At 38.6% G+C, this 263,466-nt stretch overlaps 1 protein-coding gene and 1 long non-coding RNA gene across 9 annotated transcripts; one reads left to right on the top strand and one right to left on the bottom strand.

Annotated features, from left to right (window-relative positions):
* Positions 1-30,014: 30,014 nt before the first annotated feature.
* On the bottom strand, positions 30,015-95,542 carry LOC116183208 (uncharacterized). 3 transcript variants are annotated; one of them, XR_014951266.1, is made up of 4 exons: positions 95,023-95,542; positions 42,564-46,251; positions 35,016-42,079; positions 30,015-33,394 (listed from the first exon to the last, which is right to left on the bottom strand). It is a non-coding gene; the product is annotated as an uncharacterized LOC116183208 (long non-coding RNA). The 3 variants fall into 3 exon arrangements; XR_014951267.1 differs by having other exon boundaries at positions 30,015-42,079; positions 42,564-42,705; positions 42,800-46,251; XR_014951262.1 differs by having other exon boundaries at positions 30,015-42,079.
* A 443-nt stretch (positions 95,543-95,985) lies between these two features.
* CALCR (calcitonin receptor) lies at positions 95,986-250,301 on the top strand. Of its 6 annotated transcripts, none has more exons than XM_021551733.3 (14): positions 96,986-97,275; positions 122,583-122,628; positions 179,170-179,254; positions 188,669-188,822; positions 192,008-192,118; positions 199,794-199,906; positions 203,962-204,053; positions 208,940-209,066; positions 222,888-223,041; positions 227,794-227,854; positions 227,957-228,023; positions 230,386-230,604; positions 239,100-239,141; positions 244,534-250,301. In XM_021551733.3, the coding sequence occupies exons 3-14, from the start codon at positions 179,207-179,209 to the stop codon at positions 244,753-244,755; spliced, it is 1,410 nt and encodes a 469-aa protein (XP_021407408.2). In that variant the 5' UTR covers positions 96,986-97,275; positions 122,583-122,628; positions 179,170-179,206; the 3' UTR covers positions 244,756-250,301. The 6 variants fall into 6 exon arrangements, with proteins under 6 accessions (XP_021407406.2, XP_021407410.2, XP_021407408.2 ...); XM_031503834.3 differs by having other exon boundaries at positions 179,167-179,254; XM_021551731.4 differs by lacking the exons at positions 96,986-97,275; positions 122,583-122,628 and adding an exon at positions 95,986-96,272 and having other exon boundaries at positions 179,167-179,254.
* Positions 250,302-263,466: the final 13,165 nt, after the last annotated feature.

Raw genomic sequence — 263,466 nt, 5'->3', positions numbered from 1 at the left:
CCAAATTTCTGTCCTTTGGGTAATCTCCAAGTTCCAAATATTTTCTTTTACTGCTGGCCTGGAACAAAAATAAAAGTATAAATATCAGATTTTAGTGAAACATTGTCATTATAAGATTGAAATGTATCAGTTTTAGTAAAAGAAGAACAAGACGTTCTTGTATAATTTTTAGTAAAAGAAGAGTAGTCAAGTCTAACCAAAGCATCCTTCATGTAAAGAAACAAAATGCTTTGTTCCTTTCTGCCCTATAAAATGTGTGGAGTAGTATGTTCTCACTAAGCAGCCAGTCTCACACAGACTGATATTTCTTAACAGAAAGTTTGTTTCTTTTGTAATGCTTTGACAAAACCAAATCAGAGATTTCTTATATACCTTGCACATATATAATTTCCATATCAATTAGAAGTTTTGGAAGCCTGGTAGATGAAAAGTTGGTTTGTTCGTTTGACTGAGAAGTCACAAACAAATGCAGGCAAACCCCAGTGTTACATCTTTTGAAGACAAGGCCTGGGAGTCCTTTCAGGGTGCTTATACATCCACCGTGAATGTTTATCAGAAATGCTTAATCTACAGAGAGGTGCCCTTTATCTGAGGCTTTGGGGCTAAAGATGAGTGGAAAAGTGAACATGAAGAAAGTGTTTCAGCTTCTGAAGCTGCCCAGATCCTGCAGAGCCATTATCATCCATCTTCTCTGTGTTGTACCCCCAGGGCTTTCAGCCTGGAGATACCAGCCCAACCTTGCATGAAAGCACCAAGGCAGCTGCTGGCCTGCATGACTTTAAAAACATTGTGAAGCTGCATTTTCTTGACACTGCACATAAGCTAGGAAATGAACAGGAAAACTGGGGGCGTCTCAGCACCCAGCACATGGCTAAGCCTCAAGGCACAATCTCCCAAGTCCTAAGTTGCCAGTTCTACTCACCATGCCCAATGGAGCTCCTTCCACAATCATATTTCACAAACTTAGTGGAAATCGCTTGCAAGTTGGATCATAAAGGACCTAACTGATTTTCCCAAAACTCAACAGGCAAACTTCAGTTTGGTTAATTCTGGTACCTAATGCCAAGAAAACCAGCTCTCAAATAGGCAGCTGATTTTAGCACTAGTACAGCCAGACCCCAGCATGAGCAAAGCAAGGCTGGAACATCTGCAAAAAGAAAGATGGACATACTTTTAGTCTGTTTAGATAAATATTTCATTTATCAATGCAAATTTATTTTATATTTAGTTTTCTTCTTACATACAATTTTTTCTGTTCCACATTTAATATTTGGATTCTTTCTCTTTAAACACAAATATTAGAAATCTAGTATGATGGAAAGCAAAGTCACAGCAGGAGTATTCGACAAAGGCAATCACTAGTGTGATTCTTCTCACATATCGACCCATTCCTGTATATCAAAACTGTTTCAAAAAATAAAATCTCACCAACTTTTTACAAGATGTATGAACAGCCACACTATTTTCCAAAGTTAAGACTGATCAGCAGTTTTTCTTGTTACAAAATACTGTTCTTTTCTACTTAGATGAACAGCTTTTTTGATGTTTTGTGAAAGACCTGGTCCCTAAAATTTGTCATCTAAAAGACAGATGTATAGAGCACAAATTATACTGAGGAATTTAGGAATGTATACATTAATTCCCTTGTGTTCATTTTTCTAATCAGATAAACTGGTTCTAGAAAGCTAAATGTGGCTATTCCTACTAAGTCATAATCTTAGGACTAAGCATTTATTCTTTCAAACTCAGATTTATTATCATACTGTAGTCTAAGGAAGCTATTGTCTCCCATTTAGTTTACTGCATAAAATACTGTCTAGTTAGAGGTATTTGGAATAAACATAGATGTTTTCTTCATTTTTGAAATTACATTTTCCTCTAAAGTTAAAACAGAAAGATTGGCTTGCAGAGTGTTTTCAGTTAGCTGTTATTATACACTGCTGGTTTTATAGCCCACTATTTTATGATGTTCTGCAAAACTAATCCAGAAGCATCCCACATGTTCTTATTAGCCAAAATTCTAATTTTTCAGTCTTTTTTGAGGCAATACCCTTACTAAGATTCTTGGAATGCCATAGAATTCAAACATTCTTAGTTAACTTGATATTTCCATTTGCTTCATCAGTTTTAATTTCAGGCATGCCCTGTTGCAACCAAATATGATGACAGCATCTTTCAGAAAACTGTACTAGCTTTGCTCCACTAGTTTGCTTCCCTAAAATTTTTCTTTGTGCTCTTGTACCCCTTATAACTCAGCTCTTTTTTACTGCTTTTTACCATTGATAGAGAGTACTTTATAATTCTTCCCACATGTTTGGTAAAAAAAAATGAAAACCAGTTAGCAATGACAATTAAACCAGGAAATGTTCTTAAAAAATAACACCCAGGAAAAATGATAAAGTAACTTTCTTATTACCATAACAAGGATTTCTTTCCAAGTTCAAAAAGTCTTTTAAATTGTCCTGAGGACTGTCTGTTTTCTTTTTTATTTCCTTTAAAAAGGTATAATGTACAGTCTCAATAAAAACATTTCTTTCTGTAAAATCATTGTTGCCTGGAATTGGTTTTGAGAAAACATTTTCATGGCTCAGAAGGGAGATAAACTCGCTTTAAAAATTTGATGTCCGTCAGATTTGCCAGCCCCTACTGTCACAATGGTGTGAAGCTCAGCCCTCGTGTTCCCATTTCTTTCACAGGAGTCTAGCAGCAGACTGGGCTAAGTGATCACCTCATGTGTTATTAGAAACAAGGTTTGGATCATGCTGGGCTGGATTTGGACAGAGAAATCAAGTGGTTCTGCAGGACAACTACACAATCTGAATCTGCTCACTAGGGAGCAGACATTACCCTGCCCCCCATATATTTCCTCTTTTTATTCCATTCTGGTTCCAGGCCACACAGAGCTGATGTACCACACAATGAAGTGAGATTCATTTCACTAATTACTGGAAAACAGAATGGGAAAATATACTCAATAAGGTTGACTAAGAAGTTTTTAAAAATACAAAATATAACTCAATTTGAAAATCAATAATAAAGTAAATTTACATAACTGCTCATTACAATCAGAGATGATCCTTCATAAATGCTGAACTGCTTCAATGTATGAATTGCTTCATCTTTCAGGAAAGCCAGTTTTCTGTGAGACCCAACCTGCACATTATAACACAGCAAGAACCTCCTGTTCCCAAGCTAGACACATACTTTATGTGTTGTGCCTCCCTATCAGTCTGCAGGGACTTGGAAACCTTCCAGAGTGCTGGGCTGGGCTATATTCTTCCTTTCCAGAGTAGGAACTCTGAAATGTGGTGTTTCTCACCTGGAAAAGCACTGGCCCCAGCTGCTGCAGTATCCCCCCTCCTGACTCTGCTTTGTACTCTCCAAAACCTGATGAGGAGATCCCTTCACTACAGCACCCACAGCTCTGCTTGCACACAGGCATATATGCCATGTGACCAAAGCCCAAACTCACTGTGTCCTGAAAAACAACAGCTTGAAAATGGGGATCAAAAGGCAAGATTCTGATTAGACCAAGGCAGAATTTTTTCCTCTTCTTCTTCTAGCCTGTTAGAAACACCAAGGAGTTTAACTTCAGAGCTCCCAGAGCCTTTGAGGTTATTTTTGTCCAGACAAATTAAATTCCTCTTTTCAAGTGATGGATATTTGTCTTATATGCAGGTAATCTGAGAAATGCATATTTCATAACCATGAAAATTTACCAAGAGCCTTGAGCATGACCTGTTAATGCCATATAGTGACAAATTTTGCCTATCACTTAGCAAGGTACAGCATTGTTAGGCTGTAATGCATACACCCAACAAGGCTTTGTTGCTTAAAAATCCCAGCTCAGTGTCCATGACAGCTCACATCGACTGCTGTCACAATATTGCTGTGAAAAGGTCCTTACCAGCTACATATTAGCACTGGTCAGCTGGATGGGCCACCTGAAAACCTGCGCCATATCCTTAGTGAAATAGTAGAAGTGATCCCTTTTTTAGCAAATTTTCTGATTTCATTGCCACATTTTACATAGGATCTGCTTTTCTGCTGATGAAGAAATTAGTGACTCAGTGGCTTGAAATGCAAGGAACTGTTTTGAAAATTTTTGATTTATTTTGAATTGGATAAATTCCTTCACTCTGACTTGAGTTTCCTATATGTAAGCTCCATTTTCTTTGTTTCATGAACCATTGACTTTCTGAGAAACTACACTGAGTATCTCAATGAATCCCCCAAAGATGCATAGGTAACAGGAAGTTTCCTTGCTCCCTTTTCACTTCAACCTCTTGAATGCTTGTCTTGAATGAAGTAAAACAAAAGAGAAGGAAATGTTTCATTAGAGTAAGCTAAATATTTTAATCTAATTTTGTCTGTAAATATCCCACCTGAAGATATTCTGCCAAGTGTGTTCCTAGTCAATGAAAAGTCTCTGCCTAGCTACAGAGTCACTAATAGAGAGAATGAAAGGATAGGAAGAATTTCAGATTAGAAAAGAGCAGTGATTATTGGGAGGACATGAGAGAAAAGACACTGCTCTGGCTAATGCCATTTCACCACAAGTACTGTGAACATGACATTTACTTAGAGGCATTAGCTGCATCTCTGTGCATGCTACTTCTATCTCCTTTTTATCTGTATCATTTAGCCCCAGATCTCATTGTTTTATTGAACAGATAAATAAACATTCATAAGGATATTATAATATTTTCTATAACTGATAGAAAACATTATTTCGAGCTGTAAAAAGGCCACATAAAGGCTTAAGACAAGAAATATTTCTGGTTGGAGGGCTTTTTGACAGGCTGATAAATAAATCCTGTGGGAGTCTTGTCCTTCACTGTTACCATCAGATTTTCAGGAAAAAAATCTGGGAACATTTAGAAGCTGATTTAGACAATTTAGACAAGAGAGATGACAAAAACACATTATGGCCATGGACCAAGCATGTGTTGGAGAACTCTTGGTTGTTGCTGTTGTGGGAGTCTACATGTCCAGCCCCCTGCCAGGAGCAGGGTGCCAATACCATGATGTGTGCTAGTCTGGGTACCAGCAGAACCTTAGAAGTGTACAGGAAAGATTCAGCTATGTTCAAAATCATAATTCTTAGCTATAGATGATTCACTAGAAGAAAAAATAAATCCAAGAATACTTATTCAGCCTTATCACCGTTGAAATGATAGAACCCATAACCTCCAATGGCATTCTTGAGGCCCCTAAATTGTACCTGGGGAAGGTTAACAGACAACAAGTAGTATCTATCACAGCCAACACTTAAGGTAGCCAGTAAAAAGCAATCTTCAAGTGGGCCAATGGGACACAGTTCAGTCTTAGCAGAGTACTGGCACATCATTCTGGCAAGGAATCCCTCACTAGGATCTTCCTTGCAGGGAAGTTTGTGCTAAATAATATTGTTCCTACTCTGCTAAGATATTATAAACCCACACATTCTTCTTAAACACTCTAGCCTCACAATACAGCCTATCTCTTCCAATCTTTCTTGTTGAAATTATTTGATAATTCAGTATTCATTGAAAGAGAAAAATGTTATTAAACATAACTATATCCCAATGGAGAGAAAAAAAAAAAGAGAGAGCTGGATTCCAGAAACCTGCACCAGGGAACATTTTGTGTGAAAAGTTTAAGTATTTGCCATCTAAATTTCTGCCTCTTCAAAAGAAAAGAAACCAGTTTTACAGTCAGATTCTAGCACCTGATTCATCTCCCATCTCTCATAGCCCCTTTGTGTGCAAGGCTTCCTTATTTATGTGCTCTAAGAATGCCAATGTCTAGATGATTATGAGATGTGAAAGAATGACAATTTAGTATATTTCACCAGGGTGGTTATGAGAGAGATGTTTGTTTACTTCTGACCATGTTTGAAGGATCTTTATTCATTTAGAATTCCGGAGGAAAAAATGGATGTATCTACAAAATTTTAAAATCTCCTAAGTTAGCTGGAAATCTGAGGACCAAAATTTTGAATACAGAAAGCTGTAGAACACAAATAAAAAAAAATATTTTGCATGTGCCCTTTAATTTTGCTTTTCATAACAATTTCCTGGGCTGATTTCCAGTGTTACTCCTCTGGGACCAGAACTGTTACACCAGCATGCTCTGCTGGAGGGGTAGGTCACAGCTGCCTCAGTTGTGCTTTAGCACCAGACTCTTTCCAGCACCAGCCTCTTTCCAATACTCTCAGGTTTTGATCCCATGCTGTTAGTCAAATAAAATATTTCCTGAAATTGCCTGTGAAAAAAGTACGGTTACAAACCTAGGACTAAATTACAGAAATTAAATGTTCACCATTCCAGATGAATTGCTTCACCCTAAGTATTTCACATGTATTTCTAAGTAACTGCGTGTTCCCTCCAGAGAACTGACTTCATTTTTCAGATGCAATTAATCCCATAGGTTAAATAATTCCAGCTGCTAAGCAATCCTAGTTTATCTGTTCTAACTGGGCATTGCATAATGCAGAGAAATAGCCAAAGTAATTCAGCCAAAGTAATACGAAGTAATTCAAATTTCCCTGTGGTAAGGACACATATGCTAACTTGAGGACTCCTCATCATGCTCTAAAGATCTGTTCTTACAGCAATATGTCCAGACCAATTGCTAGATCAACTCCATGGAAAGAAAGGTGTCATCTTGTGTTGTGGTTTTAATTACCTTACACTGCCATAGGACCTTTAGGCTTGATCTCTGTCAGCTGTGAGAAGTAGGGGAGGTTTAAATTAATCAGTTTGGAAGACTAGGTTACATGAGTCCAGATCACTTTGTGGAGATAATTATTTCAACTGTTGAAAAAAAATCTATGCAAAAAAATTCTTGTAAAAAAATTATTGATTTTGTGGGCTATAAGAACTTGATTGCATTTAAAATTCTGCTGTCTCAGTGATTTCTTATATTATACTTAAATCTGAGCTGTATTTCCTGAATAATCAGGAAGACAAATTATAAAAACCTAAGAAAAGAATTCTGGCAAATGAAATGCTGCCATGATAAGTTAATTCCCAAGCAACTCAATAAAGATTATTGAGTTATTATTATTAAAATAATGTCCTAACTATTCTTTTTTTTCTCAAATGACTTTTTAAAATAAAACTTAGTGAATGTATTTATTGATACAGAAATCGGGTCATGGATGAAATGGTGTTCTTACAGGAGTCAGAGGATGAATATAATCTACCCAAATTGATTCTAGTGTTTCCCTTCATTTTTCCCTGCTTCTTGAAAAGTTGATCACCTCACCTACCCAAGTATGCTCCAGGTATCTTCTTGTAAACAAAATCAATTTTCATGTTAAAATGATTAATTGAACACACATGAATAAAATCTCCAGTGATGATTGATCTACAATAAAATACTGATTAGTTCCTACTGATTGATAGTAACTGTGTAAAATGGTCAGTATTCAGTAGACAAAAAGGGACTCAGTGCTTATCTCAGAAGATGAGGAATGTCGGAAACTGAAATATCTTGCCAGAGGGGTTTTTTGCACCTCCAAACCATTCTCTGTTTTGCTCCATGCTTCAAGCTCCACAAGTTGCCTGAAACAAAATGTGTACAGGACTGTACAGTGTCATTGCTGTGAATACTATTATGGTCTGTCCTGGAGGTGTGAAGGAAATAATTTTATTTTCCATTTCTTCCTTATTTTATACACATTTATGCTATTATGTTTTTACTGCAGTTGTGTCATCTGTTAAAGGACAAAGAAATGGCTTAAATTTTTGATTTGTGTCTACCAACTGGACAAGCTTTAACCTGTGGATTCCAAGCTTTTGTGAAGTTTTCTCCTTCAAGATAACTTGCACTCATCCACTAATAGACTTGTGCATGTAGAAAACCTTTCTCATCTCCTTTTTTTATAGGAAAAAGCTAGTTAGAGAACAGCATCCACATGTACACAAAGAAAGCAGGAAAAAAAAGAGGAAAAAAGGCTAAGAAAGATTCTGATTCTACCAAAAAACTTTCTCTAAATCAAGAGGAACTTCTCATTTGCTGAACAAGAAAGGTCTAAGCACCCACTTCTAGCTCTGGGTCTCAAGGAAATAAGTGATAATCCACACCAAACCAGACCAAGCTGTTTAAATACTCAGCACTGTACCTCACCTGGAACCCCTAATACTTTGTCAAATATCAGTGCATTTCCTGTCAATATTATTGCTGGCTAGGTGGGGAGCCACAGCCTCCAAGAGTCATAGCTGCGAGCCAGGGCAGCACATTTGTCCTGTGAGGAGTCTGGTCCCATGACTAAGCACAACTACCTTTTGATGTCACTCCTACATTTGTTTCCACAGCAGTGCTGCCCTTCTATCCCATTAATTTTCTTTTAGATTTATTTTATAATGTCATCTTGATAGCCATTGCAAAAAAGCAAACATAAATTTTTGGATTTCACAATTCAGGCTGAACTATGAGGAGGCAGATATTTTGCCTAATGAGTTCATGCCCAGTACTTTAAGACTCTGCTTTCCCTGAAAGAAGACATTCTCCTGTACCAGCTGGAAATTTATTTTGACAAAATCAAACAGAAAAATGAGTGTTTATACTTCAGCGATTACATCTATGCAGATCCCACGTGGTTTATTGTGTGACAGTTTTTCAAGGTCTTTTTCCCCCCTTTGTTTGCACAGTGCCTTCCACAGCACTGCTCTGCTCTGGTGATAGCTGCCAGGCACTCCAGAATCTTGGTAAAAAAAAACCAAAAAATGCCAATCATGTAAATTAATTTGATATTTGTTAAATATCAAGTTAATTCCTATTTGGTAGCATACAAGAATGCATTCTTGGGCAGTTCTTTCTTACATTTATTATATCTAGGATCACTTTTCTACTTCATTTTTATAGGTCTCCCAAAAACATGTTTCTAGCAAACATGTGGAGGAGGTGTTGCTTTGTGATATCTTAACAGTTAAAGGAATTAATTAGAGGAAAATAGTAATATGAAATTGAAGCCCTTTTCAAAAGAGAAGGTGCAGGTTAAGATTCTTGTTTCTTCTCTAAAACTAAAATCTTCATGTCCACTATTGAAATAATGGAGAACAACTTAACATTTCACAGACTGATTTGTACAGCAACACAGGGCATAGGGAGGAGAATATAGGAAAGTGCTTTGATGCAAGCCTGGTTGCTTTGCACCCAGTTTCGCTCTGGAGAGCACTCAAAGGAGCAACACGGCTTGCCAAGACCAGCTAGAGTTATTATTTGGAGAGTACATGCTCTACCAGGAGCTGGTGACTGGGGGAGTTAGGGGAGTAAATTATGTGTTTAGATGTGGGAAAGGCTAGCAGAGATAAGGGAATACCAGCTCTGTTGTGGAATCCAAGAAAGGAAAGCAAACAGTTGGCAGAGGAGAGGGGGAGGGGGGTCACTACTGCAAAGCTGACCCAGAGCTGACATTATTCACAGCAAGGTTAAAAGTGAAGATGATTGGATTTTAATGCATTTTCTCAGAGGAAATTTCAGAAGTCCATTTTTATTTTTTTCCTTTTATTTTGCAAATATAAAAATATTTTCTATGATGCGAACTTTATTGCCTAGCTTCCTTTTAACTTTTGTTCTCTGCTTATTCCAGTATCATATTTACATTGGATGACATGTGTGAGTTATGTAGGATGTTTGAAAGTCAAAAAAAGGGTAGTTTATCTTTCAAAAATAACATTTTATCTTTCACAAGGGCATTTCAGTGGAAATTTCCTTAAAAATATTTGAACTAATAGAAGTTAAATAAAATCTAAACTGGGAATCCTATATGAAGATTAGCCAGGTGAGTGTCTATTACCACTGTCAAGTTAAAGAGACTGTGAGCTATGTTAAATAGAGATAAATGATTTTCCACATTAAATGAGGATGAATGAGGCAGAATTAAGCTATCAGGCAGCCTCTGAAAATGAGCAGAACACCTGCAGAGCTCAGACAGAAGCTGTTGGTGTACCTGCACCTGTCAGCAAAGCCTTGTAGCAAACTCTCCTCTGGGCATCACTTACCTTTCAGATCTGTAATCTATTTCCATAACCCACTAGAAGGGAAAGCTACTCCTCTGCTTCAACCCCCGAAAACTGGAGAATTTCACCAGTGACCCAAGACAGAGGTGATGGAAGTCCATGCTTAGCTTAACCTTTAAAAGAATAAAAGAAAGAAACAAAAACCTCTAAACTCTTCAACTTGCAGCTGTTGTCACTGGTTCTGATTATGGTTTCATCCTTTTGGGACACGGTGTCCATATGCTCTCAGTTTGTAGGGTAGGTGGTCACCTACTGGATACTTAACCCCCAAACTGCTGGGAAGGCTGGCCCATGGGGCTGAGCACTGTGACTTGCCTTCTGGGCTAGAGGGTGCTGCACTACACACCTTGGAAAAGCCCAATCTCCCATATGTGTGAGCAGAACCTACAGCATCACTCCTGAGCTCATTTACAAGGGTTTGTCGGAACACAGGATGATTGTTGTTCCCATGGATTTGCAAGTGGAGGATTGTGAGAAAGCACCAGTGGTGCAAACAGGACTTAAAGGCAATGAAAAGAGCAATTTCAGATGTTAATCTTGTTTTAGTAAAGGTGTTATCTCCCAGAAAGCAGACTTTCAGATGCACAGGAAGCATGAAAAAAACACTGCAAATAAAATTATAAGCAATTCTCATAAGCTTATAAAATAAGGAAAATCTGTGAAGAAATGCATTTCCAGACTTTTGAGTAAGAAAAAATAGGACATCTTAAAAGCACTCAAATTTCTAGAAGGTTGTGAATTCCAACCCTTTTGTAAATTAAGGCCATTTATTGTGCAGCATATTTCAAAATCAAACACAATTATTCTTTAACCTTAACCTGTTTGGATCTTGCAGCAAACTGACCAAAAGCAGATTTTTTTAAGTGAAAAATTTTATTATATAGTCATGGATGAAATACATATCTCTCCATATCCCTAAATGTTTCATCAAGATAAGACAGGGCTTATCAGTAGTAATTTTAATTTGTTCTTGAAAGGACAGACTAGAGATTAAGAGATTGCTTCCTGTTGCATAAATTCAACCCTTAACAGCCTCCTGCTGGGAAATGGTAGGTCAATAATAGACTGAGAAGCCTTAGTAGTTTCAAAATAAATTTTAAAAAAACTTAATTAAGAGAGTGATATGTCACATAGCTGAGATCCAGAACATGAGTTATATTCTTCACTTGAGTTTTGACTGTCAGATGTAATGGCGTCATTGCTGCTCCCCTCATGGGAGGAAACTATTGTAGGTTTTCAGAAAAGGGATCAGAGTTGGAAGAGAATCATCATTCAAACTGGCAATAAGGAAGGTGCCCCTTTCCAGAACAAAAAGTTCATTGTTGGAGGGAAATACTGCTGCTACAAAATGCAGCTCTCTTGGAGGCTGAAGTGCTGAACTTGCTCCCCATGTGTCAGAAAGCAGCAGGCAAAGAATTGGCAGTGTTTTTAAGATGACTCATTATTTCTCCAGCTCTGGTTCCCCTCTGGCATCTCCTGGTCATTCTTCTCCCTCATGTGATTCTTCCCACAAAAAAAACCCCAAACTTCTAAATACGTGTCAGAGGATCTATAGCCACAATGCCAGTGCAGCTTTTGCTTGGCAGCTGCCAGGATTTTTCTCTGTTAACTTGAGCCTGTAAGGAACCACCAGTTCTTGCAGTCCAGTTCATGCTAACTTAGGTGTGAGAGCTGGACTGCATGAGCATTTTACACCAGCATTTTATAACATGAACTACATGCTCAGTCCCACCAGGTATTTGGAAAAGATCCTTTGTTTTGGCTGTTGAAATTCTCATTGGTACAGAACAAAAATATTGTGAACAAAGAGCAACAGGTTCCCTAGCAAAAGCACTCTGAAAGAAGAACAGCTTTTCTGTAAAGGAAGAAAATGTAAAGCAGGAGTAATTCTGTCATCTAAAAAATCCACAACAAGGGGTGGCCAGGAAGTTCCATTCACCTCCTCAGATGCAGTTACACCAGCTAGGGGTTTTATAGATCTGTTGAAGAACAAGCCTGGATGGTACATAGAGAACACAGAATAACATTGCATTTCTTCTACACCATGGTTCAAGTGCATTAAAAATTAAAAAAATCTTTCAGGACATAAAGAATATTTGCTCAAACCCAGTGATGTATCCTGGTACTTTACTACCCGTGTCAGGAGTTCCCTTGGCAGATTTTCTGCACCTCAGGGTGAGTCAACACCTGGAGGGGTTTGGAAGAAAGGAGCAACTTGTGCGTCAGGAGCTGATCGAGAGCTTGATGGTCGGGAGGAAACACAGAGCTGGCAATCTCACAGGGATGTTTTAGACTCTTTTCCCTGTGCCTGTGATGTTTATGTGCTTAAGCTTAGCTTAGTCAGCACCTCAAAATGCATCAATAAAATAGAACTTATTCTTCCTCCCAACCTCAAAAGTTAATATTTCATTCTTCACATAGTATTTGTCCAGGCCCACATGTCTTTGGGCTTTATCTGCTTAGCAGATGACTAACAGTTCATACTGTTTTCTATACACATATATTTTCATGTCATTTCACCTGGAGAAAAGAAACTATCTAGTGCAAACATAGAGGTTTATACTAATAATTTGAAAGATTGTAATATATAGATTTCCACCTGTGAAACAGTGGGATAAAAAATTTTTAAGAATCCAATAAAACCATGGCAGAAAACCAAGTCTAAGTGTTATCTAGAAGATCAAATGTTTTATTTTAATTATAGTGGGAGCAGAAAGAAAACGAGAAGCTCAAAGCTCTTCCACTGGGTGCCTGATATTCATGTGAGCAACTTTTTATTATATTAGTGATTTGAGCAGAAAACAGGAAGGATACATAAATGACTTTTCTGTTTGTTATCAAAGGAAAGTAATTTTAATGGACCAAGCCTATACTGTGCCTCCTTCTAGGCCCAGACAATATCACAGAATCATGTAATAGTTTGGGCTGGAATGGACTTCTAGAGGTCATCTTGTCCATCTCTCCTGCAATGATGTCAAGGACATCTTCAGCTAGGTCAAGTTTCTCTGGACAACTAGATCAACCTGACCTTGAACACTTCCAGGGATGAGGCATCCACTACTTCTCTGGGCAATATGTTCCAGTGTCTCATCACTCTCATTGTGAAAATTTTCTTCCTTAGAGCTAGCCTAAACATACCATATTTTAGCTTAAATCCATTGTGTTATTGCAACAGGCCCTGCTAAATAGTCTTTCTCCATCTCTCTTATAAGCCTCCTTTTAAGTATTGAAATGCTGTAGTAAGGTCTTCCCAGAACCTTCCCTTTTCCAGGCTGAGCAACTACAACTCTCTCAGTCTCTCCCTCTGACCACTTCTGTGACCCTTCTCCAGACCTGCTCCAACAGGTCCATGCCTTTCCTGTGGTGACCACAGAGCTGGATTCAATACTTCACATGGGGTCTTATCAAGAGAAAGAAGAGGAGTGGAATCCCCTCCCCTGACCTGTTGGACTCCAGAAGCAAGTCATTCTGTTTGCTTTTCTGGGGCATTTGTGTGGGTCTCACTGTTTACTGCTAACACTAATAGGATGTTATGAATGTGGTGTCACCATCTCCTCAGTGATGTTGAACAGCTCTGGGATAAAGCTTGAAAATACTGCTGTTCTTGGAATGACACTCCTTGACCACTGTGCCAGATATGCAAACAGTTAGCTCATTGCTGTGTTGTATTTCCATTTCACACTGCAGCTGGCTTAAGGGAGCAGAATTTGAAAATATTAAAACTTCTCAAGTTGTTATCTGTGCTGGCAGCAGCATAAAAATCTTTAGAAATAGTCTATAGATAATAAGGTATTATGGAGAGGAGACTCACCTCGAGAGCAGCATTAAGCTACTGTTGGCTGTGAGCCTAAGTGACAAAGCAAGTAGTTCATGAGGATATGCACTCCAACAGCCAGGTGCCTACAAAACATACAGTTCCTGACAGGAGGGAATGCCAGACATGTTGAGGAAGAAGCTTGACTTAGTTACTTCACAGAGCTTTTTCCTGAACATCTATATTTGTTAAAGGATGGAATGATACTAAATTTTGCTTCCCATCAGGATCCAGTATTTGGCCTATTTGCAATCCTGTGTGCCAAGGTCCAGCTTGGGTTTGTATTTGCATCCAAACAAAGCAGGTTTCTGATGGAAACACAGATATATTCTTGCACTTACTCATCAAATAGCCATCCAAACATCCAAGAGCTTCCTTGGAATATTGCAGCACTTATCTGGGGGAGCTTTTCCTTCAGCTGTCAGTCTACAAACTGCATTCCATAGGAAATTTTTTTGATGATATTTTATCTCAGGGATGTTTCCTTGGGAGGATTATTAGATGATGTGATTTGTGGTAGATCTGGCAGTGCTGAGTTAACAGTGGAATTACTGACCTTAAAGGTCTTTTCCAACTTAAATTACACTATGATTCCCATAGGTCAGCCCAGATCTCTCCTCTGCCTTCTCAGTTTTTCAAAATGGTAATGTATATTCCCTAGTGGAATATGTCCTGTAGTGATGGACACATATTATTTCATGAAAAAATGGTAAATAAAGAAAAAAGCCCTATCTTTTGTGGTTCCTCACAATAGACAAGATTATGGTAACTTTAATTCAGTTTTATTCCCAAGTTGCTGAAGAATTATTGTATTTTACTCTCATTCACAAGGAACTGGAAGCACACAGAGAGGATAAGTGCACAATTTGACTGACTTCCTGACCTGCCATCCTGGATCTGGTGACTTGCAGCCCTGGTGCTCTGTCCCTGAAGGTGATTTGAATGCATCACCTGGTCATCAAAGTCATGCAGGTTCAGTGTGTAACACTTATTGAATAATGGGTTGAGAAATGAGCCAGAGCTGCTTGCATAAACCTTATCATATTTCATGCAGGCAGCTGCCAGTGTTTGCTGTTGTTCGTCGTTTGTGTTTTCTGTCACGCAGATAAGACATGACCAAAAATAAATACCTGAAGAGAAAAAATGATGGCACTGCGAAGATTTCTGTGTTTTTGCTCTCTGCAAAGATTGCTATGCTTTTTCTCTCCATGTATATATATTGTGTTATTCTTTTCCAAGGGCTGAAAGAAAAGAATAAAAACCACATATTAACTCTCCCTTTAAACAACCAATAAGAAAAATATCACTTGGTACTCCTAGTCCAAATACACATAGTCAGTTTTTTTGAGATAAAGGTTAAGTTTTGGGTTGAAGAGAGGGTTTTAAAATCTAGGATCTGTAACATTTATCCTGTGTCTTTTCAATAATATTTTCACTGCTTTAGCAATGGTCTTCTATGTACTGGGAAAGGTGGTCAGAGAAATCAGGCTGCTCTACGTGGCACTCATTGCTAACAAAAATGATCTGGTTTTCTCAGACATCAGCCCTCTGAAGTCAGAGCTCTGTGACCGAGTCTGTGTTTATGTGGATACCTACATCTAGATTTTAGAATGCATTTTTAGCGGCCAAATGTTAAAGTTTCAGAAATGTAAAAATTGCTGCTGGCAAGAGGTAGAGATGAAAACATCCAAGTTTCATCAGAGCTACCAGTGAGATGTAATAGAAAGATTGACCTTACTATTTCATGAAAAATCATGTGGTAAGGGACTGCCTAGACCTTGTAACAATGCAGATAGTGTGACAGAGAAAAGTCCTATCTGCAGGAAGGTCAAGGGTCCTGGAAATACACCAGCATTTCTTCTTTGCTGAATTTTCCCCCTCCGTTACCTGTCCATGAAAGAATATGAACCAGAAGTAGAAGCAGCACAGAACTGTGATTTTTCCCCTGTCATAATTTATCTTTGTTAATAATGTTGGCCAGTCACTGACCCAAAGTTATGCTGCATCTTTCCTGAGAAGCTGCTCTGGATGTGGATATTGGATCTAGTTCCTGCCAAAAAGTCCTTGACTGGATTTCGGCTACAGCATGTGGACTGCTGATGGCTCCCCTCATCCCAGTGTCTCAGGGAAGACCCTAACCTTTTCCCTAACCACAGCCCAAAGTCACTCATCTTGTGAATCTTAATGACTCATAACATCCTCCAGGAAGAGCAGAATGACCCCAGATGTGCTAACATCACTCTACCCCTTTCAGTGGCACTGCAGCATCAATCCTGTTTTGTTAAGCCTGTTCCTTCAAGCATTACCACTGAGATTATTATGCTGTGTATGGCTCTGAAAGTGAAGGATACTTGCCTTCTTCAGGTAAAGAACAAAACCAATCTTCAGACAGGATGTGACTTCTCCCTGACCATGAAAATTTAATGAAATTGCTAGAAAATAGCAAATGAAATAGCAAAATACTGTCAGTTTAGCATAGAAATTCAAAAGTGATGTGGATCATGAGATCAGTGAAATTTTGGAATAGCTATCTAGAAAAAAATGAAGCAAAAAGTCCTTATTTTAAGAGGGATTTTAGCTTTCTTTTTTTAATAAAAGATATTTTAAGATGTGATTTACTGAGCAGGCAGAGGCTCAGTCACTTCCAGTCAGATGTGCTGTGTTGGGAGATCTCTCTTCCCTCCTAGTCTCCACTTTTATGTGGCCATTTTTCAGATGAAAGTTTGCCTGGAGGTCCAATAAACTTTTGTTCATGTGCACAAATGGCACATTCTCCAGACAGCCAAGGCTGTCATGGACCTGATGTGTCATGCTGCTGCTCTCTTGCACAGCTTTAGCCTCTCTTGGAGGAGCTCAATTAAATATAAATCTGCTGACAAGGCTCAACTATTATTTTCTTCTTGCATCTCAGATACCTCCTTTTAACTAGGTCAAAGTAAAACCATTACCCTCTATATTTGGTACACGGTAGGAATATTTACCTAGCAGAAGTCGTAACTCTTTAATGTTTTCTAAAGGATCTATTGATTCACCTAACCTTGAGGTCAGTCTCATTTCTGTGCAGATGAACTGTGCGACACTTGTACGTTTTGATAGCAGTGTTTCAGGAACAAAACACTGATGCTCTGATGTGCAAAAACCACCCTCGGGAATGTCCCTAAGTTCAAGACATGCATAGCAGAGCTATAGAGGTGCCAGGTCATTTCTGATGTAGGATAGGCAAGGACAATTTCTCTGAACAGATTCAGAAGCCCTCGCGGGCTCACCTCTTTCCAGACCACTCCCAATAGGTGTTGGTCTGTTTGAGTATTGCCAACTCAAATCTACAAGAGATTCTCTATGAAACAACGATTTCCATTTCAAAGTTAAGCAACCACAGGCAGAGGCAACCCATCAAATCTGGCCTTGCACAGGCAGTCTGTGGGAACTTGCTCATACAACAAAGGTCACTGCTGGGAGGTGTGAAAGCAAACTTTCTGTAGGAAAAGGCAGGTGGTTTTCTTCTTCAGGACTTTGCAACTGCAAATTCTACAACCTATTCTGCAAATTATACTATCCAAACATATTTATCATTTGCAAGTTTGTTCTAAAATCTAACATGTGTCTTCTCTACCTCTACTTAAACTAAATTTTTGTCTTGCTCTACCCCCATAGGCTGCCTAGATAACCACCATCTTTTTATATTGTTCAGTAATGTCCTAATTTGTATATATCCTTTCTATACCAAATTATTATATTTTTCTCATTTTTAGGTTTATATTTTCTAAATTTTAAATAATTTATACAACTATTTAAATGTAATTTCTTTTAGTCTTATTGGTGCTAAATCTAAGCTGCCTAAGGTGTAATTGTCTAGATCACCATTTCTTCTACTTTTAAAAAAAAGTTCTCTTTATAGTATTTCTCCTTCTTAGTGTTCTCTGGGACTTCACTATTTTTTGGTAAGTGCATTTTTTTGGTTAAGAATCATAATTATTCAAGCACATACAGTTTGGCTAGGTCTGTAAGAAATCAAGGATATGTTCATCTTGTGCTTTCAGTCTGAATATATCCCAATCACCTAAACAGTCTTTATTTAATCTGATCTTTCCCCTCTCCTGGTGTGGACTTTTCTCCTCAATGTTCCTTAATTGTTTAAATAACAAAATTTTTGTGGAAGAGACACGTAATAGGTTCTAAGCAGTTTCCTCTCCCTGATGAATATTTTCTCTCCCTTTCTCATAAAAGATATGTAGATGAAACTGTAGCACATGATTTAGTTTTTTAATGCATTTAGTCAACACTGGTTTTACTTGATGCCCTTCTGCAGCTTTCACTTTGAAATAAATTTCACCCCCTTCATGTGGAAATCAACTATAGATATTTATAGTTACTAGCACAGTTTTCCCTTTTTATTTCTCTTGGATTTTCTGGTTTTCCAGGTATGCCTTATCAAGTCCTTATCAGTTCCCCACTATGGCATTTTTCTAGTTTTATTCCACAGAAGGACAGAATTATTTTGTCTTCTTTACATTGCTTCATACAGGAATTAGCATTTCTCCTGAAATATTTTTACCCTTTGGTATTCTTCTCCATGAGCAACTTGCCTCCCAGTCTGCACCCTGCTACACTGGCCCTTTTGAAGCACAGTGCTAATAACCATTATCTACTCAGATACAGTTCTTTCTCTTGCAACCATGAGCTCTATCAGGACAAGATAATTTTCACTCAGACTGTTTTTGTGATTTTTTTAAAAAATCCTGGTCAAACACAATAAAAACCAAGCCAATCGAGGACAATTAGAGCCTCTGAATTCTAGGACAGTGAGTTGTGCCTCAGGGAGGAGGAAATGTGCCAAGAATAACAGCAGAAGTTCAGTTTACAGCTGTCAGCATTACAAAGAAAATATGCTGACTATATAGAGGAATAGCTATTGCAGGAGTTCCACTCTCAGAACAGATAAGAAATTCAGGACACTTGTGCTGATGAGGCAAAGTGGTAGCACAGTGGGTACAGCAGCAGCAGCTTTATGGGCAACACCATCTCCCTTGCAGAATTGACTTTACCCCGTCCTGGATGAAAACCCAGCTCCCATGGCAAAGCCAGGCAGTTGTCCCACTGACTAGTGCTCTGTTCAGTCACCCTTTCTCTTCTTCTTCCAGTCCCCTTTCCTGTCCTTCAACAATCTTCTAGGAGGAGTTGCTAATTTTCCTGTTGTTTAAATGCACATTTGAACAAGGGTATTGGCAGTCCAGCTTGTTCCAGCCTGGGGAGAGGAAGCCATAGAATGGCCAGGCTGGATCTTACAGATAATCCAGTTCCAACCCCTGTCCACTAGACAGGGGTTTCACTAGACCAGGCTGCTCAAAGCCCCATCCAACCTGGCCTTGAATGCTGCCAGGGGTGGGGTATCCACAACTTCTTTGGGCAACCTGTTCTGGTACCTCACCATCCTCACAGTAAAGCATTTCTTCCATAAATCTAATCTAAACCTATTCTCTTTTAGTTTGAAGCTGTTTCCTCTTGCCCTGTCACTATCTCCTCTTGTATAAGTAGCCTCTCTCCATCTTTTTTGTAGAGTCCTTTAAGGTACTGAAAGGCTGCAATTAAATCACCTTCATCAGACACCTTTTTCCTCTAGTAAGCACTCATCTGTTACTGCAAGAAATGCCCTTCACTTGAATAAATTGTGTCAACCCCCCATCAGCAATTGCAGAGATATAAGGAAATTCAGAAAGTGTTGAAAGCAGAAAATATTTAAATTTGGAATAAACAGTAACAATGGTTTTGTATCTTCCTTCTTCCTTTTTAATCTTCTTCCCTCCCCATGATCATACCTTACTTGTTGCTTATGGAATTATTTCATGGCTGCAGGTAGCAGGGCAGTTCTCTGGTAACACAGCATGAACTCTCTCCTATTCCAGTTCTTACATAGTTCAATTGTGTGGTACCTGAGTACAGCCAACAGCATTGAAAAATGATGCTGGTGTCCCAGGAGGTTATATAGAGATAAAAAATAGTAGGTAAAAACTTTAGATCTTGGACAGGTTTTTTGCTTTCTTTAAACAAAAAAATGTCACTTTAAAGCAATCTTTAAATTGACATTTATGAATTTAAAATGTCACTTCTCCAGCACTGGCAACAGAACCAGGTACAGATGATCAGAAAGTTAAAGAAAACTGCTGGAAACCTGTGAGCTTCCTGTCTGGTGGGGGCTGGCTGGCAGATTCATGAGGTCCATAGCACCAAGGCAGACCCTTTCCATCCACCCAGAGTCTGAAAGGCCTGAAATCCTTGCATTTATCTCTATTTTGTTTTACTGACAACTGATATTGGATGATTTTGCATTCTTTCTGCATCTACAAAAGCCTATAATTTAGCTTTCTTAGACCTTTTCTAGAAAGAAAACAGGTAGATGGAAACATGCCATACTTTGTTGAGGCAGGGAGGTATCCACATATATGGTGTTTTTATTTGGTTGAATAAATAATTTGTATAAGCTTGTACATGTGTATACCTAAGATATATTTACTGAAGTGTTTGCTGCTGCTATTTGTCCAGCTAAATATATTTTATATTTTGGCATAAGAAATTATTTTATGCACATTACAGTCTCTAGCTTCAAACCTCTTAGAATAAGCATCCTGACATTTAGAAGAAGAATAAGGATGTCTGTGAATACAATATTGCTATAGACCTTACAGAAAGTTGAAAATATTTAAAAGGAAAAGGGACAGCTGCCATAGACTGGAGATGTGGAAATCAGTTCTTTTTCATGTGATTACCTTTAGGCAATATTTTTTGTGTGTCAGCATTGCCTCTGCACTAGACTATAGATCTTAACGCTCACTGATGCCAGCTGAGTCTTGGGCATTCCTTACAATTCTGATGTACAGAAAATTTTCATACCACAGAGATATATGGGCATGAAGGAAAGTAAATTTCAATCATGGTAAAGTTAAAAATTAAAAAAAAAAAAAAGAAAAAAAAAAGAAAAAAGAGAAAGTGTTCAAAATGCTCATACTGAATATTTATCTTTAAACAGTAACCACAAAGCATACCCTGACACAGAGCAGAAAGAAACATGCCACTAAAGTAAACTCTTTCCTGGCTATTGTAACTGCATACACTCTAGTTTTATCCAGATGACAAGTTGAAGGCCATACTCTCTTACAGATGGATAAAAGTGTGACTCAAGAGCAAAAAATTAATAAACTTTTTCAAGTTCAAAATCAAAATCATGAATTTTAAAATGAGGTGTCTATCTGCATCTCACTGAACCTTGGAGATATCTGGGCACTAAAGCTCATCTTCTCAAGGGCACTTACAGCAGGCTCCTGTCTCTCAAAGGACATTTGTATTGGTGGCATTTTCAGAACAACTTTGTAGGCAGAGTTGGACCAGCTTGTAAGCCATAATGTGATGAGCAAGCCTGTTCTTTTCCACTGTCTGATACTCCCATCACAGAAACACTGTTATTTCCAGCATCAATATTTGCAGAGTCTCTTACATTTTACCAAATCCCTTGCTTTTTCCCCATCTTCATCATGTTTCATGTGAATGTTTTGAATTTTTTTCACATCCTCTTCTGAGTACTTTTGTTCTAGTTTTACAAATGCAAATTTTTGGCAATGATAATTGACACCAGAAAATATATTTTCTTTTGACTATATAACATCCATTGAACATTGGGGAAAAATAAGTAAATAATCATGTATTTTAGGTGACTATAGCAATTTGTGCAAAGCACAGAAAACAAGGTTATTTATATATGTGTTTGGCAGGACAAAGAATTCCTATTTTTGAAGCATGAGAGAGATGGGAAGATGGGAAAAAAAATGCTACCCCCTTCATTTTATGAACTATGTACCAGTCATCTGTCATCTGCCACTTCTTCCCCACCACTGTGCAAAGAGCAAAGAATTGAATTTAGGTCTTTCAAGGCCTAAAGATTTGATCCAGGATGCCTCATTCCTGCAGGTTATGGTTGAGCTTTGGTCCCAGGAGACTGACTCAGTCATGTCAAGGTAGGGAAAAGACAACACAGAAAGCGACTATTATTACTGTGTGTCAAAAAATGAAAAGCCTGATATGTTAGTGTATGTAGAGCAAAATGTGAGATGACATTCCCTGTCATCAGCACAGGTCCCTCACTCACTCACTTATGTGACAATCTGTGATAGGAGTAATTTGGCATCAGAGTTATGAACTCAGCCCACAGAAACAGCAGACTTGAGACCATGTGCAAAAACTTTCTTTACTTAATGAGCAGCCAAGTCTAGGCTCCACATTCAAGATTTATTTTGATCTTCTCATGTCTAGCTGATGATTGCAGTAACTTTCATGCTTTAGCAGTTAAATGAGACCTGGAAACTGTTTTTGTCTAAAAGACATTACTTTAAAAAGACATTATTCTTTTTATTGATTCTTCATTTTATAAACCCCTTTGAGTCTATCACAGAGGAAGTGCCATTTTTTCCTCTCAACTTCACATACAAAGGAAAGGAAGTTTTCCTCCTTTTTTAAATAGCAGAATAAACACTGAGAAAATCACCCACATAAAGTTTTATAACAAATCTGCCATTTCCCCCAAGTAAATTGCAACTTTTCCTTAGTCTGCAGAATTCTTAAATATACTCAGAGCAAAGCTAAGAAGTTCAATTAATGACCTACCCAAAAAAGCTTCATCTTAGCAGAAACAGCTATTGTGGGGTCTTTTTACTTCATGAGGAATCAGTGCAGGTACTCATAGTTTACCTGTTCTACAATGTGTTGTTTTGGTCAGGATATTGGAGACTCTTCTGGCACTCCCATAATTCTTTGTGCAATATTTTCAGCTGCTGAAATAGTCCTCAAACCCTTGAGACAGCCCCTTCTCCCTCCCTCCCTCCCTTTTTTCTGAGACCATAGCCTAACCCACCCTCTGTGTTTGCACAGGGCTTTTAACTATCAGCCTGAGGCAAGGTGAAAGCAGCAGAGGAAGGAAGGGATCAGGAAGCCACTAAGCCAATTTTCCATGAAACAAATGAGCAGAGTCCTGTAACTTTTCTTTGAGGTAAGGAAAACTGAGAAATGAAAGTCTCTCATAGCCTTCTGTAGGTCACTCATTAATTCACAGCTTACTGCACCTTTCAGACTGCCCAATACTGATTTTTGTTAGCAAGGCTGCATTCAAGCTGTTGCTATCTACTGCCTTGTTCCAGTAATATCCCAAGAGACAGGCTTAAATTTTATAAATTAATTGTCCTATGTAAAGTCACATGTCAATCTACAGCAGTATTGCTCTAAACAATGTGGTAGTGTTATTTTTAAGGAAAAGGAAGATGAAAGCAGCATTGTCTTGCTTAAAATAAAATGAATCCATTTCCATTTGGAATTCATGCAGAATTTAAGAGTTGAACCTATTTCATATGCAAATTAACTTTTTCTAAATAAAGCAATTTTTTCTGGACTTTAGAGTTGCACTTTTATTTTTTGCAGGTACCAAGAAAATAGCAGAACAAAGGCAACACTCCTCAAGTTAATTTTTGTCATGTTTGGAATCTTGCACTTTGCAGGTAAAAACCAAGATTTTAGTGGGAAAATTATTCTGAATGTCAAAATCTAAATAAGATTTATTTTTCAGGATGGAAACCTTCCACAAAGATTCTTTGTGGAGCTCCTAAGCAGGTGAAAGGTGCTTGGCAGTTCCATGTCACATAATGTATGTATACAAATAGGTATGAATCATCCCCCTTTCTTGGAAAGATTAAATGACTTCATAAATTCACAATGCTGGATGAAAGGTTAAACTTTTCATTACCATGCCTCCTGTGCAATTATGTACAGACACATGGATAATCATCATCATGAAAAGAAAGTAATTTTAAGAAAATCTACTGGTTTTCTCAGACAAACAAAAACTATTCTTCCCTAGAGCTCTGGAAGACTTGCTTTGAAAAACAGGTCAGTTTATTATCTTGTCCTAAATAATACTGGCTAAAAACTAATCTGAAATATCTTTCCTACTGTCTCTTCCATGCCAGAAATATTTAACTGTGGGTTATACATCCCCTGGAGTTTAGCAGTTCATTCATTATAGAAACAACTCCATGCTCTTGCATTTCTGAGAGAAAAACCTAATTTCTTTCCATCAATCCATGCTCAAACCCCAGATTTGACTCTTTAGTTTTTTCACCTAGTGACAAAGTCAGACTAAGAAGTTAATGGCCCTTCTCTGCCCTGGGTGTTCTCATTTCTTCCCAGGTGCTTTGTTCCTGCTGCCACACCACATGGTCCCTTCACCTGCACTGCTGCTTGGTGCTGGAAACCAAGTTAGGAATTAGAACTATTAAAAAAAATAATATTATGAACTTTACCCAGATCAATCCCCAGTTTGTTTTCCGTAAGATCCATGGCAAAAAAAAAAAAAAATAAAATCCATCGGAACTCTAAAGGCCATATCCTACAGCAGAAGGGCAGGAGAGAGGTGCTAATATGGATATAAATCTTGAAAGTCACTGAGAAACTGAATGGCTGAGTGTTGGGTTGTCCCTGCCAGAAGGTGGAAGGACACATGAGAGAATGAAAAAAAATTGTGTTTTTAAAAGTATGCTCCCAGACTAATGAACTGGATTTGTTAAATGCTATAATTTCTTCATCTTTAGTGAAGTCCGGGAACACCTGACTTGTTAAAAGAAAGCAATCATTATACAGGAAGGTATACAGGTCAAAGTGTCGCATTCTGAAAGTAATAGCATGATGCCATTTGTATCCCAGGGGCTACAAATGGGATAATTTTCATGCTAATCTTTGCAGTCATACTTACAGTGTTCACAAAAGGGAAAATTCAATCATCCACTATACAACAAGGTTCAGAGTTTCATAATAGTTTCACTATGTAAATTGACTTTACCTGGTCATCTGCTCAGCTGTCTGTATTCAGGAGATGTCTTGAGTTTGATTCCTGAGGCATAGCAAAGATGTCTGAACAGACTCACTGTTCGGAGGTGAAAATCTTTGTAAGGAGTGAGGAAAATCAGACCTCACATGTATTACAGAAATGCTCAGCATATGCAATGGACTAAGTAGAAGAAATACTCCAAGTACAGCCTTGTGTGAGTCATTATATTTTACCAGAGGACTGATCCAGCTTATTCCCAAGGCTTGTCTCTGCCTCTGATATGTGCTATTTGTGACTAGATATGGCATCACTGAAATGGAGAGTAGCTGGGTTCTTGTTCTCTTCCCTGTGACATCAATGCACACCAGGAGCCAAGCGAGTCAGAGATGAGTGAGGGTATTAGCTCTAATTCCCAGCCTTTCATACCACTAATCCGTTATTGAACCGTTAGGGCAAAATAGACAATTTTCAAGTTTTGTCCCCAGGATGATTTCCTCGGCTGCCCTCCTACCTCTCCAAGAAGTAGCAGTACCCAGCATAGATTCAAGCAGGAAAAGGAAGGTTTAAGAAGCCACCTAATGCTCTGTGCAGAGATCACTGTCTGGATGGATATAGGAAATCCATTGTTTTATTTCTAGCTGCAGTCAGTAAGTTTTCACACTGAAGATGAATCACTAGGAGCAACTGATAGGCATAGTAAAACTGGAGGTTGTTAGTCTGCTGATGAGCAGGAGCCAAAGGCTAAAAACTTTCTCAATGCTGTGAAGCACTTTGTCCAGCAGGCCTAGCTTGAGCTCTGCCTGAAGACATTGTTTTCTTTCAAAGTCTATGAGTGCCTCTGTTTCTTCTGTTCCATTTCACATTTGTTGGGTGTCTCAAGTCACACAGCTGCCACGAAGAATGTTTGGAAACAACCTCATCATGGAGGCTCTGAAAAAACACCCAGGTAATACCCTCATAAAGAGGGAGAGAGCGAGCAAGAGCTCTGAGAAGAACTCACCATGATCTGCGAGGCAGGGAACAACTGCAGGATGCTGAGATGCACAGGAGGATGTAGCTGTCTCAAACTAGGCACAGTGGGGCTGGTTCTGGGGCAAAGGAAGACTGCCTATCTCCTTCTAAATGGGCTGTAGGAGTCTGCAAAGGGCACCTGGGCACCCCATGCCCTGCAGGCAAAGGTATCTCACCCAAGGGAGTGCCTACATTCCCCTGAGAACCCAGGGGGATGTCTCTGGGCGACATCGCTGGACACTGTGGGCAACAGTCCTGGTGTGACATCCTGCTGTGCCCAAGACAGTGAATTCACCCCTAGAGCATTTGGTTTTCATGGTGAGTGACTCTCAGGGCTCCAGCTGATCTGCTGCTCCCTTGGCTGAGCAAAGCACACCCTTTTGCCAGGGTCAGACCTGGAACCCCTTGTGCAGGAGATGCTGAGCCATGTGAGAGCATCTTAATAGAGAGGGAACTTCATCCCATCCCTATTTCTGTCCAAGGGAAACCTAAACTCCACTTCTATTAAAAAATATGAGAAAATGTCTCAAAGTGTGGAAAAAAGTGACATGCCAGATTTAATTCTTCTGCTTGACCTTTTTTTTTTTTTTGACAACTTCAGCTCTCATCCTCAGGAACATCAACCTCATGGACCATCCAGAGCTCTTTTTGGCACTCTGGGGACTGCTGGACATACATCACTTCCATCTCAGCAGCTCCTTTGCTGGTACCAAAACAAGAGGCAAAATATTCTTCTTGCTCTTAGATTTATTCAACATCTGCACATACAGACATGTAGCTCAACTCTTTCAGTTATCCACACAGCTGTAAAGCAAATTACAAAGTCTTTGGTTTTGACCTAGGATTACTAGACATGGAAATTTGCCTAGGATTACTAGGATTGACTCATCCATAACTGGAGTATGTCAGAACAATAATTCTTTGAGGAAAGAGAGATTTTTGCGACTGATCCAATAGGAATTTTACATCAGCAGTATTCCTCTTATAGTGTGAGCCCTGAGGACATATTTCGGATGCATTCGTGACACAAAGAATATCCTAAAGTTCTGGGGACAGCCTTCTTGACACGAAGAATATCCTAAAGTTCTGGGGACAGCCTTTTTTTCGACCAAGATGCAGGGAACTTTCTGAGATGGACTTACTGTTTTGCTCTCAGCATCAGAGAGATAGGTAGCAGTGCCTTTTTTCCCTCAATTCATGAAATGAAGACACAGAGATGTGAAGTACAAGCCCACAAAAAACAGTAACCAGTATTGCTTTGGAATAACAGATCTGATAAAAATATTTTTTTTTTTCAAAGAAAGCTCCCTGAAGCACAATTTAATCTCAGTTTTAATAATTTAAAAGTATTGTGTTATTAGCCTCACTTTCTTATAAAAGCACTGAAACATTAAACAAGACTACATTAGATTAGGGATTCTTTTTATAAGAAGAATATCTATGCTAGTTCTCTGAATAATGTCTAGGAAGTTATTTTTTAAATGACCTTGTGAATCTTTCAGCTTTTTTACATTGTATTAATGTGAGGAGACTTATTTCTAGAATTCAAAATGGCAGGAAAAATCCCTCATTTTCTTATAAAAGAAGTTATTTCCTCAACCATTACTTGTAAGTAAGTGTTAATAGAAACATGTGATTATATATAGACACATAAATAATATATATTTTAAAACAACAATTATTTGAAATATATAGCCAAGATTGGTGGTATTGTCCACAATACATAGAAATTTAAAGAGTCAATGATGCTGACATTCCTGTATCAGCAGTTTTAGAAAGGGCACAGTGGCATAACATTGTGAAGAAATGTCCTCACATGAGCATGATGCTAAAAGATGAAGAGCACAGAAAGGAAAGAGTTAAATGCACAACAACTGTGTTTGAATCATTCCTTGAATCCTGAATGTTGCTATAATGATGAAAAAGCAAAATAATCAGACAATTACTACTATAAAATCTTTGCTGATGTAAATGACCACTTAGTAAAGTATTACTGCACGACTTACAGAAATTTTTTATCAAGTGAACAAAGAATCAAAAGTTTCCAGCCTTTGCTCTAATAAAAATTCTAAACTTGATGCTGGGCACAGCCCTCACAATGGGTTAAAAACCTGGGCCTGCCTCTTACATGTTCTATCCCCTGAGATCTGTCTGGACAAACCAACCACTTCCTTTCGTCAAGGATGTTCATACCACAACAAGAAAATTCACGAGGTCTTGGTCATCTCCTCCTATGCAAAATCCTATAGCAGAAGAGGGGCTGGGGGAAAGAGCACCTGAAATTTTTCCTGCCATGAGTTGAATACCAGTGCTGGAGCTTGCCTGTGGAAACCCAGCTATGGAGCCCTACATTGTGCAAGGCAACTGGGCCATCCCATCACTACAGCTCTCTATCAGCCATGGCCCTTTCAAGATGCTGTGTACAAAAAATCCCATGATTGAACATTAAAACAACATTTTCTATAGCATAAGCCCCAGAGAAATCTTAACAAAGATACAGGTTTTGTAATGTTTATATCCATAAAAGGCAAAAATTGGTTTAATGTGTCCCTTCATCTTTCCCACTTTCTAGCTCCTCTTTCCCTTATATTCAATTTACTATCTGTTCCTTTAGGTGAAGGGATGGAGCCTCACTGTATCTTTTTCTACACCCTGTTAAGAAAAAGGCTTTTATTTTAGTATATGAGATTAATATCCATTGTTTGGTGTGCTGCTATTGCCCTCTTCAAGCTGTATCACTGTATCAATGAGGACCAGTACAGGAGCTGCAGAGGTAGATAAATCATAAAAAGTGCCAAGTATATAATGTAGCAAGGGCTGAGTGTGATAGTGACTAAGCAAGTAGTGTTTGCTGTGAAAAGTGGTGTTATGAAACAGCATTTCTGTTACGAGTGTAGTTAAGAGTGGTTCTGCACTCATTGACTCTCATAGAAAAATCTTTTTCCTCCCTGGGACACAAGAAAATCCCATTTCAGACTCAGTGCTTCTCTAAAGGCTCTCAGTACTGCAGGCATCAAGGTGAAGCCCCTCTATGGCTGCAGCACCTCCTCCAAGGCTGCAGAGCCTGATGCTGCTCCAGCTGCTCCTCTGCCTCTCCTCAGCTGCAGCATCCCCCATACTCATGAAAATCACTGGTGCAGGAGAGGTGCTGGGGCTTATATATCAGCTAGAACCTGTTGGGACACACAACTGAGAGTATAACTGAGCTTGGTGATTCCTATTGACCAGGAAACATGTTGCTAAATGGGAAAGAGGATTTCAAAGCCTCAGGTTGCTTGCTAAAATAACTCAAAAGTCAGTGTCTTCATCAATGTGGCCCAAGCAGGACAGGTCAGCCTCCAGACAGGTTTCTACTTAGGCATTCTTCTCTAAGTACATGGAAGTGCAGCCTCTGCAGATCTAAGGTGTCAGCTCTTGGTCTGCTTCGTGCTTCCTCTACACTTCATAGCTGGGAGTGTGCTTCTCTTCCCTTCCTCTGACACACTGACAGTTCACAATTCACTTTTATTTAAAATTAAATCAATAAGAAAAACAAAGGATTAAATCCATGAATGATCAATTCAGCTTCCTGATGCTGTTTTAGGCATATGACATTACAAACTTCTATTATTACTTAGCTTAATTGATTAAGGATTTAACATGCGAGTAAAATCACTGGGAAAGAAATTCAAATAAATGGGCTCCCCTACCATGAACAGGTGAGGGGCTGAAGTTGTCTGGCTCACCATATAGATAGTTTTGCTGTTTATTCTGATCAACTTGGGTGCCTGTGCCAAGGCTGAATTGTTAATTATGATGCACACTTGTTTTGTGAATAGATTTAAAGACCAAATAGAGTTCAAAGGCAGTTGAGGTGCTTTATAAATAAGTAAAGTTCTGAGCATGGCATAGACCTAAGGACACCTCTTATGAGTCTCTCCTTCCAGAATATCAACTTCCACAAATGTAAGTGTGATTGCAAAACCAACTTTATGAGCACAGCAGGTCCTGCACAGATCTTTGGAGCTTGTCCCTTCTCTGATCACTGTAATTAATAGTCAGTTCACTGTAATTAATAGTCAGTCAGTTTTGGGACTGACTGTAGCTTTTGGTATCAGGGAAAAAATGGGACTTCTACCAATTCTTGAGCAGCTTCTCCACAGTCAGTGAGCTGAGTAAATACCAGCACTTGATATCTACCTCAGAATGACAGGTAAGAAAAATGAACACTTGTAGATGAACATGCCTTTTGGATTCACAGATAGGGTTGAACAGGCCTGATATTTTGCCTTTTCTTCTGTAGCTGTTTATAATCAGAACTATGCATGGAGAGAACAAATTTTCTGATTATATTTTCTTTTATTATTTAAAAATGAGAAACAGCAGTGTCATCTTAGTTGCAGAGAATAAAAAGCAAACTGTTATTAAAACTAGGACCACTGTTTGTCATGCTAACACACTAATTTGCATTCATTTCCCACCTTCTCGTCAAAGCACTTTGCAGGTTCCTTGTAGATTTCCTTGCAATCATTGAGAATTTCACCCTTTACAGGATTATAACCTCATTGAAAGCCAAGGAGGCAGCAAGAACTGATGAACCTCTAAACAGAAAATAGGATGCTTTCATGAAAGGGGTCAGAGAAAAGAAGTACTTTCCAAGTCAGGAGATGTTGAGTGTTGGTATGCCAAGATTCACAAATGAGCACATGGGTACTGCCAACTCCATGCTGGAATTACTCTTTTTGGGAGAGGATGGGAGATCCCCGAATCCAAAGGTGTTTCAGAAGAGGCAGCATGGGCCCACAGTGGGCACCAGCTGGCACTTGCCCCATCAGGGCTTCTGGTGACACTGCACGGCCAGGGTCATTGTCACTCACCAATGGGCAAACCAGGCTCCAAGGCAGCCAGAGCCTGGGCTGCACAGACAGGGCTGCAGAGGTGCCAGCACTCAGCACCTCCACATCTGGCACTGCCTCAGAGAGGGCAAAGGAAGGGTGGTCTCGTGCCTCACTCAACACCAGACTGAGGAGTCACTCAAGCAAGGCAGAATATATAAGATCCACACATATGGAAATGGGTTTAGTGCTTTTTCAACCACTAACACTCACAGTTGCAAAGTACTAACAGAAGCAAGAACTAAATACAAATCAAACTGGACTTGAAATTCTAGAAACCATGAGATTTTTAGTTGTATAAAACTTTAAAAACTTTGGAAATGTGGTAAATATCATGCTGTTTCTCTGAGCAGGTGAATGTAGGAGAGGGTAGAGGAGTTGGTAAAAAATATGTGGGCAGATGATTTGGTAATTATTTACATAAGTGTTCCTGTACTTCCCCTCAGAAAGTAGCTAGTCCTCTCCATAAGTGAGGTATGAAAGCACACTGAACAATAGGTCCATTTTCTTGCTCTTAAGAATTCTCCAAAATTGAACCCAACACAATTTTTCCCTCAAGTCTTCTGTTTTCCACTTTGGTTTTTAACGCCTAAAATTGTATTGAAAATTAGACTGTAAAAATGGTTTTCTGGTGGCTGTATGACCATGAGATTTTTATACCAGGACAAAATAGTTTAAAAGCAAAATTCTTGCTTCCCTGATTAATAACTTGGCACTTGTTCTGAGTGGCCTTCCCCCACCTCCTTTTTTATTTGTTTATTCACTCATTTGTTGCTTTGTAGTTGTTTGTTTTTAAAGCCTTCTAGTTCTTTATTTTTTGTGCCCCATCCACAGCTATAAAAATTCAAATTGTGAGTTTTGACTTCAGAGGTATTTGTATAAATTCATTGCTCTCATGAGCATTTGAACACCTCTACAGTCTGCTTAGGAGGCTGTCAGAAGAAGTCTACCCTAAACATGAAAAAGTAAGTACCTCTAGTTACCCACACTGATTTTCACTGACCACTTCTTTCATGACAGTGATTTTATTTTCCATGTGAACCTAAAAACTCTGTAATCTGATTAAATTTTAATTATATGAGCAAGAACATCCATATTATGTGAGTGGAATTCAGCCTGGCTGTTACTATGTGGATGCAGTAGCCATAATCACTTTGAGATATTGTGGTTATTTGTTTCCAAATGTGTCCTTAGATTGATAATATAAAACCCTGACTGTCATTTGATATAATTTCGAACAATGCTATTTGGAGGAACCAAATGGTCAGTCATCAGAGCAGAGTGGGGTCAGAAAGTTGCATTTTATCAGTTTCATAATAAGATTATCAGAGGACATGATCAGCACACGGTGAGAAAACAAAACACGGTTTCTTTGCTGTAGATAACAATAGCAATAATAACAACAATTATAGTACTAATAATACACAGATGTATGTGCTATTTCATTCCATTGTTCTCAAAGCACTTCTACAAAGACAGGTGAGATGGTTTAACTCCAGTAAAAGGTAGATAGAAGGAAATGCATAACTGGCAACCAAATATCTTGTTTTCCCTGCCCAGCTAGTGTCACACTCTGTCTTTCTCTCACTGTACTTGGCTATTTGTTACTTTTGTTTCTCTAGTTCTACAGTATGTGTAAATAAATAAATAAAAGTCATAGGAAAGCTAGATGAATTTGCAGTTTCTTTAACCCCAAAGTCATGGGAGGCTTGCAGCAGAGCTGAGCTATGTTAGCAATTTTACAATTGTAATGTGCAAAGCACTAGAGCTAACTAGTGCTAGACTAGTGCTAACTAACTAACTTGCTGACACGGCTGAGGACACAAATGTGTGGCGAGCTAATGCAAATAACACTTCCTTTATTTCTCCTCTGATAGCAAGGAGTCTGGCAGTTTAATAGGTATGGAAATAGGTGCAAGCAGTGGTCATGTTTTGGACTAAATTCCTCATACACCAGCCTAAAAGGGGCATATATATGCCATGCTTCTGTTTGATCAAAGCATTCGTGTCCTGAAATGTGGACTGCAGGTTCTGGGGCAGGCAGATCCTTCTCATGCCCCAGTACAGGGGAGGGAAGCTGTTCACACTGGTGGGATATGGCGTGGGTTGGACACCAGTCCTGCAGTGTCAGAACCACAGTCAACAGAAAAGATGATATTTCTGTCCACCTCTTTCCGAGGAACCACAGACATCAGGCAGTCCTGATACAGATTTAATATCTGGAAAAATATTTGCAGCAGCATGTGTTATTATTGGTGTTACAGCAGCACCTAGAGACCCATCCTGGGACTGGGATTCCCTCTTCCTGGCAATAGGCAAAGAGGGGCTGAAGGACCCTGCAATTAAGAGGTTACAGTCTAAATGGAAAGGACAGACAACAACTGGAGTGAAAGTAGTTGAGAAGCTGAATGAGGGGTTTGCCTCTGCCAGCAGATAGCCTGACCATCCTTGGATTTGTTATCACCTAAGCACAAAGGGACCCACAACCTGCTGGTGAGCTGGCTGCACTGGCACACAGTGTTTTAGCCTGAAGTTTAATATATGGCTTATCTTTGGGCTTGACTTACCAGGAAAGACATTGTTAGAAATGGAACAATATGAATTGTTTAATGTTGTGAGCCAAAACAAGAAGTTTCTAGTTCATTGAGGAAGTTGTGACGTCGAAAGACCTGCGGCTGAGGCTATATGGAAAATAAATATTAAGATGCCAGTGTTCATCCAAATTAGCTGGCCTTTTGGAGTGCTGTTACAGTGAGCTGGAAATCAGACATTCTGGACTTTATCCAGGTTGCTGTAAGAATAGGTCACTTTTTCTGCCCATTGCCTGAAATAAACAAATATTACCATAATACTTAATTTTTGCCTAAATCAACAGAAAACCACAAAAATGCTAATTTTCTAAGAGTGCAGTGTTTTAATTAATGGTAAAGACCATATTTCGTTTAATGTGTTTCTATTTTAGGATCCTAAAGTCTCAGGTCTGGAAAGCTAAACACAAAATTGGAAGGATAATTAGAGACATCATGAAAATATTTGCCTTACTTCCTTCTGATCTTTCAATACATTCTTGAAAATTGTGTATTCCACCACTAGAAATAAAGTTTTCTGTGTGTCTATAGAAAAGAGAAAAATAGGTCTTGGCATAGCATTTATTCATTTTCATTAGAAAGAGCACTTTCCCAACCATGACTTTATATGAGTAAGTAACATAGTGGAACCTAATGCAAAGTGAATATTTCCTGTATCTTGCAGGAAATGCTTTCAGGAATCACCATCTCCAGAGAAAAACGTTTAAAAAATATTTAAAAAAATATTTTCCTCTTTAGTTTTAGTTAGTGCTACCTTAAGGAAAGTTTTTACTCTTTAAGGCCTATGTCTGGGTAAGAATGAAGCACAGAAAAATATAAGCTTCACTAGAAATAAATTAAGCCAGGGATGCTTCTGTGTTTATTTTCCTGTGACTTCCTCAAAGTAGTGTAAAATCAGATCATTATGTAGAACTTTCTCTGATGCTGAGGAGTGAAGGATATCTTCTGCTCTGGGAGAGGCAGTCTTCAGCACTCAGCCTCCTTGGTAAAGTCCCTTCAAATAGCTATATTAGCACAAATTCCCAAAATCTGCTTCCCTGTTTCAGATTATTTCATAAGGAGGAAAAAAAAAGACAATTTGTAATTTTTCATTTCCTAAATACAAAGTTTCCAGTCCTAAACTTGGATCATCACCCTGAAAGCACACTAGAAAAAGATAACTGTATAATTTTACCACACAAACTGTTCCCCAATCAAACAGCATTCCCAGGATATCCCATCAGCTATACTTAATTCTTAAATCCCTGAGAAAAGTCCTCTGAAAAGAAATAGGGTCAACTAGTCCACAAACTGTTTTTTAGAGGGCATACCTCTCTTCTAAGCAATCTTCCTTCTGAATAATGACCTGGCTCTAGTTAGAAAAATAAAAAGGAGCTTCCATGGCCAAAGAGGAGGTGTTAGGAAGTTTTGCAGGGTTTTTTCCCCTGTGCTGCTCTTCCTCATGCTGGACACAAGCTGTGGGTTGGAGGAGCCAGCTCAGGGTGCCAGCACAGAGAGGTGGCTCCTGGGGCCATGGGGCCCTGAGCCCACCTGGTCCCCCAGCCCAGCCCAGCTCGGTGTGGTTCCCCTGCTCCCCACCCAGCCGAAGGCTTGGCTGAAGATGGTTTGGGAATGGCAAAGATCCCACAGAGTGCGGCAACAGCTCCCAGAGGAGGCTCAGACAACGTCAGTGGTTTGCAGGATCTGGTTCAGAATGCTGAAATTCAAGAGATTATGTGTTTGGTGCCCTCATGCCCTGACACGTGAGTGCCTCATCCTGTGGTTTTCTTTGGCCAGAATGAGAATTTTGGTCTTTTTTCGCTGCATAGATTTCAAGTGTAAGTCTGTGTTTTCTTGGCTATTAACTGTAGTACTTACACATTTTGAGAGGTTGGGAGGGCTTGCCAAGGCACCATTCAGCATCTCTTCCCAAGGCAACCTTCTGTTAGGACACAAAACAAGGCAGGTGAGGCACTGTGATTCCTGTGCACTGGTGGGAGCTGGGGGGAATCAGCAGGATGGATCCACAGTGGTCAAACACCACGAGCTCTAAGGTACCGAGGTCCCCTCTCCCCTGGCACATGGAACTCACCTTCCTTGGGAGACTTCTTCCAAAGCCCCACTGGGTGCAAGTGGGCAGATCATCATCCCGGTTGTGTTAAACATAATTTTTAATAAACTCACTATGGAGACTTCCATTAACTTCAAGAACCAAGATCAGCTTTGTAAGAGGGCACAACTATTTTAGTCAATGTGATTTAGGCATATAGTCACACACTCAGTCTGACTTTAAATAAGGTTCAAAGTGATGCAGTTTAAGTTAAATTTTGTTTACAAAAAATTAATAAATGTGAAGTTATTCTTCATTATTTGCTTTAAATTTGATTGTCCTTCCTCTTTCAGCTATATTGTTTTCCTAATTACATTTTGCTGACTTTAGTATGTTTAGAATTTTAATACATTCAGTTACAGAGTGAATTAACTCTTCAGTTAGTAAATAGAACAAAGTATTGTGCAAAAGCATGTACTAGCCAATGTTTAAAACAGCCCTTAGGCTTTTGTTTGCCAGTACCTCTTCCCTATATTTTGGATTGCTGCAGCAGTGCCCAAAGTTATCCAAGTCAGATATACAGAAGAATAATGATTAGCCTAAGGAAATTGTTCCTGCAAACTGGCTGTTGTGTACATTGTTGGTCCCTTCACCAAGAAAATGGAAATGGAAATGGAAAAAATACCAAAAGCTTCATATACCCACTTTTTTTTTTTTGTTGGTTGGGTTTTTTTGTTTGTTTGTTTGTTTGTTTGTGGTTTTTTTGGTTGTTTTTTTTTTTTTTTTGTTTTTTTTTCTGCTGAATAATCTGAGCTGTGGAAATAATATAGGAGAATATGAACATCCAGCATTTTGACTTTACAAAATTCAGGAACCTCTTAGTTGTGATAATCTCAGCTGTGAAATAATGAACAGGACTAGGAAACAAACCTCTTGAAGCTGAAGTTTGGCACTTTTATGCAGTGAAGGAGCAACTGCAGAGAATAAAATGGGACCTGGATGATTGGTGGACACTGCTGTCAGCAACAACTGGGTTTGCTGTTCTCTCTGCACTCCTACCTGTGTTTTAAGGGAAGGCACCAGGAAACATTGTGTCCTTCTGATGAAGCTCACTGATCATAAAATACAAGATTGGTTCTCTGAAAAATTAAATGTAAGTTTATTTAAATTGCCAGTGTTTTCCTGGATGATTGATACCCTAAGGAAGGGAAGGAAGATTTGTGGGGTTCAGATGAGAATGTTAAAGTCACAGGAGAAAGAGACGGGGATCTGGCTGCAGGTGAGCTCTGTACTACAGGAAAATTGTTGCCTCCAACCAAGAACTGAGCAAAATGAAACAAAGCAGATGAGACACAGAAGAAAACTCTTTGGAGAATCCAGAATAAGGAGAGGAATATTGGTCAGAAGTTAAAATTGTTTGGAGTCTTCCAAAAATTTTGGGATGTTTATGAGAAAACTGATACCAGGTGGGAACTCTGCAAGGAGATGGCAAAGAAAACATTAGAACAGATAGTAGGAACAAATTCAAAAATAATGAAAAAAAAATGGTTTGATAAAGATTGCAGAAAAACAGCTGAGATTGACATATAGAAATGTTGGAGCCTTCAGAATCAGAATTGAACTCCAGATGAGAAACACTCTAAAGCCAGAAGAAAACTCGAGATCAGCAGTGAAAGTGGAAAGGCAATACTTCCATGGCTTGGGAAAAAAAAATAATTAGGTTAGAAAGATCAGTAAAATAAATACATTTTATAAGGGTATTGATGTGTGGAAGAGAGGATATTAACCATGTCTATGTCTGATAAAGAACAAATAAGGAATCATTTTCATTATAAAAAACTCAATTACAGAAGGGCAAGGAAAAGTGCTTTTATATGTCCACTACAGGGAGATGTTTAATAGTGAATAAAAATATGTCTCCCAGACACATGAGCTATTTGTGGAAGGATTAAATTTTGAAGTGATTCAAGAGGCAATCAGGACCTCAGGAACAACAAGACACCAGGTGCTGATAATGTTGCCATCGAATTATCAGACATGGGAAAGAATATGGAAATACTTTCCCACGATTTAGAGGTTTTAAAAAGAATTACAAGACAATGAAAGCAGGTAATGAGACAGTTGTTGGGAAAGAATAAAAGGAAAAAAAAATTAGAAACAACAACTCCCTCATCTTATTGCTCTTTATGGCCCATAGTATTCTCTTGGTATTTTTATCATCACATCCCTTTTAGTGAGGCTATGTATGAAATATATGTTCTGGAAAAAAATATCTTCTACAAATTAGCTGTTTTCATTTTGCCATTAGTAGAGAAAAAACTTAGATTATTCTTATGCTATATTTTTTATATATGAGTTAAAATGGAAGCCTGTTGAAAACTTTGTGCATTTATCAGAACGGTGTGACTGAGCTTGGACTGTGAAATTAGAGTACAAAATGTGGAATTGCATCTGTTCCATTTGAGAGACTTAGGGCAATATACTAACACTACTGCTGGAAAGAATAGTACAGTTACAGCACAGCTCCCAAAACATCCAGCTTTTGCAAACATAGGTGCTGCTTTGGAAATTCTGTGAAGGCAAAGCAAAGACTTGAAAAGCATTAGGAGAAAACCAAGACCAAAGTGCAATGAAAACTTTGCATTTTGCTTAAGTAATCAGGACAGGGAAAAATATGCCTTTAACAGGAAAGAAAGTGCAAAAGTTGTGAGAGATACAAAGAATGCCTAGTCTTTAATATTATGATTTTATTATAGATTTAAAAAAATATTCAAATGATGATACACCTCTAAATTGTCACATTCACTAGACAGAATCATAGATCATAAGAATCTGCAAAAAGAAGATTTCTTCTGCTGTAATTTCATTTAACCACGTTGTGGTTTTAAGTCCAAGTGTAAAATAAACCCCATGTATCCATTCACTCTCTCTCTCTCTCAACCTGGTGGAATGGGGAGGAGATTTAAAGTAAAACTTGCATGTTGAGATAAGAAAACATAATGATTGAAAATAAAATAAAATACAGTAATAATGGTGATTGATAATAATAATAATGATGATAATAAAAGAACCAACAAGTGATGCACAATTCAATCTCTCACCACCCACTGACCAATGCCAGACACCCATTCCTGAGCCCAGATCTGCCAACTCCTCCCAGTTTATATACTGGGCATGGCTTTCCATGGAATGGAATATCCCTTTGATCAGCTCAGGTCACCTGTCCCAGCTATGCCCCCTCCCAGTTTCTTTTGCACATCTCCTCACTGGCAGAACATGACACACACACACACACAAAAAAAAAAAATCCTTGACTCAGAATAAACACACGTTAGCAAAAAACCAAAACATCAGTGTGCCATCAACACCATTCTCGTTCCAAATCCAAACCACAGCACTGTGACAGCTACTGAGAAGAATTTGATTCTATCCCAGCTAAAACCCAGGTACCATAATAAAATGCTACAAACCATCTATTTGTATGGAGTGATAGGCTATTTCCAACTATGTGTTATGGCAATAATAAACCAGTATTGAACCAGTATTCCTGGGTCTTGCATTATTCTTTAAGTCAATGTAGAGTTCATGTGTAGTGCTCAAGTACGATTAGAGAGGGTCAGTTTTCTAAAACCAGCCTTGTAGCTAACTTTAAGGATTTGAAGTTTCCCAGTTCTTCTTATATTCCTAGTGGTAATCCAGGGTCCAAGTGTACAGGCACAGCACAAGGTTAGCAGCTCTGATTTAACAGAATAATCAAACTAGTACTATGAGTTTTGCAAATACATTTATTTTTCCAAGTTTTAAGACTGATCCCACAAACTGCACTGAAGATTATTATCCCACCTTTTTTATTAATGTGAATACAGTACGCACAGCATAAAATTATTAGCAGACACTGTGTGCTGGTACACTGAGCTCCCACCTGCACCTAAGAAAAGAACGATCATTTGGAGGTATTTATTATCCCCATCTTGGCTGAGAGTTCAGAGCAGCTTTCCATTAGAGGAAGAAAAGAAAACAATAACAGACACAGAGGACACTCTTTGATGAGAAACTGCCTAAAAAAGAAATAATAAGCTGAAAAAGATGGAATATAATGGGTGCCTAAATTTCCAACAAAAAAAATACAGCTCAGTTTCTGAAAAAGGATGTAAAACTGGATGTGATATGTCTTCTTCCCTCGTGAGAAACCAGTTGCTTTTTTCCCAATATCCAGATCAGTGGGCAGGCAGTTTGATTCCTGACTCCACCCCTGTACCTCTGCAGGACTGAGCTCTGCCTGCTGCCGACCTGGCAAAGGAGGGACACCCATCCATTGCCTGCAATGCCATCTCCTGCTCTTAGACCACCTAAAGGCACTGAGGAGATATCCTAATTTTTATTTTTCTACTCTCCCTGGTGCTGTCTGAAGCAGGAGATGGGTGGGCAGAAAATAAAAAAGAGATGGGACAATAAATATGGGTGAAAGTTATCCAGCACAGGTTGCAAAACCAAGTTCCAATTGCTGGAGTGAATTCACAGTGCTAACTTTCAAAGCAAATGTTTCCATGGAGTGACTAGGCCAGGATTTATCCTAGGGCTGATGCTGGTATGAATTGCAGTGAAAGGTAAGTTCATGCAAAGCACATTATGTGGCCTTGCTGTGCCAGAGAGGGAAATTGAATTCCCAGGATGCCACTTGGTGTTCACACCGAGCAATTCCTGCAGGACCTTTCTTTCCATCCAATGGGCTGTTTTTTGGAGGATTTCCCTTGACCCACAGTTTTTGCCAGTTTTAATTAGTATGCTGGATTTTTGTTTCATTGCTGTATAAGAGGCAATGTGACTGCTGCCTTCATTGTTACATTTCTATTTTCTCAGATGACATAAAATATAGATCAAAACACATAGCAAAGAGTAGCATACTGCCTTACAACCCCAGAATAGGAAGCCAGAGAAGATTATGTCTTTTCAGTTAGAAAAACTTGTTTCTGGTGGTTTTTTCCCCCAAAATAGTTACAAGCTGAGATCAGAGAAGTGCTGGTTGTAAACCAAGGCTCATAGTACAGACAGTAGGATTCTAAACTTTTGGGACAGGGAATTGGGCAACACTGAGCTAAAAGGTGTGCTAGAGGGGAATCTTGGGATTGCATTTAAGACTGAAGGGATGCATTTAGTCTGTTGTTTTCCCTGCATCAGGTTTGAACGTGTTTCAAGCCATAGTTCTGCCCTATTGTGGTTAGATATTACATTTCTGTTATATTTCCTACATGAAGAAATTGGAGCTCTTACTGTGTGTTTCTCTTGGCTTTGTATTTTGGGACTGGCTGCTGCCTGGAGCCCTCTGTGATAAGGGAGAGAGAAAAGTTTATGGAGGCATTTGTAGGTATGGTTGGAAAAGCAGAGCTGTCAACGAAAGCATCAGAATGGGAAAGTGATGAAGCGGTAGGCAGGAAAAGTTATGAAAAAACTGCATTAAATTTGGAAAAAATGTGAAGAAGGGTGAAATCTTTCTGCAGTACAGAAATATTTCTAAATTACAGACTGCTCTCCTCATAGTTCTGTTGCTGAAAATCAAAACCACTGCAGCATGGCCTGAGTGCTGTAAGCCGTGAAAACTCACAGCAAGGGCCTGGCCAGCAGTATCTGTGCATCTTGTCCATGGGAATACACTCCTGCTTTGTGGATAAAGGACTTCAAAACTCCTGGATCTCCTGATAGTAAAAAAACTAAAAACTCAAAAATTTAAAATTAAAATTTCAAAATTTAAAATTTAAAAATTATATTTAGTGAGAGAAAGCAGATCAGAATTGCATGGATTTGTTTTCTATATATGGAAACATTTAGAACCCAAAACTGTAGTCATTCTATCCAGCATCTAAGTAACTCCTGAAAAGTACAGTCAGAAGGTAATTCAGTTGTCTACAGGTTAAGGGAAAATGTGAAGTCTATTACTGAGAAAAGTGATCCAAACCCTTAGAGGTAACAGAGTGGCTGGCAATTTCATTGCATTTAATAGCATCTAAGGAAGATTTTTTCTTGCTGAAGTACTTATTATTAAGTGAGGTAAATTCTGTTTATTCTATTTTGCATTTATTCTATCTATGCTTATACATACCTTGAAAAGCAAATAGATGTACTTTTTCTGTTGTAAAATAGAAGATAAATAGACAGCAGAAAAAAAGTTCGATTTTTTTTCCTGGTGGAAAATACATTTTTCAGTTAAAACACACAGAAAGTTAGATTCTAGGCATATTTTTAGCTACAAAAATGGAAACTTCTAAGTAGTTCTTTCAAGCAATAAAGAAATCAAAGCTGCCTGCAGAACACAGGCAGTACTTACAAAAATACTGTTTTGCTGAAAACTTAATTTCACATCAAAATAACATTTGAGAGAAACCTTTTAATCAGTCAAAGAACCTACCATGCTGTTTGATACCCTAGTCAGTCCTACAGTGTCCTCTTTGCTGCTCCTGCCATCATCCTGCAAATCTTATCCATTTCCTCATGGAGCTGTGGATTAATGCCCAAGCTGTGAAGAATTGTTCTGCCTCCAAACCATTTCCTATCAGAGAATGGCATCCGGGGAAGGATGGTCCTAAAGGTTAAATCTTCTGAAGACAGCTGTGGATCCACAGGATAAATTACTCTCTCAGTCCTCCCCTGCACAAGGACTGCAGCTGGTTGAGCATCTCACATTTTTCAATAGCTCTTCACCGTTTTTCAGCTGCTTAATCACCAGCTGATTCTGCTGTAAGTCTCAGCTGTTCAGCACTTCTCCCATCCCTGGTGATGAGGAGGATCCATGTGGGTCTCAGTTTCTTTCTTTGACTGAATCTGAGACCCACAGATCCAGCCCTGGAAGTTGTCTTCTCCATCCTTCTGTTGTTGCACTCTATTGGTCTTCTAGTGTCTGCATGAAAAAGGTCAATATGGCTTAAGAGCTGCTTTAAAATGTGTATAATGATTAATCAAAGTGTCTTTGCCTAGAGAAGGGAGGGAGTTTGACATGGGGTAGTCATGGTGTATAACCCTAATGCTGGTGGGAAGATGCAGGCAGGTAAGGTGCCTCACACTGCTGTGTGACACACACCGACAGCAGAGAAGGTAGCTGGGTCTATTTGTCTGTCCATGTCTGACTTAACCTTTATCATCTTGCTGTTGGCACAGAGATATTACCACAGGATCACCAGCAGGCATTAATCACCCTACTGTGAGAAAAACAAGAAGAGAAAAAAAAAAACACCAAAAAAATAAAAAGATAGCTACAATTTTTCCTCTCTGAAAGAATGGATTTCTTGAATTTATTTACAGAATGCAAAAAGTGTCTCCAAGATTTATATCCATATATTAGCTTGAAAAATCTTTCAAGATTTCTGGCAGTTTTCAGACATTACCTCTAAATGAGAGCTCTTCTAGCATCCCTCATCACCGAGTCAGGATGTTCAGGGTTTCTGAGGAGCTTTGTTTATCTGAAACCCACTGCTTTCTTTCCAGTTCCCAGTGCTGGACAGCAATCACTTCTGGGTGGTCTTATATCTGAAAGAGAGGATTGCTTTGTCACAATGCAGTGACTTCTGAATAATTAACCACCAAACAAGCCAGACCACTGCAGTTTATTCCTCAGACTCACCTCCATGAATGAGGAAGGCTCCATTCTGCTCTTTACAGATGGTCTGTGGCTAGAAAAGTGTGTTGCAGAATTGCTTTAGCTGGGAACAGCAAGTGGATTGCCAAACTGAGGGCCTTAGAAAGGGACATGAATTAGCAGAGCTGCCATCAGAGGACTGACACAAGATGCTTGGCCACCCTTGTTAACCCATTTGCAGTAATGAATGAAAAAAGAAGCCCATAAAATACTTTTTTTTTTAAAGGATAAAACTGTGGCACAGTAAATGGTTGATTTATATGCTTGGGTACCTGTTTCTGGATAAATGCTAAATCTAATAGAAATACTCAGGGTTTCATGCATATATCCAGACTTGTGAAACTTTCCAGATATTGATCTTTCAGATGTTGTCTATAGAAAAAGTGGACATTAGAAATGTAAAATTTTATTAAATGAGGAACAAATAAGATACATTATCAGTGATGTGACTGTGCAATTTTTTTAGCGATAAATCTATATATGCAATTTAAAGCAAGTTTCCATGGCTGGTCTTTATAACCTTCCCATCATGAGTCTTAAAAAGTTTAAAATTAATACTAAAGCCAGACTCCAATGCACTGATTGTTCTACCCTGAGAAAAGCCATATTTGAGCCTGGGATGGTTTGGTCATGTCAGGATATGTCTGAGGCTTAACACACACAGCTGTACCACTGCAAAAAACACTTGAAAACTCATTCTGTCTTCTGCATTGCTCCCCCACTGCTTTCACGCCCACTTTTTCACAGAAAGCATAACCTAGATCTATTTTCTTGACAATCAGGGAGGATTTTCCCTGTAGGAACCTGGCTGTAATATGACATACAGGCAGAAGTGCAGTGATTATCATTCTGTGTGCGTGATTTGGGTGCAGTGAGGGACCACACAGCAATTATCACTGCCTTGAAATGGTGCTTTAAGATGTTAGAGACTCCAAGGGAAGATTTTTTTGCATGTTTCTAGAAGAGATGGGAAAAGTTAGAAGAATAGTGTCTGAAAAGTCCTCTTTTTGATTTTACTTTGCAAACACAAGCACTGTGAGCTAAGGAGAGAGAGTCACTAGATGTAAGACGTTGTAATGGCATTTTTCAACTGATTTTGTCATTATCTTTGCACAGAATGCATCCACATTTTCAGAGGGGAAGTACAGAGATAAAAGATAAATGCTTTTTACAGTGCTTGCCAAAAGAAATTCAAGTATTTGTTAATTCTGGATGCGTATATGTCTTTTGACAGTTGTTGCCATCATTGATCTTCACTGTATGGATATAGTGATGTAGGACCCATGGGCTTTTTGTGTAACAAACGGAGCAGGCAAACATGAATGAAAATGAAGAGTTTTATGTTTTAAAATCAATTTATTAATAATCTATTTGTGCTGGGGAAGGAGGAGGTGAGACCATATTTAAAAGTACAAAGATGTTGCAATGCTGCTCATTTAAAAAAAATCTGACCTTACGAAGAAATAACGTGTTATACCTAAAAACTCTGGCTGTAAACTTATCCCTGACTTTGAGTCTCACCCTGTCTGCTTGCACAGCAGTGCTGTGGGCTCACTCACTTATTTCTTGGGCAGGTCAGGAAAGACAAACGTGGAAAACAGTGGGATAAACCAGTCCTCAGCCTGAATGAGGGCAGTAAAATGTGGTCATCAGTCTTTTCCTCATGCTAGTAATTTTTGATGGAAGATGAAATTAGATTCAATGACTAAATAAAAAATGATTACAATCCACATAAGAAGTTCATTTTTGGATTTCAAAAATACAAGACCTCAGGAAATCTGTTTCATGTACTTGAACTGATTTAGTCTGTTGGGCAACTGTTTGCACTGTTTTTTGCTATGGTAGAGGTAATTTTCTTCACAGTAGCTGTTTTGGGGCTGTGTTTTGAATTTCTGCTGAACACAATGTTGGCAACTCAGGGATGCTTTCATTATTGCTAACCAGTACTTCACAGAGTCAAAGCCCTTTCTGATTCTCACACCACCCCACCAGACAGGGGGTATGCAAGGAGCTGGGAGGGGACAACCAGGACAGCTGACTCCAATCACAGGGATATTCACAGGGATATTCCAGACCATATGGCATCATGATCAGTATATAAAGCTGTGGGGAAGATTGTTCAGGAGTTCACTGCTCAGGCACTGGCTAGGCATCCATCAGTTGGTGGTGAGCAATTATTTTAATTTTCATCACTTGCCTTTCTTGAATTTTAATTATCTCTGCTGTCTTCTTTTTAATTTCTGCCTTCTTGTTGTTGGTTTTGTTTATTATTATTATTGTTGTTGTTGTTGTTGTTGTTGTTGTTAACTCCTCTCAACCCAAGAGTCTTCACACTTATCCTCTCCCAATTTTCTTGCCCCCATACAGCCTGGGGGAAGGTTGAACAGGCAGATGTCCGGTGCTTAGCTGCCATCTGCAGTTAAACCATGACACTCTTTCATGCCAAATACAATGCTACATATCTTTTAGTGCTGTCTGGAACTATTTATGAAGCTTGTGCAATTCTTGCCAGACTGGTGTCCCTATGTTCTAAATAAACGGTCGTGTTGCATTTGAAGGAAGCCTGTCCCTGTGTAGCAGGTATTTGGCAATCTGAAACTCCACAAGAAGTAATTTGACACAAATCCAGCTCCCTATTCAAAGAAATATTAACCTTTCATAATAAGCTGCAATTCTTGCTGAAAATTCAGTACATACCTAAAAGGAGTTTCTTGTATAAAACTATCACTTTAGTTGACCTCATAGATGAACATCTTTGCGCAGAACCAGCAGAGGTTATGACTGATCACCAGTCTAAGTACTCACATTTATTAAAGGACAGTGGAAAAAGTCCAAGGACTGCTTCAGCTGAAGTACCAAATTCCCTTTACAATGGTGTTTCACTGAAAATGGATCTGTTAAACTGCCTTGTCTCTATGAAGCAGAAAAGTAGGCTGTGGTTTTAGCTTCAGGAATCTCAGACAACATGGAAAAAGGAACTGCGACATGTCAAAACAGTGGAGAGAGTGAGGTCATGGATACTCCACCTCCATCCCAAGTAATCGCTGCCTGGGAGTCCTGGAGCATGTGAACATTTTCTTTCCCCTTGAAGTGGAGGCCTGGAGGCTGCTGGGGGACCCCTTGGTGCTCACATGAATGCAGTGCTGGGACTATATGTCATTGTCATAGACAGATAAACACATGTAAGCATGACCCCTACATATAAACCTGTCAAGAATTTGTAATTATAGACTAATCTGGAATCAGTATGCATTTTCACCTTCTCTGTTTTGGAGGTTTGGTGATCAAGAAATTGCAGCTCCAGCGGTATTGTTCTGTCTAGAATTAGGCATGGTGCATCAAAAAGGCAAGGCTGCTTCCTCAAAAAAGAGTATCCCATATAAACTGAGCTGGAATCCTTCTTCAGAGTGTCCAGGGAAACTCAGAATATCCTTAATCTGCAAAAGTGGGATAGAGAAAATCAAAAGTGCTTTTAGGCTTCCAGGGTGACTGCACATAATGTTTTTCTGTAGCCTAGCCAACCATAATAAACTTTCAAGCAGCCTTGAAACCAGGATGCAAATGAAGACAATCAGAAACATGAAAACATCAATGCCATTTTACTTTTCCATTATTAAAAGTTATGCAGGCAAGAATATCATGATATGCCATTCATCTGCAGCTTCTAACTAGTAACAAGATTTTCAGACCTAGATCATTGAATCTAGGTTTTTCAGTGGAGCTAAATGGATTCATTTGAGAGCAGAAAGTGTGAAACAGGCTGAGAATCATGCATTGTCTCCACTTATCACCATGCTATATGTCTGAGATAATGAGTGACAAGTTCTGTGCCCAACGACATGGAAAATGAGAAAAATTATAGCATTAATCACAGTGGTGTCAGTTCTCTGGAGAGTTGACACTTAGCTATGTATTAGGTTTGTAGTTTACAGTGTAATTAAATTAATTTATTTAGCTAAATGTTATTAAATTAATCCTTATTAATCTCATATGAAAAGACAGAGTGAATTTGAGGGTAACGATAGCATTATTTCATCTCTGCACACAAATAAAGAAATGGTATAAACAGACATCATGACATAAACATAATGATAGAATAACTCTCTTACCAATATCACACTAAAGGTCATTCTACTCAACTTTTAGGTGTCCACCCGTGAGTAGCAGTGGTAGCTTATGGACAATAAGAATGGAGGTATGTCCAGCCAGTGGATTAGGGATTCTTAAGCTAAAAGTAGAATGTGGGCTATTGTGCTTACTAAGCAGTAAAAAAGCACTTACATTAGTAATTTTGGCCATGGAAATATCCTGCAAAAATAAGTCCTATAATTTAACTGTAGCCCAACAAATAATTCTAAATTTTTAATTCTAAAATTTCAGTTTGCAATCACAGCTTATGAATACTGGCAGGATTGAGAAAGCACTTTTAGCACCTAGACAAGCTTTCCAGGACTGCCTTTCCTTCAGACTTTGAGGAAGTTAACAGAATTTGTTCACAATTGCATTGCTGTAAAGGTCATGAGATCTCAAACAACATAAGGGATTAGAGACACAGGCCAAAAAGAAGCCTTGCCCACTCAGTATTCTTGTGTCAACTGAGATCAGTACTTCCTTATAAACATCAATAGATAATAAAACTGAAAGTGATTGCCTGAACCAACAAAACAACCCATCACTAATGGAAATACTACTGACATGACTTTGAAAGGCAGTGATAGATGAGAAAGGAAACTGAGAGAAAAAAACAGAAACTCTGAGATGTTTGACTCAATTTTGTGTGATGTCTTTCTTGGGAAAGAGGAGGCTTTGGAGATTTAGTGGCTGTAACCCTCTCAAGCAAAAGAATCAAAGATAAAAGGCCTTTATAAGGCAGTGAGTTGGCACAGGACATGGGATAATATTACTAAGATAGATACTGCAGGGTATCATAGGATTGGATTAAGAGACAATTAATGCTTGAATTTCTTTAAAGATAAAATATTCTTTCATGTTGCAAGGAAAAACACATTGTTTACTCTTCTTCAAAGCTTAAATTAATCATAGATTTTTTTAATTCCTAATTGGAGTCCTTTATTTTAGAAAGATATATTTAATTTTCAGTTAAGTTGAAAAGTCATTTTAAAGATGAGTATTTTCCTTTTGTGAAAAATTACCTTTTCTTGTAATTTTTTCTCTTTTTGAAAGTCCCATTTAAATATAAAGACAAAAATGAAGCTGCAGGCTTTGCTCTTAAAAGTGCATCTCTATCACTACTTTTTTGATGCATGAGCATGATAAACTCTTTGATGTGGCCTTGAGAGGATCCAGATTTTCTTGGATTCATGCAAACAAAATGGATATATCTTCAAAGCAGAAAATCTTCCAGCTCTTTTTGTCTATAACAGATAAGCACCCCTTAAAAAGAAAGAAAATGGCAGAATTTGTACTTTAAAAAAGAAGGATAGAGTTTAAAGATATATTTCATTCTGTTTACTAGCTGGTTATGCAGGTTCTATAGTTATTTGTTTGTAAGAAATATTTTATTCCAGTGGTGTTTAGGTGCCAGGATATTTTTGCATGACCCTTAAGTACATTTTAAAAATAATTTTCTTTTTTTACTGGTCCATAAACGTCCCCAGCTGGGAAGCACATTTCTGTCTTTGCAGGAAGAGAAACATGCAGCAGTATGAACATGACAGAGTGACTTAGGATCTGAAGTTTTATCATCTGCTACTGATTTACCCTTGGACTATTTAGTGAATGAGTTCGGACTTGTGAATACAAACACCAAGAAAACATATGGCTGGACTCTCAATCTATAGTAGCACATAACAATATTATTGTTATCTCCAGACAGTGTCCATCCTCAGACAATATGCGCTTATTAAAATGCACCATACAAAATGAAGTAGTTTTGATTTTTGTTTGTTTCAGCAGCTGGAGCATGTCAATCAGCCATGAGGCCATGGAAGACCAAGGATTTTAGGATTTTGGAATCACAACTTCTAGGATAAAAGAAACTAAAAAACAAGATTACATTTTACTTCATAAGTTGCTTGAATATGTTTGAAAGAATTTTTTTTGACAAAAATTTATACAAAAAAGAAAAACTGAAGAGCATAAAACATTTTGAAAATGTATGCTTCAGTCTTTGTTTATCAAAGTATTGTAAGTAATTTTTCATTGCCCCTTTCAATGCCATTTGATCAAAAAGTAGGAGAATACTGAGTATCTAACACAATCCTAAGTATCTAACACTAATATATTATTTTTTGTGTCATACTTGGAAATAACTTAATTCAAAGTTAAGACTAATTCAAAATCTCATTTATTCTCAAAGACTTCCTGCTATGGAATAAAGTTTGAAATGAAACAATTTCCTTTGAAAGAAAGGATATGGAGCTAGACTGAGGTTTTAGTAGAAAGAGGGTGTCCAGCACTGATCAGTTTTTCTGGCAGCTGGGAGGGAATAAAACATCAAGGTATCATTAAGATCATTGATGTAACATCCTTGAGTAACCTGTAGTGAGCTGTGATATTAGGAATTTTCTACCTAGTGCCAAGACACTGTCTTTCAACTTCCATGAAGTAACCAACGCTGGTACCCCCCTCTGCATGTTAGGCAGACTGGAGGCTCCCAGAGAAAGGGTTCACATGATTTTGTGCTCCCTCGACATCATGTTCTTCTCTTGTCTTACTGTGTGGAACACATCGTGCTGGAAAGAAGGAGAAATCTAAACTGTTCTTAAAAAGTCATAATTCTCACAACAAAACAAGTCAATGCAGAGGGACCTGCCAGTGTCCTTCTAAAACTATGACAAGTTTGTCACTTTGTCTGAGTGTCACAGAGAAGCTCTAACTTGGTTTTGGTTATGGACAGTTGGAGATGATGAAAATTAATGTGGCAAATGAAAAATAAGTTTGTACAAACCACTAGAAAGTGAGTTATGTTGTTTCTAGCTGGAGACTAAAGGTTGTCTTTCTTAAACACAACAGTAAAACCAGGATGCTGGAAGCTGATTTACAATTCACCTACCATTGCCACAGCTGTGATTCAGAATTTTGGGTTCACTCTCAGACCTGTGTATGATGCCACAGAACAGAGTTTTCTGCTTTCCTGTGGATGCTTGTACAGCTACTCTCAGCCTGCAGATACTGCAGAGCATGGGGAAGAGTAATGAAAAGAGGAGAAATGTTTCTAACCTGCAAGAGTAAAGAGGTATCCTAAGTGCTTGAAGAGGTACTGATGTGCTACAAACTGGAGAAAAATGGAGCCATTTTCTGTCCTGTTATTTATACAAGAATAGTTGAGTCCCTCTTAAAAAATGTGCTAAGTTTTTCTGACCTTTTGGGGGTTTTGGCTCTGTTGTGTAAATGACATTCTAACCCTTGCTGGTAAACTTCCTCTGCTGATCCAGAAATGAAAGCTGCCAATAGCTTTGTTTGAAACAGAGGCAGTTTGTTCTGGCTAATCCAACCAGAAGTGTCTTTGTATATACCATTAGCTATTTTTTTTCATACCTGGCAAGGAAAGCAAGAGGCTGATAAATGATTATTCTCTTACCTGCTGGCTACATTAGAATGAACAGGATTGCAAGCAGCTGTTGCAACAGCCTTAACAGAAAGCACACTTACTCCACACTAAAAACTTTTCCAAAAAGCATAGTAGAAATGTGTAAATATCTTTTCACTTAGTATCATACTAAAAATTGCTAAAAGTTCCCTGGATCCCACTGGTGATGGTACTTTTTGCAGCTTAGTGCAAAGCAGAAACTGGCTGAAATCTTTCGGTCACATTGGTTTCTGATTCCTGCTCCCCTTTTTTTTCAGCAGTGTTCTGTGTCTTTCTGGTCTGGGAACACACGAGTTCAACAATCTGTCACTGCTGTCCTAGGAAAATGGGGTATTTTAGTACTTCCTGCATGCAGAGCCTTGCCTCCTGGGTTCAACATCTGCAGACAACAGCCAAAGGCTATTAGCATTACTTTCTGTATTGTTACAGTGCCCAGAAATTCCAGGCAAGAATCAGGCCTGATTGTGACGGGCGCTGAACGAGCACAGCTGGAGTGTCCTGCTCTGAAGGATTCATGGACCTTTCAGCAGTAGTCCTGATTATAATAATTTACAGACACTAGCAGAACCTAGGGCAATTTAGCCTGTGAAATATATAAGTATGGTGTGGAGTAACTCATGAAAATGGCACAAAGGCATATTCACATAAAAAACTTAATCCATGTGCCAAGGTTTAGAAGACTAATTCATTCTATCGCCACTGGACAATGGGGATGATACAAGAAGCCATTCAAAGCCCTGAATCACAACTTGGAAAAGCTCTTGCCCCATATTCCCTGGAAAAAAAAAAAAAAAGATGAACATAAATTGTAGGCTTCATGTTTAGGCAGTTTTAACACCTCCAAACCCAGAGTTTCACAAAAAATTCACCATAAATATTCACTTCAAATAAGTCTGATTAAAAGCATACTAACACTAAATAATTCTGAGAATATGTGAAGTTTTATAAAATTTTAAAATCATTGTAAATTAAGGTAGTTGTAAAGGCTTCATATAATAATTGGAAGTTTTAATTTCTATGGAGTCATCTCCATCCATTTCTTTTTACCATATTACCATATTAATATTACTTTTTATTATTATTACTTATTACTCTTACTATATGACCATTATTATTAGTTATTACTATTACTATATTAAATACTGAATTTAACTTCATACCTAAAGTTATGAGCATACAAGCTTTGCATTTCAATGTCAATCTAAGTAAAATTAATGGAACCTTATTAAACCTAACAAAAGAAATGCTTCTATGTTCATACAGCAGTTTTAGAAGCTATTATCATTCACCTATATAGATGCCATTTGCCTATAAAAGGTAACTTAGGCTATATATGCAATATGTAGACATTTATATAAAACATAAGATTTTTCTATACAAGAGAAAGATATATTTTAACATATTAGAAGTTTTGCAATATCATTGTTTTCTGCCACAATCTAGAATCACTAGAAAGAAGATAAGAATGAAAGGCCACAGGAGATGATTCTGAAGGTCTGTACAGACCCTCTGTGCAGCTCAATATCCTCTCTCCAGCTGGGTCCCAGAGGGAGTGAGTGGAGGGGAGCACAGACACAGGAGAGCCCAGGGCCACGCTGGATGTGCCAGGCACAGCCACGGCTCCCAGGCCTTGGAGACCACAGTGGCTTCTGTGCATTCAGGAACTCTGATTGTGCTCAGCTCATCCAGCCTCCCATCACCCCATGCAAACTTTGAGCTTCACCACCCCCTGCAGCCAGACCATTCACATGACAAGTTTTCCAAAATTTGTTTTGAATAGGTCTCCTTTTGGTTTCCTTTGATGTCCCCTGTTCTTTAACTGAAAAAGCCAGAAAATCAACAGTGCCTGATTCACGTTGTCCCTGTGTGCTCCATGATTTTATGGAGTTTTAAATTTGGAATAAATTTCTAAAGAATCTTCTGTGCAGCACACTTTTGGTTCTCAAAAATTTAAAGAGAAGATTGTAATTAGCAATGATGTCAGTCCCTTCAATAGATCATTCTCTAGTGGCTTTGCATATGAAGCATATGTAGCATATGAAGACATTTTCTTTTCTAGGTATCAAATTTTTAGAATCTATTTTTGTTAGTGAACTGCAGGAAAGCACAGACACATGCACACATGAGAACAAACATTTCATTTGCTTTCTGTGAGAGGAGACAAAAAAGCAGTGCTTGCCAGCTTCATATTGTTAAGATGATTCCTAAATATCATGAAGGACTGTGAAACTTCCCATTAGCTGCAGGCACACAAGTCTTATATTTGATTTACTTATAAAAACCACATTGTACCGTGTAAAGCAGATTTGCAACTTTTTAAGGATATTTTGAAGTCTAGACACTTAGCGTTGTAAAAGAGCCTGACATGATTAACTCCACCTCTAGGTTGAGAAATTGATGCACATTCTAATAGTTCACAGGCCATCTTTCAAAAAACCCACCTTTCTGTCATCTCAGATTGTTTGCTCTTATGAATCTCACAAAGTCTGAATATACTTCAGAAAAATGTTCAAGCATTATTCAAAATTATGGCAACTCCAAAGGCTTGCTGACATTTTTGAAGCTACTGAGTAGCACTGAGGTATCTATGTAATTCATCTGCAGTGTAAAGCAGGTGAGGCAGCTGAAGACAGAAATACTTGATTTGATTGTTGCTGTTGTTGCTCCATGCAATGTGGAAACTGAAGGCATTATGGATGAGAACAGGGCAGGACAATTGTAATTTATGATGCATGGAGTCACTATGGAAAATTAATTCTTCCATACTTGATAGGGATACCATCTATTATAAACAAGGCTTCAAATAAGTATTGCATCATTATTTATTTGTTGTTATATCAATTAAATGTGTTTCAAGTACCATGATTTTGCAATTTTTTAATGATTTACAAATCTGGACTATTATGAATAAGCAGCAAATTTCTCCTGAGGAGCACTGGAAGACCTTAACCAGATAAAGATGCTCAGATTTTGGATAACCTGTTGGGTAAGAACAGCTGGGTTGCAGCTGTCTGGAGCTGGAGACAGAGGGCAGGGCACTGACCTGGAGCTGAGGTGTTAGTACAAAAGATGCTGCTGGCTTTCCTTGGCTCCCAAAAAGCCACAGGTGGCTCTGGGACAGTCTCAAGAGAGTGAAGAATTAGCAAAGTTGTAGACAGAGAGTCTTTGCCTCATTTTTTCAGAAGTCTGTGGTGTATTATGTTAGTTATTATTACTATTGATAGCAATGTGTGCTATATCCAGCATATTTATTATGCTTAGCATTAACAACAGATGCTGCAGGATGATAATACAAATGTAAAAGGAAAAATAAAGCAATAGGTTTAACAACTGTGCAGTTGTTCATTGCTTCTTCAGTACCCCATTAATCACACAGCTCACTGATGGATATTGGCTGTGAACCAATGTGACAGATGGTGAATAAAAATCAATGTCTTTTAAAAACCACCCACAGAAATATATTTCAGTTTTACATTTTGGGCCTGCATCTCTTCTCCTAGCTATTAGGCAGTGCAGCATAAATACACATCTCTGTGAATAACTGCAATGAAAAGAGATCCAAATCATCTTTAAGACAAAATACAGGGACATTGCTTAGAAATAAGTAAACTTATTTTGGAATTTATTTTCCAATGCATTATGGAATTTATGCTACCTGATAGTACTAATATAAAATGCAATTGATTGTGTGTTTGAAAATCAAATGGAAGTAAGGAACTGTCATTGAGAGACTGATCTCCAGGTGACACAAAGAGTCATATTTGAAAATTTTTCTAGAGATTGCATAAAGGAAGGCTAATTCTCTTACCCTATACCCTTCACTACCATACTTGTTCTTCAATCCTTGTGGCTTCCTCTATTGTCAAGACCACAGCTGACATAAAAGTCAACTGGATTAATCTTCTCCTCTTCCAGTATTTTTTAAAATGTACTAATTTAGTAGCATTATAAAATATTCTATAGTTGAGGTGTGAATACCTTTAGAATTTTCATGCACTTAGGTATATAGATACTGTGTTTGTTGTGAAAATAATTTTGAAAATAATAATGCTAAAATATTGATTTATCCTCTAGCAAAACCACTTGGGAATACCTTTAAATATATTTATTTTAAAGAAGAATACCTTTAAATATTTTTGATAGAAAATAAACAAATTTCAAAACTTCAGATGTTTTATTTACGTACTTAAAAAAAGAAAGTTCTAATTTCCATTTCTAAGTGAAGCTTTTTCAGACTTCTAGACTGCACAAAGACATTTCCCTATGTCATGTTGTCAGGTATAGGCAACAAGAAAATACCTATGAAAAAACTTCCACTCTGATGAAAGCCACCCACTGATTCACACCTAGTTTGCTCCTTTCCATTTTGTTACTTCACTCTGTGACATCTGACACATTTGCTTTTGATTACTGAACTCCTTTAAGCATGTCCCTTATCTAATTTTCAGAGCATCTGTCTCTTTTCAAGATATACTTACCTAATATTCCACTTATGGTGCTATTTAGATTAAATACGAGATGTGAGTGCAGTGATTCATGTCAGTGCCCTGGGTCCAGCCAAGACAGGGTTAAAATCAACCCTGTCCTGGCCGGAAGCAGAATACAAAGAAAAACCTTTTGCCAGAAAAAGAATGATTCTGAATTCCACCAGGACAAAAAAAACAATGGATGCAAGATTCCACTGCATCTCTGAGCTTACAACCACCTGGGCAGAAACCAGATAACCAACAATAGTTCTTCAGATGGCATACCTGAAATAGATGTGCAGGCTGTAGGAGATGGGTACACAGAAAATGTGGCATTATTACTTGAACAACAAAGCAAGAGACTGGGACAAAAGCCAGGAGGGAGAAGCTGGCTCTGGCTGGCTGTCCCAGCAGCAGAGCCCCAGCTGCTCTCAGAGGTGCCACCAAGCTCAGAGCAGGGCTGGGCTGGTCTCAGTGTGCCACAAGGGCTGGGTGCATGAGGGGCAGCCCAGCAGCAGGAAGGTGGTGCTGGCTCTAAGCAGTTTAAAGTGCTGGCATCATGCAGGCAGCTACAAAAGTCAAAGCAAAATTTTTGGCCTTTTTCTTTAGTGGTTAGATATATTAACAAGACAAAATCCTGCTACCAAGTTTGACTGGCTAAGTATAGTTAAGGGCACATAATATTGTCTTGCCACTTTAAGTTTTAGATCTAGCCTTTTTGTTGCTTCTGCTAATACTCAGATGTTTTACTGCAAATATTTTGTATTTTGTTGTTGCTGTGGTTTGGGATTTTTTTCCTAGAAAACTTTCTTAGCAGTACTCCTAAAAGAATAAGCCAGTAGCTACACAGCAGCACTGATGAAATTTCTAGTATCCAAAGCATCCACAATTAAAACCTGTTATTTCAAGTTTTTTTACAATAGCTTTCACAATATTCTATTAAAAGTTAAGGTACTTTTGAAATGCTTTTGAATATGACATGCAAATACACCTGCATACCTCTAATTTGCAAAATACTCGTTAAAAACCAATTAAAAATTTTTAAATATTTAACAGCTGTAATAATTTTATATTGTGACTGAACTGTCAACAATAATTCTTTATTAGCAGCTCTCTGCACTGTAAAACTGCAGGCAGCAGATGCAGTGTAGCTGAAGCACATAAAAACAATTTCACAAAGTGTAAAATCAGAAAATCTGAATATGTTTTCGTTAAATGCTTTGATGGTCATGAACTGATTGCAAACAGAACATCAAACATCAGGATAAAATCTCTAGCATATTAAACATCTCAAACATGGTATGCTTCAAGGAGGTCTGTGAGACAAGGATCCATACCATGTATTGAAGACTGTGCTTCTAAAAAAATTGCAGCATAAAACTATGGATGGTCCCAGTCCAGAGCATGATCCAAGGGTGATATGTGGTCCAAAAGTTAACAACAACATTGCTTATTTACAGTGGGCAACGTAAGCAAAGGTGAGCAGAACTGCTGCATCTTGTGAATGAAAAGGAGAGTTTTCAAATCTGACATTTCTCTACTTGTGTGACCTTTTAAATGTGCCCATATAACTGCTTGGGCAAATCTGAGGATGAATGGCTCTAACCTTGCATCCTTTCAATTATTTCTTGGGGAAACAAGTTACCATAGGAGAATGACCTGCTACAGCCAAAGTCTTCCACTTCTGTTCCTCTATTCCTGTCTTTCACCTGGAAGACACAAGGCAGCTGCCCACTCACCCTCTCTCCTCCTACCTCACATATCCTGCAGATCCTGCAGATCTGCACTTATTTATGCTCGGGTAAATAAGTGCACATCTGGTTCTCATTGCAGCACATGTAATCTGTGGAGAATGCACTCCAGCACTGCAGCCAGAATTCTGTGCAAGAAAGGCCACAGTGAAATGAAGAGAGAAGGGCACTGGAATCCCACCAGAGATCTGGAGAACAAGGAGAATGAAGCTGAAATAATACTGCCCTTATTGTGTGCAATGACAAGACTTTAGTGCGTGGGTTTTTCTGCACTCAAAGGCCTTTGGCAAAGGAAGATTTCACTTCCTGTCAAAACAGACAGAAAAAGGACACAATCATATAGACAACAAGAGTAGCTGGGGATTAAGAATAAAATACAAAATAAGAGGCATGTGAAAATGCCATGCAAATACACCTGCATGCCTCTAATTTGCAAACACCATTTATTAATTGTATCAGAGCATTGTGATCCCCTTATCACATACCAGGGATGGAAAACCCAAGGAATGTTTGAATACTTTCCGGATTATGTAGTTCAGGTAAAAATAAAATTACTCTGTTACCAAGTAAATATGATCTTACAAAATCAACCAAAGAAAAAGATGCTGTCTTCTGGCCAGAAAAAAAAATATAAAATTTTTAATAGCACATCTAAAATTATCCTAGATCTGCACCATTTTTATTTGGGTTTTGCAAAAAGCCTTTGCAAAATCTTTAGGGAGATACACCAAATATACAGAATCAACCATCATGCTTCAGAAGAAGAAAAAAATTTTTTTTTAATATTTCTGATACTGGAGCTTGTAAAGAAACAGAGCACATGTTTTTCTCCATTCTGCTGTCAGCTATTTTTTGCTTATCTTCATTTGATGCTTGGCAACAACAGAATTTATTTTCCCTGTCTCTGTTGACTGAAGTGATGTGGTCCCTTCCTTCCCGGCTCTCAGCACTGCTTGTACATTACTGCAGAGGGTAAGACAAGCCATTAGATATTAATTTTACAGACTAGAGCAGTAGCTATTTTGCAAAGTAAAAGTATAGGATGAGAGAAGACAAGTCATATATACTCTGACATGTGAGTAGGCTAAATCAGAGCAATATCACAACACAAAGCAGGAAACTTCTGTAAAACTTGAATCCTCTTCACTAACTTCAGCATTCTGAAGAAAAAAGTTGCTCATCACATGGCTGTTACCCAAACACCTGCTCTGTAAATTAACCAGTGATTTTCACCTCTAGTGAGGTCGATAAAGTATTTCAAACCCATCCTTACAAACTATGCTGATTAAATAAAATGGACATGCAATCATTCTGTTCTAAAACACGTAAAGTATTTCTCTAGAGACTTATTTAGTCCTCTTCTCCACACTGAAAATAATTAGATCCTCAGAGTGAAGTGCCATACAAGTTTGGTAAGGACAGCAGAATTACTAGTTTTCTGTTCATTACATGGTCCTTGCAGCAACACACAGGAAGTGATGAAAGAAGACATTACACCAAATATTTTCCAGAGGCAGCTTAAAAACTCTTCTCCCTGAACCACTGCAGCCAGATTCATTTAGACCATTCACAATCAAAGATTTGATTTAAAGAGTGTATCCAGCAGGAACTCATCAACCCGTGTCACTAAAGAATTAAAAGCCTTAGAAAGAAACCCCTTCTCTGAACCCAGGCCAAAGTCTAAATTTGCTCTAATTTCAACAGTCTCAAGCAATCATACCCAGCACTTGTCAGGACAGCCACCCCTACAGCATGAAGACCTGGACTTTTCCAAATTTCTGTCCTGGTTAACAACCATCATCTTTTAAGACAGGGAGAGCCAGGAACTCCTTTGCATTGAAAACATATGTTTTGCATTTTGCAGGTGTGATTTGAGCCCTGTTCTCACAACAGGATAATTCCTTTCCCTCTGTGTGTGAGCTGGCAGGGAGAACAGGGACAGAAGGTATCATTCCCCAATATAAAAGGGAGAATTTAGGCACAGAGGAGTAAGGATAAATATTTATTAATTTGAATGTCCTGTTTGAAGAAGTAAGGTCTGAATTTCCAGAGCTTTGTACTATTTAGAAATGTGTTCAAAATAAGACAAATTGCAGAGACTCCAGCTGTGGTTGCTATTTATGCTTTTATAAACCAGAGCTCCCAAGTCAGCTGGAAAATGGGTAAAAAGAAAACAATCCCGAAGACCGCCTTTGAAAACTTTGATTTACTTGATCTGTCCAGGGCTACAAAAACATCAGTGGGTAAATTAGAACTAGGCCTCACTTTCTGGGGCAATGTTCTCTGTATACGGTGACTCCTTTCTCTTTAGTACCTGCCTGATCCTCAGTTCAGTGTCTGTGTAATAAAACAAATTGAGCTCCTGATTCAGTCCCAAACCAGTTCTACACTGGGCAGCATACATCCTGAAGTCAAAGACCACAATGACCATGTACAATGCAATTTCTAAAATAGTAATTTTCTCCACAACTTCTCTATGTTTTGATTAAAAAAATATTCTATTAGAAACAAAAACCTCAACCAAACAAAAACACAGTAGCTATTTAGTACAAGGAGTCTCAGATTCTGAAATCTGGGCATGTCATCTTTTGCTTGTTCATTGGACCAAACTGAAGAAAATCTCATAATTTCAGCATATTGACAAGTATCTTTCCCACCAGAAACATTCTGGTTCACTGTTGCTTGAGCTAATGAACCTTCAGTAATGCATTGTCATCCTCCTTGAGGACCAGCCCTGTAGAGGGAAAGAGATGTTCTGAGACCAAGAGATACAAGTCTTCTACCAGAAAGGAATGAACTTTGGAAACTCTGGTTTTTCCCAAGGAAAGGCAAAATATGGACAGTATAAAGTCATCCTCAATTCAACCCCTCTCACCTCTGGCTCTTCCTCCCTCTTTATTGGGCAGTTCCTCTGCACCAGCTGAGCTTTGATGCTGAGATTGATAGGTAAATGCATTTTGGGATGCAAATGGTAAATTCTGGAACTAAATGAAGTATACCTGGCCATGTGCTCCCCCACAGAAAGTCTTGCTTAGCTTTTTTATTTATTTTACTTTCTGGCAAATATAGCTGACAAGATTTAATGAATAATTAGTCTGTAAAAAATACATGAGCAGTGATAAGAAAAGGTACATCCACATTGTATTCTTTTCCATATTTCTATTTTTTGCTCTAAAATGAGGAAAAAAAAGCCCAAACCCCAAACATAAAACAAAACAATGGTTTTTTTTGGGTAATCAGGACAATATATTTTACATTGACCTTTATCTTAAAAAATAGGTGAAGCATGTCATCAGAAATTAAATTAAATTATTCAGTCTGTGGTAGATAATTAAAAAGACAATTTAATTTCAAATGCTTAAATTCTAGAAAAGTTATATAACTGAAAAAGGATTAATAGAGAGAAATATTAAGTAGGTTTAAAATAAAGCTGGATCTGGAAGTAAAAATTTTATTTTACTACTTTTTTTCAGAAGTAATGCACATACCAGCTTATGAAAATTTTCATAAATTCATGCTATATTTTGATCTTTTGTCAACAAGAAAAATAACTTTACAATTCCAAGCATCAATACTCCTTTCTTAACACTTATTGAAATTTTTCTTTTACTGTCTTGACATGACATTTTGACAAGTGATTTGCCTAACATTGAAAAAAAAAAAAAAAAAAAAAATAGAAGGTAGGAGACAGTTTATCTTTCCATTTAAAGAGTTTAAGTTTGGTAGGCTTTTTTTTTTCAGGTGAGATCTTCAGGAATTATTCTTTTGCCTGGTTACCAAATTGGAAAAAAAAAAAATCACCTATACACCTCCAAAGAAGTGTCATACCTTATCATTCCTTCATTTATCCACTTTCATTTAAAAATCTGTAAGCAAACACATACACACTTTGGCCCCGATCCAATCAGAACATAATTACTTATGTAATGCATACATAATTACATCTTTAGTCAAAGTACCTACATGGCTTCAGCACAAGTACCTACATGGCTTTAGCACATAATTAGATCCTCTTGGCATTAAAATCTTAAAATAGATGAGGAAAAAGAAGTGCCTCCAGTATATTTTTTTAAAAGCTGAATAGTATTTAGGATAAAAAGCTGAATAGATTTTAGGATAACAATGCCTCCTGTTGTTATCCTAAAAATCAAAACACTTCCAGCAAACAGAAAATGGACACTTCATAAGAGAATTTATTTTCAGGCCAGATGATGAACCTGAACAATTTGGCATGGCACTAATTTAATTCCAATTAAGCCAAAAAGAAAGAGCTTGAGCCCATGATGTTATTTGGCAGAGGTTTCTGCACTAAAGGAACAGCTGTTCTTGTAAAGGTTTCTGTCCCTCTGGAGTCCCACTTTAAGTAGTGGCTTAATGTAATTTTATTCTATTGAAGAGGGAAAGAGGATTAAAAAAACCAACAACCCAACTCAAACCAAGTCCTTTTATTAATAGGTGAACTTGGTACCTCTGGAAGATCTTTTGTCACAGTGTAGAGATCACCCATTTTTAACTGGCTGCCATTAGCCCCATTTGGTAAATGGGACCAAATAATCAAAATTATACCACCAAAACAAATCACAAAAAATATCAAAATTTTCATCAAAATGCTGACGTATACAGTGGCAAACTACTGGAATGGATGAGGACAGAAACATCAGGAATTAACAATATAGCGAGAGAGAGGCACGTGTATCCTTCACAGTGCTTCAGCAGTGTTAGAGCAATGAACAAAATTCCACATGATCAGAAGCAATTGACCTGCTGTGTCAATGTATTCATTAGACCTGAAGTCCCTGGAAAAGCTTCTTCCCCAAAGCACTGGATTCAGCTGCTGCTTGCTGCTTCAGGGAATTGTAGCTGCCTATTTAATTTTTATCAATCAGCAATTAATTAGCAGTTTCTTACAGAAAACATCTGATAAACAAACATAAAATAAACTCATACAGAATTCCCTAATGATGGCCTCCTCTTCAAAACACACTTGAAAAGAAAAGCTAGTATAAGATCTTTTAAAAAAAGGAAACCAAAGAAACACTCTTTAGTTTCAAGTGATTTATCCAGAGTGGAAGACGAATGGTCTTTGCGTGTTTGTCAATTGTTGGTTTATACTTTGCAAATACAAGGACCTGCAAAAAGACAAAGAGAGCACTAGAATTGCCTAGGTTCCTCCTTGCATAGGTTTATAAAAACCCTTTCAAACCTCAGGGCTAGGGGTAGAGCAGAGGAAAACAGAGTAATTTAAGGGAAGACTAAAAGGAACTTTTGTGTGAACTGATTTAATGGCTACTTGAAAGGTAAATGTAAAATTCTTATTAAGGTTATTTATTAATCTTGTCTCCTTCAATTTCACCCCTGGGTGGGTCTTGCCTGAGTTTTAGCAGAAATTAAGTTATTTGAGATATAAGGAAAGCACAATACTACTGATTTATTCTCTCTCTTGTTCTCATACATGAATTGTAACCTACAAAATGTTCTCACCTTGCCACAGAACACATCAGCAATAAGAAACATAAGGATTGTATAAGAAAAAGAGTGAAAAAAAAGCTGTAAGTTTTATCTCTTCAAAGCAAAGTAGACTGTCCACAACCTCAACTGCATGATCCTTCATTTGTGATGCAGTGATAAAGTTGTAGGGTGACAAATTTGCTGAGAAGTTAAGAAAGAAATGTTGGGATGAAGTATGACATTCTATAATAAAAAAGTGGAGCAATAAGACAAGATGTAAAAGCTGTGAGCCATCCTCATAATTCTATTTTCTGAGCAAATATGGAATTTTTGGACAACTCATTCTCCCTGTTGAAAACTCCCTTTTCAAGGAGAGAGGGATGAGGTGATCTAATTCAATCATACTTTTTTTTCTGTCACCCAGCTGGAGCAAGAGATGGGATACAGCTCCAGCTCTATATTGAGAAGAGGCAGGCTGGACTGTCACACTAGTGGCTTTGGGGTCAGATTTTGGAAAGCCTTTCAGAGGATGCTTTTGTCTATGATATATGTGCATCATCCTGCAGGCTTTGCTTGCACAGAGCAGCCATTGCCCTTGTGGATGCAAACAAGTCTCTGCTGACATCAAAGTGTGTTCACGGTCTTGTGCATACCCAGCAGTTTCTTGGTGATGTGAGCTTTTTTGTTTCTCTAGACACAACAGACCGTGAAGCTTAGCACATTGGGGATATTTTCACCACTTTCTCTGTATGCACTTTCCCCCTCTTTGGCCAGCTGTTCACCAGTATCTCTTCCTTCATCTGGACTTACAGTCAAGCACAGGAAAAGGGGCTTCTAGAACATCCCTTTCTAGTACTGTGTATTTGCTGGAGACAGCTATAGCCATCCCCAGAATTTGCTTCTCTATAAACACAGAAGTACTACATCTGCATGACTCAAGAGTGATGTTTGGGGACAGCCTGGTGTGCTGCAGGTGTGCTCTGACCCAGCTGGGAGCAAATCCCAGTAAAGAACCAGGCTGCTGCTGGAGGCAGAGAAACCTCCTGGCAATCACAACCACTATCACTCAAAGTGAGAGGAGAGCAGGATGCTGCCAGCCCTAGAGGAACATGGCATCTCTTATGTACATGTTAATGTTGCCGTGTGTCATGGTTTGACACTGGCACAATGCCAGTGCCCCCATGAAAATGCAATCTCTCAATTGAATGCTGTGAAATGAAATTGAGAACAGAGCAAATCAGGCCCAAGCTTAATAACAGAAAGAAAACTTTATTAAGTTACTACTATAGAAGAAAAAAAAAAGGGAAAAAAAAACCACACACAAAGATCAAAATGAAAACCTTCTAAAGCATTCCTCCTCCCACCACCCAACTCCAACAAACCACAGTGAGACACAACCTGGACCCCAGTCAGGTTCCCAACCTCCAGACAATCAATACTCAGTCCATCGAGGGAACAGAGTCTCTCCTGTGCCACAGACCCCCCAGGAAACACAGCTGCCACATCCTGTGTTTCCATGTCACACATGGCACCGCCCGGAGAAAAAGTTTGCCATGGTGACCCTTCTCCTTTCCATGCACAGTGCTCTCACCACCAATGCATGGATGGACAGACTGCTTTTAGGATTTTTCCTTTCAAGGATGCCCTGGTGAGAGGGGAAAAAACAACAGTTCAGTTTTTCATTTTTTGGGACCACAGTCTCCCCCCCATTTTCCCCTGGGGCCAAGAGTCCAAGAACAGACATCTTCTTCTCTTCTCCTTCTTTGAGGACAGGGGGCACCACCACAAACCCTCTAACTTTTCTCTGTTCACTCCACTTCTGTCTTTTCCCAGCTGAAGCATGGTCTCTTTGGCTCACTGGCATCTCTCTCTTGGAGGAGAAAAATTGGTTCAGTCTATGGCCAACAAGGAAAAGTCCAGCCAAAAAAACCCCACTCCATCATCTCCTCCCACCTAGAATTTCTCCTTCTAACATCCCAGGGTCCAAGCTGTCTCTCTTCCTCTCTTTCAAACTGAGGAGAAGAAAAATTTCACAAAGCTTTCATTTCTCAGGAAGGGTTAAAAGTCCTGACTCCCAGGATGGCTCGATGCCCGGGCTCCAGCTCTCACAGGCAGCTGGGCACCTTGTGGCCCCCAGCTCTTCTCCTCCCTGCAGTGAACTGCTGACAAAACCTCCGCTGTCTCTTTCTCTCTCAAGAGAGAGAGAGACTCTGGGGGGGAACAGAGACATCCCAGATTTCTCCACCCTTCCATCTGCAGGGGGTTCCAGTCCCTCCACCCTTGGGCCCACCTCAGTGAGGCCATGGGCCTTCCCCTCCCCACCCAGCCACGGCCGGGCAGGGGAGAGGCTGCACTGCGGCTGACCGGAGCCAAAGAGAGCGAGTTCTCCTGGGAATTCTGCTTTTAACCCCTCTGTGTTCTCAGAGGCGTGTCCACCTTCAATTGATCAATATCCAAATTGACCTCTTCCTTCCAAGAAAATTCTTTTTCTGTGTCAAACCACAGCACTGCAGTGCTCCTTGTACTGAAAGCTGGGTGTCCCAGCCTGGCATAGTGCTGGCCCAAAGCTGAAAGACCTGACCAAATCCACAACAACTAGAAATCTCACACAGCTGAGCCACTGGGCTTTATATCATGAATTGTAAGTCAGCTGCTGATTTGAAGAATGGTTTTGGACTGTCATGTATGCCTGTATGTTTTATCAGCTTAGCCCAGTGTTACTGAATTTGTCATTTCTCCTTTTGGAAGGAAAGGCTGTTCAAAAGCAGCACAGCTGTTAGTGCTCTGGAGGATCTAGCCATGCCAATAGAGGAGTTTCAGAATAGGAGCTTTAAAATTCTCCTGTCACAGCAGAGTGAGGAATGATTTGATTTGCTCTGGTGGGTGATCACCTGTACGTACAAATTCATTATCTGCATTCCAGGTGTCTAGGGAGATTAGTAATTCACTCGAGTGTGTCTCTGGTGGCTGAAGAGTACATCTGAATTCCTTGCTGTGTCTCCCCACTTCACTGTCGGGAACGCAATCAGAAATATTAAGCACAACCTTCCAAATTATAGTGGCAGGAATTTGTCAGTCCTTGCTTGCATGATGTGATATTGAAACCTTAAAACACACAAGTCTCAGGGTTCATTCCACACCAGTGCCTGGAACAAGGTAGAAGGGACATGTAAAAAATAGATTGTCATCCCAGACAGACACCACAGTTATGAAATTAATACCTTGGATACCTCCCTGGCTAAGGCTCTCCAGTTTCCTAGACCTATTCTCCAAAATGTTCCCAATCATACCATCGTGGAGCCTACCCTTAAGTACAGCTAATGCCCCACCCTCTAAGATTCCTGTGGGATCAGATCTAGATCAGATCTAGATCAGATCAAGAAGGTGTTGCCAAATTGCACCTCACACACAGCCATCAGATCAGGCTCCTCTGAATCTGTAGTAATGTATTTGTTACAAGATAATGTGGCTGAGAGGCTACGTATCATTTGCCTTAAGGGGGGTTATGGAGATAATTTTCTTATAACAGTTTATACAAGAACATGTCTGACATATTTTCTTTTTGATGTAGCTCTCTTGCTTCACTTCCTAATTTTTAATTTCCAGAATCCTGTCCCCTCTTGCATGTTCTCATGCTGGCCCAATGGACCTCATGTTCTGCACTTCTGGTGACCCCAGTGGAAAGGGAAAGACTACTCATAGAATACAGCCTGCTGACCAATATGCTGTCCTGATGGGTGCTAAAGCTGGATCTGAACTCTCTCATGATGAAGTAAAATTGAACCTTCACCATCCATAGAATGGCTGGATATTGTACAGCAGAGGCAGCAGTGGTGTAAGTCTCGGTGCTTGATTTTTATGATCATCCCATTCAATGGGGGATGGATGCTCTGCTCATATCTTGAGGCATAAATCTTTCCCTGTATATTTTACACAGTGTTTATTCCAGTACTCTGTATTTCATCTACATCCTTCAATGAATCTTGCTTTTGGTTTTTTGTGCTCCTCTGCAAAAAACAACCCCAGCCATGAAATTAACTAAATGAAAAGGTGGATAAACAACACAATTTGAAAGGTTGCCCTATTAGAAAAATTTCACTCTATGAACAAAAAATGCCTGAAAACAAAGTGATCTTCTTTCACTTTCTAGTAATGAGAAGTACAAGTTACTTGGGGCTTTTGACAGCAGTAGCTCTCAAAATTGTATGGCAACAGTTCTGAGAACAGTGACCCTCTCTATCAAATGAGGATGAGCATTTCTCCTCAGAGCTGATACTGGAGTCAATATACATAAATCCTTTCCATATTCAAGCTTTAATTCTACAACTAATTCATCAGAAATACAACATAACTACCTCATACAGGAATCCCTGGTGGCAGCTATATTGATAATCTCTCTTAGATTAGAAAAACCTGCTCCATGCAATGAGATGACGTTGTAAAGAAATAAAAACCAGCTCACTTATAAGTTTCTCTCACTTTCTTGTCTGAGAAAATGCTTCTGACATGCCTGGAACCTTTGATTATTCCTGGTAATTATACAAAGTTCTTAAAACATTGATAGTTGACTGTTCTAATTAAAATGTCAGGGAAGATCACCAGTTAAGAAGCCCTTGAATCAGATACTTTCCTTCCCAGCTCCAGTCTTGGCATCCAAAACAGTGACCACTTTGGTTATAGAGCTTAACTTGGATCACAGTAGAGCACTTGGATCCCAGCTCTCTCCCCTTGGGACCCTGCCCTGCTACAAGTTCTGTATGAACTGATGCTTCAGTCTCTACTGAGTCCTGCTGAAATCATGATGGTGGCTGAGGACGAGAGATGACCAAGCTTCCTCATTTTGATATTTTATTAATAAAATTGTTGTTGGATGAATATAAATGAATGTTAATAGTCAGCAGTGATTATTAAAGGATAAGGGAGTAATTTTTTTTCAACTGGGGCTAATAAAAATTTTCAGACTATTTTTTTAGCAAAAAGGAAAAAACACAATATATAAGGATGGTTTTTCCACTTCAAAATCTGTCCAAAGGTTCACAGAAAGATGAATATTTAAAAGAGCAACTTCCTTTTGTTTTGGTTCCTTTGCAAGCAAAGCCTCAAATCTATACCAACAAAACTGGCTGTTTTAAGAAATCTCTTTGAAGACTAAAATACTGTCAATAATCTGTTCTCTACAATTGAATATCTGAATATCTATACACATATACATAACATGTTTTACTTGTCTCTTCCTAATTTAAACTGGAGCAATCAGAAAACTTTCAAAGGTTCTTTGTTTCACTGTATTTTAGGCTGAACAGTGCCCACTCATTATTAACTTTTTCCCATTTACAACTGTGTGTGAATCTCAGTTAAAATTTTCCTTCCTTATGGAAAAACCCTTTTATTTTTCATATTTTTTCTATGACTTTATGGAAATTAGTATTCTTTTTTCCCAGTTCCAACTGTGAAAGTAGCAAAAGAAATAGACATTGTGCATCGCTCCCTTGGAAGTCTAGATTTGTCTTTTTTATTATTGAGGACATATTTTAGATTACTTATTGGTTTTAGGAAAGTCAGTGCATCATCTTGTTTAATGAGCAGTTTTCATAGAGCTCTTTTTTATTTTTATGCCATGATTTCTGACTGATACAACTGTACACATCTTCTGCTGCACAGACCCCCTGAGAAGCTCTTTGTATTGATGGATTTTTTAGGCCTATTATATTATATTATATTAGCCTCCAGGCATTTGAAGTAATTAAAGGCAAAGGCTGCTGTTGTAGTAACTCTTTTGGGGTGTAGTGACTGTGTGCAGCTTGGCAAAGATGCTGCTGCACCTTTATCAGGTTCTAAACACTCACAGCCACAGAAATCACACTTCTACTGTGGCAAAGCAAGGGACCATGTAAAGAAAAACATATAAAGAGAATTGTGAAGGTTAAATCAGCAAGAAATGAGTCTATGCTTTCAAAAATAATGGATCAGGATAAGGATAATGAGCACCCAAATGGACCTATAAATGAGCACTCATTCATTCTATATCATGAGATATTTGAACCCTGACATCCCTCAGCCATCTGAGGTCTTTTTTCTGAAAGATTTCTTGTAGCAAACCCCTTGTCTGGAGGATTAAAAAGTTTTGTATGTGGATAATGATCACCAACACCAAAAATCTATTACTAGTAATGTAGAGCAATAACCTTTTAATTATCTTGGGGTGTTTTTGTTGTGTGGTTTTTTTTGGTTTTTTTTTCTTTTTTTTTTTTGGTCTGTAATGTTTTCACTCTTACCCCCCTCCCCAAAAAGCTATAGTTTGTCCATGAAAGACATTCTCAAGATACAGATAAACAGATGCAAAAACTAGCGCTGGTGGGATGCAAAGAAATTTATATATCCCTAAAAGCTCTGACACTTCTTAAATATTTTTAATTAAAACTAGTCATAAATTAGGCTTTTTCCCCTTCAAAATTTTGTCCAAAATGTGAAATCCAGTTATATGGCTTTGGCTTCATTAACCCTGTATGAGCTGCCTTGTGTTCTCCTCATCTGAACAGAGATCAAGAAGGTGCAAATAGCTGTATATGATGGAGAATTGTATTTAAAAAGCAGATTAGCTCTCAGAAAGCCTGTTAGTAGCCTGTATCCAGAAAATGTAATTCATTTCTTTTGCATGAAATTCATGCGCTACCTAATGAAACTTTTCATTAATGGGCTGTTGCATACACAACAGCTTTGTATCTGTAACATGAACTTCTCACTTGGAGTTCTCTTTAAGTGCAAAAAGCATACCTAGTTTGTACACTGGCCTATCTGTGCAGAATTTAGGCATTAACATTTGAAAACTGATCCTATATTCTGTTCAAGCCAGGAAATGGATTTTATATACTTATCTATATGCTGCTGAAAAGGATCAATTTGTTACAGCTGAGGAAAGAATCCTTCTGTCAGTAACTCTATAAGGGCCAACTACGATAAATTGCTGCCAGCAGGCTTCAGTGTAAGGCCCAAATTGATCATCCAATGCTTGTTGTGATTTGGATGAGTTTCTGACATGTAGGATGCAAGGAATTGACTGGAATCTTGCAACCACAGTACCTGTCAAAGTATTCTATTTACTTTTCTGCCAGTTTTATTATTAACAACCCATTAAACTACCTGATTAAAAAAAAAAAAGACAAAAAAGAAAAGCCATTTCTTTTCTTTGCATGCATTTAAATGGAGAAGGGATTCTTCTTGCTTTGGTCCATGACTTTCTGTGTGGAGTAAAAAAGTTGTAATGCTTTTGCATTTTCTCAGTAACTTCCTAGAACCTGATTATCATTTGGTGGTCAGAGACTCTAACCACCCTTATCAGCATCATTAAGAGATGGTTGTCAACTTTTTGATATATGGCAGCAATTTTTATTGTAAATCTATAAAATGCCTTTGGTTGCCAAATCTAATAAAAGCTCAAAAGGAAATTTTTTTTTTTCTAGCTGTAGGCAGCCAGCCATAACCATGTAAGATGATGAAGAAACAAAAATGATTTATTCTTTTCCAGTGAGCTCAATCTCAACTTCATCCTTGATAAACAAATCTTTACTTCGAAATATAACTTCTTGCCTTAAAAGTGGATAGGACAGAAGGTGAACCAATTACTGAATTTAACTTCTTAATTTAAAGTCATAGAACATTTAAGTGGGTTTTTTCCAGATTTATCTTCCATATATTCAACCAAATTCTATACACTGGATATGAAGGTCATAACTTAAATAAAGCAAACAATGAGCTTTAAGCAATATGATCAATAAAAATTCAGTCTTTGTAAGGGTCTCAAAAAGACAATGGAACTAATATTAGGTAAATTCTGCTAATAAAAATATGTAGTGAGATGGTAAATAATTTAGAATGGAAACATACTTACATTCTCCTAGATGTTTACTAGTCCCTTTGTTTATTACATAACCCATAGGCATGGTTATATAGTATCATGTGTCAAAATACATGGATGGGAAATCCCAGAGTGAGCTCCCTGACAAGAGATGCAACAGTGACAAGAACATGACACCTGGAAAAGAGCTTTCAGCTCAGAAGACATACAGACTTTCAGATGCTGAAGCTGGCACCAGAAGTCTTAAGAGTTTGTCCTTGCTAGCGACCTTGTGAACAGATGATCTTGCTTAGATCTTCTTTAATTTAGCTAGAGATTAAATAGATTACAATGCAGATGGTGGGATCAGCGAAACTGCTAAAGCTGAATTAAGCCCTTCAATAAAGTTTTCTACAGTATCTCTGGAAATATGTCACAGTTTAAGCCTAGCTGAAAATTAAGCACCACACAGCAGCGCACTCAACCCTCCTCTCCCCAACTAACCTGATCAAATTGGGAGGAGAACCTAAATAAAACATATAGATTGAGATAAAAACAGTTTTATAGGGAAAGAAAAAGCCACACACACAAGCAAAGAGAAACAAGGAATTAATTCAGTTCTTCCCATGGGCAGGCAGGTGTTCAGCCATGCCCAGGAGAGCAGGGCTCCATCACGTGTAAAGGTGGCTTGTGACGACAAACACCATTGCTCCAAAAGTCCCCCAGGTTCCTCCTTCTTCCCCCACACTTAGTATGCATGACCATGACGCTCCATGGTCTGGAATATCCCTTTGGTCAGTTGTCACCTGTCCTGGCTGTGCCTTCTCCCAACCTCCCATTCACTCCTGGTCCCCTTGCCAACATGGCAGAACGAAAAGCAGGAAAAGCCTTGACCCTGTGTAAACTCTGCTCAGCAATAATAAAATCATCTCTGTTTTTTTATCATGTGTCCAGCACAAATCCAAAACATAGCCCCATGCCAGCCACCATGAAGAAAGTAACCCTACCCCAGCCAAATCCAGCACAAAATGGCAAGCAGAGGTTTGAGACCTTGTCAAAATGGAACAATTCTCTCACTCCATTTGGGGAGTGAGATTCATTCTACAAAAAATATTATCTGAACCGATTAACTGTAAGAAAAACATTTGACTCACTAGATGAAATCAGTCTCTGATCAGCTATTTACAGTTTGCAAGCAGAAGCTGGCAGACATGCTTATCTGTAATTGCTTTTTTATTGAATTTTGATATTGACTGTAATCCGTATATACATCCCCATACCTTATTGAAATGAAGGCTTAGACTTCATTACTTACTTTAACAACAGTGTAATCAGGAAGTGACTGAGAGGAAAACACAAGAGCATGACAAACAAACAAAAAATAAAAGACAATGAACATTCAAATACTTCTTACAAGCAATATTACATAGGATTGCCTTATGGACTAATTGTAACTCACAGACACACTCCAATTACAATGGAACCTTCAGTTAACTTGCATTTCTTCCCTCTGCCATAGAAGTATGAGACTGGAACACCTGCTGAACTATCAAAACCATCAACATGACATACTCCCTTATTATACAAAAGAGGAATGATATTTGAAAGCTCCTTCCAGCCCAGTCTACCACTAAGCATTAAACCAGAACCAAGGCTCCATCACGTTAAAATAAAACTACAGTACAGAAAACCAATATAATTCACAGCATCCCATTCTGCATTTCACAAACATCCTCTTTGATTCAAAGGCATATAAGTATTCCTGCCTCTCTTAATTAGCATAAAGACTTATTGCAGAATAGAAACTTGAGACAGGGAGGCAAATAGGTAGGAAATAAAAAGACCATTCATAAATATACAGTTCAGTAGTTTCCAGAATGTATTAGTATTTTAATTATTTTCCTGCTCCAATCCTCCATGAATCTCTAGATTATTTCTTTCAACACAGATGGTTATAAAAAAATCAGTCAGCACAGTAAAGCATAACCTTCCACTCCCTGCTTTTTTTCTTGCTTTCCATGCCTTCGCTTGACACTTAGGGACCTACCATTGGAATACTGTTGAGGCAGTTATTGGTGTAAAAGGCACTGTCTTGCTTTAAAAATAAGAAGTTCAGGCTGCCCCTATTTTAACAACTTATTTCCCTGTGCCAGTTTGAATTAATTTATTGTGTCATAGGTCAGAACTAGAGGCTACATTTCTGTCATACCCATCTCCTCCTACAGGAGTTCTTCACAAGATCTTATTGCCAAGGGAGGCCCTTGTGAGGCTGACAGCACCATTGCATTGCAATTTGGAGGAGTTACTGCAATGTGCCTTATCCTAATAATTTCAGTGACCTTACATTTATTTTCCATGTCACTCAATTTATTTTAATTTTGCAAATTATAGTAGTCATAATACACAGGTACTCTATCATCAACATTTTTTAAGTTGATATTTTAAAAAAGTCATAGTTTTTCTGTGGAAAATACCAGATGTGCTAGAATAAAGAGAGGAATATTGTAGCAGTAAATGCTGTATCTTTTAATACAGCCTGCACTTACAGAATATATAAGCACATAATAAATTTATAAATATATATAATTGCACATGTGCAACTGCGTGCCTGTTCCTTTTGGAAGCTAGTCTGTAGTTTGAGAATAAAGTGCTCAAGAAGTTAATTATGTGGGTACTTTGTCCTTTGCTATGGAATTCAGGATTTAAAAGGGTTTTGAAAATCTAGGGCAAAATGTGAATAGAATCCATCCCAACCTGATCTCTGAGTAAAAAACTTCTGTTACATATAGTAAAACAAGTACAAATGCAACCAGAGTCAAAGAATCTAATCTAATGTTGCATGTAATTCAATATAGAAAGTCTTTGTTGTGATATCTTGCTATACCTAACTTTTGTTTCTTGTTCTATTTCCTAAATGGTAACAATCTCTTTTAAAAATTACAGGAGCAGGGTGGAGCAGCATGGGGCAGCTGCTGTGTTATAGCAGACCCTATTTTGGAGCATTTTTAACAGCTCATAAAATGTTTCTCACAGAAATTGTCACTGCTGCGCTAACATCTACTTGATGTTTCACAGAATATCTTGATTATACAAGTATAGTCTAAGCACACTTATATTTGTGGGTCTGATCTCCATGTGTCTAATCACAGTCTATACTCCTTGCATTCTTGATTGGCAATCAACTTTGTTAAAGCAAAATTTGAGAAATTACAGGAAGTCTAGTTGTTGGATCAAGGAGAAGAGATACAAACCCACTGTGAATACCTGATGAATGGAAGAGCCTGTGGGACAAGACAGATGTGAACAAATAATTCACTCTCCACAGGGTGTAATGAAGAGGCAAGTAATTCTAAGACCCAAAACAAGATCAAGAAAAAGAAAGGAGAATATTTTTGAAGACATCAATGTGGAAGTTAAAATATCCATGGCTCATTATATTTGGAGCATAATGTTCTTTGAAAGGTAGAACAAAAACTTTGGTTAAGACATCTAATTTCTGCAGAATATTTGAAGTCAGAAGCCTTACATTAGTCTGTAGCAGACAGCCCTTAACACAGCTCATCTCATGTCTGAGCAGCAGTAATTGTGGTAGATAATAACAACAACAATGCTGCACATAATAGCAATCGAAGGGCAAGTAGTGCTGCGCTGAAGAGTGGCTAAAAGCCAATGAATGTCTCTTTTTGAAGACTGCAAACACTCTGGCAAATAAAATGTCAATGTTTTATTAGGAGCAACATGCTCCTATTGGGATCAGGATAAGCTGTGATGAAAAATACCAATTTTGAAAGGATCCCACAGCCTTGCCATAAAATATGTATTTCATTTTAACTGGAGGAAAAGAAAATCAAATTACTCATCACCCCACTGAAAGACAGGCAGCAAATTCATCCATATTAAAACCACCCTAAGTATGTCTGTGACTTTTAAGATGAGCACACATTGCTCCAAAAGCACTGTAGGTGGATTGATGATGCAGGCAGATACCATCAATCCACCCTGGAGCCCCCCTGGTCCAGCTTCCCCTCAGCAGCAGAACAGAAACCTGCCAGAGGAAATTCTGAGCTCCAGGGCATAAAAACGCTTTCAGTTCTTGGATATCAGTGTCAGCTTGCAGGATCTGAAGACCATTTCCATAGAAATGCAGTCTAAAGCTGAAAAAGAGACACTGTTGCATCCTGCTCCAGCTGGTTTGCATGGAATTTCCCTGTGACAATGTTAGTGGTCACCATGGATTTTAGATCTGTTGGGAGAGCAAATCTGAACCAAACCGTAGGGAATCTTTACATAGTTGTTTTTAAAAAATGCATTGCAAAGTTCCATTTTTCTGTGTATATCAGCCAGTGAGTCACAGCCTTTATTGTTACCTCATTTTATTGATTTTTCCAAAGATAGACCAGAGAAAATTGAAATAATGTGAAAATTGCTCCACTGTATCTTTCATATTAAAACAAAGCAAATACCTCTGAGATACAAAATCCATTGAAAATTAATCCACCAACAGGTAAGGAACAAACTGGTAATAAAATATTTGTTCATTTGTTCTTAGTTAATACGTAATTAGTTAATACGTAAACTTGTGAATCAACAAAATAAAATAACAAAGTCCCCTGACCCTTGAAATAAAATATTTTCTCCTCTGCAATAAATGTTCAGGCATTTGCATGTCATTAAATGAGTAGTTTAGAAAATTGCAAAGAGAACTGGCAGGAAGAAAAATGCAGTCCAGATACAGCTGTACCTCAGCAGCAGAATACCATGAAGTCCACTTCCAGATAAAACTGTATAATAGTATATCTGAGATAATACATGAGAGAATTGTAGAATGGTTTGTGTTGGAAGGGACCTTAAAGATCATGTAGTTCTAACCCCCCTGACATAAGCATGGACACCTACAACCACACCAAGTTCCTCAAAGCCCATCTAGCACGGACTTGAACATTTCCACAGATGGGACATCCATAACTTTTCTGGACAGCTCTTCCAGTGCCTCATCACAGTAAGGAATATTCAACACAGTAATTGTTATCTGTAGACATGGTAGCAAAAAAAAGCTGCTAAGTAAAAAGAGTCAAATTCCTGTTTGAACCAGTTTATGGTTGACAATATTTTTAATTTCTCTAATTTGAGATTTATTCATTTATGATCAATGTCACTGTTTGCATTAAGGAGCAAGATGTGTCCCTTCATTGACAGAAGTTTGTCAAGGGAATAAGCAGAGGGCAGTAGCCCTGAAAAATTGTGCTCTTTGTATTTTAAACAGAAGCTTGAGAAATCAAGCTTTTTTCACCATTGTATTTGATGAGACTGTTCAGATTTACAGCTCTTTGATGATCTGATCCTGAAAGCCAAAAGCATACATACATATACAATTGAATATTGAAAAATGGAAGAATGCAAGTAAATATTATAGAGTCTTGCAACACAGCCCTATCCCTTTCAATGATAAAATCTATTGATAAAATGTGGCCAGATCTGCAGAAACAGAACCTGCACATGGTCCTTAGATTAATGCCATCAAACCTGCACACAGTTAGTAGGGTCAGCTGGCAGCAGGATGCTTGCACAAGAAAGAAAGGAGAGAATTGGCACACCATAACAGCCTGTTACAAATGGAAGATGAAAATGGTTATTTTAAATTAATGTAACATAAGAAAAAAGACATTTCAAATACATGCCTTTTTGTTGGCTCACTTGCTTTTCCCTCATCAAACTGATCACACAATGACATGAGCAGCATGGTGCCATCATGGCACTGGGTTTCCTAACAAAATGAAACAAACAGAAGATAAGTTGAACATAAATATATTGGCGGTTTCTTTCTAAATAAAGTGAGAAAGCTTTTATTTGAGGAGAGACATCTGTATTTAACTAGCATTTTAATGAGATTTTAAAACTGCCAAGGTAATGTTGTCAGACATGTCAAAGTTAATTGAAAGCACATACCCTACAAAGTTGTTCTGAAGGCAAAAAGTCATTATTCCAGTGTTCCTTCTAAAAGTGATGAGCTGCTTCCTGGCCTCTGCTGTGAGTGGAAATCCATACTAGAAGCTGCAGACTAGTTTGCTTGCTTGGAAAACCACATTTGAATTAGTACACTGGATAAGTGGCAACATGTGTGCATTGGTGTGTATGATAAAGCAGATTCTCAGTGTTTATGATTAGAGATACAAGTGGGAGTAAGGCAGCCTTCGTAAACTGTATTTTATTTATTTTAGACTAAATAATACCATTGGATAAAGGAGAATGCTTTTCCATGTTTAAAGAAAATTATATATTATAGAATAAACCCTCTCTCAGCAAAGAACAAATTATTCTGTGTTGAAAAGAGGATGTTAATCAAATTAAGGCAGCTTGAGAGAAGGATACCTAGCATCTGGGGACATGGAGTAGATATGGTTTGCATCTCACAGAAAAAGACCCATATGCATAATTCTATTATGATACTTTTCATTAAAGTACATCATAACAATATCCCAAGAGAATAAACTCATTGAACAAGATTATATGATCTCACTTACCTGAAATCTATGAAGTCAGCTTTAGTCCAAGGTATAAACAAAGTGAAATTCCCATCCTCATACAACATTTTAATTTTCAGACAAAATGCACAAACTACTGGTATAAAAGTAATTAGAAGGCAGAGTTTCATTGAGTTGTATGAAAGTAGAACTCTCAACTACTAACAATGTTACCTCATTTTTTTTTTTACTTTAATGAATTCTGAAAACAATTGCAAAACAGAATTACTTAATGTATCATTGCTGCTGCAGGAACGTGAGGGTTATATAAATTTGTGACAGATTAGATAAACCTGTATTGCAAAAGCTGTTCTTCAAGTTATCAAATCCCTTTCTGATCTGGTCTGTGTACTTAATAAATTCAGCTGGACGGGAAGACTTTCCCATCCTTTTAAAGTGTATCCTACTCCATACATTTCCAACTGCCTAGGAAAGAACAATTTGTGATATCTTTATTACAAATGTTGAATACCTAATATCCTAAACATTTATAGACTTGCTTAACTCATCTGGCTGAATACAAGAAGATGAAGATCTGGATCTTCTACAGACAGGCAGAATTCAGTGCCACAACTGATTGATTCTCAGATGTCATTCTCAAAGGTACTTGTGTCAAAAGTGTTAGAAAAACTACAGATAAGGATGCTTAGAGACATCCCAGTAAAAACAGTAGTAACAACAATGAAATTTAAGGCAACATTATGCTTACTGTATTTCTCCTTCAAAACATTTCTCCTTCAAAGCATTTCTCTTTCATTTTTCCAGGGTTGAAATATCAAAAATATACCACCCATTGTCTACAAGCAGCGGTAGCAACAGATCCCAGCTCCTACTGACTCCATGTCCTGCACCTCCTGTGCATCTCCACCCACACGCAATATCACTGAAGCTTTTCTGTGTCCTGCCTCCCAGGGTGCCTTCACATCCATCAAATGCTCCACACCTACTGGGATGAGTAAGTGGCAACATAGTTAGGACTAGTTCAAAGCTAGAGCTACTAAATGATCTGTTGCTCCCCTTAAGGATTTATATTTGACAGAACTAAATAATTTTTTTTAGTGGTATGATGCATTTGGATCTTGCCTGTTTATCCAGTCACTGGTCCTCATCATAGTTTTTAGAACTGAACATTTTGGAAAATCCCATCCACTGTCAACTTTGGCTGAAATTAACTAATTACTTTCAATACTGCAAAAGGTAGAGAAATGGGCTAATGAATTTAGAAACAGAATCATTTTAGGGAACTAAGCAGAGAAATTATACAAAATCTGTAGTGAATGCTGGGCTCCAGGACGGCTTAGATGAATGGAGACGAGAGATCTCTGAAGGCTGCTCTTGGGATATCAGGTTTATTAGGGCTGGTGAAAGGTCTTGCTTGGAGCTGCCAGACGCAGCATGTGGCAAGGCCTGAGGGGATGGGGGAGGGGAGAGACAAGGGGTAGAGAGGATGCTCTAGGACAGGGTGGAAGTTCCAAGAGGGGGGAAGTTACAAGAGAGGGGAAGTTCCAAGAGAGCGTCTGGCCCCCCAGAGACCTCTTATCAGGGGGCTTCAAGGTGGTCTAGAACAAGGTTTGGGCCAATGGGGTCACAGACACTTGATGTTTTAGGGAAGGGTTACAGGTGCAGGGTGAACCATACATTTTGGGGGTTGAGATAGAACAGTCCATTTGACTTTTGGACCTATCTGCCAACAAAATATTCTCGGGCATCTTCATACTTCCCTTTACAATTCACTTCCTCTGACTGAACTGCAGCTCACCATCATTGGCACAGAAAACACAGAAATGCTGGAAGCATTCTTTGCCGTTCTTCTGACTGGCTCAGGCATCAACAGTTTTCACACTTTCATCCCACACAAAACATATACCTTACAAAGTAATTTTTGATTGCAAGGCCAAGGACAAAGGCTGAAGGTCAGACACATCAGCCCTCATTATACAATGGTGATATGGCAAAGCACTGACCGAATATCTAAGACATTATGAATCCCAAAGTTGACTGAGAGCCAAGCACTTTCTATGTTCGAGGTTCAAATTTCTTACTAGCACAGCAGAGATAGGCCCTGGCCTCCCTGAGTACCCTGTAATGGAGATAATGAAGACAGAACATCAGCTGGAGGTAAAATTTCTGAAGAAAAAGAAAATTTGGTGATATCTAGAGATTTGTATAGAAGATGTTTTTCTTAGTATTTTCTTGATTATGCTATTTTTTTCTATTTACTTGAGATAGTAGCATGTCCTGAACATAAAAAAAAAATAAGTGATAAAAGGGGTTTGATGACAGTATTTTGAAGGACAGAATGGAAACTATAATGGCAGAGGGCTCATTAGAGAATAGTAGCATGAAGAAAGGCTCAGAAGTACTTGTGGGAAAAGGAAGAGTGACATGTGAAAGGAAATTATAATAAATAAACTGAAGGTGGCTGAAAGTACCTAGATAGGACTAGGGCCATGAAAAGGTCTGATCACAAAGGTATGTGCTCTGAATATCTCCTTTAGTATCACAAGCATCAATGAGTCAGACTATGTGCCTTGTGCTAATGGTGACAATAGCACATCACTACAAGTATTTAACTGCTTAACATCAAGTACAAATTCATATAATGCACTAAAGAGAATTCTTTTTGATTGGAGAAGGGGACTTTTGCTGCCAGAGCAGTTACATCTCTAGAGATACACCTAAGCATTTTAGTGAGAAGCCAGTGTCTGTAAAACTGTGACTCTGGGCCATGTTGTGCGATTCTTCAGCACCTTGCTACATCTCAAGTACTTCTTCTTCCTTATGGAATTATGACAAAGCTGAAATAAAAATCTTTTAGTTAAGCCTTTCAGTCTGCTGTTCAAGCTGAAGATTCTAAGAGGTGAATCAGTGTACAAGGCTGAGAAGAAAGTGAATGTATGCATCATCTTAAATCAGCTCTGAAAAAAAGACAATAAACCTAAATGAGCCTGTTTTTAAAGGGGCTTCACAGACCAGCAAACCCTTTGCAAAGTACACTAACTACATACACCCCACTGAATCAGAGGGAGCCCTTTTTAACATTAATCAAGATCTTTCCAGGAGGCTCTTGTGGGCAACTTAGTTCATTGGAAATTAAGTCTGAAATGGGTCAGGCCACGACTTCAGTGTTTATAAATTTATGGTGAAGGAGGAGAAAGAGGAAGAAGTACTCTGGGCACCAGGGCAAAGATTCCCCTGCAGTCAGTGGTGAAGATCATGGTGAAGCAGTGGTGGAGCAGAGATGCACCTGCAGCCAGTGGAGGACCCCACCATGGAACAAGGGGATGCCCAAAGGAGGTTGTGATCCCCTGGGAAGCCCATGCTGGGGCAGGCTCCTGGCTGGACCTCTGAAGCTGTGGAGATGGGACTCCATGCTGGAGGAAATTTGTTGGCAGGACTTGTGACCCTGTGGAAGGGACTGGAGGTGGAACAGTCTGTTTCTGAAGAACTGGAGCCCCTGGGAAGGACCCATGTTGGAGCAGGGGAAGATTGAGAGGAGGAAGCAGCATCAGAAACAATGTCATGGATTGACTCCTGCCTCCATTCCTCAGTCCCCAGCACTGCTGAGAGGAAGAGAATCAGGAATAAAGTAAAGCCTAGGGAGAGGAGAGGCATTTCCTTGGTGGGGAAAGGCATTTTTAATTTTTGGTTTTACTTCTTATTAAACTACTCTGATTTGATTGGTAATAAATTAAATTTATTTCTCCAAGTCAAATCTGTTTTGCCTGTGACCTTAACTGCTGAGTGATCTCTTCCTGCCCTTATCTCAGCCCACAAGCCTTTTGTTGCATTGTCTCTCCTCTGTCCAGATGAAGAGGTGAGTGATAGAGCAGCTTTGGTGTGCAGCTGGTGTCCAGACAGGCAATTCAGCAAATTCCTTTCACAAGTTGTAAGAGAACACTGATCTTCTAGGATGCTTGTTAGAGATAAGCACTAAAAATCCAGTGAAGAGGTGACAGGTCTGTGATGCTTTGACTTGGATAATCACTGTCAAATCAATTTTTTTTTAAATGCCTTATATACTTAGATGTATAAATATAGAGACCTGACAGGTCTTTCTTGAGCAACTCTTATGAGAAATGAGATCCATATTGAATTAACTTCAGTAACACACAAAAATAGTCAATGTAATTCCCAGTTTTGTCCTCAGCTTGGTTGTGTTGAGGGCTGAAATACAAAACCTGCAGAAACATTACCTTCACAGCACTCCTGCATACTCTTCTCTGCCTCTCCATATAAATGCACACATTTCCTGCAGCAGCTCTAGAGCACCATTCTGCCACAAAGGGAGATAGATCAGCCCTCAGCAAAGCCACATATGAGCCTCTGCAGCTTTTACAGACCCACACTCATAGAAATACCCTGAAGAGAATTTAGGAGACATGAGGGAAGACGTGTACCACAGTCATGTTCTCATTAAACACCGTATCTACCTTTTGTAAAACATAATAAATTACAGTCCAATGGTCACAAAATCTCTGAGGTCAACACAGACTAGTTTTCCTGTCACACCATGTCCTGGGTATAAGCTAAGTGGAGAGGATTCTGTCTATACACAAAAACTGTTTTTTAGTTTTTCCTCTAAAGTATAGAAATACTACCTTCAGAAGGGAATTTCTCACTGCTTGTAGAATACATCTGATTTGTTGCCACTTCAAGGACTGTAATATTTATTTGCATTTAGTCTTTGCACACTTTTGAAGGTTAGGTTGAATGTGTTCTTGTTCATGAAAACAATTGCAAGAAATGTAAAATCTAGATAGGTAGCAGCCTTAGAAAAAAATATTTTAGCATCAGATAAAAGTAAGATTTATATTTAGAGGTATCAATTCCTCATCTTGTTAGTGCTGTGCCAGCACTTCATGATTACCCTGTGTGAACAGAGAACAATACACCTGTGAAGGGTGAGCTTAACCTCAAATTCTTGCATGGCCCACAGGATGCTTGAGTGGATCCAGCCGTAGACTAGGATAATACTCTAAATCCTGGGAGTGCCAGAGATGGATTTATTAGGGAAAAAAAACCCAATCAGCTATCTAATTTCTCTTAGGAACTGACAACTTGATTCTGCCATTCTTAAAATAAGTATTTTATTTGGTAGAACAATACTACTGAATTTAAGCATGCAGCTGGAGAACTTGAAAAGATGAGTCTTGATCCTCTGTAAAAACAATGTCCATTCAGTAACTACAGGCAAAAAAACTGTACTTCTTAAGATTCTACAGCCTCTTTTTTTTTTTTTTTTTTCAGAAACATATGCTTTTCGGGTTCTTCCTAAATGTCCAGATATAACAATCTTTCAATCTTTGGGCAATACAACAATGGATTTTTCTCAATTAACTTCCTAGAATATCATAAATCAGGAATAATGTATTTCAAGTATATTTTACCTGTCTTATGAAAATAGAAATGGAGAACTGCTTGAAGGAATGAATTAATTTCATATGTTCTTCAGGCATATCTATTTTAATCATTATTTTTTTAAAGCTTTAACACTGGGACTGAGAAAGGGGTTTGAAATACATATCCCATTTCTAGCAAGGAATAGGCTGCTAACTCCTGCTTTAGATAATGTAATTCCATTATTTCTATATCCTTCCATATCCTAACTATTTCCATTTCCTTCAAGCCAGCTAGAAGAAATACAGTGCATTCAGTTTCACCCTCTGGCTGATAGGCATTGTCACAGCACTGCAATTTAAAGTTTGCAAATATTTCAAGAAGCTGATTTAATGCACTCACAATATACAGTTGCTTTGAGCTTTTTTTTTCACTCCTGTAGGAAGCACTGCAATAGATTTTCTGGGCAGATAGTAGATTCTCCATAATAAGAAAACTTTAAAAACAGACCAGATGAATACAACAGAATCATAGAATTGTTCACAGGAAGTGTAATTTCCAATTTAGATCAAGTTTTGCAGGATCCTGACTAATAGGTATGCCAATTGGAGGAAAGACAAGTTTCATCTTCTCTGTAATACACTTTTAGGCAGTTGGAGAAAAATATCAGGACCCTCTCTAGTCTTCTCTTCTCCAGGCTGAGCAAAACCAGGTCCCTCAACACTCCATCTCCAGCCCACTGTAGAGATTTTCTGCTGGAGTCTCAAAACTGTCATTCCTTCTCTGCTAAGTCCCACCTTGCAAGAGACAGATCTGGACACAGCACTCCCAGTGTGGCCTTGGAAGTGCCTTCCAGGAATGTGCCTATTCCTTGTCCTGCTGGCTGTGTTCTTTGCTTGCAAGGAACTGTGCTGACTGGTACTCAACTTGATGCCCACCCAGGCCTGGCCCCCATCTGCCCAGTTTGCGCCCAGCTGCATTATTCTGTCTAGCATGGAATTTTTCACATACACTCATTTATAAAATATATATAGTATAGAATAGTCTTTATATAATATTTATATTTAGATGTATGTTCACGAGCTGATTTGGAACAAATATTTTTTTTCTGGAGCCTTTTTTATGACTTTAATATCCTAACATTCTTGATTTACTCTTTGGTGTAATACTGAACACAAAAGCAGGTAATCTCTCCTGCTTTGTATACAGAAGTAGGTGAACTTTTTATAGCCTTAACTGAATAAAATATTTTCACCTGGTTTTACCCTGAACTTAAATGCTGTTTTGCTTTACAGTAGAATAAGAAAAAGTATTTATTATATACATTTATTATGGGCCATTTATTATATCCATGGACCTGAGCATCTTGAATTATATTTTAAATTTTATCAACCAGTCCTTGAAAATCACTTTTTCTGTTAATAGATCCACAATTTAACACACACTTCATAACAGTTCACAGACCTTTGGAGGATCTCAGGGGTTTAAATGCAGTAATCAACAGTAAGTAGCAAAATGACCTACTCTTACGCAAAGCAAAGCTGAGTCACAGTAAGTTTTTACCAGTGGCAGCTTTGTGTAGAAAGTCTTTAAAGTCATCAGCTTTTCTAAATGGTACTGGCAGATGATTTTTTTTCTTATGTCTAACATGCAATGCATAATATTCAGAGCTGTTTTTAAAAGGATAGCTAAGAAATGAGAATACAATTCTTCAGTGCCTTATTTTTTACTTATGGCATGGTTATGGAAAAGTCTCAAGGGCAGATACTCACACCAGCTCTGAAGATCGAATTTTACAGCTTTGTCACATATTTTTCAATTTAGAAGAATTGAAAATTCAATTTACAAGAATTTTCTCTTTAGAGTCAACTCCTGAAGTATGCAGGACAATGAAGGAGAAGCCCTTAGAGACATTTCCAAGGGCACTAGGGGACTTATGCCATTGCTGAAGTATCTAAATACTTCATATATTCATCCCTCTAGAGCTGGTGAGTAGGCACAAGTTTATCAAGGGAAAGAAAAGGAGCAAGAGAAGAAGGGTTAAGCAGCTCAAGGTCTATCTTCCCATCTCCATTGGAACTGTCAAAATGAATTCATTTCTCACTTAAGAGGCAAAGTTTTAACAGGAGAATCTGAAATGTTGTTTTATCAAGTGTATTCTTACTCAGGCAAGGACTTGAGAAAGTTGGCAGAGTTACCTTCTTCCTATCCCATCATCCCCAGGGCTGTGAAAGCTTCACATAGTATTTGGCATTCTGGACTGGTGGATCAGAATAATACCTGTGCTACTAGGTGTCTAATTCTACAACTGACAATACCTTTTCACCTCCACATAGCCACATTATGGGGTACCAATATTGTGCTAGGAGGTGTTTTCCACTCTGAAGGAGCATAATGATGATCAACCAGTTTGGCTGTCAGCTCAAACCTGTCTCTGATTATTTTCTGCAGCAGATCACCAAAATATAGGACTGAAAAGAATCTGTAGAGAAGCCAGACAGTTTATCTCTCTCTACCTAATCCCTGATGGCAGCTGGCAAATAGTTGAAATCTGTGATGGAAGTTCACCATTGCACCCCTCCATATCAGCTGAAGCAGTGATCTCATGAAAGAAATTTTTATTTCTAGGCTTTGTGGTCTACACCTTGTTTTGCTTTGCCTGGAAAACCGAGTAGGGAATGGGAAGGAGATGATTAAGAATGGGAAGGAGATGGTTATTTGGTCTGAGATGACTGGGGACAGCAAGGACTTACCTAGTCATAGGAGACTAGACTGTACAAACTATTTTGGACTCCATGGGGTCCTCTTCAGATCTTCCAGGGAGAAAGATATGACACCTTACAGATAATGTATTCCTCTCCATCATCCTTCTTATCACCACTAAAACCTTGCTGAATGAATCCCTAATACTTGGTTACTCACAGTTAATACCATGACATCTGACTTCTTACCTGCAGCAACTAAGAAATCAGCATCTGCTTTCCTTTTTAATGATCCCTTAGATCTTCTCTTGGTATTTTCAGACTGAGCAGATTATCTTACAACTTCTTGGACCACACTTGTTTGGCAGCTGATTACTCTCACAGCTTATTGTCTTTTTTATCTAGCTGCTGCTTGATTCTTGAATACAGTTCTCCAGAAAGAAGAATCTTTATTACTTAAAGCAAGAGCTACAGTCCTCATTGCTCCCCATCCGGGCCTGAAATTTGAAAGCTAAATGAACATGGAAAAAGGAGAATTCCTTACTACAGTGACCTTATAGTTACTTGGCAGAAAGGTTTGAATCCATTTCTTTCTTGAAGAAATTTTCCCCAAGTTAAATCAGATAATTATGGATTTTAGGGTCATTCAAAAGTTTAAAGTGCCCACCCAAATCCATTCACCAAGAAAAAACTCTACTTTAAAACATGGTTAACTAACAACCGAAATTTGAAACCACAAAATCTTTTGATTTATTTGCACAAGACCAAAAATAGCTATGGCCACATGCCTCTTAATACTTTAATGAAAAATTTTTAAAATCTAGGAAATTCCTAGCCCCAAAATTACTTCTAAAACAAATTTCAAATGTCACTCTTTAAAACATCCAATATATACATTTAAAAAATTATATTATTTTAAAGATATATTATATTTTATTATTTTAAAGATCTATTCATATATTATATAAATTATGCAGATTTTCTAGTGATTTGGGAATGAATTTTCTTCATAGCACATTGTACCCTATGAAAAACCCTAACATCTCCAAATTTCTGATTATTTTCTACTGAAACAGGATAGATATTTATAAAAAGCATTTTCCCACTCCCCACACAATAATTAGTTCACCGAATCTGTCTCCAGCCCAGGGCTCTAGATATGAAACATTAGTTGGGGTACAACAGCATTGCTGACTGTATGTTTGAGATACTGCATGTTCTATGTTCCTGTTTTCCTTCAATTTTTCACAAAAACCCGTGAAGGTTGCTCTCCTAGCTTTCTGCCCTTTAAATTTAGTCTCCTTTTATTTTATTTTTTTTTTTAATGCCTGAATGCCTCAGAATCTCCTTTGTTTAAATTAGGCTGGCCATTTTAATCTTTTACATTTAGTGTTTAAAATGTGAGAGTGAGCAGAAACCCTTCATTCCCAGGGACAAGGGGCATAAGAGATATTTGCTGCTGCCAGGCTGCTGGCTGTGAGCCAGCACCCACTTTCTTTTCTCAGGACAGGAGAAAAAGCATCCTGCTGGCATGAGAGGAAGCAATCCAAACCAAGCAGCTCCACAGCACCTGCAGGAAGCACCTGATTGCCTCTGTCTTGTGTGTGAGAGCAGCAGCTCCTGCTGAGTTCCTGCTGGCATTCTGAATGCAGCCGTGTTCTTCTCCCACAGAGGGTGAAAATAGGTCTAAATTCACATTGAAATGGGTGGTATGATACGCCACCCTGCTCTGCTTCAGTCTGCTCCTGGATCATGCTAATAGGAAAGTGTTATACTCGACTGATTCAGCCAGTGAATCTGTCTTCTCACTGATGCAAATTAGACAAAAACACTTGGAAGTCACACCTAAGTGAAACAACAATATGAAGCAGGATAAGTAATCCCTACCAAATAACTCCTGAATTCCATTTACAAAAGCTGGGACAGTCAGCCAGCCATCAGCCCCAAGGAAGAAAGAATATGGCAGAGATGCTTTTCCAGCTGACACTTTCTGAGATGCTACAAGCAGTGGAGAAAGAGCATTATCAAATTTTTGTGGGGATTCCATTTTTCTGCTGACAAGTACCGCAAAGACATTTTAATGCCACTCAGTTTTGCATACACTTTGCTGGGAAATGTTTTCATGGAGTACACTAATTAAATGCTCATTTATAGTCACCAGATTTTATTATGACAAAAACTGTCTGCATTACCCAGTATTTTTCCTCAAAATAGCAACAAATCTTTCTGCCTGAGCTGTGCTGCGGCCAGTTGACAGGGTACAGTAATGCTAAGTAGCGACAAGAAATAATTGTATTTGTGAGCCACAAAACACAAGTGTTACACAACTAATTTTGAGGGGAAGGGCATGATGGGATGGCCAGAAAGAGAGAGGACACATGCTGAAGGCAGCTGACAGAGGTGACAAATGCATTTCTTTGGGCTTTCAAAAGTAAGAAGAGTTGGGAGACCTCTAGAGGCAAATACAGCCTGGCTGAAGCATTTCCTGGGCTCTCCTTGATTTGGCTGTGCTCTCCCTGGTGGTTTCCATACTAACTGCCCATGGCAGGATACACTGAGTAGTTGTGGGTCAGCAATCACAAATCATCTTCATGTAGGAAAATAAAAACTTAAGTTGTGAAAAAAATAATCTTCTCTTACTTAATTCTTAACTTTCCCAAGAGATCCTCTTACTCATTGGTAGCATGCTGTTTCTGTCTCTCTATCTATCTATCTATCTATCTATCTATCTATCTATCTATCTATCTATCTATCTCAATTAGCTCCAAAGGAGAGTAGAGGAGAAAAAAGTGCATGAAAACAATTAAATTAAAAAATAATTCTAATACAATGACAAAGAGATTCTAGAGACATATTTGGCGAAAAGAAAAATAAAGGAAAGGTGATGGGTTTTCAATCTATGAGTGCCAAATTGGAAGAAAATAAACTCTTATTTTAAAAGCTCAAAATCTACCACAGAAATACCAGAAGTAGAATCAGAAAAAGATTTTTAGGCTTCTGGAACACAACTCATGCAAGTTCCCTTCTATCACATCCAGATTAGGACATCAAAGCAGATGAGAAGATAAACAGGGAGCCATCATATTCACTCTCCTCAGAGTGAAACAGCCTTTAACTACCTTTCAGGAAAATACAGATGTCTGGGACAATTTCTAATCCTTTTTTGCCACATAGCTTAATGTGCTTTTGTAATGGAGGGAATCGTCTTGCCTTTTGCATGGCCTAAATGTCTCTTGAGGAAACAGTGTATCTAAACCTAGAAGTAAGTTTTTAGCACAATAGGTACATGAGATGAACTTTCCTGCATGATGGGGCCAATGCAGCATCCCACATCATCCTGTCTCTTAGAAACTACCAGAAAAAGTGTTTTGATTTCATCTCAAAGTTATGAAGCAGAAAAATGGTGACAAGTAGGAGGAGATTTCTCTCCTCCCCGTTCTTCCTTCTTAAAGTAGTATTTTGCCTGCATCCTCATTTAGTACTCATATTCTTCACAAATTATGAAATTTTCAACTTCATTATAATTATTTGCTACAATTATTCTTTTAGTTATCTAGATAACTAGATAATACAACATGTGTGCAGTTAGAATACTCAGAAACTAGCTGGTAAGATATATTTCAGTCTCAAAAAAAAAAAAATCCAACCAATTTTGTCATCAGTTTCCTACAAACAGCATAATATACGCAAAAGCATAGTAAAACTCTGCTCAGCACTTCTGCTTGTCTCTCTTCACTCTTCTCTACAGATACAAAAGAGCACTGGGAGCTGAGTTCTTAAGCAAATATGCAGTAGGGTACTTGGACCCAGTTTTACAGAAGTTATCTAGCAATTATGCCAATGAAAGCATCACTCCCAACTCTCTCTGAGCTATTCCAGTTAGACATTTTTCATTTGCCTCATGAGGCTAATGCTATACATCCTTCTTGTAACAGCTGCTGAAACAAAAGATAGTCTCCCAACCTGAATGTTGTAAACTCAGAGGAATGAGTCCTTTCCAAGAGACTTCAGAGATGGTTCCACTAAACAAACCTTCACTATTTGGATTGCTTTATTTTCTGAACTAAATACATTCTACAGTAAGAAAATTCATCTTGATATAATGGTTTTTCTCTGGGCACAAAGATCTCTTGCAGTTTAATAATAGCTGCAATAAAGAAACAGACAAATAAACAAAATCTGTAGCCCTGTCTTTCAAATATTTTTGCATTCTCAACCTCATGCTGAAAAAAAAATCAAACCATAGAGCAAAAAACCATAAATGAAAACACATATCAAAAAGAGCAGATTCCTTCACCATTTCACAGGAAAACAGTTTATTAAATCTTAAACAGCTGAAAGAATATCTCATAAGCATTTCATACTGGAAAGTAAAATGAATTTGCAGAAACATGTTCAGCCCACTGGACATTATGTGCTTGTTATTAAATGTTATATATGGCACTGTGATATGTGACTGAAGTTACTCTGAGAAGGGAATTATATCCTGACTTTCCTTGGAAGAGATTGGGAACACCTTTAAATGAATGTCCTAGATCTTTAACAAGAATTGTGTCATCTGAAATATACAACTCATACACACATCATCTCATGCACTTGCAGTAAATAGAATCATTATTAGAAGAATGAAACCCACAAAGGTTTTAGTTTTGACTATGGTCTAATAAATATGGAAAGAATATAAGTGTTAAACAATTTATTTATGTTTTAAAAGTTACTGACCCTCAGTTTCCAACTCATCTTCCAGCTCATAGAGACATGTGGTGAGCCACGTTCCATGCCCCAACAAAATTCAAGAAATCACTATGGAAAACTCTCCTTGCAAACTGAGTTCAGTGATGTTACATTGAGAAAAATTATGCCAGCCTCACAAAAGATTCTGATTTGCCTAAGATTACCTTGCAGTCAAACTTGTCCTACCACACCTCTAATGATATCCTTAGAATTCACCCTCTTTAGAAAGGGTGAATGGAAATTATAATTATTGAATTCACACCATGTGCTCAAACTGGGACCAGAAATTTTAAGCACATCTCTCTCAAACTATTTTCTGTGATTTGCAGCCTTCTTTGAGTATTCAGCTAACATTTAACTTATGCTCACAGTTCAGAGGGGAACATTACACTGGACAACAAATGGTCAATATCACGAAAGAATAAAGATGCAATTGTATAAATGTGTATGCTTGAGTAGCGTGGAAAGAAGTGACAGTCCTGGATGTATTTCCTGACTGAATTTGAATTATTTTCACATTCTGTAAGTGACAAAAATCAGGCTATGAAGAATTAGAAAAGAAGGACCTTGTTAAGCCCCTGTGAGGTGAAGCACAACTCAGAACATAACAGTACGGAAAACACAGAACATAACAGGATGGAAAACTATGCCATATTGCTGCCAACTGGCAGCAAAAAGTAACAGTATAAGAAAGGTCCAGCATAAAAAAATGATAAAACTACAACATGCAGGAAGTTACAGGATTGCAATTTATTGTCTGAGACATTTGTTATTTATGTGCACAATTCAGATTTTTCACTGTCATCTGAAAGAAATCTCTAAATCTTTTTCTAAATCTGTTCTACAGACAAGGTCCAAAACACAAACAGGACTGAAATGCGTTGACAGTCCTCTGATTGAAAAGTTCTAACATTCTTGCTTTTTGATATTCCGCAATAACTAAAATGACTGGTTTGGACTTATGAAGGTGATAACTACTGCATCTCCTCTCTTCCTAGGATTTATTTTTCTCTTTGAAATAGCAGTGTTTAAAAACAAAACACAGAGGAGTATTTTAGACATGACTGCCTCCAAAGGCTTCATGATGATAAAGAGCTAAGGAGGGGGTTGTACCCCAAAGCCATAAAATATATCAAAAATAGAAATAGAGGAAAAAAAAAAAAAAGTGGCAGACAAAATGAGATTCCTCTGGGAGATCTTGTTACATTTAAATGTCTGGACCATCTAGAGCCAGACCATCTAGACCTCTCATCCCTGTCTCTGTATCTGTTTCAAATGACTGAAGAAGCACCAGCCTTACAGTGCTCCTTCAGAAATACAGGACTGATCTAGGAGCTCTTCATCTGATTTCACTTAAGTGCCAGGAGGAAAGGAGGTGAGCTAAGGGAGACCTCAGATGCACAGCCATCTGTGCCTCTGCTGTACAGAGTGAATCATTAGGTTCAGATGAAGGCAAGCAGCATTTTAACGCTCAGACATTTCCCTCAAGATTTGTGTTCTGTGATTTGCAGCTCTCTCTGAGCATCTGATCCTCAATAACTACACTTAGTTTCTATTAGAAGTTTGGTTGGTGAGATTTAAATGGGCAGCTGTTACAGGAAAAACAGCATCAGATTTTCAATTACTAACCATACTGGAATAAATGTCAGTTGTGTGCATGTGTGAAGAGAAGTGAGAGGAGAATAACACTGGAAGTGAGAAGGTGAATTTGTCTTGTGAATCAACATGATAAGCATGAATTTTGTCTCTGTAGTGCTTTCGTGCTAGATCTCTATTCCAGGCTAGTGTTTGGCCCCAACTGCATGCAATCACTTACTTGTTTTGTCATCAGAACCTAAATTTAAGTCCTTTGAGATGCAAACATTCTCATCCTACTTTCTTTAATATGTGTTGTATATTTAGAAATCTACTCATAATTATGCTCCTGATTCCATACAGTAAGTTTAACTATAAAAGTAGTAGCTGATGTTCTCATGCTAATCAAACCCTCTAGACTCACATGGGTTATAATTATGATGCTGGATGAAATGCTGAAAATTAATCCCTACTCTGCAGATTCCTTACAGGCTGCAGAGTGAAGGAGGAGACTATAGGGAAAATCAGATGTATCTGGAGAAATCTGAAGTTTTTCCTCTTCACCTGCTGTCTCTAAATATTGCATAAAGATGGTTACCCTTTTCCAATGAATTCCGCCAATATCATCTTTACTTAAAAAGCTCAGAAAAATCAATTAGTTTTCTTCTCTAATGTATCTTTGTGATCCCGATAACCAGCCATAAAGGCAGTTAAACATTGCCCAGCTTCCCTGTACTACATGCCATTATGGCCAAGCATGTGTAAAGCCCCTCAAGCCCACGCATGATGTGTGATCCCGAGGCTCTGGCAAGCATTCTGTGGGTGGGAGACAGCAGTGCCTCCCTCTAGAGACTACAGTTAACACCTCCACCCTGAAGACATCTCCCCACTCAAGGACCTCTATGTCAGTCACTCATCATGGTGCTGTGAGAGAACTTTCACACTCAACACAACACCAATTTGTTTGGAGGGCCAAAACCTAATTTTACACATGTCAAATTGAGTGACAAACAAATGATGAAAATGAGAATGATTAAGCCTACATTTACTGGGGTTTAATTAGTTATGTGTCTATAACAGTTATATTTTTCAGGCAATGAGAGTTTTTTAAAATGCAATGCTAATCAGAAATACAAATTTCTGTCTAGCAGAGTCAGGATTGGAACCAAAATTCACCTTTTTCACAAAACCAGTATTACCTTTTAGCACTGCTTTAGTTTAATTTAAAACATATACTGAGGGGGTAAGCAAAGCCTTAATGACACATAGACCCCAGGCCACTCTTGCAAAGATAGATAATTTAATCAGTATGAAAATACATAGTTCAGTCTTGAGGTTTAATAGATTTTTACAGTACTTTGAACTTCAAATAATGTGAAATTTCTTGTTTTAAATACATTTTTGTATTAAGGAGAAACTTACATTGATGTGACTTCATAAGTATGTATGATTTATTAAATATGCCTGCTGGTGGTTTGTAGACATCTCATAACTCTCTTAAATAGTTTCTAGTGAAATTTTGTGTAATCTAGAATATTTTATTATTTATATACTGCACAAGCACTAGAGAGGACATTTCTTGTAACTGCCAGTGCATTTAATTCTTCTGAACAGTTTTTCTTTTTGATGCTTGGCTGACATTCTCTCTAGAATCATGTACAGCTAGACACTGGCTTAATGAAGCCTGGGGTGTTGGATTCCAAGTGAAGATAGAAAATACTTGCTCATTCTGAGGGAATCAGATGCCCACTCTTTGGAAACATTCCCTAGATTTTCATTATCTTGTTTGCTTTTCCTTTCCCTTCTCTACACAGTGCAAGCAAAACCCACTGTGTTTCTACTACCAATATGGATAACTATTGAGTGCTGTACTAATGAAAACAAGTATTGCTAAATTAAAATAGCCTCTTCTAGAGAAAATTGAATGTGGCAGAAGTACAACAACTGGAATGTCTCTATTCATTTTTGTTTATTCTTTGAAAACTTGGATACAAGTGAATTTTTTGTATTTTTCATTTTCTATTTCTTTGCTTTTGTTTCTCCAAATTAATGACTGAATGCATTGTTCTTTAAAAAACCCAAAAAACACACTAAAACCCAACAAATTATCTTCTAGAGGCATATGTCAGGGTTTTTTTCCTTCACTTTAAAATGTTTTGGAGATCCTCTTAAAACATCCTGAGTTGTGAACTGAAGAATCAACTCAGGGAGATTAAATGACATAATATAAGTTAAAAATATAAATTTAAGCAAAGAGACAAATGTAATTACCCATGCCTTTTTTGTTCATTAAGAGAAATACTGAGATTATTGTGCATTAAGCAACTGATTTAAATAACTCTATTGTGACATTAAAACAATTTATACATTACTCTAATGAGTTACCTGATATTGGATAAATACATGAGTCCTGATTTTTCAGGTTTCTACAAAACAAAGCTAACAAAAAATTAACAATCATTAATTTTGAAAAGAGCTGTTTTAAAAAGACAGTTCTTGAATAATTGGATAGTTTATGGGATTAGAAATAAAACACTGTTATATTCTTTAAATAATCCTAGTCTAAACTGTTTGCGTGTTTTCCAGACTCTTGAGCATTTCTGTAGTTCTCCTGATGTTTCCTTTCATGTTGGGAATGGACTTCTACAACTGACAGTAGTTTCTTAAATATGTTTACCTGTCACTCTGCAAACCCCTAATTCTGGAGTGATCTCCTTTTCCAAAAATGAAAAGCAAAATTATCTCATTAGGGATGCTTGGTCTGAATGGCAGCTATAATCACTCGATGAATTTCCCCCTCACAGAGCTGATGTGTTTTCCAGCAGGCAGGCTTTGGAAGCCTGCATTGCTGCTGATAGTGCTGTAACTGTTCTCAGAGTTTTCAGCCAGATCACTTCCAGGAGTGAAGAATATCAAGTTGTATGTAAATAATTAAATATTCCTATGTAGGCCTTATAGGGACTGACATAACTTATGCTAAAACCAATGGCAAAGTCCCATTCTTTTGACCCTGAACTGGATTAGGGTGAATGTATTACCTTTTTTATTTAAATGATGTGTTTTGCAAATTCCAGTATTTTATCCAAGTTCTGAATATAGACCTCACTCAAATGCATTATTTACAATCATTTTATCAAAAGATACAGCATGCCTTCTGTAGACAGCTCAATGCTCACACCTCCCATGCTTCAAACAAACCAAATCTGAGCAAACTCTTCTTTGATAATACTGTGCTCTGGGTAATTCCTATGGGGTACACCATGCCAAGCAAAAAAGATATATAACTTATGACAGAAAATAACTTGTCTCCATACAGCTTGCAATGCAGGCATCTGCAAAAGATTTTGGAAATATCTCTACACAATTGATAGATCCAGCTGGGAATTTTTCTTTTGAATTCTTCACCTGACCAAGAAAATTAGCAGAGTGCCTGTCACAAGTGGCATCCTTACTTCTAGAACCATTAAATGAAAAAAAAAAAATACATTTACAGAATAAAAGATGGTGCAAATGAGACAAATTACACAACTGCAAAATTTACATACTGTGTGGAAAAATATTTTCCCTCATAATAAAAAAAAAAATCACTGAAATTTTAGAAGGTTTGGACCTCCCTCACTTTTCACGTACAAAGCAAAACTATAATATCACAACATAAAACACTAGCTCAGCCTCTTCTCTGCAGAATTCAGTGTTGTAATGACTCCTGAGCACAGGCGGAAATAAAACCATTGGGTACAGTTAATAATTTCCAGTAGTTATTTATGGGTGGGATCAGTATTTCACACACATACTAAGAAGTAAGTACTCATGCTTGCAGTCCCATGGGGCACAGGGGAATTGCTTAAAGCAGAACAAATGAGAAAGTGCTGCTTCTGTGTCAAGGTAATGGTTAACAAAATAGGAATTCATTAAAAAACCACCCAGACTTTAGGAAAGCTATTTCCAGATTATGGGATGACAGATTTATACTTAAGCAGATGAATACTATTCACTAAGAAAACAGAGAAACATGCAATCCATTTTGAAAAAAAATATAAAACCCATCAGTGAAAATGTGATGCATTCCAATTATAGAAGGAACAGTACTAGCTGGGTAACATACAAAAAAACCCTAAATAGCTGGACCTTGGGAGAAACTGGCTGTCTATTTTACCTCTTTCAATTTACTGCTGCAGTATCAGGAAGGGGCAACCTCCCACTTTCCCTAGGCTTCAGCATAAGGTTTTGCTTCTGAGCAGCTCCTCTTCCACAAACATCTGAAGCATTTAGAACTGTGACTCACCCAAGCCCACCGCGGGGCAGCTGTGGCATGAGAGGGACACGACTGCAGTGAGTCCATAGGGGTGCTGCTCCGTGGTGCCAGACCTAGTGCAGCTAATGAGAACATCCCCTGATGTAACTTCTCCTACCAGAGAATGCTGTGAAGAGTGAATTGTGGCACTATGAGAGCTCATAAAAGCAGCTTCCACTGTTTCTCTTTGGCTTCCACTGGTTCTCTTTTCTCCACAGGAGATAAAAAGATAAAAGGATAAAACCAACAGTGAAAGTTTAAATCCTAAAGGGATAACAATTTACATCAGTATTCTTTGAGTCTCTCAATTCTTATTATGGTTTCCCCCCCATCCCAATGTGAAGGAGGACAATTTTCTTCAACGGTATTATCTGGAGGAACTCTTTTATCAGCTGCTGGGAAAAGTGGCAAAAAGTTCCTTTTTCTTGGACCTTGGTGCATGCTAAGCCCAGCACCTCCTTCTGAGCACTAAGCTCCCTTGTTCCTGTCCCTCCCACCCTTCTCAGAATGGCTTGAGCCGCAAAAAGGCAGCCAGCTGCTTTTGCATGCAGGTTTCTGTAAGAAAGACAAGCTGTAAAATTTGGCTGTAGTCTGTAAGAGAAAGTGGCAGCTGGAAGAAAACACCTGAGAACTGCTTCAGCAGGTGCTAACTTTCCATTCAGAAGTAAGCCAGGCGACTCTAAAGCCAGGGTTCACTTTATTTGATGGCAGCAAAACCCTTCACACAGAAAAACGAAATTAAAAAGCTGTCCTCAGCCGGGTGGCGGTACCTTTTGAGCAAGTTTGTTTGCCTCCTGACTCCACCTGCTGGGAAGACACCCCACTACCTGCTATCCGCGCTGGCATGTTCGTCAGGAGCGCTGAGGTGAATCACCGTGCGTTCGCTGGGCTCCCACCCTCACTGAGGCTCTCTGGATATTTAAATATTGGGCAGCTTGCAACAGTCATAGCAGAAAAGTCCTCCCCTGCACTACTTCATGCACCACCACTCGACGCTCTTCCGAGAGGTGGTGGGGGGTGTTGGCTTAATTGCCCCTGGATGCCCGTGTAGCTGGGGTCTGCTTTTCTGAGGAGACCAGAGGTACCCAGAGGTGCTTGGAACCAGGTCTTTCACGGCCTCTTCTTAGAGTTAGTTTAAAACGTTTACATGACTTCTGAAGCAGAAACGGGAATTTAGATGACTCTGCCGTCGGATGAACGCTGCGGCCACCTCTTGCTCATCCTCCCCAGCTTGGTGGACGGTAGGTAGATGGTTCATGCAAGCTGGAAGAGCATCAGAGGAGACGGGGCAGACGGGAGGACGCGGGACAACATCCCCGGGGCGCCCACGGGCCCCAGCAACCCTCGATCCGCTGCGGGGGCAGCGCCCCACCCGCCCAGGTGCCGGATCGCAGGGGTCCCACACTCCACGCCCTATGCTCCCCAGGCTTTCCTTTCCAAAAGATGCCCGCGATAGAAGCTCAACGCTGACTCGGATCTGAAGATCTTCTCCTCCAAGAGGAGGAGGAGGAGGAGGAGGAGGCGAGGTCGCCGGCCGAGCCTCTGACATCGCCGGGTCCGAGCTCCTGCGGAGCGACGCACACCCAGTGCGGATAGAGCCCGGCCGATGGCGGTCCGGGAACTCCCGGCCCCGCACGGAAGGGACCTCCGGTACAAAGGGCAGTCGGCCGGGCTGCCGAGCCCCCCTCCCCCGCGGGGACGAGGGGCATGGGGGACGCGTCCCTGCCCCTGGCCGGGCGTCTCTCGGCCCCGCGCAGCAGGACCCCCGCTCCTCGGGCGCTGTGTGGGGAGCGCCGCACGGCCGCGCTCCCGCCGCCCCCGCAGCGCCGGCCCCGGCACGGCCGCCCCGCCGGCGGCAGCGCCGGAGCCGCGGGAGGCGGGGGCGGGGGAGGCGCTGCCGCCGCCGCCGGGCGGGCTCCGGCCGCCCCGCACCGACGTCGGCGCGAAGCCCCGCCGCGCCCGGGGTGGAGCGGGGAGTGGGCGCGTCGCGGGAGAGAGCAGGCAGATGCTTCCCGAGGCGCAGCCCCGCCGGAGGGGCTCGACCCTGGCCAGTGGCTGTCCGCCCCCTCCGGGACGCGAAGACCCACCGGGCGGGTCTCGGGGAGCGGGCAGCGCCATGCGCCCCTCCGAGGAGTGAAGGGGCGGCCGGGCTGCTCGGGTGCGGGCACGGAGCCGCCGCGGAGGTGGCCCGAGGTGACGGGAGGCCGGGAGAGGTGCCGCGCCAGCGTCGGTAGCGCTGCCACCGTAAGTCCTGGCAACTTAGCCGCCTGCCCTTCCCACCCGCCGCCCCCGGGACAGCGGCCGCGGGGCAGGCGGGAGCGGGGTACCGGGGGGAACACAGTCTCTGGCTGGCACTGCACCCAAAATTTAGGTGGAAGAGGGAGTGGGTTGTAGGAGCTCCGACCCGCTGGGCAGCGTGTGCGGGGCACCCTGTGGGAAGGGGCGAGGGCCGGCCGGCCGCCGCTGCCCGGAGCCGGCGGTCGGGGCGCAGCGCGGGCACGGGGCACGGTGGATCCCGGAGTTTCCGCTGCGGCTTCTGCGCTGGGGAGCAAGTCAGTGCCGGCAGCGTACCGGCTGTAGAGCAGCCGCTCTCCGCGCTGGAACTACAGCGCCTTTAAATGACACCTGAGTCACTAGTTCGTGCTTCTCGGGCACGTCAGATGTTATCTCCGTGTTATTTTTCTTCTGCTGGACCGGTATCTGTACTTACTTTGGCGTTTCACACCGCAAATGTAATAAACAACATTAGTAGGTTTTAGAATATTGCCATTGATGACAGTAGATTGATGTAGGAGGCTATTTACTGAATCTGTCCAAATACAATATAGTGCCTGCCAATTTTGTCTTTAAATTGCTATATTGATTTCATTCTTGTAGGTTTTTTTGACAAGGTTAATGTAGTTGACAATTTGCAAAGGAGAGAAAAACTTCTGGTTTATTTTAGTTACAGAATGGCAATTGTAGCTGAAATGATGAATGAAAAAATCATTCATAAAAAAGAGTCAATAGAAAGATGTGTGTCCTAAGACCTCTCAAAGTCAATATTGTCGATATCTAACAGATTATGTCTTCCTGACAAGCTTTTACATACACTGGTAACCCTTGAACTTCTTAAGGGTAATGCAGTGTGTGATACTCTTCTCAGGACTGTGCACTTTAGAGTTAAGTAGTCTGATTAGAGGGAGTATAGAATGAATTAAACAAGGCATCACAATATAATGCCTTTGCTTTTTCATAGGCACTGAATGAAATTAAGGTCTTGCTTCTGCTCCTTTTCCCCCTCAGTGGTTGAAGGATGACGCTGTTGGGGGAACCCTTGTGTTTGGTCAGCGAAAGGGTCCTTATGCTGCTTTAGGGCTGTGTATCAGGGCTGACCAGGATGACATTTCTTTGCTGCCAACAGCTCAAACTGCAAGTGGTGTTGAGCTGAAGAGAGAATTTAATTCACCTCTCAGAATCCTAGGCATAATTGTCAAGTAGATAAATTAAATACAGGAGAGCTAATACTTCAGTGTAATTTCTTCAGACATGCGATAACCTTTGCTGGTAGGCAACTTTTGCTAAGCTACCACTCTGATTCTTACTATAGCTGTCATATGCTAGCTGACATAAAATAGTTCTGAATGAACTAAAAACTGTGTTTCTGTATCTACTGGTATGTATTAGAGTATGAAAACTTTATAAATCTTGGGTGATGTTGGTCCTGTTAAGATAAATGGCAAAATCCCAATTAACCCCTCCAAAGGGTGGGTTTCAGTGTACATCTTCATTATCATTTATAGTGAGTGACAACCAAATTTACTTTGTAGTTGAAGTGGCAATGTTTAAATCTGGCTAGTGATGGCACTTGAAACATCTCTACATGTAACTGCTTTAGAATCATGGATAAGAGCCACACAGCTCTTAATAGCTGTTTTTAAAAGCTATACAGAATAAACTGTATTGTTCTTTCAAGAGGAATAGGCAGTTCAGATTTGGACTTACACTCCAGTTTTTATGTTTCATCAGACTTAATCACTTTTTCATAAAAAAGTTGGATTGCAGTTTGCATGTGCACCATATTTTAACCAAGGTATTCAAGCAGCAAATAATATTTTCTGATTATTCTGTTTATGGCAAAGAAGTTTACAGGTAAACTGCTAAATATTTGAGCTACTATAAAAATCTCAGCAAACAATTGAGCCATGTTACAGTTTAGTTTTGTGCAGTTCCTAAGCTTTGTTGAGAGATGAATGAACAGAAGCATCTTTTCTAAAAATCTAAATGAAATAGTAATGAATATGTCTACAATGATTAGCTCCATAAACTGACAGAATCTAGTTCAGCAAACTTTTTCTTTGTATGTATACAGCTGAGTGATTTTGAAAAGAATCTGAAAAAGTTGAGAATTTTCATTAACGGTGGAAACAATGTTCTATAGAGGGTTTGATGAATTATTTTTATTCCAGCTCTCTTGTAGATTGAGATAAAATGGGATGTTTAAAACCTAACCAGTTAATTTTAAATCTTTATCTGTAGACCTATAAGAAGCTACATGCAAGTCCTATTACATAATAATAGCGGTGTGACCAGCATATCTGTCAGTAATTCCTACTAGTTTTGTATAAGTGAAAATGGAGGAAGAGAGAGCATATCATGACTCAAAGTTCCTGAAAAATCTATTAGATAGGAAAAACGACTTTTCTATGTTTGTTTTTTTAATGCACGCAAATAGAAGTTTTGGGAAAATAAGCAACTAAATAATTGAGCTATACTTGACTGAAAGTTATTCTAGCAAATGAAATTCAGTTTTGAAAGTGATAGTTGGTTCTATGTATTACTAATCTGGTAAACTCAGTTTTGTTTTATTTCTGGTAATGTGTTTCTGGGTCCTAACTGTTGTCATTTGTCAGTATTGAAGCTCATATTAATGCCAGCACAGATCTTACCTGGGCCTTTCAGGAGTGATCTTGTTATGTGCTGAGCACTTTCAACCATTGCTTGTGTTAGAGAGGCATCCAGTCAGCTCCCTACCTAGAATGACACACACAGAGTTAAATTCACTCTCTTGAAAAATTTGCACTGTAAATAGCCAAGAAGATCTAAGACATCTAGCCAAAGGCCAGATGATGATCTCGGTCTGAAACATGAATACTCTATGTAACAACAGTAGACTGTGTACCTTTTAAGAAGATTAAATTCTTAAAAGATTAATTGATTTTTTGATAAAGGTACTCAGAAATGAATGACCAATATCTTAAGGTTGTATGTTATTTCCGACTGATCTTATTTTCTTCAGTATTAATCTCTATATTTAGTAACATTGGACTTCCATAGAACAGCATATAATTACACATTGTTTTATGTTGGTTTTTGTTCTTATAGCCACTTTCCATTTGACATTGCTTTTAGTCACTTCAATGGAGTGAATTTCAAAGTAACTTAAATAGAGAGACACACTGAATTGCTCACAGAGAGAACTAATATAAGACAACAATAGCAGAGGGAATTGTCCACGTCTCAGTTAAGAAGGAGCACTGCTAACAATGTTGGGCTTGATAGTTACCTGGAAGTTACAATTGGAAAATCCAAATTTCCTGCAAGTGTAGTTACAGCCATTTCAGATGGACACCTTTTAATCAAGGTGGTATCCACAGCTACCACAGGAATCTTTCTTCAGGGCATCTTTTGAACAAACCAAGGATACGGCCTTGCCTTAGCAGAGAGGCTGTGAGCTGTTCAGCTGGCCCCATGCTTTTGAGGTGACTCTCAGTTAAGGAGCATGGGAAGGACCTGGGGGTGGTAGCTGCCCCCTGGCAGCTCCTTTTGACTCTTTGTGCTGCTCTGGATGTATGCAGAGATTTACCACTTAACCAAGGAAGTACAAGAAATTTGGGTGTTCATCCATAAGAAGACAGTGTAGTCATTGGTCACAGTGGATAGGGAACAGCACTGGGAACACAAGTACATATCAAGCACATCAGAGGTATGCTGATGCTGTTTTTCCATGGTTCCCAAAATGCCTTCAGAATTAGAATCATTAGGTAGATAGGAGAACTAGAACTGGATTTAGCAAGTTACATGTTGAAGTGTAGTCCTGAAAGATGGCTTTCTACAAGGATCAGAATAACCTGTGTACTAGAGACTGAGGAAACGTGTGGAGGAAGACTCCTGGGTCCAGGGGCTGGACGGATGGTGCAGTACTCATTTTCTTGCATAGCAATATTGTACACAAAACCAACTGAAAAATGCATTTCATGTAAGTGCATCTTATCTGCTGCACCTCAACATGATGGCTACACTCCTTTTTCCAAAGTTATCATGTGGGGTTCAGGAAAGGTGACATAGTGTGGCATCTGAACCCTGGATTTTTTATCATTTTTAGTATAGAAGACCTGATACTGATTTGGCAGAAAGGCTGTTCTCACCACACTCCTAGGACTGTTTTTTGAAAAGGCATGCATTTCAGTTTAATATGTCACATTTCAGTGTTGCAGTTCCAGGTGACACTGTTCAGCAAATAATTTCTTGCTTGCTCATATCCAGCAGTGTATATAAGAACCAAACCACTTCACCTGTGGTTTCTGATGAATAATGTTAACTATTACCAAGAGTTAGATGAATAATACATTCGATAAATTCAAATAAATAAGCAATATTTTTAAATGTATGGTTTCACTGCATTTTATTCAAGATAGCTCTAATGGTTCATATTTTCCAGGAGAATTAAGGTATGATGTAAACTTTTTGGTGGTTTTGACATGTTTATTTTGTGATGTCCTCATTACCTCGGGGTAAAGCAGGAGTTATAAAATTGTTATTATTCAAAAAGAGGTGTTTGAAATGCCTTTCTTTTCCTGGGTGGTCTACAAAGTGCTTAACTGCCCCTCAACAATTAGAAAAAATATTTTTATTCTGGTTATTTCTAGAAATTGAACATCCTTCAGGCAATGCCAAGTGAGTTTACAGACGTATTTAGAGGTTGTTTGAGTCAAGATGAATTGTGCCATGTCTTCAGAGTTGTCTTCTCAGAATTAAGCTGACAATTAAAAATATCTCTTTTAAATATATTGCATGCCTCTGAAAATACAGTATTGCCTTTACAAAGATGTCAAAGCTTCATAAAGAAGATTAAGACTGTGCTGTGGTATACTTGTAGAAGAAAAACAAACTAAACTTCTCTTTCACCTTTTATTAGTGACTGGAATGAGACTCCACATTTGGCAGTGTCCCTTCAAAGGTCAACTACATTTTCTGTTTGTGGTTTTTTAATAATGAAATATTTGCTTGCTTTTCAGTGCTCACGTAAAAAAAAAAAACCCTGTAATTCATGGCACTGTTTAGAGCTTGATGGAAGACAGAGAAAAGTAACCACAGACTGAATAATTTCATAGATGAATTAGCCAATTCTGTTTCTCTCAGGCAGCACTGAGGCATTATCTAACATCAGAAAGCTCAAGTGACTGTAGCATCTAAGCTATGATGTATGCAGATGGATGACTCTTTTTTAATCTTGATTTTCCTCCAGCTGATATCAGCAATGAGTGTTAACTGATTAGAAAAATCACAGGTAGCTCTTCAGCTTTATTTTATTTGTATCTTGATGTTCCCTACAAGTGTTGCATGCCAGAGCAATTATCCTGGCATATTGTAGCAAATCTAGCTATCACGATTTAAGGGAATCATTGAATACCAGGTTGGAGAGAAGCTCAGCATGATCTGGCCATGTGCTCAGAAAGTCAGATGTGTCCTGGGCTGCACAGAAAGCAGCGTGAGGTCAAGGGAGGTGATTCTCCCACTCTGTTCTGCACTTGTGAGACCCCACCTGCAGTGCTGCATCCAGTTCTGAGACCACCAACAAAGCAGGATGTGAACCTCTTGCAGCAGTTCTGGAGGAGGAATGTGAAGTTGATCAGAGGACTGGAACACCTCAGTTGTGAGGACAGACTGAGAGAGTTGGGGCTGGGGCTGTTCAGCCTGGAGAAGAGAAAGCTCCAGGAGACCTTATAGCAGCCCTCCAGTACTTAAAATGGGTCGACAAGAGGGCTGGAGAGTGACATTCTACAAGGGCATGTAGTGATAGGACAAAAGGGAATGGCTTTAAACTGAAAGAGGGCAGATTTAGATTGTATCATAGGAAAAACTTTAGATAAGAGTGGTGAGACACTAGAATGGGTTGCCCAGAGAAGTTGCAGATGCTGCATACTTGGAAGCGTTCAAGGCCAAGCTGGATGTGGCTTGTGATCTGTGAAGATGCAACATGAGTCCTCAAAAGGATTTTCCTGTTTAAATTTACCCCCCATTATGGTTCAGTGCCAAACTGGTGATGTTTTACTCTTCCTTCAGTACAAAATCAATTTATGTCTCACTTTTGTGCAAGCTATATTCTTTTGAGCAGAACTATCACCATGTGATTTTTTTTCCAGCTTTATTTGATATAAATCTCTGTTCACATAATCTTAGTGACCCGTAGCCTTAGTAGCTTGTGTTCTGTAGTCTTCATTACCTTAGGCACTGTGCAGGTGCTTCATCACTGGTTCCATCTCTTGCTTTGCACTTCCTGTATAAACTATACATACATACTATACTAGCTCACTAAACTGGATGAGCATTTCATACTCTTAAATATGCTGTGTGCAATCTCATTCAGCCTTAAATATTTAAGGACAGGAGAGAGAGGATGCTCACACCTTCACTACTTAGATTGCTTAGAGAAACTTTCTGAAGTTTTTTGGATTTGGTAAAAAAAGGTGTCTATTACTGATGAGTGTTCATTGACTAGAAGCTGGATGCCTCTGGATAAGAACTCCTTTTGTTCTCACCAGCCAATCCAGCTCCTAATGGGATCTTCATTTTCTTTTGTCTTAAAAACAATACAGAAAGAGAAGGTAAATTTACTGCTGTTATCCTCAGCTGTGCTGATACTGCAGAGGTGGAAACATTGGACTGAAGGGTATGGGATGTAGAAATTACATCAAATAACACAAAATTTAAAGACCGAAACATTTTGGAGGAAAGGGAATACTCAGAAGAAAGGGGTATTTTGAATGCTATATGCAGCTGAGCATTTGGTGGCAGAGATAAACTGGGAAGTTATGCTACACAATGCCTGATTAACTAATAGACAGCACTGTCTTACATTTACCTATATTGGGGGAAATTCAATTTACATTTCAAAGGGCAGTTTAGTCAAACTAGCTTAGAGAATCTCTGGTAAATCTTTGGCTTTGCTTCAGGGTGTTTAAGAACATTGAGAAAGTGAAAGAGTAAGCCATAGACAGCTGATCACAGGCTCCTTACTGTGCAGAGTTGTAGTGCTTGGAATTTAGCAAGTCCTCTAAACTCTGATCTTGATTAAAACTCGATGATGGGGAACAAATGGTGTGAGTGGAGATTTCCTTTAATATTTTCAGGACCATTTTCACAACTACAGACTGCTGAAGGGTCTGACTCTTTTAAGACTTTGAGCTATTTTGTGTTAGAATACAATGTTTTCCTCTGTGTTCAAATGTTGCCAAGTACATTTTGGGTTGAAGCAGGATCAAATAATAAATAACTATCATTGTTACCATATGTTCTCACAGATAAATCAGACCCAGTATTTTCTTGTCAGCTGTTTTTCCTTGAATTTTTTGGTTTTATTGTCTCAGAGTATTTCATAGTGTATACTTCCTAAAGACTGGAGTCATTTCAGCACTGAACAGAAAACAAGCATGTGTGGATTTATAAGTGTTTAAATATCTGCTGACTTTATTGGCAATCAGATCTAAAATGTTTTGGAAGAAAAGTATTTATCCAATGAAATGCCTGATGCAATCAGAGGTCATCACTGGAGAAACCAGTAGGTAGCCACCAAATAAATTTATCACTTCTTTTTCATCTGCTGTTCAAATTTAAATGCAGAATAATAAGCCAAGTCCACACCAGTACTTTGTAATTGTTTAACTGTCCGAGTTGTCTGCAGAGTGACAGAAATTACACAAATCTTTGCATTTAAACTAGCAGCCTCCCCTTTGTAAGAGGAAAAGAAGTGGAGCTTAAATGGCCTATAGTGTGTGAGAAATTAGTGTGATTAAGCCAGAAGGAGATATGTATGCACTGTATGCAGAAAGGGTCCTGAGGAACCTCAAATATTAACTGAAAGTATCTCCATCCCCTTGCAAAATATTGGGACAGTGCTTTATTAGCATCAAAGCCTATAATTTATCTACTTATTTACATAACTTTCAACACATGGCCAGTATATTATTTACTGTAATGTGAATCATCAAATGCTACAGACATATCATATACCACATCAAAGAACATGTTTGATGAGAGGTTTCTTGAAGTGATGAATTATATTTTTTTTTTCAACTGATGTGTAATTCCACATGGAGAAATCACACGGGTTTAATATTTAAAGAAAGTTAGTTATGCTAATTACTTCAGTATAGAATTTAATTCCAAACTAATTTTATTGTTGAAAATGTTCAATTTTTTCAGAAGTGAAAATTAAACATATTAATTAATTACAGGATTTTTAAAATAAAATCTTGGGTTTACTATCACTATAAAAATACTTTTCCAAGTGATCAAAATTTCAGTCATGTGTAAAAAAAATTATATTAAAATACTATTTTAATATTTTAAATTTCACTGTAATATAATAAGTGTCTTGAACTCAACAGCAGACATGGTTTGGAGGGACAAGGATGCAACAGACTGGAGGAGATATTGGGAGAGAAACAGCCTTATTCACAGTGCATACTTATTATTAAAAAGTATATATATATATATCTTCAGACTCTTGGATTTATTTGGAAAGTTTTAGCCAGCTAATTTTCACAATCTCTGAAGATCTCCTCCAGTGCATAATACATTCCTTTGCTTATGTTCACTAGTTCTGGTCGCCCTTTTTGCCTGAGAAGTCCTTGTGCTAGCATGCAGTGGAAAATGGACTTGGCAGTAGATGGCTTCTGAGTCAAGACTGAACCTTCCACAGTTGTGTAAGAACACACCCACACATGTACAGCCCAGATCTTCTAGAGATTCCCACTGCAGTCACAGTTTTGAAGTAGTATAAGCCAGTTTGTGCTGACTAAGTGAGAGCTGAGAGAACATGCCTAAAGGGCAAAAAAGCAGAAAGAAGTATGAACAGTATAGAAAGATGGAAATGGTTTCACACATGGAAGAGGAATACTAGAATTAGGAGTTAGTACTGAGGACCGGTAGAGTCGGGAGTGTGGGGCAGAAGTCATCTGAGAAGGACAAGCTTGTAGAACACATTAGATACTGAGGGAGAAACTGACATTTCCAGCAACAGGCATTTAGAGACTAGATGGGGGTAGGAGCTTGCAGGACATCAGAACATTAGGATGAAGATGTACTGGAAAAGAAAGAATTATCTCCCCCCTTCCCCACTAAATATACTGGAGTTATGAAGCTGGGAAAAATGGGAGCGTTAAGAAAGGGAGACAGCGAATGACTGGGAAGAGATTCAAACTGCAGTGGCAGAAAGCTGTGAAGGAACTAGGTCTGGCAAGGAATTGTAAATGGTACTGAAAGAATGGAGAGTGGAAAGAGATGAGAAGAAACAGCTAATGTCCGTGAGGAGACAGGAGTACAACAGAAAAAAGTTCATGATGGAGAAGCTCAGAGTAGAAAGAGGCACTATCTTTGACAATGCTCCAGTCATACATGACCTGCCAGAGCCTCACCCAAATTCTGCTGTCAGCACACATCTGTGAAGACTTTTGGTGAAGAACTTTTGTGTTAGCGTTTAAAGGCTCTAGTCTCTCACATGAGCCGTTTTCACCACGTGTAAAACACTGGTGTAATGGATTTATTGTGTCAGGTTCAGTGGGTAGGGTACAGAAGCTAATTACTTTTAGCAGCTCTTTAGTACAACACATTCAGTGTGTGAGCAGGGCTTGCAGGCTGTAAGCTATGTACCAGTTTTTATGATAGTAATCTAAACTAAGCTCACAGACAGAAACTGGAGAAAATTTTTTGATACTCACACAGAGAAAGGCTAGAAGTGTAGACCTTTTGAAAGAAGAAAGTTTCATTTAATGTACAGGTTTGGTTGATGGAATCTTCTTTTTGCTGGACTTAAGGCAAAGAATGAGGAAGATCCTGCTTCTCATATGATTTATACAGAGAGATGAGAAAATTCGTAGCTGTCTGTAAGGCAAAAGTTTTGAAGCTGGCAGAGGAAATGTGGATAGACGGAGCAATTTGAAGTATATGGTTTCAGAGAGAGAAATTCTCTGTTGAGCAAAGAAATCTTAGGAAAGCTGAAGACCTACTGAGTCCTTTGGTGTGAGTGAATCAACCAGCTGAAACTGATTAAAAATAGACTGTTTTTGCTGAGGAGCGGTAAAAATTAAATAAAAGTATGTATGTTAGTGGAGGAGACTTGAACATCCTAGAATACCACTAGAATAACTAGAGAATAAAAGATACAGATCAGATGAGGGCACATTTGGTGATGGCATGTAGATGATAAAATGTGGGTCAACTGTCATTTGTGTACATAGTCCCAGAGAGAAGCAGCAACCAAAGTTCATGTTAGAAGCATGGTCCTGAGCCACAAACCCAGCAAGTTGCAGTGACCATGAGAGCATCATAAAATGAAAAATGAAAAGCAGTTGTTTAAGAATATGTGTGCTAAATACTGCAAAGAAACCAAGGAGATCAAAGGTGAAAAGTGTGCAGCTGAAGAATGTTGCTGAGGAAAGCAGCCAGCAGAAATGTTGATGTTAAAAAAAAAAAAAAAGGAGATTTATAGTGGTGAGATATACATCTTTTCCAATAAATTAGGAAAAAGTAGCCATAAAAATGAGCATCAGTATTTGGGACAAGTTTTGTGACTAACTAGGAAAATTGGAATCTGTGACATACAGCATAGCTAGTAATATACAAGAACATTTATTCTCTGCAGATGAAAGTCCAAAGATACAAGTAAACACCCAGATATCTCTATAATGGGCACTCCTGCAGAAATAATTTTGCATAGAAAGGTTAGCTATACATTAAATTTGATAAATACATTAAAAGCAGAAAAAAAATAAAAATAATATTTGGCCTGGCAGGTCTGTGTAATGGTTTATGAGCGTGTTTGAAAACAGAGGATGCCAACTTCTTGCTGCAGAATCTACCTAGAAGGCAGTACTAGAAGTGCACTGCTCTGTGATAGCTATTTCCTCTGTGAGCCCTTGGCAATAAAGGTGTTAATTAGAAAAGTGAAGAAGGCATGGGAAAGGGTGCACTTGATGATGGCAGTAGAGAAGGAAAATGATAGGGTATTCCATGTAGGCATAGATATTAAAGATCTTTAAGGCAATGAATCAAGAACAAATCAACACAAGAACAATCATGCAATCATGCAGGAGCAAAACAACCCACTCATGCTAAATGTCATCACTTCCAGGCCCTCTGTAACAACCAAATTCATTATGTTGGATGCACAGTTTGATACTGGAAAGCCTGATAGGACAAGGAGAGCAGCTAATTAGTGCTTTCCAACACTTTATCCAGAAGGCAATGTTTCAGAAAATCTGCTGGTAAATTATTTGCACATGATATATTGAAGAATAAAGGTCTTGGAATAGCAGAATGTCTCACACTCTTACCAGAGTGAATGCCACTAAAATCCAATAGTGTTAATCACATGATACTGGGGACATTTAGAAATCACAGTCACATTTCAAATCATTAGCAAGTAGATGAGTGGTAACAGTAGAGCACTGGAACGGATTGCCCAGAGAATGTGGAATTCCCCTCCTTGTGGAGATTCAAACTAGGCTGGATATGACCCTGAATAAGCAGATCTAGCTTTGAAGTTAGGCCTGCTTTGAGCAGGGGGCTTACTAGATTATCTCCAGAGGTCCTTTACAGATAATTTTGTTCTATGACTCAGGGAACTACTGTGGTCTCGAAAGGAGGCATCCATGCATATCCAAAAATGGAAAAAATGGATAAGAGTTGAAAGCACTGATCTCTCCAAAGGAAATTAAACTCAGAGTAGGGTAAGCAACTCATCTGCTGAATAACAGAAATTATGTCATCTCTATAAGAACCTGAAGGAGGAACACGCTTTTATGTACAATTAAAAAATGGCCTAGGAAATTTAGAAAATAGACACAGTTTGCCTTGAAATAAAAGGCAACATTCCATGGGAAAATACCTCTACAGGATGTGCTGCATGAGCTGTGGATATTGCAATAGCAATGTACATTTATGCAACATTAAGAAAAGCACAATTCACTGTCAGCTATCTTTTAAATGTTTTTCCTTCCATGTGTTATATATTGCTTCTTCATCGTTCATGTGTATGATATGCTGAGCTACTGAAAGTAGGTAGTAAGTTTTAGAAGTCTTTGATTAAGGAAAAAAATGCCAACCCATCAATGCGACACTGTGGAACCATAATAATGCAATCTCTCACCAAACAGCAGTAGTTTTGAGGTTAATTATTTGTCAGTGAAGCATTTATATTGCAGAAATGAACACCAAGGAAAAAGCCATTTTTCCAAGAGAAATTAATAAATCTGTTTACCATGAAAGGTTATATGTAGTACAATAAACGAGATCCACTGACTACCAGTGATAAAGTATTGAAGCACTGTTTAAGTGGGCACTATTCATCCTTAAAAACCCAAGGAGGAAGGATTCCAAGGGCAAAAGAAGTGTGAGAACTTGCATTTAAAACTGTAATAACTATTCCCAAAAAGGCTAAATAAGAGTTATGCAAGTGGTTTCTAACTTTGGAGTTCCCTTTATAAGCTGGAAAAGCTTTAATTATGACTTTATTACACAAATTTGGTTTTATGAATTTAATTCCAAGAGAAGAGACCTTATATGACATATGGACAACCAGTGATTTACAAACACATACAGTATTACAGGCAAGTACCATGTTTTCCTTTTGAAGATCTCTTAGCAACATTGAACTCAGAGTCTTTGGAAAAAATATAATCCATTAGTAAAAGCAAAGGTGGAAAGAGAAAACAGTGTAGTAATTTAAGTGCCTTAGACTTAAAAAAACCCTTGAAGCTAAAGCTGTTATACTTAAAATACTGTTGAGAGCTAAAGTGATCTTAATGCTGCTGAATAAAACTCATCAATCTTCAAGAAGGTGACAGTCTGACAGCCAGTCTGTTAGTGTTTAGCTTTAATCCTAGTCCATGAAGAACTTATATTTCTCTGAGGGTCATTACCATTAGCCTGATAAAAGAAGTACATCTCTGTTCTTCATACTTTGATTCCTTTTAAGGTATTTTTTTAAGAGCAGATTTTACACATTGCAAAAGAAATTAAATGCTGCAAGGGCACGAGGTAGCTCCCATAGCTGAAAGAACTGCCATCCTGTCAGAGAGACTGAGATGTGTCAGGGGCAGGTTTTTCTGTGACAGGAACTAATACAAGATGTGATATTTTATTCAAAGCAGTTAAAATGGGGTATCCTGTAAAATATCTTAAGATACTTTTTTACCATACTTAAGACAACTCTAGAATTTTCATGGTTTTTCATGCCTGTGTCACTGTCTGTTTATAAAGAGAAGAATATCATAGTGGCAAAATCCTGTTTGGTACGCTGACTTCCTCAAAATCTCCTAAATCCCAAAGCAATAGGATTATATATGAAGAGTTCCCAGGTAAAAGTAAAAAAAGAGAGACCCCTTTTGGACCTTTTGAGACCCCTTCAGATATCCACATATCTATTTGAGAGAGAGATCTAGTCATAAACTGCCTTTTCTCTTTCTCCATTTTGCTTAATTTGTACATTATTATTCCTGAGCAGTTTCCTCTTTCTTAATTCCCTTTGAAATTTCAGGATAATCCTTGTGTATGGACAAAGCATGAGGGTGGAAATTTTGAGAAGCTGTATTTGGTTTTCTTTAAAATCAATAATCTAGAATTTTTTCTTATGATTTTATTAAAGCAGCATTTCAAAAACTATTTCCCATAGTATCCTCATCCTAAGTGAAATTTTAAGGCAATAAAGAGCAAGTAAGAAGCACTTCCAAACAGACAGGACAAACAAAGACCTTCTTGAGTGTACAAGCTCACTTTTGTGATGCGACTTCTCCCAGGAGCAGAAAAAGGGAAATCTATCTACATTGTTTATTTAGGTAGAACTAGAGGTTTCTGTAGCTATGAGATACACTCCTAAAGTATGGTCTATATGCTGTGCTACGTCAAAGGAATGAAATAGCAAAATATCATAGAGCTCCCAAGGAGTGTGAAGTTAGAACAAGGTAAGTAGGCACACCCTGGTTTGGGTGAGAAAAAGGAAATGTGTGTTGGTGGATGACAAGCACATCTGTACTGTTACCATATCAGTTATTGCAACAAATACTTCTTCCAATTACAAAAAGAAGGATACTTTTAGAAGGCATATTGATACTTCTTTTAAAATTAAGTAAACCAAGTTTGTGACCCCTTCTGTATCAGACTTGTTAGATTAAAGCCTTAACTCTTACTTTAAAATGCAGAACAGAAATAATGGTAAACAGATTTTAAGATGCAGCCTTCTCATCAGGAATAGAAGCATCATGGGGAAAGAGTTAATAGGAAAATAAAAGAATAAATGCTCATGAAATATGGCTATTGCTGCTGCTACTACTACAAGAGAAAAAAAAGAGGCATGAGAAAATGACAGAAAAGAAAGAAAACTCTGAGTTTGTGGGAAACCCCAAGCTTAAGGAGCACTGAGAGGTTTTAATTTTGAATTTTCTTAGTCCGGTTTTAAGGAGCTACCCTAAAAAGCAGTCTGTTTCAGTTTAGTCAGATCTACTTCACCCACCTCTCAGAGCTCTTGCTGGAGGTTGATGAGGTGCCCGGTAGGTGGCATCCTTTTAACACAGTGCTGGCATCAGTTGGTTTGGGTTGAGGTTGTGGTTTTTCGGGTTTTTTTCTTAGTTAGAAAAAAACCTCTTTTTTTTTTCTTTTTTGCAGAATTTGAATGGATTATCACATAATTGGCATATGCAGAAGTTATATTGTTATGAGAACTTTTATTCAAGGTTCTCAAATCTGGCATTTCCAAGCTTCAAAAAAATCTCAATTTAGGAATCTAAATGGAAGAAAGAGAGGGAGAAAGTGTTTTTCCTCATTGGTTCAGAACAAGTTTCTGAGGGAGTTTACAGTGAGCTACATGTTCACAGCACCTACTGAAATCACTCTGTGTTTTCTGACTTGAAGGCTCTGGTTTAAATTAAAGACTTGTTTCCATAACGTGGTGATTAGGATATCGTATTTACATTTGAGCAATTGATGCCTGAAATTGTGACATCTTGTCATCTGCACTTAATTAGCCTCTGTTATATCTTGTTCATTTTTGGAATGTATTCATTTTTTTCTTCCTAAGAAATAATGATCATGATAGCTGGGGAAGTCTGTGTTATCACAAACCCATCTCTGCTTCAGTGTTTGCACACTGTTCTACATGAGAATGATGTCATCAGATGTGATCTGAACAAGCACATGCTTCAGGCTGTTAGTGTTTGGCACAGGGCATCAGCATCAGGTGCCAGCTCTCCATTCAATTAGAGCAGTGCCCCCTCCTACAGCACACAGATAATTCACAGGCTGATTGCAGGTGGAAAATAGATCTCCTTAACTTGCTCAGAAACACAGCATGGATCAGGAAGTTGAGTAGCCAGGGATATCTGGGGATGTCTTGAGAAAGTGTTTCCAAAGAGCTCTTCTGCAACTCAACTTTCACCTCTGGGTCTGCTTGAAGGTTCACCTTGCTTGGGGCAGAAAAGCAGAAGTTCACTGTGGCTGGAAACAAGACCAACAAAGAAGTTCTCTGTCACTGTCTACTAATACAAGATCTGAAATAAATACACTTGGTGGCTGAACAAGTCTCACTAGTTCCAAAGCCATCTTTGCACAGAATAGGATTTACAGATCAAATGGAACATAGCAGGAGTTTTTAAACATTTTTCTGCAGTTTACTACTCTGAGGTTTGTGGATTGACATGGGGATAAAGATGGCATAGTGTCCTCTGCCAATCTCCAACTCGTCTAGTTGTATATGCAAGTCCTGGTACTGTAATAAATCAATTATATTGTCAATTTGCATCAGACTGAGACATCACCAAGAAATTTAAAGAAAGTGAGTTTAAGATACTGGTTTATTTCATTTCTTATGTTATTTGTTCTGAATACGTATTTAATCCAAAATTATGTTGAAGATGTTTTTTTAAGGGGAATACAGCTGGTTTTATATTCTCTATACATGTGCACTCAATGTTGTGCTTTTCACATACACACCAGTCAAAGAGTTCACCTCTATAACTTCTTCCATCCCTGCCTACTTTGCCTGGGACAATCTATCCCAGGGAAAACTCCCCAAAAGACAAAAGTAAAAAAGGATGTGGATTATTGCTGGTAAATATATAAAATAGAAACAGTATTTTCAGAGCTAGAAAAATTAAATTAAAATAAAAGTATGGGAAACCTTTTTTTGGTTCAATTGTTGAAAAGTAGTATCACATTGAATGAATATGTCTGAGGACTACAAGGATAATTTTCTAACCAAATGTGAAGTGCAAAGTCATCTTTCTGAGTCTGCAGACAGACCATCTCTATTTATCCACTGCCAACCATAACTTTCCCAGGTTGTACCAAGCTGAAATTCATATGATAGGATCATACCCACCCTTCAGAGTGTGAGTGGCAGTGTATGAATCAAGCCAATTTATAAATCTGCTACTGCTGCTTGGGAAAATCTCAGAGGAGATGGATTAGTAGCATCAGGGGAGGGAACCAAGTAAATAATGTTTCAGGCCTGGATAGACTGATAAACTCTTCTGAAATAAGCAGGCTGCTGGAGGAAAGTGAAGGGGCAAAATTCCTTCTTCCTTTGACCCCTCAGCAGGAATGGAGTTTCAATATTTGAGCTAGACATGGGGGAGAGATAATAATGCAGAGAACACACTGGGGCAGTGCTCTCTTAGTTGTCAGAGCACACACCATTGCAGCAGACAGAGATCTCAGCCCTTGCTCAGTGATGCTCCCAAGCTGCTTTAGTGACTCAGCTTCATTGCTGATGTTAAAGCAGTAGGTGGCTGGTAGCAAGGACTGTCTGTAATCATAACTCGAGCTCTGTGGCAATTGCTTAATTAATCAGCAGCCTGTTCAGTGCATCTGGGACAGCTCACTGTGCAGGCATGGAGAGCTGTGCTCACACAGCCCCCAGGGGTGTTTCACATCTGCAAATGTTGCAACTTGGTCCTAGATCTGGCTGAGGAGTGCAGAGCTCAACATTGCTGAGCAGGTACCTGAGGACGGTCATGTAGGGAAATTTCTTTCCAATAAAGCTAGGCTTTATTGCTTGCTACTAAGTGGTCTGTGGGACAGACTCCCCCCATATTTAAGCAAACTGGGGTCCAGTTTGAAGAAAGGAAGAATTATTGAATGTCTCAATGCAGAATTAATTAATTAATCAGATTCTATAGGGAACCTTTATCCCTATGAATTATTGAAGTTTCTTTAAATTAAACTAGCATCTGTCTCAGAGTAGTTTAAACCTACTCTTCAGGGCTCTTCAAACACCAAACCAAAACACTGTTCCCATCCCAGAAGATTTACCAGCTAAGCCAAGAGAAAGATGTACTCCATGTGGTTAAAAACAGATATAGTTTATGAGAGACTGTAGTTAATAGCAACATATTCAGTAATACTACAAGTTTATTTGGAGCACTTCTTCTGTGGCAGATGTTTCAGAAAATGTGGGAAAGTTTAATTATATAGTTAGTTAATTAAGAAATTACAGCAGGCACTGAATGAAATTAGGGGCTATAATCAGGAAGGGAAAGTTTTTTAATAGATCAACTTTGAAAACAGAAGTGTGAGTAATGCTGAGAGACTTAGAGGGCAGGAAAAGAGACAGTAAGATGAGTCAAGTAGGATTTTGACACAGCATTGTCCAGTATGAATAAAGAAGATATGGCAGACTTATAGTTATTAGATTGTAGAAGAAAACATGGATTCAAAAGAAATCCTGATATTAAAAGAGCAAGTATGGAAGAGATCCAGAGGATAGATTGGAGTAAGTATATGGAAATTTTGAAATTAATTTTTAAAAGAATTTAAAAAAAAATATACGTGATGAAGTTTTTGTAAGAGAATATATAAATAGGTATGGGTCTTCAAGTTGGCAAAACTCTCTTTAGACAGCTTTGTCCTGGAGCTTGAGTCTTGTAATAGATCACAATAAATAGCTGCACTGGATAAGCTTACCAAAAATAGAATTGTGAAGGTCCTTCTATGGCATTTTCCTCTTATACTTTTTTGCTTGATGGCAATATTTCTTTAGATTACATCTATATTTAGTGATACCCCAGATAGATTTGTGGCTGGATTGTTGTATTGGTGTTTGGTTATCCAGTAGATTCCTGGGTTTGTTTCTATTTTGTTTTTTTGTAAATGCTTCCCAAATTGTGTCCTCCTTTATGTCCTTTAAAATATAAAACCTGTAAAAAGAAAGCAAACTTCACGTGTGTAGCAGCTACTGCTTTTTGATTAGTATTTGTTCCTGGTTTAGCTTTTGAACCTACTAACTTGAAGCACCTTTCAGTTGCTTTGCCTTTTTACTGAAAATGATGTGGTTTTGACTCAGGGAAGAGAGTTATTGATGGTGAAGTTGCAAAGCAATGTGTGGTTTGAAGAGGCAAATATTTGCTTGAGCAAGTGCATTTTTTTTCATATTGTGACACACTGTGAGTTTAATAATTATTGCTTACTATATCAACTTGGGTATGTCACGCTCCTTTTTTAGGCATGATTTATGTGATTTCTGCTCACATACCTGACTTGATATTTGGACAAGCCCTCAGGATCTAATTGTGCTTCAGCTGAAATCACCACTAAAACCAACATAGATCAAAAAAGTTACTAATAATCTTGTGAAATACCCAGAGTGGGAAATTCTGAGAAAAAATTATTGATGTTATTCTTGATTTATTGATCAAGAATTAGACAAGGGATAAGTTAACAAAATTACTGAGCAGTTCAGAATGCAACTGTATTATGCCCATACTTGGTTTCATGTTTATCTATTAATTACATTTTCCGCAACTATCTCTGCCTTCCAGATTGGCAACACATATGCAAAACACATTTAAAACTATTTTGCCACAAACAGACAGAAGTAATGAGCTCATTTCTATGGAAATAATTCAACACTGCCATTGTTGTCTGCCTACCAACTGATCTGTAAAAATGTTTGTCCAAATTTATTATCTTCTCATTTATTGAGAAATGCTCTTATTTTTATAAGAGCATAAAATACACATAGGAGGTAATTGATTCATAAATAAACTTGACTTTCCGTAAGATAATTAATCTGGCTTTAATTCAGAAGAAAAAAAATTAAATCAATGCTAGCAGGTAGCACTTGTAGGGGAGAGAAATATCAACTGTGAGACTAATTATTACTTGTCTTGTGTTTTGCAATATTTCATCAATGCAAATCCACTAATCCATCTGAAGGTGATCCTGCTCACATTTGCAAATGTAATTCAAAAACCTTTGCATTGAATAAAAGTATCTGCCGGGAAAAAAAAAAAAAAAACCCAGACAAGTAAACTAACTCTAAATCTATTCCTATTTGATGTTTTCATGAGTTTTCATAATTTCTGAGGGCAACAAGGGAATGCATCAGAAAATTTATTTGAAAAATTAGAGTGGGAGTCAAGATTTAGATTCTCAGAAGATCTGGCTTCAAACACACAAATTAAGGGATTTATCCAAATGCATTAAGTGATGGGTATACTCAGGTTTCCTTTGTGCATTTTAGTGTTCCATGTTTCTTCAGCCCTTTTCAGCAGGATTACTTCTACCATTAGTGAAAATTTGTCAAGTAAGGTCAAGCCCCAGAAGGTGAACAACTGGCCTGATTTGACATCTGATGTATCAGATTTCAAGATTTTTAAGCTTCAAGATTGTTGAAATAATTCTGGAAAGTCAGCAAGGAACACTAGAGTGTAATGGGTGTTTTCTTAGATGATAGTCTTTGTCCAGAATCAATACTGAACCAATACTGCAGGTATGTTTGATGACTAAACACAGAGAACAGTCAAAAACAAGATTCTGCTCATTACTTAATGGTAACTAAGGACATTACTTAGTGTTTCTGTTTGTTTATTTCTTTGTGAGATTATTTAGACAGATAACTATGCTGTATAAAACAATTTCCAGCACCACAACAAAACACAGAACAAAAACTTACTTCATTCCTCCCCTGGTTTCCTCTGTTCCAGTCAATAGAAGGCAGGAAGTTTTTGAGACTTCTTCAGCAAAGATTTGCTGAAAAACTATCGAATCCAGATATTTCAATTATATTGTACCTCTATATAGTCTTCCTCCATGCAGCATCAATAAAACTAGAATGGCAGTCTTTCCCTGCTGACCAAGATCCTGTCAGCAGATCCCAGTGAAACATATAGTGCACAAAAAGTATTTACAAGACTGGTCCTTAGATGATGATATGGTACTGCTGCGAAGGGTTGGAAGACTACCCTGATGTATCTCAGAAACAGAAATTAGAATTATTTGGTATTTAAAGGTGTAATTTGTAAAGTACCTTCTAGACCTTTGAAATTAAAAGTGCAATAAAGGCTGCTGCTATATCAAACAAATAACTGAAGAAAAAATATTCTTAAGTAGCTGCCATAGTACTTGCTATATTTTGTCATGTGTGTTCATAATACACTGCTAGTTTCAATACAACAGAATTAGAATATCAATTGCCTGTTTTTATTAGAGCACATTAAACTGTTTAACCAAAGTGAAATTGATTGCATTGAATTGCAAATTTGAAGTGAGGAAAAGCAGTGGAAAATGAAATTAGGTTCACTAGAGGGAAGTTAATATGCTCTTTAGCTCTCCTGTACAATAATACAAGCTTGAAATATGACTGCATATTCTGCTAAAATTAGGTTATACGTTTAGCTTTGTTTATTAGGCTTTACATTGCCTTTTGGTTGTTTGCTGAAGCTTCTCTGGGTCTTAATGTCATCAAAATTAACTCATGCATGGCTACCAGGCAGATATGGCACAAAGCTGGTCATCCCATTATCTCTGGTTTCACCTGAGTTGCATGGGAGCCAAATCACTCATACTGAAGTGAAGGTGAACTCAAAAGCTCCCCAATGAACTTAACTATATTTATAGTATAAAAATAAACAAGTATAAGGAGGCAGGGCATTTTGTTTTACTCTGATTTACTGCTCAAAGGTCTGCAAAACACAACACTCCCTGCCCTTGTGAGTCAGTGCTGGAGCTCAGCTGCACAGAGTGCTTTGCATTCCCACGGTGCTGCAGGTATCCCAGCTAACAAGGAAACAGACTCTGCTTATGTGATGGGAAGACAAATCACACTGAAGTTACTGCTGGGTTTGATGGATGCTTTTCCCCTGGTATGGAAAGGGGAGTGTTGGCTAGCACTGACCTGTATTAGGAGGAAAATAGTAAAATACTTAGGGGATAAGTAGTTCAGATTTTCAGATCCAGACTATGTAAACATGTTTGATGTTGAGATATAATGTTGGTCGTTAGTGAAATGGCTACATAGAAAAAATTCTCAACATTTACTTTGTTTCCCTCAATGTTTATGATACAGAGGAGCAGTGGTGTAGTTTAAGCAGTTCTGTGCATAACTGTCTGAAGAGGTAATCATCACATTTAAGATTATAGCTATACTTCCTGCTAGCTTGACAGAATTCTTAATTTTCAGTTTGATAATAAGAACAACTTTTTCTTTAGCAGGTTCTGCTGGCTAAATTTATTGTGACTGTGACAGAGACTTCTCAGAAGTAGCATTTGCACTCAGGTTTGACTGAGTGTTTGATTGCAAACTAATTTTTTGAAATGGCATTAACAGAATGTGGGAATAGTTTCCTAAAATCCCAATACAGGATGACAAGGAACTGTATAAGGATAATATAATGCACAGCAAGGCAAAATTAATAAATTCAGAATACCTAATGCAGCCTGATTTTAAGAAAAGTCTCTAGGGAATAGGTAGCAAAATGTTTGACATTTTGTACTGCATGTAATATTGGAGTATCAAGAGGCCCTATAGCTTGTATTTCTCTAATGACAACTATTACTTGTGTAAAATTTGTGTCCCTTATAATTATCCTGGTGCTTATTATGTAAGTATATATGTTGCTCTGACAATAATACTGAAAGAGCTGCAGGCATTGTGAAAGATTTGCATTGTACATAGTGGTATCAATGAAATGAACATATCTTCATAATAAAAAGTACAACACATTAAATTTACAACAATGAAAGATTTTTCTTTCAATTTTTTTAAATGTATGGGTCATGGGCAGCACAGACAAAAAGGGTTCTTGTACAAGTTTTTGCTCATGTCCTTGTGAAATTCCAGAGCAAAAAAGTTACTTTGATGAATTTCATATGTCAGAATCCAATAAAAGTTGTCATTAATGACTAGCTAAGTATGTTTGCCTTCCTTATGACCTTTGTGTGCTTGCATAGACAGTGAATATATGCCAGCATATTTGACTGGGATTAAGAGCAACATGATTTAGATTTGACTTGCTTTATCACTTTATACAAATAATTTCATTACCTCAAGCCTGTCAGTTATTCCTTGTGGTGAAAGGCTTGTGACCATGTACTTAATAGACTGTTGGAAGTTATGTGAGTAAAATTTTAGCACCTTTCTCAATTCTGATGTCTTCTGGTCTGTTCTCCAAACAATATGTGCATCTTTATTTTGGTAAACTTTGAAGTACTATTTCTGTACTAGTTTATAATTTAATATTGGTATTGATATTATTCAAAGAGAAAAACCATTTGGGCTGAAAATATTAACCTTATTTGATTTTTCTGAAATGTCATAGGTATAATAGCAATAATAATTTTAAACAATGTGTAATGTCACAGTAGAGTCAATAATTTTGAGGTGTGTTAATTTCCATTTTCGGTTTCATCTGAGGAATAAGAAAAAATGGGGTTATAAAGATGTTCAACTATCTATCCCTGTTGTGGGAAATTTTGCTGATTTTGAATATAGCCAGAAGTTTACAGGGAATAAAAAGTACAAAAGTATCCCAAATAAGAAATCTTAGGCAGATACAGGGCATTTGAATTGAACCTACACTATTTTTTAATGGTTGTATTTGTTGTATGGTATGAATTAGCTGATAAAGGAAAATGTGAATGAGGGAATGCAGACTCAGTTCATATGAGACTATATAGCAGCTCTGGTAACTACAGAAAATTGTCTAAGGGATCAGACAAAAGTATGTCATCTCAGTTTAATAGCAGAAATAATATGATCATTCTTTTCCCCATGTGTTGCCACCAAAAAAAACCCAAAAAACAACAAAAAAAAAAAAAAAAAACAAAAAAAAAAAAACAAAAAAAAAAAAAACCAAGCTTTTCCTAATGGAATCATGACACTTTCCAATGGAAAGCCAAAACACTTTAGTGAAATTATTATTTTCCCTTGGCCAAAAATTTGAATATAGATTCAAGACTTGTCATTCTAGCATACGTCTATCTTTTTGTGGGAAACTGCCTTTACATGACAGAAGAATCCTGAAATATTGGAATTAAGGCTCCTAATCAACATGCTGCACTTCTCATTTGGCTTTACCCTCATTAGTGACTGACCCAGATGATACATACCACACTCCAGTGGCTCTCTGACACCATAAAAAATGCACACTGGAGTAGTATTTATGCAGTTCTCTCCAATAAGTAACTCAGAGTTTTAAGGCTTTGTAAGCATGTGTGTATCTCAGGCTACATTCCCAATCACAGCAATGCCACCATAACTTGAAACCTGTTGGAGAAGCCTCTGGCACACACAGCCTCAGATGATTTACAGCTCTCCCAAAAGTTGCTGGATGAAGTTTGGAAGCTGGCATGGGCCTGGGATGTAGCTGGCATGTGGATACTCTGTTTTCAAAGACAAGACAGTTGAATAGTACATGTAAGAGTTATTGCATGTCTTAGTGCCAGGGAACTGTTTAGGGCATGTTTGGATAAGTAGTACAAATGTAATCTCAGTGTCTTTCTTGAATGTGCTACATTTTGTATTGTGCTCATTCCCAAGTTCCATTAACAATTTTCTGTTTCTATAAGCTGAACTTTAGAAAAGAACAACTGTAGTATTGTTTTACAACATGTATGTGTAAATTCATTATTTCAAATGCATCTTGCTAATATTAATCTGAAGACAGTCTAAGCATGCCATGAAATACAGCAGTTTATGATTCTAAATCAAGGACTACACTGATAGTATCTTTCTCATAAGCTTAGGAAAGTTAGATTTTTCCATGCTGGAATAATTCATACTCTCAAATCTTACAAAAAACATTGCCTTTAATGGGAGTCTGTTTCACTCAAAGGGAACAATAATGGGGATCCATTTGTCTTCTCTGTGTCCATATAGATACCTGCCTTCAGGAAAAATAAGGGCATTGTGAGACAGAGAGGTCGGCTTGCCACTTATGGTATCTCATGAAGACTTGTGCATACCAGAGACCTGAGAACTAATAATTTTTCCCTATATCAAAACTGTTTTTTGCAAATATTAGGTTATATAAACGTTCAGTCAGGTGTACTGGTGGACCAGGGTGGACCAGCACCCCCAATAGCCAAACTCCAGGACTTCCCAACTTTCTGCTGTTGAGCTGAGAATTTTGGCAGGTTCTGTCTCCATGGGCTGGAGCCTGAAAGCTCCAGTGGAAATGAGGGATTTGGGGCCAGTGGTGGGGGCATGGCCGGGTGGAGCTGTGGGCTGTGAGCAGGGAGCCAGGGCGCTGTGCGGGCGTGGGGCTGGGGTGCCCTGGCAGCTCTAGGGACAACAAGGTGGGTGATCAGCAAGCGTGACAGGACCAGGAATGCTGATTTCACTGAGCAGCTGCTGCCTGCAGTGAGGTTATTTCCTGGAGGAAGTTTTCATGTGCTGGGATTGTCAGAATGAAATATTCTCTCAGTTTCCAGTTCGTGGGAAATTAAAAAGGGATTTGTTATTTGATTCAGAGTAAAACCAAATAGCCCTCTCTGCTTCCCACCAAAACTTTTTCACAAATCAGAAATGCTACTCCTCAGCCAGCTTCACTCAACAAACAGGCCACTGGGAGAATGTGCTTAATTCATGCTTTTATTGAGATCTGATTTTGCAGGCCAATGCAAGACTGAAAAAACAAATTTGTTCATAGATAAGGTACCCATTGTAATACTAAGCTTCTAAATCAGCAGTTTCTGCATTTGATCAGTTCTTTCATCTTTACCTATGGTAATAAAACTCAACTCTGAAGCTAATGCAGAAGTGCTGATCAGAATTCATCCCAATGCTTTTCAGAAAGCCAAAATAACATTTGGATTAGAGAGCACAATACTTTTCCTTGAATGTTTGGAATATTAAAACACAACTCAAGCTATAGATTTTAAATGTCAGTACTCAGAATAATATCTAAATCACACAAAACCCAAGCAAAGGAGACATCTAGATAACAGAGGCCTGCTTTCAACTTGTGACAGAAAGCATAATAATGGTTTGTTTTTGTTTTTGTTTTTTTTTTTTTGAGACACTGTTGGTGTGGAACAAGCATCCTCAATCTATACAGCATCTAAGTAAGTATCCTCTTCAGAGTTCCTGAAATGCTTTTCTGACAAAAATGTTTGCATAGCTCACCCTGTGCTAAGTATTAATTTTTACAGTTTACTGCTCAGAAATAATTTTTAAACTTGCGTTCATTTTCTTGACCTTCAGAATCCCTGGTCCAATGCCTGAAGTGCTGACCAGGAAAGCAGCCATTCCCGGTAGTGGGGACTTATTTGTTATTGATCAGTTTGCCATAGATACCTAGGACAAGGGATTTTTTAAACAGGAAGGTGTGCCACCATCTCCTGAATTTGTGGTCTGGTTTACAGAGAGTGTGAGTCATTATAGTCCCTTGTAGGGGACTTTTCATGTTTCCAGATGTCCTATGTCATGGCCAGGACAGTACTGTTACAATTGCAAGGCAAACAGCTCTTGGCAAGTGGCATTTACCAGTTACAGTGTAAATTAGTGTGGAGAAACCAGCCAGCACAGCCCTGTCTGTGTCAGAAACTGGATGGTGAATAAAGCTCACCTGAGTGAATCTTCAGCTGCAGTGAGATGGGTAGTTCATCAGCAGATGAATAATGTAATTAATTCTGAATTAGTGTTGGGGAACCCCAGCACACTTAGGAAAAACAAACTCATGTCCTCAAAGATGCAGTTTGCTCTGCCTGTACTCCCTGGGGCCATGGCTGCAGGCAGGGGAGCTCTGGCTGATGCTGGCACCCCTGAGAGAACTTTGTTGTGGTTTTCCTAGATCCCAGAGAATTTACTGAGCAGGGCTCTTTGTGCAAGTCCACTGGCTTCAGACAGAATATGGTGCTACTAATGTAACAGGGGAAACTGGTAAAAATCTGGCTTGAAGTGGTTACTGTAGCCAGCCTTTGGTCCTTTGTTTTACTTGGGCGTAGTCTCTGATCTGTTAGGGAATAGAGCATAAAACTTGGTTCCTTTCTTCCACAACTAAAGACACACAAGATTTTTCTGTGCCCGCATCACTTGGTACCAGGAGGCAGTCAACCAGCACCATCCAGAGGGATAAAATAAAGGATATTTAAACAACTTCAGAGAGTTATGCCTCCAAAAATGACAGTAACAACACAAAACTGAGACATTGTGGACTCATCTTTGCAGTTTCTTGATATATTTCAGAAGATTTTCTGGATTATATTTTTGATGTGATATAAGATTGTTTTTATCATAGAACATAAGTATGTATCTTTAAATATACTACTGGGTTTGACACTGTAGCATTGTCTCAGAAAATTTCTTATTGTCATAGAAAATTTCTACCTTAGCATTGCTTGCACAGCTATCTACTACTATGTCATAGTATACTACATAGTCTACTACTATATATGAGTGTTTCTATAGAAATGAACAACACTAATTGTTTTACTGGAAGCAATGAATTGTTTTTCTGGTTGCATAATGAACAACAGGAAAAATGTTAATTCTTCATAGAAGCTTCTAGAAGATTAATATTTTACATGAAGTATTGATACTGACAGTTCATACCATTATTCTCTTCCAGTTTCAGGTGCTTTCCTCATTCATTCCCTCTCAACAGGGAGATATCTCTCTCTCCTAATTTGGTTTTCAAGGTCACTATTGAAATAGTTAGTTTTTGGAGGAAACTAGCAGATATTCCATCATTTCCTAAAACTCCTTGACATACCTTTAAGAAATATTAGTGAAAACCCTGTCTGTCTCCTGGCAAAATCCTATAAAAGCTGAAAACTCTTAAGGCTTTGAAACTCAAATCCAAGTTGTGTACAGACATAAGAGGTCATTCTTAGTCTATTGAACCTGAGCCCTGACAGGACAGAGGCCTCATGGCAGATTCAGCTCTCACTGATGCCAGCAGAGAAAAGTCCATTCAAATTCTAACATAGCAACTTCATGACATCAGGAGATGACAGGTGCTTTAACTCCTGTGCAGATTTAATACAACAGCTGCTTCAAAAATTAATACATACTAATATATAATAAATTGCCTTTTTAAATTGTTCTCAAGTAGTAATGTTAGAAGTGCAGGCACTTTTGTTAGGAGATTTTTCATTTAAAATGTTTGCCAAAGTGCTTTAAAAAGCAATGTGAAATTATCTCAGCAAAATGGTTCTAAAATGTGTTTATTTTTGAGACTTGCTTCTTGACGCTAGTCTATAAAGAAGATGATCTTGAAAGGCCAACATCTTGATTTTAAAAAAATAGAAAACAGAAAAAACCACAAAATATTTAATGGTAACACAAGACAGAAGTTTTTAATTTTTTTTTTTTTTTTGTTGGGAAAAGTAGCATTTGTGCATTTGGTCTAGAAAAAACAAATAGTTTTATTTAATAATGAGAAGCATCCATTAAGAAAACACCAAAACACTGCATTTGTGTGACTTTTAATCCCTTCATAGACCTCCAAATACAGTCAGCTTCTTCATTTTGTTTGTGAGAGCTCACTGAGAAATTACAAGAAAAAGATAAAGAGGAATGATTACTACGGAAAAAACTGAATTGCATCTGCATAATGTATCAAGAGTTGTTTTGGTAGAGACAACTTTAGATGTATACTGTCCAAGTACTTCCAACTCAGGTTTCTGTGTTTATTATGCTAGCAAAATACTGTAGTCATTGAAAGACATAAAACTCTTGGGATAACTCCATGTACACGTTACTGAGAAATTCTGGTGCAATTCTTAGCAAAATTTGTTTTGGGGATTATGGCTCTGGAGTGTTTGTAATTGCAGTCCTAAGAGTGGCTCAAAAGCTAGAGCTAGTTATAACTTCTACATCATAAGGGCAGATCCTTCAATGCTTATTGAGAAAAATTGCTCATTGGTTTCAGTGGGAATTTAGCCTCATCAATAAGCACTACAAAGGCCCTAGAGAGTTCCATTTCATAAATCAATTATAGTTCATTCATCAAAAAAAGCTAATTCTGATTCAGTTTAGAACAACCAATCTCATTTCAAATCATTAGTTACCTTATCATGAAGGAAATTAAAATATTGTTAGAATTAATCATGTGTGACTCAGCAGTCCAAGAGACCTTCAGCTAGCAGATTGAGTTGAAACTTTCCACTATGCAATATGCTAAACAAATATAACTGGGGATTTTATTAGATCAGAGCATTGTCTGTGCATAAGGTGGTTGTGAGGAAAGTCTAGTGTAAGGTTATTGATAATGCATGATGAAAACAAAGCAGTTCTGATAAAGGATGTGGTTATCTGAAGAAAGCAAATACAACTTGAGGTGAAAATTGTGCTTTTCTACTCAGAAGCTGTGTTGTCAGCAGAAGTAATGACAATAGTGTCTGTAATACTGTTGCCATTATAAAAATGATGGAGAAGCTACCTTTGCTTTGTAAATGAACTCCACTTTTTTTTTTTTTTTTTTTAATTTATTAGATGATGTTTAACATAGGAGGTTTATTAATTCCAGAGGGGGAACTGGTCTTACTGCTTTGGGATAGTACTTTGGGACTTTAAAGCAGTGGTTGGTGCAGCTGTGCTCAGATAGGAACCTGTTGGGCTGCTTGTCCTCAAATAGCTTTGGCCCCTTTCCAGAAAAAACAGACAGAAGCACTATTTTGTGGTCCTATCAGTAAACATGGCAAGAAGTCAAACACGTGGGAGCTTGTGTCAGCTTTTCTTTTTTTCCTTTGCAATAATACTCCATGAGCTTTCGTAAGTCATGATCAGCCTGTTTACAAAACACATCACAGCTGTGTAAATAAAATGCCTCCCTCTGGCAATTATATAGGCATCAGGACAAAATGCAGTGCTGCTGAATTCTAGTTATACTACTGCTGAAATCTGATTGCAGTATTACTGTAAACAAGAAAATAAAATACCTAATGGGCAATGGGGATGAAGAAGGTTTGAATGGTTATTTTTGCTTTTCCTGTCTATTCCTGTTTCAAATATGATTATTCTAATGCCCTGGGCATGAATTTCATGTCTAATCTATTGCATTCCTTTAGATTAAATTCAGGTGGTAATGCTTTAATCATATTTTGATATTCATATCTCATTGAAGAGAGTAGTATTTGTTCTTCCTTTTATACTGATACTGAATTGGATAGTTCTCTTTAAAATTGAAGCAAGACTGTGCTTCTCATGCCTAAACTCCAAATTTACTGCACAGTAGTTTGGCTATTCAAACATAATGAGAAAGAAATGTGCTTCAAATTTGTAATTACTAAAACTGCTGCACTCGTGGGTTGCTCTGTTTTCTTTTGCTGCTCATGACAGCACTATGGTTACAGTTCTATTGATTAAAATAATTAATATTCTAGGACAAATAAGATAATAAAGCCTTCCTGTGAGTGTATGCTTTCTTAATTAATTAATTTGATTTGACTAGTTGGCTTTAGTTTCTTTGGTATCAGTAAAAACCAGAAACCTCAGAAAGTGTCTATGCAATAAAGGTTCTGTGCATTTCTGTATGTCCATTATTAAATAGGTTTCGTGGGAAATATCAGAAGCCTCTGATATTTTTCTTTTCCCACACCTGGGAAATACCAGTCAGCTAAAGTCTCTTTCTGACAGCTGTGGTAGTTTTCTTAGCATAATTTGATCTCAGTCCAGAGCTATGATCTTCATCCTTCAACTGGTGAGGTCTCATTGCTTTTTGGGGTTGAGTGGTGTCATTATTCCTGCAGAAGTACCATCTGTAATCTGAAATCTACTGAAGTCACATAAAAATTTTCTGCTGATATCAGTAGACTTTGAATTAGGTTTGAGCAGTTTCAGCATAAAGACAAATAACAACTTTCATATATGTTAGAAAATTGCTTGCAAAGCATAAAAACCCATTTGACACTCATTAAAACACCCATGGTTTTGGTGAACTTTTGTTGTTCATGACTTCAGATTGCAAGCTAGCTGTTTACTTTAAAAGGACACTGAAGGTTTTCCTAAATTAATTACAGGCTCTTAAAGTCGCTGAAACAAGTAATTTGACCATGATTACTTTAATGCAAAGTAGTGATTTTACCCACAAAAACTGCAATTGGGAAAAAAAATAGATTGATTCTCTGACACAACTTGTTTTTAGAAAGATCTATCATGAAACTTGAATTCCTCTGATAAGTTGTGTTACACTTCAGTGAATGCTGTGGGCCACCTTGTGTGAGCAAATATTATTTTCTGTGAGTAATGGCTGCAAAGACCAAGCCATCTGTCAACAACTGACTTCTTTGTACTTCTTACTGCTTCAGTTGCCTTACTCTGGTAGCTAAATGAGATGTTATAATTAGGAACCCACCAACACTGTATTCATTTTAGAGGTCAAGTTCTGAACACAATTTTCTGACAAATCTCCCAGTACTGTCTGTGGGAATGTTATTTGTGTCAGGATTAAGTTCCTTATTTGACTGTTAATTTCATGGCTGGGCTGCACAGCTTGGTAATAGAGAAGCTCATAAAATAAAGATGCCCTAGTTCTGTGACTAAACTCTGTAATGCATGTGAAAATTGGTTTTATCTTTTTATAATTACAGCTGGTATTTCAGTGTTCACTGCCAGCTCCCACTTTCCTCCATCCACACCCTCTTTATTTCTTCCCGATACTGGCACAAACATTAATTTGATCACTTTCCAAGATATTTGTAAAAAAGTTCTCTATAATTTATAGCTGATCCTGACAGGATTGCTGAAAATAAACAACTGATATGTATCTATATAGCTGTGTTGACATTCGTTCTGGTTTATGTTTTCAGAGGACACAGGTGTAGATATGTGTTTTCTTTCTGTCTCAACAATCAGATAAGTAAAGTATCTTTTAAATACCGTAAGAAGAACAGCAATTACAGCTGTTTTTTGTACCAGTTATGTTTTGCAGCTATAGGAATTATTAACTTCTCTAAAAAGCCCCCATTTTTTATCTTTGCTTCTGACACACAACAAGCCTATACTTCATTTCCTGCATCCACTGCAGCAACAGACCTGTCAGCTCTTGTACTGCTATCTGTGTCTATCTTAGTACATAATTTGGTACAACAGGAGCGAAACAGAAGATCAATGCAGTTGGTGCTTATGTTTGTCACATATTCATTGTGCACGTATGGATATTTTACTCCAGCCTGGGGTTACTCTGGTTCCTCAAACTAAACTGATGCCTCTGTTCTTATGCATGATCACCAAGACTGGCAGCAGCCAGAGAACAGCAAGCTGGAGAGGTGGCATTAAGCAGTGAAACTGGGAAAAAAACTCCTAGAGGGAAATTACTCCCTCATGTTGATTTTTTGTTGTTGGTGGCGGTGGTGGTTTTTTTGGTCAGTTGTTTTTATTTTCCTCACTGAATGGAGAGTGGACCAGAGCTTCCTGCTGTTGCAAGAGCACCTGGGGTAGCAGACAAGGTCTGAGTACAGTAGAAATGTCTCAACAAGTGTTTTCTGTGACTCCGCTCCTATCCCTGACTGCCTGTCCACACTGAGGAACAACAGAGGTCATGTTCTATTAGAGACTCTGCATCAGCCTGGGCTGGCTCCTCCTGGTCCCCAGGCAATCAGCTATCTGGTATTCCTCCCAGCACACAAGCTTTCCCCCATTCCCATAAGTGGACACTGAATGGCACAAGTCTCTGTCTGGGACCCAAGCAGAGCTGTGTTATGGCATGCTACATGCACAGCTGGACAGTCACTGGCACACAGCTTGACACTTGTACAGGCTGGGACTAGGAGGGGAGCTTCTGATGCAGTTAGCTGTCACATCATGGAGTTCACCCACAACTCAAGACCACAGACATTTTTTAAGGTACAACAGCCTTTGTAACATGCATCATCTCCTCTCAGTCATGATCCGAGTGTCAGAAACATCATGCTACTCCCATTCCGCTAAAATGGCCTGCACAGAAACATATGCTGGTCTGAACTGGACTCTGGAATGCTGACACAGATTTGCTTTGCAAAAGCACTAGATGCAAGCCAGAGAGTCACTGCTGTTTCTGCTTTTGAAGTGTTCTTCAAAATACTTGTGAGATGCATGGACAGGATCACAGAGTGACTGAAGAGTGTGATAGGATAGATGTTGTTGTCCTGTATCCCAGAGCAGAGACAGCCAAATGCGCAACATAATCAAAGACAGTTCTCTCCAGGAGACCAATTCAATCTCTCCAGAATACAGGTACTCCTGCTGTGCTGCCCCCAAAAGGCAGTTATCGCCCTTGCTCATCAAGAATGATTTTCATCCTTTCAAATTTAAGATTTTTTGGCTCATCAGTCCTCTTCACTCATCAATCATGATGCAGCCCTCTGAGCCTGCCAGTGCTAGGCTGCTCCTCAGGAAACCTTCAGCCCTTTCATGGCACAGTATAATGAGCACCTTCTGGATTTTTGCATCTCACCACTACAAAAGAGATAAAAGTCAATAGTAAAAGATCAGAAAGGGTGGATGGACAACAACTGACATGGGGAAGTTAGATGAGGGTTCCAAGCTAGGATTAGAGAAGATGAAGGGGGAAGGAGTGCTAGAGATTCAGTCAAGGGCTGACTTTTGATTATAAATATGGCATCAGATACACAGTATTTGGTTCATTTTATGGGTGCCAAAAGACCTCAGATTTTGGCAGAAACACTTTGGGGTTTAAGAATTTTTTGACGTTCATGCATGTGGGTAGAACTCTGTGACAATACATCCCACTTTGGACTGGCCCTTTAGTTCTTTGGGGCAAGAATGCTTTTCATTTATACTTAAGAGCAAATCTTCTGGAATAGTTTTCTCCCAAAGGTGGAAGCCAAGCAACTCCACCAACAAAACTTACATGCACTAAGTGGAAATATTGAAGTAATCTGCTTCAGAATTCCTTTGCTCTAAAACAAAATGCTTATACAGATAGGGCCAGTGAGTACCTTTGAAAATTGCTTTTTCATGCTGTTGCAGTGGATCTCTGTTCTTTTTTCCCTTTTTTAAAATTATTTTTTTCAATTCTCCTACTGAGACTTCAGTGTACTATCCTATTCCCACATATATTTCTAGTCTCTCAATATCCCTACCTGCTCTTCCTGACACACTAGTTCTCCCTTGCCTTATCCCTTCTGTTTTTTCTTCTCTTATCTTTGTCTTCCAGAGCAACAAGCTCATTCTAAAAGTTTTTATTATTTTTCCTTCCTTCCTCTATGCCTGTCTCTTCTTCCTCACGATGGTGTTCAGCTGCTCTCATCAGGTATTCTTTGCTGAACCTTCTTCTTCCCTTCATCCATCCTGTCCTTGTGTCTCTCCTGAATTCCATCCTGATTTCCAGCTGCATCTCTAGTGCTCTGGCACTTTTTTTCTCTGTGGGTCCTCTCATGCAACACTTGATACATAAATAGCTTCTAACAAGTACATACTTGATAGTAAAGTACATCCTGCAGCTTCTGCATTCAACCATTTGCAATTATTTGGTCTCATCTGCTATTACCTTAACTGACATTATCTTTTCTTCCCTGTCTCTCTCTTTGAAAGAAAAGAACATAGGTCAGAGACAGGTCTTTACTGCCCTCTGTTTAAGGGGTTCCTATGTTCAATATCTGCTTGCTGTTGTAAAAAAATTTGTGTAGAATAGCCTGGCTCCCTCATTTAGATCCATTAATTAACTTCTTGCTTGCTGTGTTCAGACAGTACAATGTTTTTATCTCTATTTTTTTAATATTTTATCTGTAATGTCTTATTTGTGCTCGTAACATGCAGCTCTCAGAGTGCTCTGCAAACTGGATCCACAGCATGTACCCTGCAATCTGCAGCAGAACAAGGCATAAGAACAGTTCTTTCACCACACACAAGTTCTGTGCAGACTCTCCTGATGTTACTGTTGTGTGTGATACCTTTATTGGATTCTTGTGTGGCTATACTACTGGTTGAATGAGCTATCTCAGTGCAAAATTCTGAAAAAGCTATCTTGTATTGCTGGTCTTACTTATTTTCTCATAGATAAATAGTAGAAGTAACATCACACTAAAGAAAGTACAATCTTGCACACAATTCTGTTCACATGATCAACAGTGGATGTTTTCATTTTGAATTCAGTAGCAAAAAACTTGAAAAATACTTTTATTTCCTAGTTTTCATGATATCTGTCAGATCTACATTGAGAAAAGCATTGGTTTTTCTTTTTCCCAGATACTGATTGTCAGGTGACACAAATGTTATACATAAATACATGTGCTAACATAACAAGTTTTGTTACTTTCAAAAATATGACAAAATAACTAAGAAAAAACACTCTTCATTTCTTTCACACCACCCTTGACATATTTAACTTTGGTAAATTGTGTGAGTGATTTCAAATTCATGTTTTGTGGTATGGGAATACAACCAATTTTCTTCAGGAAAATGAGAAAATTAAGTCTTCTCTTCTGAGACTTCCTTAGTTATAACATGGGTATTATGATATTCACCCTTTAATAATGCATATAATTTATTTCAACATAACTGTAATGGCTGGGAGATCTAAACTGACAATTCACAACTCATCAACTTAATTAGCACTTCTAGTCATCTTTGTGACAATGAATAGTTCAGATGAGTCTTGGAACAATAAGGTAATTCTAATTCGAAGTGCATGATCCAAAAGAAACCAGATGAATGTTAATTTTTTCAGTAAAGCTCAAAAAATTATGTTGTAAAACTTCAGCTTTAAAGGAACCAGGAGTCATAGAACCACAGAATCACAGCTGAGTGGAAGTTGGAGACATAAGAAGGTCTCCAGTCCAAAATATTTAAACTTGAAGTCATATCAGCTAGAAGATTAAGGTTTCTTGTGTCTTTCTTCAGCTGAGTCTTGAAAATCTGCAAGGATGGAGACCATAAGATCTCTCTAGAAAACCTGCTCCAATGAGTGACTGTCCATAAAGTGAAAAAGTTTTTTCTTATATCCTGTCAGAAATTTTTACTTTCAATTTATGTTTATTGTCACTTGTCCTCCTACAGTTTTGGTGGCTTTCTGCTGAACTCATTTCATTTTATTAACGCTGCATTTTTTTGTGGAGAACCTGAAAATGTATGCAATGTTCCAAATGTGATCTAACAAGTAGCAAGTAGAGATTAATAATCATGTCCCTGAATCTTCTGCCTGTGCTTAGTACAGCCCAGGATACTGTTGTCCATCTTGGCTGCCAGAGCATGCTGCTGGCTCATGCTGGCTCATCTTGCAAGCTTCCAAGACTCCCAGGTGCAGAACTTTGCACAGATTATCATAAAATTTCATTATGTTCCTGTGTCAGCCTGTTCCTGCAGCCTGTGTTCCTCTGCATGACAGACTTGCCCTTAAGGCTGTTCTTCCCAGTTTGGTGTCCTATGCAATTTTGATGGAACTGTACTCAATCACCTCCTCCGAGTCACTGGCAAGGTGCTGGAGAGACAAGGTGTTGGTCCTGGAACAGAGCCATGCAACAGTGCACTTGTTGTTGCACTTGTTGAAACCTTCTAGTAGTGTGTGAGCCATTGACTGCAAGCCTGACTGTCCCAACAGGTTTTTGCCCCTCCCAAGTGTCCTCACACTCAGGCTATAAAGTTCTAGTTTGTTTACTAGGAATAACGTGGAAAGGCTTGATTATGAAACGTTGCACATAAAAATAGTGTTGTAGGATGAGCAGTCAACCTTCGTAGGGCTAGGTACAATCAGCACGCTGAATGTGAGAATGAGCAGGAAGGAACTGCTCCCCAGTGGGCATTTAGATTTGGGATGATTTTTTTGAGTATAGATTCTAGTTCACTCTTTTTTTCTCCTCTGTCATTCAAGAATTGATTGTGGCTAATGCCCTTTAAAATGTTAGAATTACTCAAAATTTCTGTATCATTACTGCATTGCAAAGGGTCCAGGCTTTTTGCTGGCCTCTTCTTCTAAAGGTCTGATGTTGTGGTATTGCAATACTTGTGTCATATCACCCATTTGGGGTTGGTGGTAATAGTAAAGGTGCGGAGGCTGGATTCCCATGCAGAGGAGTGCACAGGAATCAAAGGTGAACCTCCATGCCTACAGCTTGGGGGGCAATAAAAACAAATAATAGTTTTTAGCCTGTGCATATTTTCTGTTTTACTCTTTTGGGCAGTCCATATAAATTAGGATTGTATAAAATGTAGAAATGTAGAAACTGCATAGGTTCTAGAATAGCCAAGTAGGTGACCTCACTACTAAGCACTGCACACAGTGTCATATTCCTGTAGGAAGAACACTGAATATGTCAGTCCAAAACAGTCTACAGACTAAGAAAATAGATGTTCAGATTTCTCTATGAAAATAAAAGGGGGTATTGGATGCATGTTTTCCTCTTTCTCTTTGACATAAAACAACATATTTATTCCTTCACTGCCTACTGAAAGTTGCTTTGGGCCTGAACTGCAAGGTCGTCTGCACCAAAACAGTCTCAAAGACAGCATTAGTTGATGTGGGTTGAAATCATGCCAGAGCGCATTCGAACAGATAAGAGGAAGGATGATGCAAACTTGTTGCTTGCACCATACCCAGATATTATTTTAAATAAAAGTATAAATATAGTTGCAGTGGATTTTGACAGAGGAATTGATAATTTTAGAGGCTTAGTTTTAGGTGTGTGGGAACTTGTAAAGCACATATAAATATGAACTATAGGTACTTCTTGGAAGGGCAATTTTTTATGTGCCCCCCAAAAAAAGTATTTAAATTCCAACTGTATCTTTATTTGGTTTTCTAAATCATTTTCTGAAACTTCCCTGAGTGTCTAGTTCTTTTTCCCCAATATGAGTAGCAGTACAAACAGGGAAAGGGTGCTTGTTAACAAAATCAGATTTAAAATCAGAAGAGGTTTTCCAGCTCACCTGGATGAGCTTTTGATAAGGGCCTTACTCATAGTTTATATTTCCCACTGCTTTAGTCTTTTGTGGTAGTGGATCTTTATGAACCTGAGCATTTATAGGTCTCAACAAATAACAGATATATTTCTAAATTGCCAGTTGTCATTGATGAAGCAGAAGGTGACAAAACTTTGTATACAACAACCCTTACTGGGTAAAAGAAAATTAGATAAAGAAAACATTTAAACCAACTGCCACCAAATAAAAACCTCAGCCAAACAGAACTCTGGAAATCACAAAATTTGACAAATATTCACTTATCAAGCTTCACTTTACAATTGGATTGGGCTGCCCAGAGTGGAATCTCCATCCCTAGAGGTGCTCATTTGGCATGTGGATGTGGCACTTGGTGATATACTCTAATAGTGAACATAGCAGTAGTCAGTTAATGGTTGAACTCAGTCTTCTTAGATGTCTTTTTCAGCCTTAATGATTCCATTATTCTTTCTTTGTAAATGTGTTGTGTTAGTTTATTATATGGTATTTTTTTACAGCTATATGTCTTACCATCAGAGTTATAGATTAAATATACACATATCTCAAAGAATATGCATAGTGGCTAAAATGCAATTATGTGAAGATTGATGAAAGATATAAAGTGCAAAATCATAAGATGAAACAAAAATTGGCTTGTGTTTTATGTGCTTCCAAAGCCAAACATTTTATCATCACAAAATTACATCAAACATTGTCATTAAAAATAATGTTCACAGAAGATTAGGGCAACAGTACAATGGTTTGTCTTTCTGCATTTCATCCTTCCTAAATTTTGTTAGATTAAATAGTTGCTAATACTTGTTACAGCTTGTTTTGGTGGACACAACTGGCAATTTAATATTTCTGAAATTACTGAGTTCCAAGAGCTTTAATACTCTTTAAAATATTGTGGTACTGATGTGCAGCATCATTTGGCTTCTTTCTATCTGCCTGCCCCTCAGCTTTTAAAGAAATGACATTATGCCTAGAAGCACAATATTTTTCTTTTTTTAAAAAAGTCTTTAACTGACACTTTCCATGATCTTTTGATGCCACCCATTCCTTAATGCCTGGTCGCTGAGAATTTTTTAACATTACAAAAAATCTCCCAGTATATGCTAGCCATTGGCAAACATTCTATTATTCACTTGGTTTATTCTAGTTTAGGTATTATGCATAGCCTCTGGGCTTCTAAAACACCCATACAAGTGAAGATCTCAGTAACCGTCTGCCACCTGAGGAGACAGAAGATTATTTCCCATTTATTTTAGAACTGTGTAAGGCATCATCCTTTAATCCTCGTCAGTACATGTCAGTCTTTTACTTGATCATTCACCTTCAAGGCTGTAGGTATTTCACCATGAGAACAAATGCTTTCAACCCCTAGGAACCGGCACAAAATCACTGAGTATCATGCCATACTTGTGTCATTGGCAATTTAAAAAAAATGCAGATACTTTAAAAAAGCAGTCCTGTAAATTAGGAGTAAAACTGCCATGTGTGTATGTACTAGTTTATCCTAAGTATAACAGAGTTAATTAATCATTCTGCTTAGAAACTTGATATTCTGGTAGACATAATGTTGTTTATAAGCTGCTACTGCTGCTAAGGAAAACTCTCACAATCTGTTATATTTATCCATCATTTATCAAAGGACAACAAAGATAAATAAAAGATGATGTCATTGCTGTGCATTCAGCCACCACAAAGATGCTCTGCTACAGCTGTCATCACAATAGGGAACAAAAAGAAAATGTACACCACCACTGGTAGTGTAACTGCCTGCTCCTGAAAGGGACTTGCACAGCAGTGCCATCTCCTCCTTCCAGCATGTGAGGTGGAGCTGACTGTGATGTCAGTCAGGAAAACCAGAACCCTGTCGGTTGTCTGAGCTGCCTCTCCAAGTAGACCTGTGCTTTTATGGTACCCTCCATAACCATAGTGATACATCCATTTCCTTTTACTATTTAGCTTTCTCTTAGAAGACATTTAGCAATGGTACTTTAAACTTCCAGTTTTGCTTCTTCGTGGAGTTGTCAACAATATCCTAATACATTATTGTAACAATATCTCCTTTCACTGTCAGACCCTTTGTATAATGGAGAAAATGCTTCAGTAATTTTGGGCTATTTTTTTCTAATGAAGTTGCTTGTTATTCTAGTGCTTTTGTCTTATATCAGTTCTGGGATTTGCTTTTCATTAAGCCTAAAGTCTCATAAATTTTAAGATAACTGGCATCTTATCATCTTGGCATCTTATTGTGTACCACCTAAAGGCACCATTCATGCAATATCTGAACTGTTTACCAAAGAACTGAAAATCCATAGTGTAGCAAGCTGAATGTAAAACTACAGAGAAAATGGAAGTTATGAACAGAACCACATTAAATGTTCAGGGAATGCAGGAAAAAAGCCATTTCCTTGTCTGAATCAAAAACGTTGATGGGGGAGGGCTGTTGTGGAGCCCACTAGCTTCACTCCCATTGTCCAGGTGTAATTCTTCATCTGGCTATAATACTGCAGTAGCCTCTCCTACCGTGTCTTAGTGAAGAGACAAAAATGGCAATTTTTTCTTTAGGAAGATGACTCAATTGGTATTGCAACCAAAAGGCCAAAGGCTGTCAGCCACAAAAGTGACCATTGAAATGGATTATATGAGGTGTTCCTCTGACATGCAGCTACAAGGCAAGAGCATGGTTAAACAGATGATATTGAAAAATAGCATTTTTCAAATAAAACCAGTAGATATTAGATAAGACAGCAGATATATTTGCATTCATTGGCAATATAAGTGGGGCTCTGGCTCCATTTTTTTCTTGTCAGGTTTTACTTGAAGTGTAAAATCACATGGTAAATGTGAAGCATGAAAGGGTGAGCTGTGTTCCCTTCCTGCCTATAATTAAGATCCATTACCCCACAAGTTAGTGTAAGACCTAAATGGCTGAAGTAGCTACCTTTTATGAAGAAGTAGAAGTGGTAACAAGTCTGCAGTTTGGAGAGGAGAAAGCCATAGGGATGTGCTCCAGGTTTACAAAATCATGAAGGTGGTTAATGAGATAAATGCATGTCAAAGTCTTATTCACCAAGTCCCACAAGGCTGGAAATAGGGAGCTATAATTCCAAACAGATAAAAGTAACTGGTGAACCAGTGAAAGTTCACTGTTGCCACAGGACTCTGTGAAAAGCAGAGTATTGGCAGGTTTTCCAAGAGGGATTGGACAAATTAACAGTGAGCTGATACTGTTGGGGATTAAACAGGGATGAGGAGACTGTTCAAAACTGCCTTACTTCAATAGCCACAGACTTACTTCTCAGATACTGTCATCATCTCTTCTGTCATGAGCAAATACTGTTTTCCTATTGCTGCATAATAATAAAAGATTTTCTATAAAGACACCAGGGTACCTATCTGAGTGCTTTCTAAATGTGCATATGGACTGTTTTTTCTGATGTGCAACCAGATCTTCTGTCTGGAATGCTATGCTCATTGTCTCTTTTCCTGTCATTCGTGGACAACAGAAATTGGAAGTCAGGGACAGCCTCTTTCCAAATTTCAAAATGCTGTTGACTCTTTCCTATATTTAGACATCTTCTCCCATTTTTTGAGACAGCTTTCTCACATGGGTTTTATGTTACTCTCCTCTGGACATTAATTTGTCCCCAGCTTTGTTAAAAAGCTGATTTGATAAGTGTTCAAAAGGGGACATTATACTCTATAGACAACCTCACGTATGGGTGAGGAGAAAATTTGGATTTTAAAACTGAAATAATATCAGGCTCTGGAGAGAGCCCCACAACACTGATATACCTCATTTTGCTGACGGAAAACATTTTGTACCAAGTTCTTAAATCTTATTTTTCAGCTGGGTCTGCATCCATCTTATAGTGCTGTCATCTAGACCATGTTTCCCAGCTTTTTTTGTGTGAAATTTTCAGGGACTGTGTTATAAAAATCCTGTTCAAGTCACACCAACAGCAGTCTCAATGGTTAGATAACCTGGCGTGAAATTAGTCTGGCTCGATACAATTTCTTCTTGACACACTCACAAAGATTGTTTCTTATCAGTGTATTATTTACTAGGTAGTCATAAATTGTTTGCCTTCTATCACAGTTCAGTATCATTTTGTATATTGAAATTAGGCTGAGTTATTTAATGTCTTCAGAATCATCTCATTTCCCTTTTTTATGACTAGGTCATCCATCATCTTCAGGGGCATCAGTCATGCCCCTGTATCCCTCTGGAAGCTCAGCCTCCTTAGGTTCACAGTCTCTTTTCCTTCATTCATGGGGCTTTTCTAGTCTGCACTGTGCTAAGAGTTGCTTGACAGTCACATATCTCGGGCATTATTCAGTTAGTCAGCCTCTCTCTCTACTTCTAAATAACCCCGGTGTATCTCACTAATGCACCAACCACTTGTTAGGGAAAACCCTTAATTCTCTTTCTTGGACCACCTCACATCATTGGGAGCAGCCCCTGGTGAATAACCACTTTGCTGTTCCCCTTAAAACCCTCTTGTTCTATGATTTTTATTGACCTCAGCAGTGGTCAGTCTGTTCAGGCAGTTGGTTGGAGATCTTCCTTTTACTCCATTCTCCCTCTGTATTGACCCATTTCTCTTGTCATATAGCTAAGTTTCCTGGCACAGATATATTTTCCTTTGCATGTTTTCCTTCTTTGATCAACACAAGGGGTTACTGATCTGTGACAATGTCTCCTGGATATTGTCCTAGTATACATAATGGTTAAGGACAGAGTAGGATTTAAGGAACCAATCTACAAGGTAAAAACAAAATATGGTCATGGTAACTTCCTTAATATTTTAGTTCTCACAGTCTCATAGTAAAATAATAAATAAAATACAAATAAAATGCAAATTCAAAATAGAGGTATTGATTAATTGCTCCAGTGTGTGTTAAAAATACACTGCTAACCATAATAAATCTCTCTTTCTTGAAAAAACATATTTTGAATTCTTTCAGAATTCTTTGAGATTCCCATACCCATTTGCTCTGAATAAAGCAGACTATCTTCCTAACATAAGACTTTAGGTATATAAATCAGTTAAGCCAGCTATGACATGACATTTCAAAGCTTCTATATAGTTTAAGAAAATCAGCTCCTAACAGTACTAAAATATCTCATTGAAACACACAAATTTAGCAATATTCCTCAGAAGAAAAATGTTTCTCCTTCTTACAGCATTTATGTTTAATCTTGTTTCCTATCTATACTTTTGCTTCCAAGAATTATTATGACAGTCATCAAAGTAGACATTCCTTTTTAAATCTATCAATCACCATTGACATTTTTTTCTGGTTTTTGGCACTTTGCATTTCTAGAATCACAGTCTTTCCATCCTTTGCTAAATGTCAAAGATGACACAAAATATTATGTTTCACTGTTCTAAGTAAAATAGTTTTTTTCTTTTTTAAAAAAGAGCACAAATTCATCTTCCTGAATGAGCTAAAATAAGCAGTGGTTCTATATGTTTTCAAGTGTTGCAAAAATCAGAATACAATATTGGTAAGGCTTGTTTCCAACACAGCTGTATCTCCTCTAACAGTCATTTTGACATAGAACAAATTTCCAATTATTTACTATTGCAGACTGTTCTAAATTCATTTATTCTGAGTTAAAAGCACAGAAAATATGCTGAAATTATGATGGTAGCTTGAACAATTTATTTTCTGCAGTATCCCTTCTCTTCAATGCTAATGTTAAAATGTAAAGCTGCTTATTTATTCCTCAAGATCTTTTTATTCCCTAAAGGATTATTTTAAAAACTTTAAAGCCTATAATAACACTGCTCTGGTTTGGTTTAAAAAATTATGTTATTCATGTGATCTAAGAAACAGTTGGATGAAATGTCTTTGTAGGCATGTCTCAAACATTTTTCAAGTTTTCATTAAGTCATTTTTCATTTTCCCTGTTAAGAAAATTTTACATCATTGGAATCAAAATAGTGATGGAAATGCATTCCCTTGATAGACTTAACTGAGAGGTTTCAAGCATGTCCAAGGTTTCAATCACTCTCATTCTTTTTGTGTGGACAATGGCAGGTTTGGATGAGCCAATCCAAATTTCTCAATTACCCTTTGTGAAAAATGACCTCTCTTTATGGAAATTGAGAAGAACATTATTTGTATAATTAAAAAAAATACTGAGCTGGAAAGATCCTTGAACACTTGAATTTATTACCCATCTCAGAGATTTGCATTTCGAAAGCGAATATATTCCAAAAGTTTTTGCTTTGTTTATTTTGGTTTTATCTGAGAAATATATTCCTTTTTTCTTGGTAATAGAGAAGCATGGACTAGTTTTCAAATTCCTGCGTATAGAGCAATTGCAAATAACATGCAAATTTGCTACAGAATAAAAGTGGTATTGTTGACAAATTATTTTAATGCACTATCATGGCAGTACTAAGAAGTCTTCTTTCAGTCTCCACAACAAATTAATGAGGAAAAAATGTGGCATGCCTCTAACTCAGTAATATGGAGAATTTTTCACAATTAGTTAAGGCAGTTCTTGCTGGTTTTAGGACAGTGCTTTAGTCAGATTTCCATTTTCAATCAGATATGTGTTTCTGAGTTCTACGTACATATATGACTGATGCTAGTCAGCTGCCTATTTTTGTAGTCCAAAGACTGAATCATTATAAATAAATAGACCCTGATCTAAATTTTAATTCTTGCCTGGAAATACTCTGGGATTCTCACATCTGGTTCCCTGGGAATGCTTGCCAAAAGAGAACAGTTCTCATTCCCAGCCAATGCTCCACAGAAGGCATCAGGAATGGCTGCAGTGGCTCATTCACCAGTGTCACTAGCAGGAACAGCAGTGAAAATGAGCAGTGCAGGTTAGGCCTGTGCTCCTGTTGTGCCATACCCAGGGTTTTAGCTCCCCTGCCTGACTGCAGGTGAAATGCTAGTCTAGTCTGATCCTTCATTTATGTTGTCTTCCCAGGAGAGGTGTTGAAACAGAGGATTTCAAGCATTGCATGGGATGTGCTGAAACAGCAGCCACATTTCTGAAGGATGGGGCTTTTAGTAAATTTTGAGACTGGAAATGTAAAAAGAGCTGCTGCTGCTGCAAGGCAGGTAGAGGTAATGTAAACTGATTTCTGCCTGTGTCTCCTAGATGAGACATTATTTTCAATCTTTCTTCTGAGGCAGACTATCAGCAGTGATGGAACTGTTAGGAATTGAGAGCTACATCCCCAGGCCAGTAGAAAAGGGCACCAGACACAATTCAAAAGTAGATCTTCCAGGCTCTTTGTAGCTCCTGTTACAGAGGGGTTATATCTGTTATATCTGGGGTTTAATCTGTAGAATATTTCATCTAGGCAGTGATAGTATCTTTCCCACAACCCCTGAATACAGGCCAGTCATTTTAAAATTCTTTCCTTTTGTCACTCTACTAAAACCTGTGTTAACTGAAGACAAATGTGATTTTACCCTAAATGTTGGCCTGAGAATAGAAAAGGAATGTCAACTGAGCTAACCCATTGTAGTGGAATGATGGAAACTTATTTTTCTGGGTTTTGTTGTTTCTGAAGGGACAGTGACTTACCATGATCTCTGAGCAAATGGTGGAGAAAAAATTATTTTTTATAAAAAAGAACAAAATCTCACATTTCCTTTTTTTTTAGCCTAAATTAAATAACAGGTTTACGTGAAGTTTCAGAGAACCATGCCTTTGTCCTCTCTTCCATGTGATATCTTACTAATGTCATTTAGTATCAATATTGCTTCAGTTTAAGTTTGCAGTTTTAATGGACTTCATGGCTCTCCTTTCTCTTTAAGTGCTCTTACAGCAACATTGAATCATGCAAATCTGTGCAAGTACTTTGTCAACAACCATTCAGCCTCCTGAAGTGTGCTAGCCATTTCTAAATTTACATTTATTACAGTGTTATGGGCACTAAGGATATCAAACTATTAATAAAATTGGTGTGAGGAATCTAGCTAAAAGAAAACTTTCATTTTCAGTTAGTACAAAAATAGGAAATACTTTTTTCCAGGCATATCCAAGCTAGAGTAACCTAAAGTCTGCCAATTTCTTTTCTAATACATATTCCTTTGCATATAAATATGTAATTGTAATGAAAAGTCTCTCAGTCAGGTCTCTGTGTACAATTTTACCATTTGTAGTAGAAATAATAAGAAAGCAATATCAAAACAGAAATAAAAAATATCTTATTGCATGTAGCATTCACTGAACACTGTTCCTAATTCATTGTCCGTCTCAGTAATCAGATCTCCATCAAATCATGAGGAAACATCTAAGATGAAGTAGTGTATAGAAGTCTATTGGTTTTAGTAGTTTGACAAAAAGAATATACCTAAAAATGGGTGGGTTATTCTCTTGGTAGGAGAAGGACTAGATGTTACTGTATAATCCATTGCCCTACAAACTGGAACGCAGGTCTAAGCTCTCCTAAATAAGAAGATATGAAAAGCCTGAATCAAGATTTGTACTTAAATGCTGTGCAGAGAGCTTTTTATGTTTTGTTTTGTTTCATCACATATTGAAAATGCAAATATTTAGTTTGAGGCTATTAATATGGAAGACAAAGGTCAAATGCTCATCTAATACCATGATTCATATTTGAAAGAAAATTAAAGCTTAAGTGACTTGGCTATAACTTCAGCCGAAACTTGCTACACTTTGAGCATCACATTCTAACTTTTTATTAATGCTTCCATGATAATTTTTGTAAAGAACTGATTTTATCTGGTATCATTTAGGTATTGTTCACAAATGTGATATTTTAAACTGTTGATAAGGACTAAAGAGAGGCATTTGGAGAAGAACTGTTCTCTGCCTGTGCACACCTGCACCTCAGAGCTGCAGCTGGCATCTCCACAGGCTCGTCACTGCTTGTGCACCATGTGCTTCAATCTAGCAGATACGGGTTTGTGGTGAGATGAAACTGTGAAAGCAAAATGCTTGCCAGTATTCTTCTGAGAAAGTGATAAAGGATCTGAGAGAGTAATTAAGGATCAATATGAAAGTATTCTCTTGAAGCTGAACTTGTTGCCGTTTTTAATACTAGTTACTACAATTACTGTCAGGTGACTGAGTTACTACCCAACACAGAGAAATCCTTGAATTTCAAAGCTCTAACAAGAATCTAGGAGTCTATGAGAGACAGTGCAGAAACCCTGCAGTTGCCACTAGTTTAAAAGCTGGCTTAGGTTCAGCTAATATTAACAATGTGCATGTCTGCTTGTTAAGCAGGTATATGTAGCTGTAATACTTAAGATGTATGCAGAGAGGAGTGATGAAGAGTGGCAGCTGAGCAGAATGCTGCTTTATGTGGATGTTAAATATTTCCTATTTCTAAATTAATCCATTTGTCATCTCCACTACTTCTATCTATTAATTGGTGCTTAAAAGTCCTCATGTTGCATGTACAAGGAGAGATATGCAGCGTAAATGTGATAAGAACCTAAAGTGCACAGCAGATAATGTTCTGGGATATGTAATAATGGCCCAATTCATGGTCAATGGTCCTGTTAAAATTTGTCTCCCATTGGATTCAATTTAGGAAAACATGAAAATGCAGACCTTAGTCTGACTCCCTTAAATTATCTCTGGCTTTGCTGATTGGGTTTTCCTATAAATTATACCAATTCATAAAAGGCTTAATCTTGGAATGAGGAATGTTTGCATATGGATTTCTTTGTAGCCAGTAGTCAGTGAATTAACAAGGTAAGAAGAAGTCTTGAGCTCACTTTTTGGCTGCTGGAACATGCGAATGGCTTTATATGTATGCTTTTGCATTAATCAGTATTTTAGTCAGCAAGGGGCTCTATCTGTATTCATGGCTATTGTCACACTGTGAAGACGTTCACTTCCCCAATCTACATTTCTATCTGTGGCATAACTGCTTTGAGTCAGCTACACAGGGACAGATCGTGGCCTCAGAATGAGTGAGCATGAAACCTGGGGCATAGTACAATTTGCAGGCTTTCACTGACTTCATAGGATATAGGAAAATGACCATAGTGCAAGAAGGCCAAGGTCTAGCACTTCAGGCCAGTCTTTTCACAGCCTTCATATGTGATATCTGATAGATAAAGAGAGAAAGTTGCATTCCTGAAGATGAAACATTGCACCATACTGCTGGGCTGAAATAACAGATGTGCCAGCTATGAAGAGTTTGAAGATGCATTTGGCAAGGAGCACAGCACAAAGGGCTGATGATATGACACAACATACACACCTGCACACATGCACACCCTGTCTTGTCACATGAACATCCAGAGAAACAAGCAGTTTCAGAGGGCTTCTTTGTTTCAGAGTGTTGAGCACAGAGAGTGACACAAACAGCACTCTGTTGGAAATTACCAGGGCTGCCTGGTTTTAGCCTGTGGCTGAATATGTGCAGAAAAGTTGCAGTCTTGTTCCAGAGGCTTCCTCACCTATTCCCATAATCCCAGGCATCTTGCTTGGCAAGGAATAGTCATGGCAGTGGAGCTGGGGTTTCATGGGAGGACACTGATTTTCCCTCTGCAGAGCAGGAGATGAAGATAAGCTGTTATCTGGGTTGTATACCCAGCAAACTGTGCTCATCCCAGTGTTGTGCAGAGCCTGTGTAGCTCAGGAACTCAGTTTTTGCTCAGGTTGCACAGGCAGCCAAGGGTGAGGCACGGTCATGGCGCCTACAGGGACATGTCTGCTGTGCACAGGCCTCACAGACATCCAGGGCTCTGGGAGCAGCAGGCAGCTCTGCCCACCCTCTGTTCAGTGCACACAAAAATTCAACATGAGGGAGCAATTTCCCTCTAGGAGCCTGTCCCTTCCACTCTCACTGTTCAGCATGAAATTTTTACCCTGCTGTTTTTCACCACCATGGCTGAGGCTGCTCCTTCTCTCCTGGCTGCCACAGAGGACAGCAGCTCACAGGGTACAGAGTCCCTGGGGCACAGCAGGCTGCTGGTAGCTGCCCATTGCCACTCCTGCCGTGGGGGATGTGCGGAGAAAGCTGCTCTTTTGGAGCCCAGCTCCTTCTGCCCTTCACACCAGCTCTCTGGCAAGAGCAGCGGGCCCCACCCTGCCTGAACTGAGCCCTGGATAACCTGGGGTCTGCTCAGCAATGGCTGCAAACAGCCAGTGGAGTTTATATGCTGTATAGTCCATCAGACACTTAAGGATACGCCAGCTTCCTTCTCTCTCTCTCTGATGGACAGCTGAGTCAAAGGAGCTGCACTTTCCCTTTTCCTTGCTACAGCATGTTGTGTCCATGCTGCTGCAAGTATTCAGAAGGGTATGGACCAGGAAGTCATGCTGGAGCCTCACAGCTGAGGACATGTTAGAGAGGGAAGAGAAAAGGAAGAAAGAACATGGATGCTGTGGTTGAAAGGCACCCAACATATGAACAAAGCAAACACAGCAGCCCTCAGTTTGCCTCAATCCTCTGGAGATCTTCAAAGGCGGTGGAAATGACAACTCTCTGTGAATGCCCTTTTGCTTTGGTGTCAGGACAGTAGTAAGTGGCTTCCAAGAGAAAAAATCTTGACAGTGTGCCAAGAGGAGCCGCAGTAAGATTTGGTGGTGACTCTGGGCCCACACTAAGCTGCTGTTCATCCTCACAGGTCAGTGCAGAGAACAGGCAGTGGCTTTGAGTCCTCCACTGCTTGCTGCAGACCTCCAGGTGTTGTGACTTCTCCTTCAATTAGTCCATGGTGATCAGGTCGTTTTCATGCCAGCCTTTAGTATTTCCTGTTTTTACTGTTTGGCTACACTACTTCATCCGATCCTTACACTTGAACTTCTTCCATAATTCTCTTCCCCCTATGATTTTATTATCTCTAACACTCATCTCTTCCAGTTAATAAGTTACAAGCATGCTTCTTTCCTCTACCATCCAACTTTTCTTCTTTAATAAAGTTTTCCTATTGGCTTCAATAGTTTTGCAATAAATATCTGCAGTTGGAGAGGGAGCATCCTTGCTTTCTGAAGTCACAGATTTTTATCTCCAATTGTGCTAAAAGATCCCATTCTCAGCCTCTGGCTATACCTTCTCATGTGCATTGTAGAGTTCTGGTTCCTGTAGAACCTATCAGGCCCTGGTGCAAACTCACTGATGCCACACATTCTGCTCACCTGCCTCAGCAGGGCTTGTGCTTCCCACTTCTGAGGCCATTCCTCCAGTCTCAGGCTCAGGGACACCCTGGGCTTTCTGTGTAGCTGAAGAAGTAGATGAGTGCATCTGTTTGAGGAGCTGAATTCTGTTCCTAGGACTCCAATTTGACAGAAATGTCCCTTCTGCTGTTCCAGCTCTGCAGATGGTACACACTACATAGCTTCTGATTATACTGTCAGTAATATATGCATAACTGATAGAAAAATGGATTCTGGAGTGTAGTAGGTCTTATTATTCTTTGGATCTGTTTATAGTAAATACCTCTCTCATTCCTAGAATTATTGCTGTCGTATTTAGTACTAAAATTACAGACTAAGTGGTGCAGCAAAGTATTTCTATGACATTCAGAAATAACAGACTCAAAAGACATCAGTCTAAATATACTGAGCTGCAATATGTTCCAGAAGTTCAGTCCTTTAAATGTGCCTATTGCAATAGGACTGAATTGGGCTGTGATGGGAGTAGGATAAGGATGAATGCTATGTCAGTGTATGGTGAAAAATAGTCTTGTAGCAGAGGGGTTGATTGGACCTGTGAAGTCAAAGACCTATTTCCCTGCTCTGCTACAGATTACAAGTGCAAACTCAGAAAATGCAACATAAAATACCATTGACTTCAGAGGCCTAAGTTAGAAGGGCTAGTTCTGGAAAAAGGATGTAGTGTTTTAAAGCATGAACAGCTAGATGCATTGCTTCTACTTCACCTATTTGTACCTATTCTGAGGGCTCTCATCCACCCCTTTTCCCTTGAACCTTGAAATCTATACTTAACCTGCTGCTGAGACACTTATCTTCCTTTTTTCAGGGGTGTTTAAGTGCTGGGAAAGAGGTCTTAAGAGGCAGGATGTTTTCAAAATAGAGTGCTGAACTCGAAGGCACAGATCAATAGCTGTTGAAAACTCAGCTTACTGCTATATTTTGCTGCTATTATCCCTCTCCAGAGTCCCACTAAGTCACCAGGAGTGTCAAAAGAAGGATAATGTACTAAGCAAATCTGATTTTAGTTCTGTTACATCATTCCCCTATCTGCTCCAATATTCTTCTAGGGGTTAGGCTAATTTTATTTTATTCTTCTAGGGGTTAGGCCATATTAACCTGGATGTTTTTTGGAACCAACCTCAAAGAAAATGTTTGCAGGTCTGGCACAAGGAAATGTTTGTAATGCTGTTAGTGATTACTTTTTATGAGATTATTCTCTGAAATAGGTGACTCAGACCTTGTGTTGGCTGTAGTTTAGAGACAAGACATGAATTCTAATTTCTTATGAGTTAGCCTGAATTCATGAATGGAAGAAAACTCTTGTCTGGCAGAGTCACAAACACACACACACGCACACACACACACACACCACACGCACAGGCACTCTCTCAGGAGCTGGTCTTCCAGAGGCCACAAAGTCCCTTTAACTTTGTTCTCAGGCATTGTTAGAGAGGGCTCTCTGTCTGTAAACCATTCTGTCTTTTCCTGAGGGTTTGGAGGGAGGTACTGTTTCTGTAAAATATATGTCAGCTAACTAAATTTATTCTGATACTGTGCCTCAGTATGAAATCCTCTGTAAAGGCTATGATTTCTTTTTCAAAATGAGATCTGCCATACTTCCATTTTCTATATACCTTTTGATTACAAATTAAAGGAAGTTCAGGTAAATAATCAAGAGCAAATATGTCAGTTTTTAGCTTGAAAGAATTCTTTGCACACCCTGACAGATAAAAGTTGTAACTAAACATTTAATTTCTCCATCCTTCAAGCCTCCCAAGGTAGCAGAATAAATACAAAGGCAACACTGTTCCAAGCAGCTGTGAAATGAGTCCTCTGTATAGTACTAAACAATTCAAATGACCAGAACTGAATATTCCTGTTAAGTTGTGTTGCAAGCATCTGGCGATCTGTGAGCTGTGGTTGTCTTATCATGCTCTTTTCTTCCTACACTTTTTTCCACTTGTGTAACCTGAGTCCTGTGCATGCCTTGGGACTCTCTTGAACAAGGTGCTGTACCAGCTTGCATTGCAGTTATCATGGTGCGGCTGTGGCCCTAATTTTGAGACTCCATGTCACTAAATAGTGAGGATTAATAAGCCTGTCCTGCTCCTGTTTCTTTTCTTCCTGAAGCAAAAACAGTCATGAGCTAAATGACTTTATTGTTCAGGCAGATTACAAACTGGAAATTTAATAGAATGACAAGCTATTTCCATAAATAAAACAATTAATTTATGTTCTTTTTCTGTTCTGTGGGCATATTGCGCTGGTAAAATCAGAAAGGTGGAGTCAGTCTTTGAGGATAAAGCAGGTTCTATTTAATCTTGCTTTATTGTCAAGTATTTCAAGGTTCTCAAGGGCTTACTAGTTCACATTCTTATTGGGCATCTTTCTGAGGGTACAATAAGAGGATTGTGGAAGCAAAATGTGCTTTAGAGGCAGCTAAAATTTTGAATGCCTCCTTCCCTTCGCTGATTACCTTACCTGGATGGGCAAGTCCAGCTATCCAGGTCTCTGCCTGGGTGGAACAGTCCCATAGACCCTGTAAAAGCCTAGGGCAAGGATGGGTGAAGGAGACAGTCCTGGTTATAGGCTAGAGTGAAAAAGAGTGAAGCAAAGCGGCGTTTGAACAAAGAGCTTGTGTAAAATGACCTTCCCGCATAATGGGATACAAATATTTCACTGGCTACTTTTATCCCTCTGGGCTGTACTTCTAGGAATTAAACAATTCCTCCATTTTTCAAAGATGGCTATACAGGTGGACACATCAGGCACAAGTTCAGTATTTTCCTGATTAGATGATTAGTAGCCAAGACTGCATGAAATTGGTGGGCGTGTGATCATGCAGTTTATCTGCAAAAATATACCATCAGTTTTTCTGGAAATTTACCTTAAATTTTAAAAAACTTAAAATTTTAAATTTAAAATTTTAAGGTTTTTAAAATTTATCTATTTTTTCAACATTTCATAGGATTGTTAGTAGTCATCCACCTCATGTGATTAGTCCAACAACAGAATAATTATTCCCTGACAAAACAACACAAAAATACTACATTTGCATTCTTAGGAACACTCTGGATATCCATGTGCAAAATCTTGTACTTCTTTGGGCCCTCTTATTTCTCATGCTTTCCATTTTTAGCTTTTGCTTATGGTTATAATTATTAAAATTAGTTTTGAAAAACTAGCAGGAGATTAGCTGCTAGTTTGCATATTTGAATGGTTTTATTCAATGAAGATCAATTTACTAATTTTTAAATTAATTTTCTTTAGTGCTTCCAACCATTTGGAGAGGATTCGTTATTATAAATTATTTAATCAAAGTACTGTATTATGAATGCCATATTTAATTAGTAAAGATATCAGGTAAACTGTTATAGTTTTTCATGATAATTATAAATCTACATATAGTTATATTAAAACTAGGAAGTCAGTAATCAGTACAGTGCTGCAGCAATCTGCGATGTGTATCTGTTCTTATAAAAGATGTAATTTGAATTTATTTATGGTTTCAAGTTCTCAGATGACATAGATTAATGATGAACTGCAGGAGTTTGGACCAGCAAAAATTTTTGCTGATAATATGTAAAGGCTTAAAATATTAGGAAAAAAAGAGTTCTTTCAAAGGTTCTTTCAAATTAAATTTTAATTTAATTTAAGTTCACCAATAGTTACTAATAATGACTATGTCATGGTGACAAAGATTTAAACTAAGAAGTAGTACTAATCACAGGTCAGAAACGGTCAATACTTTGAAAAAGGTGAAAGCCACAATTAAAGAAAACACACTCCAACTAGATTTTGCTATCTCCACAACTGTTCATGTTCATACTATAAGTAGAGAGAAGAGTGCTTGCCAATTTGAGACCTTAAAATGTTATTGTCTAAATTCTATTAATCCTTTACAGATTTTGTGGAACTACTGCTGTTTCTACTGCATTGAGTAAAGATTGTCTTTTCACACAGCCTTCTTCGGCATAGTACAAAGTGACACTATGAACAACTACTTGCAAATAGTCAGACCAGACTAAGAATTCATTATAGAATTTGTTCTGTTCAAAGGAGAAGCCCAACGTATTCCTGGAGAACTTATATCACTGGAGGTTTTACCTTCTGGGCTCCCAGCTGGGGCACAGGTTAGTCTATGATTGCAAGAGCTCAGAAATAGAGATGGTGTTAGACACCAGAGCTCAGTCCCATGTGCAAATGCATGAGTACAAGAGTTTTCTGTTAGAGTCTGTTCAGCTAGGGAGTGCTGCTGTTTAGTTGTGTAGCATATGTTCTCTTGTTTACATCAAAACAAATGTACCCAAGGCTAGACTGAGCCAGGGGCTCCTGGGAGAGTACTTGACTGACTCTTGAAATGTAGTGACTGGTTCCAGAATGGATATTGCAGTTCTCTGGAGTACAGCTGTCAGTTAGCTGTGTTTGCCTTTCACTGTTTGCAACTTCTTGACATAAGTTAAATTTCAGAAAGGCAGAGATTTGACTTCAAGGAAAACCAAAGACTAAGAAAGATGAAAAGGTGACAATTGACTTAGTGATACTACTGATATGGTAGTTCAGCTTTACACCCTTATTAGCAAACAAGGAACAAAATTATGCATATCTTATTGGGTTCCTGTAATTCTCCTGAGATAGGGCCAATTACAGATGAAAATATATTGATGAGTTTATGCACTAGAGAATTTTAGTCTAGTGTTTCACCTAATTAAATCCTAACAGGATAAAAGAAAAGCACTCCTCCCTAGAGATGCAGGTGGGGGCATACTGCTAATATCTATGTATGCTACACACCACTGACTGCAAGACAAGGCTCAAAGTAACTGGGTAGAAGTTCTGATAAAGCTGTCTTCTTAATGGATATTTGAGAGTATATACTTTCATATATGTATGATCAAATGATTGTCTCACATTTCTTGTCATAACCTCCACCATCCCAAACTCAGTGAAGAAGAGGTACTGATTGAAGAAATTAAATAATTCTTTAAAATTAAGTCAATAACTTATGTAGATGTCGCACAATTATTCCCCAGATTACAACAATTCAAATGAGCAAGAAAGACATTTATTGTAGGCCTTCTTTTGGGTATTCCTTCTCAAGACATATCTTGAGAGATTTACACCTGAACCCCTGTAGGACATCATCTTGTCCTGTCATGCATGGCTCCCCATACATCTATAGGGAAAACTGGGAATGCAAAATCATATTCCACTGAAGAATACTAAAGTGGTTTAGGTGTCTTGAGAGCAAACACCAAGTGCTGGAGCCTAATTCTGTGGTAAGAGAAGAACACTGCTGATGGCTTGAGTAACAGTCTTGTCTGTTCCCTGCTAGCAGGGGCTCACACCAGGTCTGTCTTGCAAAATCTTACTCTTTGAAGCCTTGCACATTCATCCACAGGTTTCTTCAGATAATAGGCAAGCCTTCCACTTGGATTATGAGTAATACCTGCATAAAAATGGCATCCTTGCAACTGTAATGAAGTTAGAGCAATGCAGACCTTTGATCGTACTCATTTGGCAGTGAGGACAAGCATCAGTTATAAACAGATAAACCCAGAATATGAGGTTTGCCATGCATTTTATGGTAGTTTCTAACACATTGCTTATCTGTGTATCATAGAATCCTATCTGTGACTCAAATTTTAGAGATATGTGATTATAGGGATGAGCAGCATGCTACAAATCAATACAGATACATGTGAAGCAGTACATAGATTTTACCATATAGTACATAGATTTTTACCACAAGTTAGCAGCTCAGTCTTTACTTCTGCTCTTGATCTGATCTGACAGAGTGAAAAGAGCAGTTCACCAACCATTCATATATTCACAGATAGATCTCACAAGTGTACTTGAAAGCCTGTGCTACAATCACTTCCATGCCTTTGCACCTGTCAACCAAGAGATGAAAGTAAATCTGAGGGCTGCCAATATCTTCATGTACAACTATTTTCCCAGCCACCATGTCTTATAGCCTCTTCGTCTGCAGCAAAGAGAGCTAGAAACCACTATTTTTATAAAAACAGAGCATTCAAGAAAGGCTGCCTACACATGCAGGCTGATTAAAGCATGAGTTCTTTGGTCACAGTTTATTGTGAAACACAGAGAGGGGCCACTTGAGTCTCAGGTAAAAATAGCAATATTAAAAGGCAATTTATATCTTAGATTTTTTCTTTAATGTTTTGTTTTGCAAATTTCATTAAATACAATCAGAAATAACTGGCTTACTTTTTTATGTTACATCAAGAGCGATCTCTGTTGACTGACTGAGATGGAGTTGGAAATCAACAGAAGGCAATGCCTATTTATTTTTTCAGGCATTTTCAGCATCTGTTGAACTTCAGCATTATTGTTATGCTTTTCAAAGCTTTCATCCTTACAAGACAGTTCAAGAAGGGAACAACAGCAAGAAAGGTTCATAAGGATGATTTTTTAAATATATATTTTTAAATAGTCTGTCAGCCTTTGCTTTTCAGTCCTTGAAAATCCAGCCAGCATCCTTCTAGTATTCAAGTGTCATTCTAGAAACTGAATCATATCCAAAGCCCATACTTCCATAGTGGAGCTCTCTGTAATAAACTGTTCTCTGAAAAATTGCTAACAAACCTTTCCAAACTGTAGCCATTTTCCAATAAATACTGCCACAAGAAGGAAGTGTATGAGAATGAAACACCAGTCCTGGAGTCAGTCTTGCCAGCAGCTCTGTCCTGTACTTGATGCTGGTTGCCCTGGTTTCTGTCAACCCGGGACATTGGTTTAGTATATCAAATTGCTCTTTTATTGGACCTCACATTCCACACCTGAAAAATAGATGTAGAATGTTTTGCTTTTTTTTCCAAGACTGAAATGTGAACCATGCTTAGAAAAGTAGTGCTAAATGTTATGGTTTATGAGATGCACCTTAGTCTCATGTCACTGTAGCAGCTTCTGTGTGCCATGAGAAAGCTGGGGCTGTGGAGCCCCTTCAGAAACTCCTTCAGCTGCCATTTCCACCCTAGGAAGGACTGAAGAGACCTCAGCCAAATGGGCCCAAAATATTCCCATAAATGGAAAGTTGCAAATTGTTCCCACATTTATCCCAGAGGAAAGCAGAGATGTCTTTGATCTTGTCTTTTGTCAGCCATTTTCACCCCTTTGCACATTTTGGCCTTCCTGAGAAACTTAATGCCATCAATGCCACAGTACCCCTTATCCATGTTGCAAACCCCAGTGTGTTCCTAATGTATTGTTGCTGAAAATAGACTTATCTGTGAGAAGAAGGGTAAACTGTCACAAAACATACAATATATAACTGCAATGTAATGACTCTATCACCCTTAAATAATAAAGAAGTATATGGACAAGTCATGCATCTTTTTTATTTAAGAAAATTATCTGTAAAATACTGGAATTCCGGACTTTGTAAACAAATACTGAAAAATTTGGGCTGCTGTTTGTTTATTAGAGCTTCCTACCTGCAACTCGCCTAAAAATGTGCTTGTAAGGGAAATTGTTTGCACTAGGACAATGTAGACCAGGTAAAAGAATGAATAATATCTCAGCTGAAAATTCTTCACAAAGATATTGGAAGTACTTTCTTAAAAAGCAGCTTATTTGGTGTAGAGTCTTTTAAAAGTCTTTAAAAAAACCCTGGCATTTTTAATGTAAACAAGAAACTGTTGCTAAGCCCTTTGAAAATAGTCTGGTGATACAATGAATTTTTTTTTCACTTGTGATCTACAGGTAGCTAATTTGAGGGATTTAATATCATTAAACTGCATTATAGTAAATTACTGCAATTTATTTTTTGTTTTCTGAAAAACTGTGTATAGATAAGAGTGTAAATGTATTTCTAGTCTGAATCAGACATAACTGGTAATGTCCCTTTCTGTTCTTTTTAATGTTGCTTGGCATTTTTGTATTAAAATATTTTTTCTGATTCATAGTTTTGAGGGACAATGCCAATTTTTGAAATAAAAGCATGCAGCAACATATGCATTTCTATAAAGTTCTTCTAGGATAACTTAATCAGGTTCAGAACAGGCTATTTGCAAACAAAAAGGATAGAAAGACTGTATATCTTCTCTAAGCATAGGATGAAAGAGATTTTAAGTTTCTAATCTGGAGTGCAGAATGAGCATAAGTACCTTACTGAGCATGTGCTAAACACAGGTTTTAGCCTGTGCTCATTGTTGTAGCTCTCACTGTTCTGAGTTAACCAATTTAGAGAGTCTGTTCTCGTGACTGTAGGACTGTAGCACAGCAAGGCCAAATATGAGCCCTCAAGTGAAGGCAATGTGGTTTTATTTTCAAACAAAATTTGTTCTACTCATTCACACTCTCGTAGCACATATTCACAAAGACACAAGATACGTGTGCCCAAGTCATGGCTTCAGCACACAGATTCCACATTTTACCCAGGTTGTCTGTCCAGGCTTTCTCAATGTTGCTTGGAGGATAAGGGATGGAAGTCACTGAGCCCTCCTCCCTTTTCCTTGCTGCTTTTTAGCTTGGAAACTCTCAGCACTATGTGTGCACTGCTTTTTGTATGATTATATGGGTCTCTTGTGGCTCCTACTCTGTCACTGTCTTCTCACCACCATCTCTAAATGCACCAGGTCTGCTTCAGACTGTTTGTAAGTGGCCTTTATTTTAGTATATCCCTTCTTTCAGTCTGTCCTCCGTGTCCTTGGTGCTGGGTGCCCTGAGAAGATGCACATAAATTACTTGGAATCCTGGGAACTGCTACATCTCTCCTCTCCTGGAAGTTGTTCATTCCAGGGTTTCTAAACCTAGATATTCCCAATAATTCTCCATTCAAGTGACCTTAGCATTTTTATGACAGATGATTCTTTAGTCCATCCTGAAAGGTTCTCAGGCTGCATTGCTGTGCAGTGGAGAACAATGGGCTGTAGGCCTGTTGCTGCCTCTGGAGCTCAAACCCAATGTAACAACAACATTTAAATTCACAAGAACAATAATGACTCAGATTAAGAGAAAGAAAAATAAAGTAGTCAGATGCCTTGCCTTCCCCAGTTGCCTATCAGAAGGATTTTCTCTTTGTGGCTTAGCTAGTAGTATCACAGTCAGGAGCCAGCAGACAGCATTAAGGACAGCAGGTATCAGGAAGTAAACACCACTGGAGTGACTTGCTGATTTTGTCTTTGTTACCCTAATAGGGAAATTGTATACCACTTCCCATGACTGTATTTCTAACCATGCAGGTGACACTGAGTTTTGAGCTATTCTTTTGGACTGAGTCTTTGACTCGAACAAGCTCCAGTTTGATGTCATCATGATTTTTGATTTGCAAATACTGATTTGGAATGTACTAAAGCACCCCAAAGTATCAAGGAAGGGTAGTTCTTGCAGTGCTTGCTGCTGTTGTTCCCCAGTAGAAGATCTTTGGCAGTTTCATGAAAACCATGACATGAAGTTCATGGAACCAATGGAGAAATGCATAATTATGTAAAAAGAGACATTTAAATGTATTAATGTATTAATGTATCATGTCTTACAAGTACTTGTTTGTCTCGCTGATATGAAATGAAAGAGATGAGTGTATAGCACAGATATCACCTGGAAGCTATAGTGCTTTTAACATTCCCATTTTTTTAAAGAATATTAACATGAAAAGACCAGACTTTTCAAGTGTCATTCAGAGAGGGACATTTATTATTCCTTGGCCCATCTCTTACCTCAGGCAGCCTTTGAGAGTGTCTTTGCAGAGAGAAGAGAAGATGCTGAGGAGGAAAGAGCATGTTCTCACAATATTCTAAAAAAAATCAGTGGCTTTGTGTTCTAAATCTTAAATTGCTAGTAAGTGTTCACATATGAGAACATAACAGCTACCAAAATAAAATAATAATTTCCCCTTTTTACAATACTTTACTTTTCCTCAGAGAGAAGCATATGCTTTGCCACCTGCACTTGAGGTATTTGTTTGCTACTGCAATTTATATCACTAGTGATATCAGACCAGTTCTAAGAAGGGCTTTTATTGAAGGGAATTGTGTTCCTTCTAATATCTGATTACTCTGAATTTCTGAAGCACCAAAAGAAAAGAAATGCTGCCTAGATGCTACTTGTGTTCATGCTGAGCTGACCTTCATCTCTTGAATGTTGGCATTGAAGCCAACGTGTCTTCTTGGCAAGTAAAAGACTCTTTATACGAGTGTCACAATTCAGAGTGAGGGTCAGGTTTATTATGTTGATAAATCATCTTCATTAAGAATTAGGTTACACTTATTTCTGCACACTTATTTCTGGGAAAGGACAACATCAGTTGTCTCACAGAGGGATAAAGTAGTGACTCAGACTAACCGTACCTACCAGTCTAATTTGCTTGCTCTTGAGAAGAAATTTTTTGCAACCCTGCACATGAGTGGGTTTTTTCCTTCATCTTCGACAGGACATTGCTGCTGGTCCACTGAAATGCTCTAGCTGAGTCTCCAAGTTCCACACTCAATTATTTTAAAAGGAAAAGGTTTGAATGTGTCTTTTCTTCCTGTGTCTGAGCAATGATGTACCAACATCACCAGCATGACAAAAGGTAGAGCTCTAGGTTTTCAGAGTTGGTACTCAAAATGAAAGCAAATTAAAAAGCATTTAAAATAATAAGGGATGTAAAAATCTTAGTCATATTAGACCCTTATACATCTGCCAAAATCAAGTGTTGCGACATAGGTTTTTCTGGCACTGAGATAATGGAGCCTGTTGTGAGAGCCAACTTTTGACACTAATTTGCAATGCATTGCTATTACAAATTTCTAGGCTAATCCCTTTGCCAAGGTTTTGCTTGCTATGAAACCAGTTTACTGACCTCCTATTAGGAATTCCTGCACCAATTATATCCCTGTCTCCTGTGCAATATAGCAATAATGGATAGGTAAAATAAAATTGCCATTATTTTATAAGTATTCTTGTGTATTTGGAATGAAAATTATTTGGGATAGGATACACACCATAGCTATGATACAGGAACTAAAATGTTTAACTAGCATGATTTACATTTTTATTCTGAAAAAATGGTTTAGCCATTTCCTTTCTTGGCCAGGAAAATCATCTGGTGTATAATGAATGGGTTACAACATGATTAACATTTCCAAGGGAATGCAGAAACTGGTCTTGGAAATAGCAGCCTCCATGCTTTCAAAGTTTATATTTGAAACCTCAAGGCAGATTTTTGATGACTGCTCATAATACTCTCATTAATCATAGAATCATAGAATGGCTTTTGTTTCAAAGGGACCTTAAAGATCACCCAGTTCTACTGCCCCTTTAGTCAGGGACTCTGCCTAAACCAGGTCACTCAGAATCCCATCTAACACAGCCTTGAGAAATTCTAGGGATGGGTCAATATAAACTTGCATATTGTTAGTGAAATTAAGGTTTAATTAAGAGACCAGGCACTCTATGGGTTGTGCACCTTAGCCTGGCTGTTTTTCTCTTGAGTTAAAAACCTAGATATCTGCAGTGGTAGTGCTGCTGTGTATGGGAATAACTCCCATTTACTTACAGTAAAGGATGAGGATCTGTCCTGTTGTATTTTAAATTGTTCATGTTCTGTGTCTTCAAGGCAAGGATTCCATGTGGAACTGAAGGACTGGTTCTTTGTTAAAGGTTGCAGCATTGATTTGTTTAAAAAGACTTTGACATTGAACTGTGAAGCTTTTGAAGAGTACAATTTGGCTGGACAGATGTACTGACACAAAAACAAATAAAGCACATTAATGTATTTTATAAACCCACTGAAGCAAGATTTCTGTGATGGTGATTCACTTTAGCCTGGACATACAGAGAATACAGTTATCTGATTGATAACGGCATAACTACATTTATAAATAAATTGATCTTGAGACTCTGACAGATGAATTAGAAAAAAATGTTAGTGAGAAAGAGTCTAATAAAAATAAATGTTTTTAGTAACTCTGTTCGGCTCTCTTTGATTTTCTGCCAGGAGGAAGTCTTCTCTGTCTTGGTCTGAGTCCCCTGTGTGTGAGAGGTTTCCCATCCCAGTTGCAGTGGTAGCAACCTACATGGTGGTCAGCCCACGGTGGCCTCACTGCTTGCATTCATTTCCATGGCATGGGCAGCCCACTTTTACTCTGCTTATACAGCTCTTTTCTGGGACTGCTTGTTATGGGAGGAAGCACTGATAAGCTGCTTCCATATAGGTGTGAATTTATATCATACACAGATGCTTATTCCTAGTGCTGACTCCCAACTTCTCCATCACATGATGCAGGAAGAAACCAGATCAGGAGGCAAATTTTCTAGATGAGGAAAAGGATAAGATAATTGGTTGGTCCCCAAAAGTACTGGATTATCCTCTTGTTCTTCAAGCACATTATGATGTATATTTTGTTTTCCTCTGTGTATAAAGTGATGTAAGTTATCTGGTCCATTATTTCTCTTGCCAGGAGTAGGGAGGACTGAACATTCAAAATTGAGTCATTCTCATATAGCCCACACAAAGGAGACAAAATAATTTGTATCAGGATTAGTATTTCATACTTTGTTGCACTAGCTCAGATCTGTTTCTAATACTTCGGTGGCTTGTCTGCACCTTTTACCAACAGCACTCATTTCAGGGGAAGCAATGGTTACTATGCCCCAGGAAAACAGTTTAATGGACCAGAGGCATACAGAAAGGCGTGTGCTGATTTAGTTCATACTGTGTTCAAAAGGGCAAGAGTCTTGCTGATGCCTGTGCCCTGCTCTGCAACTTGTACCAGAACCTCTGTATGCACAATGTAAACTGGATCCTTTCCTCTAGGATTAACCCCAAATCTCTTTTCACTGTCATTCCCTGTGCCTTTCCCAGTCTTATCAAACAAAATTGAGGTTTTGTGTAGTGTGAGACTGTTAAATCAAATAAGACCAGAATATTCACTACTTCTAAAGACTATGCTGGAATATTTTTTCAAGAAGGGATAGAAAACAGATTTTGCAATTCCTTACATTGCCTAAAATACAGAAATGCTATTTGTAACAGCTGTCTAGTTAATGAAAATATTATTATTTAATGATAATTTTAATACTCTCTGGTCTTAGTTTCAGGTTTGTCATCAAAGTTTATGACTATTTTTATCCTGTCCCTTATTTTTGCACAAATGTCCTTGTAAATGAACAAAAATTACCACCTTTCCCAACATCATTCCTTCCTCAGTCAAAACCTGTAGTTAGCACTGTGCCCCAGTATCCAGTCCTGAAATAGCTATTGCTTTTCTTCTGTGGAGAGAATTGTGAAAAGTTTAAGGCTGTTGCATTACGAAGGCTACAGATGGTTTGCATTCTCCTTCCAAAGACTCAAAATGCCTTCAATTTTTCTTTGTGGCTCAGATAATGAAGGAGATACTGTTCTTGTTTTTATATGAAAAACCTATTAACACTTCTCCACAGAGTACAGAAAGCTGCAATTCAGGTCTTAGGCTGGCAAACATTTCCTTGCTTCTGTTCTGTGCACACTTACAGAGGGGGTTACGCTTGTCTTGACAATAATTTCTAAATCTGTAAATGCCAAAGACACTGGAGACCTTAACTATTTCTCCTCATTCTGACAAAATAAATGGGAATTAAATGTTTGTGTAGTAATTTGCAGCAGTGCTAGTCAAGTATATTTGCTGTGCTTGAGAAAGTATGAAGTTCCCTGCATAGCTCTTTCCAGAATACAGAAAATTTTACATCTAAGGTCTAGTCCCCTCTTCATACCTTTTGTTCTCTAACTGCATCAAGGACACTAGGATATACAAATCTCCCATTACACTTACAAACAGAAAGGGAAGAAAACACTGTAGGAAAGCATGAATTGGCAAGGAAGTTTGCAGATACCACTATGACTTGTTTTTAAAGTTTATTTTCCTTGGGTGTACCTGTTTGTTATATCATTATGGCACACTGCATATTTGTAAAAAAAAAAAAAGTATGTATGACTTGATCTGTGGGGAAAGAGAGAACAGCCTATGTTTTGGTGTGAAATATCTATCACCATAGTGGAGAAGGCATTCTCCTGTCAGCATCCATAACTTCAAAGAACTATTGGTGCACTTGAATCCTATGTATTTTCTAAGAGTGCAATTTTTATAATTGCACAAGAGCTGCCTGATGTATTTTTATGCTTCTCAAAGCAAATGTTTATTTCTGGAAGTCCTTAAATAGTGTTATAATGATGCAAATTTCAATGATTTAATTCCCCAAATGTGTTTAGTGACCAGGATCTTTAGGTAGACTGCTACATGTAACCAAGATGTATGTTTGTCTGACTGTATTTGCCAGGCTTTTTTGAAAAGTGCAGTTACTCTTAGGTTTACTTTAAGTATGAAAATGATTCTTTGCTTCTATTTTCAATGGAATATAAAAATTTTGCATAGTTTCAATTAAAAAAAAAAGCCTGAAAACAGAAATGATAGTCCATACATATGAATTTAGAAGGCTCAGGTGAAATTGCCTTAAATTCCAGTACCAGTAGAGTGTGTTTGATGCTATTATCTGATGAAACTTTATCAGTAAAGAATTGCATTAATTTTTACACTACCTCATTCCCATTTTGGTACCATTTTTCGGTCTTAAAACTGGTTAGGGAAGATATTTCACTGTTTTTATAACATAACTTCAAGTAAGAAGCAATGTCCTGTTCAAGTCGTAGATTGTAAAGTGAAAAAAAGTAGTTAATTTATATCCAGGAAAAAAAAAGAAACAGTTTATCTTCTGTGCTGGCATTAGAAATCATGGCTATTCTTTTTGGAATTAGAGTGTCACAATCCACAGGCTTTTCATTCTGTCTCCTCAGAACAAAAATTTATTTCTGTGTCTGACAACTGACTTTGGTTAACTTCCAATACATGAGCTTGGCTTTTGAAACAAAATTTCAAGAAATAGCCCAATATTCATATAGACTCAGAACCTGCATCCCTGGAGACAGCTTTACACCATGATTTTAGGAAATTGTGGAGATTAAAATCTCTCTTGGCATTAGAACATGTGTTGGGCTTTGTTGGAGCTTCAGGCTGTGCAGCCTATGGAAGGAGATTGGAGCAGGAAAGCACACGTCAGAGTGTGTTAGCAACAAGTCTGTATGAAGGCTTTGTTGAATTTTATGAGTCTTGTAATTAAGCAGGGCAGTGAACTTATTCCTAAGCCCTCATTATTAATTTGATTTGAGCAAGGCATTGTTGTTTGTGTGGACAGTGCTGTGTCCCTTAGCTCAGAGCTGCAATTACCAGGGAGGATGTCTGAGCAAGAAATCCAGGATGAGTAAAGAGATTTGTCTTTTCGTCAGCTTTGCTCTCTGCAGGAGACTGCCCTTCTCTTTGCAGCAGCCTTCTTTTTCTCTGTCTGCTTCAAACTTCTTTTCATTGAAATCAATATCAAATGTTGACTTTGTTTGAACAGTACTACTGACACAAAGTAAGGCCAAAGTTAAATCAGAAAAAAATATTTCTTGCAACTTCAAAATTGATAATAATTTAAGAGTTGTTACATGTAATTTACATTTATGGGCCAGATGTTTATTCCTGTTCAATCTGCAGTATATAACATTATTAATTACTTAGTCCTGGAATTAAGGCTTGAATCCACACTCAAAAATTAAGGTACTTAAAAATATTTTTTATTTAAAAATCAGTTTGCGATCATTAAAAATAAATAGAACAACAATTTTTCACAGAAAATTTTTCCTATTTCAGATATTTTAGGTCTCATAGTCTATATTTCACTGTCTCATATAGTCATTTTTTATAAATGCTGCAATCCAATGCTTGAATTCCCACACTGAAGAACCTGACATCAAAAATGGAGTTACTAAACAATCTTTCCCAAAACTGTCACTTCTAAAATTAAAATCTCATATGAGATATTTATTTAGCTATAGACATCTGCTTGAACCACTGACCTATATCCTGGCACAAGAATTCTCAGTGAGACCCTATTATACGCAGTGCTGACAGTATCACTTTTTTTACAATGGTTAAGTCCTGTGCAAACAGAAAGATACAGAAAAGTCTGAAAAGCCACAGTCCTGGTCTTCCAAAAAATTGAGTACTACAAAATAAGCAATTTTTTTCCAGGGAATTGTCACTGCAACTGTTGGAAAAACGGCCCCACATTAAATAAAGATGGAGCACTGGTGAGTTTTGCTAAGAAGTATCTATGCATTGTTGAGTATCCTGCACCCAGACCAGCTCCAAAACAATATCATCACTTCATTTGCTTTCCTTTGAAAATGAAAGCTGAAATGCAAATGCAGTGTAATGGGAGTTAAAATTACAGCACTAGAGATAGGACATTGATTTTCAACACATCCAAACAGAAGAGTTATAAAATAATTCCAAGGTCACTTAATAGGCAAAGGGGGATTTAGGCTCTTTTGTATATCTGTTGGTAACTCCTTAATTATCTCACCAGAGCAGAGCAATTTGACAGTATTCTGACCAATAGCTATAGAGAGAAAATAAAATAAGGTGCACCTGGTAGAAACAAGAAACAGACCCTTTAAATAACTTTAAGCCATTAGTTTTAATGAAAAGACTGTTGCTGCTTTATTCCAGAAGAGATGCAAATAAGTCCTAATCTTCCAACTAGAATCTTTATTTTCATCTAAGCTTTGCTTTGTGCTTTAATCAGCAGCATTTGATCATATAAAAACAAACATTTCCTGGTTTTCAAGTAGGAGATATTAGTCAAGATTTGCTTGATATATATGATAGCTGTAGCTTAAATGAGAACCTAAACTATATAAAATGAAAAATGCAATAAAAAATCTGTTAATTTTTTTTAATTAAGTCAAACAGGTAATTTTGTTATGGTATGTGACTAATACTTTCCTTGAAAGTGAGGAAGTGATATATGATTGCCTATGGTCAGAGTTCAGAGCTTTGACACTGTCCTAATGTACTTGGGCCTTTCCCCAGGAGCCCTTTTGTACAGGTGGGACCCCTGATTGCAGCACTTTTCCATACCATGTCAAAGCACAGAGGATTTATTTCATGTGCATATTTCAGAGTGTCTTTAGTTAAATGTCCTGCAGAATAGTATTGAAGTTCTTCCACCCTGTTACACAGACAACTGACCACTGTCAAGCCACTGTTGATTCCTTTGTGGGCAAAGAATTTAAGAAGGGAGGTGTCCCATCCAGTAATATGAGAGAGCAGCCCACAACATAACACATCCATTGACATCAGGTAAGAGACACCAGATGTCATCAGAAGCCACAGAAACCTTCTGCCAAACTGTTCAGGGTGTAGATGGCCTGCTGCTGCTGATCTGCTGCTTTGCCTCCAGAAGGTCTGTGGATGCATAGATAGAAAGGGATAGCACTCATAATGTGCACCAGGGGTCACTAATTTCAGAAACCTAACATAGGATACAGCACCCCTGTGTGCTGTGTCTGCATCTCTTGAAACATGAACACTGTAAACCAGGTAAATGCTGTGTATTCCTCTTGAGCACAGGAATACTGGCAGTGCCAGGATGCAAGTCTGTGTTGCATCCTTTTGGCTGAATCATCAGATTGAGGAGTTGGTTCAGTATCTGTCATCAGACTAAGGAATGGGTTCAGAATCTGTTAGCAGAAGTCCTGGTACTAGCTGGGACCTAATTTCAAGAGCTCCAAGCATCTGTTTTCCTCTCATCATCTTGCATGACTTATGCATCTGAATTTCCCTGTGGAGGTCAGTGTGTTGGCTTTAGCCCAATCCTTTCTGATCGAGTAAAAGCAGCTCTTGGCAAGGATTCTACTTTCTGTTTGAAGTCCTCTCCTGACTTTTGCAGTTTGATGGCCAGAATGGAATAAGCAATTTTTCTTTTATGCTGCCTTTCATGTCAAAGGTAATGTTCATACTTCAGTTCATGCACCGATTATTTTTTCCTCATATGTTCTGCTTTTCCTGGCAGAACTCATGAAAGTAAAGCCAGATTTGTGCTGCTAATGATCAAGTTACAGATAACTCAGTTTAATGATCTAGTTTTGAGTCAAAACCTAGATCCACTGAGAAAAATGATACCAAGAGCAGGATTCAAGACCTGCCCATTAGCTTAAGTCTAGCTAAGCCATTGAAGCCATTGAAGTATTAAGCCATTGAAGTGCTGTACCAAAAGCTGGTTTTACTGGACGTAGATCAAATCACACAAGAAGGAAGTGACATAAAACCATATTATGCAAGTCAGAAAATAAGTTTATTATTTGTTTTTGTCCCATTATTCTAATTTGAATATCAAGTAAGCAAGCCAATCTAGTAGAATTATTCAATAGAGATGAATGGCTGGACAAGAGTTAATGCAAAAATTCAAGGAGCAAATGTTGCATCATAGGAGCAGTATGATTTTTCACATCCTCTCCCATTACTGTGAATATGATTACAGGAGATGCATGAAGAAATTACTTTCATTATTAAAACACTTCAAACCACAAAATGCACACATTTGGTTATTGTCATTGATCACTCCCCATATGTTGATGACACTGGAGAAAAAGTGGAGTTTCATGCATTTGATACTGCCCAGGAACCACAACAAGTGAAAATTTTTTATTTTATACCAGCTGCAGTAAATTAAAAGATTTAACATAAAGTTTTTCAGCAGCACGTACCCAGTCCCCTGCCCAGCAGCTCCTCTCTCTGTGTAGCAATGTGATACTGCATGTTGGTGATAGGATGCAGTGTGTGACCAGATGCAGCTTGCTATGGGGAGCATTTCTGAAGCCGTGCCTAAACAAGGCTGACACAGATGGATGCATGGGCTGAGTCCTTCTTTGTTTACCAGCTGTTTGAACTGTACAATCTGAAAGCATTTAATCCCTCTTACAGTGGTTCTTTCAGACCTCACTTCCTAAAGTAGCTTTTGTGGAGTCGTTAATTTACTTGTTCATTTTAGAGTGGTTTGCTTGTTTTGGTTTTGGTTTGGGGATTTTTGTTTGATTGGGTTTTTTTTGCTGTTTATATTTTTGCTGTTTCTTTTGAAGTCTTTTCAAAGGGATTGTGGGATTCATTATTTGAATCTGGATTACCAAGTCTTTTCATTAAGAGGGAAATTAAAGTTGAATGAGTTTGTCATGGTGAGATCCCTGGAGCAGAAATAAATAACCAGAACTCCAGAAGCCTATCCTAATTCTATAACAAAGGGCTGGGGATTTTGAGACATAATACAACCAGCTAGGTAGGGTGTAAAGCTTTGAGATAAATTCCATATGAGTGTTTTACTGAAACAGTAAGGGAAGCAGTTAGCACAATATTCACTGAAAGTAAACTAAATTTATATTGCACCAGATTTTCCTTTCTATGCTGTGGAACTCTGTGCTATCATTATAGAATTATGACTATATTTAAAGAACATGGAAATAGTATTTTCTGTAAAAAAAATCCACGGGTGAAAGGAAGCAAAGGATAGTGGGAAAATGCTAAATGTAGGGAAGGGAACTATGAGTATAAGGTGTGGAAGGAGAAGTTTTAGGACGTATAGGCACAGTAAAGTACATTCTGCTACTTGTGTCTTTGCTGTGAACTGTACTATTAAACTGTGCTACTAATTTCACAGTGATGTCTTCCTCAGTCAAAGAATTTTTTTTTTCCTTGTAGATATGTGAAACACCTGCTCAAATGGGATCATTGAATGAGGCTTAAAAAGTGGTATTTTCTTGCACATACTGGTAAAAAATTAATTAATAAGAACTCCCAAGGCTTAAAATATTATGGATATTTTTATCTTAATAAAGAAAAAATATACAGATGCTGTTTACAGTCCACAAATAAAATACATGGCTTTTGCATTGCATTTTTGCTTTTCTATGTGCAATGTGTGAGCTAGGTGACATGTAAATCCTGATTTTACTCTAAGAAGCCAAAGCTGAGCCTCTCACTTCCTTGGTGAAGCACTAAGTACAGTGCAGAAGATCCAAAATGAAATATTTTGATTGTTAAAGAAAAAAATATCCTTTTGGTGCTTTTTAAATTGGTGGTGCCTGAAAAATATATTTCATAGAAAGGTCAAGTGCCGCATCAGGATGAATACTTGGCAAGCTTTAGGCAAAAACTCCAAGTTACTAATAAGCAAATAAAAGTCCGAGAACTTTCCACCACCATAAGGCCAAATAAACACTAGAGGGGCAAAAGGCCTCAAGACATGATCTCTACAGATCTCATAATAGGCTGTGTTAAATTCCCTACATCTTGAGATTTTATACCTCTCTGCAGAAGTTTACACACATACCCATAGACACTTGTACATTTGGATTTAATGAGACAGTCAGGATGAGAAACAAGGTCAGCTACAGGTGCTTTTGAAAAGACTGTTCTGACTTCTTTCCAGAGCCATCAGAAATCTTTTCTGAATCTCAGTACTCATCCAAATGCGCTTCCCTTTGTGTCCTCTATCTGCTATATGAAGTACTTTCCATATGAAGGCACTTTGGCAATGTAATTTATGGAAGAGACCGTCTATTATTTTTCCACATGAAGCTTTAGATCGTGGATGGATATTTGAAGTTTTTAACATCACAGAGAGTCTAAAGTTTCAAGTCTTTTAATTTATTGCCAGTGAAATAAATATTAAAGTTGGCAGCCTATGGTGTAACAGGAAAATCTTCCTGAGAATTTCATATTACTTCCAGAGTTTTATTTTGAAAAGTCTTACAAATAGGCTGCTACATTGGAAGCATTTATTTTCTTGTTTAACTTTATCATTTGTGATCCAGATTATCCTTTGTCTCTGTGGCTGGATTTGGTAGGAAGATTTGGGGAAGCCCTAAGCCTACCTGTTACAGAAGCATTCAAGTTCCAGCTCTATATGCTAAACTAAGAGCAGTCCTCTGGCACCTGCACGGGTCTGGAATGTGCTCAGAAAGGAAAATTGACTCTATGTTTTTAGCTGACTCAAAACTTGGAGGCTTGTCCTTAGTGGCTTCAGATGTCATTCTGGGGTTGGTTCTGAATCCTTTGGGTACTGGAGCCAGAAATTAATTTCATCTGCCCCAGCAAAATAAAACCCTGCTAACGACATTGTTCAGCCAGTGTATATCAAGACTTTACCAAAAGCAAACCTTGGCATAAGGAAGCATTTGGAATTAAGAAACACATTATAAGTGATTGTAATTGGACTTTGACTGACTTACTTGAGAATTGCAGTGGTCCCAGAGGCTTCCAGTGCTAACTGTGGAGCAGGTGGGAGCCAGACCACACGATGCTTTACCCCCAGCCTGCCTTACTAGCCCTGGCTCAGGGTCTTTTGAGAGGCCCTGTTCCCCACTAGTGCCCACAAACTTAAGCTGCACATTATTTGTTGGGCTAGAATGTCATATACAAAACAGCACATGAAAAGACAACAAAATCAAATAAATAAACTTTAAAATAATAGCAGTAATATCAAATGAGACAGTGACATTGCCAAGAGGCTAATAAAAAGAAATCAGTATACCATTTAATGGGCTCGGAAGAGACAATATAAGTGACAAGAAATCATTCCCATGTTAGGCCATTTTCCTTTTCAAGGGAAGTTAGTTCACTTCCCATTGCTGTCTCAGAGCTCCACTCAACATTCATAATGGAGGAAGAAAAAGCCATAGCTCACAGAAAGGCAGTTCTCCTGGAGGCAGTGAGAACCTTGGCACTTTGGAGATATGGGTCTGATCTTACTCCCTGAACAATGGACAGCAAAAGCAAAATCTGTGAGAATCAGCCTAAAATCTCATTGTTACCCTCAGAATGCAGGGTAGAAGAGATCTTCAGTAAATGCAGCTTAATACACTAAGCTTAATTCACTAACTTCTCTAGAACATATTCATGATAGCTCATCTTGGCAGAAAGATGAAGACTTATAGATCCAAAGCCTCTGCTCTGCTCCTCCTGGCTGGGAAGTTTGTGGTGAAAGACCTTGTTTCTCCTTTATACGGCTTTCTCATGCTTCATCATCTTTCTTGGTCTTTTGTTTTGTTGTTTGTTTTTGTTTTTGTTTTTGTTTTACATATTACATCCACTACTAACTTGCCAGAAAATGAAGGTTTTTTCCATGGACTCTAATACTTGGGTTCCAGTGAAACCGCTGGGATAACTGGCTGGTCATTCTTAACCATGTGTATTTAGGAGCTGTGGAAGGTATTGCTGAGACTCTGAACTCCACAAGTGTTTATGAAAATTCTTCTGCTTATTAATATTTATACACAGAGGAAGAGGTCACCAGAGCTGCTGTTTGCATGGCTGGCAGCTGGTGTCCCTGAAGGGTCATTGTTAATACTGGTAGTGAGGAATGACTGACCTTTCAGCTCACAAGGTGCATTCACATGCTTCAGCCACCATCAATTTTAGCCATCTCCTGATCCTGTTTTCCTGCAAATAGTGTCTCATCTGGATTCAACTGTTCCTCTGGGAGACTTGGATGAAACTGGACTCCAGACTGCAAGCCCAGAGCAATGTTTAAGACAAAGAACCAAGTCTATTTATAAAATTTTCTTGTAGCGTATGAGTGAGTTACACCAGTAATGACTTCTCTCACTATTTAAGTGATTCCCATTCCCTCATCTGTATTCCTTGTTAATCCACTCTAATTTACAGATAAAAAGAGGAACCATGAAAAAAACAGTAACCTTCTCTGCAGGTCTTGGCAAAGATGCATTTTACCCTTTATTTTAACCTAAGCACTGTGAACTTCACCTGCCCAGTTACTATTGAAAGTACATCTCTTCATGTATGTTAGCCTGGAAGCCTTCCACAGAATTTTTAGTTGCTAATAACTACCTCTTGGGAAAATGTCAGTTCATAGCACTTTACTATATGTAAATTGCCCTGTCAAACTTCTGAAATTGTGGAAATTTTGATGGCTACATTCAATTTAACCTTTTATAGTAATGGTGCCATAATTCCTGACAGGGACAATAAAACATCCAAGCACTACAGCTGTGATATTCAAATAATCTGTAATAACTGATGCAGATAATCTTATTTTTACTGATTTACCTTTTTTTTCTTATATCCCCATCAATCACTACGTTATTGTATTTTTATTCATCTTTAGAGTAGATGTAAGAATAGTTTAAAATGCAGTGACAGCTTTGGGTCACTTTTCTGCTCATTATAGAGTAGGTGTAATACAGAAGTATCTGTGTTGTAGTAGATGTAATAATTTAAGAGCATAGGTAAAGCAAGATGTATCAGCAGAGGTAAAAAATCTTTAGATAAACCAACTGGTGTATTTGTAAAAGTTAGTTGAGACCTCAGACACGCAAAGGCTTTTCCAGAGACTGTCACAGGAGGGTTTGAATGTCTCAAAATGTGTCTCCTTTTATTATAGAATTTAAAATACCCTCATAATACTTTAGATACAACCCTTAGAGATCAACAATTATATACCCTGACCTCAAATCAGAATCAAGATTTTTATTCATTATTTGCAAAACTGCTATAAAATCAGAACCAGACTCAAGAAAAATGCATTATTTCCACACAGGCTCATATTTTTTGAGGTTGAATTGAAACCTACATCCAGCTGTAGCATGGACTATTCTGCCAAGTGAAAACAAAATATTTTAAATTTATGTCATGTACATTTGATTTAAAACAATCTATTCACAGGATTTTCACACTTCATATGACTTATATAAAAACATTGACATAATAAGAACTTATAATATTTTTCTTGGTTTTTTTCCCCACCCCATAAAATATTCACTTGCTTCTAATAATTTATAGGACTGTATACTTAGGATAAAAAAAGACTAGTGGGAGTTTGCCTGAGGAAGGATTGAATGGAAAATTGAGAGGGAACTGGCTAAAAATAAATATTAAATAACTACTTTTCTTTGCATTATGTGCTGCAACCAAAAGAAAAAAAAATTAACAAAAAACTTAGTATGTGAAATCAAGAAAGGATTGACCAAATCAAGTGTTGATCCAAGAGGCAAGAACGTAATGTATGATGTAATATTTATCCAATTATTTGAAGATTCTTTTGGTGTGATACAGAAAGAATTTGGTAATTGGAAAAACTACGTTACATTCACGTCTTACACTGTAATTTTTCTTACTTCTCCCTAACTCTTTATGTGTGCTTCCAAAGTCCATCCAGGTCTGCCTTGTCATTATATTCTTGTTCCACTGAACTCAAGAATTTTTTAGAGTATTTTTAAATATATTGACAGGTATGCTTGGTATGTAAGGTCTAGGCTGCAGGTAAAGTATATTTGGGGTGGTGTTCCAGCTAAAGTTATAATGCAACCATGCACGTGGCTTTTTCCTTAACTCAAAAGTTTTGACTGAAACTGTGTAGCTTGTTTCAGTTTCTTTAGCAATGTGTATTTAGCTCTACCCTTACAATTCTTCTTTTTAAATTATACTAATATAGATCTTATCCACAAAGGTGATATGGACTGTGAAAGCTGTATTCCCTGTTCAAATACTATATATAGAGAGAATAATTATAAATTTCTGCTTTAATTTTGCAGGCTGTGCAAAACATTTTAGTCTGACATAAATGTATGCAATTCTTTCAAAACCTTTGTTTCACAGCAGGGTAGTATTCATCCCAAGCTTTTGTCTGTGTCCAAGCTGCACTGTCTCTAAGATTAGATAATTGCATATTTTCTTATTGTACAAGCACTGTTGCAAAGTTCTCCCGAAACTGCAAGCACTTTTCAAAAGACATTTTGCAGTTGGGCCTAAAAGGCTAAAATTATACTGTGCTACTGTGTGACATGATAAGCCAGAGATTCATAATGATGCAGCAAAATGGCAAGGAAGTGTTCTGCTTTGAGGAAGGTTCAGTGATGAACTAGGCATTCCTGCAGTGTGCTTGCTCTCATCTGTTCAGTGTGGACCAGTGGCCAAAGCTGCTTCGCTCAGTCCCACTCTCCCAGCACTCTGAATGGCAGGAATGCTGTGCTATAGGTTTTATTCCTCTGCTTTGTTACACAGCTTTCCGTTTTTTTTTCTCCTTCTTTGATCTAAAGATTGAAAATATTTGACTTTAACATGGTAACATTTCCTGGCACTTAGCAAGATTTTTAAAATATTGCTGATTTTATCTTGTTAACCATTACTGAAAGCAGAGCTAGTAAAATCCTGAGTGTTGCTTCAGAATTGTAAGGTTTGCATTCAACTTCAGTATTTCAAATTTGATTGTAAAAAAAAAATTAAAGCCTTCATCATCAAGTGTGAACATTGTGAACTGAAAATTGTATCCTGGGCTGCATCCAAAGCAGTGTGGTGAGTCGATCGAGGGAGGGGATTCTGTCCCTCTGCTGCCTCTGATGAGACTCCACCTGGGTGCTGCACCCAGCTCTGGGGCCCCACCATAGGAAGAATGTGAAGCTGTTGGAATGAGTCCAGAGGAGGCTATGAAGATGATCAGAGAGCTGGAACTGTCTTCTATGGAAAAAAAACCTGAAAGAGCTGGAGGTCTTTAGCCTGGAGGAGAGAAGGCTCTAGGGAGACTTTATTGTAGCCTTTCAGTAGCTAACAGGGTCTTACAAGGAAGATAGGGAAAAGTTTTCACCAGGGTTTGTAGTCACAGGAAAAGATCAATGGTTTTAAACTGAAAGAAGTTAGATTTTGACTGTATATAAGGAAGAATTTTTACAGTGAGGGAGATGAAACCCTGGTACAAGTTGCCCAGAAGTTTTGAATGCCCCTTCCCCCAAAGTGTTCAAGACCAGGCTGGATGGGGCCCTGAGCAGCATGGGCTGGTGGAAGGTGTCCCTATCCATGGCAGAGGGGTTTTGACCTAGATGATATTTAAATGTCCCTTCCAGCCCAAACCACTCTATGATACTTTGATGGGTGCTGAGAGCCTGATGTACTTCTTACGTGAGAAATCATCGTTTTGTAACAATGAGATTATTTCAAGAGCATATCCTCTGAGTAGTGATAGAAGGCAATGAACTAATTTTCCAGAGTCACGGTATGATCCATTTTCTGTCCTGCATTATGGCTGAAGTAAAAACATAATTGCATGTGTTGTTTCTTCTTTCACTGCAAAAGCATAAAAGTCACTTTTCATTTCAATTCCACAAAAGCTTGAATTGTTCCATGCAGGGGCAGATGAGCTGTTATTACTCAGCATCTCCTCCATCTCTAAATCCCTTCCTTTAACCACTGTTTGTATCAGGAGAGCTTGTGGAGCAAAGGCATAAAATCTAGTCACTCAGGTACTATTTCTGGGTAAAATAGTATAATATTGCCAAATTCAGAAAAAATGCAACAAGGTACAGAGGCTCCTGTAAATGCTGAACTCCAGAATTGCTTGGTATGCAACTCTTGACATAATGCTGTCAACATTTTGAGCTAGAATACTTCATAGAAGACATTTTCAAAAGTCTGAAACTAACTTTTTTGAAACTAATTACACAGTCAGGTTTGTGTAAGTACTCCACACTTTGTCTGCCAACAAATCTGCTGAAATACTTTGCTAATATATTCCTGAAATTTTCTTTGCTTTTACTTGGAACCTCATAAAACCCTCTGTCCAACAGCCAAGAGGATCATTAGCAATGGCTTTCTAAGCTCTGAAGAATTAGAGGGAATTTTGGCTACTGGGGTTTTTTTGGCTACTAACAAGCAGTAGGCACCACCCTCAATTTACAGTTATTAGAGGATGCACTACACCCACCCATACGTACATGTAAGACAAATGGGATTTGAATCAGTGCTCAGCCAGATACCTCAGCTATAACCTAAGTTATGCCCTGGCAGGTGGAAGGAATCAGCTCCTCTAACATCTTTGATGCTTTATTTTCATGAAATGTTCAGCCTTTCCTGAAAATCTTCTGGATAATTTGGCTCATATATTTTTAAAGTCCTAGATAAATAATTCTTATTCAAACCATATTTATTGGCTTTTTTGTTGTTTTTGTTTTTTCAAAGTATATTTGTCTCTGTTGTATTACCCAGTCTAAGAACTACCATCTTCAGTTTCCTCACTGGTGTGTATGATCACATTGGCTGCTCAGATATGTAATGTGGGGGCTTAGAAAATTTGTGATTACCTTAAAAATAGACACAGACAATTCTGTAGCTACTTTCTTCCTATTTTCATCTGGTTTATTGGAAAGTATTTGGTTAAAGGGAAACCTAAGGTAAAATAACCTCTTTTTATTGACTGTTTTTAAATTGAAAAATGAAATACCAAGTGTTGCAGCTCCCATGTAATCCAAATGAATCAATAAAGTGGAATTATTTGGTCATTTCCTCTGTGTAAATCTGAAATTGCCTATTTGCCATGGCTGATAGTTTCAGTTTGTTAACATAGCACACACTGGAGATGAAGTTCACAGTCTCCACCAGGCAAGCTAATGGAAACTATGATCTGTTACAATAGCAGCTGAGCAGTCATCACAAAAATTAGCATTTAGGTCTCCAACACTCCCAAAATAAATGAGATAAGCTGTGAGTGTCCTGGATACCTGCAGTTTTAATGTTGCAATATCTTTATGTGCCTGACACCAGAAACTGAGAATGTGGAATTTTTATTTCTCAGGTGATTCCTGAATGAAAAGGAGGGTTAGACAAAATGCTGAGGTACTGCACAAAGGTAAGGCACAGAGAGTACAGGAGTAGAAGACAGTAGATACATATCCTGCCTTGCCTCATCTCCCTGGACACTTAACTAGAGGCTGTAAGGAGACCCATCTCTCTGCCTGAGACTGATGGTCATCAGTTTTTGGCATAATAACTGAGGAGCAAACACGATTCCTACTGGAAGTACCAGGAGATCCTGGTGCCACTTAAACCATTTCAAGACTATTGCAGGCTCACAGCTAGAGAATGTGCTGGGAGGGACTGGCTCTACTACCATCTCAGGGATGGGGATTAAACTCCTGGCATTTCCTCTCCTGTTGGGGCTATAAGTACAATGATGGTCTGCACAAGACCTGGGATTGTAGAAGGGTGATATACAGTTCACTCCCAAAGTAACCTAAATGAGGAACCCAGGGGTAAGATGTCCCACTGGGAGTGAGGGGATAATTTTAATGCTTTTCTCAAAAGTATCTGCATGTTTGGCTACACACACTGACCTCCTCCTCCAAAATCCTTAAACACTCAGCAGCAGGATCTGCTGGCTTGTCTGTGCCTTGCCCAGTGGTGTCTGCCCAGTGTTTCCCAGTGTTACTGAAGGCAGAAGAGGTTGGTGCCTTCTGTGCTGAGTGGCAAGGCACTCCCCAGGAGGCTCTGCAAGCCTCTAAATAAGAAAATATAGAGATCTTGTGGTCTGAGGTGTGTACTCAGCTAGTCACCTTGAGAAAGCTGTGTAGGGTGGAAAAGAATCTCCCAAAGAGACTTGCAGCTTAGGAAGGTTGCAAGTGAAGTTTCATAAATTCTGAGTATAATAAACACACTGAGAAAGAGATTTTTGCATTACACTTCTATACTTAGCCACAACTTCTCAAATTCCCATTTTAGAAACCATTTTTAAAACCATTTCTTTATCTAAAGGTATGTCAGCAGCATTGTGAAAGATGGCACTGCAGATTTATCAGAGCAGAATAATTAAAGAAGTTTTTTCCAGTCTTTCTTTCTTTTCTTTTCTTTTCTTTCTTTCTTTCTTTCTTTCTTTCTTTCTTTCTTTCTTTCTTTCTTTCCTTCCTTCCTTCCTTCCTTCCTTCCTTCCTTCCTTCCTTCCTTCCTTCCTTCCTTCCTTCCTTCCTTCCAATTCTTCAGAACATGGCAGAGAATTATTGCTGTTCTGCCTTCTTTTACATCTTCCTCATACACCCTTCTTTCTGACTAAATCTAATTTCCCTTGTTGGCCTTGTGCAAATTGCTGTGCAGGGAAGGTTGTCCCATTTTCTGGATGACCCAATGGTAATTGTAATGGAAGACCTGTTCAGCACCTGTAGATAACTGGACAGAGACAAAAGAGATGTCATTACTGAGTAGGATCCTGTGTTCATCCTCAGATAAGTTTCAGGTATAATCCCAAGGTTTCAGTGATACCACTATTATATCTGAAGCAGAAGGAATACCTTAGCACACAATGAGCTACATAAATGCTACTTTTGCAGAAAAAGAAATAACAATATTCTAGTTCAAATAACAGTCAGGGATGTCATATGTAACTATTATAAGCAACTGGGGCAGAAGAATTAATACAATTATGGAAAATATTTTTTTATGATTGATCCCTAAATATGGATATTCTAAAATTGAAATGCATGCAGCATGTTATGCTAACTTAACATTGAATAAGTATGTCATTTGACTTAGGGAAAAAGACTAAATTTTATAGGAACAGGAGTCAGCATAGCACCTAAAACCTGCCTGAAAACTCCAGCAAAGGAAATAAATTTTGGTGTAATTTTATACATTGCCATAATAATTATACTTACATAAGCTCCCATGATCCCATGAACTATCAGTGCATTATCTGTAATTCCTGTTGTTTATGGTCATAAGCATCAGCTCAGGAAAAACTCATGCATACCTTAAAACATCTGCAATACCTGTTCTTAAAACAGCTTGAAATATTATTGTTTCTCCACCTGTAATTGTAAAAAAGAAAATAAATTTAAAATCACATTTAAATAGATTTTTAAATTGTACAGCTGAAAACTAATTTCCTCACCTCTTCATAGTGTGGCCCTATAGTGTGGCTGTGGAGCTGGCACAAGTCAGGTGGTCCTGAGCAGCCAGAAGATGGCATGGAGAACAGCTTCCTGTGGGTTCTGCCATGGAAGCCCGTGTGTGCTTGAGTCGTGCTGCAAGCACACACTTGAGGAGCAGCCTCATTTCTGTTCCACCCTCTGCTCCTGGCAGCACAGCTGCAGCGCTCTGGGCTGTCCAGCCTTCCTTCAGCTGCAGGCGTGCTGCCCATGGCCCATAGTGTCCATGCCAAAAGGTGATCGTTCTAACACAAAAGACCCAAAACAGCACTTGAGCATACTGCTTTGAGCATCATCCCAGCTTGTCTGGCATGTCACACCTCAACCTGGATCACTGGAGATGAGCCATGGAGATGTTGGTTTGTTCCTCTGTCTGACAGAGTCCATCTCCTGGGGTTCCCCTTGTGCGAATCTTTCTGCCTCCCTGTTGCTTCTGCCCTGCCCATTGACCAACAGTTTGTATTTGCATGTATCTTCTAATTTCAATGAGATCATCATCCTTGATCCAGTACTGATGCCAGCTTAAGTGTGCTGTAGTGTAATGGGCCAGTCTTATAGTTGAAAAAAAAAAACCCTTATTCAGGGGCTTTATAGTCTGATAGTTAAAATATTGTTGTTCAGCTATTCTTGAAATTATTGCCAGAAGAAAAGATTTCTGTGAAAAAGACAAAAAAGCACTAAATTTTATCTGGCATGTTAGCCATTCCTATGGTCACAGCTGGCTAAAATAAAAATTAATATAAATAAATAAAGTAGCTAGGATTTAGCATGGGAAATAGTTCTTACTCATTTACTCATATGTATTATTATATGGTGCAGTCATTTTAGTTAACACAAAGGGAAATGATGTGTTAAATATTTTACAGATTGCTTTTTTTAATTAGGAGAGACAGGAGAAAGAAACATTTTAAATAGTTCTTTCAGTAGACAATTAGTTCTTTCAGTAGACAATAACAAATGTTCACAAAATCTCATGAGAATAAGATTTACCCACATCTACAGCTGTACCCAATCTGGTGTTGCAGGCATAAACCCAGCCTGGTGCTGCAGGCACTCTTGGCACAAAGTGCAGGAAAAGCAGGTATAGCAGATAAATTCAGCTGGCTTTGATCTTTCTTATGCTTTCTAGGTCACAGTATTGTGTTAATCTCTCTGCCATTGGAAGAAACTGTTGTGTATTTTAAAGGTGTTAATAGTATGTAAGGCAAAGTGCTCCCTTTGCCAACGTGATACCAATGCCTACATATGCAGCAGAAGTGATGATGCTAACAAGAATAGAGGCACCTACTAGACTGGCTTTACACCACACTGCAGAGCACTTTGCAGTACAGTGAGTAACTGGATGAACACCATACTCATGCTTGTACTCACTGTACAGCTGTGCAAGAGCCATTGTTTTTATGTTCTTCATTAATCTTTATTGTCGGTTTGAACCAATACAGACTGCAGGGAAGAGCCTGGAAAATATGCAGACAATTCCAGGCATTTTTCTCTGATCTAGATGTCCAGTTTTTGCTTTAGTTGAGTTGTCTACCATGAATAATCAAATGGAAGTTTGTGGCCCACAGTGTAACTACATATTATTTCTGTATCATTTGCATCTTGCATAACTTTTGGCACAGCAGAATGGTTCTGGGAAGATTCAGATAGTAAGAACACTACTTCCTATTAGAGACAAGTCCTCTGAGCCCTCTTTGCCATCACTTTATGTTTCATGTAATCTCAGTCACACATGACTGCAACATGTGCTACACATAACTGGGTCACATGTGCTACATTTAAGTGGAAGTGCCAAACCTTTATCACATTTTGACATTATGCATTTCTGCTTTAGATGAAGACAATATTTAATTTCCCCTCTGAAGATGAGTGCCCTTCCAGACCATTTAAAGATGAGAAAAGCTGTTACAATGCTGTTGCTGAGACAAATGTTACACAAGTCATTGTGTTATTCACTGCATGTCAACTCGACTAGACATACAAACCCCCATGCCTTTTTCTCATTAAATTCATGGGTTTCAAATGTGTAGGGTGCTCACGGGATTGTTTGTCCAGGTAGAAAACACCTAATTTCTAGTTTTTAAGCTGTCTGAAAAATGAAGGTGTGAGAGTGCTTGCTATATTACTGTGACTGAAGGTGATCACAGCCACATGTCCTGTGTTGCTCAGCACATACACCACGAGTGGTCTGTGAGACACCAGAAGGCACAATGTGTTTTGACAAAAGCTGCATTTCTCACTTAAATAGAGAAGTTACTTTTATATAAAACTTAAAATGGTGTGTTACTGCAAAGAACTCCACTTGCTTGAACTCCCACAACTGTGAAGCAATGAGATTATACCTGGATGATTTTCCACATAGGCCGGATAGGTGTTGATGTAGGAAAAGCCCAGAAAACCAAAAAGTTGCTGATCCAGTTCCCTTCTAACCTGGGGAGCCATGTCCATGCTCTGCCTCCCCAGTACTTGGAAGTAGTCATGCTGGATGGCCTGAGGCTTACACTGCTGTGTGTCTATCCACAGCCCAGCCACCCAGCTGCATCAGGGGGCGTGTAATCCCACCGTGTTGTTCCCAGTTTCTCTTTTCCTGCCGCACAGGCTTGTTCACCTAGCTAGAGATGACTCAAACTCTGGCTTTCCCTAGCCTCATAAACATGTCTTTAGAGCTGCTATTACACTTATTTGCAAACTGGATCTTTCTGGGTTTGGCAAGTCAGGTTTAAAATATCCAGATTGTTCATAGGTCTGCAACTCTATATTAGTTTAGAAGCATCGGGAAAAGGACAACCAAGGTAGCCTCAGCTGACAAGACACAGGGTTTAACATGGATCTGCTGCTGGTGACCTAGTAATATGGAGCTGTACCCCACACCATCTGTACTCACCACCAGAGATCCACAGAGGAGACTAAATTTAAAGTGTACCAATGTTCAATTAGACCAAACTTGAGCACATGTAAGGCCAGAGGTGCTCAAACAACCACACACACACAGTCTAGACTAAGTCTAAAAATATGCTCATACACAAAGACAAGGAATTTATCATAAAAGAAAAAGTCCGATTATGCTTTTATTTTTTGTTGTTTAATTCCCAGAAGGGTCGTCTACAACGTGTCTCTCCAAGAAGACTCCACAATGAAAAAAACAACCCAGAGTTGCTTCTTACTCATCATCCTTCTAACTGTAAGTCCAAGAAAACGGAACTGCTCATGACACCTGCTGCATTTAAACTTGTGGTGATGTTGACAAAAATGAGTACCAAGTTATACTTGTTATACTCCACAGGTGAAGGAAGAGTTTCCTTACAAATAAAATTCAAAAGAAGATAAATAAGATTATCTAATAAAAGTTTGAACTTGAAAGCATTGTTTCTTGGTGAGACAGAACTGCAAGTCTGAAGAGGATTATGCATATGACTTTTCATTTCTGTGTTTTATAGGCTAAAGTGTATCATGGGAATATGTGTTTGAAAACTGCCCTTAATGTTGTTCTGTGAAACAAACTGAATTAAGTAGTGATGGATTTTCACTGTTTATAGTTGATCTGCTATTAGGAAAGCAACCAAAATGAAAAATAACCTTATAAATATATTTATTAGTTCAAATGCTATTTTCAACTGTTTCATATCAACATTACATTTATTTTAATGTATGCAACATTGTTGAGTAATTGTGGTTCTAAACATGTTGTAAATTCATTTCTGCCTGACTAATAATAATTCATATAAGTTGAATCCTTTTGCTAATCTCTACTTGTGAAACCTCAATTTATTATTGATCATCATAAAATCATAGACATTACAGGCAGTCAGAATTGAGAACACTGCCCAGAGCCTAAGTTACAGAATGATCAAAATGTGTCTGAGTGATGCTGCTGGGAACAACCACCTCACTACCCTGATGTGGTACGAGTAATTTGCGTGATGTCTGCCACCTTATTCCTCATCTAGCTCTAGCTCTGTGCTCCTGAAGAAAACCTTCTTCTTCTTCTTCTTCTTCTTCTTCTTCTTCTTCTTCTTCTTCTTCTTCTTCTTCTTCTTCTTCTTGTGTTTTCTTGGTTAGCTCCTCCTGCCTCTCTACTTCTCATCTTCTTCTTTAACATTTGAATGTGAAATATCTCTGTGCACCTCCTCATCAAATCCCATGCTGTAGAAGCAAAAGAACCCACATGCTGTAGAAAATATGTTGGAGACTATAAGCAACTGCTCTACCTGCTCTACCTGGGTTGTACCTCTCCTCTTAGCCTAGCAGAGTTTGTCTACAACCCTGCTTGCCCACTTAAATTTATATAGATAAAAAATGAAAGGAAAGTAGAGAACAGTAAGAGAATGATGGATAGAAGGAGATAAAAAGAAAACAATTAAATGAGATAATGGAGAATCCAGGAGAACAGGAAAGAACACATTATTTCAGGAAAATATTGAATCCATGGTTCAGGATTAGGACCCTTCATCAAAGAAGAGCTGAAGAGATGGAGAAATAATTGAAGAGAGTTAATACATTTCTGCTTACTTGGTCCCAAGAAAATTTGGGACCTGAGGTATACTAGAGTATTCTGGCGTTTGTGACCATTTGGGCTGGTTGTTCTACCTATCCTACAGGGGTGCATGTGACAATGCACTGCCTATGAAATCACCCATGGACAGAGATGTCTGTAACAAAGAGCCGGAGAGAAACCAGCTTTCTTCTGGTTTGAATCCCATCTGATCTGCACAGCTTAATAGGGGTCTTGACAAAGAACAACAATTCTTCCTATAAAAAAACAATGCCAAAAAAAGAAATAGATCCAGCTTATTTTTGCTCCCAGTCAAGTGACAGGACTGTAAATATTCTCATAACTAAAATTGTCAACAGCACTTTGAGCACTTGAGGTGCTTTAACCTACAGTATGGGTTTGTAGGTCAGCCCTGGGGCACTGATCCTTGCCCTGTTGTCCCCAGATCTTTTAAATCTCTCACCCATGAGAGCATGTGTGCAATGTTAGATCTGTGTTCATTTCTGCAGCACTCCAGGGTAGGATTTCTTTTAAAAACTCTTTAGTGAGATCTGCATTAATTTTAAATATCTTTGCACCAAAGAGCAGTTCATATTCTGACCTCAATGGATAACTTAACTTACATTTTCATGCTTCCAGTCTCTATGTGCCTTCCTTCCCCACTGCAGTGGGAATACTGTGCTCTACTTTGACATTTCTTAGGTTTTAATGTCCCTTTTGGTAGGGAAGAAGCCAAAGTCACAGAAGTAGACCATGAATAAACTTTTTTTTTTCCTTCACAAAACTTATCCACAATAGTGCTGTGAGACCAAATATGAAAAATATTTTGCCTCAGACATTTTTCCAAAAACTTCCCCATCTGCAGATGGTAGAAGCCATTCATTTTTTGCATTTTATTTATTGTTTGTGATGAATAAAGGGTTTCTCTCTTTCAAAAAGGCTGTTCCCACTCTGTTGGTTCTTCAAATCACTCTGTTGTTCATAGAACTGTGAGACATGTCAGCCACTATCTGAGGCTGAGGAAAATACAGTAATTAAGGTGATTTGTGAAACAGACAGGACTGATCTCCTATCTCTCTCCTCTACCCACCCCACAAGACAGCCTCTAGATCTCCCTTCTTTGATGACTTCCATGGTTTTCTGTCATTCTGTCATTTGTGACCTGCACTCCCCGTTGGTCACTGCGAGTTGTTGCAAAGCAGCCCAACCTTTTGAGGTTTTTGTTTTCCCCTCTGGGCTCCATGCTCTCTGTTAGTGCTGTTTGGCCACTGTAGGTGCTGGTGGTTCCCCTGTGGTGGTCACCCCTATTGAGCAGGGGAGACTTTTACCTGAAATCTCTTTTCTTAGTGTAGCTGTGATTCCGTAACACAATCTCAGAGCTGGAGCACACCCTGCCCCTCTATACAGAGTTACTGCTTTCCTCAGATTCTTCTCATATCTCTCCTTCAATTTTTTGTCACAGATAAAAGATTACTTACTGGTGTGCCCAGACACTTCCTTCCCACCACCTCCTTTAGACTTGTCACCGAGGGCTTTTGGTACCTTCTGATAGAAACCATCTCTTTTATGCATGTAATTTTTTGCATAGAATTTATAGCCCTTCCATGTACAGATCCATAATAACCCGTCTTTGCCAAAAAAAACCTGAAGCATCAGTTGTTCCAAGACCTAATTTAGAAATACAAGCAACTCCCTTGCTTTTGGATGCAGGATAATGCCTCACCATATAATCATCTACTATAAAAAGGGAATTCCACTGGAAAATTTAATTGTTCATTATGTCATAGCTCACTTTATACTGATGCTCTCTAGTTTTTTGCAATTATTGAGAGCCACAGAATGTGGCTGAGATTTTTTTTTTCCCTCAAGTACATGAGTCCTGGTATGCTGGAGCAATTAGTTCATGTCCTCAGTGCACATGTCTCTTCACAAGAAAGATGGAGCACCAGCACAGTGTGCCCAGCAGCATCAAACTTCTGAAAATGAGGAAGAAGAAGTTTTGGGTCTGTCCTGTGTGATCGATCAATTTTTGAACATTGACAGAAGAGATTTCTATTCTCTGCTTTATTTTGTCAAGTAAGAACTGTGCCTACAAATGGCCCTGGAAATGAGGATTGATGAAGTAGTTTTTCCCACATACACCAATTTTGTGTCCTGAGCCAACCACAATATGCATAGTAAGGACTAAACAGATACTGCAGCTGAAGGCCACACTATTTTTAATTAGGCCCACTGGACCAATATTCTATTTTAAAATAAATTCATTTTGAGTGAAAAACAAATTGTGCACATTCACTGAGTCCAGATCTGTTAAATTGTTACCAAGCCCTAATCACAAAGATCTGCAGAGTCTGGTGCTTCTTTCCAACACCTGAAAGACTCGTGAATAATTCCTGTTCACAAAACATTGAAAATTAATTCTATGAAAAGCGAAATGTAATTTTCAGAGACTGCATAAACTGGTGTATTTTGGAATAGAGCTGTGGTAGGGTAGGTTCAAGCCTCCAGAACCATTAGTCAAGCACATGCCACCATGATGGGGGAGCTGCCCATGGTGCACCTGTTTGATCCTCACAGCTGGGAGGGCAACACGCACTGGTGGAGTGGTGTGGCCACAAACTCTGCTGGGCTCCTGCTCCTGCTCAGCTCAGTGGCTCTCAGTGTCCACCTCTGAAACCCATGCCTGTGCAGGTACTGTGAGAACAAGCCTTTTCCTGCTTATACAGCATCTCTTCCAGCATCTTGTCCAGAGCAGATCTCCTATGGGCCAGAAGAGCTGCTGAAGATCTGTCACCGCCTCCTTTGTCTCGCTTCTTCTGAGCCTTCTTGCTGTCTGGCACCTCTGGCAGCCCAGGATCTTCCTCAGCCTTGGATGGTGAGATCCCCCTGGGTCTCATCACCTTAGGCCATGCCTTTGGAAGCTGCTGTTCTGCATGTACACTTCACTCTGTAACTATTTATGGATTGCTTCATGCTGTAAGTATGTGCACTCAGAAGTTCTGAACCTGTTCTCACACAAGGGAAGCTCAGGAAAGCAAATTGCTGATATTTTAAGGTGGCAAGGATTAGTGTGAGACTTTGGGAGTCAAGCTGCTCATCATTTCCCAAGAAACAGGAATGCTGTATGCTATTCACCCAGTTTCGGGGATGATCAGGACGTTTTAACTACATCTTTGCTTTTTTAAAAAATAAGGCTGTTGCTATGCAGCTGATTGCAGCAAAGAGGCCTCTCACAGGAGGATAATCAGGGCTTCAAGAAAATATCCATGAAGTATTCTGGATTAGCCCACGGATTTTATCAGGCTAAAATGAATGTAAAGCTTCTTCTGTAAGCAAATTTTGTAGAAATGGAAAAGAACTGTAAGATTTATGATTTGATTTTCAATACAACAACCTTGTCTTCATCTACTGCACCTGATAATCTCATGCTTGTTTAAACAGCTGCCAAAATCTGCCATGTTAGTCATATGGGATCTCACTGAGATAATTACCATCCTGCTCCAACAGAGGTAGAGTATGGGAAAATTCTAACATTCAGTGATTAAGTAAAACATGTCATGTTGTAGTATTTCCCCAAAGAAATTGCCTGCTGCTTCCTAGCACACTTCTGATGGATAGAAATGATTATGTTTACTGAATATCTTATGCTAATGACCTTCCTAAGGTATCAGTTATTTTCTTATCTGTCCCAACACTAACAATTGTGAAAAGTAGTTCGAACATAATCAAAGTATGAGAAGGGCTCTGAAACTCATCTAAATATCATGCTGAGCTCTTGCTCTAAAATGTGATGTATGGAAGAATAGAGTTTAGTGATCCACAAAGAGATGACTGCACACAGCAGTTTTAAAAGAATTATACCAAGTGAATGTTTGAGCTGTTGAAATCAATAAAAAATAGTTAGAGCATCCAGAATTTCTACTAGTCTGAGCTCACCAATAATTGTTGCTAAATTACTATTTTTAGTGGAAGAGGGGGAGAGAAAAAAGACAGCTACAAATGCCTTCTTTTCCCAAATGTCATGTACAATTAGTGTTAGTGTCCTGCAAGCTCCTTGATGGCAGAGGAAAAATATTTGGGGATGCTTATTCATCATGTCCAATATTTTGTGGGGGAAGAAAAAGTGAAAGACTTTTATGTTTAATTTATATGCATTCTCCCTTGCAGAAACGGCAACAGCCTGGCACAGGTTAACAGCAGTTTGTCTTACAGAAACCAGGGCATTGTTTGTTCATTCTTGTATAATTTAATAATGAAGTCAAATTTTTTGCAGAATCCTTTATTCATTCTAGGTATAAAGTAAACTTCAGCATTCCCAGCAGCCTGTAATTTCTCTTTGTAATGATAATTCACTTTTTTATGTCAGTCATTTGTCACGTGGTGGCTTGGTGGTCGTATGTATGACGTCATTTACTTGGACTTTTAGGAGTGACATCATATGTACGGCTGCTAAACTGCTGCATGGGACATCACTTAAACTGTTTTCTCCTGAAGATTTCAGTACATTTTTAAGCAATGATCACATTGATTATTGTGAATTATTTATTTCTCCTTAATAAAGAATGTTTATAAATGAATGACGCATTCCTTTATTGCATAAACATCATCTATATTTCCATCTGAAGTAGCTGATGAATGGATGGGAAGGCTTTTTAATGTGCAGTAATGGAGTCTGAAAATTTAAAATTTATTCCATATTTTATGTGTTCAATATTTGTAAGTAGTTGCCAGGCGAAGATTAATTGACCTGGGCTTTTTTGTGGTACAAATGCATCTTTTAAGTCTTAATTTCTAAAATACATTGACAAAACAATTAAAACATTGTAGCAGAGATGAGTTGAAATCATTAATTCCACGAGAGCTGCTACAAATGCTGACACTCAGATATTCAGGGGACATTCCCAGCCTCTCCCATTAACATGATACAGACTAAACTTTCTCTCCCATGTAGCCATATCCAAGCTCCTGCTCTTTCTGAAAAGAGAATAATGACAGAGAGATGTATTCCTTCCCCATTTGCCTTTTTCTGACTGTACAGTAAGGAGTGAGGAAGACTAAAACAAATAATAATGTCTGACATTACAAACTGCATCAAAATTCTTGTCTGACTGAACTGCGGGTATATAAAGGCTGGATCATCAGCCCACTGGACTGACTTTGGGAAGTCAGGCTTTAAATTCTGGGTGGTGGACATGGGATTCTCTTTTGCATGGTAAAAATCCAGTATTTGAAACAGGGATATGACTTCTCCACCTCCAACAAGCCAGAAAAATAATATTGCATTAATCTGCTGAAGTGGTAGTTTGATTTAAATGGAGAAGAAAATTGTGTTCAAGCTTCAAAGGCCAGCTTTTTAAATCTAGCCAAACAAAAATGAGGAACAGTGATCAAATGAAAGAGCAGATTTAAAGGGCATATCACAGATGAATAATCCCAGTGACATACCTATGTATAACCCCTTAATTTGATTTCACACACAAACTATTCAATTGCATAAAAAGTGGCCAAAAAGATTTTTGGGCAATTAACTTTGAAAATCTGAGTCATTGTGTTTAGTAGAAATAAAAATAAAAAAGGAAAACAAAAAAATTAAAAGTATAAAAGTCATTTAAGAGACAATTACAAATCCAGTGTTATTCCAACTTTTATTCAAACTTGCTTTCATTTTACTGGAGACCATTAAGTGATTTCCACTGATGAGGTTTAGTGACATAACTAATTCATATTTTTATCTGTCCGAGTGAATTGTTGGCCTAAATGTGGGCAGTAGAAATTTTGCTGGCAATTTCAGCTGCTCCAAGATTGCCTTGTGCAGGGGCAGTAAATTGGGCGTCCTGGTTACATGGCTGAGCACTCTTATATAATTTTGTACACAATGCAAGACACCATAGGCATTGTCTACCTTCAAGGATCAGAGTATTCTCATTAAACTCTACCCAATAAGACTGACTTCTTCAGGAATTGCACGCTGCAAGTAACAAAACTATCTATAAGAGTAAAGGTGACTTTAGTGTCTGAATTGTGTTTCACCCCTCAAAACCATCATCCCACACATAGATGTTTTCCCAAACTGGCCCAGAATTGCAGAGAAATTATCAAGAAGAAAGATATTGCATCAGAAGTCCTCCTTGGAACTTGAAACTGTTATTTCTGTCTTGAGAACAAACAGCTTGAGGTATTATTCAAAATAAGAATGGGGAAAATTAGCATGCAGTATCTACTAACCACTTCAGAGCAGCACCAGAGCCTGTGTCATGGACATGGACATGAAGGGCTAAGACAAAGCTGAGGTTGTTCGAAGAATCTCATCTGCACTTTCCTGTGCTGGATTTACGATTTTGCTTGGCTGGTTTTTAAAGGTTCTTGGGGACTCCAGCTGCTCCTCTTAGTTTTTTTTAAAACTAAGAAACATGTGATGTTTGGCTTTGCTTCTGTATTTCCTGTTCTGACTTTCTAGATATTTAATTTTTCACTTGTATGGCCAGGTGAAATGTTCCAAATGGCTTCATTGCCCAAAGGTACCTTGGGGGGAGGGGGAGAGGGTGATGTATACATATATCTGAAATTTATATAAAATTATCTCTGCCAGAAAATATTTTCATTCTTATTCTTCCTACTTTATTTCAAGCACCTACTTAAGTACAACAAGATTGACTGCCTCCATGTCCTCCAGCTAGCAGGTGTATACAGTTGAAAACATCTGTGTCAAGAGATGAAATCAGATCAGATTAGAAAAACATAATTGATTTGATTAAACTGACATGGTTTGGTACAGAAGTATCAGGATAAAAGTAATGGCTTTTTTTTTAATGAAGTCAAACTGTGGTTTTGCTGTGTATTTACAAGGGTGGTTTAGCATGCAAATGGAGAGGGATACTAACGTATTGATGGACTACAATTGCCTGTGATGTGACATAAAAAGGGGCAGCAAAATGTAAGAAGTAAGCCAATATTTGAACTTTCAAACCTGTCATGCTTTAAGTTCAAACAACTATGAATGCATGCCTAAAGATCTCTGTATTAGCATTTGCTGCTAAAAAGGTCAAGTTTTTGTGTTTATCAGAGTCCTAGACTTTGAAGGAGCCTGCAAATGAATCTGAATGTGCTTGTGATGGCTTTAGTACCATTTAGTGTCGGGGAAAACAGAGGGTGATAATAGGAAAGTGCTACAGCAATGCTGCTTTTGAGTGGGGAAGCAGTGGAAGTCATCTTTTACAAGCAAAGAAGAGTCATGATACAGGATTGAGGCAGAACAGGACAAAATAAACCTCCACACCTTCATTTCTGCTCACAGACCTTGGCTGTACAAGTGGGGGAGGGAAATAGGGATAGACGGAGGATGGAAGGAAGGATGGAAGGAAGGAAGGAAGGAAGGATGGATGGATGGATGGATGGATGGATGGATGGACGGATGGATGGATGGATGGGTAGCAAAAGGACATAAGTGACCTCTCTAGCTGAGATCTTTGACTTCCAGAGGCAGTGATCTTTTCCTTTAACCGACAGGCAGCTCAGAATGGGATAATTCAGAAGATGCCACTATATCAAAGAGGACCTTGCTATTTAGACTATCAAGTTTAGGGAGACTTTTAAGGTACTTAACTAGGAGCTAAAGTCAGGTATTGAGGTTTAAACTCTACCTGGTGTTTCTATGAACTGTTGCAGAAGCTCAAAGCAGGTGACATAAAACATGAAGCAATCAGTTGACAGCAAAGATTGTGTCACTGAGATGTTTTTTCTGCACTGTCTAGAGTTAAATCAGCATAAGTAAATAGAAATTCATGGGTTTAACTTTGGGAAGACAGAAAATTCTCTTGCAGACACTAAATTAAATGAAAATATTTTGATGACTTTATCAAGTATTTAGTGACCCTCTCTTCACCAAGAAAAATGGCTTGGTTAAAATATTATGTTTTCATGAGATAAATTAATAAAATTCATTAATTAGCTTGTAAGTAGCACAAGGCCCATCATAATGATAAACATATGTGCAAATAAAAGGCCTTTCAAGAATTAGTAATAAGAATTTCTGATCCTCACTTTTTAAAAATGTAATTCTCTTTGCTTATCCAGTTGTACTAACAGCTTTTCCTTTCCATACAGAGAATTGTTCCAAGTCTTTCTTCTACTGTAAATTATACTGATCCTACATTAGAGCCTGTAGTAACTGAAAATTCAATCATACGGCAGAAGATTATAGATTCACAGTTCAAATGTTATGAAAGGATGAACAGAGCTCCTCCATACAAGAAAAAAGGTAAAAAGGGTTTTTAAGAATCTGTATTTTGCCATGTGTGGTTATATAACTATAAACAAACATTTTTTTTCTCTATACTAACCCAGTCTTCCTCAGTGTGCAGTTTCCTTTCCACAAGCAGTAATCAAATTCACACTTAGCATCCTCCTAAGTGCAAAGAAAGGAAAAAGTCTGGAAGGAGCCCAGGGAATTGAACAGCTCTTCATTCCTCTGTCCCTTACATTTCTGGCTCAGTACTTTGCTGCTTGGGTCTCTCTTGTTCTTGCTTGGGGGATAGCATTTTCCTGAACCTCTCAGCAAGGTCACACCTGATTATGAATCCTAAATATAAACATTGTTCTGTTTGCATCACTCAGTGTTTCAATTTTTTTGCCATTTATCTATTGACTGCTGTGTGTTGTGTTCTGTACCAGCACAAGTTCCATGTACTCTATATTCAGAAGCAACAATAGGAAAAAGGAGTTTATAAAACATCTTTATTGAATACTACGCATATGTGAAAATTAATATAAAGGGAAATGACAAATAGTAGTGGTGCTGAAATTGCATTTAAAGCAGCATTTCTGTTTGGGACTGAGAGTTCTGGTCACTTTTCCTCAAAGAAGATATGAATGAAGATACGAGGAGCTAGAGAAAAAAATATCAAGTTTGAGACTTATGCATGTAAACAACAGATACTGAGGACATCGTTTAAAGGGAAAATATATTTTAAACAATTAAAAAAATACCTAACCTAATAACGGTGTTGGAGATAATGTGGGATTTTTTTGTAATACAGGAATAAAGACATTTCTACAGCTCTTATCTTAAAAATTTTACTGGGCTCTGTAAGACACAAAGAATAATTAGAAGTTAAGAAAATCAGGTCTTTGTGTAGAAATATTTGGGAATGAATATAGAGATCCCCACTGCTTAAAATAGGCTTTAATTCAGGTGAATAATTAGGAATACCCACAAGCAGTTAAACAGGGTTATTGGATAGAAGGAATGATGTTTCAGGCATAAATAAGCCTTTCAGTTGCTGGACTTGCAGGGGAAGTAACTCACTGTTTCTTGTTAGAGTACTCTTTTAGTCTCCAGATCTATAAACACCTGATTTTTGCACCCATTGAGAGTAACTGCTGGATTAACCTTTCTTTTGCACTCAGCTTGTGTGATAAGTTGCAAAGGGCCGATTTTCCAGCATGAGCTGGGAATTCATAAATATCAAGACATGAATTCCTAGTAGTGTTCTCAAGGGCAGTGCTGTCACAGGAGGACAGCAGGGAAGTGCCTGCAGTCCTTCAGTTGGCAGCCAGATCTAAGTGACACCACTGGGGCTGTGGGTTCATGGCAACATGCACTTAATTTGTTTATAACTCAGAATGAAGATATTGGGTGACTACACAATGGTGCCAGCAACACTGAAGTTGCATTCTGAACTGAGGATATAAATAAAATGAGGAACTCAGGCACATGACCACCCTCCAGAGCAGCACACTGTGTGTATATATATATATATATATATATATATATATATATGTCTGTGTGTGTATATGCATACATAGATAGATAGACAGATAAAGATAAATGTGAGCATATATATATATCCTAATAATTACCTTGAAAGACAAGCCCATGATGCATAGATTGACCTATGTGATTATTTTTATTTATCAGGCCAGGCAAAGGATTTAAAATTTTAAAACTAGATATTCCCTCCAACTCCATTTGGCACTACTTTTCAAAAACAAGCTCAAATTGCAATAATTTTCTACTCTTCTTCTTCTTTGATATTACAAAAATATTCCTAAAAGTTTTTCAGATGCATTTCAAATATATAGAAGAACATGACAATGCCCGAAGGAAAGATAACAAACTGTTGATATGATGATTAGTTAATTAAGTTAACAAGTAACATTAGCACATTTAACTTGATAACTGAAAAATATATGTGCATAAAATCTTAGCTAATGAAGAAAAAGTGTGCATAAAAATTTCTTTTCTGAACCAGATTTAATCTGGAAAAACTTAACTGGAATTTTTATGCTTTTTATTTTTAATCAACAACTACTTGACATACAAACAGTTATTGGTGCAAATTGGAACCATTCAAGTGTCTTTTTACTGTTTTCTTGCTTCAGTAAGAAAGTTTATCTGTGGATAGTTTCAAAAGCTCTAGAAACAACTAACTACCCATATGTTAATAACTTGCTTCTATTTCATCTATTATGATTCCTTCAGAAACAGCCTTCATTTTAATGCTTCTTCAGGCCCAATATGAAAAAAAGCTAAAATGTATCTTATTCTATTTCACTTTAAGCTGATGGTTTTGGTGATAAATACTTTTTCCTCAACACAAACTGGCTTTGAATAAAAAATAGCCAGGAAGTGTAGGGGGGGTTTAATGTGTTTCTTGTATAAATGCACAATGAGTCATGTTGCACGTTACAGCAAGAAGTCTTAGAGCACAATTTCTGAGGACCACGGCATGTACAATCTCTGTAACAGAGCAGCAGTGAGCTGTGTTCTGCCTCCTGGCACTGCTGCTGTTTGGGGGCTGGGAACATCCCACAGCCTCAACAGCATCACCTTCCCAGAAGGGGCATGGTGAGGACAGGGTCACATCATGCTGACCTAAACATCAGCAGGCAGAATCTGCCTGCTCCACATCAGTCTTGCACCTGTTTCACTGGATTTGTAGCTACATCATCAATCTCTGGTGTCGGACAAGGCAACAGCCTGACAGGGATCTGTGTCTGCTAATGTTGCTTTTTGCTGGGATGTCTCCACAAATGCTTCCTATCTTTACGTTTCAAATGCCTGATTTTCAAACCTACTGAGCAGCAAAAGGTGAAATGAAAAGTGGATGTCTCACGGGTCTTTGGGTACACTAGTGTACGTGCTGACAGAAAAAGAATCAAGAAGTTTGTAGGATTGGATCTTACATTCAAAGTTCAATTCAACATGCTTTAAAATGTAACTTTCTGGTAAAATGAACACCACTAACATCAGGTCAGTAAAAACAAGTACCTTGTAGCACCTGAATGACACTCTAAGTGTAGCAATATTAAAAGGATATATTACAAAAAGAAAACTTGATTGTATGCAGGACCAATAATCCTTGAAAGGCTAGAACAGAGTGTTTCAGGAGGGAATTAACTCTTTTTGTGGAATTAACTCTTGCAATCCTCTTGAATGTCCAGGTCTGTTCTGCAACCGAACATGGGATGGATGGTTGTGCTGGGATGACACACCAGCTGGAAGGCTCACTGCTCAGAATTGTCCAGATTATTTTCCAGACTTCGATCCAACTGGTACAGTATTTCTTTTTTATCATTTTATCTTTCAAAGGTAGTCTTCAGAACATTTGTACCATTGAGTGGATGTGCTCAATCCAGTGGTATTTTTGCAGCTCTGTGAAATCTCAGAAAGTTTGGTAGAAATTAAAACACATAAAACTTTTGGGTTCAGTAATTAGCATATTTTAATTTTTAAAATATTTAATATGTATTTATATTTATGTAAATATAACCAATGGATTTATGGAATCTAGCTTGTGAAAATGTCTGCTTCTGACTTACATCAAAATATTCTTAGCACCTCATTCTAAGTTTTTTATAATGAAGAGAAGATGCTTATGTGCTTGAAATATGTATCAGTATGTTCTTTGTTTGGTTTATATTGGAAAATATAATTTTATGAAAGAAGATGAGAAGAAATAATGTTCTTTCAGTCTCTGAGTTTCAGTTCTTAGCTGAATTATTCATACAAATACTAGAAGTAGACTGAGAGAAGTAATTGAAGAATGCTTAAAAGGAAAAATTAAAAATCAATGGAAGTATTTTTAAATAGATACGAGGAAATATTAGACACAAGTTTAATTCTGCAAAGAGTACTGTTTGAAGAGAGACATAATTGTGTGTTCCTTGCTCAGGACATGTTACTTATAGCTGGTCCTTAATGTCACACGGTGCTAAATTCCACATAGTCACAATGTACCAATTGCAGTTAAAATATATGAAATTAAACATTTGGGAAGGAGAGTGCATAAATCTGAAAAATTTCAAAAAGCTTAACCCAAAATGCATGTGCCCAACTGGAAATTAAGGAAACAAACTATTGCATAGCTGGGAGTTAATGATCCAGCACCATTAACTAAAATTGTTGATTTTTTTGAGCTTATTGCTTATTTAGAAACTGAGAGTTTCCAGATTGAATCAAGCCCTGTACACATTTTGCTGAATCCAATTTACAATAGCAGCCAGATTGATTTTTATTTCTGTTCTTCATTAATCAAGCTGTCCATAATTACAGAATTCATACAGCAAGGTGCAAATTTCCAATGTTAGACCCAGTCTGGCCTCCATTCAATCTTTGGTGAAGGAGTGCTTTTCTTTCTAGTGAAAGTAGGCTTTGGACAGGATGGATCAAACAAAATCTGCTCAGGAATCCTGTGCTTGGAAAGTGAGCTTGTGTGGTGAGGTCACTATGCACTTCCTGTGGAAACACCCTGAGACCAACCCAACACATCTTTCCAGCAAGTTGCACCCCTGAGACAGACAATGGGCACCAAATCACAAGGTCTTGTCTTTTGTGCCCTTTCTTCACAAGACTTGATCTCTTTTCAGTACAGTGTCATAGTTTTCAAGAAGAAGTCTTGGAGCAGGGTCATGCTCATGGCTCATCATTGGAGCACCTGGGAACAACAGAATGGGAAGCTGAAACCCTCAACTGCAGGATTGCCTTTCACTCAGGCCTCTCTCTCTGTGGACCAGTACTTCAACCATTAGACTATTTGCACACAAGATTCCAAAAGAGCATTTTAGAAGAATTGGCCAAACTTGGTTCAGTTCCCAGAAAGAAGTGCCTGCATTCAGGAGAGAGCCTGAGACTCTGGATCCTGAGGTTGCACAAAATTTTTCCTGCATGCATATTAGTAGTGCCTTTAAGATGTGGTCTGTACCTTCTGCTCCAGACCCCATTTTACTCATTATATCCTTCCTACACAGCAACAGCCTTTTTTATGATTTGGAAGATCTACTACAAGTCTTTTCCTTTCCCTGCTTCCATGGTTTTCAACAAAGAAAAAAATATATGGCACTAACAGTCTTGTTTTATGTTATATATTTATATAATCCATGCAATGCTCGGCTTGTACCTGCAGAGGTGGGTGTTTGGCAGCCTTGTGATCAGAGAAGTTCCCCCATGACTAAAGGTCCTCATCCTTCATAGATAGGAGTGATTTCAGAGCCACTCTCCTACTTGCTCCCCAACCATCTATTCTCAAGTTTTCCTCTTGTCTGTCTCCAGTGACTTGTTCTGAACTAATTGCTCTGCTACAACAGCACTCTTCAAAGAAACACTTGAAGCCATCCATGGAGAAGCACCTCACTCCACTTTGTAATGTTCATTAATGCCAAGGCCTGTGGCTTGTACACTGATTGCAAATCACTCCTTAATGTACAAATGCCTGTCATGAAGTCTGGCCCACAGTGTGTGCATACTGCAGTTACTCTTTCTGGTAAGATTTAAAGGTTGAAATTTGTGAATTTTTTAGTATTCCTGTTCTCTGTACACAGCCGTAGGAAGAAAAGCCTCCTTCAGTAATTAATTTCCTACTGTTCTCTCTGCTGTCCTCTTTAGGAGAAATACCTGTGGTCTTCTGGACAAGTATTTTCCTCTGGGGCATTTCTCTTCTCCTGTCAGCCTCTTTGCCTGAATCCTGGTCAGTTAACCCTGTTTCCCAGTTTTGGCAGCAGTTCAGCATCTCCTGGTTGAGACAGAGCTGCTTTCCTAGAATAGCTGTTGAGTAACCCAGCATGTGTTACAGATGTGGCATCAAACCAGTGAGTAGTCAGCCTTGCTTTGCAGGTGGCTGGTTGTCACATGGAGACTTAATAAAGTAGGAGGGAGACAAGAAATAAGGGGGGTGTCTACAAGTCTGTCAACTGCTAATGAAAGTGGCTGCCACTAACAGGTGGCAAAAAGCACAGGCTGAACTGTCCTGAGAAGTCTATCAGGTTTTGTATCACAAGTCATTATTTTCTTTGGTACCTTATTCATGTTAAACAAAATATAGCCAGCTTTTCTGCTGAGAAACAGAAACTTCATCCTAAAAAATAGCAATTTTCCATGATGAAAACTGTAGTGACTGTCAGATTTCCTCCCCACTGAGTCTCTGACATCCAAATACCTCAGTATGTATTTTAGGCATGCAAGTAACCCCATGGATTTCTGAAACAAGTATTTCATGCAGCATTGGTTTGGGCTGCACCATGATCTGCAAAACCACTGTGTATCAGCTAATCAATGGCTATGTCACTTCACTAAGAGGCCATCTACAGCTTTGAGATCTGAAATAAAATAATGTCCTTCCTCTGTATTTATTTTTTTGCTTTGATACTTACATTGTTCATAATTGAAAAAGTGAAACATTATTGTCGGCATAGTATCAAATCCTCCTCCCATCCATATCTGTGGATGCCAAATACCAGCCCTCTGTATCCAATCCCCAACAACATTCAGCACTGATGCCAAGAAGAAATTGATGGAGTATGTTGGCAAGTAAACAAGGTGAAATTGTATTCTGAAGAAAAGAACACAGAAGCAAAGTGAAGGAGAACATGTTCAGTGCTCTCTTCATTTTCTGTCTGACAACTTCACAGTTAACTACCAAGTGCAGTCCCACCTATTTCACTGAACTTAGATCAGTTCTTACTAGACAGGAATCTGTGTTCTGAAAGAAGCAATCTCTTTCTCACAGTGCACATCATGCACAATGTGATAATGCATAAAAACAAATCAATTTGTCTGGAAAACATAACAAGACCTGCTTTAATGCCAGTGACAGCAGGAAATTCATTGTCTTATCCACTTCTGGCTGTGAAGCTCTGAGCAGGGCTATTTTATGTGCTCCTATTCAGGCAACATGTAATTCTCTCAAATTGTATTTTATATTCATATTTTAGACAGGTTAAATCTTTGGTATAATCCCTCTGAAATGGCTCCAGGTCACACTGAAACTGGTAAGAGTTTAGTTTTTGAGGAATGCAGTATGTAATTCATGCTGGCAATATTCTTACTAATGGAAGAAAAAAAAGTACATTCTAGCAAGGCAGGTTTGCCGAGGGGAACAGGAGGAGCTGAGCCTTGCCCTGTGCCACCTGTGGGCTGTTGGGTTTGTGGCTGGGGAGTCTTACATTGCCCCCCTCACTGTCCCTGTACAGTGCCTTTAGTCAGGATTATTTTGGTGCAGTCATACAACAAGGGAGCCAAATGTGGAAGTTTTTTGTGGCTGACACCCCTTTTCATCTCAGTTTCACTCTCTTTACTTTTTGGCAGAAAGCAGTGTTTAAGGGCAGTATCCACCCCACTTTGTGAACCAAAGGTGCATTTAGCAAAACTCCCCTCAGCTCTCTGCTTTGTTGGGTTTCTGTCTTTAGTTCCTTTTTGTAAGCTGTTACTCAAAACTCTTCATGTAGCTCCAGGAGAAGAGTTTCTAGAAGTGCAATTTGGAAGCAAATCCATATGCATCCATAAGCAATTAGATGATTATTAATCAGATGATGATTAATGTGCTGTTGCCTCTCACAATTGAAGAACATGCCTTGCTTTCCTGCTGTGCCACTGGGAGAGCACTTGTCTTGCTGCAACAAAATCTAAATTTTGGCTGCATTTAACTAAAATAGTTCTGGATTTCTGCTGGTCCTATTTTCTTGTCTTGAAGGATATAATTTAGACAATTATAAAAATGACAAAACTGAACTCTTTGTCCGGCTGCTTCTTTTCTCCCTACCCTTCTGTGTATTTCTGTCTTGCTCCTTAGCAAGTTTGACAGCTGTGTTTTAAAAATCAATTCCTATCCCCATACTGCCCAATATCACTGTTATAAAGATTGTAGTTCTGCTCACTAAGACACTCTGAAGACAGTGATAATCCTTCATTTATTAGGATACTGGAATTGAAGTTTTCTAGGATCTTCATTGCATTATATGAGATCATTTTTTTCATTTTTGAAAATGTTTCTTCCAGGATATTTTACTAAAGATGTAAGTAAATCAGATGTACAACATCAACTATTCCTTCATCAGCAAAACAAAGCACTGCACAGGTCTATCCAAACAATGGCAAAGAATTCAGTGTCTGGTATGTGCTGAGCATGACTGCAACAGTAGAGAACTTTCTTCTTCCATCTTATAACTCACCAATAAACAAAAAACTGATGTTGGCTCCTTTAACATGTGCTAGCTATAGCTCTGGTCTAATTGTGAAAAGCCTGATTGATAGAGCTATCATGTTGTTCCAGAAATATTAAGATATTTGTTGCATATAGATGACTGAAGGTTTTTTAATGAGCATATGATTCATAAAAGCACTATTAGTGGCATAAACAATACCCATGGAAAAAATTGCTACTGGTTAATCTTTCAAGACACTTCACTGCTCTCATGAAACTTGCTTTGTGGATGAGATTACTCTCATCCATTTTGCCAAGACAGTTCTTGAAGTGTCTATCTCTCTCAGTTAACTGCAAAGATTCTGCACAGCTACCTATGAATTATGTAGCTTTAAGGTTCCTACAATCAGGTGAGATCAGTACAATGTGATGTCACTGTTCTTCCACTGCAAAGAATGCAATGCCCAAGTGGTATCTCATCCAAGCTGATAGGGTACAGACAGAGCCTAGAAAATTAGTGCTTACACAGTATCTTAATAATCTCAAAGCCCAAACTTCCATTTTGCCTTGCTAGTGTTGTCTTACCCATCCTAGTATGTGTGTATTTTTTCAGACTTTACCATATTCTTCTGGTTAACACAAAGAACCAACACATGTCCAGGTTCAATATCCCCCACCTGCTACTGGGTCACTCAAGAATAACTTGCAGTAGAACAGTGGTTGGATTGCAGCTCTGTTTCTGTATAAAATAGATTTAGAAGAGATGTTTGACCTCTTTGAGTCGCTAGTATGGACAGTAAAGAGGGCTTATTCCCCAGCCGTCTATTCTCATGTCACAGCGAGAAATCTGTGGCACATCAGCACTTTCAGAGTAGGATTAGTTTTCAGTCGGATCAGTGTTTGTCTGGGACAAGGAAAAGTATAAAGTGAAAGGTTTGTCTCTAACTTAAAGAGGCCACATTATACTCTGGCAGAGTGCCTACCCAGGCACTGAAGTACAGAGATGATGGATGACATTGCCATACGTTCTCTGTAGCAGATTAACAGAAGCCGTGCACTTCGCAGAGTGCGCGGGATAATCAGTGCAACACTTGCACACTGTGTTCCATGGTAGCATAAGCATTAATCTTTCATCTGTGACTCAAAACTTTTTCCAACTTTTGATAGTATCTGGCAATGAGTAAAAGGGAACATTGCTACATGGGCAGTCTGAGATTATCTCAAAGCTTTAGCTGTGGAAGGCTAAAATAACATGTACTGTTCCTCTTGGTATTGTTGATGCACGTATTGATATTTAACAAGTCCCTCAAAACAATGATTTGAAGTCCACAATAATTGCAAAAATATGTTGTGTTCTGGAGGATTTTTTTTTTTCTTTTTTCTGCAAGGTCACTATAAAGTATATTTGTATTCAGAGTAAAATAACTCATTCTGTACTATCTTTACCTTATCCATATGATCAGTTCCTTTCTTTAGGCTTTAGGAGTATGAATCTTACAAATTAACAGAACTATTAATCATCAGATGAAGAAAAGTAAGTGGGAATGTTAACCACAAAAAACGAAAATTTCTATGTTCAGATTCCTATGGTCTCTGTAAAAGTGTATTGACTGGAAATGCTGATAATCTAAGTATAAAGCAAATCAAATTATAGAGCTAGAAAAGGCAAAGGAAATTCAAGATAGACTTTTCAGACTATTTTAAAAGTCAGAGCAATTAAACAGAATTAAAAAACACACTTTTCATACGTCTCTGTGACACTATCTAAGAAAACATCAAATAATTGTTTATTATTTTATACATTTATGATTTTATCCTGTCTTTGTTACTTGGGCAAACATTCCAGCAACTCCCATGTGGCTAATGCTTGAGGAAAGGCCAAAGAAACTGGTCCAAAACTTGACAGGTGATTAGGAGTGACATCTGCATCCAGGGTGCCCCTGGCAGGAGTTGAGGCTGTCGGGGGGCACAGACACAGCCCACGCCTGCAGCTCTGGGCATCCCGCAGAGCTGAGCCCCCCCTGTCCCCCAGCACAGCACAGGAGGTGCAGAGCCAGGAGCACGAGCCAGGAACACCTTCCATGTGGCAGGGCTGGCAGGAAGGATGCCAGAGCCACCTGTGCGAAGGAGCCAGCGCCAGAGACACCTGTGTAGAGGCCAAAGGCTCGTCAGATTATTGAGAGAGAGAGCTCTGCAGCCATCTTAAATTAAACTGGATACATGGGACCAGTGCCAAAACGTTTGTGAGGCTGCTTCTCCCTGTGCCTGCATGCTGTGCAGACCCTGAGGAGAGCAAGCAATGCTCTGACTCTGCAGGTCAGGATTCCACTGGTGGGGAGGCTGGGAGAGACTTCTCCACCCCTCTGCACAGAGCCCTGGGCTGGGCTGGGCTGTTGGCATCTCCAGCACCCTGGCTCTGGTTTATACATTACCAATTGCCCTTTATCTACACAGTTTTTTTAACTCATTTATACTTGAAACTCTTCCTTCAGGACTGGCATCAGCACCTGTGGTTATTTTCTCTCCCATAAACTGCTGTCAACAGCCTCTTTCAATGGATTATTATCAGCTAAATACTGTGATATATACCCTAGTGGGTGCAGTGAAACAGGAGACAGCTAAACAAGCTTACTACCAGTTAAGTCTCAGAAAAAAGCAAAACAACAAAACAACAAGGTGTATATTAATTACACATGTTGAAAATAATTTCGATTTTATTACACATTTTATTCCCAAAGATATTATTTTATATGGGTTTTTTTAATTCATAATATGCATATATTAAAATAACTATTATTGCAATTTATCATCAGAGAGGGCCTCAAAATATTGTGATGAAACTGGAAATTGGTTCCGCCATCCTGAGAGCAACCGAACTTGGTCCAACTACACCCTGTGCAACTCTTTCACCTCTGAAAAATTGAAGGTATGCTGAACTTAAAGAAGCAGTGGTTGTTTGGCAGTGTTTTGGGCTGGGCTAGCAATAATACACATGAGAGACACCAGAATAGCCCTATCTCAGCTTTATTTGTTGCACAAGACTTAAATAATGTTGTTCTTGTTATTTTAGCTTATCCAAATTATTTAATGAGTGCTCAAACCTCAATATTGGTTTACTGTGGGGTGGATAATTTAGTGGTTATTCATGTGATAAGTTTTGCAGTATTTTTCAGATACATTTTTAATTCCTGTGATTTTCCCTGATTGACCAACAATTATAAAATAATCTTTTAGAATCTTTTTGCTTTCTGTAACAATAATATTCCAAGATGTTGATGTCTTCTCTTCAGGGCTAGTAATATTAATGTAAGTCAAAATTATTTCTCTTAAGCAAAAAGTATTACCCTGTACTCACACTCTTAAAAAAATTATTTATTAAGGTATCATTAATCCAGAAAATCTTACAAGCAGGAGCACATTTAACTTTGACTTTTACTGAAATAATTGAGAGTATTTACAATAAAGAATTAAGAATTTGCATCAATATTTCTAAAATCAAGGTGCTAAACTGAAAGAGAAGGACTAAATATAAATGCACCAAAAGAAGGAGAGAGAAATCTGAGAAAAGCTTTTAAAAAATTAAATTAGGGAAGCTCATAAAAAAATATATTTCTCAAATGCAAGTGGAGGTTCAGGAAAATATGATTACAGATTTGTGACAGAATAATTTGTGACTATTTGGAACAATGGAAGGAAAATATTCAAGAAGTAATTTGATTTGGGGTTTGTGTTGGAGGACCTCTTCTTACACAGCCAAAAAGCAGTATGCAGGTATATTTAGTAGTAACTGAGCCCAAAGGGCCTTGGAAATGTCTGTTGGACTAGGCAGGAGGTGAATTCTAAGGGTTTTTGCAGCATGACAAACCATCATGGTAAAATGAGGCTCATCTATGTGACAAGGTAAGAATAATAGTAACAATATTAGCTTACAGAGGCATTACATGGAAGCACCATAAATATAAAATTTTTCCAGATGTTGGCGCATGTAAGGAGGCAGAAAATTTGGTTCTGTTACCTATTATCCATGCCTTTCAGAAGAAGAATTTTGAACATTATTCATGCAGTGAACAGACAGAATATAAAGGAAAATTACATGGACATCATTATTTTTCTAAAACAGAAAGTTTTGAAAAATGCAGAAAGAATCTATGTTTACAGAAATACCAAGTTAGATTATGACCTTTAAACCAAGTCTTCAGTAAACAGAAATGTGCCTCATTTGAAGACTGTTTCCACTTACATACACATAATATATTCACTTTACTGAGTCAAAGGTATTACTCTTAGAGAATTCTCTTCCCTCAAGAGTTCTAGAGGAACAAGGAAGAGCATTTAAGTTTTCTAAATCGAGGTTAAAAAATCTGAACAAACAAAAAATGTAATGAGTCAGCATGTTGTGACATGTCAAGGAATGCAGAAATTTGTAAAAGTGCTCATTATTAGTTTGAAATTAACAGAAAATACCAATATGCTAAGCTTTTGAGACAGTTCATTAAAAAAGACTTATAGCCAGTTCTTAAAAACATAATGATAGACCATATGCTTTGTTTGCTGACATTTCAGCCCATTTTGATCTGTCACCATTGTTAAATTTTAAGGCTTTTTTTAAGCATTTGGCATAGTAAATTTGCAGGATGCAATAAAAAAGCAGTTGCTGAATCCCTTTTGCTTTAGCACTTGAGCACAGAAAGTTAGATAGATTGAATAACAAAGAATCCTCCAGGGTGTACATAAACTTGCATGTAACTATCTGGGGGTCTTTCATACTTCTAGATATTTTAGGCTATAGGTCATATAAAAGATAGGTAGAAAAATATATTCTTGAACAGATCGTCTGTAAATTAAGTTCAGGCTTTAAGAATATATCCATTTAATATTGTTAAAAAACCACAGCAATCATGTAGTCTAAGTGGAACAAATGTCACACGTACATAGGTGTACCTCTCCCACTACTCTGTATAGGAGAAAGTTGTCTCATCTTCTCCACTCTCAGGCTGTCCTCTCTGGGACTGCAGGTGCCCTCAGAACAGGTTATCAAGCTTTGGTGCTCAGTAACAATGCAGTGGTTAATCTTTGTGAAGAACCAGGTGACCTAGGGTATTTTCAGTAAACACTAATTGTTTTCCCTAACTTGGTGAATGGTATTTACACTCAGATCATATCTCTTCTGCGTGGTCAGATCAGTGTAAATGTGACTCTGGTTTAAATCTGAATCAGGCCACCACCACCTAGGTTATTTAATGAAGAAGCTTATTTGAATGTTGTAAAATGTCTCGAGACCAAATTACCTAAGATGTGCACCTTTACTATGAGGAATGGTTTTGCTTTCTGAATTGTTTTCATATTTGTTCTCAAGGGAAAGTTTAAAACTAGTTGGAAACACCAAAAGATATGTGAGTGTCAAAACTTCACGCTACAAAAAGCAAATCACCTAATCACTGAGAAGAGGAAAATTACTCATGCATAGCAAAAGAAAAATTAACAAAGTAGAGCTAAAAAGAGAATAAACCCAGCAGAGAAACTGAGACTTCCAGTGGTGAAGCTGGCATGGCATTTAGCCTCCTTCACTCGCTTTTCTGACAGATCACTGAAGCTTAAGAGCTTAGCTGAGACCAAAGTGGGATATTTAAATACCTCAAAATTCTGATGTCCAGGTGCTGTCCTGCAATTTTATTTTACAACTGGTGTAAAAAATTTGGCATAAATAATTTAGATTTCCCTGCCACGAGTCACAGTGCAAGCCCAATTATCTGTCCATGGGTACTGGATTCACAGCACTGTCAAACCACTGAGTTGCCCAGCACCAAGGTTCACACTAATGTGAACCAGAATTTGTCTCAGGATGTGCTGTCCTTGTGTGGTGTGCATTGAGGATAATGGTCACCTCAGCTGCTGCATTCATGACTCTGAAGGCCATGGTCATAAGCCCCCTCTGACTTCTCCTCTCCAAAAAGGAGAATCCCAGCCTTTGTACCTGCAGAAACTCAACCTCAGCTATTTTAGTTGACTTTTTCGCCTTTCCTTACTATTCTGTGTTCATGGGATATGGAGACTAGAAGCATACATGCATTTAAGGTTAATGCTGTAAATTTCAAACATTTGTTGTTGTTTGGCACCCTCAGTGCCTTTTTTTCATCATAATCAATATTTTGCTGGCTTTTTGGCTATTATTACACAGTAAGTCAATGATTCAGAGAACTGGCCTGGATGACTCCAAGATCTATTTTCTGAGTTTAGTTTCCAGCCCTAAGTTAAGCATTGTGTAGACAGGTTTTAGATCACTTGTCCTAGGTCTATCAGTCCACTTTTTTCCTGTATTAAGGCTCATATCTTTTTGTCCCCTCAGTCAAATGAGGCCCTTTGTGAGGGCCTCACTATAATCTGGAAGACCTAAGTATCACCTGGAAATTTAGAAGATTTTCTGGATCAGCTTATTGATTAATAAATTGAACAAAAATCCAGCCCTAATACAAGTCCTGAGGGCAGTTAAGTACTGACTCATGTCCAAAAGCGACCATTAAGCTTTTGATCCCTGCTGTTTAAGCTTCTTTCAACCCATAAAAGTTTGCTACCAATCCTGCAGCAACCTATTTTATTTAATTTTATTTAATTATTTAATTTATTTATTTAATTTTTATATATGTGTGAAAACTTGTCATGGCCATATTAAAAATATATATGTATTACTTAGAGCTTGGGAAAGTTAGTGACACAGTGTGAGCAGGGATTTCACCAGATTTCATCTGATGTATTTCAGTATGTTCCTGACGGAACAGATCTGCATATGTAAGAAATACATCTTTAGATCATGAGTCATTCTATTTAATAGATTGCTGATATTAAAAATATATGGAAAAAGAATGTTTGAAAGAAAAAAAATACAAAATGGAAGGTTGGTTTTGTAGATTCCTTCTTAATGAGAAAACAAATGAAGTGCCTGCAAATTGTTCATGCTTGCCTTTTCTTTTTATTAAATTGCAGATGGCATTCATACTTTATTATATGGCAATCGTTGGCCACGCTTTGTCCATAACATCCCTGTTGATTTCCTTGGCAATTTTCTTCTATTTCAAGTAAGTGTTTCTTACAGACACTCTCTCTTCTTTCCCTGAGGCATCTCAACCAAAGGAAATCTTGGAAGTTGTCATGGCAGTGAGAAGCAGCTCTTCTGAGTGCCTTTTTATATAATCCTGATAAAGAAGTCTGAGCACAGGCTCCTCTCACCAATGGGACCTCTCCCAGTGGAGCATAGCCAAGGCCAGGTTGTTATGTTTGTCAGGACTGGTGTGGAAGTGCAGCCTATGGGGAAATGGTGCAACTGGAGATGCAGTAAGGCCTTTTATTTACCTACTGCCTGATGTTCCTTAAGAGCATGTCCAGAGCTTGCCAGGCACCATAACTGGGGCTTGGGGCAGTGACTGGGAGCTCTAAGAAGAACAGCACTACCAGCAACTGAGGCTGAAGGACTGAGCTATTGACCTGAGTAGGTGCTTACAGAATTCAGCCCTAAGAGTGAATCTGGCTCAGATTCAGCCCTAAGAGTGAATCAGCCTGTTATCCTCATTAAAAGAAAAACAGAATACTGCTGTATTAGAATTTTAAAGGAGATTGATTTTCACTGAAAGCAGTACAGCTACTGTATGGCAGCTTAACTAGAGCATTTCAATCTTGTTCTTTAGTGAATCTGTCTACTGTCAATTAGATGCCTCTGCCTCAACTGCCAGACAGGAAGAGTAGTAAAAGATCAAGTCCCAAACATCACCATCACCAAGAATAAGACTAGGAAACATAGGAAAATTAAATGGTTGGACTTTTAATAAATTATAAGATTCTATAAGATTGCAAACTCCAAATAGGTGGATCCAAATACAGGCTGTGAATTCTGGTAATTTCCAAAGAGGCAATTTGATATATGCCTGTGATAAAAACATCTAAATCAGCTACAGAGATAGCTAGAAACTCTGCCAAATGAACTGATGAATTCCCTTCCCATCTAAGAAGATAAATAGAACAAAACCATAGCAAAGTAATGCTTTGATAAAACTGGAAAGAGCACAGTTTTATCTGATTTGGAACCCCATACCCTGGTTTGAGTTCTTTGGGACAGTAAAGGCAGGATCTGGTCAAATTAGGTATGCTAAAAGGACCAGAGAGGTGACTCCTTGCAGCAAGCAAAGCAGGGTCAGCCTGTCTGACTCACTGTGAGCTCTGAGTCATGAACAACAGTCCCAGGCTGCACTGAAAGACTGGTCTTTGCAGCAGCCTTCCAGACAGTAACACACCTCCTCCTCTCTTTCCTCCTCCGCTTCTCCTTCCCCTGCCATGACTAAGCCATGGCACAAAGGTTATAGGGAGAAGAGAGAAAGGAATTAAACCAAAGTGCTTCATAATGGGAAGACAAAGAGGAAACCAAAGTACAGTCACAGGAAAGTAAGAGTGAAACTGTGGGAGCAGGGCTTGTGTAACCTTCAGCTGTTTTTATCATCTGGCTATGACAGCAATAGATTATTTGACCTTCAGCTGAAGGGAAGCTGTCAATCAGACAGTCCATCAGCTAGCAAGAGATGATTTCAGGACTGCGTAATAGCCTTTGACTTTAGAGGCAGTTTGCAGGGATTGCAGTTTCCCACATATAAGTTTTCGCTGGCAGGGATTTATTTTCAGTTCACTTTTGGGTATCAAGATTCATAATGATCTGGCATCACAGATGTTGCAGTACTTTCAGAAGGGAATAATGAATCAGTAGTGATGAGCATCACTAAGCAATGTGAACTCATAACAGTAGAAAGTATTAATAAAGTAGAGTGTCTAACAGCTTTATGCATCATCATATTATTGCAAGATTTCTATAATTGCAGAGTGAGACCCCGTTATCTTATTTAATAAAAAACAAAATAAAGAGGTACTCCTACCTCCAAATCACTTCCAATTGAATTAATAAAACAGACATTTGTATAAAGACAGATGGGGAGTACAGCAAATCTATATTTGCCAGAATAATAGATGGTGTGTTATGAATGCACCTGCAATCTAGTTGCTGCCAAGGGTTTTAAAAGGAGTTGAAGGGTAATGGATGGAAGGACATTTTGTGAAATTTTTGGGGAGTTTTCCCCAGGGGCAAGGGAGGACATGGTACAAAGCATGAAAATAATTTGATAACTAAACAATGTTGGGGGAGAAGAAAATAAGTGGACATGAAAATGAGTGCTTTCAGTATTCATACATGAGAAAAATGAGCAGTTCTATGAGGAAAACATTCTACTTGCAACAGTAAACTAGAGATAAGTAAGGGTGACTGTGAGTAGGTAAGAGAACCTGTCTGAAAAAGGAAATGTAGGAGACAGAGTCAATGTGAACCACAGGGGAGACACAAGAAAAACAGCAGACTGAAACTCTAAAGAGACAATGGATAGAGGCTTGGAGACACAAAAGCGCACAAGTTTTAGACATGGATAACTAGCTTAGTTATGTATTTTTGCATACTGATTTATCAGAATCACACAGAATCACAGAATATGTCGTGTTGGAAGGGACCCTCAGGCATCATCAATTCCAACTCCTGGCCCTGCATAGCACCATCCCCAAGAGTCACACCATATGCCCAAGAGTGAAGCAGAGTAGGGAGAATACAGAAAGATGGTGGGGACAATGCCAAGGAGCCTCCAAAAGCTTCACGAAGAAATGATTAATATCATGAAAAGGGCCAGGAAGAGAGCTAAAACAGGTCAAAGGAGAAGATTGCAAATGATGGTCAAAACCACCAGAAAGGATGAATCAAGTAAGAGTTTAGTTCCATTTTCTCCTCTTGGTGTGGACAAAGTCAGGCAGATGTTGATGCCATTGTGATGGCAAACACTGAAGGTCAAATTGGAAAGTGAGGGTATGGAAATAAATGTTAATGCTACAGGTGAATCTTTAACACAAGAGCTGTAATCAAGGAAAAAAGGGAATACTGAGGGAAATGGACAAGAAAGTAAAACTAAGACAGGATGGCAGGTAGGGAAAGGAGGCTGGGTGGCAGACAAAGGCAACATGTACTGAAAGACAGTCCAATTTAATACATGAATAAGACTGACAAAAGTCAAGTAGAGCAATGAGGAAGGACAGGAATGGGAGTTGAGACACACTTACCTGGCTGAGATTATCATAAAGAGTCCCTGTACCAGAAACCACATAGAAAGGCACCTCAAGAGACAAGGGTCTGCATTTCTGTGGCCAGGAGCTGAAGAGATTATTCCCAGTTATAAGGAAATATTTTATTTCTTGGGAACAGAACTGATGTCACACTAGTCCTGTTCCCAGGGCTGCAAAAGAAAGATAAACAGTGAAAAGTGTGTTATAGTGTCCCAAAAAAAGTGGGATTAAGTGGCATAATCAAAGTATTGTGATGGAGTAGGAGGACAAAGGAAGACTCAGGACTCAATAATATCATCAGAGCGTAGGAGCAGAAAAGGGAAGTCAGACTAGATTTGTGATGGAGACAAATACAGGTGGAGTAAGCACAAGAATGTAGAGTAGCTCCAGTGTAGTAGCTCCAAAGAATGGTCTGGTTTTTTTCACTACCATGTCCTACAGAGAATCAAACAGAAAGTTCATTAACCCAGCCCTGTATCTGGTGCTCAGTATTTGCCAATAGCTGGTGCTAAAGGAGTGTTTTATAATCAGGGCCAAGTGTACAGACATATTCTCATTCCTAGCCACTAGGATCTGCATCTCATGGACATCCTGAACAGAAGATGGTGACTTGATAAGTAAGGAGGTCTAAAGAAGTGATAAGCATTGCTGGATGCTAATAACCATAACCAGAAAGATGAGCTCAAGCTAAAGAACTCCATGCAATGACTTGGCAAGTAGGTGTAAGGAAAATAAAGAATAAATGGCAGGGGTTAAAGAAAGGAAATAAATCAAGCAAGCAAGCAAAATAAGCAGAAAATAGTCCAATTGGCTAGATTAGCTCTCTCTTTTTGAAGAGAGTGCTCTGCTCATTGGCCTCCACAAGCAGAGGAGAAGGAAGCCACAGGCTGTGTTGCATTCCAGACTGCAAAACACTCCTAGTGCTGAGCTTACCCCAGTAAGACAGTAGCATTTCTTAGCTGTTCTTTACCTAGCAGTTTTGCCTCCTCTCTCAGTGATCTAGGTCAGAACATCATTATCTAACAGCTCCATTACTGCCTCTCTGCAATCACCCTCTGTCAGCCTGGTGCTGTGCTCTGGGGCATGGGGAGCTGCAGGGGCCTTTTCCTCTGCCTCAAGGATGTATGAGGAGGTGAGATGAGTATTTGAGTATGAATTAGAAATGGGAGATTATTTAGGTCTGAAACTACAGGTTCTGAAAACTTATGAAACTCAGTTACCCACAATATTATCAATCCTACCTTCTCTAAAACCAGTGATTTCAAGAGATTTCTTCTCCTACTGGGCAGGAAAACAACCTCCTCTGGTTTGGGATCTCAGATGGAGTTAGAAATATGCAGGATACCAACCCAAATCCCCTGTAATTTAAAGAGATTCCTGTCCAAATTCCCATCCTGTTCCACTAATAATTCCTGAAGTAGAAAATAATTTTCATCTGAGTATTTGAGAAATTGAGTCTCCAGAAAACAGTTGCTTATAAAGCAGTATTCCTGATATTCATTACTTGCATCATGCATATCCAAAAATTCTCAGGGTTCTGCTTCACCACTTAATATCTCAATTACCATGAATTAAAAAAAGGCATCAAGAACTAAGAATGTAGCTGGATAGGTCTTTACAACATGGTCTAAGAAGCATGTGGTGCTAAACAGGTGTAAAAACAAACCCAAAAATTTTTCAGAGGTTATGGCCGCAATGCTAGGCATGTGTTTTCCAATTATGCCTTGCCAAAAGACATTCTTGAGAGACTGTTGCCAGAAAGAGCTTGTTAAAGTGACATCAGAGGAAAAATACTAATTTACGACATGTGTTACATATTTTTCAGGAGCCTCAGCTGTCAAAGGATAACACTGCATAAGAATTTGTTCTTTTCCTATGTGCTGAACTCCATGTTTACAATTGCCCACCTCATTGCTGTCGTCCCTAACCCAGGCCTTGTAAAAAGAGACCCTGTAAGTACTGCATGACTCCTCTCCATCCTAACACCCAAGTAAAATCACTATGGCCGTGCCAAAACCTAGAACTCCCATTCCTCAGCTTATGATAGCCATCTGTGAAAACACACACAGAGGGTGCAGATTCTGAGAATTTCACCCAAACTTGCTCAGATCTTTCACCAAGCAATAAAAACCTTTGAATCTTGTACAAGCCCCAGACTTGTTCCAGCCAGCTCATCCATGCAAGTATGTGTCAGACCTCCACTGCTCCTAGCAGTGACTACTGATGATTCCCAACAAAGCCCCTGAGCTGATAGATGCCTCTGGTGACTGCTTGTCCTTCTTCACAAACCACACACAGGGGAGGGACAGGATGGAAAGAGAGATGGCTTATTTCAATATAACACACAAAAAGGTCTATTTGCTTCATTTTTTAACTTGGGAGACAGTAAATCAAAGCATTAGTTACCTTCACTGCTCTTAGGTAGTGATACAAACTGTGCCAGCCCCTCAGCTGATAAATATATATGGCAGATCTCAGTCATCCAGCTCTTGCCCCCTAACCCAGCAATTACACTGTGCTCAGTCCTTACAGCAGCCCCAGCCAATGTGAAATTAATGCAAACTTGGTAATCTCAAGTTTCATTTTAACACTAATCAGCTTGTAGTCTAATAAGACCATTCAATTATAATTCAAACATTTATCTGCCTCTAATTTCATGAAAGGAATTAAATATTAGCACCTGATATCTGATCACATGTGTGGCTGTCAAATGTGTTCTGATTAAGTAAGTTAATTAAAGCAGAAAATATATAGCCTAAAGAAAACATCACCAGTCTCAGAAACCATCTGGAGATTAAAAAATAGAAGAGCAGAAGAATAATTTAAAAATCACACATTTTGTTTCTCTTCATTGCATAGCATCATGCGTAGATAGCCTGTGCACGAGATGCAATGAAAATACACTTGATATTTGAAGATTAAAAGCTAGCAGAGATATCAGACACCTAAATTGAAGTAAAATCATTACCTCAGGGTTAAGAATGATACTTTCTGGCAGCACAAATAAATTATCTGAAACAGTTTAAACTAAAAGTTGAGGGCATGGGACGGAGTCTTGTATGTTAAGATTTCATTTTAAAACTGTATCTAGTGTCTTTTGGCCTGATCTTTATTGGAAGTGAACTCTCAACACCGGTGAAATCAATGAGAAAGCTCTCAGAGGCTCCCATAGAGCCACACAGCCACAGAACTGGTTCCAGCCTGCTGAGCATCACATGTTGATACCCCCAGCCCCCATTGCTATGGCACAAATAGTATAAAAGTGACAGCAGTGTTGCCATTGCTTTGCAATTTCTTCTTCTGAAGCAAATTTGCATGTCTTTGACTCAGCAGGGAAAGGCTGTCTACAGACAAAGTACAAAACTTGGGGCCAGAAATCTGGGGTGTCTCATTTCGGTCCCACCATCAAGTACGGGATGAGGGTACACTCACTTCTTGATCTTGCCTCATATTTTAGATTTCCCTCCCATAAAACAAAAAAAAAAAATAATAAAAAGGAGGTAAGGTGACATGCTAATATGTTCAAAGCCTCCCAACAGGAGCACATTTTTAACATATAATGAAATTACAGAAAATCTCTATATGAGTGTATGAAGTCTTAGAGGATTTATGTTTACAATGCTAAAAAACCCCACAAAAATTCCTATAATATTTTTATGCTAATGCCTATTAACAGAGCAAATGACAGCTTTACAGCTTGGGTTTTTTCTACTCCTACTGCACCCTTTGCTTTAATAAGTCCATTTGAAGATTACTGCTTCTGACTTCCTCTAGTTTGCTGCACTTATCCACTTTCTACATGCACATCTTTGGAGCTTCACAGGTTCATGTATGTATGGCTCTCACCTTTCGTGTATACAGACATACTGAAATGTGTAGATTGAATTTCAAGCAATTATGGATACCACTCAGGTAGCAGCCATATACTGAGATGAGGTTGCTTGTATTTATTCTGCAAAATAATAAATGTGTTTCCACCCCAACAGTTCCTGCCTTTTTTTTCCTACCTAAAGTTTCACAATAGATTTTAAATGTGAAATGCCATGGGAAAATACTTCCAGTGATTCATAATTTATGAGGACCTCAACAAATTAATATAATTTTGAAAGAAGAAATTTCTTAAATAACAAGGACAAAATTCAGGAGGAGCAAGAGAGGAAATTCCTTCCTAACTCAAACACAGTCCCACACTCCCTGTGACCCAGGGAGAAACAACATGAGACAATCCAAAGCATCATTTATATGAGGAGAGTCTGTACTACATCCTTACTCACATTGCTGCTAAGAGTTAAATCCTTTGATGATCATTCTGCTCAGGTAAAATGGTAAGTCAAGCAACTTTTATAATAATCTTAACTTGCTTATTTACTTCATGTTTTCTGGTTATCCAATTTTCTCTCTCTCTGTTTCTCTTTCGGATTTATCTGGATCTGAAACCATGGAAAAGAAGGATCTGAGTCCAGGTGGCCATACAAGAAATGAAGAAACAATGGGCAAGGCTCAAAGACATTTAAATTAAAATAAACAGGACATGTGTATGAACACTGATTTACATATACTGAAAATTTTCACTGTTTTATCTGAACTAGGAACTGCATTAATTATGCTGTTACTGGAACTGCATTCATAGGAAGAGATATCATCTATCACCTTCCTAAATGAGACTGACTCATAGTAGAAGGGTGATCTATGGACAGCACATTATGTACTCCATTAAAACCTCCAGAAATATAAATAAAACTCTTTCTGATAAATCTCTCAATATAGTCTTACACATCAGATTTGTATTTTTCATTCTCTGTATTCCACAAGAGTAGTAATTTTAATACTCAGTACTGATGGGACTAAAGGGAAGTGACAGTTAATGCCTGAAGCTCTGCTAATGAGAAATTAAGCAATTAATCAGATCCATGGGCATCATATAAATATGCTTTTAGGTGGCACTAAGTTTGGTCACAAATTAGTAAAGTCTCAGTAATCAGAACCTATTCCACAAAGGCTTTTAGAGATCTTACTGTATTTTTTTCTCTTTTGCGTTCTAGTAGAGATATCTCTTCTCTTATTTCTGCAGGTTCTTCTGTAGCCTTTTCACCTTATAAGTGGTAGTTTCACCCTTTCTTCTGTCATTATATGGTGTGAAAGTTTATATTTTGACTGCAGTTTTGTATAGGCCATAGCAAGGGCCAGTGCTTCACTGGAATTTCCTAGGAGCCCTGTGTGGGGTGTCATGCTTGTCCATGTTATGTCAGAGAGTAAGGACACAGCAACCGTTCAGGCACACTCCAATCTCACAGTCAAGGCCCATCTAATTGCCACACAGCTTCTTTAGGCCTTAATGTGTAAACAATCTGTACACCCTCTTATATGGGTTCAGTAGCAGACCTGGGATGGAAGAACCCAAAGCAATCCCTGTTTAATTACATGCACCATGATTCATTTCCTCCTGGCAGCATCTGTAACTAACTCAGCCCTTGGACATGAGGGCTGAGAGGATGGAGGCTGTTTTTCCCTCCTTGTGTAGATGTAGATACATTTTAAAGCTCTTGAGCCAGTTTACCACCCTAGCTGATGGTGGAACGTGCACTCTTGTGTCTGGCAGGAGTCCATAGTCCCTTTCTCTTTGTAAGCATTTCACTAAGCTTGATGACAGTGTGGGTATGAGGTGGGATGACAAGGGATACTTGTCATCTGTACTGCCCAAAACCCATCTCCTGGAACAAGCAAGCCTTCAAAGCACTAAGGTCTTCTAAGCATCTTACTGCTTTCAGCATTATTAGTTAGACCAAGAGAACACAAAGTCTGGTGACCACTAACATTAAAGTTTTGAAGCAAGCCCATGGTAGTAGCAATACTAAAAATTCTAGCTTTCTTGTGGACACCAGAACACTATAAATAATTGTTCCATTAACAAATTAAAGTGAAAACCACAACTGCCCAATTGTGCTAGGTTTTCCTCCCTACCACAATTACAGCAAAACTGTAAAACACTGAGCTAGGTGGACAGAAATAAAACACTGATCTGTGTAGACAGATGACAAGTGTAAAAGAATAGTTACTGTAATTTATGGGGTTTCAGTACTGGTATTCCCCTGTTCCCAAAGGAATAGAGAGACAATGTAAGACAAGAAATCAAAGGAGATCTGCAGCATTTTGGGAAGAGTGTCAATTTGGGTACTTTTTACCATACAAATGTTATCTTCTCACCTCTTCTTGCTTTAATTTCCTGCTGATCTAGCCTGGCAGAGCATGGGGGGTTTAAAACATATTTTTATCAAACATGGTGGTCATAAATTATATCAGTGAGGACAAATGGCAAAACTGCTGCTCTCTGTGACCCGTTTTCCTTGGTTGTTCCAGCAGTCCCCATCATGGAGCAGACTTCCCTGGAAACAGCAAAGGTCGAGATCCGCAAAGGTCGATATCCACAAAGGAAAGGGGCGCTTCAATCTTCTGAGTTATTTCATGTATTATATTTGGGGTAGAGCTTCAGGAGGTGCCATTCTTGTTAAATAATTTTATTCTTTTTTTCATGTGACGATTTCCACAACTTTTCTGTCACTGTCAAAGCATCTCTGAAGTCTTTTATCTTTGTACATATTTTCTTCCATCATCCTTCCATTAGATTACTTATAGGAGCCTCAGCAGCCAGTTTAGCCACCAAGAGGTGACACAGGGCCTGGGCAATTGTGAAGTCAATAGAATGAGAGCAAGAACAGGAAGATTTGGCATGAATGTTGAAAGTTAGAGAGAAGCTGTCCCCACTAAGAAGAATTTCTGAATTGGACAAAGCACCATATCACATTGCTGAGGTTCACAGCTGTGGTGGCTGAGCCCACGAGGTTCAAGCAAGCACAGTTCCTGATTTTTATGTGTCTGCAGAGGGGTTACCACAGAGGTGGCAGGGGAAGGAAATTCCTACTCTATCTGTGCCCTCATCCACAAAGAAAGGGAGGGATGATAGCTTTCATGCAGCACAATGCAAAAATTTTCATGTCAAAATAACTCCGACTCTATCAGATCCTGTGTATGAGCTCTTATTTAGAAGCCTGAGTGCCATTTCCTCCACAAATGTGTTTCCAGAAAGAACCTTGTAATGCAAAATGCATTTTTGCCCAGAAGCTGAAGGCATCAAATCCCAGAGCTCATTCCCAGGTTTTCTGTCTGCATTTTTTCTGCTCAGGAGAGGTAGACCTGCACTCAAATGCCCACTACAAGTCCAAACTTCAGAAGTAAATATCTATGAAAAGTCAGATTTAACCTGCCATTCTGTCTAGTCATTATTCATCTGCACCATCTTTGGACCCTGATGCTCTGCCATTGTGGCAGTGAGAAGTGAGCACTCCCAGCATAGTTGTTCCCAAAATCAGTAGAATCTCAGGAACCCAGTTCTTGCTGTTGTTCTTCTGTTTAGCCACAGTGGCCATTTGCAGCCATGAGGCTGTTGAAGCAAAGCACACACTGCAAAGCACACGCTTTTTCTTTATGCAAAATGAGTGAATCCATTCCAGATTTGCTGAAATTCATGACATGTCTCCAGAACTGCTGCTCAAGGAAGGTGTGCTTACTTTACCCTCAGATCTGCACTGTCTCCAAAAGGCTGTCTTCCACGGTATGGAATTGTGTTTGACTTAGACGTCTCTCTGAGGCTTTTTTCATTTTTCCTTTTGGTCTTCCTAAGAGATGGGAGAGATGACAAAGGGAAGATGATGTAAAAATTTGGGATAGTACCTGGGCAACCATAACTTTCTGTCAATTGCGCTGTCTCCAATGTGTCTGAGAGACTGAGAGTTAAACAGATGATAATATGTCATTAGTGCCTAAAAACACAGGCATAGAAAAATGTCAAGTAGACACTCCTTAAATGTCAGATCAACAAGTGCAGATGCTAACAGTTGCCTTTTGATGGATTTTGTGTTACACTGTATGGACATGTCGCACCCTGATGGACTTCTGTTTTACACAAGGCCTCCCACACTCATAGAACATTTAAGCAGCTTAGGTGTTGATATTTCTCTGTGAATATAAATCAATTATATCTAGAAACATTCAAGGCATCTCTCCAAGTTTTCCTTGCAGTATGCCTTTAAAAGGGTCTAAGTGAAATGTGAGAAATTTGAGTATGAATTGCCAAAAAAGATTTTTCAAAATCCTTCAAAACATTGGATTCTTAAAAAAAATAATTCCCCTCAGAAGGGCAGTACCATAATGTTTCCAAAACACAATACTCCCCCCAATATCATGCTGCCACAGCCATTTTCCTGGCTGGGATTTGTCTGATTAAATGGCAGTGCTTCCTGTAGAGGCAGCTGTGTCTCATTCCAAGACAATTTACCTTGCTCTAAAGCTGGTGGCTAAAACAAGAAAAGTGAATTAAATGCAGAGTGCTCATTTCTCTTCAGGGACTACATCATCCTATACATCTATACCATGAAGTCAGACATGCCCTTCAATGACTGCTGTGCTGTGCACACCAGCAGTATTGCCCATTTTCAGCCATGTCCCTGCTACCCTGCATTTCTTGAAGGCATCTAAGACCAAACAGAAGTAGCTTGAATCAGAAGAGAAAAAAAAATGAAACATCAAAGTGCCTTTACAGATGACAGCCAAACATGTGGAATAAGGGTATGGAAGAAGGACCAGTAATGACTTTCAGCAAGAGTCAACCATCAAGAGGCTTGGGTTAGTTATGCACATGACCTTTAGATTTAGTTGACAGAATGAGCTATTGGGCAATAATAGATCAGTTTTTTGGATAATCAAACTTCTTTGCTCACCATCTCACCCCTGAGTGGCTTATGCTTGCATACACCCAATTGACTGACTTCAGGATTTTCTGGCATTCCCTTGGCCCCACATCCTTTGAAGGGTTGGCAGCTCTATCTAGCAGCGGGTCACCCCAGGAAAGACACTGGAGTAGCATCTGAGCAAACCCAGAGAATTAAAACACTCATAAACATTTAAGGTCAGACATGCCTTACATTTGGACACCTGTTTTGCAGACACGTTCAGCTGACCTAGTCACCCCATGCTAAAGATAGACAAACCTACATTCAGGATACCATCCATCTGGCTTATTTTAGATATATCCTTTAGGATGAGGTAATTTTTACTATAATCTCCATCATCTCTATCATTATGTTTTGATTACAGAAGAGACAGACTGGATGTCTATATTTAATATCACAAATCCCAGTTGTATCATTAGGAAACTCCTGGAGCATTTAACTGAATCATGAGTGGATATATCCATGTCATCAAAGAGTACCTAGTCCCCAGGAAATTCTTTTGCAGGTCTAGATCTTACACCTCAAACATAAGGTAGGTGTATTTGACTGCTAGATATGCTCCATGTAAACTACACTGGCTCAGGGCTCAATGCCCAGAGCTCAGCTATGCCTGGATGCAAATTTGAGTAACCTCTACCTTGTCATGTCATCCTGTGCCTGGCCACTCTTGCTCGGGTGTCAAGTCTACCATGACAGTTGCCTGGAATAGCAGGAGCTCTTAACCTTTTTGTCAGGGATTGCCTCCCTCCACTGGGAGAAGGTGGCAGCAGATCCTCTCCAAATGAACAGCAGTTTGCACTGTCTTGTGCTATTTTTTTACACAGCCCTGCCCTTGTTTTCTCTCCCTCTCTGCTGGCCTATCTGCTCTCCTCCATCAGTCAGGATCATACCTACAATGGCTCCCTTAAAAGCTGCCTCTCTCTGGCAACACCACTCAGAAACCAAGCTGATAAAACCCCTTAGGAATGGTGAGGCTGTTTTGCCTTGCCTCACTCCCTGTGTCACACTTGCCATCCTGCAGGTGAGGAGCCAGTGGCCACTGCACGCTGAGACAGGGCCAGTTGTGCAGTGAGAGCCCCTCTGCCCTGCAGAGCTCAAAGCTGCAGTCCAGGGAGAACTATTGCTACCACAGCCAGGACTCAGAGAAGTGCAGATGTAGCCTTATTAATTCCTGTCCAGAATGTGTTAATCTGGGCTGGCTGCTTTGCTACAGCATAGACATGGATACACATGCTGTTACCAATATCCCCTGTTGCTTAATTTCATATTTTCCTGTCTTTTAACACAAAACCTGGTAGCCCTCTGAGAACTATGTATATTTCATTCTGTAAATGGTTAAAAAGTATATTAAAGAGTTAATCTCCTTCCAAACCCCAGTAGGCCAGGTTTCTGACTGGAACACAGTTTAATGGTGAATCATTGCAGATACATTGTATAATGGTGTGATGTTCTGATAGCCAGTGATTTACAGCTACAACACTTAGCACAGTCTTGCTTTGGAAAAAAACTTTTATTGCTTATTTGTGTAACATATGGATACCTGGAATTTAAGAATATTTTCACAGAATAGTGTTCTAATAGTCAGAAAAAAAACATACAATATTTTAAAGCAGAGAAGTAATCAAACTTGAAGCTGCTCCTTTAAAATTATAAGTTTAGAATGTTTGAGAACATATTGTATTGCCTTCAAACTCAATTTGAATAAATCCTATCTGGCTTCCATGGCAAGCTGTAATCTCTTCGAGGAGGGTCCTTTGCTGCCATGCACTGGGGAGGTTTCCCAGAGGAACTAAGTTAGTAAGGTCAAATATATTTATTTCCCTTTAAACAAAGAAGTGTACAGCTGTAGTGAAGGCTCATATAGCTGGCTTGTTTTAACATGGATAACCTTGGCTGGACTGTTATCAGCAATTTATTTGAAATGTTGGTGGGGGGCATTTCAATGGATAGTGAGCTTTGGAGAAGAGACATTTCCATATGCACACTGAAGAGCTTTCCCACACTTGCTTTCCACAGGGCAGGATCTCTGGAGTTGACAAGGACTGATGTAAAATACAGACCTCCCAGCCTGCCCCCCTGAGTTCCTTTACCCAGGAAAGCAGTGCAGGAATGGGCACACACAGGAATCTGGATGACTTTACTGTGCCAAAACAGAGTCAAGCCTTGTGCTCTGACTGAATTACTAGCACAACCTTCCTCAAAAACTAGCAGGTTTATTTCATATTAGATTTTGTTATTATAATTGAAAGTGGAGTTTGGGGGTTTATGCAGTTCAAGAATTTTTACTTGACTTGCCCCAGTGAGGGTAAGTGCTGCAGTTAATGGTGCAGTTTTCTGTCCATAAGCTATTAACCAATAACCAAGGAGAGCCTTAACAGAGAAATTACAAGCACATGTGATGAGAACCTGCTGGATTAGCTGAGGAGAGCACTATGCCAATTACATTATTGTGCAATTGCAAGGTCTTGCATAGGCAGATGATCCTTTGGGATTCCTTTGGCAGGACTGGAACATTAAAAGTATTTATTACATGCCAGTATACCCTGCAAAACATCATAGACACCATTTCTATATCTTTCTTGTAAAAGGAGAGTAAATTGATTTCTTTCTCCTCTGGGAAATGTTCCAGAATCCTTTTGAAGTACTTTTGTTGCATACTGCAGATGTGGTGTTTACAAGATTTCCATAACTCTCTGAGAGATTTGCAAGTGAGAGGTAGGACAGACTGTATTACTGTTGACCCCTTTTGCCCCAGAGTAATTAGGCCACGCTCATTGCAGTCATTGGAGTTTGCTTTTATGAGGAAGGAGAATCAGCAATAAGGGACCTTTTATTCTTTGGGTGCTGTCCTGCAGATCTGTAGAGAATCTTTGTCTCTGTGCCCATCAATGCAATGCAAACATAGCCAGAGGCAGCCTCCTTGCTCACAGATTGAGTTTATTTCCACACTGTATTCAACCAAAAGAGGGTCATTCTTGGTCATCCTACCAGAAGCACAAAAATAGATGCTTTTTTAGGTGGTTACCTGACTTTGAGGGCTGGTAATTTTTTCCTGATAATTTTTTCACACTTCCCCTTGCTATAGCCATCAACAGGACAGTGCAGGACAGTCCTGTCTTTTTCCAGGCTGTCAAAAAGTGGAGTATTTGTTTATTCCTTTGTTCAGGAGACCAACCTGAGCAACAGTCATGGGGCTGCACTAGAAAGGACCCTGTGCTGCTCATTAATTAGAACTCACTAGCTTCAGTCACCTGCACACCTGCAGACTGAAAAGTTCATGACTTTAAATTCCCCTTCAGAGTGTGAAGCTCCTGCAATGATCCTTTCCTGGATTTCACTGTGCTGAATATTGCACAAGACACAACAAGGACAGAGTCTCTGCCTCAAAGAACCTACAACAACTTTTGTCTTTGGCAGAAAATGAATTTCCTGCACATGTTTTTATCTCAAAGTTAGCAGGCATAAAATCCTAGATCTTGGAATGGTTTGGTTGGAAGGAACTGTAAATATCATCTAATTCCAACATCCCTGCCATGGGCAGAGACACCTTCCTTTAGACCAGGTTGCTTAGAGCCCCACTCAATGTGGTCTTGGTATAGGAGCTTTACAACCCTTCTGGTCAACCTGTTCAAGTGTCTCACCACCCTTACGTCAAAAATATCAGTCTTTATAAATTATAGATATCAGTCTTTATAGATTATAGTAAAGATTTATAAATTACAGTAAAGAAAACAATCAGTTATCAAGCTGGTGGAAAATTTGCTTCTGTATCATCTTGCAGTTTTATTTTACTTGTTTCTGTAAAAATAAACACTATATAAAACTTACTATTTTTGCTATTTTCTCAATTAAGATTAATATACACCAAGGTGATTGTTACATTTGTCATATTTTATTTTTACTAATCCTATTCTTATCAGTAAAAGGTTCTCTTTTACTGAAAAATCTCTTTTACTTGCTCTGAACAAAGAAAAACTGTTTTACTTATTGTAGGGAAATATTTCCTTTGCATCACTTAGCCATAGCTGAAATACATTGAATTTATTGCCTCATCCAAAGCAGACTGATTTTTGTTTCCTTTTGAATAAAATGAATTTAACATCCTATCTCAATGCACTGTTGTGTTTAAACTCCTTATGATAAGTTCTTCACATAAATTCTCAAATTAATGTGATGTGTACGAAAGCACTAGTCATAATAACCCTTTATGCTTTGCCAAGGGTTTTCTTACTTCTCTAACTTATTAAATCAGAAGTTACTAAGTTCCTCAAGAGTCGTTGTGTTATCTGCATGTCCATTGCTCTAAAGGATAAGTAAAAGATTTCATTTTTGAAGCTACAAGTCATAGTTCAAATAGAGGATACACAAAAGAAGGAGATGTTGGGAAATGAAGCAAAAGGAGCTCTACAGCTGTTAGGGAATGTTTTTTCTATGTGTGCATTTGTTTGAGCTACAGAAACAAGTTCCAGCAAATACTGACTTGGTTCTGGTGGAAGGTGTGTCCTGTCAGTCTGTGCTCAGAGGGCTGGTGAGCAGTGCATACAGACAAGAGGCAAAGAGGAGCAAGGATCCTCCACAGCCACCATCCTTTCAGGTGGGCAGTATGAAACAGGGAAAGAATTAAGTCAAAATGACAGATTTGAGAAGTATCATGGATTTTACTGCAGAACTCACCATCTGTGCTCAGTTCCTCCTCTAGCTGTTCCTAGAGCCCAGGTGACTGGATGGAACACTGGGACAATTTGGCCCTGGCAAGAGCAGGACCAGCCCATGTGCACCATGCAGGCAGCCTGAGTCACTCCCACTAAAGCCATCAGGAAAACGATGCCTTGAGCTCTTAGGTGGCCCCTCTGACCTGCAGCTCCTCCACAAGAGGACACAGTGCTGGCCCAGCCCAAACCTCAGAACTGCTGTGATGGCTCAGGAAGTTTGCTTGCGTTTTAGAGGCCAGGGTGGCTGGCTGATGCCAGGGAGGGCACCTGAACCCGTGTGCAGACTGAGGCAAGTGCCTGTCAGACAAGGCAGCCCTTGTAGGGATGGGTTATCAATAAGAGGAGAAGGGACAAAGGTAAGCCACCAGCTAGGAGGCTGCATTGAGTCTGGGCTAGGAAACAAGGCAATAAACATATTGACCCAAACCTGTGAAAAAGAGTCCAGGAATTCTATAAGAGCCTTAATGAACAGTTTTGCCCACAAAAAAGAAGCAAATACATCTTCACTTATTTGTTTTGGTGGTGGTGGTAGTGGTGGTTGGTTGGGCTGGGCTGGGTTCAGTATACAGTCATTTTGGAAACACTTTTAAGAACTGCTCAGCCACAGTGTGGAAAAAAGATGTAACAGTCTGTTCTGTCCTGCATGGTGAGAAGAAAACATGAATTACCAGAGAATAAAAAACAGTTCTTCTCACTAATCTTGTCAGAATCCTATTTCCTTACCTATCAATAAACCTATATTTTCATGAATACCAACCTGCACAGCAAATATTGAAACAGAACTAAATACACATGTATAGGCAATTGGGAATTGGGAACAGAAGGTGATGGACTGGATGACTGAGAAGATTTTCTGATCCAGAGGGGCAGTCCAGACAAATGCAAAACATGCAGTTCCCCCCTCTGCTGAACTGCAAAACTGTCTCTTGAAAGAGACGAGTCCTAATGACATCTTGTACAGCCCAGGTAGTCAGCTTAGAAAATATCTACAGAAGTTAAGGGAAAGAAGTATTCTCCTGTGGCAACAGATGGGGACTATTACTTTGCTATCACTGCTATGACCTCAGATTTCCAGGTAGCATGTGGTGCTCCCCAGAAGCAGTGTGTGTCTGCCAGAACAGCAATGCCTAACCACTCCTCCTGGTCCTCCTGGGTTGTGGTGACAAGGAAGTTCAGGTGAAGGACCTCACTGCCCTCTCTAAGAAAGCAAATGGACATGAGACACATTCAGAAGAGGAGCAGCATCGTCCCTCACCAGCTGGCACTCCAGTAGTGGACACAACATGGTTCCCTCCACCATCTGCCCACTGCTTCCCAGAAATGTGTAGCCACAATCCCTTGTCAAGGTCTGTCTGCAACCTTGTCTGAACCATGCAAGGGAACTGCTTCACCAGCTCCATTCAGCTCCACATGTCAATTTGTTATTTCATCAAAATAGAGCAAAGCTGTCACCTTGCAAAGAAGTAAAGACAGTATTCCTGGTACCCTACAAAAAGAATCTCTGCTGCCACAAAAACTTGCACATTCCAAAGGGATTCAGAGCTGGTGGCTGTTTAAAGCGTAAATGACTTTGGCTTAGAAGAAAGATGTGAAAAAACTTAGAAAAATTTTATCAAAAGGAAGTAATCCAAATTGGAGCTCAATGTTACTGTCTTTTCCACAGCCCTCCTTTGACCTCTAGAACAAGTTGTTTGCTTCAGTTCTAAAAAAAACCATACTGAGTTTTGAAGGAAATATTTTTTTGTACTTTTTGTAGTGCTGTTACTGAAATTTTCTTCTACTTTGTGTGGGCTTTTACTTAATTTAATTTATAGAATCACAAAATCTCTAGATTGGAAGAGACCTTCAAAATCATCAAGTCCAACCCATGCCCTAACACCTCAACTAAACCATAGCACTGAGGGCCAAATCCAGTCTTTTTTTAAACACATCTGGGGACAGCGACTCCACCACATCCCTGGGCAAGCCATTCCAGAACTTTGCCACTCTTTTTCCAAAAAACTTTTTCCTGAATCTCTTTTTGTCCAGGCTAATTTTAATTTAATTTAATTCAATTCAATTCAATTCAATTCAATTTAATTCATTTAGTTCATCTTATTTATTAAAGTTTGAAATCCTTCTCACTGATAGATGATGAAAAAAACTCACCAAAAAACACAAAGAGATGGGAATTTTTGCTCCCCTTTGTTTCCTTATAGCCTAGCAGCATTTGTCTTTGCCTACTTAAATGCAAAATGCTGGTCAAGTGTGTGACTTTCTCTCATTTATCTAACAGGTAAGCTGCAAAGTGCTGCAATTCTTCCATCAGTACATGCTGGGTTGCAACTACTTCTGGATGCTCTGCGAAGGCATTTATCTCCACACGCTGATCGTGGTGGCAGTGTTTGCTGAAGAGCAGCGTTTGCACTGGTATTACCTCTTGGGCTGGGGTATGTATGTTACCATTTGTAGCAGGATGGTCAGTGCACTCAGATATTTTTAATTCTTCTAGTACTTATGTATCACTTATGATCTAGTTAATATCATTAGCTCATAGCTTAAGACCAAGTTCTTGGACCCTTGATTTGAGCATATATAGTTACATGGACTTAGAAACTTTAAAAAAACAGCACAAAAAAAAAGTATTTTTTATTTGCTTCATCTTGGGATTTGCAGAAAAAAATGCTTAAGCTCTGTTAAGAAAAGCTAGGGAGAAAATATATTTCTACTCAAGTCTATATCTTTTCTCAAAGAAAAGTTGTTTATTTCTGTCACATATATGCAAAAACATGAATGTGTGACTGTACCTATAAAGTATAATTTTCATGGAATCAAGAGGAAAAATCAGTATCTGTGTCTCACCAAATGAAGCAATATGCAGCATACAAAGAGGAACCAGAATTTCTCTGGAAGTGAAACAGTATCAGATATATCTTGGCACATGTTGTTTTACAGGAAAAAAAATGATTTTACCTACTTGTAGATAATGGCTTTGCTGTCAGGACTGGTTTTGTCCAACAGCATGTGGTCACATGCATACTGCTCGAAGAACCATGACTAGGTCTGGTTCTTCATCTTCAAATATGCAATCTCTTCTCTTTTCATTAAGGAACCCCTTGCCTTTTTAATGGGTAACAGCAGATATTTTTCCTTTGGACTACCTGTTTCAATAAAAGACCACATAAATATAATCAATATATTACAATGAATCTTTTACATTTAAATCACTATTTAAAACCCAGTCCACATCAGTGTTGGCAGAAAATCAATACTGAGAGGTTTTTTCTCCAATTTGGCAGCCATGAATCTCTGCCCTCATTCCAATTTCTGGTAAGATAGCTCCTTTATCTTGAAAGCACTGGTGCAGCAAAGCAGCAAATAATGGACCTGTACCCATTGTCCCACTGTACACAGGGTTGTTCCTGCAATCCTGTCTGAAGCAGACACAATTTATTCTATATCTGCCATCCTCTTTGATGAAGTTGTACTTTCTCAACATTATTTCATTTACAGCAGGAAAATAGAAAAATAGCCCTATTGCTTAAACAAATAAAAATTAGGACTTTTAAAGACTAGATTAATGGATAATTAGATAACTAGGTAATTAGATCAGAGGAAAATTACCCAGTTCTATATGTTCTGCAGAAATTTAAAACACTATCTTCAAACGCAAGTTAGGCATCCACTATTTGATCCTAAATAGGCAATAACAGCAAAGTTATCCCCTATCTGGATTTTCATTTTAAAGTCTAGTTATTTACTTTCCTCTTACAATAAAAGGCTTAGTACTCTCCGGATAGCTACATTAGATACCAAGAAAATTAACATGATTTTCTAGTTTATATATTTTGTAGTGTCAGATAGCAGTCTTCAGGCATGTAATAATTTGCCTTTGGAGTTTCTTGTTTGTTTGTTGGGTTTTTCTTAATGAGAACTCCAGCATGCACTCTTTCTTTTTATGAGAATGGCATCTTTTCTAAGAAGAGATGTACTTGTAATGCTTTTGGAATTTTAAGTATATGAAACATTAAATGAAACATTAAATGAACATTAAATTAAGTATATGAAACATTAAATGAAGACAACCTTCCTGAAGAACCCTAAATCAAGCTAGAGTTTCTGCACCTTGCCAATCCAAATAGCTGAGTCCTCTTGGAGAAAGCAGTTGTGCTATCACAAAAATCTACTAGTTTAGAATATTTCAATATTAAAAGTCTCATAGGGCTATGAAACAGCAACCCAATGTGACGAGTAATTTTAAATACTTGCTTCCGGACAAAGCTTTTTCATGTCTCGCAGAACAAGGCTTCCCAAAATAGTATCACTCCATACCCGAATATGAAAGAGAAATATGGTATAGACCACATCCTTGCATCCATTTTTTTTTCAAGTGACATTGAATTTGGGCAATTCAATTTAATGTACCTGTGACACCCAGCCTGCGATGAAAGCTAATTAACCAGCTGTAGTAGTGCTGAGAATGGCACCAGTAGCACAGTGGGGAATTCAGCGAAGTTACTCAATAAGACACACATCAGCATTTGAGATGATAATTAGCACTTCCTAACTAAAGTAGAAATATTATTAATATTATTATTAGCAAAATGGTCTGATTATGAAAATCTGATAATTTTGTATGAATCATTGTAATTCCACTGATTCCAGAAGGAGTGGTAACCCAGACTAACTTTAAACATCCATCTATGTTAATCAATGGACAGAGACATGTTTCTCCAAAGTGCAGTACAGAGGAACCAGAGTAGGCTGTGCTCTGAATTGTAATTCAGAAGATAAAGGTAAATGTCCAAAATGAAGTTACTCATTAGTCATTGCTATTGTTAATCTCTATGCAAGAAGATCTGGCTTACTTTATTTGGAAAAACCACGAATGGTATTTATAAAATAGCTTTAGAAGAAAAATATAAATCTGAGCTAATATAAAAACATCTACAAAAGGTCTGAGGTGATTGAATGAATCCTGGCACGGGCAGATGTATTTCAAGGCTGATGCCATCAGCTGACCCCTTGTCTGGGAACCGCTGCTGAGAATGTCGTTTCTTCATTGTTATTGTTTCACCAGGTCAGGAAATCACCATTAGGCAGGACAAGGAAACAGTAGTAACTGTGTGCAACAGTACAGTTCACTCTGGCTGCTTCAGGAGGCTTCACTCACATGAAAGTGAAAAGGGAGCACTGACCTAATTGCCAGTTTGTGCTGTAAAAGACCTGGCATGACCTAAAGGGATATGTCACATCTGTCCTTGGGATGGCTGGGCACCTGCTCTGCTTATTCACTGCTCACCATGTGCTGGTGGGACTGATACATGTAACCATGACCTCACAGTCCTTGATGCTCACTGCTTTTCTGGCCCTTTACAAAGGCAACACCCAGCCCTAGAAGAGACCATCCAGCCTGCAGCTAGAAATCTGAGCTTCAGAGAGTCATGAGCTTCTTAGCCTGTAACTAGCTAATGAAGACTTTCCACTGCATTCGTGGGATTTGCTTTTGAGTTTGTTGAGCCAAATATCCTAGGTTAATGCATTTAGCAGAAGAAAAAAACTCTTTTTACATCATATGGCATGTTCTACTTGCAATACTCCAGGCCACAGTTTTCAGCTGAAGAAGTTTTTTGCTATTACAGAAAGGCCCCTTAAAAATTGCATTTCAATCTTCCAACAAAACTGGCCCAGTCTTGCTCCATTTCCCAATCAAACTGTTTTCTCAAGCTGTCAATCCCATGAGCTTACCCTGAGGTTATAAACTCCTTTCTTTTTATTATGACCTTTTTGTTGTTTTATTGTGGATCATCATCCAAAAAGGTAATTCTGCAGCCAGAGGCCTAGGAATCACTTTCTAAAAACATATAAAGGAGAAGACAATCAAGTTTGTTTTCCCACAGCTGCATTGTCCTCCCAAGGTAAATTGCAATAAGAACTGTCTTTTTTTAGCAGTAGAGTAAAAGCTATTGCTTAAAGATGCCTGAAAACATAAGAGTCCTATTTATGTATCTTTGGACCTTGTTCTCACTCCCCACAATATGGCTAAGGATCCTCCATCTCTTCTAAATATTTTTATGAAACCACTAATGTGTGAAAAAACAGGAGATATGTTCTTTTAATCCCTCCATGATTAATCATGGTATCAATAGGATATTTTCACACATTTTAATTTATAATTGTAGAATATCCAAAGCTCAGTAGAAAGGTCAGTGGTTCATAGAGAACAGGCAGCAGTAGCACCAAAGGTGTGTGCCAAGCTCTGCACAGGACAGGCAAGGCAGCAGATCATGTCCAGCTCTCTGCATGTGAAGACTGTACAAACAGGTCAGCACCATGGTGCAGACTCCCCAGTTCCAAGTTTCTAGTCTATTGGGAAGGGATATGGCATTTCAGCAAGCTGAAGGGAAGTGAAAAGGAGTGGACCAGACTGCCACTCTCAGTGTCAGGCTGGAAATAAGAACTGGAGCTTTCTGTTCTGTTAAGCATGGCATGTTGCCAAGCCCAGTGCAAATTTGCTCCCATCAGCTCCCTGTCAAAGCCTCCTTTGAGGTGTCACAAATAAGTCAGGATATGTGGATTTATGGTATTCACAGCTCTTCTCCCTGTTGAGATAAAGCTGCATGGAGTGGTCTTGGCTGCACAGATGCTGAGAACCTACAGAACATATCACAAATTCCCATCCCCAGAAAACCTCCTGGGTCCAAACACTTTCTCATGCCATTGGCTCCAAAAGAGAAACTCTTCCCTCTGTTTCTTATTGCTCCATAACCTGGCATGCAAGTCAATGTGCCTCTCTCTTGCTCAACAGTTATTTACATGATTTTAACAAGTGTCCCTGGTTTCCTGAGGGAAGACTCCTCTGAAAACAGAATGATCCCTACATCCTTCGCACACTCCCTGCTCACACCCTTCCCTGCAAAAGTCACAGCAGTGCAGGGGAACCTAGCAGCAGCTTTGAGACACCCCAGGAGAGCATGGTCTGTGGATTTTGCTTCTCTTTTTGGCCTGCCTTGATGTTAATCCCTTTTGCACCTCACCATTGAGGTGTTGCCAGGATCTGGGTGTGATGGAATAAGTTCTTTCCTGAAAGATGTGATTTCACATCCATATGTTTTGTGAACAACAGACTTCTTTATGTGTGGCACACATGAAATTCAAGCCAAACAAATATCAAGACTGATCTATAACTTTAATCATTTCAGGGTTCCCTTTAGTGCCAGCATCCATTCATGCAGCTGCAAGAGCCAGATACTTCAATGACAAGTGAGTAGCATATCTGTTTTTGAATGAACTTACCTTTATTTAACTGTACAGCAAATTTTATTCAAGTTAATAACAAATATTAATGCTGTATTTCTCCTTCAGCTGCTGGATGAGTGTTGACACACACTTGCTTTATATTGTTCATGGACCTGTAATGGCAGCTTTATTGGTAAGAATGTTGTTTGCTATCAACAGTATAATATTTTAGAAATGCTGCTAATCCAAACAAAATAGAAGCTTCTGTACTATAAGTTTTTTGGTCAAAACCCAGAAGTAACTAGAGGTTTTCTCTACTCAGTGTAACAAAGGACAGGCTTACAACACTTTTTTCCTGTGAGACTTGAGATGAATACACTGCATTTATGTGACATCAATCATTTAACTGTGCCTTAGCTGGGGTGAGCTGGTTGCTCAGCATGGGTTCTTCAGGTCACTGAGCTTGTTCCAAAGGTAGGGAGCTAAAAGAGTCCAGGGAAAGAACTCAGACTGGGCTGTTTGAGTAGGAGGACAAGATTCAAAGCACAGCTTGGCAATGTGCATACATGTAACATTTGGTATGCCAGTTGTGCAGTTGGGCAGGGTAACCCTGACCTTCCTGGCAGATGCAGAAAGGGTTTTACTCAATGCAAGCCTCAAGCTCATCTCATTGTGTTACCCAAGATGCACTTTCATCTTTTTATCTACCTCTTACTTGCAAACGCCAGCATGGACATACCTGCAATATTGCCTCAGAGATCAAACAATAGAACAGTAAGTACTTGGAAAGCTTTGAATAAACAACTTTGCATATAATAGCTGAAAAAAATAAAAAAATCTTTCTACCCTTTCTGGAGAAGCAATCTTTAACTTCAGCTATATGAAATAACCCATCCTTCCCTGCCTTATAGGTAGTCTGTTGGTCCCAAAGAATCACAGTTATTTTAGGTTTATTGGTTCAATCTTGACTGTATCTGCTATTGTAATGCAAATTACCATCTGAGAGAGGCCATTTAACCTTTGTTTTTGTCATTGTGATCCCAGTCTGTACATCTTGGCCACAAATAAAAAAGAAGCAACTATTATGGAAAAAGAGCAATCTTCAGCTGTTTTCAAAATAAGACATTATTATTTCTGTATTGTGCTTATGTCATTTCCAGTCTTATTTTTCTGATGAAGATGTCAATGTCTACAGTATGTCCTGCTTGATTTGCTCCAAAAAATCCCATAGTGGCAGGCTTATTCAGAAGAGCTGAGGGTTTTTAATTTTGTGAAGTCTTACTTAGATTTTCACAGTTTCTTTCAGAAAATCTAAAAGTGAAGGTTAAGCAGAGTGAGTGAAGTCGGAATAGGATGGAGAATAAGGTTTAGATTTAATGTTGACTGGGACCTCAGAAGTAATTTAATATTCCTCTTTTCTAGTAGAGCACAAATGTAAAACAGTTGAAAGGTATCCCAGTGTAGTTTAGAAGTGATGAAATATTCTATCAGAGCTTGCTAATCCATTGTTCTGAAAAAATTCAACTGAAATTTCTGGTGTGTGTGTATATATATATATATATATATATATATATATATAATTTGAGCTCTTGAAATACCTATGGAAGTTATACACTTGCATTCTTATTTCAAAAAATTGTCAGGAAAAAGAAAGTAAGTACATTAAAGTTCCAAAGTGTCAGTGCCTGATTTTACTGTAGCAGAGTGGAAAAGAGTGATCTGGGTACACTGGAGACCGAGGGGTCTGTGATCCAGGGATGTCCACAGGGTAACCTCTGAGCTCATTACCAGCCTGGGTCTGCCCTCCCTCCTCCTGCAGGCTCTCAGCACATCCACAAGGAGCTCTCTGTGAAGCCAGGGTCAAGGGCAGGTCACTCTATGCTGAGATCAGATTTCCAGAAATAACTGAGGAGAGGAGATGCTGAACTATTTGGTATCACTGATCATAAGGATCAGAGGCAAAGTTTTCTGCCCTGAAACAGCAATTGTTACCTGTTCCCTGTGGGTAGAGTACCACAGGGTCCCTGCAGTCTGGTGGAGGCAAGAGATAACCTAGGTTTTCCTCAAGAACAGCCTTACACCCCTGCCCACAGACAAGCCTGAAGTCCATGGAGCATATTCCTTAGGGAATATGTGTTCTCACATAGGTCTCATGTGCCTGGAGACATGCTGGAGTTAATTTCACCTGGCAAGATAGCTTGGCAACTGTCAGACTCAGGACAGAGATATAGTTCTTTCTAGGGAAAATTTTGTCCACCCCATTTAAACTTCCAATGAAAAAATTATACTTAGTGTTCCCTGAATCTGCCCACATCAGTGTCAAAACATCCATTGCATCCTAGAACTAACCCCTGCCTGCCTGAAGAATCCATGCAGGCTCCAAAGCATGTAGAGATGCTTAACAGATCTTTCCTGAAAATATTCAAGGTATTTTCCAAGACCTAACTGCCAAGGAACTGCCCATTATAAGATACAATAAAGCTAGAAAGCTACAGTTTACTGCCATTTATGTGCTTTTTATTTTTATTTTACATACAATAGCTTTGTTTTTGCAGGTCAATTTTTTCTTTTTGCTGAACATTGTTCGAGTTTTGGTGACAAAGCTGAGAGATACCCACCGTGCTGAGTCCAACATGTATATGAAAGCTGTCAGAGCTACTTTAATCTTGGTGCCCTTACTGGGAATTCAGTTTGTTATTATTCCCTGGAGACCAGAAAACCGACTTGCTGGAGAAATATATGATTACATCATGCACATACTAATGCATTACCAGGTATGTAGCAGCTTCCATGCAGTTGAATTCTTTGATGTTAAGATAATTTACTCAAAGATACTGTTGCCAGGGGTTTTTCCCTGAAGCTGAAAATAACTGGCTTTTCAGTTCTTTTCCAACCATTTTACAGTATTGGATTATCTGGATTTCACAAGCAACACCACTGGATAAAGAACAGATACAAGATAGGGGAAACCATGTAATAAGTCACCAACATTTCTAAACTGTGGAGAGAAAACTGAGGGCTTTTATGTTCAGCACAACTTCTGTTGAAGTGCTCAAATTGACTAAAACTAGTGCTGTGTCCTTAATATTGAAATAAGCAGTGTTAGCAAACTTGTTCAGAGGGAATGCCAACACGCAAAAGAAGAACCAGAGACAACTAAATTTTATTTGGGAGTTATATTTCCAGTATTAGGAGGTTTAAATTATCAGACTGACACTTTGATTTCAAAAACACTCTGAAAATACAGCAGTATAGTTCAGTAAATCTAGTTCATTTACTTTTGAAAATAAAACAAGCCAAACCAAAATGAATTTAAATGCTGGGTTATCTGGTTGACTGACTGGAATATATCCAGACCTATATTGACTAGGAAAGGAAGTTTTTCAGTGCATTTGTGAGTAGTCGTGAACATTAGTGAATATGGTGACCACTGAACCACCTTCTTGGTTCCATTTATATGGAAGGTAAGTGGAAAAATTATTTTAATGCTTTAATAAGAAAGCAGCTAAAAAAATCAGTAATGCTTTTTCCTTAAATGAAATTATAAATGCCAAATGACATCAACTAAAATCTATTCACCCTGTCAGATTATATATCCTGCTTATCATCCTTATCTCTTCAAAACTGTGGATGCTCCTGCTGCTGCATGGATAGATTAACTGAAGTTATAGGTCTACTTTTGAAGTGTATGACATCTTATATTACAGTTCTTCTTAAAAGGAATGACAGCTTTGTTTCTTCTATTGTTGCCTGTATTGTTACTTTTTCATTTACAAGAGCTAAAAAGGAATATCTCCAAACTATTTTTTTGGTGACAAGTTATTTGATTTAACAGTTCTAACAAGTTAGGATAAGACAGAGTGTTACAATAATCACTTTACTCTTAAAATATCTTTTAAATTCCATGCAGTTGTTGGAGAATTGCAAAACCAATTAAAATTGTCTAAATTAAAAATTCTAATCGTGATCATTATGCAACAGAAAATCACCAAACTGAGGTTAAAATGGAGGCTGCACTGATGAAAGGGGTTGGGTGAGAGTGGGATCCAAGGCAGGAAAGTTTCATCCCTGATGGGTTCCTTCTGCTCACACGGAAGAACTCTTGACACTTGTGTGCTATCTGCTAGAATCTGGCCTTTTGGAAGGTCTGTGCAGTTGTCCTGCTGGCTGCAGCCAACTGCAATCCTCCCTTTTCCACTTAGACTGGATTTTTAACTGTAGCCTAAAATAAACATTCTTAATCCTTTCCCTAACATTTCTTGTATGCATATTTAAGATTGATTGCCAGCTGTATAATCACTCCTCTGGTACTCATTTTCTTCTAGGGCTGGTTCTGTAATTACCTGACACTGTATTAGCTTGTGTAATGGCTGTGCTTCCCTGCTAGCTATTGTGCTCCCATGACCCACAGCACAGCCAGCCTGTGCAGACACCAGCAAGAGTCTGTGGGGTTTTGCAGCTCATGGCATGTCAGTCATACACAAGCAGGCATCCTGGAAAAATTTACCCATCTTTTTTTGGTGCATAATGTTACACGTTCTTCATTTCTGCACTGCTTAAATGAGAAAATTTTATGCATTTTCTAGAAAAGAAAGAGAGGCAGGTTTTCACAGTACATGACTTCTTAAAGTGAACATGAAGGATTGATGTATTATATAATTCATGTACACAAAAATGGTGCAAACAAGCACTGCAGTCTATTGTAAAACTCACAGAATTGAAGATAAGAAAGAATTTTTTCACAAAAAAAAACCCATAACATGTAATGTTATTTCTTTTAGAGAATAGTTTTCCTGGCTGAAAAACAACACACCATAATTTATTTTATTTTATTTTATTTTATTTTTATTTTATTTTATTTTATTTTATTTTATTTTATTTTATTTTTATTTTATTTTATTTTATTTTATTTTATCAACAAACTAGGTTTCCTCCGCTGAAGTAATTTTTGAATAACAGCAGAAGTCTGGTTTTGATCTGTCCCCCTCTTTTTGTGATGGTGTCATCAATGCTCACCATTTTAAGCAGAAGTGGTTTTTCAAATATGGTTGTATAAACAATTAATGGACACTGAATGTCTACTGTGTCTTTAACACAATTGACCAAATCCTTCTTAACAGATCTGAAGAACAAATTTATCATTATGTAAATGATAAAAAAATGGAAAGCTGGCTTTTGTGCTGCAAATGGGAATGCATACACTTTTCCTGATCAGCTAACCAACTTCCCATTAATCCTCTAAATACAGAGGTTCATGTATCTTCTCCAATATCAGCTCTTTAGTCTCCAGAAAGTTGAAATGAAAAGTACATCAAGCAACAGAAAGACATTTCAACTACTATGTTGTGGTTTAATCCCAGCTGGCAACTCAGCCCCACAGAGCCACTCACTTGCTCCCTGCACTGGCATGGAGGAGAGAACTGGAAGGGTAAAAGTAAAAACAGGGAAAACTCATGAGTCGAGATAAAGACAGTTTAGTAGACAAAGCAAAAGCCACATATGCAAGCAAAGCAAAATACAGAGCTCATTCTCACCTCCTCATGGCCAGGCAGTTGTTCAGCCAGCCTCAGAGAAGTAGGGCTTCATCACACATAAAAATTACCTGGGACGAAAAAAGCCAGCACTCCTAACATCCCTCTTTTTCTTCTTCTCCCACTCTATATGCTGATCATGATGCCATATGATCTGGGATATTCCTTGGATCAGCTGGGTTCAGCTGACTGCATCCCCTCCCAGTTTCTAGTGCACTCCTAGCCCACTCACTGGTGTGAGATGAAAAGCAGCAAAGGCCTTGACTTTTGGAGGCCCTGCTCAGCCATTGCTAAAACAGCCCTGCATTATCAACACTATAGCCAGCACACATCCACAGCAGAGCCCCACATCAGCTACTGTGAAGAAAATGAACTCTACCCTACACACCTTAATTGGAATGACATGCTGTAGATGCATCAATTGGGATGCTGTAGATGCATCGATGAACACACACAGATATTTTATTTCACAGGGCTCCTAAATTAGGCACCACAAAACAAATATTTGCACTCCACAAAAGCCAGTGAGTTGCAGATCTACCTTAAAGGACCTGATTTTCAAAACCTGGTCGGTGATACTGAAATCTCATGAAAGATGCAAACTCCCTCAGGCTTTAAAGCATTAGGATACTGCATATGCCAGCTCCTTGCACACCTCTGGTATGAAAACACATAACCTGAAAACCCCATCATGCTGCCCAGTGAAGACAAAATGGTACACCTGGGCAAAGGGAATGCCTCCTGTGAAGGAGTGGCACAGCAACAGCCCTCAGTCCTGCATGTAACTGCATTCAGATCTCCATTCTGAGACAGAGCAACAGAGATGTGGCTTGTGCCTGATGAGCTGGCAGGGCCCCCTGCACCTCTGCTGGTGCTGGAGTTGACACTTCCTTCATCCTTGGAACCACTGAAAACCTTTTGAGGAGTCCCAGGATGTAAAGAGACTGGGGTGCTGTGCTTCCATCAGAGGTTCTGGTACCAACGATGACTACCCCAGCCTCTGATTTCAGACATTGGTCCGTAGCAAAAGCCTCACAAGAAAAAAAGAAGAGTAGAAAATTAACTGCATGATGCAGCAGCTAACCCCATCTATAGACATAGTCCTCCCAGAGCTCTCAAACCAGCCCAGGGATGAATAAGCCTCAGCTTTCAAGCTCCCTACACCAACTGTCCCATTCTAATTCCAGCACCTCCAAGCCAGGTTTTCATAAGCTGTCAGGTTACATAAAATGACCCTGTCACTGTGGAGGTCTGTGAGGGAGGGGTGGAGGAACAGCCCCTGAATCAACAGCAGTACACAAGCAGCTAAAGCTACTCCTCTCAATACCTTGGTGACTGAGGCTCTAAATGTGTAAGTCTACCTCTAATGAGGAATTAAAACACTATTCAGCATAGGAGCCTTGGTTTTTATTGGCAAATGAAAAGGGTTTTTTCTGCTGAATAGAGGATAATCACTGTATTTTTCTCCAAGAGTGAGATCCCTTGTATGCCCCTCAGCAGCTTCCAACAGCACCTTCAGGGCTGCAGCACCCGCCCTGCCAGGCAGGAGGATGCAGCTCACAGGTGCCTGGTCTGCTACAAGGATATTTTGAATCTTTTAGCCATGGGTTTGGACTGCATATATATCCACACTTCCTCTAAGTTTTAAATTCAGCTCTCTATGCAGCCTTATACAGAACAAAATTAATCAATTTAAAAGTAGCCTGTTAAAAATAGTGAGAAATTTCAATGTATTTTAGAAGGTATTCATTCCATCTGTTTCCCAGTTTAAAAGGAAATAAATATCCTCTATAATGCCAAACCAGGCAGAAATATTTTCTCCTTCTGTTCAAACTTAAGGTTATAGGACTGCTTTTGACAACATAAGCATTTTTTCTTTATCTTCTGTTCTTTTTTTTTTCCTCTTTGAATTATTAGTAGTTTAAAAACTTTTTAATATTTTAAGCCATTAAGGTTAGGGAAAATATATTTTGCAAACTGAATACAATAAAGTGGCAATTTTATATGAAAATTTCATGCAAAAAATGACAGTAATGAAATCCCCATAGAGAGCAGGAGAAGCAAAGCAAGAGCTTTGGCTGCTGGGATGTCTCTATCATTTTGCAGGAGCTGGGCTGTCTTCAGCCCTCTCATGGCAATCTCCCCACCTCAGTGGCAACTGAAACTGCACAGACACATTCTTTGCTTTGCTTATTTTTTTTTAAATGCAACATAAATTAAAAATTCATAATGCAGTCATTTACCTCAGAGATGCTGTATGGGTGTGATGTGAGTGAAGGTGGTGAGAAAAGCACTGCTGTTTTTCTCAAAGCTTCTAATTTTGCCAAAATAAGAGAGGTGGGAATGGGATGTACTTCTATGAACAACCTCAGCCATATTTATCTTTTTATTTTTTCTTTTTTTTTTTTTTTTTTTGTTTCGCTGTTGATTCAGCTCCAGAATTTAGAAGTGAATAGACATAGAGCAAAGTCCACATAGAGAATCAAAAACTGATTTTTATATTATGACGACCTGTACATTGTCTTCTACCATCAATAGAGACTATATAACCCCACTAAAATCTTAACAGCAACACAGTATATGGTTGATTAGGGCAGAAACTCGGGCCCTGGAGATGGTCAGGAACAGCAGGAATAAGTGCATCCATATATGCTTTCTTCGTTTAATGAAGACATAAACTCAAATAAAAAAAATAAAAAGAGGTATGAGAAACCTATGTAAATTTGCAGTCTCTACATTGGTATTTTTTATTTGTTCATTTTTAACCTGAGCAAACTACTTAAACTTCTCTTCAACACACTCATGTCTTCTAGGAGAGTGAAATACAAATTAAATACCTGTCAAACAAACAATTTACTTAGACCAGTATAGTCCCTTAAACACTGGAAAAAAACCCATTACAGTGTTAAGGTAAGGGATGTGAAGGTCTGAGAGCTGCTGTCTCCAGACAATCACTATGGCATGATTCAGCTGAAAGCCACATTCATTTGTTCTTCACATAGTTTCAAAAATAAAGAATTTCAGAAGAAGTCATTAAAGGTCTTCATCTTATAATAAATATATTCTTTATTTCCACTTTCAACACCACAGCCAACATTATCTTGCTGGGAGCAGACAATATATCACAGGTTAGTTTAACAACTCCACACAGTGGCAGAGAGATATAATTGACTTAGACAATTCATCCTCAGCAAGAGTTGTATCCTGAGCAAAAACTAGTAGCAGTTAGAATTTGGAAGATATGTTTCAAAGAGATATGAGAAATAACCCATGGGCCTTAAATTAAATAATTAACCTTCCTGTAGTCTGTCACATGTTTTAATAGATACACTGTAGAATTATGGTCATCCCAAGCCCTCCTGGCTCCTGAGAGACAAAGCTGGTGGCTGCTGCTGAAATCTCAGTAGCTTTACAGCTGAAGATAACAATAACCCTCTGAACTATGGGCAAAACTTTATGTATAAAAAGAAGAAAAATAAACAGGAACAGGATCAGAAATAGGAATAATAGAAACAGAAAGAGAAATAGAAATAATAGAAAGATAGATGGCAGAGTTCAGAGGGCCATGGCAGGTGGAAGAAGAGCAATTGGATATACAAGGAACAGACTACAGAAAATAATTTCTTCAGCCAGAACATGTACAACATGCATGGTCTCAAAATAACAAGAAGACAGGTGTGCTTTCAGCTCACTCTAAACTAGAACAGAAACTGAAAGGGATATGAGACATCACTCCACCTTCTTTAGTTTTTCTGTCAGAAGCTGGAGGAGAAAACATTCATTAAGGTAACTGAACTCTTGAATAGCAGAAAAGTGGAGCAATTGCAGGATATAACAGAAGAATTCTAATACCATGCCAGAATTGAAATGGAAAATTTCATTCAAAAAAATGGCTTCACTTCAAATAGTTCAGGTTCAATTTCTGTCTTTAGGCAAACTGAGGTTCCCACATTCCCCCTAAACACTCTCACTGAAGAGTAAACTTGAAACAAAATTTCCCTGCTTCTTTCTTTCCCCCTGCTTCTTTCTCTTCCCGTGCTGTCTTCTAATTTTCCATGCCTCATGTAGACTGTCCATTGAGGATTCCTGCTCCCAGAGGAGATCAAGATCCATCTGCTTTGCCATTGTGGCTGACTGCTGTTAGTGAAACCACATTTAGCAGAGTAGCAGATCCCTGCTGCAAGGGTGCCCAGTGCAGTTCAAGAGCAGAGCTTGTGCCCAACAAACTGTGCACAGCACAAAAATTGGTACAGGCTGCAAGGAACTGCTGCATTTTCTACACTTGCAAAAGTTTTGATTTAGGAGTGTCTGGTCTGGCTTCAGAGCTGTAAGGTTTTGTTTGAATTTGTGGAGCTTCTTAGCCAAAACTTATGGACAAGCTATTGTATTGTGTGTATTGCGTACTGCATGGTGTGATTTGAGTTTTTTGAGAATACTCACTGCTTTGTCAAAATATGAAAGGAAATTTTTATTTCTTGCTATGTCTACCCTTCATCCTCCTCCTACGTGCTGTTTCATGTTGATATTTGAATTTATGTCAAATTACAAATTCTGCATCAGAGAAAACCTATTAGAGAAAAATAATTGTCATTATTGAAGTGGTCAGCACTTGTCCAAACCAGCCTGTGTATCTTTACATAAGCATTTTCTTAAAAAGTTATTGCTTATCCTGTTTGTGGTGCAAAATATACATCGGAGAGTCCAAGACATTTTGCAAAACATTATCTACAATTCAACTGGTAATCATTTAAATGAAGGTTTTATAGAAAAGATACAGCTGTAAAGCTCTTCACAGCAGCCCTTGGGAACATAAGCTGCATTGCAGTTTTCCCCTCAATTTCACAAACTGCCATATGTTTCGTTTATAATAACTGCTTTAAGTAATTTAAAATTAAGGCATTTGGCTCCCAGTGATGCTATGTAATCCTATTTTAATAAGAGCAAGTGTAGTTAGGACATGGACCAGTGTAACTACATAATCCTGAATGGCAGGCTCTCTGTGCAAATATTATTAATTTCATACTTTGCCATCTCATATTCCTGCCTTGGCCCTGTTAAATCTTACAGCAGCAGTGAAATGCTTTCTGAACAGCTCTGGTGATGAAGAAATTAACTTAAAGCCATTTACAACCAAGCTATGATGTGCAGTGTCTCTTGTTTTCTGCCTCCCTACCCTCTAACTCATGTGCTGTGGTAGGTTTTTTTCCTTTTTCTTGCTGCTTACACCTCTTCTCATATCCTCTCTATCCATTGTGATGCCCAACATACCAGTTCACTCATCCTGACATACAGTTCAATTTAAAACCTTCCTGGGATAGCTGGATTCTCTGTGTCTGGCACTTTTATCTGGAAAGCTACACTCTGGTGAGTGAGTGGCAACATACAGGACAAAATTCCTCTACAATCTCTACAGCAAAATTAGTGGCAGTGTGGTTCTCCTCTAGAAGCAAAATAAATAGCTACCTTTTATTTTCTTTCTCTACCTCTCTTATATATAAATAACTTCATAGCCATAACAGATAATCTATGAAATAGTAATTTGGGGTGGGGGAACAGTTAAACATTATGAAAGGACAAAAAAATCAATTTAATAGCATACCTGTGAACGATGGGGAGTGTCTGTGATGCAGAAGAAGTGGATTCATGTTTTTATCCTGTATCCATCAAGTCCAAATTTCCAAAACACAATTAAGTTTGTATATTCTGATCCCTAAATTCTTTTCTTTTCCTTCTCTTAGGGATTACTTGTGGCTACCATATTCTGCTTCTTCAATGGTGAGGTAAGTACATGAAATGCAGAAAATGAGCAGAACTTGTAAAATGGTCATCCTGCTGTTCATTAATGCATATGTGAAGCATGTGGCACTGCAAACTTTGAAACCACACCATGTTGCTTTTACTCTCTGCACACCAGCAGTGGCATGTATTTCTGACAGCTCTGAGCAGTGTGACTGGAATATCCCTGAGCAGATTAATCAGGTCTGTTACCACTACAAAGCAGCTAATGAGGTACAGGCGTGACACTCTTGCCCTACTATCTGCAAGTTTGAGATGGATGTCTAAGTAAAGGAGAAAAACGCTTTAAACCCCTTCCTGCCCCAGAACAGCAGGAAGGACCACAATACTCAATAAGAAGCAGAGAAGACATTCAGAGATCTGTCTGAAGAATGCAAAGGGGAGCTCAGGCCAGAGCCATGGCAAATCCATCCCTGGTAGCACTGTCAGAGGTGGAGGAGTACAATTGCTTGAGCTCCTTTGAGGATTAGTGCTGGCCTTTTTACAGTCAATGTTTCTTGTGTAGCAATTGAGAAATAAAAACCCTTGAGGCAAAGACCTTTCCCAGTCTCTTACAGCTGGATCATATATATGAATTTACACCTACAGTGGGTTTTAGATCCACTTTACTACTACTTTTTTTACAAAAAATAGCAGGTTAAATTATTTCAAGAACCATTTAAATTCCTGCAGTAAGCTATTTTTCCAAAGATGGTTGGCAGAAGAAAGCTTTTTCACCACATCAAGAGCATTCAACTGTAGCAAAATAAAATACTATATATCTTAGCAAAGCTAGGAAGTCCTTTAAAAAGTTTGTTTTCAACTCAGAGCAGATTAAATAGATACAGAACAAACTTTGTGATGCTAACACTCAGTAAGTAAACTTAGAGAGACATTTGTGCTCCTGTTTATCCCTGTATATTATTAGAAACCAATAAATTTAATGTAATGATGTGACGACACGTTTTGATAGAGACTGGAAGCAGGCTATCTTATTGATAAGGTGTTACTGGCTGATTTGATAACATTCAGGATAGCAGAGAGCATTAAATTCTGACACCATTTGTCAACATCTCTGTACATTTTCCTCTGGTTGGCTCCCTGTGTAAATGTAGAGAGAAACTGAAGGATAAAAAAGATGAGAAGTCTCAGCTTCAGTTCTGTAGCACGGCTCCACAGGAGGCATGAAAGAGAATGACAAAATATGTGCAGCTAATCACATCAGAATCTAACACAAAGTGAGAGCTGTAAAGATCATGGTACAGAACTTCACCGTTTCGTGCAACTAAACAAAGTTGAAGACATGTACAACTCTTTTCCTAACACATTTCTGTCCCCTGTATCTGCAGGCTACTATCACCTTTCTCCCTCTCTCTTACTGTCATCACTCTGACACAGCTGAATATCCATGTCCTGGAAACAAAGAGAAACTTCTGATACTCCCTAGTATGGAGGATCTACTGTGAAGAAAGTAGGAACCAGTCAGACAGGTTTTGAAGCATCCTCTAAGAGTGGCTGTGTGTACATCAGTACTCCAGTGTCTCCTCACTGGCCTCCAAACAATGTGTTACCCCAAAATCCTGGTCTTGAACATTGCCTTCTTCACTCCCCCCAGTGTCACCTCCATTTTTTTCACATTAGATTTTGCAAAACAAATTCCCTTAATGTTTTATAGCTTTAGTGCAAAAGGTTGAGTCTCCATCTCTAATGAGAACACCCAGATTTGTCTAGGTTAAAGGTTGTAGCAGTGTTAAAAATGAGGAAAGGTCACACTAAAATGTGCTGAAAACATAAAGTATCTTAAAGTACATTTGTTTCCTACTTTCAGTAACTGTCTCTAATTCCAAAGTACTTTTGGCAATGCTACAATGTCAGAAGAGCATGTTCACCTTTACAACCCCAGGAATACAATTCTCAAGGTATGCACTAAGAAATACATCTGAAGCATATGCTTGCCAATATGCAAGATTGATGACTCCTTGGTGGAGCAGCTGGTCAGAAACGTTAATCAAAGTCAGGCAGTAAAAACAAATGACTGTAAGGATGCAGGTTTCTCAGACTTGTGTGGAGGCATTTTATTGGTGCTTGGGTAATTTTCACCATTACACCCATTTTCAAAATCATTCCATCTGCTTCAGATATGCAGACTGTCAGTGGCAGGAGTGCTGAAAAACCCTCTCATTATTTTCTTCTAGGAAATTTTCTTTTGGGAAGCTTTTTTTAGAATTTCCCATCACAATGAGCAGTGTCAAAGTTGAGACCTCTCTAATACAGGCTCAAGACACTTTGGTGCTACTTGCAGCAGCACATTGCCCATAAACACTCAGCAAAGTTCATGCACTAGAGTAGCTGGGCTGGGCTGGGCCAGAGGGAGAGGATGAAAGGATTGTGATCCTTTCCTCCCAGTTGTTTCTGCATTTACACAATCTGTAGATATATAAGACACAAAACCTATAGAAAAACAGCAACAGACTAATGCCAAGCTGGTATTAGTGCCTTCCAAAGTGAGCACTAATCTGAGTTGACCAAGAAAATTGAGCTAACTTCCCCCAGTCCTTGTATAGGCAGAAGTACACACGCCAAAGACACAGTCTGGTCTTCAGTCATGATATAAGATTGTTTACAAGCTGCTTGCCGTAGAGGCTAAAATTATTTCTCATGAGAAAATTCAGTGTGGGGCAAGGAGATTAATTTTAGTACTGCAGAAGCTTGGCTAATCTGGGATTTATTTTTTCCTACTGGAACATTTAGTTTCAAGACCGAAATACATGAACTTAGCCAGGACAAACAATGCTAAACTCAGAATCACTTTAGTGTGTTTTATAGTGCATTCATCACTACTGCTTCACTAATCTCACTTTAGTACCATGAGACCATCTATAGAAAGGAATCTAATAACAAAAAGCTGTACTAATATCTTCATTCATCTGGAAGAACACATAAACAATGTATTTTTTTTTACTTTTGAAATTAAAAATCTTCTTGTATATTTTCATATAAAATCTTGGTGTCCAGTAGAACTGTAGTTTCTGTCCAACAGCAGTTTCGTACAGATGACACAAAGTCTCTGCAATAGTCTGCTCACCAGACCACATTTTGAAGCCTGGAATTGCTTCTAGACTGCAAGGCTGGACAATGGAATGGAAAGTCTATCTGGGGAAAAAACCGCCATGTATCTTATGTGCCAATGAGGTGTGAATGTCTAATAGAGAACAGGAAAAACCTTTAAAGTCTTGAAGACTAGAGTAAATAAACTTGGGCTCTTCACTGCTTCAGTCTTTGCCTTTGTTTGCCTGCCATCACAGTGGAAAGCAGGGCAGGCATCACCGTGCACCTCGTGGTCCCCAGGTGCCTCCTCAGCCATTAATATGTCGTGGCTGTGCACGTGATTTTCAGTAATGCTGCTCACATATTTAAAATCCATGCCTGAACGGTTTTAGTTGGCACTGAGTTACGATCATCTGAGATTCTTGGAATCGTGGCAGAAAACTAGATTAGCAAGTTCTGTTCAAATGCAGCAACTTGTACAATCCATTATCCATTTGTGGCCAGATCCTTGTACAAACAAGCAGTTCAGCAGAGAACAGAAAAAAGACACTTTGATCTTGTGCTCTCACTGCTCTGTGGAGCCTTTTAGACCTGTATAATGGCACTTCTGACCATGGGCTGAACTGAAGGGCTGTGGCTGTTGTCTACTCACCATACATACAATGTAAGCATCGCTCTCTTGGAAGAAGAAAATTATAAACTCCTCATGACAGGCTCTGTAAGACTTAGGGACATTGTTCTTCCCTCTCCAGTTAACCATCTCAGACCTGTGGTTGCCCTGGTGGACTGTCAGACTCCAGTTCAGCTGAGAGCAGTTGGGGAGGTTATTAGGAGCTTCTCACCTGCACAGGAGCTCTTCTCCCCATGCAAAGAGTGATCAAAGCCGTGGGGTCTGTGCAGGGGGCAGGGGAAGGAGAGGGCCAGGAAAGCAGCACAAAGTCTCTAAGAGCAGGCTCTTGCTGCCTTCGCTGAAGATGCTGACATGAATCCAAATGGATGAAGTGCTGTGAAATGCAAACATGCCCAGCTTGGGGCAGAGGTGAAGGCCAGAAGTGCACAGTGGCTGGTGACCGTGGTGCCGTGGGGGAGGTGGCTGTGGGCAGGCAGAGCCGCAGTGCACACACAGGGTTTCTGCACTATCCTCCTTGTGTCTGCCCTAGATGCCACCAGCCCAGCGAGATATGGGGAAAGTCACTGTCCTAGTACTTCTGAAGATTTCTTCTTCCAGTTCCTCCCCATTGCTTCTGGGGTAACAAAGCTACAATATTCATACTTTAACATCAAAAGGCAATTTTAAAGTGACTAAAATCTTTACAAATTTTAACTTGTGTAATATTTCTGTATCAAGTACTGCCACTGCATTACTCTTTGACCGAGTAATTCTTTCTTAATAATAAACTTGGGTGATATTGTGATAAAACATCCCCACATGCAGCTATTTCACTTCAATTTTCAACATTGGCATAGTAAACCTTACTCACAACCCAAGTAATTAAAGTTCCATTGGGACCCTATGCCTTTCCTGTGCTCGATATCTAATTAACTTCCACAGAGCCACTTGGTTTTTTTCCTTTATGTGTTAGGAGGAGGTGAATAGCAATACATTCTCCAGATGACAAACAGTGCCCACCTCAGCAGGACCATAGAAACTTGTGGTCACACAGTGACCTGTCATCACAGTGCCCTATGTGCACCTGCCTTCCTCTGGAGGAGAGGGTAATTTACATCAGATTATTGTGCCAAACTGCTGCTGTTCTCACTTTGTGTTGTTCAGAAAACCTAAATGAATCAAAATCCTGATCTAAATGAAGAGCCAGGATTTGCCCATTTTATGCTCATTTCACAACACTATCAAGAGCTGCCTTGAATGGACATGCAGCTGGCAGGGCTCAATAGTTTAAATAATTTCCTAGTAGCATGTATAACACCACTCTTACTGTAAGTGTTGAATAAAATATCTTATCCTTAGCAGATGACTGTTCAAAGGTTGAAATCCTCTGCCATGCAGAGGGTTATGACCATTCTATATTTTGTGAGCACAGAATCTGTTCTTAAATTACCAGAACACAAAATCTCTGTTTAGCTGTCCTGATCCTCTATCTCTTTCTACAAAATTAGTCCTGGTGAGTTCATGAAGTGTACTTGTACTTTGCCACTCATGGCAAAGTCTCATTACTCAAGGCTGAGCTTCTTCAGGTATCAAAATGCATTAGGTATTTCAGGGGCAATAATCCATCAGCAGCATCAGACTTTCTCTTTTTCCTTTCCTTTCCTTTCCTTTCCTTTCCTTTCCTTTCCCTTCCCTTCCCAGGGAATTTGCCTCACCGTAGCCGTGTGTTTCCCTGGCAGGTCCAAGGAGCTCTGAAGAGGCAGTGGGCACAGTACAAAACGCAGTGGGGCCAAAGGCGCCGGGAGCACTGTTCCACACGATCTACCTCCTACACGGCCACGTCCATCAGTGAGGTCCCTGTTTACCTGTACCATCACGATGCCAACAATGAACAGTTAAATGGAAGATACGTAGAGGACTCTGAACTCGTTGCATTAAAATCTGGAGAAACGTCTGCCTAGCTCAGCACCAGCCACTGCAAACACACCGTTTCATGTTCTGCTTGTGAAAAAACTGGGGAGAAGGGTGGGAGTGTGGATGTCCAAGATGCTGTGTCAGAGTGTAGGCCCAGGCAGAAGGACACATCCTATTCAAACCACATCAACCTCTGACAGCAATGATGTAGAGGGAGTGAGATGCAGACCTGGAACCGCATTTCTTCGTGTGCACCGCAGCAGGGAGTGAACACGGACCCGCCCAACAGGCTGTGGAACCTCCACATCTCCTGATACCTGTATGAAGTGACCATCTGACATTTGTAACAGCCCCAGGTAGCCAATACCAAATAGGTAAGGAAGAACCAGTATGTGGCAATTGGAAACCTTCAGCACTTTTTGCTTTTGGTACTTTTCCTTAACACTAGATTTTAAACCATCAACTTTCACAAAGTGTAACTGACTTGGAGTCCTTTATTTTTCCCTTTTAATGAGCTTGATGACTGCTTAAAAGATTTTGCACATTGCAATAAAAATCAAACATATGAACAGCAGAAAGTCATTTCAAAGTACTGAAATCTTGATGCTTTCCAAAGAACGCCACAAAATAATAGTATCCCCAAAGGATACCCCAAAATATTACCATCCCAGTGGCAGGGGCATAAAGCAAATTAAGGTGAAATAGTCATTGTATACCTCAAGATCTCAAACACCATCAGAGAAACAAATCAATTCTTCAGGCTTAATGACACAAGTCCTGAAGGCATCTCAAAATAGATTACATTCACCAATACTGGTAGTTCAAGAATATTTATTTATAGAAAAATTGTCACCCTATTACTCTTCCCAGAAACTCATCATTAAGACACAATTCTCTGACTCTGAATAAGCTGTGAAATTTGTTTGGGAACTATGTTTTATCTAATAGGCATTCTGAGTTGAGTGCTAGTGCTTGTCTCTGTTATAAATTTGTGATCATGGCAGAAAATGTTCCCGTGAAAGAAATCAGGAACCAATATCTTAGCACAGGAATCATCTACTTTTAGAATCTGGTTGCTCTTCTGAGTTCCTAATCATTAGATAGTCTTGCCAAAAATCTTTATGATCTATTTCTGCTTCTATTGAAATTAGCACAGTGATCCCTGTTAACTTGGATGAGCAATGAACAAATCTCTTCAATGTTCAGGAATGAGTTATGCAATACAGTGCAATTCCTCCACAGTGATTTGAATCCATTTTTAAATATTTTATCCAAGCTGATTTTCCTTCCCTGAAACAACCAGACTCTAAGCGTTACCCTGAATTTGTAGATTTTAAATGGAGAAAAAAATGTATGTGTCTAGCTACATGAGTCACCATCTCACTGGAAAAGTCCCTTCCAGGAATGAGTTCATGAGGCAGGGCTGTAAAGCCAGCACTGTGAGAACGGACCAGATTTGCCCTGTCCATACATGAGGCAATGCCTGCAGGGAAGGAGGATGCTCTGTTTTCACCACCAGCACACCCACCAGCTGTGCACCACAACACACTGTCCACAGAGTGAGGAGGAAGCTGCCAGCTCTGCCACTGTAGAACAAAAGAGGAGCTGGGGAACAAGAAGGAATTGTCTGCTGGCGGTGCAGATCATCGCATGGTCAATCCAGCGGGACACTCACAGGAAAACACCATCATGTGTGTTTGTTCAAGCCACATATACCTATTTTTCAGACTTCAAGGAATACAAAGACAGATATTTTTTCAAACAACAGTATTTCTCATATTGCTATTTCTACTTTCACCAGTGAACAGCAGGAAATGGAAGAACCAGTTGTTAAAGACAATAAAGTGACTCTGGCTCTGCTATGAATCTGTATTATTCTGAATAGCTTTGGGCACATTGCACTTCCCAGGAGGGCTGCAGAAGGCATTCCTGCTTTCTAAAGTCATAAATGAGCTGATTATAAAAGAAATGTGCATAATATAGAGAGTTTCATAACGAACACGTTGGTTTTAATAATGTAAAGTTTACAACATGTAAGTGCAAGTTGTTTCACAGTTGGTTATGTTCCTGTGGATGTACAAAATGGAAATGCTTTACCATTATACTGATTGTTTTCTTTTTTCTATAATGATATTTTCTTGCTCTGTTTAGTAGAGTGCTCTGAAAAGTCAGATTCAGGATCTGAGGTTTAGGATATTGTTTGCAGCTTCGATGTGCTTGTGTCAGTCTTTATGGAAGTTTTGGTTTCAGACAAGGGATGATGATTTCCAGCCACAAAAAATTTGGTATAACATACACACTGAATTTAGGGCTGTCATCACACTTGGGTTTTGTTGGAAAAGCTGAGTTTCAAAGGTACTTACTGAGTAATTTCTAATCAAAATATTTTCCAATGGGAAATGTTATTTTCCTTCATCTCAACATGGTTTGAAATGCCATAATTGCACACACAAGGTACATTTTATTCTCTGCTTTATAAATAGCACCATACACTAGTGACAGTAATATTGAGAATGCTGATACAACCTCAGTAATTCCAAATATGACACTAAGGTGGTTTGACTCTAATAGATTTCACAAGAACAGCAGAAATACATAATTAATGTATCAGTGTATCAAAAAGTACAGAAGGAGCTAACACTCGAATCAGTGGATTCAAGATGTATTTTACGAGAAAAGCAATCTCACATTTATCACCTCTGCAGTATCTGTTTCCTCTCAAACACCACACCCAACACATGAAAGCTCAGTTTAGTGAGCATTTGCTCTGGCAGAAGGTTTTGTGTGGTTGCTCTGAGCAACGAAATCTATCAGGAAGATAGATTTAGATGGATGCTGGTTGTTATTCTTTATGAGGTACAGAAACACAGCACAAATTAAAATATTTGTTGTGGCATGGGATGTTTAAAGTAAGACTTGATTGTTATTTTATTTACATAATAAATATATTTTATCTGAAATAAAACAGCAACTAAATAGAACAGACAATTTTCTCTGTATTAAAATTGTTAGCAATAATGCTACCTTAATTAAAATACTAGAGTGCTCACATAGCAAAATAACTCTGCTCTGGGATAAGAACAACCCTGCAAAGGTGGTGAATTTCTGTTCTCTTCTCCAATTCTTTGTCAACCCAAATAATTATTAGTAAACTTACAAAGATGGAAATCTGAAACACTGAAAATGTGAAGGTACCTACAATTTCCACTACTAGCAATTTTAAAAATTTGGTGTGTCTTTGTGAAGCTAAATACTGCTCAAAAATTTGAGGATTTGTAACCTAGAAGACATTTGCATTTACACAGTAATTGATTCCAAGCCAATGAGAACCTGCAGTATGAACATGCCCTCTCGCCCTCTACACAACTTTTTATATGTACTTCCACATGGATCCCAAATTTGTATTTAGGAACCTCTTTACTGAGCATTCAAAATATAATTGAGAAAATAAAGTAAATCTCAGCATCACAAATACAGATCAGTATGCTGCCCTCATCCTAATAAAGCACAGAACCAGTGAAATCAAGTGCTGAGAAGGCTCCCATTGCTGAGCACATTCTACTGCTGCAGGAAAAGGAAGCACTGGGGCAAAATGACTGACCAGGCTGTGGTATCAGGAGTCCCATAAAACACAAATCAGTAGTCAGCACTGGGGATGATTTAAGCCCAGCTCACCTGCCTTGGCATAGGAACCATTTAAATGACCTGCTGAAGCTCTGTCAAAACTTATTTTCTATTATTTTATAGCAGCAAAATGGGCACTATGCTCTGCTGGAGCAGGAAGGTATTTAACTCTCCTTATATGCCATTTAAGATTTTCTCATAATCCAATTTCAGGACCTCACAAGCCTATCTTTAAAGAAACAATTATCTTCATCCAATTTTTAAAGGACATCAGCATTGATTTTATGACCCTGGTCCCTTTTTCTCTCACTGCAAGCAAAAGAAGCTTTGAGAAGTGACCACACTACAGGAGTGTAATGTGTAATGTGCAATGTGTGCCCATGCGTGACTACATGCAACTCTCCCACACCCAAGTGCTGGTGATGTTGGTTTGCATAACATGGTCAAAGAGATACAACTCCTTCCCTCATATGTTTTGCATTTCTTCCCCCTCAGTATCACTATCATAAGACACGTTTATTTCCCAATCTGTGCTTTCTACACATCTTCAGGAGAAACATTTTTCTTTTACATTTTACAACTCATGCTCACTTGCTCTTGGTCCAAGACGTACTCATCAAAATCAGACTGGAAAATGTGTATTTTGATCCAAACCAGATTATAGAATTCAGGTGCTTGGCCTACACTGTCTTTTAAAAACTACCTACCGGAATTATGGAAATGTTAGGTGCAGATTTAAAACTAAGTTAAGGATAAAAGTCTGAGCACACAAACCAAGTATTTTCAGAAGCAGAGTAACATTATCTTTTTTACTTTTGACAGAACACAATTCTGTTATTTAAATACATTTTTTAAAAAATAGAAAAAATCTAAACAGATCTTGTGAAGTTGAAAGTTATACAAAAGGCACCAAAAAAAACCAACCATCTGGAAAGCCTAGATAGTATGCATACATATGAACAGTAAATTATTATAAAAGCTATGTTCAGGTAGAAAGCAATCCATTGTCCCAAAATGAACAAAATCTAAGTCATGAGTGGGAGAGGCTGCAGGTCAGAGAAGACTTGTAGCCTCCAGTAAGTGCCTTTATGCTTTCTGGGGTCTCCATATGGAACACAGACAACAAGGGTCATCCATCATCCCACTCTCATCCCAGATGTGTTCATGATGGGTAGATAGATTTAGATGGATGCTGGTTGTTATTCTTTACAAGGCACAGAAACACAGCAAAAATTATAATATTTGCTGTGGCATGGGACCAGGACCAACATACAACCAGGACCAGAGATACTGGCTGCACTGCATTGCTCATCTTCCTAAACCTGCACTGAGATGATGAAAGGAGCTGACTGGGAGATGAGCAGGAGCAATGTCTTTTCCAGCTGCGTGATAATGCTGAGTTATATCCTTAGCATGAGATCTACTGTTGTGGGGAAGACTGATCATAAACCAGGCAGCTCCTTGGTATGGAAAACCTTTTAATTTCACTTTGCTCTGGGTAACACAGTAGTAATTCTCACTGACTTCAACAGTGTGACTAAAGGCAGGACTTCTGATTATAAAATCACTCTGATTTTAGAGGTTATCTAAATATCAAGCAAATACTGAAAATTCTTGGTGTGATAGAGTATCACCTGCATATTTGACATCAAATTCCTGGTTCATCTGTATTATGCTACATATAGACTCCTTAAGTTTACAAGATACTATCTTTTGTATTTGCCGTGGTTTTTCTAGTAAAATGTTTGATTTCTATTAGCACCATGTTTATATGTGTTACATGTATTTGACAAATTTCATTGATTACTTGGCCACTAACATATATTTTACATGTTACATTTATAAGTATAGTTGCTTATATGAAAGGCTTGGCATATAACAGCTTCCAGAAGATCAAAATAAAAAGAACACAAATGGCTCTCCCAGTCCATGCTGAAAAACATGAGAGCTGGAAATCCCTTGTATCCTACTCTCCTCTCTTATTTCCTACTTATTTCTTTAGTTCTGAGCAAAGAGGGACAACGTACCTCAGTCCAGATGGCAGCACAAGGCTGATCAGCACTAGATTGTATGGATACGTGTTTCTGGGCAGTACACAGGGAGATGTACAGCTTTTCCCACTGATCATTGCAAGGACACGCAAGAACTTCCCCCAGTGTGTACACGGATGCATGCAAGATACCTTTAGGTATATGCACCATCACAATTAACACCCCTGCTAAGAAGGGGTGAGAGAGAGTTCTGCAGAATTTGAACAGTCTGTGAAGTAAGAGTCATGAAGAAAGAGGCTGTATTTTAGGTGCAGAGACAGCATTGCCAGTATAGGCTTCCACATGAAAAGAATTTACATAAAACAGCTGCCTTTAATGAGTGTCACTCTACAAATGGTCAGAGCTCATATTCTGCCTGCTGCAGATGGTGCAGGCAAGCTTAACAAGTTCAGGCCCACAACGTATGAAGACAAGATAGTTTAAGAAGAGGTTTTCTTATTATATTACCCTACAGGCTTTTTTCTTCTATTGTCTTTTGGCATATAGCAAATATTTAACTCCCAAGGACCCAGCCACCATGCTCACGATTGCTTCTCCAGCAGCAGAAGGGAGGTGTCCCTCTGGGGAGGCTGCAGCTTTGAACTGGCAGCAGTGTAGAGTCTTTATAAGAATTATGGTGAGAACATATCCAACAAAAAGTAGACTTCAATTTTGAAAAAGAAACTTCAGAGATTTTTCATTTTAATCCTCTGTTGTAAAATTTCTTCCCTATGGAAGATTCCATGGGGAATAAGAATTAGAAAGGATGTGGAAGGACAAGAGGTCACTCCAGATGTACCATCACCTACACGATGAATAGTTTGTCACGACTTGTCAAGTTTTTATAAATGAAGGAAAAAAAACCAAAAAATAGATCATATTTCTCATTTCTAGCTATGGCCCATGTAGAAATAAGTTGGTATCAACTTTTTTTACACATCAGGATGTCATGAGCAAAGAGCTCTGTTTTTCTGACTTTTTTTACATTACACAAGTACTAACTCTTCAGTGCAGGATGATGCATCAGATACCAACAATGCACTTTGGCAAAAGAAGTGAATGCACTAAGAACAAAGAAATAAAATAAATATATTTGATGCTCAGCATATATAGTCATCACAAATTAACAATATTCCTTCAGTAATCAAAATACATACAATAACATCTGGATAGAATTTAAGCAATTCCCTGGGCACATAAGAAGTTTTCCCCTTTTTTTTTTCTATGTCTACATAGAATATTACTGTATGTTCATGCTAGGAAAGTTTGGTGCAATTAATTTTTATTAGGTGATGCTTGAAATGCATTTTTCACAAAAATAAAAATGTTTGAAAATGTAGCAAGACTTTCCATGTTGACAAATCTGAGGCACATTCAAAAGTCACAAATTCATGGTTCATTATTGATATTAATGAAAAGACAATTATAATTGTATATATATATATTTTTATATATCACTCTCTTTGTATACAAGCCAAGAAATTCATTATCTGCTTTAGCATTTGCTACATAATGTAGCACATTGTGTGCTGTACATAAGCTGCACTTTGGTCAGTATCTCTTTGTAAGAAGATTTTCTACACATGCTGGATTACAGCTAAAACATGAGTGAAATCTCAACCTTACTGAAGTCAGAAGCATCAGCTGATTGAGCTCTGCCATAACAAGGATTTAATCCTTTACAGATCCTGTTTTCCCAGTGTTAAAGGCTATGGATGGGTGAGGGAAAGGAGGGCTTGGTACTGCATCTGTAACAGCCATGTTACCCACAGGGCTGCAAGTACGTAGGGGCTGCTGTTGTCTTCTCAGGTCACTCCCCCAAAGAGCTGTGGAGGCTGATCAGAGAGCAAGGCTGGAGGGAACAATGAAGAAGTTAAGCCTTGCTCTGACATTTCCTTTCACAGAAAATACAGGAAGCTGTAGATCTGGAAAGAGTTTTCAGAGAATCTGGAAATCTTTTTCTTCTCCAGCCCTTAGGTCAGGCAGTGCCTGATGAGATCCATGTCAAGCTGAGTGCCAGTCAATGGCCCTTTCTTAGTTTATTTTGCGTGTTGCACAGATGAGGTTTAGATGCAATTTCGTTGGTCTAGAACTGAAGAACTTTGGGAAATTTTGGCTCTGTGAGAGGCTTCTTTTCACAATTAAAGTCAGACTAATTTTAAAATTGTTGGAATGTCTTCTGCTAAGCTATTCTGATACAAACGAATAGCAAACCACTAGTTCTTAAACAGTTCAATAGCCCTCACTCCCTCAAAAGCTTTCTGAAAATCTCTGACAGCTATGAGCTAGGAGAATAACAGCATTAGATAAATACCTACTAAAATCAATCAAAAACTTGTGGTTAAGGCACTGGCCTGCATGGACTCAGCAGACTTATGTTTGGGTCATGTCCCTGCCACAGACATACTGTGTGGTCCTAAGAAAATGGTTGCAAACCAGGTGCCAGACTCACTGAATCCACTGAAACTTCCACTGACAGATTTAGGGGCCTATACTCAAAATTTAGATTTTTTCCTCCAAGCATGTTTTCATTGTTGAAAATTCCCAGCTTCTCAGACCATTTTATTATAGATGCATTTAAATTGTTCCTAAGTCCTAACCAATGCTCCCATGAAGGTCAGTGGGGAAAACTGTCCCTCCACCCCTGCAAACAACATATTCCTGACTGACCTGGCTTTCTGCTTTCTGACAGGAATTTTGTACCAAAATCTCCTCCTTAGCAATAGTGCTTGGTCATGAGCACTAATTAATTTCTTCCCTCTGGTTAGTGAATTTTTTAAAATACTTAAAACATTTCAAACAGTTAGAAGGAAATACATCCAACAATTTATTCTGAAAGAGTCCAGTCTTAAGAGAGACCCCACACATATACATATATTTATACATTCACATATAATGCAAAATACCTACATAGACTCTATACCTGTAGTTCCAGTCATCTGACTGGGGTTTAAGTGATGCAATTTCAGGTGTTGCTGGGCAGGCAGGTGATTCAGCTCCTATACCTGATGCAGTGCTCCAGCAACTCATTTGCTGAAAGGTGGCTACTGGGCTGAGGCATAGCTGATATATTGTACATATATGATATACATAGCTGATATATGTGTAGCCTGGATATACTGGACATATTTTTAAATGTCTATGTAGTTGAGAGAGCTGAAGCCTCCTCCATGAATAAGGTCAATCTCCAGATAAATGTTAAAAAAAAGAAAAAACAGTGTATCAAATTCATGTGACCCACACAGTATTATCTGCAGGCTTTGCTATCAACCTTTTGAAGTTAATTTTCTCCTTTTCTGCTGAAAAATTGCCTCTTTCTGTTCAACAAAGCAATTTCTCCTGTGCCTACCACCAGTGACAAATTTACTGATAAAGTAAAAATCTCCTTTGTGCCACAATGACCCAATGAACCCACCTCTGTACAAGGGCAAAATGGACATAGGCAAGGCATTCCTGACCGGTGGGTGAATGCCAGCAGCCCTCAGAAAGACAAAACCCAGACTGGTTCACTAATATCAAAAATATCAATGCTCTAGCAGAAATTAACTTTTCTGAAGTGTTTGTCAAGCTTCTAGGAGAGAGCTCCTTCTGAAGCAACATTTCACTTTAGAGGAAGCACCACCAATTAGCAGTATAGTCAAATAACATTAGACAATTCTGCCTGCATGGGACACTATGGTGTTCAAATTTGTCCTAAGAATATTTTCATTCAGTCAAGGCACAAAACCTTTCAGTGTTCTACTGAAAGGGAGAACTGGTAGAAAGGTAAAAAATTACAAAATTTGCTGTACTACTTCCCAAATATAGTTGCATTTGTTGTTTTGCTTAGTGCATTAAAAAGCAGCTCAGGAGAGTCTGGACCATTTCTACCCATCAGATTCATTGTGCTGGCAAATGTGTTTTACAGATACATGCTTTCTTGGCATCAAGTAAGTATCTATGTAATGAAACCTTCTGTACCTAAACATCTGCAAGGAAATAGGGGGGAAACCTTTTTATTTTCATATTCCCCAGACAAATAGAAAGTCTTCCTCATCTGGGGGATAATTGCCCAAGGGAGACCTGAGGGTCTATCTTGGCAGGTGTTTTAATAACATTAGACAAAAAAAGTCAGGTCCGATAGACAAGTACCAAGCTGTTGTATTTGATATTATAGTGGAAAAAAAGTAATTGCATGTTAAAGATATTCCATTTTCAGTGTGGGAACTCTTCTCCAAGTCTTCAGACACTTACTTTACTTCTGGAGGGGTGCTTATTTCTCCTGGTACCAAAGCACTCATTGCCCATCAAAACAGATTTCATCTCCCCACGGGTTCTTTTCCATAATGTTGCTTGTAGTTCTGAGCTGAAATGCAGAATAATGGTGTGTGTCGATGCAATTTAAAAGCAACAGCCAAAAATGATTTTCCATTTACAAATCGAAAACCACACTCTGCTTCACACAGAACTTTGTATATTTCTCTGCTGTCTTCAGATATTGCTCTGAAATTCTTCTCTGCATGGCTCTTGAGTGTGAATGGATTTTGTAATGACAAAATATCCCTAACAAATATTTTTGCTCATATGAATTTCAAGGACATAGGCAAGGAATGGTTTGTATTGACTGTATGACACTGACATTTAGAATGGACAGGAAGTCTTTAATATGTTTTAGCAATAGGGAAAGTCTAGCTGTTCAAAGGTGTTTTAGTACCATGGTTTTCTAACATTCATTTTAGGATGATCTCAATCTTAGAAAATTTTCCCTCTTCCTCTGGTGGGTCAAATGTCTGTACTCTTTGTTGTTCTGCTAAGCATCACAGTTTCACAATGCCATTTGGCAGAGCTTGGAAAGCTTACAAATTTCTGTCAGAGTAATAATCTCCAAACCAAAACTCTGGTCCTACTGGTGTAGGAGCAAGGCAGTGAATACTTCAGCAATTCTAAATTTAACCCCCAAAATAATCTGCCATAGCAAGATATATTCATAATAGATCCATACCTCTGTTGTGATTGCCCAAATAGCCACCTTATTTCTTATTTCACCTTATTGCCCCCAAATAGCCATCTTATTTCTCCTAAAAGTCTAAACTATTCCTTCTCATTAAAGCCATGAGAAATTGCCACTGTTTCTTGCTGGAAAGCCTCCATCCTTTTGCCATTCTCCAGCTAATTTAGCATTAAATGAATGGGACATTCTATCTCTGATGGAAAGTGTGGTTCTGTCCTTTGCTGGCAAGAGCCCTAGCAGTAAAAGTTTTGGTTAATGTCCATCAGCTGTCTTTAGGTTTGGAGTCCATCTCCACCATTTTTGCACTTCGAGAGATCCAGAATAGAAACACGGACTAAGAGCAATTTTCCTACAGTTTTCTATTTTCTTAAAACCAAGATGTAGCACCTTGGAAAATATATCTGAAATCAATGGAGTTCTGCTATTTTTGTTACACTTCAAAAAACATAGCTCATTGGATTCTTCAGGAAACATAACTGATTAAAGCCAAGTTTCAGTGTGGTCAAATTAGAAGCAGCTGAAATATTAAACCTAAATTTCCAAGATGGAAACTACAATAAGCAAAATACAATGTTGCAGTTGATACTAAGAAACTGGGATTAAAGAGGAGCTATGATGGATTGTGGTGGTAGAATATACATATTCTAATTGCATTTTTGCACAGAATTTAAAATGAAAAATTCATGCCAGAATCACAGTTTGGACATTTTTCTTACAGAATAACTTTTCATTAGTTCATCTTTATCCTTCAGAAATCTTTGATTCTTGTTCTAATTCTCTGGTACAACTGACTCTGTCAAACTTCCACATTTTGAAATTTTCTGGAGGCCTTGTGCATGAATAGGGTCACCTCACTCCTTGGATTTCTTGCTGAGAGTATGCCCTGTTAGATTAATTTCTCTTCTGACATTGAAAGAAGGTGTTGAAAGTGAAGAAAATGTGTCTTCCTGTTGGCTTGGTTCTGGGTTCATGTTCTCACTGCCCTAAGGGAAGGACTGGGTTGGGATTGTTTTTATTCCTTTGCTGGTGAAAATTCTTGTTTTACACAGCTGTAGGGCAAAATGTGAAAGGCAAAAAGTTTCCCTCTCAGCCCCAGACAACAGAGAATAGAGTGACTAGGCAAAAATAAAAAAAAATAAAATTAAAAAAAAAAGCTGGGGATATATTAAATCCCTCCAAGCTGCAAGTTTGTCTAGAGATGGTATTTGCCCCTTTAATTACAGCACCACAAAACAAGAAGACAACTCTATTGCAAACAACTTTTCTAGCTTTTCTTGCTCTAAAATGTGTGCTGTGGGGCAGCATATTATGTGTTATGAGGTTACTTCCTTTCTTAGACTTGGAAGGGTTTCATAAAAAGAGCATCAGAGCCAAAGCAGAAGTCATAAGTAACCTCCCTAAAGCTGAGAAAACCCCACTGAGCCATATATAGAGGGATTTGGAAGGTTATAATTTTTCTGACAATCCAACTGTAATTGAACATATAGGAGTTAGCACATTTGAATTCATCTACCTGTGAAAACACATGGGCTCCAAATGGAGCCTGTTTCCTATATTAAAAAAAAAAAAAAAAAAAAAAAAACAGGCTAGAAATCTTTCAAATCCCACTACCATTATTTCTGTTTAGAGAAAATGTTGACAAAGCTTGTGTTGTTCTATTTTTATTTGGTTTGAGTTACAAATGTCTCTAAAGAATCCAGAAAACGCTTCTGTGCATGCAAAATTTTTAGCAGTTATTTGGGTTTACTCCTAACTGCTTTGGTTTGGGCTTTCTCCTGACAGCCAGTAGGAATAGAAAATTATGAAATTTGCTGTACTCCTCCCAAACATGAGATTCACAGAGTCCTTCACTACTCATAGCCATCTTTCAGGTTCTGTTTAAGTTGTGATTGAGATAATCATCATCTTTATTAAGAATATTACTTATTTAAGGGTTTTCATTGCCAAAAGATCCTAGGCAATGGCTAGAAGTGCCATTATCTGGTTACAGCAAGGCAAAGTCAGGAGGAGAGTCTGCTCTATGAAGAGCTCAGGACCCTGTCCACAGACACTGTTTCCACAGCACAAGCTGAAATTACACAGGGCAGGTGAGAAAAGGGCTGATGCCCTGGCATGGGGTACTTTCTACTTTGAGGAATTCAGCCTGCAAAGCACAGGAGTAATGCAAGATAAAAAAAATTTATGTGTTTTCTTACAAATATATGTATATTTACTGTTAAATATGTGTGCCTCTCACCCCAGTGATAATGGATGCCAGGAACCTGCTGTGTTTGGAGCAGGCAAAGAAACCAGGAGGCAATTAGGCTGCTGTGCAGCAAACTATCCCCAGAATGAACAAACAGCTTTGTGTTGACTAAAATGGTATTTCAAGGTAATGAAGCTTCTTTTGACAATAACTATTTTATTAGAGGTTTGTTTGTTTGTTTGATTCTTTGTTTTTGTTGGTTTTGTCTGGGGCTGCTCTTACTTGTTCTGCACCTTGGGATCAAGGAGCTCACAGCCCGTGCAGTGGAAGGAGGAGAGCCTTACTGACAGACTCCCACCCAGCATGCAGCTTGCTGCTTTTCCTCCTGACATGATTTGCCTTACAAAAGTGCCAGCAGAGGTTAGCACTTCATTAACATATTCCAAATCTTCTTTAAGAAGCATTTTTGTTATTTTCTAAGATCTCTCACTTCCTAATTAATTTCTCTGTAATCTTTTTTCACTGTGCCTCAGCCAGGGGAGTATAGCCTTTAATGAATTAAAGAACATCTTATTTTTGTCTTAGAGCTCCAAATATACTGGATATTTAATTCAGGTTTGTGCTAAACTAGTCCACCCTCCCCTTAGGCAAGATTTCTTATCTAGAAATAACATCATTTGTTAATACACAGTTAAAAGGCAATTATAAAAGTGCCAGATTCCTCTCCTCTCTCCACATGTTAGATATCCATTTCTACACATCCAGTTTGAATCATAGAAATTTGACTATTTTCTCTAACTATAAAAAAATAAATAGATACATTTCACACTCCAGATTTTTTTTTCCTTTATCTATCTCAGCCATTTGATAGATGTGGTAGAGGACAGTGTAGTGAGGACATGGTAAAATGCAATGTGGGGAAGGAGAGGGAAAAGGAAAACCCTGGCATCAGCTTTGCTTCCAGAGAAAATGCAAAATAGATCCATTTCTTATTTAATTTCCTTTGTACTGAACAATGAACTGTTGAACATCTTTCCTCTGTTATGGTCAGGAAGAGGAAAGCACACTTCACACCAATAGACCCAGGGGGAATGGCAGCAAGAGAAGAGCTGATCCCACCTGTGAAAGAGAAGGTGGGGCCACAAATGATGAGCATAGAGAAAAAATGCACAGTAAATTGAAACCTCTGCTTCTGTTAAAGCATGTTGTTTGGTGTTTAATACTCTAATCCTCAAGCTCAGCTTTTGAAAATATTTCATAACCTAACCATGCAGGCTACAAAGAGAAAGGGAGTTTCACAGTCTCTCAGCACTGAAAATCCATGCAGCCAAGAGGAAGGGAACACCTGTTACATGCTCTTCTGGAAGACAGGGTTATAAATTTTAGCACTAAGGACTTGGAAACAAGTTTTTTTTTCCCTGAAAATAAAATGTGTTGCTTTTTCTAAGCTTCTCTTTAATTTCTTGTCCCATTGAAAACCCCACCAAGCCACTCATTCTCCAATTCCCACTAGTATGAAGTGTGGATGCTGTCTAGGTTAATTTCTAACAAAACCGCTCTACACTTTATGGCAAAAGGTCTTACTCTCCAGAATTTCACTGACATGAAAACTTTAGCAATTGCTCTAATTACAAATCTCTTAATTATGCCTTCAAATCCATGGTGCCAAACAATTACAGCTGCCAATCTCAGCAAAACAAGCCTCAGAGATGAAAAATTATTGGATTCTATAACAGTGATGGACAGGAATTTTACATCTGTTCAACTGCTAAGTGAAACAGTGAGGATCTATCAGGACTGAAAGCTGAGTTTCGGTCTGAATGACCCTCTCAATTACCCACTTGATTAATTGGCTGTCTGCAGTTTGCTGCTGTCTCCATTTTCAGGAGTCTGAGTTACCTGAAACATGTGCCCCTGTAACAGCCATGTTATCAATTCCCATAAGATTCAAAACAGAACTGATAGGACCAAAATTAGGTCAACTTCCAAGCACTGAAACCAAGGAGATTGTTGGAAGAGCTCTAGAAATTATTATTCCCATGTTGCCTACCCATGCTTCTGCCAGATGTGGCTGCCTCCACAGCTGATACATGAATATATCCTTTTCCTGGTCACCATTAAATCAAACTACTGTGAATTTCAGGGCTCAGGCTAAGTTGCAAGAGCTGTCTCTGATTTAGAGACTGCACCCTTTAGGCCTGAAAATTATTGTCAACACTCTGAGCGATACATGGGATAAAAGTGTATTCTATGAATTTTCTGTCAAATGAGTTATGTATAGCTGTATTTTTCTTTCAGTCATTTTGCCGCAAGTATAAATAACATAAACAGAATATATACTTTTAGAAATAAAACTATACATTGTTTAGCATATGCTATAAAATAAACATATTCTGTGAACATATTTTTAATCATTTAACCAAACAGGAAAACTCTTCATTATGTTTCAGAAGGCTAATAGAATAATTATTTTGGTTATATGCTTGAAATCTATAATTTGGAAAATAAATAGTGGCAACTACTCTTATTTAGAAATCTTTCTAAGGAAGCCAATAAGCAGTATTTTATCCTTGGTAACAAAACACAGAGTATTCACCACAAAAATGTGCTTACCATGAAACTAAACAACAAATTAAAATTCTTGTATTATTGCCTTCTGTAAGGAAAAATATTTGTGCAAGTCTTAGAAAAGAAGGATCAGGAAGAGTTTTTTTCCAGAAGTTTATAGGGACTTTGGATTACTGCAATTAGAATTCCCAGACTTGGATTTTACTTTAAAAGAGCTATGGTTTTCATAGGTCAGATTCTCAACAGAGTCTGGGTTCGGTCTGTTTCGAAAGGTGTCACAAGGAAGAATAAAACTAAATCTAAATCTAAATCTAAATATAAATCTAAATATAAATATAAATATAAATATAAATAATACTATATAGTTTGTTAATATACTATGTGTACATTAATATAGCATTATTATGTATTATAATAACATATATACTATAATTTGGAACAAACAGTTGCAAATTCAGTGGAAAAAACCCTCATTTAATTCCAGGAAAAATTTCACTTTGGAGAAGGATGCTCAGAGAGAGAGCTAGGGTAAGGTAAAGAAGAGAATTGCAGAGTAATTCACCAGCCATGCTACCAAGGGAAAGGAGCAGCAGCTGTAATTAAAGTGAGAATCAGGATTTCCTTCAGAATCACAGAATCATAGAATGGTTGGGGTAGGAAGGGACTTCAAAGATCATCTAGTTCCCAGCCCCTCTCACTAGACCAAATTGCTCAGTGCCCCATCCAGCCTTGCCAATGTCCCCCAAGCCTCTCTTGTCCCAGCAGCTCTCTCAGCAACCTGGCAATATTCTCAGCAGCTCCCTGCTCAAATCCTGCTTTGCTGCATGTGGGACAAGTGTATCCATGAGCAATTTCTGTGCTGTTTCTGAGCAGGTGGAAATAAACACCTGCACTTTTCTTGGTTGCTGAACCCTGGAGGGTTTTACTGCCTTATGTAAGGCTTTTGACTACCGTCAGGGAAAAGTATCACAAATGAGATTGGGGAGGAAGAAGTCTGTAAAGCTGTATTGCAGTCTTTATGGGGAAATGAAAACACACATAAAAATTAGAGTATTTTATTTCACAGGCATGGCCTCAAAGCATTGAGTCGGTAGAACAGGAAGCAGAAGTGTTGTAAAATAATCTGGGATAAATTGCTCATAGGAAAGAAATCCACTTCAAACACATGAAGAGGAGTGATGTGTCCAAGCCCTTTCCCTTTGCCTGCACCCACCAAGGCCTTTGGAGATGAACTTCCTCGCTTGGACTCCTATTTTCCAATGGCCTGAGAAAGGAGAGAGTGTGAATACTCCACATGCTTGAGAGGAGATTGTTAGATTAGGATCCAATATCTACAGCTGCACTGCAATGCATTGAGTTCAGTAAGAGAGGAGAAGAAGAGACTTGGCTAGCAGCCCTGCATGAAAGTCACACCAGGAGCTCAAAGCTTCACTGCAACAGAGCAGAGCAGGCAGATCCCTGACTCAGTCCAGTGTATGTAAGACTAGGGAGGAGCCAGCTGGAGGGTGCCAGGACTGACTCCAGGCTAGGTATGGAGCTGGAAATATCCCATCAGGGGACATGGCAAAGCAGCCTGCCTGCAGTGCTGCACAACCCCCACATCTGGTCCATGGTCACGGGGCACTCCGACCAGCTCGCTGTGATTTACGAACAAGGTATTTCATCCTTGACTGACAGCACTTGTCCCTGTCCCTGCTGACCCACACACATTGTGCCAGTTAGCCCATGGCAAAAGTAAGGGTCTCTAAAATATGTTGGGAAAGAGAGGAAGGGGCAGAAAAAAGTGGGAAGTTATCTTTGCTGAGACTCAGAGCCCTTACTCCTACAGGAGAGACAACAGTGCCACGCAGGCACATAGGAGCCATAGTGGTATCTCCTGCTTTGGAAATGGGGCTGACAGAAGAGGAAGAAAACTTTTGATCTTTTGCCCAGTGGGCTGCAAATCTGTCCAGAGCAAAGAGATCCCTGCTTGGGAGTTAGTGAAGTCCAGGAGCCCATTGTGCCACTTCAGCAAAGGTGCTTTTATCTAAGGATTCCAGGAGTAAATAAAAGTGATGGGCTCTCTGGATTCACAATTCTTACTATTTAATATCCCACCCTGCTGTTACAGGTCTTTGTAGCTTTAAGTTGAGAAACACATTCCATCTGTAGTCTGTAAGCAGGTAAGAGACATCCTTTCAGTGTAATGTCCCCACAGGACCCAGTGGCTTTTCTCAAAATCTCCAGAAAGCTCTTGGATGCACCTCAAGAAAATATCTCCTCATAAACCTGACAAGGTCTCAGGAGCCAGAGACACAGAGGGAATTTGGTGCAGCAGTGTGAGCAGAAAACCAGATGGATGAGATGATCAGACTGTCAGTGCAGGTTTCTGTTGCAAACGTGGCAAGAACAACTACACCACACTTTTTTCAGCAGAATAGATTTAAATTTGCTTTTCCAGTTGTCTGATTTTCTTTTCATCAAAGAGAAGTGGAACATTTGTATCTGCAAAAAATCTTCTGAGGCCATTTAACATTACTTCAAGAGCTCAATTATTCTTTAGAAAGTCCTACAGTCTTTCCCCACCTTTAAGAGAAATAAACATGTTGTCCCTCAAGAAAGACAGAATGAAAGCAGATATCTAGGCAGAGAGAAACATACACTTTGGAGGTTTTATTTGGCCAAACACTAGGGTTCTGAAGAGTGATGCAAACACAGGAGTCCTACCATGAAGAATTAGCTCTGCTCCTTGCAACACACTTGTCTTCAAAATTCCACTAGATTCACCACCAAATATTAGTGTTCATTAGTGTTAGGGAAAAAACAATGATAATGAGAGTTTGTCTAAATAGTTCGGTGAAGCCATTGCTGTGCCAATTCATTCCCAAAACAGTGACTGTAACTAAAACACCAGGCACACAAGCAGTCCCTGCTACAGCTGCCTCTGTGATTTCCTTCTGACTATGATCTGCTCAAAGGTAAAATGTCCACGTTCACCCTCACCTGTAGGCAGGACCTCAGGTTTCCCTAAAGCAAAGGGGTGCAGTAACACAGGCACCAAAGTGGAGTGGGATAAAGCACCAAGAGGAAATGTTACCAGGGAAAAGGGAAAAATTTCCTATTTTACATCAGCTTTATATCCAATTGCCCATTTTACTGCTTTTACTTTATTGCTTACATGAGGGGATAATATATCTTCTGGTGCCTATGTAAAAAGCACATCACACCAGAAAAAACAGCCTTAATAACTATTCCATAACCAGCAGGATAAATGAAAACAGAAGGGCATTTTAAGGACAAGTTATGCCTTTCCCTGAAACTTTGCAAATTTGATATACTTCACAAAAGTTACCAAGAATAGGAAAAGTTTACTGTCTTTGGA

The sequence above is a fragment of the Lonchura striata genome, chromosome 2 (assembly GCF_050655825.1).
Source record: "Lonchura striata isolate lonStrDom1 chromosome 2, ASM5065582v1, whole genome shotgun sequence".
Classification (NCBI taxonomy): domain Eukaryota; kingdom Metazoa; phylum Chordata; class Aves; order Passeriformes; family Estrildidae; genus Lonchura; species Lonchura striata.
The sequence above is the reverse complement of the archived record's forward strand: the minus strand, read 5'-3'. Positions and strand labels throughout refer to the sequence as shown.

Excerpts from the sequence above, each read along its gene's own strand:
- CALCR (XM_021551731.4), top strand. The coding sequence starts at position 179,207 with ATGAAAAAAACAACCCAGAGTTGCTTCTTACTCATCATCCTTCTAACT. Across the intron at positions 204,054-208,939 it reads GCAATTTTCTTCTATTTCAA|GAGCCTCAGCTGTCAAAGGA; the intron begins GTAAGTGTTTCT and ends CATATTTTTCAG. Across the intron at positions 228,024-230,385 it reads CTGTAATGGCAGCTTTATTG|GTCAATTTTTTCTTTTTGCT; the intron begins GTAAGAATGTTG and ends TTGTTTTTGCAG.